This window comes from Thermobia domestica, chromosome 1, assembly GCF_964235325.1.
Source record: "Thermobia domestica chromosome 1, izTheDome1.hap1.1, whole genome shotgun sequence".
In the NCBI taxonomy this organism is placed as follows: domain Eukaryota; kingdom Metazoa; phylum Arthropoda; class Insecta; order Zygentoma; family Lepismatidae; genus Thermobia; species Thermobia domestica.
In genome coordinates this window covers 324,909,463-325,143,902 of record NC_137454.1, presented here as the reverse complement: position 1 = coordinate 325,143,902, position 234,440 = coordinate 324,909,463, and the positions used below count along the sequence as shown (strand labels likewise).

At 35.7% G+C, this 234,440-nt stretch overlaps 3 protein-coding genes across 5 annotated transcripts; 1 reads left to right on the top strand and 2 right to left on the bottom strand.

The window, feature by feature from the left end:
- Nucleotides 1–74,470: 74,470 nt before the first annotated feature.
- Nucleotides 74,471–173,040, top strand: LOC145663019 (klaroid protein-like). 3 transcript variants are annotated; one of them, XM_081729161.1, is made up of 9 exons: nt 74,471–74,760; nt 86,012–86,092; nt 87,348–87,523; nt 95,094–95,196; nt 135,629–135,769; nt 141,512–141,624; nt 162,662–162,829; nt 167,921–168,013; nt 172,210–173,040. In XM_081729161.1, the coding sequence occupies exons 2-9, from the start codon at nt 86,047–86,049 to the stop codon at nt 172,339–172,341; spliced, it is 972 nt and encodes a 323-aa protein (XP_081585287.1). In that variant the 5' UTR covers nt 74,471–74,760; nt 86,012–86,046; the 3' UTR covers nt 172,342–173,040. The 3 variants fall into 3 exon arrangements, with proteins under 3 accessions (XP_081585287.1, XP_081585280.1, XP_081585294.1); XM_081729154.1 differs by having other exon boundaries at nt 85,891–86,092; nt 172,210–173,039; XM_081729168.1 differs by lacking the exon at nt 86,012–86,092.
- LOC145680881 (histone-lysine N-methyltransferase SETMAR-like) lies at nt 83,438–83,914 on the bottom strand. The gene has a single exon (XM_081752032.1). It carries the CDS (start codon nt 83,912–83,914, stop codon nt 83,438–83,440), a length of 477 nt encoding a protein of 158 aa, XP_081608158.1.
- A 7,265-nt stretch (nt 173,041–180,305) lies between the features above and the next one.
- On the bottom strand, nt 180,306–226,894 carry LOC145663011 (uncharacterized; the record flags this gene model as incomplete). The annotated part of the gene is given in 10 exon segments (XM_081729143.1): nt 180,306–182,362; nt 185,389–185,651; nt 202,141–202,628; nt 204,056–204,185; nt 208,309–208,415; nt 211,337–211,471; nt 214,623–214,744; nt 216,016–216,307; nt 224,007–224,161; nt 226,685–226,894. Coding segments are annotated over 10 exon segments (1,916 nt in total), but the record flags the coding sequence as incomplete, so codon positions are not given.
- Nucleotides 226,895–234,440: the final 7,546 nt, after the last annotated feature.

Here is a 234,440-nt window from a genome sequence, read left to right as displayed (position 1 = left end):
TGAAAAATATGGTATTCCACGTCCACGATGTAAAGTAACTCGTCTAGATCTCATTTTATTATTATTATTATTATTATTATTATTATTTAACAGGAGAGCGTTTAAAATGAAGTGTTACGGTCAGTGTCCCAGATCGGAATGGCAAATTTCGCCCTGCATGATCTTTTAATAGTATTTCAATTGTGTTAAAACAAAATTTTGCAAGTGGCATATAATGAATATCTTCAAAGGTAATTGTTTGAACTTTTCCATATTTAATATCTGAAATTGTTGCTATACGCAGTAACAAAGCTTTTGTATCACCTAAAAATTGATATTGTATAATGTCGGTATAAATAAAAATTTGATGTGAATATCCAATATCTACGTATGGTTGTTTGAATCAACGGCGTTCTTTTACAAGATCTGATTTTTCAGAAAAACCTAATTGTAAAGCTAATGTAGGTGACAATGTAACAGATTCTACACGTTCATTGCATTCAACACGTACAATATTTGAAAAGCTAAACCGTATAAATCTTGATAATGTATTTAATTCATCTATTAAATGATGAATGGATGGATAATATCCAGCAACAACTTTACTTTTCATAGGGTCTGCATTTTTAAATTTGTACCATACAACATTTTCACCTTCGGTGACGTTATAACATGTTAATGGAATATGTACTTCACTTAACCCTACGTACCAATCGGATTCTGATAAACGTATATTATTTTTCAACTGATTAATAAAATGTGTTGGATTATTTGTAGGATATACATTTGTACTAGCGTTTGAAACTAATGTAATGTAAAAACTATCATCAATACTTTCAGAAATCATTTTCGTTTAAAGTGAAGTGTCAAGTTTGAAGTCCCGAAAAGAAATGGTAATTTTAAACCGTGTTCATCTTTTAAGTTTACTTCTATTGTATGAAAATATTTTTTTTCAACTTTAACATAATGGGGTGTATGAAACACAAAAGATTTTACATTACCGTGTTGTACATTATATACACTAAGTTTTCGAACTAACGGTCCAATATTTTGTTGATGTTTTACAATATCAACACAAACATTAATTGAATTGGGAATATTATAATCTAAATTACATGGAAATTTACCCCGTGATAATAATAAATCAACATTTCTAATTTTTGTGTATACTACATTTTTAATATCGTGTGTATTTTCATTAATAAATCCAAAAATATGTTGTAATCCTGGTGTAATACCAATCATACATTGATCTTCTAATTTTAAAGAATGTTTAATCACAATTTGATTTTTATTTTGTAAATATTGTAACATACGAACATTTTCAGGAATTAACTCAAGAATAGATTCGATAGAAGAATAATATCCCGGTGTAACACGAACATGATGACGTTCAACTTTATCATTGATAACAGTAGTAATTATTATTTCTTCATTTACACCAACATTATAAAAACTCCACGGAATATTAATTTGTGTTAATGCAACACCCCATTCCCCATCACTTAAATCAATAGGTTGTGCTAATTTAACGCGAAATGAAGCTGTTGTATTATTATTAAAAAGTTTACTACTGGCATTTGAAGGAAGAGTAACGTAAAAGTCATGTGTAAGGTTTGAATTCATTTTGAAGACTGAATAGAATCGGATCTAATCCACGAATTCATACTTGACGGATATCCCAACCATTTTACATACATCCACCCATTTTTACGTTTTAATACTTTTTAATAAGATAAGTTTTTTGAATTTATAATTACTTTTTGTAATTCTTGTGCATAAAATATTCCTTTAATTTCTTCTCCATTCCAATCTTTTAATTTATAAGTCACAGGATTAGATTTAATACATTTATCGACAATAAATATTTCTTGTGACCATTTAGGTAAATATCCTTTTTCCAATACATGTTTATACTTACTAACACGAACATAATCACTCGGACTAAATTTACAACTTGTATTCTTTTTATTTATTGTATTTCCGTATAATGTTTCCCACACTTGATTCACATTGGAATCATTTACTTCTGCAGGCGCCATTTTAATACTTGAATGATATGAATGGTTATAATTATTGACAATTTGATCTAAGACATTAATATAACGATAAGTATTTTTTGCAGTAAAGTAACGATACAATTTTTCTTTTATCGTTCTTATAAAACGTTCTGCTAAAGCACATTTAATTTCGGAATGAACACTATAATGATTAATTTCATATTCTTTAAACAATTGTTTTACATGTCGATTATAAAATTCTGTACCTAAATCGGTTTGGACATTAAACACGGGTAACTTGAAATTTTTTAAAATGTTTCTTATTGCTTTTACCATTTCAGGACCTTTCTTTGTTTTTAAGGGGACACAATATGCATAACGTGAAAAAATATCAATACAACATAATATATACTTATAATTATTATTATACTTTGCAATGTTTTGCATATCTGCCAAATCCATTTGTAATGTTTCATTTGGTGCACTAACATAATACTTTTTCCGTTGAAAAACTTTACGAATTGGTGCATGCAATGTATATGCATCTTGAGAAGCTAACCAATTTTTAATTTTCTTTTTAGATAATTTTGTTTTACGATGTAATGTTTGTATACTTGATAAAGAATTAGGATTTGAATAATCATAATATATTTTTGATAATTTTGTCATTTTTTACATACTATATTCTTTCCAATGTTTAAATAAATTAGATACTGCTTTAGAACTGGATGATTTTCTTATTTTACGAATACGTTGTCTAGTACTAGTATTCAGTTTTGATGCTGGTGTACCAATAAATTCTTTAGGAACATTAAGATCTTCTAATAAATTTTTAAATTCATGAATACCTATAGGATTTCTTGAATATTTTCTTGTACGAACAACATCATTTACTAAATCTATAATGTTTGAACCAGGTATTGTTTTTCCTTGGATACGTACTATGCCAGACTTATCCCACTGAATTTTATCAGAATTTGTTAACTGCTTTAATAATAGATCTGTTTTCCTACGTAGTGTTTTTGGTACTGATTGTAAAATGTCTGATACAAATGGTAAAATAGAAGTATTGTTATCCTGTTGCAAAGCAAGTGATGATAATTTTTCTTCTTCTTTTTGTTCATCCTGAATAACAGGTAATGTAATAGGTTTATGTGAAGAAGAAGATGTATACTGTAAGTAACGATGCAAAGCTTGTTGATATAATTTCCATTTTTGTTGTACACTAATATCATGACCTTTTAAAATATTATTCATTTCGTCATCTAAACGTGATTGATGTGAATCTATTGATTTAAGATTGGACTGAATTTCATGTATTGCATTTTCAGGAACTAAAATAATTTTACGTAATTCTGACATAATTATCGACTAAAAATACTACTGCCTACTGCTGCTAGAAGTGGTCCCAAAATTAATGGTAAAAGTGCACCACCTTTTTGTAGTAACAACCTTTTCTTTTTCTTTAATGCAGTACGCTGCTGAGATAAAGCGCGCAAGATCTTTTTATGTCTACGTAATCGCTGCTTCTGACGAGGATTTAAAGGGATGTTTCCTTTTATTGTGTTTTTAGCTACTTGAGAAATTGTTCTTATTAAATCCCCTGAAGCATTTTGTAAAATTTGTTTTCGTTTTGTATTTTTGCATTTGCACAGAGCACGGAGCGTGTTGTAGTGTTGTTTTACCTTCAACATCTTGATAGCAACTAAATAAAAATTTCTGTATGCATGTCTTTTATGTTGGCGTATACATGCATAATTTCATTAGGAAAAATATTTGTACGTATTCGCAATGCATCGTTTGTTTTTTGGGTTAGGTCAAATAACAAATAAGTGTGAGGCTCACGTGTTACCTCTTCGAATACATTCACAGTTTCCTTACTATATCGAGGCATAATTTGCCTTGCTAAATATTGTATTTGTAATTTATCACGAGGATTTTTAAATACTATAATATAATGTGCATTTAAACTAATATCACGTGCATGTTTTCCTTTTGGAAATAAATTTTGAATAATAAATATAACAGTCAACTTTTTATGATGTGCATACTTTGTAAATAAATTAGCAACATCGCCATTAGTTTCTGACATTAAATCATCAAGTATTAATAATGAATTTTCTTTAATTTCAAAATTATTCATGTCAGGTATTCCTTCTACAAAACGTATTTTTGCATGTGCATCCAGGTTTGGTATTACTGCACCATAACACCAAACAATATCATTAAATTTTATACTAAACATTTGATCACGTTCATTAAGTAATCGATTTACAAAACATGTTTTTCCTGCCCTTGATGGACCCGCAATTAAAATGGTAGAGGGATGTTGAAACTTTAACATGTTGTACTCAAATGAATGCATACAATAGAGCTTTTGCTTTATATACACTCACACATTTAAAAAGAAAAAGATAAAGGTTTCTAAGAAAACAATCTACGATTGTTCTGAGCTTCTAATGAAGCGAAAGAAAAAAAGTTAAAGCTTTTTAAGTTAAAATAAATTATTTACACTCATAGAAAATTTTAACAATGAGCTTCTATAAGAAGCGTTCCAACAAATAATTAACGACTTTCAATAGGAAATTTTAAGAATGAGGTTCTATAAGAAGCAATCCAACAAATAATTAACGACTTTCCACTGGAAATTTTAACATAATCAGAATTTAAAGATTGTTCCGAGTTTCCATAAGAAACGAACTGGTTAAAAAGAAAAAAACATTCACACAAGTCACATTTACTCGTTCGTGGGCCTATATCCGTAAGGTAAAGTCGCACGTTTTGTTATTGGTATATCGTCAGTCACGTCATCTTCGTCAACACGTTTACGTTTTTTATTTACCTCACGGTGTGTCTTAGTCTCTGTACGACTAAAGATACGGAACCCTGGTTTACGCACAATACTATTTGGGTTTTCTATTACTGTGGACTATAATTGTCCAGACACTAATTTATAGAAGCTCTCAAAGTTAATTTTTTGAGAGGTCCTATCGTTTAGTGTTTTCCCCCTAATTTTGAGTATATGCCGAACATCCCCTTTGGCATTAATTAGCCTATAACAATAATTTTTCGCACCTAGACCGTAGAAGGTTGTAAATTCCCAACCTTCTGGAATTTCATCTGTTAGATCACCCAGATAGTTTCCAAGTGGTAACAAAGCTTCCTCATCTTTTTTCTGTATATACATAATACTGTCAGTGTCACAGTAAATGGCTCTGTCTGGTCCTACAGTCGTTAGTAATTTATATAGTTCAAGTCTAGCCCACGAAGTAATAAAGGCAGCTAATATGACGTTTGAAAATTCCAGTGGGACATTTTCAGTTTCATTATCTCTATATGTGATAATTAAGTGATCATCATTAATTGGGACTACACTTTGAATTTCATACCTTGCCGACGTTAAATACCTAAGGAACGTAACTTCGTCACTAACGATTACACTATGTGACATATCAGTGCGCTGTCCCCATTTACCATATAATGAATTGAGGTAAAGTTTTGCACATTGCCTCAATCCCGGGTTCGTCCTGATGTTATCATAATTTAACTGTATGCCTTCATGGGCATAATAGTCCTCGATATATTTTTGCTTGTCTCCTTCATTTTTACAATAAGCAGGAAAACCAGAGGCTTCCTGCTTCATCTGAAGGAAGGAATTCACATAAGTTCCGAACAAACCACCTGAATTCCCCTCTTCAGGATCCATGAGTTCGAATTCCAATATTTCATGTATATCGAGTATTTTGTACCCTTTTTGAAGAGCCAGGTGTAACTCTGGAGTACAAAACGTACCTGTAATAGCACACTCATTGTCACTATGAGTACAATCATCAGTGTTTTCCTCTTCCATACATGTCCGGCATAAACCAAAAAGTAATCGGCCTCCAGCCACATACGGAAGAATCGGAAAATACAAGTTTTTCGGGGGCAAAATAGTGCATTTGACTACACCATGAATACTTTCCACATCTGGAAAGTCCGGCCCCGTATGTATCTTAGGTGATTTAACGGGCATAGGTTTACGTGACATCACATATGGATATAACGAAGTAATATCGGCGTAACATAACTTCTCATTACCCGTACAATTCACAAAAGATTTGAACACTTCAGTGCGTCCGCCATTGTAGCAATTCTTGGGAATAAGGAAATCAGGCAGGCTGGTACAACGTTCTTTAATAAACCTTTGTACGTCCTTATCCGTCTTTACCTTTTCATCCCAAGAACATTCCCAGATTTCGTATAAGTTTATACCTAAACGTTTTAGGTACTTCCGGCGGAGCATTGTTTGTTCATATCTTTTTTCCATTGTATTGCATGAGTCTTGAGCGTCATGTAAAATGTCGTTACGGTTGAAAGGGTAACAACGCGGGCACGAGTGCCAGTAACAACCATAAAATTCGAAGGCAGCGTTGAGTCCCTCATGCCATCCATCAACTTGGTACCTACCAATATACTTTTCCCCACCTCTCCTAGCATGCTGGATTTTTATCCCTAATTGTTTTTTTATATACATAAGCCATTGCATAGCTTTAGTACTATACTTTGTCTTATGATGGAAACCCAACGCGGGAATTACGGGAATAGTATTTTTAGGTAAGTACAAAGTACGATATGTACGCATTGCAAGACCTGCAATGGTGGATGATGTAATGAAACATTGCAAACCATTCGTTTTCTCCTCAATAATGTCACTAAATTTGATGATCGCTTCTGCTAGAATTCTAACATCGTTTTCGCAATAAGACAGCATTTCCTTTTCGAGGTTAAACTCCTCGTCACTTCCCGCACGTTCTTGGTGCCAGGCTATTAATTCTTGTTTTTCTTCGGTGCTTCGTCCTTCAGGGTCATAGAATTCAAGTGGGGGATAGGGACCAACATAATTTTGATTTTCCTCGGTGTTAAATAAATATGGGAAATCTCCCTTTCTTAAATTTCCGCGCAGGCCTAAAGTTTTGGGAAGTCTAGATAATTTACAACCAATAAATAAATAAAAATCTTTAAAGAAAATACGATTACCAATATTAATATTAAAAATTTTCTGACCCTGAATTACCACATTAGGAATAAGATGCTGCTCTTCCATTAGATTTCTAAGGCAGAAAAGACCATCGTATCTGCTACCATTATGTGCAATACAAATTATACGTCTAAAGTCAGGTCGGTCTGCCAAAACATGGTTAATAAAGTCCGTCATTGTCTTAAAAGAAAACGAACGATTTCCATTATTATCACCACAAGTTTTACAGGACTCATCGATACCTTTATTCATACAGTTGTGGCAAATATGTTTACAGCATACAAGTACTACCACATGTTCCCTTTCACCGCGCGCATTTGGTGCCTTTAACATCGTTTCTATATCATATGCAATGTACATAAACCTATCAGTATGTACAGGCTCTTGTCGTTGTACAAAACATGTGTGAGTGATATCAACATGCTTACGACAAGTCGTGCAAAAATGTTCACCACACACATGGTTTGATTTTCGACGCCTTTTATCAATAATGATACCGCAATTATTGCAGACCTTAACATTATCACACACAGATTTCCCGCCTTTATTACATTTCTTATGATTCTGAAAACATGTACCCTCAGCAAACTCTCTATTGCACGCATTACATTTAATTTTATTAGTATTATAATTTCGTTCGTGTTTGCATTCACAAAGAGAACACTGAGTTTCACACTTATGTTTATATGCTAACCCATTATATGCTTGCAAACAATAATAGCAATACTTCAGTTTACCAAGTAATTTTTTAATGTATGGAATGGGCTCAAAATGGCCAACAGTGTCACCTCTCTTATAGAAAATAAAGATTTTATTCTCTGCATACTCTCCCGGGTAACGTACTCTATATTTCCGGTCATTATTTTCATCTTCCTCATACACCACAATTTGATATTCACCACTTAAATATGATTGTATCAAATCCAGGTCTTTAAAATCACATCCACCCTTTGCTTTAACGTCTACTCCCGCCATTTCGCAGAGAACTTCTGCTTTAAGAACCCATGTATCATAATCTCTTGTTCTTAAATTATATAAACTTTGCTTACTTGCGGTGTGTTTTGTAATCCCCCAAAGACTTGCCATGGGAAGGCAGTACATATTATGGTTTTCTATGCGTATTAATCGCTTTTCCAAATAATCTTGATGTTTGGAATACTTTTCAACAGCACTTGCAGCATTTCTTCCGTTTCCATGCATACTCTCCGCTACATGGAAGCGAAACAATACCTCATGCCCCAAAAGGAAATCCTCATTTGAATTTAAAACTCGTTCAACTGAGGAAAGGACAGTTTGAGCAGAAAAATCGGGTTTTCTTCTAAATGGAACATACACAGACTTGTTATTTCTACTATTGCTACTATCAATGTACAGTCCAATGTAATCTGTGGGGCGAGCATTAGATAACACATGTTCTAATGCAAAATTAAATAAGCTTTCAATATAGGTCTGTGGATTATCAATACGTCTTTCATTATCCACTGGTCTAACCGCGATTTCATGGCCCGTAAGATGAAACTTACGAAACCGTTTTCTGCTCTCTCTTACTACTTCGAAGTTATTATTACTCTGATTTTCCCCCTCATTATTATTTCCACTACCACTACTACTAGTACTACCACTAGTACTACAATCAGTACTATTTGTACTTTTCCCATTATTGCTCCCGTATCCAACAAACACGGGGTCAGGAGCATGTGAGGGTCCAGGTTGAGGATCAGATTGGTCCCCATAACCATGATTATCCTGTACACAAGGCTGATTGTATACAGGATTTTGTCCCTGGACTTGTTGCGTGGGTTTAACCACAGCATCGTCCACATTTTTAACCAATCTCCTCACTTCTTGTTCTTCATCGGAATTTAGATTTACTCCATCTAAAAATGCCAAGTCTTCATCACTCAAGTTATAATTTTCTTGAGGGGTCATAGTTATGAGTGATTCAGATCGAATTAAAGATTCATCCAAAACAAATCGCGAACCAAAATCAAAAAAGTTGGATAACTCTGTATTATTTATTCTATCTATTTGCCCTTCTCCGCACGCCATTAAATACATAAATCTGTCTTGAGCATAATTGTAAAACTCCTTATTACGAAAAAATCCATGTACAAATAACTCAAGCACATCGGCGGCTGAAACGCAATGATTTAAAAGTATAAGGTCATTACCTTCTAAAGCACGAAGAGCGTGTAATAAAGCCTCACATCTTACACTGGCTCGATGACCTAATCGCTGCAGCTCCATTATCGCCTTCCACGTACTGAAGACACGAGAATAGTCATCAAGCCCGCGTAAAACTTCATGCAGGAAAAGTTCATCAACCATATTGAACTCACCAGTTGAACACGGAAATCCATCTAAAACAAAACAAAAGAAAAAATTTTTGAGTTCTAACATAAATCTAGCAAAACAGGCAATAATCAATAACTTGCTTTAAAAAAACTATAAAAGAAATTTGTTTATTAATTACTGGTTAAAAAAACAAGCTCAGCTAAACAAATGTTCATGACTTGGTTTTAAAAAGTCTTGTTTACTAAGTGTTGGTTAAATAATTAATGGTTAAAAACAAGCTCAGCTAAACAAATGATCATTAAACTGGTTTTAAAAAAGTCTTGGTTACTAACTGCTTTCAATAAATATATTAATAATAATAATAATTATGAAATACACTCACCTTCTAATTCTTAGTTGTTCTTGTTAAAAATGGCCTCGCTAATGTTTATTTTGCAACTGCAGGGTCCACACACTGTAAAACAGTAATAATATTTTTCACTAAATGTTATATTTTCAATTCAATACTACTATTAGCACTAATAATAAGTCAGGGGTAAACAACACGTTACGTCCAACGGCGTACAATAAAATGATATTAAAACGGAATATATATTATTATATATGTCATTACATTAAACAAGTTCACGCATGTTTTGACGCAATCATGTGGTAAGTATTGCCACCTAGCGGCCTTATTCAAAAGCATTCAGTATAGTATTAAGTCGTCTGCAAACGGGTTCATAAAACAACACGTCTCTGTGCATTTTTTTCCGATTTACATTCTATACGTGTTTCCAATAACAGTACACCTGTATGTAGCCTTGTTCCAATTGTAAAATATCCTAAAGCCCATTCTGTCCATCGCAATATTTATTCTCAAACTAAATATACCAAAACAAAAGGCCCTCATTCTGTACTGCGGCCCACCGCAAAAATTTATTCTCAAACTAAATACACCAAAAGAAAAGGCTCTCATTCTGTACTGCGCCCCCACAACAATATTTATACTTAACTAAATATACCAAAAGAAAAGGCCCTCATTTTGTACTGCGCCCCACCGCAATATTTATTCTCAAACTAAATATACAAAAGAAAAGGCCCTCATTCTGTACTGCGCCCCCACAACAATATTTATACTTAACTAAATATAACAAAAGAAAAGGCCCTCATTCTGCACTCTATAATTAAGCTTCCCCCTTGAATATTCCCTAAATAGTCCTTGAATATCCCCTAAATATTCCTTGAATATCCTTTGAATATTCCTTGAATGGTCCTTTTTTATTCTTAGTATACCCCATGACTATCTTTATTATTCCCCCTGTGACAATTCCCTAAATAGTCCCTGACCATCTTTAGTATCCCGTAACTACCCCTTGATTATCTTTAGTATACCCTAATTAGCCCCTGCCTATCTTTAGTATCCCGTAACCACCCCTTGACTATTTTTAGTATACCCCCTTTGATTATCCCCTAAATAGTCCCTAACTATCTTTAGTATACCGTAACTAACCCCTATTTACCACCTAAATAGACCTTGACTATTCTTAGTTTGACCCCTTGACTATTCTTAGTTTGCCCCTTTTTTCTCTGTTACTAACACATTGTGTCTTACTACATAGTCTTTGACTAATACATTGTGTCTTAGTAAGTTGTCTGTTACTAACACAATGTGTCTTACATACTGTTTGAATAAATATTATAAGATTGCAATACATTGTACAAAAATCATAAGTGGGGGCATAAAATGGTAGACACAAAGGCAAATGGTCCATAATAACCGCCGTGGTCTTCTATTTTGTGTATAAAATAAGTATTGTAATAATCTATAAAGTTAACTGAAAGGGTCCATTCGCAATTTTAAACGCAATAATTATTCACAATGCAGTATTGCACTTTCCATCATGGTTTGCGTTAACGCAATATTTTCAGTTATTTTTATTTTAAAAACTAGGCAAGACATATACTTTTTTCCTACATATACTAAAATTATAATATAAAAATTACCATTTCTTAGTAAAAACACAATTATTAATAAGTTATTTCAATTATTAATAAGTTATTTCAAATACTAAGAACACTTGCAAATCGCAAAAAGATAGATACGGTATCGCAACGCCTCATTAGTGGTGCCTCCTAGTGGGTGTAATCGTAAGCATTTACTATCTTGTTTGAATAATGATGCTGCATGTGAGTTCGTTCCAGCTAAAAAATTTATAAAGGTAACCTTTTTTGTACATATGTTTATGTTTTATTATTGCTTAATTTATTATTATTAAAATATAATCATTGCTATGTGCGTTAAGCAAATAATATTAGGTTACAGTAATAAAAACGGTATTTCACCCATGTGAATGTTAGCCGATTGCAGGTTGTTCTTGTTTTCCGTGTTTTAAAATCAATTATATTTTGTATTTATTAATGTAGGTGCTTAAAATATAGCAGTAATTAATTTTAAAAGCGTGGCAATTGGTGCCCATGTTGAAAAACGTGCGTGCATTTATACGGAAGCAATCGTACCTTTATTAATGTTAATGCGTAACAGTTGACGTCCATGTGGAAAAACGTGCCTGCATTTATACGGAAGCATGCGTGCATTAATTACATTTATTAGTTTTAAACGTGTAGCAGTAAAAGTCCATTCGTAAAAAAACGTGCGTGCAATTATACGGAAGCATTCGTACATTTATTAATATTAATGCGTAGCAGTGCAAGTCCATTCGTGAAAAAAACGTGCGTGCATTTATACGGAAGCATGTGTACAATAATTACATTAATTAGTTTTTAAAGCCGTGGCAGTCGATGTCCATTTATATAAAAAAGAACCATACGTGCCATCATGTGGGCGGGGCAGTGCAAAGCAAGTATACATTTAAGTTATTTTCACAATTAAGTTTAGGGTTTAAGCATAGCAGTTGCGCTTAATCTATATAAAAAACATCCGCGGCAACATGTAAACAGGGCAGGGCAGGGCAAAACATACGCGCAAACAAGTGGTTTAGGGCAGGGTAAAGCCACCGCGCAAACAAGTGGTTTAGGGCAGGGTAAAACCATCGCGCAACCATGTGGTTTAGGGCAGGGTAAAGCCACCGCGCAAACAAGTGGTTTAGGGCAGGGTAAAAGCATCGCGCAACCATGTGGTTCAGGACAGGGTAAAGCCACCGCGCAAACAAGTGGGGGAGGGCAGGGCAAAGCCGGTGTGCATTTCCAAGCAATTGTTTAGTATTAGCAAACGCGTAGCAACAAGTTAAAACAAAATAATAATTATTTTATACATTATTATCAAAGGTAAATATTACTGCGTTAAAATAAAGGCGCGTTACCGACGGTCACGATACCATAGGTGTTCGTTAGCAGGTATAACCAGTTTAGGTTAGTTTAGTAATGAACCATATGGTTTTCAAGTAAAGGCGCGTTAGCGACTATATGCATCTTAGTTTAACTTAGTAAGGAACCATATGGTTTCCCAGTAAAGGCGCGTTAGCGACGGTTACGTTACAATAGCTTAGTAAAAACCATGTGGTTTTCAAGTAAAGGCGCATTAGCAAGTATAGCCATCTTAGCTTAGTTTAATAATAGATAGGCAATTTAATTTTTGTGCTAGGCAACTAATTTGTCCGCAAAAGTTATATGACACGAACTATTTTATAAAGCGTTCTTAAATGTAAGTTGGTGGCCGTATTAGCATACGTACAATTTTAAAAAGTACAAACAGCTTGTGCTAGGTGTACACATTAATTTTTATTTCGCTTTCGCGTACGTGCAATTTTAAAAAGTGCAACCAATATGTGTTAGGTGTACACAGTAATTTTTATTTTATGTTCGCGTACGTGCAATTTTAAAAAGTACAACCAACATGTGTTAGGTGAACACAGTAATTTTTATTTCGCTTTTGCGTACGTGCAAATTTAAAAAGTACAACCAACATGTGTTAGGTGAACACAGTAATTTTTATTTTATGTTCGCGTAAGTGCAATTATAACAAAGGCGTAACCAATATGTGTTAGGGGAGAATGGTATTTTAAAATTATTTCCGTAAATGCTTGCTATAATAAAAATAAATCTTTGTGTAAGCGCGCAACATAAATAGCATTTTAAACAAAGGTGCGGCATTAATGTTAAAATATTTTACAATTAATCACTTTTTTCTCACGTTTCAATGTGAATGCCTGTGGTGGCACGTTAACGATTATGTGTTATACTTTTAAAGTGAATTACAATTTTACATTTGTTCGTTAGCCGTAGGTTTAAATATTAATGTACAAAAAACGCGTCAGTGAATATGTGTGGATATATACATCAACTACAATAATAACTTACAATTTTCGCTGCTCGTCCAAACTTTTTAGAAATCGCAAACACACACACACACACACGTAAAATCACACAATTAATTACTATAAAAGACACTCTCAGTAGCAACAATTATAATGTATAGAAAAAGGGAGCAAAGGGATTTATATATAAGTACTTTATTTAATATAGGCGGAACCATTTTTTTACCCATAAGTCCGTGTGCTTTATTGCATATAGGCGGGGCATGGTTAATGTTCTCACTGTGGACATTGAATCCATATAATAATAATTGTTCAGTTCGGGGCATTAATCTCTAAAGTTGCAGTTTATTTTCTCGTATTAGATTGTAATAACAAAATAAATGTTTTCGCCGTTCTCTGGTTATCTCTAAGTAATAACGTTTCCAAATTGTTTATATATATTTACAAATACAAGTTCAGTTTGTAATAGGGCAAGCGTTCAATAACCCATCAGTTCTCGTGATTATCGGTTTATTTTTTCTCTATCGTCAATATCATTTAAACTCGGACACATAAACTCGTGATCCATCTGTGATTAACTCTGTTAGATATCACTCATGGTTGTCGATAATAAAGGTTTTTAACCTTGCACGTGATTGTTATTCAAAGTTCTGATTAAGTTCAAATCATACAAATGTTTATAGATAATTGCAAGCAAGCGTTCAATAACCCATCAGTTCTCGTGATTATCGGTTTATTTTTTCTCTATCGTCAATATCATTTAAACTCGGACACATAAACTCGTGATCCATCTGTGATTAACTCTGTTAGATATCACTCATGCTTGTCGATAATAAAGGTTTTTAACCTTGCACGTGATTCTTATTCAGAGTTCTGATTAAGTTCAAATCATACAAATGTTTGTAGATGATTGCAATTAATCTATGTTTCTTGTAAATAAGTAGTCTATAATGATATAGCTTAATCAGTTTTATCATTCTGATACGGTACAAAGTTAATCTTGACGTCACTAAAGCCGAGCCAAACGGCTTTTCGCTCGTTCATTTCAATTTCAACGGCTCTCAAGGAAGGATGTCTATGCCACTCAGTCTTCAGCTCACAAGTAAGAAAAATTGTTTTTAATAAATATTACCCTTTTCATAGTATACTTGTAGTAGGGGGTAGGAGGGGGAGGGGCTTATTTTTAACTTTTCACGTTGTTCAAGTCGTGGGATGCTCACATGCTGTTCATATGGGTCCTATTTTTTACCAACAAGCTTCTATTGTTCGCACATACTGTTCGTATGGGTCCTGCATAGGGGCCATGGGTCCTGGGAGTCATTTCCAGGGGTCATCCACTGTGGTCCTGGAAACCAGGGACCATTTCCTTTTATCTGCTCCCACCTTTTTAGCAAGGAGTATGGCTTGCCATACGAAACAATAAAAATATTCTCACATCTTTTTAACAGGTAGCTTCTATTAAAGCGTAGGAATAAATAATGTGGGTCCTGCATAGGGGCTATGGGTCCTGGGGGTCATTTCCAGGGGTCATTCACTGTGGTCCTGGGAAGCAGGGACCATTTCCTTTTATCTGCTCACACCTTTTTAACAATGAGTATGGCTTGCTATATTTTTCACTTCTCACATAATGTTCGTATGGGTCCTGCATAGAGGTCATGGGTCCTGGGGTCATTTCCAGGGGTCATCCATTGTGGTCCTGAAAACCAGGGACCATGCGGTAGGGAGCATCCACTGTGACCTTCGTAGTGGTCATTCATCCTTTCCTAACATTATTTCGTCATCTATCTCCAGGAAAAAAAACTGACCCTATTTCATCACCTCCTTCGATACTCACTATCTGCCTTTATCCTTAATTAAACAAGCGATAAACTATCTTATCAACTGTCGCAAGTCTTTTGATGTTTACCATACTAAATCATCACTACTAACAAAGGACAACACAGTATCATTAACATCAACATTTTGGAAATCTCTAATAACTCAAATGGCATGGACGGTGCAATGTGCATCAACTGTATCTTAGCTTCAAATACTGTGATCATGGTATAATATATTTCGAATGAATGAGGGAACAAAGTTACAAGAAACGAAAAATTTAGATGTTTCTAAAGACTTTACTTCGAAAACACGCTGACATATCACGTCTCATCATGCAGATGCTTCCAAAAGACTTAAATGCTTATAACGCCATTTACAACAACTGTTATTTCACATCGTTTCAGAGATACCAAACACATTGGTAGTGATTGTTATACTGCTTAAAATGACGTATTTGTATTAAATTTTTATAATGATTATTGCTTTCCTTTGCTTCTATAACATTACAACAATATTTTTTGGTGGTTTTAATTACAAGTCGCAGTTACATTATTTTAAGCAGCGTTGCCCACTTAAATAAATTGCTAAATATTATTCTAAATATGTACAAATAACGTAGATGAACTGCAAGATATTTTAAAATTACTCGTAGTTTGTTTTATGGTGCAAGAATGCTTTCAAGAGAAGACGTTTTTCATAGTCTTTGGGCTACTTATAATGTTAATATTTAAGTCTTCGTTCCAGCAATACATGTAAATGCAAATTGTAACTGAAATTAAATGTAACTGATACATTTTCAGTAACACTAGTTGTTCCCCCTAAGCCTTAGGCCTGGTGTACACTTCAGATTAAGACCGTGTTTAATTAAAAGTTCTAATTACACACTAATTACATTTCACTTGCTTTAGTTTGACTACCGATCACATCAAACTCGACCCATACCACATAGCTATATGCAATTATTCAAGGACTTACAGTTAGTAATACACAGTGTTCACTTTTGTTTTGTTTTGTTTTAGTTTAACGTCCAACAGTTATGCTAGAGCGGCTAAAGGAGACGTGGAGCTAATGATTATAAGTAGAATCCGAACCACTTCGGTCGTTCAACTTTACCCCTACCGGAAATCGAACTCGAGACCACGCGAACCGAAATCAAGAGTGCTAGACGCTAGACCAAATGGGGGTCCTCACATTATGTTGATTTAAATCATTCAGTCAGTGTTGCCAGATTCGAAGATTAAAAAGTAGCGTGTCTGTACTCCGAAAGTAGCGAATTCGAACTATTTGTAGCCCAAATATATAGAAATGAATATTGATGATGCTAATGAAATAATTTAATATGAGCTGGAAAATGTGCTGGACGTATTGCAAGAAGAAATTATGATCGACGGACGAAAACAATTCTAGACTGGACACCACAAGACAAAAACAGCCTAGGAAACCCCCGCATATAAGAAGGTGTGACGAAATCAAGAGCCACTGAGGAGTAGCCTGGAAAAGAATTGCCCAAGTTAGATAGTTGTGAAGACTTGGAAAGACCTTCATCCAGCAATGGATTGATAATGGTTGATTATGATGGTGGTGATGATTTTATTATATCTAAACCTCGGAGGTAAACTAAACCAAGTCATAATTTCGTAATTTTACAGAAGCGAAAAACTGGTTCCTCAACTAAGACTATATACATAACTTTCACTAGGTAAGGTAGGGTAAAAATGGATCCAAAATTTAATGAAAGTCGTAGAACGAAAAAAGTATTTTTGACTATTCAATCCATCATGTTGCAGCAAAACTACGAAAATTAACACAAAAGAAAACTAGAAAGTTAAGAATCACTTGTTTTGCGAGTGAGAAAAAAATAGATACAGATAACTCGAATTACCTATATACTTATATAATATGTATGTCCATGTTTCGCAAGTAATTTTTAATCAATATAAAATTTCAACTTAAGGAAAGCAAGATTAGTTTTCTCGAATAAAGATTGCATGCACCGTTGAGAGCTCAGGAATAAGATTATTCTATGTTACGGCACTGGATATGTGCTTACGTAATGCATTACGACCTTATGAACTTGTATAATAAACAGAATGCACTTAAAATGAGATGCGAATTATGCGAAACATCGGACTTTGAATCTAACTTGTTTTGTGATCCAACTCGAGACCTCACATAGCAAAGATGAGTGTAACAGCTCCCACCACAAGGTTCAGGACGTTCGTGTTATAAAGTGTCAATTAAACACGGAGATGTGAAATGGTAATAAAGCATTTGATCAATTTCAAACAAAATACGTATATTGTAGTAATAATTTACCCTATTTGTTAAGATAATGAACGTTATATTCTGTTTTTAAAATGTCAGTCAAAGCAGAATGTATTGAATAATAAATGAGAAATTGTAAAGTTTCAATTTCGGTACGATTAAATACATTAGTGTTGCTAAGTGTTACGTTATCCGTTAGGAGGTATTGAACAATTCTGATTCAAAGGAAGAAATAAACTACTGTATAGTACTGGAGTTAATTTAATAAAGTTTAATTGTATAGGCAGTTCTGAGGCTATATGAGACAAAGTCTATTGCGGAAAGTGAAATATGGGTTCTATTAGGGTTTTAGGGTGATATACCCACTGATCATTGAACCTGGAATACGCGCATGGAAAGCATTAGCACTAGCAAATTAGCTATGAAGAGGTACACCATATCATAATTCTAAGTCAAAATGAAAGGAAAAAATAAGCGAAAACGACAGACTGTACGAGAATAATACTTTCACTATTTTAATTTCACACTATTTATTTCGAGACTTTCGAGACGAGACCGAGACTTGGTACCCGAGACCGAGATCGAGACAAGCATCTGTTGACCGAGACGAGACCGAGACCGAAACGGTGATTTTTTAATCGAGACGAGACCGAGACCGAGACCGTTATTTATCAACCGAGACGAGACCGAGACTGTACAAAGTCTCGTCTCGTCTCGTCTCGATACCATCCCTATTTATTATTGTTAGTTTATTTTCAACTATTGGTTTAATTCCTATAATGCTATTGTGATCATCACAATTTTGCTCAAATAAGAGTATTGTTGCGCCATACATAGTTGATTTTCTTTCATAGTTTTGGGGAAGTCATTATTTATATTATTACAAAAAAATTGTCCTAAAATTTTAATGTGGATTATTGTGGATGCGTAAATAAAAACATATCAATTATAAATATGCATGTATTCAGATTCCAGAATGTGTTCACGACACTTGATACATATCACAATTTTATCTACATCGCCTGGTATATAATATACAACAAGTTCACCTCAGAAATCAGATTCATCTACCGTAATATGAGTTTCATCACCCCTCCCCCCATAGTAAGTCTCAAATATGCCCTCCAACCTCAAATCTGCCCTCCTTCAAATGTTGAAGACAACTCTGATCCTCCACAGCATTGTTTTTCAACTTCATAAATATTTTGAACATCGCTTTAAAAAATGGGAACGGTCTTACCCGTTCCCCGAACGTTGAAGACAGATTTGCGCCCCTGTCTTCAGTATCTGGATATCTCACAACGAACTACATACTCAGATACAGGCCCCCAGAGCTGGTTTAAGTGTTTTCTATTTACATCTTCAAATGATATACGTATACACTCAGGCCCATATTCACGAATGGGCGTCTGAGTTTCGGACTCAAGATGACAAGTTTCTAGGGGTGAAATTTTAAAGAACGAGATTGAAGTATAGTATGCGGATAAAGAAGCTGTCCACGAGAAAGAAATAAAGGGAACTATACTGGAAACAATGTTCATACAACAGCGGGGCCGAGTTTTCTTGTCACACGGTAGTGGTAAGAAGAAGCTGAGACAATTGCTTATTGGCTTCTGACGTAATCAACGCATTTGCTTCTGTATGCCCCACTAGGCCACCAATTAGGGGGCCTCTCCCCTAAATTTTTTACAACCCTATATTCCCCATCGGTATAGCTATGTATTGCTGATTTTAGTAGTATTGTATCGCACAAGTGACTAACTTTGGCATTCCCATTTCGGAATACCACGCTACGCTACTGCTAATTACCAAAAATATATTACGGTAAACGGAAAAATAGGGAAAAACTAGAAAATGAAGGGTTAGAACCTAAATACGAATTTTTCGTGCGTTCCCTAATTACCCCATTGTAACGATCTGTATTTGCATTTGTTAAGTAAGGACAAATGTTCGATTGACGTAAGTTGACTTGCACTCTTACGTATAGGTACGGATTTATAAACAAAAATTTCAAATTATTTCCCCAAATTTTAGAAAAATTTAATTTCCCTAATTGGCATCACTGCGCGCAGGCCCGTCCAATTGATGTCAACAGTTAGGTATCCATCCGAGGTATCTACCTAGCAAGTCTTAAGAAGGTCTTTCTATTACGAAGGAAGCTACAGGGAGAAAGAAGTAAAGGAAATTCGAAATCAGAAAATTCTCGAATTTTTGACTGGGGTGAAATTTGAGAAGGAAATTCGACACCAGAAGAAAACAATTAATATGATAAACTATAGTCCAACCATATTTTGCAAGAATAATATCCCTATATTTTAATTAGTGTCCACACAGGAGTGGATTAAACAAATGACACACCCGTGTGTGCCACTTTGGCCACCTGGGCCACCGAGTATACATTTGATTACATTTTTTGACTACTAACTCGTGTTGTTGTTGTACTTATAGTCTCGACTAATAATAATATCGTTGTTGTAAACAATAACTTTATAAGGAAAATTTTCTCTCCTTTTTACATCTTAGTTCCAACACTGTTGGTGAGAAATGCAGGGTGTTTCAAAATGAATATCGGGGTTTTAAGTCTTCGTAGTACTTATTACATTTTACATACAATTATAAGCAATGCAACAAGTAAAGGAATGCATCAAGCACCTCAAACAGTCTTTGCTACAAGTGTTCAATGTGAGATTCATTCGTCACACGGCACACATCTAGTCGATAGGCGAGAAAGGCCCATAAACTTTCCGCCATATGGCACAAAACACATTCAATTTAGGGGAGTCTCGTTTCAAGTGTACCATCTCCTGAGGATTTGCTGACGGCCAGATACAAACATTATGAGTGTTCACATTAGCTCTTAGGTGAAATGTCGATTCATCACTGAAGACGACACGATCCATAAAATCTTCATTGTCATGCAGCAATATTTCACTTGCGAAATTGGCACGTAAACCGTAGTCTGTAGGCTTTAGACCTGTAGCAATTGCAAACGATAAGGACGTAGTTGCAAGCGTCTCCTTAATATTCTTCACACAGACCGTTGCACTGTACAGGTTGAGTCTTTATTAAAACACAAAAAAACTTTCTGCTCATCTAGTCTACATCTTTGCTGCGTGCTCTTTCTAACGGCAGACAGAAGAAACAATGCATGTAGGCTACATGCGTGCGTACAAAACTGTTTGAGTTGCTCTTTCATTTGATATAATATTTATAATTGTAAGTTAATTGTAATAGATACTACAAAGTTTCAAAACCCTAATATTAATTTTGAAACAGCCTGCATTGCTTAAAATTGTGTCATCCTATATTCATGTCTTGTATATACATATCATCAGGGCCGGTCCTAGTCAATTTGTCGCCCCATGCAATGGCATAATTTGCCGCCTCCCCCTTTCTCCAGAAAGAACAAATTTTAAATATGCTACTCTAGCATGAACAACAAAGATGAGGGTAAGTGCAGTTGCACTCAGAAAGGCTTAAATACTTACTCTAAAAATGCAATCCCGTTGTGTCTGTTTTTTTTTTTTTTTTTTAAATATTAATCTGTTATGTTAGTGAAAGATAAAGCTAACACAGCTGCAGAGGAAAGATGGTAATCCTTTTTATAGAATTCACTATCGAGCTTCAATCTCAATGTATCAGTTTGCAATTCCAGTGCAACTAGCTCTTTTATCTTTATTTCTTGATTTCTCTTTTAAGAACTTGTTTCTATCTTCAATGATAAGGGACTTGTTTCTGACAAGAAAAGACTAGTTGTCATATCAAAACTGTGATAACTTACTAAATGGAACAGATATTCACTACTATTCGAGAATTGAATTCTTGTATTTGGCAACAATCAAGCAATTTGTGCTCGGATTTATTCGACCATTTGCTTTAGCATTGTCCATGTGGCCTTAAACTAATGCAACCTAAACATAATTTATGAATGTAGTATTCAAATAGAAGGTCAGCTTAGTAAATGAAACTACCGTCATCATGAAGTCTGTTTCCAACAAGAAATATTTAATTTAAATAATATACTTATGACAGATTTTGCCGGACCATCCAAACTTGCCGCTCCACGCAAATGCACGTGTTGCATATATGGTAGAGCCGGCTCTGCAAATCATATATATCTTGTCGACAAATTATTTACGTATGACATTTAGAAAAATACTATTAGGCAAATTAGTATTAGTTTTTACCTTTAGACAAGTTATTTGAATTTTATACTGTTCGTGACATTATTTTCGTACTTATTAAAGGCCTGCTTTCACGAAAAAACAAAATTTCATTTCTACTTTTATTTCTTAGTTGATATTGATGAAAACTGCTGAAACCCGAATTATTAATAGGTATGGTATTCATGTGAATTGTAAAATATTTGTAGCGTATCAGTATCTAGCATTTAATTTATGTTGTATTTTACGGTGATTATACCTACATAAAAATATTTAATACTTAAATAGACGTAAGATGCATTACAAATGACTATTTGAAAAAAAAACGAAATTTAGAAAAAAAGCGAGAGGCAATGTTTTTTTTTCTAAAAAAACGTACATTTCTGAAAAAATACGAACGTTTTTTTTTTTCTATTTACAACACTAATCTCTACTCTGATCACCAAGAACGTTGAAACAAAAGAGCAGAATCTATCGTTTTGTCTTCCGATACCTTAATAGCCTTTGCTGATGCAAATGTGATTGCCTTGATGTTGCATTTCTGTGCATATGAAAATGTGGACTGGACTTCCATTTGAGCATCAATGTCTTTATCGATACTGAAAAGCTCATGGACGTTCACATTATTATCTGCATTTATTCCAGTTACAATATTACGCAATGCTTCTTCCTCAGACAGTGGGGAATATAGTTCAAGCACACTACCAATTTTAGCCACATCCTCTTTATCACAAGCTATCCTTGCAGCAGTTGCCTCTTTGTGTTCTTCACTAGTAGTATATTGCATATCACAGAAGTCCTGATTGACAAAGTTGTAAGACGAGGATACAGATTGCCCTTTACTTCTCTCTTATTCCAATACATCTTGTTAATACTCCTGTGGTTTTTAATTACCTTTAGCGTCTGCTCAATAACCAGGTCACAACTAAGACCAGCACAAAATTTGTTACTTCGTCTGATGACACGGTATCCTTGCATGAACTTATGATACACTTCAGGGTTAGTTATCTCCAAACTAGTCGTGGTTTGAAGGTACAGGTAAGCAGACTTTAGATAATTTTGGTGACCAGCAGCAGCAAGTATGGGCAAACAAGCCGAAATAGCATGTAGGTATTTTCTCCATGGCCCTGATCGATCGGTACGAATTAGCTCCCTGACTACATCCAACATCTGCGTATAGTTCAACCAAAGTTTGCTTGTCTTTGCCTCCTGTGTATATTGTCACATTTTTTCATACACAGCGAAAACTATATTCAGCATACAATCTGATTCAAGCATGTTGTCCACCTTTAAGTCACCCTTTTCAGCTTGACATTGTAACTGTTCTGAATGAATGTGTAACTTGTGAATGTCCCTCTCAAACCCAGGTTCTGTTTCAAAATAATTTTGGAAATAATTAAGTTTGTAAAACATTCATTGACCATAAGATGCCCACGTAATGCACGCTGTATTGCTTTTTCCGACATAATACGTATGATTGTATTATCACTGTAGATTGTTGCTAAGATCTCGTTCAGTCCACTGTCTTGCTTTAACGTACCTATAGCACCCAATAAACCTTTAAGATATGGAAACTTCCAAGTAACAATATGACACCTTTCACTCGAATATTCTCATCGGCTGCACTCACGATTTCAGAAGCTTTCCAAAGCAATGGCTAGTCAAAACAACAGCTGGCATTTTGTATTTCGCTGTTAGTTCACAGATGAAAGTGAGAGTTGACAGAATGCATGTCTTGTCTCCAGAGTACATATCAATCATGGATGGGAATTGCATAGATGATTAGCCTGGATGTGTACATGAGGGTGCGACATACTGCAGAAAATAAATCCTATGATATTTTATTATTATTATTATTATTATTATTATTATTATTATTATTATTATTATTATTATTATTATTATTATTATAGTTGTTTTCTTTAATTTGTAAGAACAATTCAGATATTTTTCTTCATATTTTTCTTACATCATCCATCCATATATATTCTTTTGATTATTCGTTATATATCTTGATTCCCTCTCCAGACTTTGATGTTTCCTTTCTTGGAGATGGTTTAATAAAGTTATTCAAAATAGGTTTGATGATTTTATTATATTTTTTACCTACACTAGATTTTGGTTTCCTTGTATTTGGGTTATCTTGAAATGCAGTAGTAGTAAGGGGGTTACTTCAGGACACTTTTTGGCCCCTGGGTCCCTGCCTCAGGACCCATGGTCCATGGCCCGGGGTCAATGACCTAGGGGTACATAGGACCACCCCCTCTAAATTTTGGCAGGGGTACCATGGCCCACCCCCTAAATTTTGGCAGGGGTACATAGGACCACCCCCCTTAAATTTTGGAAATTGCCAAATCTAAAAATTTGGTATGGTAGCCTAGGACCATAGTATGTACCTCTATCCGTATTGGGTGTCTATGTCGTTCCCTTTCATGGGTAAAAAATTGCCAAAAAGTCAAATTTCGGGGGTTTTTGACCTAATTTATCCCCTTTGATGAGGTGTTATTACCCTATATGGTTATATGGGCGTATACAGGGGTCCATTCCATTTCATAAGACATGGGTATATTAATGCACCCCTTGAAAAATTTGGGAGGGGTACCTTGGCCCACCCCTTAAATTTTGGAAATTGACCAATTTAAACATTGGGTATTATCGTACAGGACCCTAATATGTATTATGATAAATTTGGATGGTCCACCTCGTTCCCTTTTAGGGGTACGAAATTGCCAAATTTTAGTACAACCACGTGTTTGTTTTGGCTCAATTTATCCCCTTGGATGAGGTCCTATTACCTTATATGATTATATGGTTATGTATATTGGCCCATTCCCTATTATAAGACATGGGTATATTGATGCACCCTTTAAAATTTTGGGAGGGGTACCTTGGCCCACCTCTTTATTTTGGAAATTGTCCAATTTAAACATTTGGTATAATAGTATAAGACCCTAATATATATATATTACTATAAATTGGGGTGGTCCATCTCGTTCCCTTTCATGGGTACGAAATTGCCAAATTTTAGTACAACCACGTGTTTCGTTTTTCACCTAATTTATTCCCTTGGATGAGGTCCTATTACCTTATATGGTTATATGGTCATGTATATGGGTTCATTTCCTATCATAAGACATGGGTACATTGACGCACCCTTTAAAAATTTGGGAGGGGTATCTTGGCTCATCCACTCGGTTTTAAAAATTGTTTAATATAAGCATTTGGTATCATAGTACAGGACTTCAATATGTACCACTATAAATTTGGATGGTCCACATCGTTCCCTTTCATGGGTAAAGAACTACCAAAAAATCAAATTTCGGAGGTTATTGACACCTATTTAGCACGTTATATGGGTATGTACAGAGGTTTATTACCTTTATATGTTTATGTTCCCTTTTAAATTTGGGAATTATCAAATAACAAAATTCGGTAAACATTTTCTAGGACCCATTGGTGTTCCTCTTATGACCAAATATTCAAACTTTAAAGGTTATTCACCGGCTTTATTATTGAATAACTACAGGATTTATTACTTTTTCATAAGACACAGGTGTATTTGTGTACCAATCTTAAATTTTGGGAGGGGTACATTTCTTATTGTCATATCAATAATTGGTAATTGTTCATTGGGTAAATCATTATGATCACGTGATCAGTTATTGACCTATGATGGGATTAGGAGTCCAGAACATTGGTACATTTAAACTTTGTAGGATAATTTGAGAATGCGTCATTGGTATTGATTATTACAGCCAAATATAAACGTAAGCAATACGATGTACCACGTGATTGACCTTGATGAGGTAGTGTACAGGGATACATAGCTAACCTTATTGAATCTTATGACTCATAGTCTTAAGGGAATACATGCTACAACACTGGCAAAGTTATTGTTGATGCAATTTGATTGGTTGATCACTATCTTTCGTGCAATCTGATTGGCTGATCACTATCTTTCGTGCAATCTGATTGGTTGCTGATTTTCAAATCTTCGCTGCATTCAGTTTTAAGTTTTGTTTAACATTTAAAAATCTTGGTTTCGTTCAACATTTTGCACTCACTGATAAATATGATCAAAACCGTTTATTTGTTAATCGAATAGTTAAAAACCGGATAAAGTTTGACGGTTAACCGTGAAACGTGAAATATTTTTTTAGTTTGAAAAGCTTTTGTTTGAAAGTTTTTGTTTGAAAACTCTTGTTTCAAATTTGTGTTTGAATTTTTTTTGTTTGAGAATTTTGTTTGAAATTTTTTTGTTTGAAAATTTTAAATTTTTTTGTTGCAAAATTTTGCTTGAAAATTTTTTGTTTAAAATTTTTTCGTTTGAAATTTTTCGTTTCCAAATTTTTTTGTTTAAATTTTTTTGTTTCGAATTTTGTTTTTCCAAATTTGGTTTGAAATTTTTTGTTTGAAAATTTTTGTTACGAAAGTTTTGTTTGAAATTTTGTTTCAAAGTTTGGTTTGACATTTTTAAAAGTTTGTGCACTCATTAGTAAAGAACCGGAACTGTTTAGAACTAAAACCTCTGGCTTTGAAAATTTTTTGTTTAAAATTTTTCGTTTGAAATTTTTCGTTTCCAAATTTTTTGTTTAAATTTTTTTGTTTCGAATTTTGTTTTTTCAAAATTTGGTTTGAAATTTTTTGTTTCGAAAGTTTTGTTTGAAATTTTGTTTCAAAGTTTGGTTTGACATTTTTAAAAGTTTGTGCACTCATTAGTAAAGAACCGGAACTGTTTAGAACTAAAACCTCTGGCAACATTGTGGTGCAATAGTACACATCAGAATATGGGGTTGTACTTGAAATGAAAAAACAATTCATTGAAATGGATCATTTTATTACACTCCACATACATCCATACCAGATAGTGGTTCTGGATATTGTCGATACAATGTATTTTGAACTTCTTGCACTAGTTTGTCTTTAGCGTATATTTTTAATTCCAATTGAAGTCTTTTAAGGTCTATTGCGATATCAATTGGTGGAAACTCAATGTCCATTTGATCACAAATAAACTGTTTATCAATACAGTTATGCACCCACGAACGATGTTGACAACCATCACAATATCTAGATACATGTTGTACAATATGCATAACACATTTTTCAAATTAGTACTTTTTTAGAAATATACTTGTTTTGTTGCACACTTCCACTGCATGTTTAACACACTGAAATACGCTGATGAATTTGTTCCATTCCGTTTGTGTTAGATACACCATGTTGCGAGGGACATGGAATGTACTCTTTTTACGTAACAGCACCATCTTCTCTTCGAGGACTGTACGCAGCACCACTTCATGATTTGAGCCTAATGATTTGACTATGGTCACATTTAGCTCATCATGAAAATAATCGTTCATTTGGTCGATTCGTGAACATAATATTTGCCATTCTTCACAGGTCAGTTGTACACCAAATTGTTCTGCTTTGCCCAATCGAATTACTGGTTCAAATGTTCTAGCACTGATACCAATCATCACATGTTTTGTTTGAAATATATTTATTGGATAATAGCTTGCGAAGATGAACTCTTTATCGTTAGAAGTACACATCTTTCCTCCTGAAAAGCACTTGCTCAAATGATTTCGTGGGATGACAGTGTATTGATTGATTTATAGAACTACGGCTGACGTCATTGGAAAGGAATGTGCTGACGTTTGAATTCATTGTTTCATCACAGTTGCTGACGTCATGCTGACCAACCAAATTCATACAACTATGTCTGACGTCAAAGGAATGTGCTGACGTTTGAATTCATGATTTCATCACAATTGCTGACGAATCTGGCTGTGTACTAAATTCAAATTGATGACTTCGACCCAAGAATCCTTTGTAACATAAAGATACAGATCCAGTATTTAAAAAACGCAGCAGTTCTTCTTGTTTTGATGCTTCCATGGGAAAATATCTTGCTGGTAAAATTATATTCTTATCATTTTCAAGCTTCACTACGATTCTTAATCCAAACTTTGTAGGGATCGTTTGGCTAGCTAAGATTCTATAAGGTACATTCTGTTGTAAATCAGTAATCTTGGTAAATGATTTCATCACATCACGTGTGTTTAGAAACTGCAGACAAGTAGCCATGATGATGTTATCATGAATACTAACTCGAACGATAGGCAATACTTTGATGTAATTGTATGTTTGATATTTGGTAAAGTATTTCCACATACGATGTTTCAATGTCTGATTAAATCTTTCTGCGATGCTGGCTTTAATATCTGGATCCGTTGTTGTAACATGTTGCACGTTGCGTTTCCTGAGAAACTTTTGTACTGTCTTGTTGGTAAATTCAGTTCCTTGATCACTACGTAGCACAATTGGTTTCCTCTTCTGCATTCACTATATCCTCGGCACTTTTTGATTTTAGTGGTACAGCCCACCCGTACCGACTAAACACATCAATCACTGTAAGAATATAGCGGTAATTGTCATTATAGTTTTGAAGTGATTGTAAATCATTTAAATCACATTCCCATTGATCATCAATATTGTTGACAAGATAAAAATCTCTACGGAAACGACGACGTACAGGACGATGTAACGTGTAGGTAGGTTGTTTGTTTAACCAAAGTTTTATTTTGGCTAGAGGTATAGATTTTCCTGTGGCTTGCCATAATTTCTTTGCAGTAGAAAACGATGCAGGATGTGCTGGATTGTAATAAATGGATTTCAACTTTCTGTTCATGGTTTGTACGTTGACCATTGTGGAATGATACGTTTTCTTTTTGGTCGGAATATATATATATATATATATATATATATAAAATGATTACTCGTACAGATACACATGCACACACAGACAATCATCGAAAAGACAGTATACATGACGACACACATACACATACTTACAATGTATTCGGCAGCAGTACGTAGATGTCATTGGTTTTGGCCCTAAATAAAAAGAATACGGGTCTTTAAATAGGAAATACCGTCAAGATGTACATAAAACCCTACGTCTGTTACTCAAATATAATAATAAACAGAAAGACTTTTCTACATATTTCTATTCTAAACTAATATTCACTTTTAAAAACCGTATAATGGCTTACTAACACGAATTTAGTTTTATGCCGCCACGAAAAATGATACAAAGAACATAGAGTATTGTTTTATAATCGCATGTAACAAAGCTGTTGTAGAATAACAAAACTAAATGCAACTAATAAAGCTCCGAAATACATTTGTAATTTAAATATATAAGCCGATATTTAAAACATTTTTATAACTTTTTTCTAACACGTTCTAAATCGGGACATTTTTTCTGAATTTATCCACCTTCTTGTATATTTGATTAGAATTTCAAATTATTGTATACTCTTAAAACTATTAACTAAAGATAAGACAGATGTCGAAGTTTTTAATGATCTATTTTTATGAATCTCATTCCTTTCCAATGACGTCAGCAATAACTATAAATCAACCAATACAGTGTCATCCCATGAAAACATTTGAGCAAGTGCTTTTCAGGAGGAAAGATGTGTACTTCTAACGATAAAGAATTCATCTTCGCAAGCTATTATCCAATAAATATATTTCAAACAAAACATGTGATGATTGGTATCAGTGCTAGAACATTTGAACCAGTGATTCGATTGGGCAAAGCAGAACAATTTGGTGTACAACTGACCTGTGAAGAATGGCAAATATTATGTTCACGAATCGACCAAATGAACGATTATTTTCATGATGAGCTAAATGTGTCCATAGTCAAATCATTAGGCTCAAATCATGAAGTGGTGCTGCGTACAGTCCTCGAAGAGAAGATGGTGCTGTTACGTAAAAAGAGTACATTTCATGTCCCTCGCAATATGGTGTATCTAACACAAACGGAATGGAACAAATTCATCAGCGTATTTCAGTGTGTTAAACATGCAGTGGAAGTGTGCAACAAAACAAGTATATTCCTGAAAAAGTACTATTTTGAAAAATGTGTTATGCATATTGTACAACATGTATCTAGATATTGTGATGGTTGTCAACATCGTTCTTGGGTGCATACCTGTATTGATAAACAGTTTATTTGTGATCAAATGGACATTGAGTTTCCACCAATTGATATCGCAATAGACCTTAAAAGACTTCAATTGGAATTAAAATTATACGCTAAAGACAAACTAGTGCAAGAAGTTCAAAATACATTGTATCGACAATATCCAGAACCACTATCTGGTATGGATGCATGTGGAGTGTAATAAAATGATCCATTTCAATGAATTGTGTTTTTTCATTTCAAGTACAACCCCATATTCTGATGTGTACTATTGCACCACAATGTTGCCAGAGGTTTTAGTTCTAAACAGTTCCGGTTCTTTACTAATGAGTGCACAAACTTTAAAAAATGTCAAACCAAACTTTGAAACAAAATTTTTGAAACGAAAAAATTTGGAAACGAAAAATTCAAACAAAATTTTAAAACGAAAAAAATTTTCAAACAAAATTTTAAATTTTTTTGTTGCAAAATTTTGTTTAAAATTTTCGTTTGAAATTTTTCGTTTCCAAATTTTTTTTGTTTCGAATTTTGTTTTTTCAAAATTTTGTTTGAAAATTTTTTTCGTTTTAAAATTTTGTTTGAATTTTTCGTTTCCAATTTTTTTTTTCGTTTCAAAAATTTTGTTTCAAAGTTTGGTTTGACATTTTTAAAAGTTTGTGCACTCAATAGTAAAGAACCGGAACTGTTTAGAACTAAAACCTCTGGCAACATTGTGGTGCAATAGTACACATCAGAATATGGGGTTGTACTTGAAATGAAAAAACACAATTCATTGAAATGGATCATTTTATTACACTCCACATACGTCCATACCAGATAGTGGTTCTGGATATTGTCGATACAATGTATTTTGAACTTCTTGCACTAGTTTGTCTTTAGCGTATAATTTTAATTCCAATTGAAGTCTTTTAAGGTCTATTGCGATATCAATTGGTGGAAACTCAATGTCCATTTGATCACAAATAAACTGTTTATCAATACAGTTATGCACCCACGAACGATGTTGACAACCATCACAATATCTAGATACATGTTGTACAATATGCATAACACATTTTTCAAAATAGTACTTTTTCAGGAATATACTTGTTTTGTTGCACACTTCCACTGCATGTTTAACACACTGAAATACGCTGATGAATTTGTTCCATTCCGTTTGTGTTAGATACACTATGTTGCGAGGGACATGGAATGTACTCTTTTTACGTAACAGCACCATCTTCTCTTCGAGGACTGTACGCAGCACCACTTCATGATTTGAGCCTAATGATTTGACTATGGTCACATTTAGCTCATCATGAAAATAATCGTTCATTTGGTCGATTCGTGAACATAATATTTGCCATTCTTCACAGGTCAGTTGTACACCAAATTGTTCTGCTTTGCCCAATCGAATTACTGGTTCAAATGTTCTAGCACTGATACCAATCATCACATGTTTTGTTTGAAATATATTTATTGGATAATAGCTTGCGAAGATGAACTCTTTATCGTTAGAAGTACACATCTTTCCTCCTGAAAAGCACTTGCTCAAATGATTTCGTGGGATGACAGTGTATTGATTGATTTATAGAACTACGGCTGACGTCATTGGAAAGGAATGTGCTGACGTTTGAATTCATTGTTTCATCACAGTTGCTGACGTCATGCTGACCAACCAAATTCATACAACTATGTCTAATGTGCTGACGTTTGAATTCATGATTTCATTACAATTGCTGACGAATCTGGCTGTGTACTAAATTCAAATTGATGACTTCGACCCAAGAATCCTTTGTAACATAAAGATACAGATCCAGTATTTAAGAAACGCAGCAGTTCTTCTTGTTTTGATGCTTCCATGGGAAAATATCTTGCTGGTAAAATTATATTCTTATCATTTTCAAGCTTCACTACGATTCTTAATCCAAACTTTGTAGGGATCGTTTGGCTAGCTAAGATTCTATAAGGTACATTCTGTTGTAAATCAGTAATCTTGGTAAATGATTTCATCACATCACGTGTGTTTAGAAACTGCAGACAAGTAGCCATGATGATGTTATCATGAATACTAACTCGAACGATACTTATATATGATGCAAAACTGATGACGTTGCATCATGTTCTGACGTGTACTATTGCACCACCATGTTGCCAGAGGTTTTAGTTCTAAACAGTTCCGGTTCTTTACTAATGAGTGCACAAACTTTTAAAAATGTCAAACAAAAAATTTTCAAACAAAAATTTTCAAACAAAAAATTTGAAACAAAATTTTCCAAATAAAACTGTTCAAACAAAAATTTTTAAACAGAAAAAATTTTGGAAACGAAAAATTTCAAACGAAAAATTTTAAACAAAATTTTGCAACAAAAATTTACAAACAAAAAATTTTCAAACAAAATTTTGAAACAAAAATTTCAAACAAAAATTTTTCAAACAAAAATTTCAAACGAAAAGTTTCAAACAAAATTTTGAAACAAAGTTTTCAAACAAAAATTTCGAAACAAAAATTTTTAAACTAAAAATATCAAACGAAAAAATGTCAAACCAAAGTTGCAAACAAAAAAATTCTAAAACTTTTCAAATGTTAAAACAAAACTGAATGCAGCAAAGATTTGAAACTCATCAACCAATCAGATTGCACGAAAGATAGTGATCAGCCATCAGATTGCACGAAAGATAGTGATCAACCAATCAAATTACATCAACAATAACTTTGCCAGTGTTGTAGCATGTATTCCCTTAAGACTATGAGTCATAAGATTCAATAAGGTTAGCTATGTATCCCTGTACACTACCTCATCAAGGTCAATCACGTGGTACATCGTATTGCTTACGTTTATATTTGGCTGTAATAATCAATACCAATGACGTAATTCTCAAATTATCGTACAAAGTTTCAATGTACCAATGTCCTGGACTCCTAATCCCATCATAGGTCAATAACTGATCACGTGATCATAATGAGATACCCAAAGAACAATTACCAATTATTGATATGACAATAAGAAATGTACCCCTCCCAAAATTTAAGATTGATACACAAATACACCTGTGTCTTATGAAAAAGTAATAAATCCTGTAGTTATTCAATAATAAAGCCGGTGAATAACCTTTAAATTTTGAATATTTGGCCATAAGAGGAACACCAACATCTACAATGGGTCCTACAAACCTTTACCAAATTATGTTATTTTATAATTCCCAAATTTAAAAGAGAACATAAACATATAAAGGTAATAAACCATATAACGTGCTAAATAGGGGTCAATAACCTCCGAAATTTGATTTTTGGTAGTTCTTTACCCATGAAAGGGAACGATGTGGACCATCCAAATTTATAGTGGTACACATTGAAGACCTGTACGAAGATACCAAATGCTTATATTAAACAATTTCTAAAACTGAGTGGATGAGTCAAGATACCCCTCCCAAATTTTTAAAGGGTGCATCAATGTACTCATGTCTTATGATAGGAAATGAACCTATATACATGGCCATATGACCATATACGGTATAAGACCGCATCAAACGGGATAAATTGGGCCAAAAACCAAACACGTGATACAACATATTGCTTATGTTTATATTTTGGCATTTTTTTTTTACTCATGAAAGGGAACAAGGTGGACCATCCAAATTTATCATGATACATATTGAGGTCATGTACTATGATAGCGAATGCTTAAATTGAAAAATTTCCAAAATTTAAGGGATTGGCTATGGTACCCCTCCCGGGGTGCATCAATGTACCTACGTCTTATGATAGAAAATGGACCCCTATACATGACCATATAATCATATTAGGTAATAGGACCTCATCCAAGTGAATAAATTAGGTCAAAAACGAAACACGTGGTTGTACTAAAATTTGGCAATTTCGTACCCATGAAAGGGAACGAGATGGACCACCCAAATTTATAGTAATATATATTAGGGTCTTATACTATTATACCAAATGTTTAAATTGGGCAATTTCCAAAATTTAAGGGGTGGGCCCAGGTACCCCTCCCAAATTTTTAAAGGGTGCATCAATATACCCATGTCTTATAATAGGGAATAGACCCCTATACATAAGCATATAACCATATAAGGTAATAGGACCTCATCCAAGGAAATAAATTGAGCCAAAACAAACACGTGGTACAACGTATTGCTTACGTTTATATTTTGACAATTTTGTACCCCTAAAAGGGAACGAGGTGGACCACCCAAATTTATCATGATACATATTGAGGTCATGTACTATGATAGCGAATGCTTAAATTGAAAAATTTCCAAAATTTAAGGGATTGGCTATGGTACACCTCCCGGGGTGCATCAATGTACCTATGTCTTATGATAGAAAAATGGACCCCTATACATGACCATATAATCATATTAGGTAATAGGACCTCATCCAAGTGAATAAATTAGGTGAAAAACGAAACACGTGGTTGTACTAAAATTTGGCAATTTCGTACCCATGAAAGGGAACGAGATGGACCACCCAAATTTATAGTAATATATATATATATATATATATATATATATATATATATATATATATATATATATATATATATATATATATTAGGGTCTTATACTATTATACCAAATGTTTAAATTGGGCAATTTCCAAAATAAAGAGGTGGGCCAAGGTACCCCTCCCAAATTTTTAAAGGGTGCATCAATATACCCATGTCTTATAATAGGGAATGGACCCCTATACATAACCATATAACCATATAAGGTAATAGAACCTCATCCAAGGGGATGAATTGGGCCAAAACAAACACGTGGTACAACGTATTGCTTACGTTTATATTTTGGCTATTTTCTACCCCTAGAAGGGAACGAGGTGGACCACCCAAATTTATCATAATACATTTTAGGGTCCAGTACTATAATACCAAATATATAAAATGAGCAATTTCCAAAATTTAAGGGGTGGGCCAAAGTACCCCTCCCGGGGTGCACAAATATACCCATATCTTATGAAAGGTAATGGACCCCTATACATGACCATATAACTATATAGGATAATAACACCTCATCAAAGGGGATAAAATCGACCAAAAACCAAACACGTGGTACTACGTATTCCTTACGTTTATATATTTGGCAATTTTGTACCCCTAAAAGGGAACGAGGTGGACCATCCAAATTTATCAGAATACATATTAGGGTCCTGTACTATAATACCCAATGTTTAAATTGGTCAATTTCCAAAATTTAAGGGGTGGGCCAAGGTACCCCTCCCAAATTTTTCAAGAGGTGCATTAATATACCCATGTCTTATGAAATGGAATGGACCCCTGTATACGCCCATATAACCATATAGGGTAATAACACCTCATCAAAGGGGATAAATTAGGTCAAAAACCCCCGAAATTTGACTTTTTGGCAATTTTTTACCCATGAAAGGGAACGACATAGACACCCAATACGGATAGAGGTACATACTATGGTCCTAGGCTACCATACCAAATTTTTAGATTTGGCAATTTCCAAAATTTAAGGGGGGTGGTCCTATGTACCCCTGCCAAAATTTAGGGGGTGGGCCATGGTACCCCTGCCAAAATTTAGAGGGGGTGGTCCTATGTACCCCTAGGTCATTGACCCCGGGCCATGGACCATGGGTCCTGAGGCAGGGACCCAGGGGCCAAAAAGTGTCCTGAAGTAACCCCCTTACTACTGCAGTATTAGAATAAATTACTATTTGTGTATAATTTTTCTAGATTATCATCACCATAGTTTGATACATTTTTATTAATTCCCATAATTCTTCTGTTCCTGTATAATGATTAGTAATGATAAAATCATCCCCATTGATCTTAACTTCAGTATCTCTTATCATGTTTATTATTTTCCCTTCTTCATTACATGCATTTATTCCAAATGTCTTATCATCTCTTGTCGCATATTATTTTGTAGTAATTTTACCAAAACGTGTTTGTTTAGCAACTGGCTCTACTCAGGGGCGTACGCAGGGAGTGGGTCCTGGGGTCAGTACCCTCCCCCCGAAATCCAGACTTTTTTTGTAAATGTAGTCTACTTTTAGGAGGAATTTTAGAAATTTTCATATAATTTAGCCTCAAATTGTATTTGGACCTCCCGAAACGCTTTAGACCCCTCCCGAAATAAATTCCTGAGTACGTCCCTGGCTCTACTCCTTTTACTTTGTACCTAATTTGTTTTCTCATGTTTTATTTCTTCAGTTAGGTACAGAGGTGGTGTTTCTAATAAGCTTGGGTCTACTTTTGCACTCTTATGTACAACTGGAACTAAGTCTTGTATTAGATTTTTATTTTGTTCTGCCACTTTTGATATATCTTGTCCTAACTCTTTAATTGCATCGATAACAGGCTGAGCTTGTTCTTTATATTTCTCATTTCTCTCTTTATACTTCTATTGGTCAGCTTAATTTCCTTAAATCTTTTAACAAGTTATTCTCTTAATAGATTTCTTAGTTTTGTTAACATCCACTTATTATACAAGAAAGAAAACATAAGAACATAACGTGACGTAACATCTACGCTCAGGTAGTTCAAATTACACTTTAAAAATCTCATTAATTTTATTTCTATATTTCCTATTATTCGCTTTTCTAGTCATGTCTATTTTTAAGAAACCATACTCTTCTTCGAAACACCTATTATATAACGATTGTAATTTTTCAAATGGCATATCAGTTCCAATAGATTCATCATATATGTGTTTTAAATTCATATTGTCCTGTATAAAAATGCAAAGAAAGTTTAAGTTATCTAATTAGCTGTTTTGGTACTTCAGAATAGATTTGTCCAAGATAGAAACAGTGTAAGCCTTTATGACGACCACGAGTAAAATATTCTCTTACATTGTTTTGTTCTTCTAAAATGAACCCTCAAACACTACCACAAAATCATTCTCACATTTATCTAATGGAATAATTTCTTCATTATTTCCTTTTATTATTTATTGCTACTGTATCATTAATATTTCGATCTATATCTCGAAAAATGGTTATTCATCTGTACTAAGCATTATCCATTTGAAAACAATTTAGAAATAACACGTGCAGGGTTTTACACAATATGTTTAACGCCAAGCATTACAGAAAAAATAATAAATTAATAGGATCGACTCTATTTGGCCTAAGAAACCCTAATACTGGAAACATGTTACCTAATTCAAAGGAAATCATAGTTCCACCTGGTCAACATAATTTAAAAGAATGAGAAGAATATATCCAATATTTCACTAAGATAAAGACAGTTAAATTTACTGAAGATAGAAAGAAGAATAGAGTTAAAGTATGGAGTAATTATTATTCTATAACTTTGGATACTATTAACTACTAATAATTACTACTACTACTACTACTACTAGTAATAATAATAATAATAATAATAATAATAATAATAATAATAATAATAATAATAATAAATTCCAATGGTAACAGCTATGTTAATAATACTAAAACTATTGTTATAATGGTAAAGTGTAAAGAGCAGTAATTAATGTTACTAATATGAGGTTAATGGTGTGGAAATAGAAAAAAAAAACAGACATTATGAAACATCTGGGAATCACATTTGATAGGCGGTTAAAATTTTGTCACCATACAAATGCTATTATGCAAAGAGCAAGAAAGAACAATAGGATTTATTTATTTATTATTTCAGAACGACAGAATATGTACTTATACAAATGACGTTGTAAGAACTACGGTAGAATCTGGCTCAACCGTAATATGAAACAGTATATCTAAAACTTTGACTAGCAGATTGACAATATTCTCGGCACGAACACGATGGTAGCACCACAAGAAATTTTTAGTTCTCGTGCCGTTTAGGACTTCTGCCACGAAATGTGCCATTTAGGTCTTATGCCGTTTACGACTTGTGCCGCGAAATGATTTCTAGATCGTCTGCTGTTTAGGACTTGGGCCGCGTCCTTATCCTTGCACGATGGTCCAACTTTGAAACATAGCTTTAGGACGGTCCTCTTGGTTACCGATATTTCACAGCTGTGCCCTCGTCAACATAACCGACACCGATACTAAGTACCGGTGTAATACATAGCTCTGCCTTTCCACTATATGTAGTGGGAACAGCAATGCCTTCACTTGTAAAAGGCCCTCAAGGTTTGCATAGGTCAGTGGTTCTCAAGCTAATTCCAATCACGACCCACATTTTATCACATCTTCTTGCCAGCGACGCCTTTATAATTTCTGGTTTGTAATACACTTGTGTGGGATTCTTAATACATATTCCGGAGATCTCACGCTATCCATTTATTTCTATATAGTAAGATCCATTCCTTGTATATAGTGGATACAGTAACTTCCCTAAAAGCGAATGGATTAAAACGAAGTTTTTCAGGTCATTCATATTACAAATATCGAATCCGATCCGTCTTATGTTTCAAAATGGAGGCCTTTTAAAAAATTTGAAACTTCATAACTTCCTTAATGTTGGTTGGATCATATGATAAAAAGATAAAGTAATTTTTAATTTTGGTTTAAAAATTGAACAGTTATTAAAGTTATTAAGTATTTTAAATGACTTGATAATGTACGTCAAGAAGATTGAACCGGACATTGCCACACTAGTGAAATCACACCATGCTCGGATATCTCATTAGCTTTCAATTTTAATTGTATTTCAATAATAAGATTTCGTTACATTTGTATTTTTCTGGTACAGTAGAGCGTCGATTATCCGAACGTCGGTCAACCGAACGACCGCTTAACCGAACTGTGTACTCGCTCGCACCTGTTACTCTCCCACCCGACCGTCCATCATCCCCCTCACTCCCAAACCAAGTTTCCCACAGTAGTCGCCGCACTGAGCCACCGCTGGCGGAACATTGCTTCTAATGGGGCCTTCATAAGGCGCTGCTGACCGGCTAAGCCGCCAGTCGCTGTGTTTCAACAATCAGCACACTTTGTGTACTGTGTGTATTGTTCATGCAAAATGCGTATGTAATATGTACATATTTTTGTTTAATAAACTGTACCACATACTATATATTCCTACTAAAGTTGCCTTTGTACGTTACTTTGTAATACTTAAAGAGATGCCTGTTTTTATGAATAAATTTACTTTACAGTACTTCTTTTTGGCAAATAAACATGTACAGTTCGATTATCCGAACAAACCAGTTTCCGAACACCCATGTCCCCCAATTACTTCGGATAATCGACGCTCTATTGTATTTCAATATGCAGTTCTCATTAGTTTCATATCGTACCTCTTTCATTTAAATTGATTTTTAAACAACTCTGAAGCTGTTGACAATTTTTAGTATACCTATTTTGTGTTGTTGTTAACAGTAGTCTATGTATAAAAATATAAATATGCCTCTCAAAACAAAATTCAAAATAATATTTAAACAATATTTTCCAGTATTAGATTAATTATATTTATCTCTTCCGCTTATCTTCGCGCCCCCAGGTTCAGAAATCCTGGTATAGGTTATTTAACTGCTGCTACTACGTGTTACATACTCGATAGTTTACACAGATAAGCATAAACTAACTGAAGTAGTTTCTGGTAGAGACCTGCACGGGCCGAATTTTCGACCCGAATCCAATCCAGCCCGAAAAGTTTTGGAGATTTTCGACCCGAGCCCGGCTCCGACCGATAAGTTTTTTAAACTTCTTGGCTCAAGCCCGGTCCGGGCTCGATAAATTTTGAAAGTTTTTGACCCGACCCCGGCCCGATAAATTTTTAAAAATTTAGCTCGAACCCCAATATTTCTCAAAATTTAGTATTAAACTTGACCTAACCCTCAGAAACATTTTCTAAACTCTGGTTCACAACCTGACGCTTGCCTCCCGAATGGTACTCCCATGCGCAAAAAATATTGCGCGTATACTTTAACTCACAATTTTTCGCAATTATTCCATTTTCCATATGTTTGTTGGTAAAATTCAGTTATTAGTACGTGGAGATAATAGAAAGCAATCCATCTAAGGAGATATTTCCAAAAAATATAATAAAATAATAAAAATATAAGCAAAAAACAAGATTATGTTCGGTTTTGTGTATACTGGCAATAATGTTTTCGAGGGAATTTTTGGAGTAGCACAGCACGATTGCAGAGGGAATAACAAGATTAGTAGGAGAACAGCTGAATCAAGGAACTGGTAATTGGAGCAAAATATTGCATTTATTGGCTTAAATCTAGGGTGTAAATTGTCTGCCAAATATAAATTAGCTTCTGTAATCAAGATGTTATACGGAAATATATAAACAAAGAGAAAAACTGTTGTCTTAAGTTTAGAAGTGACATGTTCTATAGCCATGAGCATTTATTTCTTAAGAAAAAGATAGGCAACAAAAAAAATCTGTGTGGTCAAGTGGATAGGGTGACGGACTAATAATTCTTATACTGTTTTGACACCAGATCGAATCCCATCCGGTCCTGTTCATTTTTTTTCTTTACAAAACATTGTAGAAAGTGTATAATTTTTATGTTAATAAGAAACGAAATAATATAATAATGAAATAACTTTTTGTTTTTCTGATGACGTATTTATTCAGAATTAGCTTACTATTTATTACTAATAGCGATTGTTTTTAGTTTATGGTACAATCCGCGGCAAAAAACCTGCAACATGAGCATATAAGTTTATTGTGAAATTACGAAGTCTTTTGCTCCAAATTAAGTATGCACGGGAGGAGGCCAAGGTTTATCCTGGCGTGATTCGTTCCACTTAGACGTTATGTTCATTCCCTGTGCTGTTAGGCGTAGTTTCACAAATACTTACACCCTCATGTTGCAGGTTTTTTGCCGCGGATTGTATGGTATGCTTAACCGTTCCCTCTCCGTTTTTACACAGCTTAAACTCACTGCGAGTGTCTGTGAGTCAGGAACAGGAAAATACAAAACAAGAGCAACCTGCAGCTTTACACACAGCGTGAGGAACACAGTCACAGCGATAACTCGTTGTCATGAAGAAAAAAACTGTTCTAGTGTTTCTGTGTGTGTGTTTCTTTTTAAAGTATTGACTCTCTCTCTCTCTCCTTTTGTTTCATATCCACAAGTGCAACAAATGCAAGTCTGTGTGGAAAAAAATCAAGATTGCTTTCTTTAAACAAAACTAAATTTTACAGCTCTCTTTGTGAGGAACGCGAATGCTTCCAAAAGATGCCATGAATATTAACTATAATCGTACCGAATTATACAGTAGCGTGAAAAACTGATAATAAAATGATATAACATGCATAAGCTTTTTTTTCTAGAGTAACCACACATTAAACATAACAAATTAAATTTTTGGGATTACAAATTATCACATTACGTGTCGGTGTAGGCCTATTCGTTTTCACATTCGAGCGACGAAAGAAGAAAGTGTGGTGATAGTTATAAAAACCGAATACCAGATTTCAATAAATTCAAGTTACATGGCTCCTACATATCGAAAAAAATGATTTTTCGATGTCTGTCCATCTATTTGTCTCTCGGTTCGTCACGCTTTTACACGCACTCAAATAGAGGCCATACTGTTCAACGTATCTGCACCGAATTCTAGACATAACGTTTTAATAACATAATATCTTTCGAATTTTGTCTCTCGACACCTAAAAGCAAGGGTAATTTACTGAAGGATTAAAATTTAAAATAATTCAATTTTCTCAAATAAAAAATGCTGTGACGATTTTATTTACTTTTGATAAATATATATTTTATTAACAAATTTCCACCACATATGAATATTTTTTTCTGAAAAAAATATATATGGTGTAATTTACTGTATGGTATGCGTTCTTTTTGCACAATTTTCTCAACCACATTTCATAAATAAACGTATCATTAATTACCTAACAATATGTCAACTCGTTGGAAGGAGTAGCTTAATCTTAGGGTGAGCTTTCCCCCGATGGTTTTCCCATTAACGCCTCAGGCAATTTTGTTCATATTTCGTAAAGAAATATTTCATTAATAAACTAACATAGAGCATAAATAGTTTATTCCGATAACATACAGAAGAAGTGATTTTCTCAAGGGTTGATTTTTTTGGACAATTGTCTCAGTAATAACTGAGACAAATTTGTTCTAATTTCAGTAAAAATATTTTCTGTAATAATCTTACAATATGGTATAACTCGCTTGTTCCGAAAAGAAAAATCCAAAAGAGAGAGTTTACTTTGACAGTGAAATTTTTCCCGACGATTTGCTTAAAAATTACTCGATATACTGTCAAAATTACAGATAGAAGAGTTTACCTTTGGGGGTAAGCTTTTCCCGATGACCTTCCTAAAAACAACTCAGGAGATGTTTGTTGTTCATATTTTATAAATACGTATTACATAAATAACCTAGCTATATGGTATAATTCCCTCATCCGGAAAGAAAATCTAGAAATGTTATATTACTTTTGACAGTAAGTTTTACCCTGCGATTTTCTCAAGAACGACTCAGGCTATTGTGTTCGTATTTCATAAATAAATGTTTATGAAAACACTAACAATATAGCATAGCTCGTTTATACTGAAAAGATCCACAAGGGATAATTTATTCTTGGGGGTGACTTTTTGCATAATTTTCTCAGAAATTACTCAGACGCTTTGCTTATAGTTCACATACAATTATATCCTTATAATTCTAATATATGGATCAAGTTATTTCTAACGGAAATATGACCAATGGGTACTTTACTTTTGGGCCTGAAGTTTCTTCTAGCAAAGTTTTCCAAAACATTATTTTATTCGCAATTTCCCAAATAAATGTTTCAATAACAGTTGCAGCCTAACATAAGTCAGTGTAAAATATTCGAGCGAGAAAGTACAGTGCGTTTACTCCGTACCTTTCTTAAATATATTTTTAAGTGTTACACCTAATCACAATTTTCCGAACAAAATCGAAACTTCTTTTTAAATGTGCCTTGTTGTGGTCAAATGGTTCAAGTGCATTGGTTCTGGATTAGATTTCCAGTGAGAGCTAGTGTATCTTCATCCAAGAGATGTGACACGTCGGTGCAAAGAAGAAAGTGTTTAAATAAGCCTAACCAAGCTAATCAACAAAAGAAATAATACAATGTTACGAAATTATCGTAGAAACGTTGTTAATATTAGGTAGGTTCGACTGGAATGTCCAAACAATTGTCAATTTCAAAGGTCTTTGTTTTCGTCCGGCGGGAGCTCATGTGGTTCGGATTTAACGTTAATCAGTAGGTCCACGTCTCATATAGCCTCGCTGCTGAAAGGGACGATAAACTCAAAATCACATCACACATCTTTGTTTTCGCCTTTGTTTTAGCTTATAAATGTCTCTGTTCATAAGCTCCTTGGTGGTTAGCGTACGCGCCTTAGGCGTGGAAGACCCGGCGAGAGCTCACGTGGTTCGGAGTCCACGTTAATCAGTAGGCCGACGTCTCATATAGCTTCGTTGCTGAACGAGACGTTAAACTCAAACTCAATGTCTTTATTCATAAATGTCTTTGTGTATGGTTTTTCATATACGTGGCATGGACATTAAATTTTGATTTCTACGCCATATGTATCTAATTACATACACACCTATAGAACGAACACAACAAACTTGGAATATCTACATTGTTTGCGTATGGAAAATAATCACGCTCTACTGTACAGGACAGCCGTGTGTATGGAATTCCATACACATGGCAATCAACGTATTAAGAAATGTATAATAATAATAATAATAATAATAATAATAATAATAATAATAATAATAATAATAATAATAATTATTATTATTATTATTATTATTATTATTATTATTATTATTATTATTATTATTATTATTATTATTATTATTATTAAACAGAAAACGATACGATCACTTACATAATTTATAAATATAAGTTAACATTTAATAAGCATATAACTGCAGTGGAATTAAGTTGTTTTTCTCTCTCCCTGAACGCTACAGCCCTTATTGTTCTAAGGTGTAGAGGAGAACTTGTGGCACCCACGATTTGGGGCGGTGTGGTCACAACTTGGTATCCCTTTGTTGTTAGTCCTAGCTTTCTAGACGGATGCAGTTATTACCGGTAGAATATACAAGCAAATAGACTTTTGTATTACTATTAAAGTAAATAATTACACTCATTCCTTCAATGTGATACTTGTGGTTGCTTAACCGTATACAGACAGCTGATCCATGGAAAAATCGTTAATAATAATAATAATAATAATAATAATAATAATAATAATAATAATAATAATAATAATAATAATAATAATAAATAACAGGAACTCGACAAATATTCTTGCAAATAATAGGAAAAAGTTTGCGTCACACTGTTCACTTTGCTGGACACACCAGTGTGGCGCGTTATATCGATTGTGGCACACTGGAATATAGGGTATGTTTTTTTTAATTTTTTTTCCAACTATTCCAACTGCTTCGATTGAAATGGATCTATAATAATAGGAGAATGAACTTAGTCTTCTTACCCTTCAATTTAGAAATAAGGTTCGCGAGAATTTCATAAAAGAATAATATACTCAGAATTGTATATAGTAGTTTGTTTTATTCGAAATTACATACTTCCTGCAACTGTTTTTTGATTGAAATGATTTGAAATGAAATTTTTAAGTTTTACGTCCCACGATTATGCCGGATAGGCTAAAGGAGACAGTGATGATAAGAAATGAATGAAATGGTGGAATGAAAAAAGTGGGATAAAACGGGAGAACCTCGAGAAAACCCACACACACAGTGTTTGTCCAGCACAAGGTTCACTTGGCGCGAGCATAGATCGAACCAAGGACTCCATGCACCAAAGGTGAACGCTCTACCACTGAAACACCGTGGTCTCTGAAATTACTTATGGAACTACCGAGAACTATGCTGTAATATTTGAATGTGCTTCAAGTTTACAATAATTAGTTTAGTTAAATTCATTATTAACAATTAAATAATTGCATTCATTATTAACAGGTAAATGCTGCTGATGCAAAGACTTAAATCTAGCGATACCGCGAGCGTAAGTATTAAACAGAGAGATTTTAAAGGGCCCCCTGAGCTGGGGGCCCTGGGCTCCATTGCTCCGCCCTTAATCCGCTAATGCCTATAGATTATAAATTAAAGGGGACGGGCCGGGTCCGTTCTAAAAATTCCGGCCCGTGCAGACCTCTAGCTCCTGTATATATGCTATCTGAAAATACAGTAGAGTTTCGCTTATCCGACATAAAACAGGCAGGCAGAACGCCGGATAATATGGATGTGTTAAGGAAAGACCTATAAAAAGTCAAACTATGATATAATTTTACACATTACGCATCTAATTATCATCTTTGCAAGAAACAAATATAATGCATTGACTCAGTGACGTATCCAGCGTGAGGTCCTGGAAGCTGTCCCTTACCAAACCTCAAGCACTTTTTAATAAACCTACTTTTTCCCTTTTGAGGTTTTTTTTTTTTTTTTTTTTTTTTTATGTCAGATTACTTTGAGTCAGTATCCAAACTGTGGACAATGCGTTGTTGTTATAATTCTAACAAGTAACACTTCCCGAGTGTAACACTCCGATTTTGATAAAATTTGGCAGGTAGATACTATACATAAAATAAACAAATAAGTCCTTTTTTATTTTTTTTTTGCTGAAAAACGGTTGTAGGGGGCAAAAGCCCTCACCCAAAATTTGAAAGTTGAAGCTCGAAAGGCAAAAACAAGTGGACCAAAGTGAACGAAATTGTGAACAGATATTGCGGACATAAAATTAGAGAATACGTGTTTTGTATTTTCCTGGAAAAAACGGTTAGGTGGGGCACAGATCCCTCCAAACCTTTGATCATGAAATATCAAAAGTGCTAATAACAGTATGTCAGAAGTGCCTAAATTTACAAGGTCTGTATGATAAGTAATGAGACTCGCCGCGCCGCGGCGCGCGTGTCGCTGGAGCGGGTTTGTCGGTGATGGAGGATGTAGGGGGGGGTCCGAGCAAAGCAACGCACCGCGCGTCAGTTGGCTCCGAGCCTTAGTGGAGCGCGGACAAGCCTTGGACAAAGCCCTTGTGAACATTCTTGTCACGGCGGAAAATCAACAAACATGGAGGGTTCCATCGAACAGCGTTATGCGATCAAATTTTGCGTTCGCCTGGGGAAAACGGCTACTCAGACGCTTTCTCTCATCACGGAGGCCTACAAAGAGGAAGCCCTATCCAAAGCCCAGGTGTTTCGTTGGCACAGTGCGTTCCGGAACGGCCGGGAAAGCGTTGAGGATCTGGAGAGGGCTGGACGCCCGACAACAGTGACTACGGACGAAACTGTGGCAAAAGTGAGGGATCTCCTGAACTCAGACCGTCGATTATCGTTGAGATTGATTGCTGATGAACTCGATATGAACCACACAACAGTGCACAAGATTGTGACGGAACAATTGGGAATGAGAAAAATCTGTGCGAAACTGGTGCCGCGAGTGTTGACTGACGAACAAAAGCAACGACGTGTTGATTGTTGTCAGGAACTGTTGAACCTCATGAACAGTGACCCTAACTTTGAAGATGACGTCATAACAGGTGACGAGTCGTGGGTGTTCCAGTACGACCCTGAAACGAAACGTCAAAGCGCGGAGTGGCACACTCCTGCGTCCCCGCGCCCCAAGAAGGCCAGAATGTCGAAGTCAAAGGTGAAAACAATGTTGATTGTTTTTTTTGACAATGTGGGGGTGGTCCACAAGGAGTTTGTACCCCAAGGACAAGCCGTCAACGCCGCCTTCTACAAACAAGTCCTTGAGAGACTGCACAGGAGCGTCAAGCGGAAAAGACCGGCGATCGCTAGCCGGTGGAAGTTGCATCACGACAATGCCCCTGCCCACACCGCCTTCTTAGTGACCTCCTTTTTGACCCGGATTGGGGTGGAAGTCCTTCCACAACCACCCTACAGCCCAGATGTGAGCCCGGCCGACTTCTTCCTCTTCCCGAAGCTGAAGCCACGCTTGAAAGGAACCCGTTTTGCAGACGTCACAGCCATCCAAGCAGCCGTGACCACATTTCTAAAGGACATGCCGGCTGCTGACTTCCAGGGGGCGTTTGCAGCGTGGAAACATCGATTGCAGAAGTGCATCGACGCAAGAGGAGAGTACTTCGAAAGCTTTTAAGTCCCTGTACAGATCAGATCAATAAAACAATGTTTCCAGACCTGGTCTCATTACTTATCATACAAACCCTGTACATGAAGAATTGGAACAAAACTTTGTGTTAGGACAATAAGCAAAAAAATAAACAAATTCGGCTTTTTATTTCCTGCGAAAAAACGGTTTTAGAGGACAAAAGGTCCCCCGCATGAATTTTGAAATTTGACGCAAGAAAGGCAAGAAAAAATGGACCGAACTGAATGAAATTGTTCACAAATGTTGTAGAGGTAAGATGAGGGAATACGTGCTTCGTATTTTCCTGAAAAAAAAAAAAAAAAAACTGTTGAGTGGACCGAGGCGTTGAGTGTCGGAAGGATTGGACCGAAGCGAATGAAATTGTCTGTAGATATTGGATATGAAAAATAAAGCCTCTCATGTTTCACAAGTGTCTCCATTAGATTTCTTCAAATTTGGCAGATCAACAACAAGCACAAACAGTATAGCGTATTTTGTAGTATTTCACGAGGCAACTTTAACCCTTATAATGTTTTTCCGCATAAACAAAAACACGTGCCGATTAATTTCCTGTTTGCTGTTGATGTGCCAAAATTGATAGGGACATCTTTAAAACACGAAAGTCCTTATTTTACATACAGTCTATAAAATATCTACACACAATTTCATTTGCTTCGGTCCATTCCTTCCTGCACTTTTACGGTAATATTAACTTTTTTTTGGAGGGGCTCTAGGCCCCAACACTGTTTTTTCATACAAATTAAAATGCATTTCATTTATTGTTTTGCTAATTGTCCCTATACGAAGTTTCGTTGCAATTCTCCTTACTCTTTAGGAACTTCTGACGTATACATACTTATTTGCACTTTTGATATTTCCTAATCAACAGCTTAGAAGGTCCGTGCCACACTCAATCGCTTTTTCCCAGGAAAATACGAAACACAATTACCTCAATTTACGTCTAGATTATCTGTGCACGATTTCAAAATTTTGGGTGGGGAATTCTGCCCCGTAAAACCAATTTTTCGCAGAAAATAAACCCGTTTTTTTTTTTTTTTTTTTTGCGTATTGTCTCTACACAATGTGTCGTTCCAATTCTTCATGTCCTTTAAGCACTTCTGACATACTGTTATTAGCACTTTTGATATTTCACGATCAAAGTTTTGGAGGGGTCTGTGTCCCACCGAAACGTTTTTCTTTTTTCAGGAAAATACGGAACCCATATTCCCTCATTTTTCGTCTACAATATCTGTGCACAATTTCATTCATTTCGGTTCACTTCTTCTTGCCTTTCGGGCGTCAACTTTCATCATTTTGGATGGGGGATTTTGTCCCCCAAAACAGGCATTCGTTTAGTTTTTGCGTATTGTCCATACATAAAGTGTCATCGGAATTCTTCGTCCTTTACACACATCAGACATATTGTTACTAGCACTTTTGATATTTCAAGATTAAAGGTTTGGAGGAGTCTGCGTCCCACCTAACCGTTTTTTCCAGGAAAATACAAAACACGTATTCCTTCATTTTACGTCTGCCATATCTGTGCACAATTTCGTACACTTTGGTCCACTTGTTTTTGTCTTTCGGTCGTTAACTTTCAAAATTTTGGGTGAGTGCTTTTGCCCCCGTAAAACAGTTTTTCCGCAGAAAATAAAAAACATGTATTCGTTTATTTTATGTGTAGTATCTGCCTGTCAAATTTTATCAAAATCGGAGTGTTACACTTGGGAAGTGTTACTTGTAAGAATATACCGTAATGCTATTGATACCACGTGGAATTAAAGAACACTTTTAAATGGGATTACAATTTCGTTTCCGGTCTGTTTATAACATTACTGTATTAGAACAATACACTCATTGCCATTTGCTATTTTTGTTATGTGATATACGTAGCAGACAGTTTTCCTTACATGTCTCTAGAAAATATTTTTGATTTCGTGTGAGTTAGAATTAAGTTTGACCGGTTCATAAATGACAAGTAAGAAACGTTTAAGAGAAATACAGAACTGTTGCATTATTATTATTATTATTATTATTATTATTATTATTATTATTATTATTATTATTATTATTATTATTATTATTATTATTATTATTGATATTTTTGAAACATTAGAATTACGTGCTTACGAGGATTCGTGTCGGGTCCCCTCCGAAAAGAAAAGCTGGATATGTGTCTGCACTCAATGATAGACGTATGAGTCAAGGTATAGACGAGCGTGCTAGGCGATCGAGTCCGGAGCATCAGAAACAGACTAAGACCACAACTTGCAGTTCTTCTTGCCGATTGATGCTGCTTTTTACCTGCTATGATATGTCGGATAATAATGTGAAATAAACGAAGGTCAAGACCATGGCGTATTGGTGTTTCATGCACCTAAACCTGTAAAATATTTGTGCCGAAAACATCTTTCACTCACTAGCTAAATTTGAGGGTATGATCGCTCATCTTGCCTTATAAAGTATAGTCTTATAAAGAATATATATAGCATAATAAAAACCTTAAGACCAAATTCAATGATTTTCTATAGTTTTATTTTTTAATAACGGGAAACTTGTTTATTTCATCACGATAAATCATGTTTGATACTAAGATGTCTGTTTCTGACTATATATATTTTTCATACTTTATTGGAGACAATTTTTTTTTTCAAGAAAAGAGGATGATAAAGGAAGCTATACAACACCATAAACTGAAAGCAATCGCTATTACTAATAGTACACTAATTCTAAATAAATACGTCATCAGAGGAAACAAAAAGTTATTTCCTAATTGTATTGTTTCAGTTTTATTAACATAAAAATTATACACTTTCTACAATGTTTTGTAAAGAAAAAAAATTGAACAGGACCTGATGGGATTCGATCTGGTGTCAAAACAGTATAAGAATTATTAGTCCGTCACCCTATCCACTTGACCACACAAATTTTCTTTTGTTGCCTATCTTTTTCTTAAGAAATAAATGCTCATGGCTATAGAGCATGTCACTTCTAAACTTAAGACAACAGTTTTTCTCTTTGTTTATATATTTCCGTATAACATCTTGATTACAGAAGCTAATTTATATTTGGCAGACAATTTACACCCTAGATTTAAGCCAATAAATGCAATATTTTGCTCCAATTTCCAGTTCCTTGGTTCAGCTGTTCTCCTACTAATCTTGTCATTCCCTCTGCAATCGTGCTGTGCTACTCCAAAAATTCCCTCGAAAACATTATTGCCAGTATACACAAAACCGAACATAATTTTGTTTTTTGCTTATATTTTTATTATTTTATTATATTTTTTGGAAATATCTCCTTAGATGGATTGCTTTCTATTATCTCCATTTACTAATAACTAAATTTTACCCATAAACATATGGAAAATGAAATAATTGCGAAAAATCGTGAGTTACAGTATACGCGCTTTTTTTTTTTTTTTTTTTTTTTTTTTTTGCATGGGAGTACCATTGCCTCCTAGAACTTTGCCTGTCACCGAGAAAACAAAAACTCAATTTCCTGTAACAAAAATCTAACTTAATTGATTTTTAGTATAAAGTGAAGATGGCAATATTGTTTAGCGACAGGCAAAACTTTCCCAACCCTTCTTGTCATATTTTGGGTTCAGTGAAGGTCAAGGTCAGTGCTCAATTTACCGCGCAATGCCTGCAATCCCCTATAGTGAAAGTGGAGCCGCTAAGCAACACAAACTGTAGGGCACACTTCTTCAACGTTTGGCTTTATTCCATTTATCGTTTTACGAAAGTCAATAATTATTAAAGAATTGCAGTTAATCGGCCCCAGCATGGCCCGACCTGAAGAGAAATCAGTGTCGGCCCGCCCAAGCCCGGCCCGGCCCAAAGAAATAACAGTCGGCCCGCCCAAGCCCGGCCCGTGCAGGTCTCTAGTTTCTGGTGTTCTACTTGGATTCATCGATGTAAAACGAAATAATGCTACGATGAAACAAGCAAATCTACATGATTCACGCGAATTAAGTTTACGAATATTTATGAATAACAATTAAATAAAAGGTAACAAACACTGAATGAGCAACAATACATTTAATGTGCTTAGATACATACAAGAAGTACTTTTGTATTGTGTATAATCAATTCCGTGTGGAAGCAGGAATGAAGGGTAAGATTTTATTTATTTATTTATTTTAAAAACAGCTCTTCTTAGCATGTAAGAATGCAAAGACTTTACCGTAACATTGTACTGATTCTTGAAAAATTTACGATCAGTCATATATAACGATACGTGCATAGTTAGCCCTGAAAGAGCATTATTTATAATTTTCCGTACAGGGGTTTCCAAATTCTTACGTGTAATTTAAGTTGCTTCACGATGGAGTAATGTCTTCTTCTTCCTCTCCTCAACCATAGGTTGGTGGGCAACATGGAATTTTTTAATATTTTCTCTCTCTTGGGAAAACTGTTTTATACTTTGATAACGTCTCTTCTTCTTCGTAACTGCATCTAGACATTTTATCCGTGGTCTTCCTCTTCCTGGTTTTCCTTCTGCCTTTCCCTTTATTAACACGATGATCCAATCGGAATGCCTGTTGTCCTTCATTAGCTTCCATTAGTACGTCTTCATTCCTTTTCCTTCCGGTCCTTGATATGCGCAGTATTCTGGGCCAATACAACATTTCAAATGCTTTTAGCTTGGATATGTAAGCTTTTCTCCATGTTCACGTCTCTGATCCATAAAGCGCCACGCTCCATACCAGAGTCTTAATTAATCGTTTTCGAATGTCCAACGACACATTTCTTGATGTTAACAGTCCCCTTTTTAATTGAATGCTTATTTAGCGTGCGCTATACTTGAACACATGTCTTTTTTACTTCTTCCGTCCGACTATATTACACTTCCTAATAGTGGAACGTCATAACGTCTTCGATTTTCTCTTCCCCTAGCCATACGTTTGTTCCTTCCTGTCCTGCTCTTCTGTACTTTGTCACTTTGGTTTTCTTCTTATTTGTCTTTATTTTGCATGTTTTTCTCCAGTTGGTCAATCAGGTTTGGTGCATAACGCTAAAAATGGAACTATGGACAACGAATACCAGAAGTCGTTCATTATCTATTGGCTACATGGCACCAGGTTATGTAATACATTTACATTGCTTATCTAAAATTATAGTACTGTTTCTAGAACTCGAATTATGTATAAAGCTGCCAATAGTCTCGGATTTACATCATGTGTCACCCCAGAAATTATTCGACTCCAATTCCCGATTTGCTACTTCCCTTCTAAGTTAATATTCGTGAGGTGTTTGAAAAAGGTATTTTTTAATCGTCGATACACAATTGATAGGAATAGCCTCAATTGTGTCACACTTTTTGTTACTATTTAACTATTACTTGTTTAATACTGATATTTCAGACAGAAACAAGCGCATAGCTATATGCATATATATACTTTAAATTTTCATAGGATCTTTCGTTTTTTTTTTTTTTTTTTTGTTTGTTTTTTCTTAAGTTTAGAATGGGAGTCTTACTTACGTATGTTTTTCAAGGTTATTCACGTACCGCATTTTGAAAGCTTACCTATTTTATTAATTTGGTCGTCGTCAACGTCTACCATCTGTTTATTTCTTCTTCAAGGACACCAATTCTAATTACATCCTGAAATTCGACACTAGGGAGTACACGACTGGGAACTTTGTTCCAAGAACTTTAACAGCAAACAAGAAAGGTAGCTGAGCGATTTTCCTGCAAATCTCAGCTGTAGAAACTTAAGTAATGAGACCTGTGTGACCATTCAATGATGATACGATCATAATTCATCTATAGGCGAATCATGATCTCACGAATTCCCTTTACAAAGCAAACAAAATAATTCCATTTGAGGCCAACGGAGGGACATGTGAAAAACTCAATCGCACGAGGATCTCCTAATGTCATATTTTGATGGAAGTTCTACTAAGATAATCAACATAATTCTGGAGCGGCTACATCACCCACAATATTAATAAACGCAAGAAGTTGGGAACCTGGATCCACACATTTATCTACAAAATACCGACTCAGCACTACACGTCGAACAATAGTCGATCAAACCAGCAGGACATCTACCAAAGAATATCAACAGCAGCGTTGCCAACCTCGGAGAACAAAATTATCGGTTTTCGTCCTTAATATTATCGTATATTACAAAAGATTATCGTATATTCGTTATAGGTGTGATAATTGTATAAACAAGTAGGAATATATAATAAACTTATCTAGTAATCTTCAGTTTCGAACTCCAAATCAGCGTCACTATCCTTATCATACCTAATTACGCCAAGTAATTACGCGATACGTAATTTCACTTGCCACAGAACGATTCTAACTTCTTTGTTTTTCACATCCAAACAAAGGCGCTAACATTCACATGAGCGAATAATAGAGCCATCATGAACAAATAATATTGCCACCTCCACGTAAATGTGATGGATGCAGGGTTACCAATTCTCAAATCGTTATTGATTTATTTTGGCGAGAATGACTGTTAAAAAATGTGTTTTATAATTCTTTATTGCACACCTAAATTTATTTGCACATTCAAAAACTGTTAAAAAGTGCACGTTCTAAAATTATCGTATATTCACCTATTATCGCAAGGGCATTATCGTATATCGTATTAAGGCTTAAATTATCGTATATCACGATAAATTATCGTATGGTTGGCAACCCTGATCAACAGTTGACTCCCATAACAACCCATCTTTTGTGCGTACAACAAGATTTCTACAATACCAAGTAAAAGGAAAGAGTTCACGAAAGAACTCTGTTTTCAAACTCAGCAATTTGTCATGATACATAGGTAGCAGATAAACAGGGTGAAGAAAGACAAACCTGCCGTGTTTAGTCACCCCCTCACTTTTGATACTGTAGCTATGTAGAATGAAACATAGAAAAAATGAGATCTAATAGATGATATAAGGACAACAGAAATAACTACAAAGATTTTAGTTCACATAGAAAGAAATACAAACTTTTAGGGACATGGGTTTAGAAGTAAATACAGAGGAAACAAAATACATGGAAGTTTGCCGTAACAGTAATACTATACAAATTATAGATACGTTAAAAAATAATATAATACTTTCAGGTCGTCGTGCATGTCCTTCATAACCAAATAAAGGATTAATTTTATTTGTATGGCTATGACTGTTTAGGTAATCCAGAGAATGGGGGAAAAACAACTTGGACTAGGATTCTAATTACAATCTATACTGCTTCATTCATCAATCTTCGATAGGAAAGGGTTTTGGGCATTACTACGCCAATCCCATTTAAAAAGTCTTGCTGCAAGAAATGTCTTCCAATTCTGGAGTAAAATATGGTTCACTGTACTTATTACAGAAGACGTCTTTTACTTAAGTAAATGTACATATTTAGTTGTGTAATATATAAACACATTTTTAAAACTAAAACGAAGTCGATAGCTGTTTAACACAAATATATCTGTCCGATTGTTTCATGGGAAATTTCATGTTTATTTTCTGTGAATGCTCTGTAATCGAGCATATTGAAGTCATTGCGAAGTGTGCTATCTTTTGAGTAGAAAGGGAAATGAGATTCATTATATTCGAGCTGTTTTTTTGCGATAAGTTGTAGCAGTACTACAGAAAAATGTAGATAAGAGGAAAGATAACGAAGAGAATACTAATTACAGATAATAACAATTGGGTTACTTTATTTATTGATTCAAGTTCAAAAGTATATTATTTTTAATTGTGTAACAAAATATAGTAGTAAAAAATCTAGACAGTTGTACTCTTTTATGTATCAATTTGAGATATGAGAAGCCCCCTGGATCAATTGAGACCATATGAGTATGTTGGTGGATAGTATCGTGCAAGTATGTTTTCTTGGGTTTGTCCCGTTTTCTCTCCCATTATTATTCTACCAATTAATGTAACGATAATTCATGTCCATTGATAATACGTCTGCTTTTTGCCTAAAGGACATCATCATAGGATAGGGAACTAGAAATTCCATTTAATTTCACTTTAATAATATTTGTAATTTTTAACTTAGTATTCTTTTGTAAATAACTGAACTTGATAAATACATTCGTCTCTCGGTCTTAAGAATTCTCCTTTAACGGACAAAATCTGGAGCAGCCGATTCAGTCTGAAAGTCTATTTTAAACTAAAAATGTTGAATTTGCTATATTCTAATGAATGTGTGTACAGGTATTTTCTACATCAGCGTCATTTCAGAGTTTGCTTTGTTGGCGGGGAGAACAAAGAACTATACCGCCTCTGCCCTCTTCAAATAGCATCTATGATTTGTCAGTAGTGATTTGACAATAACTATTGGCCCACAGAGAGAAAAATCAAGCGCATTTGGAAGGCAAATCCATAGACTCTGACTACATGTGGCTTTCCTGGCGCTGCTCATGCCACGACAGAACTCCAATCCTAGGGATTCTGTGTTGTAAAGCAGATTTTTGGACTGTGTACTCTGCGCACTCAACCATATAACTTATGTAAGTACATAGCCATAATTTTCTATATTCTGCATGTGTTGATGGAGGTGATACATGATTTCCATCTATTTGCAGCTGTATAGATTTGTCCTGCAGGTGCAGAATATTCTGTGTGTAATTCAGAATTTTGCTAAATTTTTTTCTCAGGATTTTCTACAATAAAAACCAGCTTTTCTCTCTCAGTGTATTAATCCCTACAGACTTAATGTCAGCAGGCCCGACTAAATTTTCGCTGGCCCCCCTAAAATTTTCACGGTAGGCTTGCAAATGCACTATAATATGGTGATGAACTATAAATGGCTGGATCGGCTCCCCCTAACTTCAGCCGAGCCCTCCCTACATTTTGGGGCTGGCTACCGGCCTGAATGTCAGAAGTTACGGGCAATCGGCAGCGTTATTGACTAATCGGACTTTAATAATCCTTTTCAGCACCTAGGTTATATGGGCACGAGCCTACTGCTTAAAGTGATATCCAAATCACCATTTCGGTCCGTATTCGCCTTCGGGAATTGAATCTGGGACTATGCGCGCTGACAGCGCGTGCTAGTTAAGTATCTCTCAGAAATAATTAGCAATGAAATTTACAAGCCCGCTAAAAGCTCTAGAAGAACATTGCTCTCTGGGAGACAAAGCAATTGGAAGTGCATTGTGGGTAACCTGGGGAAGAGAGCTGGCCGCCTTATAAAACCCCAGGCAAAGAACATGAAGCTCTTGTCACAATGCATGGAGATTGGGCGGTCAGGGCTGTGTATTGCAGTATTTTTAGTATACGTATACGTATGCAGTAGTATACGTATTTGTATCTAGAGATTGTAAATACGACGAACATTCATAGAGTCCATACCTTTATCTAGAATTAGTGTGAATACATGCGTTATTCATACATATGGTTCCAGCATTAATCACATGCAAGATGTCGTTGTTGCAGCGAAAACAATAAGATGGGCGATGTGTTGGATAGTGTGAAACCATTTTTAAAATGTGCAAAGCGAAGAAAAAAAATCATATAAAATGTTGATTGTGTACGGGAATAATTCAACAACGTAAGAAATCATGAAAACCTGGGAAACACTGTTTCAATGTAGATGCACAAAAGTGCAAGACGTATTACCCAGTCTTTGATGGAGGAACTAAATGTAATCAAACAAATGGAAGCTTCAGCATTTTGCAATAGATAGTGTTGTAAAAAAAACGGTTTTTTTCTGTAAAGTTTTTTTTCAATAAAAAACATCGTTCTTTTTCATGTTTTTTTTCAAATGTATGTTTTTTTTCTGGCAACTATTATTTATTGATTTACGTTGCAGATTATTGAAATAATCAACAGAACTTGAGTCGAAGCCCTCGTAACTTACAAATCTTTTGTTTCTTTGTACCTATGTACTAGCAAAATTGTGTGATTATTCCTTTCGGCCCCAGGTCATTTTTGGCGTTTTCCTACATTTCCAGTTAGTGACTTATTGCTCAAAAACCATTTATTCGATTGGTATGGTTAAGGCCTTGTTTTTTAGAAAATGGATGTGACTATTTTTTGCTGTAAGTTGCATTGCAGTGTTGCTAATGGGTGTGAAATTATTGAGGGAAATGTAGGGGTAAAAATTTACAAAAAATTCCCTAACCGAATTTCAAATTTTTTTGTATCTAGTACTACTCCTGCTATATGGGTTCAAATCACCTAAAATAATCTTTGGTGTGTTGACAAGGTACAGTGAAATCCTGAAGTCGCTTGCTTCCATCCAAAGAGGGAAAGAAAAAATTCTGTCATATACATGAAATTTTGACACTTTTTCCGCCTCACAAGCAAAAATCAAATATGCCTGGACTACAGCTTCTCTAATTATCCTATTGAAACTTTTTATGGTGCGTTCTGTAGGGCAAAGAGGAAGCTTTCAGGTAGGGGTACGTTTGTTTGAATGTAGCCAGTAAGAGGGAAATAATATAGGGGAAAAGGGAAATTTTCGAATTTTTCACGTAAAAGCGGGAATTAATTGTTTTGGCTGGAAACACTGCCATCAGACAGACGAAAACTATCTGAAAATAAACCTTAGTACTCCAAGAATATATTCTACAAGTATCATGGCGATATATAACAAAGTAACCATGAAATTTAAAAAAATCTCATTCTACCTCAGAAATTCACCATTTTATTACCATTTACAGAACATGGTTTATTATAAACCTCAACTGTACTTTCCCTAATCATTCTAGTGAAACTTTTTATGGTACGCTGTGTAGGCTAAGGATGAGGCTGTTAGACACTGTTACGTTTGTTCGAATGTACCCAACAAGAAGGAAATAATAGAAATAAAAAAGGGATTTTTTTCCAGAATTTGCTCCTAAAATCTGGAATTAAAATTTTCTGTAGCTGGCAGCACTACTATCAGACACACACAAACTATCTTAAAATAAGCTTTGGTATCCCTCTAATATATCCTACAAGTATTGTGGCGATATCTAATAAAGTAAGCATGTCAATAAAAAATATCTCATTCTACCTTTAAAAAAATCACAGTTATCTTCCCAATTAGAGAACAAGGTCTGCTGTAAACCTCAACTGTACTTCCCCTAATTATCCTATTGAAACTTTCTATAGTGAGTTGTGTAGAGCAAAGACGAGAATTCCAGATACTGGTACGTTTGATCCTATATAGCTAACAAGAGGGAAATAATAGAGACAAAACAGATATTTTTTTTCAAAATTCCCCCCTAAAATCTGGAATTAAAATTTTCTGTAGCTGGTAACACTGCTACCAGACAGATGTAAACTATCTTAAATTATACATTGGTACACCACTAATATATCCTACAAATATTATGACGATATTTAAGGAACAAAACTTCTAATTACCAAAAATATATTACGGTAAACAGAAAAATAGGGAAAAACTAGAAAATCAAGGGTTAGAACCTAAATACGAATTTTTCGTGCGTTCCCTAATTACCCCACTGTAACGATCTGTATTTGCGTTTGTTAAGTAAGGACAAATGTTCGATTGGCGTAAGTTGACTTGCACTCTTACGTATAGGTACGGATTTATAAACAAAAATTTCAAATTTTTCCCCCAAATTTTAGAAAAATTTAATTTCCCTAATTGGCATCACTGCGCGCAGGCCCGTCCAATTGATGTCAACAGTTAGGTATCCATCCGAGGTATCTACCTAGCAAGTCTTAAGGAGGTCTTTCTATTACGAAGGAAGCTACAGGGAAAAAGAAGTAAAGGAAATTCGAAATCAGAAAATTCTCGAATTTTTGACTGGGGTGAAATTTGAGAAGGAAATTCGACACCAGAAGAAAACAATTAATATGATAAACTATAGTCCAACCATATTTTGCAAGAATAATATCCCGATATCTTAATTAGTGTCCACACAGAAGTGGATTAAACAAATGACACCCGTGTGTGGCACTTTGGCCACCTGGGTCACCGAGTATACATTTGATTACATTTTTTGACTACTAACTCGTGTTGTTGTTGTACTAATAGTCTCGACTAATAATAATATCGTTGTTGTAAACAATAACTTTATAAGGAAAATTTTCTCTCCTTTTTACATCTTAGTTTCAACACTGTTGGTGAGAAATGCAGGGTGTTTCAAAATGAATATCGGGGTTTTAAGTCTTCGTAGTACTTATTACATTTTACGTACAATTATAAGCAATGCATCAAGTAAAGCAATGCATCAAGCACCTCAAACAGTCTTTGCTACAAGTGTTCAATGTGAGATACATTCGTCACACGGCACACATCTAGTCGATAGGCGAGAAAGGCCCATAAACTTTCCGCCATATGGCACAAAACACATTCAATTTAGGGGAGTCTCGTTTCAAGTGTACCATCTCCTGAGGATTTGCTGACGGCCAGATACAAACATTATGAGTGTTCACATTAGCTCTTAGGTTAAATGCAATTGCAAACGATAAGGACGTAGTTGCAAGCGTCTCCTTAATATTCTTCACACAGACCGTTGCACTGTACAGATTCAGTCTTTATTAAAACACAAAAAGACTTTCTGCTCATCTAGTCTACATCTTTGCTGCTTGCTCTTTCTAACGGCAGACAGAAGAAACAATGCATGTAGGCTATATGCGTGCGTACAAAACTGTTTGAGTTGCTCTTTCATTTGATATAATATTTATAATTGTAAGTTAATTGTAATAGATACTACAAAGTTTGAGAACCCTAATATTAATTTTGAAACAGCCTGCATTGCTTAAAATTGTGTCATCCTACATTCATGTCTTGTATATACATATCATCAGGGCCGGTCCTAGTCAATTTGTCGCCCCATGCAATGGCATAATTTGCCGCCTCCCCCTTTCTCCACAAAGAACAAATTTTAAGTATGCTACTCTAGCATGAACAACAAAGATGAGGGTAAGTGCAAGTGCACTCAGAAAGGCTTAAATGCTTACTCTAAAAATGCAATCGCGTTGTGTCTGTTTTTTTTTTTAAATATTAATCTATTATGTTAGTGAGAGATAAAGCAAACACACCTGCAGAGGAAAGATGGTAATCCTTTTTATAGAATTCACTATCGAGCTTCAATCTCAATGTATCAGTTTGCAATTCCAGTGCAACTAGCTCTTTTATCTTTATTTCTTGATTTCTCTTTTAAGAACTTCTTTCTATCTTCAATGATAAGGGTCTTGTTTCTGACAAGAAAAGACTAGTTGTCATATCAAAACTGTGATAACTTACTAAATGGAACAGATATTCACTACTATTCGAGAATTGAATTCTTGTATTTGGCAACAATCAAGCAATTTGTGCTCGGATTTATTCGACCATTTGCTTTAGCATTGTCCATGTGGCCTTAAACTAATGCAACCTAAACATAATTTATGAATGTAGTATTCAAATAGAAGGTCAGCTTAGTAAATGTAACTACCATTATCATGAAGTCTGTTTCCAACAAGAAATATTTAATTTAAATAATATACTTATGACAGATTTTGCCGGACCATCCAAACTTGCCGCTCCACGCAAATGCACGTGTTGCATATATGGTAGAGCCGGCTCTGCATATCATATATATCTTGTCGACAAATTATTTACGTATGACATTTAGAAAAATACTATTAGGCAAATTAGTATTAGTTTTTACCTTTAGACAAGTTATTTGAATTTTATACTGTTCGTGACATTATTTTCGTACTTATTAAAGGCCTGCTTTCACGAAAAAACAAAATTTCATTTCTACTTTTATTTCTTAGTTGATATTGATGAAAACTGCTGAAATCCGAATTGTTAATAGGTATGGTATTCATGTAAATTGTAAAATATTTGTAGCGTATCAGTATCTAGCATTTAATTTATGTTGCATTTTACGGTGATTATACCTACATAAAAATATTTAATACTTAAATAGACGTAAGATGCATTACAAACGACTATTTAAAAAAAAACGAAATTAAAAAAAAAAACGAGAGGCAATGTTTTTTTTTCTAAAAAAAAACGTACATTTCTGAAAAAATACGAACGTTATTTTTTTCTATTTACAACACTAACTACCATCTCTTCCCAGCGATGAAGATATGGCTCACTACACAAAGTTTTGATACTGACGCCGAATTGCATGCCGCTGTAAGCCAGCGGTTGAAACCGCAGGTGGCAGATTTGTACCGCGACGATATTGAAAAACTTGTGCCACGGTATGATAAGTGCCTTAATTTGCATGGTGATTATGGAGAAAATAGCTTCAGGATGTACCTTTTAAATGTATATAACATAATTTAGTTTGTTCATTCTACTACTTTTTAATTTTAAAATGTCAGGGACTTTCTGGACAGCCCTAATATATATGTTTATTTTTCCACATCTTGTTCGGGGTTTAAAACCCGAAATTCCTTTGTGTATGCCACTGATTATGTAGTTTGAAACATAACAAAGCAGTGTGATAATGAACATATAGCCCACCAGCCTAACTATATTACAATTCTGTAACAGTTTATTATTGTTTTGAAGTGACAGAATATCTGTGTGAAACTATTCTTTTTAAAAAAAAAATCAGAATATTTTGTTCTCAAAACGGGACAATTCCGATTAATCGGAACTTATGGTTACACTAAATTAGGGATAACGCTTGTATTTGTTATAATTAGGAGATGGTGCCTAATACAGAAGAAGTGTAAGTAGGGAATTATATGTTAAATACGTAGTAACTATGTATGAATTACCATAATTAATATGGAAACTTCTACCAATAGTTTTGCTTTATTCACTCCCAGTAAATAATTAGCGGGGGAATTTTATTTCAGAAATATTAAGATGAAGGGGTACCCGAATAATACCCAGTTTTTGTAAACTTGTGTATCCAAATTTTCAACATATCACTTTATTACATCTTGTTAATTTACCGTTTTTCATATGCTGCTGTTACATCTTTGATGCGAATCGTGTCTTTAAACATTTCCCACCACCACCGACCCTGAATTGGGGAGAGTGTCCATAGGCGCTCGTAGAAAATCTCTTCTCGTGGGTAGTTTTGCCATCTGGAGTATTTTTTTCTGCAGATATCCTTCACATGAGTGAAAATATTACAGTAAATTCGAGACCAAAGAACCTCTAACGGTACTTTTTCTTTCATTAACCCTTGTTCACATTTCTAACGGAAAATAATTTAGTTTTCACATCCACTTTAGTGAATGAAAGTCTTGCTTTTGGCAATGTTTCTTATACGAGTACTTAGCATACATCTTCGGTGCAGATGCGGGTGATAGTGGTTCGATTTTTGCTGGAGCTCATGTTGTTCGGATACCACTATAAATTGTAGATCCACATCTCCTAGTGCTGAAACGGACGTTAAACTCAATACAAGAAACGGCAGTTTTTCTTTGTCGTTTTTTTAATAAGCAAAGCTATTTGTGTAATTTGGCATTCTGTGGTCACCGCTGTTATATTATAAGTGGCTAGCTGAATCTGCGCTCCCTACACAGCGCATCATTCACATATGAGCATGAATCTATTTGTCATTCCTCACAACATATGTACAACCACGCACAAAAGTATCTTCCCCCCCCCCTAAGTGCTCAAATTCCATTACTTAGGGTCCACGTCATTTGCAGTTGTGAGAACGCCTAAACAGATGCAATCCAACTTACACGTAACTTTTCTCGGCACTGACAGCAGTTGGTAGCACTGAGTCAAGTCTTTATGCAAGTAAAATTGTGAGTAGATGACGCACAAAACATTTCTCCATTCTAAGATCACTTTTTCTGGTTCAGAGCGTGTTGTCCAATGAACATCATATGTTAATCTCAATATTGCTGTGTATGTAAAGTATTATTTCATTATATACTGTATATTCAAAGAAATAAAAACACTGATCACATATGAATCAGAAAAAATGCTTGAAAGTAGACGAAAATATCAAATCTAGAACAATTGCTGGAAATAAGTTTGTAAATCACTGTCTCCATTGACAGACCTCCAATTCTCCTTATTCCAGCATCTTTTTCTTTCTAGGAAAGAGAAGATCTTGCTTGTCACACTGAGTATGCAACAGCATGTGACCCACTGCTATCCATCATCCAGTCTGACCCACTGCGACCCACCACCCACCGTGACCTACTCTGACCCACCGACCCACTCTGCTCACTGCATTGTAGACAGCATCTTTTGAACAGCATATTTTTTTCACTCTCGACCCTAGCCATTTATACTAAAAGCACGTTTCTGATTGGTTGCAGCTTCCGATTTTCCAAAACCTTCTGGTGTATGTATTGTGTACTATAGTAGTAATAAAAGAACATTGTCGCTTTGTTGGAATTGAAGAAGAAAATTGAAGAAGCAGTTGAGGTTAAATTTACATCATGGCAGTCAAGGTGGAACAAAACGAGCCCTGCAGGGCTTCTAACCCGCTCCTCCTCCTACTACTACTACAGGTACTACTACTACTTATACTCTGGATTAGTATAGCAAAACTGCACACGTAACGTAATCATTTTTTGACATAACGTAATTATTTTCATCTTATTTTAATGGAAAAAAGTGTTTTGAAAATTTTAAAAATAAAATATAAAAATACAAAAACTTTCCTTGGCCCCTGTTTGAACCCACACCAAAAGCAATTACAACTAATAGCCCATTGCGCTAGTGCTTTCGGCCACGAAGACCGCCAGTAACAGACACTTCATTTTTGATATACAGTATTTCTGCTACGTGGCGAGAAACGGATAATTCCAACTTACCAGAACTGCGTATTTAGCTCCTATAAGTAGGGTCAAGCGTGACTTAAAAATATGCTTCTGAACACTGGTGTATTTGTCTACGTTTTACTTTCAAGGCCTACATTTTTCTTTTTCATTTGTTTCTGTTTACTTACCTGAGTTTACTATCTCTTAAGTGAAAAAAGAACTTGAGCCATTCTTGGATATTGATATTTGTAATTGTACTAGTAGCAATAGCACTTATACTACTCCTTGGCTTTCGAGACTATGAGCTGTTAGAGGAGCTAACTACAGGAAAAAATACATTTTTGAATCACAGTTATATACAAATTAATATATATAAAATGAAGTAACTGTTTGTGCTAATCATTACGGCCAAATTTCAGTCAAATAAAATGGATTTAGGTATATAGTTAGGCCTTAATCCAAACTGTGATGTTGTCATATTGCGTTCATTATAATAATATCCTAAGGGATAGTGGGGATCCGAATATTTGCGAAAAAAAATGAGTATCTCACAAGACGTTAAATTTACGGAGCTGAAATTCAGTATATTAACTCTTATTGAAAATGAACAGAACGTCCCCTAGCATTTTTTTTAACATTCTCCTTTATGGGGAGGGGTACATTTTCTACATATGGCAAATAGATAGTGGGTTAGTTTGTAAAAAATATCCAAAACGATCGATATTAATTGAGAAAGAAGAAATACAGCTGGATTCGATTCCCGACGGGAGCTCATGTGGTTCGGATTCACGTTAATCCGTACTTCATGCCGTAAGCGTCGGTGGACCACCGATGGGCAACTAGCAACATCTCGCCAAAAATTGGCGGCTCCGCAGCGACGATCCGCGGTGGTCCTCTTCCGTTTTAAAAATTATACCACCAGCGGCCTACTAGTGGCAGACACGCAACAAAACGCCATGAACCACAAAATTACTCCCCCAAACTATGTTAAATCGCCTATATGCGTAATTTGTTTACATTAAGGAGAGTCTGAAAAAACACTTTTAAATGTTTAAAAAAGTGTCCCGGGGTGGGCGCGAACCACCAATCTATGGATTACTAGGTGCGTGCACTTCCGACTTGGCCACGGAGGCGATGGAGAAAAAGTCGCTTGTAGAGGCATAAATCCTAGAGGTCTTTTGAATTTGGCTAATCAGAGTGCTCCTGTAACCATCTATATTCGACGATAACCGTTTGAGATCAGATAAAGTCCTTTCGCCATGTAATTTTATAACAAAATGATGCACGTCTATTTACTTTATTTCATGGTTCTCCCATATTCACTTTCAAATGATCGGCTACAGTTGTAATCTAAATTCATACAATTATACGCACTCATCTCAAGATTTTTCACTTCATGATGTAGAGCTAGGGGTTACTCTTGACCCCAGTAGCTCACTTTAGGAACAATTCGTCAGGAAAAAATAATATATAATAATAACCGCATTCACATGACTGGCGATAGTGTAACCGTCAAGTGTATCGGGTCACTGTTCGGGTACCATTTATTTATAATCGCCCAAGTATCGGGCGTTCGGGCTGCCATTTATTTGTAACCGTTTCTGTATCGTAGTCTGTCCTCCGTGGTCCTGCCAATGAGTATTCTCCTGAGACCTGGACTTACCTGGGTAGGACGTTGAAGGACCTTTCCAAGAAGGGATTACAAAATTGTTCCCAAATTACTCGTCGGTCACAATGATGAGATGAGCATTAGGTGCAGAGAGGTTCGGATGTCTCGTCTCGAAATCCTCACGGACGATCAGACGGTCATCCAGACCATAACGCACACAAACATCACTCACACACACAACGAAAACACACCGGGTTAAATGACACTATACTTATTTATTAGAATATTATTAAAAAGAAAAATAACGAAGAGAAATGATCACAACACTTAACACTGGATATATATAATTATTTCCATTATCAAAATTGCACTTTACTTTTCACTATACTGTAGCCCTTTATCACTTTGATTTATATATAGAAGATTATAATTGAGATTTCACTATAAATACTTTTCTCACACGATTGACACACTTGGGAGATTAGCACTGGGGGAAGTGTCGCCGGGATAATCCCACGTAGTAATCTAGCTGCTGCTCCAAACAGTCCTGAAGAGTCGACACGACACGAGTCTTTGGTAAAATAACAGTCTCCAATGTGGAATGCTAATGTTGGAGGGCGCGTTTATAACTTTTTGGCGCACTAGGCAGATGAACCTGGGACTTATTGATTGGGGCTAGCCGTAAGAAAACGTCCTTCACCGGCTAATAGCTTATGCCCCTTAGCACAATATTATATTTGAAGCTTGACGCGACGTGCGTGGTTGCTGCCTCGAAACGTGGAGTCACACTCTCCGAACCAAAAGGTTCGAGATACGAACTGCGTTGGTGCATTTGTCAATGTTGGCAGTTCATTCTTAAAAACACTCAGGTTAAATCACTTGTTACATTCCAATTGAATATGAAAAAAATAATGTTAATTTTAGTCCACTGGCCACGAAGCGCATGACATTGCGATAACTCGGGCGTGTGAAAGAACAGATAACGAACTGGAAAAGCGATGTGGCTGGTGCCATTCAGTCGCTTGAACACCTGGTCTACTCTGATCTGCTCTAATCTCCTGCAATATTTCCATAAACGATTAAGGAAAGCACTTAATTCAGTTCCAAATAACTGTGGAATATATACTGTGCATATTAATAAGTCAGGGAGGAACACTGAAAAGGTTCGTCGCTCACTGAAACGTTCTCACCACAAAGCAATGTTTTAAATATATACGGTATATGAAAAAACGATGATAGACTTCTTTGTCCAGTTGCGTGGGAAAGAAGCAATTCCCACCGAAGAAAGAACTTATTTGCGTCGCAGAATAAAGTATAAATCGAAAAAATAATTACTGTCTTTACGAAATATATAGAGCGTCTAAAAACGATACTTCTATGACCTGGTGGCGGTTATAATAGTTCGTGTTGGTGCCTTCGCGATTTTCCGCGAGAAACCGAAGAAGCGCGGACCAAAATGAAGTCCTGGCTGCTATACGGTGGTAACTTCAATACCCGGACTCTAGATATCTCCTTCGACTCGACGAAACCCTGCCGCCAGTGGCACACTAGTGGCAGTACTTCGACGCATCGCTATAGCGACGATCGGCATTTGGGGACCTTACTCCTTCCCGTGCTACAATTTTTCGGTGGTTTGCAGAATTCAGAAGAGGCCGGACATCGCTTAAAGATGAAGAGAGAGCTGGACGTCCGGCAACAGCTGTGTCAGATGAAAACATTGCAGCTGTGGAACAAATGATTCGAGAAAATCCTCGAACAACTTTCAAGGACATTGAATCTACAGTGAACATTGGATCGCCAACAGTAACAAAAATTCTTCACGATCATCTTCGGCTCAGGAATGTTTCATCTCGTTGGGTGCCTCACACTTTGACTGAACAGCAGAAGCGCATGCGAGTGGAATTGAGTGAAGAAATGCTTGCAAGATTCGATAGAGGAAATTCTCGACGCGTCTGACGTTGTTACTGGTGATTCGACTTGGATCTATCAATTTGACCCTGAAAATAAACGCCAGTCTACAGTTTGGATCTTTCCAGACGAAAATCCATCCACGAAAGTGAAGCGACCGCGAAGTGTGGGGAAGAAGATGGTCGCAACTTTCTTCTCCAAATCTGGCCATGTTGCAGCTGTTCCACTTGAAGAACAAAGGACTGTTACTGCTCAGTGGTACACCACTGTTTGCCTAACAAAAGTGTTCCAGAAGCTTCGGGAACGGCGTCCAAGAACTGGATTGCGTGGGATCCTGCTTCATCATGACAACGCGTCCGCACAGACGGCCAATATCACAATTCAGTTTTTAGAATCTACGGAGGTCAAACTTATGACTCATCCGCCGTAGAGCCCGTGTGATTTTTTTTCTGTTCCCCAGGATCAAAGATTGCATGCGTGGGAAGAGATTTTGCAGCCCTGAAGAAGCTGTAGTGGCTTATGAGAATGAACTTTCAACACTTGAAGAAAAAGACTGGCAACACTGCTTCTAAAAGTGGTTTTCGAGGATGCAAAAGTGTGTACAGTGTAATGGTGAATACTTTGAGAAAATGTAAGTGTTAAATTGATTTTAAGTATGTAAGTTATTTCACATCTCAAAACTTTCGTAGTGACCCTCGTATAATGGTGTTCCACGTCTCTACTGCACATATTAACCATTTTATGACAATTTTTATTAATCACTGTAACTGAAAAAAAAATGCTTTTTTTTTTTTTTTTTTTACATTTTTCAACACCCTGTATGGGGACACTTTCAGGAGGAGAAGAAGTAATATTTGGGATTTTTCATCCACTGTAATAAAGTTGTGCATCTTTTTTTTTTTATTTTTTTATTTTTTTACCACAATCTGAGATGGTGAAGTCTGATGACTTGTTGATTTGACATGGAATGTCCCTTTACTCACTTTCACAGTTTTTCCAGCAACTCTTTAAGAACAAGGACAAAAACACAGAAACATTGAGGACAGTGAAAAAAACAAACACTATTCGCGCGTTCTTCACTTTCCTGAAGTAAAACAATAAAATATGGAGAACATGCAATTTTTGGTCTTCCATCTTCTATGTGTTGTCAAATCTGTAAAACCGAACCAAACTAAAAACAATATCAATACACAAAATGCTCAACATCTTAGTTACTCATAACATAACTATTGCATGATCCGAATAACTCCAGTATATCCATAAATCATCATTTGTCATATTCTACCGAAATACGTCATGATTTTTCCGACAACCTGATACTTTAAATGTTGTTAATACGCAAAGTTCATTGATCTCATCACTTATTCACTTATTATCTTATGATCATCAAAATCTTTAGGGTACTTCCCGTACATATAGAAAGGTGAAATATATTATCCAGGCTGTGTAGCATGCAAGTAAACAAATAAAAAGCAAGAGGATGATATTTCCCGCCGCCAAATCCCCTTCAATGGAGTGTGTTGATTATTCAACAAAAAGACGTGAAATCCAATCAGAAAATTTGTAAAATATAAAATATGTAGCCAAGTCGCGACTTTGCAATAGTAATAATAATAATAATAATAATAATAATAATAATAATAATAATAATAATAATAATAATAATAATAATAATAATAATAATAATAATAATGGAATAACAGAATTACAATATCAATTACGTAAACAATACCTTTCAATAAAGAAAAAATAATAAATGCCACACCAGAATTCGAACCCGGGTCACTCTAATGGCAGTTCTCTACTCTCATATTTTGCCATCAATTCGCCAGATAAACATAAGAAAATAAACTAGTGGTTATGTTAGATAATCATAGCACATACTATTTCTACACGTGTTGATATAATTCAAAGAATGTGAAAATAATTTCTATCTTCTTTTCTTCTTTGGAAACTAGAAGGTAAAGAAGAATTGTAGGGAGAGGCACGAGCGAGTTCGAGCGACCTTTCACTCAAACTCGACTCGACTCGACTCAAAACAGACATCTTTGAGCTCGACTCGAGAACTCGACTCGAAAAGTTTCCTCCAACTCGACTCGAATTTGACTCGAGTTTCGATTCGAGTCGAGTCAAAACGAGGAAAATCGAGCCAAATGCTGTGTGTAGTTTGATATACTTCCTTCAAGTATCCTACATAAACAATATAATTATTATCAATGATGCTATTACTACTACTACTACTACTACTTCTACTTATTATTATTATTATTATTATTATTATTATTATTATTATTATTATTATTATTAATATTATTATTATTATAACAACACCATGTATAAACATGAAAGATAGGTATATCTGAATACTAAACATTAGTTGACTGCTGACCTCGATAGTCGTGAAGTCTAGGAGACACGGACATCGTTCACGAGGTTCTGGATTTGAGTTCAGGAGAAGCAAGCATCCGGGCTCAAACCAAAAATAGTTACAAATTAGAGGGCGCCGGCCAAACTTGTTCAAAACTGCTTGACCCGGGTTTAGGGTTCTCAATGGCTCGAACGGATCGGCTCACAACTCATTCCCTATCGAGCCGAGCCAGTAGCTCACACACCCAAGCCGGCTCGAGCCGAATCTTGAACATAAGCGTACATACCTTACACATAATAAATCTTAACCTAAACACGACCCGCTCGGGAGAGTAATACTCCCGGAAGTACGTTTTTTTCGCGCGCTATCCTAGCCAGCTGTTTTAAGTTGGTCACAAAATTTCTATCATGGTGGTCGAAATGAAACAAAACGAAACCTGCGGGGCTTCTAACACGTTACTACTACTATTACTACTACTACTACTACTGCTGCTGCTGCTGTTGCTGCTGCTTATCTGCACAAAACTAAATAAATCACTTTTTTGAGTGTTATTTTCATCTTATTTTAATGAAAAATATATTATGAAAATTAAAAAATAAAAACTTTCCTTGGGACGGGTTTGAACCCACGCCAAAAGCGATTGCCGTTACCAGCACGCAGCGCTAGCATGCTCGGCCATGAGGGCCAACAGCAGCAAGCGTTTGATTTCTGCTATATGAATGCTACGTGGCAAGAAACGGATAACGCTAACCAATCAGAACAGTGTATTTCGTTCCTACTTCTCGGAGCATTACTCTCCCGAGCTAGTCCTACCTAAACATATATTACACTATCTATACCAGAGTAAATAATATAAGTGTCAGGCCTGACTTATTCTAAATAATAAAGCATAAATTATATATATATATATATATATATATATATTATTTTGTAGTAAATATCTCATGCATAAATACAGAAAATAATTAGCAAAGTCACCTTAAAGAGCGGAAAATAAAATGTTCCATGAATGAATGAATTAATGAATAGTGGGGATTAATGGGGACGTCAGAAACGAGCTATATGTACCCGTCACGATTAACAACGTTGCTCAAGACTGATAAAATCTTGCCTTGGCACCGCTAAAGCTGGCTAGTTTTCAATGGGTATATATATATATATATATATATATATATACTAGCAGCGTTCACCCCGCTTCGCTGCGGTCACCCCGGAACGCAATAAACTTTGTTACTTAGATAATTTTTACTTTTTCGCTTTCAAATTGCAGTAAATGTTAACATTATAGCGCCTGTCATTTATGTTAACCCGCCGAGTGACACGGTCATGCGGGTTGCATATAAATACGTTTATTTTTACCTATGATGAACTAATAACAAAGGATTTGTACGTATGGACACTTGAATGGTCAATTATCTCAAGACACTGGTAATTAAAAATTAAAGTGATATGATAAAAACCATCTAGGGTCCAAATCCTAATAACCCCCCAAAAATGAAAGAAATTGGTTCAGCCGTATTAGCGTGATGAGGGGAACAAAGGTTTTGTGCGTTCTCTTTTATAATATATATATATATATATATATATATATATATATATATATATATATATATATATATATATGCAGTGTGTCTATAAAAGAACTCCGGGGGTTTTGAGGCAAAATAAGTAAAAAAAAAACGTACATACATGTGTTATACATGATTGGAAAGCTTACATTTTCACGTTTGTTTTAACAATTTAATAAAGTTCAATATGAGCCCCGTGAGTGGCACGGCACACAACAGACTTAGTTTCTATGAGCCAAATAACACATTGAGCCTTTTGTTGTGGCGTAACCATAGCGCGAAGCGCAACAATCCACACGGCACGGCACTGATTCACTGACTACCGCAGTCGCTACGTCGTCTCAAGGTCAACGCTCCGCAGCGCTGCCACCTGTTCATAAAAACATTTCCAATTAGTATGACTAAAACTTTTTGAGCTAGTCGTTTCAGAGAAATTAACTAAATATTTCTCTCTTTTATCGTTAACTAGCAGCGTTCACCCCGCTTCGCTGCGGTCACCCCGGAACGCAATAAACGTTGTTACTTAGATAATTTTTACTTTTTCGCTTTCAAGTGATATGATAAAAACCATAGAAGATTGCAGTAAATGTTAACATTATATCGCCTGTCATTTATGTTAACCCGCCCCGCTTCGCTGCGGTCACCCCGGAACGCAATAAACTTTGTTACTTAGATAATTTTTACTTTTTCGCTTTCAAGTGATATGATAAAAACCATAGTAGATTGCAGTAAATGTTAACATTATATCGCCTGTCATTTATGTTAACCCGCCGAGTGACACGGTCATGCGGGTTGCATATAAATACGTTTATTTTTATACCTATGATGAACTAACAAAGGATTTGTACGTTATGGACACTTGAATGGTCAATTATCTCAAGACACTGGTAATTAAAAATTAAAGTGATATGATAAAAACCATCTAGGGTCCAAATCCTAATAACCCCCCAAAAATGAAAGAAATTGGTTCAGCCGTATTAGCGTGATGAGCTAACAAAGGATTTGTGCGTTCTCTTTTATATAATAGACTAGCAGCGTTCACCCCGCTTCGCTGCGGTCACCCCGGAACGCAATAAACTTTGTTACTTAGATAATTTTTACTTTTTCGCTTTCAAATTGCAGTAAATGTTAACATTATAGCGCCTGTCATTTATGTTAACCCGCCGAGTGACACGGTCATGCGGGTTGCATATAAATACGTTTATTTTTACCTATGATGAACTAATAACAAAGGATTTGTACGTATGGACACTTGAATGGTCAATTATCTCAAGACACTGGTAATTAAAAATTAAAGTGATATGATAAAAACCATCTAGGGTCCAAATCCTAATAACCCCCCAAAAATAAAAGAAATTGGTTCAGCCGTATTAGCGTGATGAGCTAACAAAGGATTTGTGCGTTCTCTTTTATAATATAGATAAGATATGAATTTTTAAAACCCTGGAGTTCTTTTATAAACACCCTGTATATATATATAACGTGTGTGTGTGTGTGTGTGTTGCATATATATACAGTATGCGGCAAAACAAACAGTACTGAAATCACATCGTTGACATTTATTTATTTTTTTGTACAACATAATGAAACATAAGAAAGGTTGACAAATGGATATCAACTAAATATTACTCAACAAATATTGTAAATTTACAAGGAATGATTCCTGCACATCATTTGTTCAAAATGTTGAGCATTATGTCGCACATATTCTTCATAGCGGTCCTGTAGATCGATGAACATGTTAGTGACCACGGTTTGGTGGAATGACAAAGCAAATGACCGAATCTTTTCTCTTAACTCCGGTGTAGTGGTAGGAAGTTATCTGTTCCGAAAATTGCTTCCTTCAGCATACCCCGTATGTTGGCATCTGGAGTCATGAGGTGAGGGGAATGGGAAGGATATGGAAAATCTGTTCCACAGGAATTCAAGCGATGTCCAAACTCTTGTGAGCAGACTCACTCTTGTGAGGGTAAGTGACTCACTTGCAGTGTGGGAAATAGCTTCGTCTTGCTGCATCCCTTGTTGTTATAACGACAGATTTTTCGTGGGGTAAAAGCCAGGGTCAATAATCAACTGTCGATTGATGTGGCGATCAAAGTACACTTGGCTTTTCATCACTGAACCATATGTTACTGATGAAAATTTCATCATCATATGCTATAGCTAACGCCCCAGAGGATTACAGTAGACCTCCACGCTAATGTCCTGCAGTGAGACGCTGCCCCACCGTATGAGCGAAAATATTGCTCGACAGTAGGGTCTAAGTACCTTTTCCTCTGTTGTGAGCAACATTATCTTCGCACCAACTGCATACTACGCTAGTCCACACACAGCTGAGCACACATGTGGCACTCACAGCTCATACCACATTGCATCTGAGTGCCAACCGTACGCGAATTTCAGTAGATACTGTTTGTTTCGCCACATACTATATATATATATATATATATATATATATATATATATATATATATATATATATATATATATATATATATATATATATACGTGTGTGTGTTTATACAGCATGCTATTCTTTTAAATTAAAATCAAGAAAAAAATGTGGAGTTCCTTGTGGACAGTCCAATAATATCTAGCCCTCAGTGCTAAAGTTGATTTATTACAAATGTACGTACTGGTTTACTTTTGGTGCACCACTAGAAAGAATTATTGAGAAATAATTCTTTCACTAATTTCCTTCTTGTTGTCCTCTAAAAGGTTTTCACTGAGCAACAGGAAAATATCTCACTTGGCATAGATAAAATTCGAGGTGGCCACCAGAAGTAATTGTTGAAAATTTACAATTGTTTTACTATTTATGTATAAATACGGCTTCTGGATGTGTGACATAAAAAGTACAGTGCAAAACACACAAACCCACCAGTGCTATGTAGTCCCTAAACAGCACGAATGCTATCTAACCAAGTCAGGGCAGGGCGATGAAGCTTATTGGGCCCACGCGTTAGCGCGGAGATGCGTCCGAAGGGAACAGGCACGTCAGCAATGGTGAGTATGGCCGTAAGCAAGGGTAGTGAAAAGCAGGCCCGTAGCCAGCCCAAAAATTTAGGGGGGGGCACGGCTGAAGTTAGGGGGAGCCCGATCCAACCATATTACCATATTATAGTTCATTTGCAAGCCTACCGTGAAAATTTTAGGGGGCCAGCCAAAATTTAGGGGGGGGCGGCCCCCTAGACCCCCCTGGATACGGGCCTGGTGAAAAGAAGTGGGCTTTTGGCAGTGATATGAGTTTCTTTAGCACTTGTCATGGTTTCATTCTCCACTTGTAAACATAAACCCCAGAAATATGGTAAGTAGCATCTAATAGAGTCATCTTTCATATGCACTCATTTATTTTATCCGTCGTAAAGCACTTGTAATGATTTTACACTAGTAACTCTACATATGTAAACCTAAAACACAGCTGTATTACTTTGTATTTAATTCTGTTGCTTGCAAAAATTTGTTCCTTATAAACATGTCTTTTCATGCTGTTGAATTTTACCTGTAAATCTTCCAAAGTGTGGTGCACCAAAACTACAGCAGAACCAAAATGTAGACATAGGGAAGACTTGTATGTTAGATAGACATAATATTGCTAAAGGTTGTATTTACGCATTGTCTAAATTAGTGGTGATGGCTTTGATATCAACGCCAATAAAAAGCTCAATTTCTCCACGAGATGGAAAGAAAAATGAAAGAAAAGAAAGAAAGACCAGTGACAAAAGTATTCAACATCATTACGATAAACAACTAAAACTATTTCACATTTATATTTATCCTTCCTAATCGTATGAGATAGATGTGTATGTGTACGTTTTGTTAAGTGCATTTTAGGAATTCCAGAAGCTTTATAATTGCGTAACAAATGAACTCAACGTGATATGGTAGCAAACAAAAGGTAATTACTACAGTGATTTTCTTCATGCACATTGACGAACATTCCTCAGAAGAGAATTTCTATATAGATATGGGTTAAATTCCAAAGTTGGGCGTCCGTTTCTAGCAAAATTTTTAAAATTTACAGGAAATATATGGATAATTTGATCGATTGTGTGCTTGATAATATATAAAAGTCTCGAAAAAACTGTTTATTTGTTATATATAAGCGGTTATAAACATGGGACTATATGGCGAGCGGAAGGAACTACTTGGCGCAAGGTAACCGAACAGTTGCATTGTGGGAAAGAAACGAGCATTTATGTTACCAATATGGCGAATGTACAAGGGCAATGAACTAGCAATTTTAACATTTGTGAAGGAATACATTGATAACAAGCAAAATCTTTTGAAAGTTTGTGAAGACCACGGATTAATGAACCAAATAACAAATTGCAGAAAGTATGGAAAGGAGATAACAATGAAAAAAACTTGATTAAAGCGGACGCCCAACTTTGGAATATATGCCATAGATATAGTGTTTTCTCGTAGAAATAATCTTGTAAGAGCATGAGTCAATAATTACCTGCACTCTTCTTTTATCATTTATTAGTACGTACAACAGGAGACAAAGTGTAATAACTTTCTTTTTAAAAATAATAATCTTGTTTATCCCACACTTATTCCAACATGTTCTACAAGCTTGATTGAATACTCTCATAATAAAATATATTTGGAAAATGAAATGAAATCTTTGAGTTTTACGTTCCACGTTTATGCCGGTTAGGCTAAAGGAGACGGTGATTATGAGTAATGAATGAAATGGCGGAATGAAGAAATTGGGAGGAAACGGGAGAACCCCGAGAAAACCCACGCACACGGTGTTTGTCCGCCACAAAGTCTACTTGGCGGGGGCTGGGATCGAATCCGGGACCCCAAGCGCCAGAGGTGAAGGCGCTACCGCTGAGCCATCGCGGCCCCCTAAAATATATTTAGATTCACTATGTATTCATTGCACTTTGCATCTGTCACTATCAAGTGAATAGACAGACTGCCGCTATCTTCAGAAAATAGCTCAGTGGCAAAAAGAGCAGAAAGAATAGTTAAATTCTTCTAGTCATGGATTGACAATCAAAAGAGCAAAGCAAATTTTACTGTTTGTATGGTACATAAAGCATGCTGTAATATTTTGGGGATAAACTGTATAATACACGCTTCACCTGCGCATCACTAGGTAGGGCCGCTTTGAAAGTGTATAGTAGAGTAGGGGTAATTCTTTACAACGCTTGTGTGGCTATTGCAGCATATGTGGAGACCCCATATCGTTGTGGTATATATATTATCGGTACCTTATTATGAAAAAGTGACATGTTGGCAATCAACAATGTACCAAGTTATTCCTTTCCACAAAATAAGGAACCAAGAATACAGACAGCACAACGATATGGAATCTCCATACATTCCTACTACCACTACGACGACTACTCTACTACTGCTATCACTGGCGCAAATCCTGGGGGTCGAGGGGGACATGTACCCCAATAATCTGACTTAAAAAGTGCTTTTTGGGATAAGTGTGATCATTTGTGTCCGATTGCCACAAAGGAATGTAAGATGAAATTGATTTATCCTGGCTTTTCCATTTTTTAAAACGAATCGTATTCTGTAGTATTTCAAACTGAACTTAGTGCTGTAGTGCGTTTAGTAGTCTCATCAATATGTATTAATAACACTTCCGCTACTTGGGCACAAATTGCAATAAATGCCAGAGAAGGATATACCCCTCTCCTCATGCTGGAAAGTTGTCTCAGCTGTAGGTACGGGCACAAATTCCGGGGAAGTGGGGGGACATGCCCCCAACATTGGGACAGGAGGATCCCCCAATAATCCTATTTGAAAAGTGCTTTTTGCAGATAAGTGCTATGATTTGTGTCCGACTGCCACAAAGGACAGAGAGATGAAATTTCTTTCTCTCTGGCTTTTCTATTTTTAATGAAAATGAAGGCGTGCGACTGTGCGTGACGTAACCTGATATGAAATCTTATCTCCTCCTCTCCCCTAGGCCCTAGCATATGAAAAGTATATAGACTATCCAATGTCAGTAGAACCCATTTTTTCAGTAAAGGCGCATTTAATCTATTTGTAGTATCAGCCTAGATATCTACTCATGCTTCGTAAGCTAACTAAATATATAGCCTATGGAACCCGGAGGTTCAATGCCGCGTTCACAAAAGCTCTCCATTGACTTCTATCCTTAGCAACTGGATCCAGTTTCTACTTTGTATTCCTATTTTTGCGAGATCCATCTTAATGTTGTCTTCCCGTCTGTGCATAGGTCTTCCTAATGGTCGTTTTCCGACTGGTCTTACCGCTAACACTTTGAAAGCGTTTCTACTTTCTTCCATCCTGGCTATATCTATGTACTGCCCACCTAAGCCTCCTAGACCTGATGACCCTAACAATGTTTGGTAAGGCGTATAATTTATGTAGTTCCTCGTTATGAAGTTTCCGCCATTCCCCATTCCCGTTCCTCTTGGATCCGAATATTCGTCTGAGCATCTTGTTCTCAAATACTTTCAGTCTATGTTCTTCCCTCAGAGTAAACGACTATGTGTTATAACCATAGAGAACAATAGGTATGATTATCGTTTTATATATTTTAAGCTTCAAATTCCTCAACAGATTGATTGATTGAGTTTTACGTCCCGTTCAGCAGCGAGGCTATATGAGACGTGGACCTACTGATTAACGTGGAATCCGAACCACATGAGCTCCCGCCGGGAATCGAAACCGGGTCTCCCGCGCCAAAGACACGTACGCTAACCGCTTAGCCACGCAGGAATTCCTCAAGAGAATTCGCGACGACAAGAGATTTTGAACTGAATAATAACACGAATTTCCTGTTTTTAGTCGACATTTAATTTCTTCATGAATATGATTTTCATCTGTTAATATTGATCGTAGATATTTGAAAGTATCCACTTTATCAAAGGTATTATTTAATATTTTAACGCATTCATAATTTGCCGTATTACGGTCCCGACGCACTTCCAGGTATTTAGTTTTTTAGTTTTATCTGCATTTACTTCTACACCCTTGTCCCTGCAGACGTTTAATAAGACCTCTGCATTTCTTTCTTTGGTTCTCCAATACAAGATTTGTGGCTGTCTTGTCTCGAAAATGTGCTGTAAAAGACAGGGGCGGACCCAGGGGAGAGATCGGGGCGATCGCCCCCCCCCCAGAAGAGGAAACTTTCTTGTTTTATATATATAAATAATATCCATCCCAGAGTTTGGAGCCCTTAAAAGTAACATTGTGACAACCCCCCCCCCAGAAGTCGGTCCTGGATCCGCCCCTGGTAAAAGTGATGTCTCGACTCGAAAATTGTATATTTCTCTATTGGAAGAGCCGTGTCTCGATTCGAATTGGGGGGCACGGTGGCTCAGTGGTAGAGCGTTCACCTCTGGTGCTTGGGGTCCCGGGTTCGATCCCAGCCCCCGCCAAGTGAACTTTGTGGTGGACAAACACCGTGCTCGTGGGTTTTCTCGGGGTACTCCCGTTTCCTCCCACTTTCTTCATTCCACCATTTCACTCATCTCTCATTATCACCGTCTCCTTTAGCCTAACCGGCATAACCGTGGGACGTAAAACTTACAGATTTCATTTCATTTCATTTCGATTCGAATTGTCAGGAAAATCCTGTCTCGACTCGTCTCGTGCGCATCCCTTCCGGACTTTACTTTGGGATTCATTTAAACATGTCTTAATTCATCTAATTAGCTTTTTCAGTATTCCAAATTCTGTAAGAACGTTGTACAATGTTTCTCTTCTAACCGACTCGTAAGCCTTTCTAAAATCAATAAATAGTTGATGTACCGGGCTACTGTATTTCCACTTCTTTTCGAGTATTTGGCGAATGGTAAATATTTGGTAGATAGTTGATCGATTTCGTCTAAATCCACACTGATAATCACCAATAATTTCATCTGCGTATGGGGTCAATCTTACTAATAGAATGTTTGAAAGGATTTTATAGGATGTTGACAGAAGAGAGATGTCTCGATAATTATTACAGTCAGTTTTGTCGCCTCTCTTGTGGATTGGAACAATGATTGATTCTTTCCACTCTTGTGGCAATTCTTCCTTGTTGTAGATAAGGAGAATGAGTTTGTGTATCTTGTTCGACAATTTTTGTCCTCCAGCTAAAATTAACTCAGCCGGAATTTCGTTTGCACCCGGTTATTTGTGTTTCTTTAATTTCTTTATAGCGATTTCTACTTCTATTCGTTTGGGTTCTGGAATATACGGTTCTGCGGTGTGTATCTCTCTTTCTCCACGCACATAATTTTTTGGCTGCGTGTTAAGCAAATTGTCAAAGAAATCCTTCCATCTATTTAAAATGCTATGTGTATCAGTGAGAACTGTTCCATCAGCTTTCTTTAATATAAGCACGAAACTGATAGCCTTTCTTAAATTCGTTTATCCTTTTTTACATGTCCCGAATGTTTTTATTTTTACTATTATCTTCAAGTTTCTAAATTTTAGCTTTCAAAAAATCGCGTTTTTTTGGTCTAAAAGTTTTGGGAGTTTCTCGCCTGATGTCTACGAAATTTTGTGTAGTTATTTCATTCGGATTTTGTAGCCAATGTAATTTTGCCTGTTTTCTCTTCTCCGCTAGTTCAAACCATGGTTTGTTCTTACGTATTTCCGCGTGTCCCAATTTTTCTTTTGAGAGAGAATGCTTCGTAAGTAAAGAAAAGAATTCAATTGCTGGAATATTTTCCCCCATAATCTTAAGGTTACATCTGCTAACTAAAGAGTATATGACATGCGTCAGATTTCTGTAACGATTCCTGTAATGTTATTGAGATTATCATCATTTTGCTCAAAGAGTATTGTGGCGTCCAGGGGCGGATCCAGGACCGACTTCTGGGGGGGGCGGTAGGTTGTCATACTGCTACTTTTAAGGGCTCCAAACTTTGGGATGGGTTTTATTTATATATATAAAATAAGAAAGTTTTCTTTTCTGGGGGGGGGGCGATCGCCCCGATCGCCCCCCTGGATCCGCCCCTGGTGGCGTCACACATAATTGATATTCTTTTTTTCATAGTTTTGGGGAAGTCATTATTTATATTATTATAAAACAATTTTAACGTGGATCTTGTTGATGCGTATTTAGAAACATATCAATTATAAAAATGCATGTATTCAGATTTCAGAATGTGTTCACTGCAGTGATTTGTAATACTGATATGGACTACTACTTCAACTACACCGCCCAATATATAATATACTCTACAACAGTCGATCAGATTCATCTACCGAAATATGAGTTTCATCTCCCTTCTCTAGAATAAGCCTCAAATCTGCCCACCTCTCAATGTTGAAGACAACCAATGTCATATTTAGGATTTTGTTTCGAGGGGCTATGCCCAACACGAGGAAGAAAGTGGGCAATTGCCCACCTGAGTTTGAGAATTAAATATATTTTAATTTATGCATAAATTGAAGTAAAATGGCAAGAATTGCAGACCGATAAATCCTATATGATATGATACAAAAATTTAGGAGTGAATCTAACCCTTTATTCTATTCATACAAGGAAAAGGAAGCATCCTCTTGGCCTTCCTAATTTCCCGGGCTAATTATTCCCCCGGTTTGATTTTCTTTAATTCAAATAAATCCTTCTTTTATAAATAACTAAAGATATATTTTTTCCTTTGTTATAATAACTAAAGTCCTGTCATGTTGATATCCGCGCAACTTGGTGTGGTACACCATTTTCGCTTGTCAACTCCTCTTACTTTTTGTGTTACTGATGACGGCCAACTTGAATCACAACTGACAACGGTCGATGAAGTATAAGCGAAATGAAAGAAAGTAACGTTAAGAAAAAGAAACAGAAAAGCAGAAAGGGCGAAAGAAAGAACAAAAGGACGCAGTTTTTACATGGAATGAAATTTGACAAATACAGTATTATTTCTGAACAAAGAGCATAAGAAAATGGAAAGTAAATGACATTCTTAGAAATAGTAAGAAGGATTATTGTTGTACGTGGAATGCGAAAAACTAACAAATTTATTTCGGGGGAGCTTAAGCCCGATAGCCTCCTAAATACGCCACTGAAGACAATTCTGCTCCCCTGATCCTTCACAGCATTTTTTTCAACTTCATAAATATTTTGAACATGGCTCATGATATATATATATATATATATATATATATATATATATATATGTATAATATGGGAACGGTCTTACCTGTCCCCCCTCCCCCCAATATTTAAGACAGATTTGGGCCGATGACTGCTACTACTACCAACGGCGCCGACTTTCCAAAAGTTGTGTGAGTGCATGTGGGATGTATTAGCCTATATGTTTTCAGGGAAGTCTCGATATTTGACTGATTTATTTTTAGTTAAAATCTTTTATGAACACAGTCATAAAGGGCCGTGCTGTAATAAAGTAAAATATGCCAGTTAAGGATAAGTTGGGGCTGCCCTAGCTCAGTCGGTAACACGGCTGGCTTAAATGCAAGAGAACTCGGGTCCAAACTAAAGATGTTGTGGGTGCGCCGCACCCACAAGATTATTTGTGTGGATGCTGAAACCCCGGATCACCCACGTAGTCGGAGCGCATGACTACTACTATTACTACTATTTCTACTGCTAGTACTACTAATACTCCTCCTCCTCGTACTACTACTACTACTACTACTACTGCTACTCCTACTACTCCTACTGCTACTGCTACTGCTACTACTACTTATGTCAAAAACAGAATCCAACCACTCGAGAAATACAACTTCCGCTATACATGCGCGCGCACACCCCCACTACAATGTAAACATTCAACATGGCGTCCATCCGTCAAATTTTATTACACAAGATCTTTTGTAATTTTAAAATTAAATTTAAAGTTAGTTATAGATAATTTGCAATCTATGTTACCAGGGATATCACATATCTACAACATATCTAAATAAAAATAAAGCAAAAAGTGCACTTCTGCCTACTCGAGAAGTACCACACCAGGCACGTAATATATAATCTCGTTGGATTGAGCTTAGTGTTAGGCAAGTTTGGACCTATTATTTTGTTAAAATTAACCATGTGCAATTTCTCGTGTCTGCGTAAGAATTGGAGCGCGCATACTAAATAAAGTTCACGCTAAAACTATTCACAATGTAATTATACGTATAATAAATGTTCGCGAATTCAACGCGTCAAAAAATTACTACCAAATTTTCTTTTAGCATAGATCATTCTAGTGTGACATGTTTCATGGGACACCTCCCGTCCACGAAACGTACCAAATAATCGTGCATACATTCACTGTTGACGTCGTTCCCGTATATTCCTCGTCATATAATAGGGCCTGTACATTTTTTTTTTTCCGTTTACCATCAACCTTCTCTTGGCATAAGGTCAGTAAAATTTTTGTTCAAACTTTTAAATAACGTTTTCGTACATTCCCCCAAAACTTTTAAATATATTATCTTTTACATCCAAAATTCGAGTTCATGCGTAAGTCACACACACCTTGACGGTAGCATCATCATCATCAACTTCCTGCTAGCATCCCCGCGTCTCGACTTCTGTATGCCCCTCACACCACCAGACACAGCGCGTTTCGCGTGGTCGGCTTGCGCCCTAGTAGTCTCCGTACGACAAGCCGTATGGACCGCTCTGAGCTTCACTTCCCCATCAGGATCCTGCCGCCTACAGTCGGACAATTTGTCCATGCCGACCAGATGCCGCGGTCGGATTGCTGGCGCCGGACACCGACGTCTTTCTGCGCGACTTTCGACCGCGACGAATAGTTGCCTTGCCGAGCAGTCGGCAAACAGTCGGAAATGAGCATTAAATGCGTCGGCGCCTCCGTCGAAAAGAGACCAGCATAAGGAGTCGGCAGAGGGTCGGAAAGAGTCGGCAACAGTCGGCAAAGGGCATTTTATTTTACGATTTTCGACCGCTTGCCGCCTCGGCAAAAGGTAGGGAACTTTGAACAAGTAGATCGTCGTGCCGCCGCGGGCGGGTACCGGCTGCCTCCGGCGGCCTGCCACCGTCGACGGCGGCAATCCCTCTTTCCGACCGCGACTTCCTGATGAGGTTCACGGATCACGCTTCGCCCCGGTCCGTCGGGCAGCGGCGGCCGCAATGTCTTACTAGGAAAGAGTTCTAGGGTAGATGCTATGTTCCATGTTGGCGTTAAATAAACATAATATTTAGTAATTTACATATCAATTTTAATTATATCGTAATTTTATTTTCTTCTAATGATAGTCGTACTATTTGCGTATCATTGGTGATACCCTTATGCTATCATTCTTATTATTTAGATATCGATTTTAATTAGATCGTAATATTTTTCATTACTCTTATTTATATATTGTTTGTAATAACTTTATGCTATTACTCGTAGAGAATGTTTATATTCGATCTAATTAGTTAACTCCTAATGATATTAGTCAGTTTTAATTAGGCCATTATATTTAAATATTATTATTTACATGATTGCTCGTAGGTAGACTCTCCCTTTCTCCTTTCATGCATTTCATAATACCGTATTCGTTGGAAAAATGCATACGTGGGGAAGCCATCTTTTAGCGGTATTCTTTGTTATTGTTTATATACAAGGGACGTTCCATATTGATTTACACTTTATTTATTTATTTATTTATTACACTTATAAGAACCTTTATGCTTCGGCAGATACATCCGATTTCTTAACATAGTCTCCGTTAAGAAATATACACTTGCACCACCGATGTGACAACTTCTCTGTGCCCTCTGCGAACCACTTTTTCGGAGTCTGTCGCACGCACGTCCGGACAGCGTCTTGCAGTTTCTGGAAGTCGGCGAAATGATGTCCACGCAGCAGTTTCTTCAATTTCCCGAATAGGTGGTAATCAGAAGGGGCCAAGTCAGGAGAACAAGGTGGGTGTGGCAGCACTTGGAAACCCAGCTCATTAATAGCAGTCGTGGTTGCCTGACTCTTGTGGGGACGAGCGTTGTCGCGTTGCAGGAGCATAACCTTTGCCCATTTTCCTGGTCGTTTCCTCTGAATTGCACGACGCAAACTCTGAAGTGTTGTCACGTATGACTCGCTGTTAACGGTGGTCCCGGGTTCCAACCAGTCAATAAGGATCATTCCGTCCCAGAAGACTGTGGCCATGCGTTTGTCTACCGAGGGCTGTGTAAGGAACTTCTTTGGCGACTGGCTGCCTTTATGCTTCCCCTGCATTGATTGGCTTTGGTCTCTGGCTCATGGTAGTGCAGCCAAGTCTTGTCATCAGTAACTTGGACATGAAGCCTTCAAGATTCTGGCTGTAGCGTTGTAGAAGATCACTGCTCACGTTCTTGCGCTGTTGTCTTTGTGTTGCATTAAGGGATTTGGGAACCCACTTGGCAGACACCTTACCCATCTTAAGGTTTTCCTGCGCTATGCAATTGGTGATAAGTCATGTGGCCGTCTCCAGTTCCGTGAACGTGATGCACCTGTTGTCCTAAATAAGCCGCTCCACTCATGAAATGTTCACTGGTGTTGTCACAGTCACTTTCCTTCCAGAACTGGTTCCCTTCTTCGTTGATATGCAGCCACTTTTCCAGCCGTCCATCCACTTGTATACTGCTTTGCGTGACAGTGCGCACTCTCCATACACTATCACCAATCTCCTGTGAATTTCCGCGGTCTGTACACCTTCTTTCCACAGAAACCACGTTGTCCAGCACTGTCCTTGCTAATCACCTTCCATCTTGTCCGCTCACGAAGTTACAGTTGTTGGTGAAATGTGTGTAGTTTCCAGGGATTACACTTCTCTGTATTATTCTTCTATCTGAAGGCAGACCTAAGTACTACTTCCTTCCAACTGTAATGACGCGCTCAATGGTGGACCCTGAAAGAAGAAAAATGAAAGTGTAAATTAATATGGAACGCCGCCCGTATATACAAGAGAAGCTTCAATATCCTATGTACTGCACGAGGCACATGTCAAAAATGTTCCGATATTTTTTGAGAACAAGAAAATGATAAGAAAAAATTGGCTATTTTTCGACGTAGTCACGATGAATCTCTAGACATTTCTGGTACTGTGGCACAAGCTTCCATCTGCCGTTTGAGAGTGCGGACAATCTAGACCAGCTGTGTGCAATAGCCAGCCCGCGGGCCATATGCGGCCCGCGTAACCCCGTCTTCCGGCCCGCTGGTCAGTTATTGAAAACAATATTTATTATATTTTTTTCTTTTATACAAAACCTGTTAAGAGTGAACTGGAAATTTTCCATTGATCACATAGTGCGAAACGTGGTAACGCCCTAAGGACAAGCACTTGGCAAGCGCAAATACTTGGGGGAAATTACCTTCGGTATAAGGATTGCTCTTAGATCTACCGAAAAAGTTCTAAGTAGGCCTACATTATTCTGCTCCTCTTTAGTGAGTAAATACAGTATTTTGGTTACCAGTATAACAGTTGTTTTGTGTTATTGTGATGTCAATTACGATACCAGATCGTCCATCTGAACACTAGGCCTTCTGCCACGCTCATCGTCATGAACATTTGAACGCCTTTCCCCAAACTCTCTGCATCATTGCCTGATCTTTCTTTCATTCATTACTGTTGGTACGTAAATGGCATATAGTTCCCCATAGATTATCAGCTGCATTCTGTTCATAAATCGTATGATAAGATGTTCCTGCGCATGCTCAGCTTTATAAATGAAGCTTATGAAAATTTACTTTTTTTTTTTTTTTTTTTTAACATGCCTCATACAAATACCCGCACTCACTTTTATGACCCTGTCTGCTGACTCTAGCTGCTGCTTCCCCGTCTGCAATGCCATATTCTTATATACAGTATATACATCTCCCTTGCCCCGCATCCCCTTGCCATCCTCTGGCATTGATCCCGTCATATACTATTTCAGTATGCTGCATACCATCAATACAATTGATAAATGTGAAATATACAACTTGCGTCTTTACTCCTTTGCATTCGTAACTGTAAACTTGTTTAAATTTAACGTCAAAAGCAAAACAAATGCATTGGTTGTTCCGGTTACTCAGTGTATCTTATTAGAAAATGATTTAATATTTTTAAAAAGTATTTTTTTAAAAGTGTTTATTACGTTCATGATACATATTTTCTTTTCCAGAAAGCAAGTTGGTACTTTTCTAATGGCGTTTAGATTATGATAAATTTTCTCTATAATCTAGTTCAATGTATCTTTTATTTTGCTACCCAATTGGTTGTTGGGGTACTTTTCTTTGACAAAGGGCAGTTTTTGGAGAACCCTGTGATAACAAGAAGAATGATTGCAACAATTGGTGGTTTGCTTGTTGTTCTTTACCTTGCTGGTAAGTTTTATTTGTAAGCACGCATATCAGTCATATGGAATATTATGTAATAATTTGAATTCTTCGTGTCGACACCCTCACTTCTTGAAAAAAAAAGTGTCATAAATGTGTCACGTAGGCCCTATAAACTAGAGTTCATTGCCTGCCATACACTATAGGATAGATCCTAGCAAATCTCCTACGATTTTTTTCCTAGAGTCAAAATCTCAACGTGTATGGCATCAGATTGGATGCCATTTCCTATGCTCTGAACAATCCTATGAGATTTCTCTTGTTTAGAGTATGCTTTATTTCGGAAAGAAAATTCATAAGATTTCGATTTAAGCGACATGAGGTGAGAGACAGTGAAGACAAATTTATTTTCTCCCCGCCATGTAGTTCAGCACTATAACGATCCGAAATGATAATTTCGCCTCGAAGAAGACATGATGGTTCAACCGGACCATAGATCAAAATACCAGCAACAACTTGTAGGGGTTTTAGAAACAATCTTGGACTTTGACCAAGATCCAACTACTATCGTGACCATAGCAGTTTCATTTTTCATCAAAAGTGATGCTGGAAACTCTCCCGGTTATTCTTCACATCCAGGTAACTGTATACCTCCAGATGGTGACTGGGTTGTTTGGTTGATTTTGAGTTTTCGCATCCTTTCCAACATCGAAGCTATATTAGACATGTGCCTACAGCTTAATGTGGAATCCTGACCACGACTTCGATTCTTGTTGACTGGAGTCAACTCATGTGGCACTCGAGTCTACCTTTATCATCTTCCCGATTCACCGAACAAGAGTGGTATGTTATATGCCTAACTCGTTTGAAATACCATGAATACTTTCCCAAGGGTCCGTTACCACAGTGTTCCTGAGCATAATATTGGTAGGTAGTCACGGGACTTGGCAATACTGTGTCATCGGAACAAAATGTGACAACCCAACGGGGAATAGTGCGTCTATTTGCCATTCTTGATCCAAATGCCAGGTTAATATTTCTTGCGGCTTGCTGTTCCTTCCTACAAAACGAGAAATTTAAAAAATATAGTAAAAAAAAGTTGTAGTTGCTGAGTTCGGTAGGAACTCTCTTCAATTGAAAGATGAGAAAAAATATTAATTAAACTATCCTCGTAGAAAATCATTTTTTTTTTGTTGTTTTTTTTAAACGAAACTACACAATTTCTGTGTGTGTATTGTATATGTATATTAGATGTAATGTCTTTCCTTAAAATAAAATGTAATAATGGTCGTTTCTGTTACAGTGTACGTAGCTGTTCCATATTACCAAGTCGGTGAGCGATATATGCCTTACTCAAAGATCAAAGTTGATCATGATTATTTACGTAGAGAACTGAATCACATGGAAGAGAAATTATCCTCTCTGCTTCTACAACCACCAAAATACAGTAGAGAGCAGGAACTTCTGTCTACTGTGCAGGTAAAAAATTGTTTAAATAAGTTCATAATTTTATTCTCAAAGAAATAAAGAATTCCCTCATTTGATAATTTAAATATACGAGGTTTGGCTAAAAATAATGGGTTTGACAACCCTCTCAGCAGTAGGGAAGTCCTAAAAGGCAGAAGTCCTAAACGGCAGAAGTCCTAAAAATATAGGCACTAGTCCTAAATTTTAGGACTTCTGCAGTTTAGGACTTGTGCCGCGATATGATTTTTAGGACTTCTGCCTTTTAGGACTTGTGCCGTTTAGGACTTGTGCCTTTTTCATTCACTTGGTTTAGTTCTGAAATTCGCCACCACCACACGAAATTGGGACGATGCAGCAACTAGTTGGCAATAATGTTACGAACGTAGCTAATTCCAACAGTAACAGCTATATTTGTACTACTATCACTATTTGTTCTGCACTTATACACGAGTTACATAATACAACCTATTTCATTCTAAGAATTAATTACATAATTAGTTAAGAAATTAGTTTCTTTCGAATGGAGATACGAGAAACCCAAGACAAATTCCTAAAACAAAAATAAATAAATAAATAAATAAAATGTTTAAAAAGCATATTTTACAAGACTTCTGAAACCAAGCAAACATTCAGAATTGCAATATATACTATGCGGAGCGTATTTTATTAATAGTAGGACAAAAATCCACCAAAGTTTACTTAATTAGGACAAAAGTTCACTAGACGTTTCACGAGTGAACATTAAATACCAACTGTATACATAAAGAACGCAGTAAATTTAAAATTGAACAAAGAACATTTATTATGCAATACAGTGAGTGACATTCATAAGTCCTAAATGGCACAAATATAGGCATTAGACCTAAAGTTTAGGTCCTGTGACATTTTTGCAGAAATTACTACATATTCATTTAGGGATTAATTTACTTCAAAACAACACAAGGAAAACAAAATTTATGACGTACATAACTAATACACAATATTATGTTACTAATATGAGGTCAACGGTATGGAAATAAAGAAAAACAGACATTATGAAAGATCTGGGAATCACATTTGGTAGGAAGTTAAAATTTTGTCAACATAGAAATATATCATGGAAAGAGCAAGAAAGGACAATAAGCTTCATTTATTTATTTATTTATTATTTCAGAACGATAGAATATGTATTTATACAAATAACTTGTAAGAACTAAGGTTCTGTAATTTGAAACAGTATATCTAAAACTTTGACTAACAGATTGACAGTATTCTTCTTACGGACGCGATGGTAGCGCCACAAGAGATTTTTAGGACTTCTGCAGTTTAGGACTTCTGCCTTTTAGGACTTCTGCAGTTTAGGACTTATGCCGTTTAGGACTTGTGCCGCGAAATGATTTTTAGGACTTCTGCCGTTTAGGACTTCTGCCTTTTAGGACTTCTGCCATTTAGGACTTGTGCCGCGAAATAATTTTTAGGACTTGTGCATTTTAGGTCTAATGCCGTTTAGGTCTTGTGCCTTTTAGGACTTCTGCCGCGTCCCCGGGTTCTATACGTGGAGCAGTGCGGAGCGCATGCGCCCAGAGTAACCTTGAACCTTCAAGAAGAGACCCTAGATCCGCTTTCAGTTGGATTTAGTCTGTGAGCAGCGATTGAAGAGTGAAGCGTGCAATCGTGTTTAAGAGAGAATAATAAATGTGAAAATTAACCAACGCATTAACTTGAAATTCCTTGTGAAAGAAATCACCGAGTGACTGTTCAAACTGTTGTAGGATCTATATGATGATAATACAATGTCACGTACGTGAGTGTTTGAGTGGCACAAACGCTTCAGCGAGGGACGCGAGAAAGTTCATGGTGATGAAATATCGGGTCGTCCTGTCACAGCAACAACAGAGAAAAGGGTGTGTGAAGTGACTAACATTATCCAGAAAGATCGCAGGCTCAGCATTCGAATGATAACAGACATGGTGGGCATCGATCAAGAATCTGTCCGCGCAATTCTGCACGACCATTTGAACATGCGCAAAGTTTGTGCTAAAATGGTAGCAAGAAACCTCACGTAGGAGCTGAAGGACTTTCAGAAGCACGTATGCAGTGACACAATAGAATGCCTGGAAGCAGAACCTGGTGTGTTAACGAAAATAGTCACTGGTGACGAGACGTAGATCTTTCAATACGATCCTGAAACGAAAAAGTAATATATGCACTGGGAAATTCCTATATCATCACGAATGAAAAAGGCATGCAAGAACAAATCAAAATTAAGGTCATGTTCATAGTGGTGTTCTTTCATGTCAATGGTCTTCTTCTGATTGAATAGTTATTATCAGGTAGACAATGAATAAGCGGTATTATCAGCAGGTTTTAGTGAAGCTGCGAGAACGCGTCAGAAACAAAGATACCCTTTTATGGAAGAACAATAAATGGATTGTGCATCACGACAATGCTCCTTCGAATACTGTTTTGACCTTTAAGCACTTTCTAGCAACTAAGAAGAATCTAGTGTTTTAACATCCACTTTATTCACCGGACTTGGCACTTGTGATTTTTTTTTTATTTTTTCGAAAGTGAGATCCACTTTCAAGGTTACTCATTTTCAGACTGGAAGAGGTGAAGCAGTAAACGGCAGCGGTACTCAAGACGGTGACACTTCAAGATTTCCACAACTGCTTCTAACAATGGAAACTTCGTATGCAAACGAGTATAGAGAGGGAAGGGAGTATATTTAAGGGGATCACCTTTAATTTGTAAATTTGTGACAATAAACTGTAGTATAGGCACCAATCCCGTTATTTTTGTTAGCCAGATCTCGTATCTCAGTGTTTTGCAACAGTTGTTGATGAACAGCGTTGGCAACCAAATATAAAGTTGTATTTTTGAAATAGCATCACATCAGATTATTGCTGTGCATGGTATTGTATTTTTTTCGTCCATTGGAAACCACATACGTCCTTAGATATGATATTTATCTAAGTATTTTTTTTCGAGGTAAAACCGTTCTAAAAGCAAAATTTTCAGTTTTTCATAACAAAGTCTTCAATCCAGCAGACCGTGCAGGTCACACTAATAATTTCAATGACGCTTGAGAGCCACTGAGCTGTATTGCAGAGAACTGTATGATGCTAGCCCCAAGCGGTACTAAAGTAGTAATAGTACACTTAATGTTGTAGCTAGATAAATGGTCGATAAATAGCGTCGGAGATGGTTCACTCGAATGTGCTGTCCAGTGTCACTCAGTTGTAAAAACACTTGTCTGCAGGTGCAAGCATCTTTCGCGTCAACTATAAACCATTAGTGTATACTGTCAGAGCTTTCTCTTAAAGTGTGAATAATTGCGGCTAATAACAAGTGAATTTACAGTGAGTAAGAACCGTGAGTGATTGAAACCACTTTCCATTAATGTGGTGTATATGAGTAAAAAGCATAAGTCAAATATTTCGTGCCGAGTTTTTATTGAAAAGTGGTCTACTTTGTACTTCAGTGCCGATCAATGCTAAGCCAGCGTATTTTTGTCTTCCACAAGTCAGTGTCAGTATCAAAAGATATATCAACGTAGTACTTTCATGTCAGTACAATAGAAAAGAAAACGACACAATGAGACAAAAATGCATCCAATTTTGATCACCTTCAAGGGCTGTTTCGTGAAGACAATTTGATTTGAAATTCCAGCAAGGTTTGTTACAACGCCAGGAACAGAGATCGAAGTTTGAAGTAAAGTTAAGTTGTTGAAAAACCAAAAGTATTCGTGGAGAGCGAATTTGTGAAAGAGTGTATCATCGCTGCTAGAGAAATTCTGTGTCCAAATAATAAGGATGGTTTAGAAAACTCAGTTTGCTTGAGTAACTGTTGTACAATATGTCGAAGAACTTGTCATTGAGACATTGAAGGAATAAAATTAACGTCATATTCACTTGCTTTAGATGAGACCACAGATGTGAAAGGTACACACGGAAAAGAAAGTATTTGACAGTTGACATTTTTTTTTTTTTTTTTTTTTGCCAATGAATTAATTAGGATCTTTCTGTTGTTATCCTTAGAATACTTATAATTTGATAACTTGCCAAAATCTGTACTTTAATAGTTTAATTTATTGTTGAGTTATTAGAAAAGAAATTTTGTCAATTGAAGAATATTTTCTTTTGTGACTGTACAGCATAATGGCTATCTTTATTCGTGACATTGACCGGCGATTCCATGTGACACAAGAACAGATAGCTTTCGTACCTATGAACGACACTACAAAAGACACTGAAATTCTTGAAGTGTCAGGAAAATGCTCTGGCGGGAGGCGTTTCGATCTCAGCTTATCCAACCTAAAATTCGGCCGCTAATTGAGAGTAGTGTGAGGCAGTCAATCTAAGAGCAGAGGAGATAATGGGGAAAGAGGCTTGTTTCATTTGCCGTACATTGAAAATAGTTGAGACAGAGGATTGATATATCGCTTGTAAAGGCGCACAATGAAACCACGGAAAGAACAGTTGTTTGTTACTTAGAAAAGACACCTACTGGGAATTTATGCTAGAGTCATGTTTAGACATTGAGCTTCATAAATACATTATAATTCAGTCGATGGAAGCATTCCTAAGCAACACCAAGCATACTAATAGTTTTAAGTAAATATTTTTTTAACGAATAGCAAAGGATCGGTATGCTGGTGTTCACATTGAGATAAAGAAAGCATTCTGTAATAATTTTCATATTGACTAGTACGATTTACGTTATGTGTAGTCCAAAATTTATACATTACAAATATCATCAATTAATATCAAATAAATTAATTTACCAAATGATGAGTTATATTTAAAAAGCAGAGAAATAATCATTCTTAGAAGGGTCACGGTCAGGCATACCAAAAAAAAAAATCTGTCTTTATATTATTGATATAGTGATACAAGATTAAAATTTCTACTGACATTTGTCATACAGTTAACGTTAACATATTGGATAAAGTATTTAGTCAACTACTGTAAACACTAAAATTTTATTTATTTAATTATTTGTTTATTTATTGAGGAGTGATATGAGGGTGTTCGTAACATTCACCATGGAACAAATACTTGAATAAACCTACTTCAAGATTTCGTGGGATTGAGCTTTTCAAAGGTAGTCTTTTTTATTTTTTCCCTGAGCAAACTAGTGCAAAGTTATTACATGAACGTAGTGAGCCTACTTACGTTACTTGAAACTAATGTTTTCTGCAGCAGAAATATGATTGTAACCATCACGTGTTTATTAAGTTGACTCGATTATTGTTTTGCGTGAGATTGGAGTGTATACAGCCCGTGAATATGAGTTAATAATCTATGATTTGTTCCTTTTTATCTCCCGGCATAAGTATAGGGGAGCTTATAGTTTCTCCAAGTTTACGTATATGTGTATGTGGTATTTTATTTCTCTGTAACTACTGGCCGGATATGAACCAATAGGCCATGGTCAAATGAATAAAACTGTTATATTTGGTGGCTGGGCTCGGTCAGGGACAGGCTTGGCTCGGTTTGACTCACATTCCATGTGGTACTTTATTTCTTGGTAATTACCGGTCAGATCTGAACGAAATAATGGTGGGCAAGTAGCCCATCGCCTAAGCCCTCTTTCATACGAAGCCACTGAGTTGCGCCATTGCACCACTGCTTGCCAAACATTGCTTTAAATTGGAGCTTTCATACGAAGCAACTGTAATTGCTTCCACTAAAACAGTTGCTGCTACTGTCTGCTGTAGCGCAACCGTCTCGAGCAATTCTCAATATCCGCTACTCGTCGAGAAGCATTATTTTAAACAAAAACTTTCGCACGGGTCGCCACCGCACAAGGTTGTTAATGTATCTTTTGTATATTTTCTATATATACTAGCTGAACCTGCGCTCTCTACACAGCGCATCATTCGCATATGAGCATAAATCTCCTTCTCATTCCTCAAAACATATGCATATGTCCCTTTACAGACACAAGTGAAAGACGTCTTGATTTTAAAAAAATCGGCAAGGGGTATCATAAAGGGGAGATTTTTTCGATTATTTTTTCTCAATATCTCGCACCGTTTGCAAGATTTGAACCTACTTCCGGTGGGAGTTTCTAATTCATGTATGACCAGTGTTTTCTTTCTTCTTGCATGCAGTATGTAATAAGTAAATACATTACATATACAATTAATTATAATGTTAGTTATATATGGTGTTCATTGGACAAAACACTCAAAAAATAAAGATTTATCTTAGACTCCAGAAATATTTATCCTTCCTTTTTCACTATTATTTGGCTATGGAACAAACGCCTGATACATATACAACCCCAATATACAACATTGTGGTGTTGGAATGTATAACGTATAGGATACGATGCTTTAGTTTTTTTAAATTTCAACGCTTCCAGTGTACCCTAAAAAATGTAATAAAGAAATAATGGCCATGTTTTTTTTTTTTAAATATTCATTTAGAACTGGACAATCTACGCAAAATTTCCAATCGATCAGTGAAAACGTCATCTTTCTAGAGCCTGTAGTTTCCGAGATCTCAATGTCGAAAGGATTGACCACAAACATATAAACATAGTTTAAAAGAACTCGGAAGATGGAAGCACAATTCACATGCATTGATTTTAGAGAAGGCTTATAAAAATACAGAGGCTTTGAACAATAATTTTATATTATATACTTTATGAAAAAGATATAGTTAACTAATTTAGACTATTTAAAGTACAAATACTCAAAATGTTTGTCTCTGTTAAACGTGAAATCACACAACCGTAAATAAAAGATTTGAAAGCCAAAGTTATAGGTTGAAGCTCAGGCGCTTTTAAAAGATAAATTCTAGCATTTTAATAGATAGATACTTAGTTTGAACATTGATCAGAGACAAAAAATGCACAATTGTTTATCGCTAAAAATTTACCTTATTTTACACCATACACTGAAATTTTCACCTGTCCTAAAATAACTATAGACTATTCCTATGTTTTGTGTTAAAATGCACTGCAATCTCTGTTATGAACGCATAAGATACCAGGAACAGATTGCTGCCTGCTTCTTTATACAGGGTGGAGTAGAGGAGACGCACCTTTTTTTTAGACCGCTAGTACTCAGCGGCGAGTAGGGGTATGGATTTTAGGCGATTAGCAGCTTAGACAATGCAGTTTCAGTCGCTATGGAACATTGGAGCGTAGAGCATCGTGTGTTCGTGGTCAAGCTCTTTTTTAGAAACAATCATTTTGTGGTCATGGTTAAATGTCTTTTCCGTCGAAAGTTTAATATCGAACGTCCAAGTACAGTTCCAGATCGAAACACTATACTTCGATGGGTTGCAGCGGTCAGACGTACTGGATCTGTGATGAAAAAGAAACCTAGTCTTGCCCGTTCAGTTCAAACTTCGGAAAACGTAGACAAAGTGAAAAGGACAGTTCTTGCTAGTTCGATTCGCTAGGAGACAGGTTGTACCGCTGGATATGTCACGTCGTTCGCTTCATCGCATCTTACAAGCTGATCTCAAATTTTCTTTTTCAGTTTCAGATATTAGCGAATAACCTTAAACTTCAGACACCGTAAACCTACCTATATTCTGAAATTTCGTTGTTGGATATTTAAAATAAAATACTTCTTCCTTTATAGAAATACACTGGATGCGAGGCACAAAATCTAACTGAATGTTTCTCCAAAGAATTTCTGAAATACCTACTTTACTATCTTGAAGAATGTCCTCAGGTTAGACAAGGTATGTTGAAGAGGTTAAAATTTTTGAACAGTTTGTATACCATCTATACTACACTAAGGCATCATTGTGCTACTGTATATTAAATGTAAGTTAAATCTATTTCATTCATTTTAATAAAAAAAGAGTGCACCTTTTAATGTGAATTTTTGTCTCTATACTGCTCATAACAATATATTTTTATCAGCAGTAACAACAAGGAATAGTGGATCATGGCTCTGTACGTAATCACGGTGGGAACAACTTATCTTGGACAATTAAATCATAAGGATAGGATTGATCATAGCAGCTCGGACCTCCTTCAAAACTGACATGCTTTTGTGCTTATTGTTCTGTAGACTCTTCTACGTGCGATTCTGAAAATAAGTCTTAAATAGAAGTGGTTGGTTGGCCTTTTTATTTCTTTTTTAACATTTAAAAATAAAGCAAACATTTCATGTGGTTGTAGTGCAAGCCCGCAAACAATTGCGCGGGTCGCCACTGATTTACTGTGGAAAAAACAAAGGCATTATTAAAATTATGGCCTATGTGTAATATTACTAGCAGGTAGTGGTTTCCAGATTTCCTCCGGGGACAAATTTGAATAAATGGGGTGAAAGTAGTGCTGTGAAAATAAGGGGAATCCAAGCCGAACACGATCAGAGAAAAGCCACGGGGGAATTTCGTCGCTCTTCCCGGGTCATATCCTGAAATAATTTTTATCAGGATATACGAATGATTGCTTTAATCAGTTCACAGTAAACAAAGAGTAGAGTAATCGCAGAAAATTGGTTCATAGTGTGCAACTCAACCACAACCACATAGGTCTATGTTTCACCAAAGCTTCCTTGAAGGATCATTTTCCACCAGAAACTAGTTTTCATTTCTCATTTTTTTTCTCAGGAAGAAATCACGGAAACAGTAAATGCTAGGTAAACTTTTGCTCTAGTAACGAAAATCCTGATAGTCGAATAATTACATAAGTAACACTATTTTTTCAGTAAAGATAATTTTTCCATGTAATTCTTCAGATCCAGCATCGGATATAAAATTTGTGCTATATACAATATTCAAATTTGCATAACTTACTGTCATAATACTGAAAATAAAACATTATTATTATTATTATTATTATTATTATTATTATTATTATTATTAGTAGTAGTAGTAGTAGTAGTAGTAGTAGTAGTAGTAGTAGTAGTAGTATTTGCGTAGGGGCGACGTTAGTTACTACAAGGGTAAAAAGCTACCCCTTCATTTTATTAAATTAGTTATCATATGACCTGTGCTATAAAGCTACTGCTTCATTTTCTTTTAAAATTAATTATCATATGATCTGTGCTATCTCATGTATTTATTTATTTAGCCAAGTAAAATCAATCAGTTATCACCAGGGGTAGATTAACCGTTAAAAAAAAAAAAATAAGTATGTTCTTAGGACATGAAGAGAAGGGGGCACCACACAATGTTGACAAACTTGAAACTGAGATGAAGAGAAGAGAAGAGAGATACAAAGAAATAGCAGAGATTTTCTTTCCTAAATGGTCTGCCACATAATCTTACTTTATCCCACTAATCATCTACCAACATTGAAAAGAATTCCCAGTGGTGTCAGAAGCTGATTAGTGCTTGTTCAGAGGACTTCAAGAGTAATTTCTCAGTTGAGCTTCAGCAGTTTTATTCATACGGTACATGCGCAAAGAATGTTTGAACAAGACTCACTGTCAGTCATATTGCACTTTATAAAATAATGGTAGAGGACAATATTAAGTGTGCCTTTCCAAATTTAGACATTAGCTTTCGTATACTTCTAACATTAATAGTTAGAAATTGCTCAGCTGAGCATCCACTTTCGCATAATCAAAATAACTATGCAACAAGGCAGGCTGGATGCCTTATGTATATTAAATATAGAATCAGATGCATTCCGTTTTCAACGAACTTAAAAAGTTCGTTACTGAATTCTCTATGTCTGTGTGTCTATCGATCTGTCTGTCGGTCTGTCTGTTATTTTCGATTTTTTTTTTCAATTTTGAACCCTGCATTTCATAGAGCATCAAAAACTATCTGAGAAAGTGATTAAATGTTTTGCATCACTCTTACCGTTCCCGAGATATTGGCCTAAAAATGACCGATTTCCAGAGATTTGAGGAGCCATATCTCGGGAACCGTAAGTCATACAGAGATCATATTGGTGTTGGTCAATATCTAAAAGAATGGTAAATATTTTGGTATTAAATAGTAACCGATGGGCACTGTCCAACTGACCATTGGTTTGGCCAATGGCCAGTTGGATAGTAACCATCAATTAATATTGATACGAAAATGTTTAAAATTCTATTAAGGATTGATTAACACCAATATCATCTCTCTATGACTTACAGTTCCCGTGATATTGGCCAAAAATGGCCAATTTCAAAATATTTAAGGAGCCATAGCTCGAGAACCATAAGTTGTAGAGAGATGATATTGATGTTGATCAATACCTAAGAGGATGGAAAATATTTTGATACCAAATAGTAACCGGTGGCCACTGTCCAACTAATATCGGTACCAAAATTTTTACCATCATCTTAGGTATTGATTAACACTAATATAATCTATCTATGATTTACCGTTCCCTTGATATTGGCCAAAAAAGTTGCCAATTTCTAGATATTTAACGACGAACCATAGCTCGGGAACCATAAGTTGTAGAGAGATGATATTGACGTTAATCAATACATAAGATGATGATAAATATTTTGGTACTAAATAATAACCGGTGGCCACTGTCCGTCCAACTGACCATTGGTTTTACCAGTGGCCAGTTGGATAGTAGCCATCAATTAATATTGGTACGAAAATGTTTAACATTCTATTAAGGATGTATTAACACCAATATCATCTCTCTATGACTTACTGTTCCCGTGATATTGGCCAAAAATGGGCAATTTCTAGATATTTAAGGAGCCTAATCTCGGGGACCGTAAGTCACACAGAGATCATATTGGTGTTGATCAATACCTAAGAGGATGGCGAACATTTTGATACTAAATAGCAGAGATGGGCACCCTCACTCATTTTTGCCCTCAAGAGGGCCGCCCTCACCCTCACTCACCCTCATTTCGGTATATGAGGGTGAGGGTGTCTGAGGGTGAGGGTGAAAGAGACTATTGAGGGTGAGGGTGTCTGAGGGTGAGGGAATCAACTGAGGGTGAGGGTGAGGGAGTCGATTGAGGGTAAGGGTGTCTGAGGGTGAGGGTGAAGGAGTCGACTGAGGGTGAGGGTGGCTGAGGGCGAATATGAGGGAATCAACTGAGGGTGAGGGTGGCTGAGGGTGAGGGTGAACATGTCGATTGAGGGTGAGGGTGGCTGAGGGTAAGAGTGAAAGTGTCGATTGAGGGTAAGGGTGCCTGAGGGTGAGGGTGAAGAAGTCGACTGAGGGTGAGGGTGGCTGAGGGCGAATATGAGGGAATCAACTGAGGGTGAGGGTGGCTGAGGGTGAGGGAGAAGGAGTCAACTGAGGGTGAGGGTAAATGAGGGTGAGAGTGAGGAAGTCGATTGAGGGTGAGGGTGAATGAGGGTAAGGATGAGGGAATTGATTGAGGGTGAGGGTGAGTGAGGGTTAGCAAAAATGCCCATCACCAGAATGAATTTCTGAAGGATGTTTGCTTGAAAGTTATTTGTTTGGGAAATGGTTCAAATAGCCCATTCCTCCCTGCGAACTCCAAATAAAGCAGCAACCTAGTTGACACAGAGTGACGTAATTAGGTCATAAAACATTAGCTGGTACAGTGTACGAATTAATGGGAATGGTGAATGGGATATTCCGTGTGACAAAAATGTAATTCCCTCCCTGAAGGAATTCATTTTTCTTCTCTCTAGTATTTTTTTAAAGTGGTCATATAGATAGAAAAGATAATAACGTATTTTATGTAACGAAACAAAAACAGGCATTTATATCTGACTTGAAACATATCAAAAACATTTTTGCAGTCGTTAGAATCACACAGTTTGTTTCTTGGAATAGTTACTTATTGATGCAGAAAATTTTCCTTTTGTCAGAAGCAAACTATAGAGGCTCGAAAGGGATGCAAAGGTAACAAAAATTCTGCAATTCTGGGAAAAGCATACATTGTAAGACGTGTCAATCTCAAAAGTTGTCATAACATTCGTTGTAACGGATGATCTATAAGTTAATTGAATGACGTATTAGCCTCTATCTCTCTCTCTCTCTCTCTCTCACTATATATATATATATATATATATATATATATATATATATATATATATATATATATATATATATATATATATATATATATATATATATATATATATATATTCGTTTTCACCACTGAACTTAAAGTATTTTAAATTTAATTGATACGTTTGAGATTTGTTTGCCTGTTTAAATGTACAGTACACATCATGTTTTGCCACTCCAATATAGAAACATAATTAGGGGTTAGTTCAACTTTAACTAATACAAATTTAAACTACTGTTACTTATTTTCTAACCCTCCTCATCGCTAGTCGGTTGCCTGTCTTTACACAAGCAGTGACACAACTAAGTCACGTCGCTCAGTGACTGAATGAGAAGGGGCAGTTACATGGGAGGGGTCCTTTCAACTGAGGGTGGCCTTCCAGTTGACCTTCTGAAAAAGAAAGTGATGTTGCAATTTTTACCGTCTTGCTTACTGATTTTTCAGTAGTCTCCAGATTTATCTAGATTTTTCGTTACTTTTGTTTTCGTTGCATCCTCCTTTTGTTTCTCTTAGCTTGAAGGGCATAGTTCTGGGATGTTAAACTGAAATATTTCAATTAATTTGAATTCAATTTGGATAGGTTTTAATGACAAGAAAAAAGAAATCAATCATTAGTTTCATGATATGTGCTTATTTTACTCTTAAATATATCATATTGTTAAAATTATGTAACTTCCACAACTATAACGCTTGTACGAACCAAACATGTTAAGTGGTTTGCCCCTTTCCTTCCCCCCTCCACGTAAGGCATCAGTGCCGCAAAAGCCCGATGAGAAAAATATATAATCTTTCCTTGCCACCGCCAGAAATCCGTCCTTGACCGCCCCTGTCCATACTATTATATTGATATTCTTTAATGATTGTATTATTATAATATTATTATTATTACATAATGTATCTATTGATAATATAAGTTTAGCGATGGCAACAACGTATCACTTCGACAGGAAACACGTGCCATTTATGGCTTATTTGGAGTGTTATTTACGAGGGCGATTAGGGTAAATTTTCTGCTTGAGTACAAATGAAGCCGGTTGGGGACCAATAGAACGTCTCTTACTATTATTTGTAATGTGTGATATTTATCCACTTTTAAGAGTGTGACATTTCAGGCTGATAGAAATGTCTTTACCATAGATTTTCATGAGTGGTGTTTGAGACTGGCATTTGTATTTGTTGTTTTAGTAACAAATTCCATGGCATCTTTTTTTTTTTTTTTTTTAACATAAACATCATAGAGTAAGGAAACCTCTTGAATTTACAAGGTAGGAAATTTATATATAGTCTTCTTTCGAAAGCTACTCTGAAACAACGGCGTGTCGCTTCCCACAACTCGATTTTGGTGTTGTTTGTCACAATATTTTTATTGAGGATTCCTATTCCAGTAAAGATTAACACATATCTGACGAAACAGCTAATGTTGCGGGAACTTATATTTGTATTGATCCCTTGCAAAAAAAAAAAAAAAAAAAAAAAAAAAAAAAAAAGTGGTGAGTGTTCTCGCTTTCGGGATAAGTCTCATACAATCTCGCTGCTGAAAAAATATTTAGCTCCAAATGAACACGAAACATCCTAAATTTCACGATAGCTTCGTAAATTGACCATTGCATTTCTCTTTTAACGGAGTCCTTTATATTAACTCATTTTATATAATGTACTACGTATTTTTCCGTTATTACTTGACCAGCGAACGAGTGCAGGCGGCCGGTTTTGGAACTAATATGCAAGCAGCAGTGTTTCTAAGCAGATTATCTGTAATTAATCTATCACAGTTCTTTTTGTCGTGTTCGTAATAAACCACTTCACGCATATGCTCAAGTAAAGACTAACAATTTCAAAAGTTATTGAAGTTATTTGCAGAACATTTTAAGTAACAAGCAAAGAAAAAGGAAAAATATATACATCCTCGATATTAACTTGCGAATAAACTGACCTCAGTATTGTACAAAAGATCAGATGCTCTCTATGGGAAAGAAAACGAATTAAAATTGGTCGATTCGACTCGTTCCGAAATTTTTGACGAGAGGATATGTAGGATGTGTACTCATTATTTTCTGGTGACTGTCTCTAGTATTTTTAAGTCTATAAAATATGCATAGGGACAAATTCAAGGAAAGTTCGGGACAAAAAATCATCGGAGGAAGCAAATTGTAGAGTACTCACAAAAAACACTAGAACTTTTGGTAGACATATGATCTCCCGTTTTCAAAAATATAGGGTATGCTTATCCATGTATATGCTCCTTCTTTCGTAAATATAAAGTGAGAAGTGAATCGAGGAGAGTCAAGAAAATTGTCGAGTTTTGTAGGTATGACTAGTTCACCCAAATGTTACATCTCAATTTCAAACACTGTTTAGTAATTAGTAAACAATGATTAATAATTAGTATATATATATAGTATGGCGCTAAATTCGTTGTACAAAAGCAGAGGAGTGATTCCTGAGAGTAAAACAAACAAAAAAAGTTCCAATAAACATAGGGCGAAAACCCCATCGTTTACGTGTTATAGGCTGCCAAAAACAGGAAAAAATGAATTTTAAAGGTCCATAGCTCCGAAACTATGGGACCTACCGTAGTCGGATCAAGATTTCACTTAGGAACTAGTATGCGCCCTATCCAAAAATGCGTGTTTCAGAATCTTGAGGTGCTTCCACAACAATTTTTATAGAGGGAATTTGACTACGGGCTTATGATATAAAGTACTCTCCAACTACCTCCATAAAAATTGTTAGGTGAGTACCTTAGGATTCTAAAATATGTATATTTGGATAGAACACATACTAGTTCCTAAGTGAAGTCTTGAGCCGACTACAGAGATCCCATAGTTTTGGAGCTATGGACTTTTAAAATTCATTTTTTCATGTTTTTGGTAGCCTATAACACTTAACGACGGGGTTTTCGCCCTATGTTTATTGGAACTTTTTTTGTTTGTTTTACTCTCAGGAATCACTCCTCTGCTTTTGTACAACGAATTTAGCGCCATACCATATATATATATATATATATATATATATATATATATATATATATATATATAGATAGATAGATAGATAGATAGATAGATAGATAGATAGATAGATATAGATATATAGATATAACTTGATAAGGTAATTGTATGAACCCAATAAAGATCATTTATCAACGTTTAAAGATACGCAACTCATTACACAATTTACTTCAATAATAAATATGATTTAAATGTTGTTATATCAATCTTTCGTGGACTCGTCGTAACCTGGAAGAATTCTGATAAATTTTACATGAAACTAAGACGGAAATTAGGACACATTTTTTTTTACAAAAATTTACAAAACGAGACGAGGAAATTTTGATTCGAGACGAGACTTTTAAAAATATTTACGACACGAGACGACAAAACCTGAATTCTCATCTCGTCTCGAGGGCAACGCTATGAGCAAGAGAGTAAGAAATCAAATATGTACGTTCATGTTCCTTTAAGCTGCACTAAGCTGCAAGTATTCCCAATGTTGCATTGGAGCGGAGGGTGAGCGATTAAAGTGGGGTGCCCGATAATTGAAGGTTCCTTATAACTCCAGTGAAATTCAGAAAAAATCTCTGAATTACGTAAAAAAAAAAAAAAAAAGAAAAAAAAAACATTCAAAATACATTTTCAAGGCAACTCTTACAGTCATTGCGTTATTATAAGATTAATTCTACTTCTGAAACTGATTAGAATGAATATGTATTTGAATAACGAAACCCCTCTCATAAGTTTTTTCAAAGTATCAAGTTTGAGAAGAACGAAGTTTCTTCCACTGTTGTTATCTCATTGCTCATGATACCAGTGATGAAACAATTGGCCAGAAATTACGCGGTCGCTTCTTACATCAATTCATGAAGAACATGATTCCCAATATTAGGTAGCTAATTTCAGTATTAACAAAAAAAGAAAGAAAAAAAGAAAAGAAAAGAAAAGAAGAAAACAAGAAAAGAAAAAAAGGCACCCAATCTCTTGCAACCATGTGTAGCACATTTTAATACTTACACTTAAAATAAAAATACAACTGGATAAAGACGATTGCCTTTGTCTTTGGATTTCATATGTGAATAACAATATAGGGCTTTTCAGATAGAAGAGGAGGAGGGGAAGGTTTTATTAAACAAGACCGTACATCTGATATGTTTAACTATAAACAGCTTGTGCTTATAGGTTAAACTCAGTCCTCTGAAGTCAATCGGCAAATGCCATTAAAATGTTAAAGAAAACAACGTATCAGTATTATTATATACTACAGACACAAAGATACCACTAGGCTCCCAATTTTTAAATTTATATTGTGTGTGAAAGCAGATAGTAGATTTAATTCTTTGTCACATGATAACTAGAACCTGAGAGAAATTCAGAGGGAGTCCAGGGGAAATTTCATTCCTTATAAATAAAAGTTGTGAATTTATTATGTACTGAAGCAGTTATACTTACGCTTACACTACCCATACAGTGATGTTTTATCAATACTTTTATTCAAACTACGAAGGGCTGGATTTCTATAATGATCTTAAATTAAGGATATACTGAATCAAATTTTACAAATCAATCCCGAAAGGTAAGCTATCCAATCCCATAAATCTTTAAAAAACGAAGGAAAAATTTCTTCACCTCCTTTTCCCTCAAATGATTCATTTCTCTAAAGAAAATGAAATTTCTTTATTTTAACGCCCATGATTATGTTGTTTATGCTAGAGGACGCAGGTGATTAATGAAAGTGAAGGATTGTAAAATTAAATTTTGGTCTTTCACTGGGATTCAAACCCAGAACCACGTACAGTCAAAGCACACGCACTAGCCAATAGACCAACGGAGAGGACTTCCACAGTTCTCGAGTGGAAACATATCGGAATTCTTCCCTGGCCAAAACTCGAGAAAATAATTTATTTGTCAACCGATAAAATACACTTAAAACAAACACAAGCATCGTGAGCCTTAAGCTTAATTTGATTTAAACTTACAGTTACAAGGTATATCGCAAAACTCTAAGCTATCAACCTTAAATTAACCTTTTAGTCATTGACATTGTCATTCCTTCGTTTTACAGGTTGATCCTGTTTTATAATGAAATCGAATAAAACGTAATCAATTTTTATACAATCTGCTTAATACACGGTAGAAGCTCACTGAATTGTCAATTGTGCTATGTTGTTCTTAAATTGGTAATTTCCATTCATATATCACTATTCACAATACATCTGTATTATTGCAGGAATGGTTCACTACAACTACATAACTTATGGCTTTCTTTATTAAGCGTAAACAGATTATGTTATGTATAACATCTAAACTAAAACTTTTAAAAACCGTTGAATACACTACGGGGTGAAACTCTCCGCTCTCCTGTCCCACCACGCTTGCCCTGGAACTGATGTAAACACAACATCAGCGCAATCCCTTCAAAATAACAATGCTATCCTGGTCAGGTAATATATTATGCAACTTAAGAACCGGCTTTTATATACTTAAAGTAATGTGTAGATGGATCGAAAAGTAGAACCACATTATGCTTACAATTCTCAAATGTATTACACATAACTTCTAGACTCAATGTGGTGCTATGAGGTAAATTTCATACTCCTAAACATCTTACTTAAGCTTTCATTAACTTCAATTTTTGTTCTTTTAGCAAAATACAGGCTATAATCAACTCGCCCTTTCAAATTTTCTATTCTTATATTCGGAGGCTGCTCTTGAGGGAACACCGTTATAGAATCAAAGTTTTCTTGCCTCAAAGTAAGAGAAAGAAAATAATCTGATCCAGTCAGAAGGTGAGGGGCACAATTCGGAACAATATTGCGGAGTCTTAGGTTCCCAAATCACTTGCATATATACACTTGTATAAGGAAAGCTTGGTGCAATATAGTGCGAAGGCACGTATTGTTCCCAGGGGCGTCATTTAGGGGGGGCAGGGAGGGACATTTGCCCCCTTCCGAGTTTGAGATGTGTATAGATTTTATCAATAGAATAGCAATAAATCAGTGAAAAACGCGAAATTTTGCTTATATCAAGGGGTCTTGCCCCCGCAAGCAAAATTCGAAATGCTCCTGATTGTTCCCAGAAGAAAAGAAAAATTCCAACTGTACTACCATACCAATTAATGAAGGCAAGAACAGCACTTATGATATTTATTGGCATCTGTCTCCTTTTTTAAAAACTTGTCAGCAGCAACGGGTCATAAGATATCCAAGGATACTAAAGATAGTTTTTTTTTTTTTTTTTTTTTTTTTTTTTACAAATTTGGCTTAGCACATAGGTGTCCAAACTCTCGAGCTCGTCACTCGCACTCAACTGAGCTCGGGGTCAATAATCAAGAGCGAGCCCGAATCCTAATAAAATAAGTCAGAGCAAACCGAAATGAGTGCGAGCCCAACTGAGAGAAGTGAACCGGAGCAGGAGCCCAACTGAGGGAACTGAGCTCGAGCGAGCCCAGTGCAAAATGACTATCTATTTAATTTATATATATGAAATATAAATAATAATATACTGTAGATATAATGTATACCTATGCATATTATTATATATAAATTTCAATCACTTTAATGAGAATGATATTTACCCTTACTTATTGTTTATTAAGTACATGAAGATAACTATGAGTGTGAGGGAGTCTATTGATGGTGAAGGTGGCTGAGGGTGACCAGGGTGAGGGTGGTTGAGGGTGAGTGTGATTGAGTTGATTCAGGGTAAGGGTGAGTGAGGATTAGCAAAAATGCCCATCTCTGGTATGAACCATAATCCTGCGATAAATAGTCTCGACGAAATAGCTGCTTGACTGAAAGTCTAAATTTACCTAAAAAGTAAATCTCAAACAGGTTAATAAAAAATATGTATTATGCAGTACTTCGACAGTGCTGCTGCAATTGAGTATTTTAATATATGTAATACAAATAATGTATTTTGAACTGTGTACAATACAAAATCATGTATACCCATATTGTGGAGTGTGTACTCTCTGTCATTTCATAATAAATAATAATAATATAAAAACACTAGTGCCTTTGTTTGACATGCTGTTTTCTATGACATACTGAGATTTGCCACCACGATAGATTTTTTAGAGAGTTTAGAGGTTCAGACCCTCTGTAGCAACGGCGCTGATTATTATTAGGTTATTACAAACATAATTTTTATCATTGTTATAACATAGTTTGTAGTAACATAATTGTATTATTTACGGTGAGTTTATGTCCGGTTAGCTTTTTTCCGCTTCTGCATCAATATAGGTGAGCTTATGTCCACGATCCGCCACTACACGCAAGAACCACGTAAGGATGGAAGAACTTAGGTAATTTCGTCACCGGAAATTTCGCCACCGGAATTTTCGTCACGGTAATTTCGTCACCGGAATTTTCGTCACCAAAATATTAGCATGTAGGTGATTTCGTCACCGAAAATTTTGACGTAGTAAATTCGCCACCGGTAATTTTGTCACCGAAAATGACCAGTGTCTTATTGAACATGACACAATGAATAAACTCGAAAAGATTTTGAAATTGCTTAGATTATTAAATAAATAGTCACATATTATTTTAAATATTATGTCTGAGATAAGAGAAAATTTTCGGTAATTCTATCTCAGAAGACATGGAAATTTTGTCACGGTTATCTTTTCATCTTTCTTGAACTAAGTAGAGTCAAACTAAGTGACCAAAAAGCTTACCTGATCTTAATGAAACTTGGAAAGCAATTCAGTTGGTATTGTACTCTGCAAAATCGAAGTTTCGGATACTCGAAGCAAGAACAAACACCAGTAGAAGATCATAATGCCAGCTTCAGTAAATGTTAAAAGCACAGGCAAAATGGGCCCCTAATGAGTTTGTATATTACTATTTACAAATTTTATTTTTGCCAATATCAAAATTTCCAAACAGAAAATAGTAAAGAAAATGTAAATCGTTATAATACCATAAGCGTTTTACATGTTCATTTTCTACTGTGCATCACATTAAATGAAACACCAAGCAAAAAATCTGTCAAACTTTTAGTTCCAGCGTTGTATGCTAAACACAAAGACTGGAGCTGTTTCTGCAAAGTCTGAAACGCTCTTTTAGTTTTCTTTTTTGGTGGTTGGCCCATAGCATCTTGATGAAGCATAGTTGAAACTGTTGCTTCATCTTGTTGAATTCCACGAATAAACCTCCAAATACTTGGGTGGGATATTCCTATCCTACCAGTTGATGAAACTTCTGGTTCCACGATTCACAAATATTCTTTGTCCTATGATTATTGTTCAGGGTGGCTTGGTGAACATTCCAGGTGTCTGGAGGATAAGGAGGGGGCACATTGCGTGAACGAATATTTCCAGATCGAGTTTTAACACGGCGATATGTGCCGGACACGTAAGTACTATCAAAATAGTCTAGAAGATCCAGCTCTTCCTCCGAAGCCTCCTCCCTTAGTTTTTGTATTCCTCGATGCACATCCGCTATAGGAAGAAATGCTAATCCGTTCATTTTCCCGCAAAACAGACGAAAATTTTCATCGTTCTTGTATCGTTCTGTGAGTCCAAATTCTTGAACCTATGGCCAGCAAAGCCTATTTTTATTCTTGAACCTATGGCCATTTGAACCTATGGTTCAAATTCTTGAACCTATGTACATATGGCCATCAAAGCGCAATTTTTCTCCTCCTCGTGTAGTATATATAATCTCCATGCCTCACAATAACTTCAATCTAATAAAACGATCACAATGAACTACACTCTGTATAGAACTTCACTCTACACTGTGAGCATTTCTGTGCTTAAATAGCAAGCAGAGCAAACACATCTGAAAGATGTGTAATTGGCTAAAACTGGGAAACGTAAACAAATCTTTGTCTCTGATTGGTCGAATACCTGTCCACGCTATTTAAAGGAAACTTCCAGACATATTTGTTTTTTTTTTCCTTTATATAAATTTGTTTTCTTAACATATTTTCAATAACTACTTACCAATGTTTACTCAGAGTTGAAATATAATATTCTTTCAATGGCCCCTTTTCACCTGACGTAGTCAACATGGAGGAAGGTCCAAGAGCTTAGACTCACAGAACAATACAAGAACGATGAAAATTTTCGCAAAATTCTGATATTGGCAAATCCTAATATTTGTAAATAATGATATACAAACCCGTATAGGTCCATTTTGCCTGTGCTTTTAACATTTGCTGAAGCTGACATTATGTTCTTCTACTGACGAAATTACTGTGTAAAAATTTCCGTGACGAAATTACCTACATGCTAATATTTTGGTGACGAAATTACCGGTGACGAAATTACCGTGACGAAACTTCCGGTGACGAAATCTCCGGTGACAAAATTACCGCCGCCCAGGATGGAAAACGTGCTAATTTAATTTCAAATATCTATATGTTAATGGTAAAAGATTCACTTTGGAAGAACTGGAAAAGAACGGTTCCCTATCAACTCTCCCTCCCAGATGTTGGTGTGCAACAAACAAGTTTAAATAATTCGCCTGGGGCGTATTCCAAGTAGCAGGGGTCTCTTTAGGGAAAAGCGAACTTTTCTGAATGCGCAGGTGGCGACTTGCCAGAGGGGCAAAAACACAGCCTCATAGTTGCCCTTCCGAAGTCTTCTAATCTTCCTCGTAGTGTTCATAGAACAACAGCGAAAGGCAAGATTTGATCCCTCCCCAGCACTCAACCATGCGTCAATCTGCGAGAAATCTTTGGTAACAGATTTCAAGAAAAAGTGATGTACTTGACAAAAGGAAACATCCCATGCTGGTAGAAATGTTGATGACAAATGCAAGCGGAAACACGGTATTGAGGACAATACAGAGATTGGAAGCGGAAAAAACTTGTAGGTTGCCTTCAACTGATCCAAGTGATTTATTCAAAACAACTGGGCATTCACAAAAGCATTTGCACACGATACCGGTAATGCCGGCGCCAGCTGCGGCAATGTCGGTGACGGCCATGATTTCAATGTAATGAAATCTTAGCTTGCACACGCACCGGCATTCACTGGCGCAAATCCCGGCGGGATGAGGGGACATGTCCTCTCCAATCTTGAAACTGGGGGACTGTCCCCCCAATAATCCGATTTGAAATGTGTATTTTAGGAAAAAATGTGATGATTTGTGTCGATTCCCACAAAGGAATGTGAGATGAAATTGATGTCCTCCCAGAATAAGCCTTAAATCTGCCCGCCTCCCAATGTTGAAGATGAAGACAGTTCTGCTCCCTGATCCTCCACAGGATTGTTTTTCAATGCAGCCGGCGTTATCACCGAAACCGGCTTTGTCGAAGGCAATGCTTCCTTCTGGGTGGTTGCACACACGGCCGGCAATGTCGCCTGGCTACCAGATACATTTCTACAGTTTAGGTAAAGTGAGTGATTGACAAGGCGCTGGGTATTCTTGTTTCGTTTCTTGTGTTTTGGAGTTTAGTTGTTTCCATTTCTTTTATTACAATTGTATATTATTATTATTATTATTATTATTATTATTATTATTATTATTATTATTATTATTATTATTATTATTATTATTATTATTATTATTTTACAGACTGTGTTGGAGTAGATAATTCCCTTTCTTAAATAAAATATAACACGTGGGAAACCTGGAGAGTGTCGATTTTTAAAATTAATTTTCTTCAGAGAAAATGTGCGATATCTGGAAGATATCGATTTCCGCCTAAATAGTTATCATCAAATACAATATACGAAATTTGGATATCCAATTTTCGTTGATTATTTTCGACTCTTTTTTTATTTTTCTTCTCTCTCTCTTTTTGATTATATCTTATTCTATCGTACTAATGCATTTAAATTTTATTATATTACAGCTTTGTGCGTTTCTACAGTCTTTGAATGAATGTTATGGAAATTGGAAGTTCAGACCAATAATGTAGGCTGTTGTGTATTCCATCCTTGGATAAAGTTTTTAGAAAGAAAGACTACTAACTTTAAAATAATTGTTGTCTATACACAGTAATATATCTACGAACTGCGTTATGAACCCCTGTCCATTGCCATAAATATGTACACCTTGTCTCAAAAAGGTTGAGCGCATTCTTTATTGGTGTTTTGAGGCAAAAATTTTCAAAGTCCAACTTCGGGTATCTTCGGGAAATAGTAAACCAGGTTCGAACCTCCAAGCCAGCCTTTGTAATCGGGAAAAAGTTTGCAGATGTGTTTTTCTTCTTTTAAATATAATAAGACTTGTTATCAAGTGTTGAAAAAAAGCAACATTGATTGAAATACTTAATGACACAATATTTCGAAACTTTGTATTAATGTCACCACATGCTTGTTTGTCATTTAGCTCTCCATACGTAATGGAACATTTAGATATGTAAACGAATCTTTCCATACGTAAAAGAATGCTCGAAGTTAAGACATAGAACATAATTATCGCCTAAGTACTAAAATAATAGTCAAAGTAGAACAAAACCAGCGTTTCTAGTGGGTATGAATGTCATAATTTTCCTTGAGAGCCGTTATACATCGCTAAACGTACCTTAGCAAAAGTACTTGTGTTAGCTCACTGGTAAGCTGTTGGATTTCAAATCCTACGGTTGTGAGTTCGAATCCCTTCTGGGTCAATGCCTTTTTAAAAAATTATATTTTCCGCAATGTATGAAAAATTATATAAAATAATGACATTAAATACATGAGTTGTATATATATAACATAATCATTGCAGAATGTAGTAATTATTATGTTTAAAATATAACATCTGAAATAGGTAGGTGTCCACAGTAGATCTGTATTATATATATATGAAAATGTTAAATACAAGTTAAGAAACTCGTTCACTAGCAATAAATAAATCATGTAGTGTATTTATTTGCAGCTATTTGTCATATAGAGGGTAATTCTCAACATTCATAATACAGCATGTCATTTATGTTCTTGAAAACTTATTCGATGCATAAACCGAAGGTTTAAACAGAGAATCCAAAGTCGCAACGCTCGCAAGAAATTCATGAACCCCAAAGGTCACGTGAGCAGACTGGAATTGTCCTTATGAAGCACGCCACAGCAGAAAGTATTTACATAGATTTTCAATTCAATTCCTGATATATGCTTTTGCAATGTGGAAGTGGTGATGCCTTTAGTCGCTCTCTCTCGCTCGCTCTCTATTTATACAGAATATAAAAGTGGATGGATGTGTGTGTTTCAACATAATTCTGATATATCTAGCGCAATTATAACTATATTTCTTACAGTCTGGAAAAGAGTACTGTCGGGATACATATCAAAAATGCTAGAAACTGGTCGATATTAGTATCGAATCCATAGCTTCGTGGTCGCTTAGGTGAATAGTTCTACTTTCAATTCAAGTCCAATTAAGTTCCCATTAGCGCCCAGGGTGGTTACGTAGCGACATAAATATATCGAAATCAACCGATATTAGAATCGAATCGTAAATTTTCAGCGCCGCTAACTGCCGCATTTCCCATTAGTCCACATTAGTCCACATTTCACATTAGTCCCATTGCCTAGAGGGCAATATATTTGCAGAGTGCAAAGTTTAAAACTTGAATAATATTTGAATTTTTTCCGTATGAAAAAGTTAAAAATCAAGAGCAAATATACTATTTCATGAACAATCCTCTTTTACTGTTCTAATATGTATAATAATAGCGTAAGAAATCTAAAAATAATTCAGAACACGTTTCACATTTGTTATTTTTTGTTACGTAGTTCTAGCTGTAGCATGTAGTGAGTGGTATTTAAATGTAATAAATTCACTAATTAAGCATATTCGAATTAAGTTTTATTTTTAAGTTAGGGATGAAGGGGCGGAGAAATATGTAGTTATTGGGGCGCCGAGAGCAAAAGGGCATAGAGGCGCCGAGCTTTTAAATGCAACACTGGTCGCTAAATTAATTGGTAGAAATTTTAATGTCATTTAAGACCAAATTTAGTCCTAACGGTGGCAGTATCCGTTTGCTCTCCTAGGAGAAATGAAAGGGGCTGACATCAAAATTATATATATATATATATATATATATATATATATATATATATATATATATAAAAGACCGACATTAGTGTCGAATCCATAATTTTCGAGGTGGATTAGATAAAGAGTGGCACTCCAGGTGCTTAATGATATAGAAACTTAGTTTTTCTTTCATTTTTTACGTTGGTCTACTTTTCCTTGATTTGAGACTTTCAAATTTCATCCTATTTTCTACTGAAATGTGTCTGTAAGGCAACAAAGAAATAATTATATATGATAAATTTAAATTCATTTTAATTCAGAAGTTGAGAAACACTTTGCCATTATATATCGTAAAGGTCAGATCCACCAGCATAGTAACAGAGAGGTGCTTGAGCCATTGACGGTAGAAATTCAAACTCCGGTAAGTGATAATTTCACAGTCTTGTTTTATTACAAGTGTAGCCTCTTTAGTCAACGGAGAAGAGGACGTGGATCATGGGTCAGAGTTGATGTCGATGGGTCGGAGTTGGTCGCAATGGTTCAGAGTGGTTCATAGTTGTTGATGGGTCAGAGTACATCACGATGGATGATGGGTCAGAGTGGGCCAATGGGTCATTTGGGTGGTGGGTGATACTGGATCATGATGGGTCGTGAATCAAATTTTCATTGACCCACACCATCTCTGGTTAAAATTGTACTAAAGATAAGAGGCACCGAAGATGCATGTCGGCTATTATGCTCAAATTTTGAACATAGATAGTACCCCACCAGAAAGCAATAAATCTGAAACGGTTCACGGTATCACCTCCTAGAACTCGAGATGTAGGGGTTTGTCTGATTGGCTAAATTAAGACGTCAATGATTTATCCATCAACAAGCAAGCTTTTTATGATCGTTTCCATAGGGAAATCAGAAGAACACATGCCTAGTAATCGTAATATTGATAGTTCGCGTCCACCCCGGGGTATTTGTTTTGTGTTTTTTTGACTCACCTAAATATAAACAAATCACACATATAGGCATTTTAACATATTTTGGGAGAGTAATTTTGTGGTTCGTTGTCGTTTCATCGCGTCTCTGCCGCTGGTAGTAAAGTTTTCAAAATGGAACTGGGGCCACCGCGGATTGTCGCTGCGGGGCTACCAATTTTTGGCGAGAGGTCAATAGTTGACCATCTGTAGTCCACCGACGCTTACAGCTTAGGGTAATGAACGATGTCTTTGCCTTGTAGACGTCATGACTACCGACGTCGGCAGTCAACTAGCTTATAGTATTCCTTTACTAACCACCTATCGTTCATGTTTATACACGGTGTTGTACTACTACTACTACTACTACTACTACTACTACTACTACTACTACTACTAATAATAATAATAATAATAATAATAATAATAATAATAATAATAATTATTATTATTATTATTATTATTATTATTATTATTATTATTATTATTATTTGTAGTAATAGTAGTATAATTGATAATAGAATAATTATATTGTCTATGTATTGTCTAGGTAGGACTACACACAGGATTTGGCTCGTTTTAGTTTGACTCGACTCTAATCCGAGTCGAGTTGGAGGATATTTTTCGCGCCGAGTCCTAGAGTAGACCTCAAAGATGTCTGTTTCGAGTCGAGTCGAGTTTCAAAGAAAAGTCGCTCGTGCCCATCCCTACTAATGAGAGCTTAATCGGAGTTAAGCGAAATCGAAAGTCACACTATTTATCTAAGCGACCCCGAAAACTATGAATTCGACACTAATACCGATCATTTTCTAGCAATCTTTTATATGTATCCCCCTCCCATTCACCATAGGTAACCCGACAGGATTCTTTTTCAGACTATAAGAAATTTGGTTAAAATTACTCTAGGCCAGTGGTTCTCAATCTAATTCCTATCACGATCCCCTTTTATCACATCCTCTTGCCAGCGATCCTTTTATAATTTGTGTTTTATAATAAGCTTGTGTGGAATTTTTAACATACCTATTTCTATAATAGTAGAATCCATTTCTTGTTTATAGTGAACAGTGCCGTGGCATGGAAAATCAGCGCTCGGGGCGAGAGTATACGACGATGTCTATACGACGATATACGACCATGGTTGGCACGAAGCTCAATAAAATTTTCAAAAGTAAACTCTGCCTTTTCTTGATTTTGAGCACATTTTATTACGTTTTTCCTTCTATTTTATACATGTGCACATGCACTTTCCTATAGGGATGCACGCGAGACGCGAGAAGTCTCGTCTCGTCTCGCATTTGCGATACGAGATACGAGACGAGAGTGAAAATTTTATGCGAGACGCGAGACGAGACTAAACCATGCGAGACGAGACGCTAGACGAGACTCGGTTAAGTCTCGCACGAGAAGTCTCGCGAGACTTCTCGCAGTCTCGCAACATTTATGAATTACATTTAATTGTATATTTAGTAATTTTACATTTATTGAGTTTTCTAAGTTGAGCGTTAATGCCTTCAGGAACAAAAAAGTGATTGGTGCAATAGACATTTTATGAGATTTATTATTAATCAAGGTTAATTTTCAGAATTAAAGCCTTCTTTAGTTTCTAAAAAAGAAAAGCTTTGTAAATTGGAAATTTATTACAGCATCGATTTAGGACTTTATTTTGCGACACAAACATATACACGCGGGCGCGCACGAATACATGAACTTCTATTTTTGTTCTGAAAAGCGAATAAGACTCCCTATTGCTGCGAAATATGATATTTCTGTTGTTTCTGTCTTTTTCACATTACTACTAGCGATTAATGTTGGGGGATGGCGGGGAAATCCCCTCTCGTCAAAGTTTATCCCCGGCCCGGCTCGCAGAAATAACATGATATTTTTACATGGAATAAGTATTTTCTTTCTATATATTTATCAAAAACATCCCCCTCTAGTTCGGAAGTTTAATTCAAATACTGGTTTGGCAGGATGTCCCTATAGGTTTCGTGGGAGATGGTAGGAATGGCCCTATATCTGTCAGTAATTTTATTTTCTAGATCTGGCAGTATAAGTTGAAAGCGAAAGTTGATAAAATGCGATAATCCAACATTGCTACAAGCCCAAACGAACCAAAAGAATTGGGTCGTATTGTGTTGTGAGGAGTTCTTCTGTTGTGTACAAGCGCTTTTGGTGGTATAAAAACATCTTTATACTGGAAAATCACCCTTCAAGGAAACGACCAAAACGTGTAAATGTTGATAGTGGCGACGATATTTTAGAAGAGGCAAATATTGCTGGAGACTTCTAAGCTGGAAAACAATGTTGGATCCAGCAACAATTTATGCTGGTTTTGCTGTAAATTATGCTATTAATTTGACGAAAATTAATGGTCCAGCGATCAAATTCCAGCACAACTTTTCTTTTAATTTGGAGCGGAGGGGACACAAGTTCGGATACCATATTGAACTCTAGGTTCCGTCTCCTTAGGATGTTATGAATATTCATCCCATGGAAAGCAATGGCAAACCACCATTCACTTTGCCAAGGGACTTTTAGGTCAAATACCTGCCTTCGGACAGAATATCACATCATCATTCATTAACAGCCATAGAATAACACATTGCAAAATTTTGACCTAGAATATATGCGAGACCATGCAAGAAAGTCTCGCGCGAGACGCGAGATGGGACTCAAAATTTTATGCGAGACGCGAGACGAGACTTCACATTTGCGAGACGAGACCTTACGCGAGACGAGACCAACGCTTAAGGTTGCGAGACGAGACGAGACTTTTCCATTTCTCGTCTCGTCTTGTCTCGCGTGCATCCCTACTTTCCTAACATGAGTAACACACTTCCTACGAAATTTGTGCCCCCTTTTTTCGGCGCCCGGCATTGACAGTGGATACAGTAACTGTACTATCTATATTCCGAACGACGAAGGTGCTGGTTCAAGATGGATGTTAAACTCCTTCTTTGAAGAGGCCATTAACGTATCTGATCTAAGCCCACAACTTCTTGGTTTTCTGTAACAAAGACTTGGACAAATTCTGCCTGATGAGGAGAGAAGAATATCCTGGTCTGGTATCTGCTGCTTTAAAAGTAATAATTCCATTTGCTACATCGTACTTGTGCGAAAGTTTTTTTTTTTTTTTTCATGTTAAACATTAAAACAAAGACAAGAAATCGCTTATCAGTTGAAAATGGCTTCATAATGTTCGTCACGAAGATTGAACCGGGTATTGCTGCACTAGTGAAATTACACCATGCTTAGGTATCTCATTAGGTTTCAATTTTAATTGTATTTCAATGTGCAGGTTTTGTTCCATGTGTATTTTTCTAGTATTTCTATATACAGTTCTCATTAGTATCATATCATACGTCTTTCATTTAAATTCATTTTTAAACAACTCTGCATCCTTTGACAATGTTCAGTAGACTTATTTTTTATTGTTCTGTACAGTATGTATAAAATATAAAAGTATGCCTATCAGAACAAAATTCAAAATAATTTCCGGTATTAGATTCTAACTATATTTATCTCTTTCGCTTATCTTCGCGACCTCCTAGGGGCCACGACTCCCAGGTTGAGAAACCCTGCTCTAGGCATACATGAGTTATGTTGGAACATACATACATACACTTTTATATGTATAAATGCAGATAAGAGAGAGATGAGAGAGAGCGATTAAGGTATTACCTCTCTCAATCTCTTCACTTTACTTTTGCGATTCGTAAGTTTCTTACGTGACAGTTTGGGGCTAGCTAGTTTTTGTCTTGAACCACGATCCGATTTTCGATATGCTCTACCTAAATGCTGTAATGCGAATATTGAGAAGTTACCTGCGTATGAAAATAGCTGCAAATAAATACATTACATAACTTATTTATTGCTATTACACGATTTTCTTAATTTGTATTTAATATTCACATATAACATACCGACGTTCTGTCAATACCTCAAATGTTATATTTTAAAGATAAGAATTGCTTATGTCGTGAAATGATATGAATATATATATTCAACTTATATATACAACTGATGAATTGTAATGTAACTATTTTACATAATTTTCATGCATTGAGGAAAGTAGAATATCATAAATGAATCTCACCTGAACGGGTATCCAACTCGCGATTAAAACGCTCGGGTGTGTACCACTGAGCTAACATGACTGCTTTTCGGAAGCTGCTTCTGAAATATAACTGAGCTCATACGTAAATTATTTTTTTCGTATGGAAATCACAATGACGAAACGAGAGTGTGAATATATAGTTTCGAAATATTGTATCATTAACTATTTCAATCAACTTTACTTTTTTTCTACACTTAATACCATTTCAACATGTCTTATTATATTTAACAGAAGGAAAAACATATCTGTACATTTTATCCCGATTGCTAAGGTTGGCTTGGAGGTTCGAACCAGCAGCTTTAGTTTACTGTTTTCAGAAGATACCCGAAGTTGGACTTCGAAAGTGTCGTCTCAATACAGCTATCATCATATCGCTCAATCTGTTTGGTATATGGTATGTGTTTTTATACGTGTAAAGTCAGTATAACAATTCATTCTTAAAAACAGCTTTTCGTATGTATTAATACTCCTTTATAAAAACTGTTTTTAATATTATTATTACGGCGCACCATTTTCAGATTTCTTTCGCGAGTCGTTGACCAAGTCGTTCCCCACAATAGGCGTGTCGTGCAATTAACCAACCACGCGTCAGGTACTAGCTTTTACCTATTGCTTCCTGCTCACAGCTCAGAAGATTGGTAACTATAGATAGACGTACAGCAGTAATTACTTTATGGGAGTTGGAAGGCTATTCTGCAACTGCATATGCCTCTACAGGAAAGCGATGGATTCGGAAATATGGTCCTACACGTCAAACTGGTAATTTACGATCTTCTGGTTGTCCGCATGTGTCAACCGAAGCCGAAGATGCGAGATTAGTAAACGAAGCCCGGCTAGACCCACTAAGGACGTCTAGACAGCTAAGGGAAGCTTCTCTTTTTCCTGGTAGTAAGCATACAGCTCTGCGAAGGATTCGTCATGCCGGGTTACGTGGCTGTGTTGCTGCCGTGAAGGAAAAACTCTCAGACGACCACAAAATTTACCGTCTCGCGTTTGCACAGGCGAATGTGGGTCGTAATTGGGAAAACGTGGTTTTCTCAGATGAATCCATATTCACAACATTAAATGAGGGACGCCGTTTTGTGTATCGCCCGAGAGGCACCCGATATGACCCTGGATGTGTTGCTGCTTGAAATCGCAGTGGCCATGTATCTATTTCATGTTGGGGTTGGATTTTCAGGCGCGGAGCAGAACAGCTTCACAGAATTGAAGGACACCTGGACAGTGCTCAGTACTTAGATATTATGAGTAATATCATGGTGCCATCTGTACGAGTATTTCAGCTTGATGGTGTAATTCAGTTTCAGCAAGACCAGTCACCAATACATACTTCCCGTGTGGTTTAGGAATGGTTCGCAGGGCAGCCTGAGATTGATTTAATTGACTGGCCGCCTCGTGGAGCAGACCTCAATCTCATGGAAAATATGTGGGCAGAAGTGAAGAGTACTCTAAGGGATAGTTGGCCTGAGGCAGATCCACCAGAACCCAAGATGACCTGTGGCATCTTGTTTCCGAAGCATAGCTGGAGGTAGGGGAAGGAGATAAATTTGTCACCCATTTAATAGATTCCATGCCCAGAAGAATAGGACGTGTAATAAATTCAGAAGGGTGAATTTTTTTATTCTAGTGTTTGTTTTAAATTGATAACATAGATGTAATATTTTATGTAAGACTCCTGTAATTGGGATTCTCTTGTTGGAGTCAGCGGATTTAAATAAATAAAGTAAGTATTGGACACAATGTCCCCGCCTTAACTCCCAAAAACAGTCCTTTTCAGGGCTACCTAAACGCTTATGAAAATATTTCTAGAAGTAAACCACTCCTTGAATCCGATTTCTGTGCAATTCTACTAACAAAAAATAAAAAAAAAAGAATTCTCTGCAGGCTTTGAACTCAAGACGACCTCATTAACAAGCCCGTACTCTACCAGTGAGCTAACATGAACACGCAAATCCAACCTGAAGAAACACGACTTTCAATTTCCGGTATTCCATTACACTGATGGTCATATACTTTGCAAATGTTGTATTCAACTTGGGATATTCCGCAACACATAAACAAAGCGAGCGAGAGAGAGAGAGAGAGAGAAATGAATATACAAAAGCATATTCAACGTATTCGAATGAGACTCTAAGTAACGATATTCCGTTCTAAAGAGAATTTGTGTTTCTTCCCGTGACGTTAAGGGGATCGGGAAAAGTTATGTGTCTTGAAGCAGGATCCGACTTTGGGTACTCTGTTTACACACTTTCTATATTCGTAGGAATATACTGTATTTCACGAATGTAAATGACATGCTGTATTGAGAATATTGAAAAGTTACATCTGTATGACAAATAGCTGCAAATAAATACACTACATAATTTATTTATTGCTATTAAACGATTTTCCTAACTTGCATTTAACATTCTCATATATAATACCGACCTACTGTGAAAATTATCTCAGATTTTATATTTTAAACATAATAATTACTACATTCTGCAATGATTATGTTATATATATACAACTGATATATTTTAATGTAATTATTTTATATAATTTTTCATGCATTGCGGAAAATATAATTTTTAAAAAAGGCATTGACCCAGAGAAGATTCGAACTCATAACCTTATGATTTAAGGTCCGACAACTTACCAGTGAGCTAACACAAGGACTTTTGCTAAGGTACTTTTAGCGATGTATAAATATTCTCAAGACAATTATGACATTCATATCCACTACAAACGCTGTTTCTGTTCTACTTTGACTTTTATTTTAGTACTCAGGTGATAATTATATTCTATGTATTAACTTTGAGCATTCTTTTACATATGGAAAGATTCGTTTACGTATCTAAATGTTCCATCACGTATGGAGAGCTAAATGACAAACAAACATTTGCTGACATTAATACAAAGTTTCGAAATATTGTATCATTAAATATTTCAATCAATGTTGCTTTTTTTCTACACTTGGTAACAAGTCTTATTATATTTAAAAGAAGAAAAACACATCTGCAAACATTTTCCCGATTGCAAAGGCTGGCTTGGAGGTTCGAACCTGGTTTACTATTTCCCGAAGATACCCGAAGTTGGACTTTGAAAATTTTTGCCTCAAAACACCAATAAAGAATGCGCTCAACCTTTTTGAGACAAGGTGTACATGTAGATATTACTTGTCCCACTCAACCAGATGCGGCTCTTAACCTATGTGCAGAATCTATCTTTTAACCTACTTTTACGCTCTCTTCATAGTGACGTCACCACCGAGACGCTTGAGCTTGTCGTCCGCTTTTCGCGTGAGGAATTACTAATAAGACAAACAACCCCTTATTTACTTTGGACTTCTTCTGTGTTCGATTTGTGTTTGCTTTCCTATGTAGAGCATATTTTTGTGGGAAAATCTTTCTGTCGTATGTTTTTGACTACTTGGACGAATGTAATTTAATAGTTAAAAACAAAAAAAAAAAAAAAAAAAAAGCTAATATCTCGGAAGATGATATATTCTTTACGTGGGCTTGACTGTACAAACGTGTGTGGTTTCGTAAAATCTTAAACTCCGAAAACAATATTGCAAGATAGTGTGGTGAGCTTGACTACATGCGTGTATGTTTTAAATGCCCTCTTGTACTGTAGCAAGTGCAGCAATCATAATAGAGAAACAAAAAGTACAGGCATTATGCACCACAGTTTTCCAAAGGACTCTCTTCTTGTAAAACAGTGGGTCCACGCATGTAAAATAAAAATAAAATAAACTTTAAAAATGGGACTGTTTTTAGTAGTCTATGCATTTCACAGCAAGCCCGTAGCCAGCCCAAAAATTTAGGGGGGGCCGGTAGAAGTTAGGGGAGGGCGACCCAATCATATTATACTTCTTCACCATATTATAGTTCATTTGCAAGCCTACCGTGAAACGTTTAGGGGACCAGCCAAAGTTTAGGGGGGCCCGGCCCCCCTAGCCCCCGTGGATACGGGCCTGTTTCACAGAAGAACATTATTTGCGAGATCTGAAATCTGAATTTACTTCTAGACTTGGCGACAAAGATAATTGTCAAATCAAATACCATTCCCTCAATTCCCTCAATATTCGTTCCTTTTACATGTGCTATAGTGATGTCTTAATCGTTCGTTTAGAATGTAATTCATTGTAATATACTCCTTTGACTTCTTTTTCTTTGCATATATTTCCTCATGACTTTCAGTAACGGTGGAACGTTGTTGAGGACGGCGTCTTCCTGAAATTCCACTAGGTCCAGGTTGCTCTTCATGATTTGTTGCATTTTATTGTCAGACATATTTCTTCTGTGTTATCCCATAGAAGTTCACGTTCAACGAATTTACAAAAAGCAATTGAAAAGTAAAAACAAAAACAAACAAACAAACAAACAAAAAAAAAAGAAATTCGCAAAGCGTAAAACAGTTCGCCACTACTATTCGAAGGCAATGAACGATCTAGTGATCATTATACGTTCTTCGTGGCACTATCTCACTTGAGTTTCGCGGGTTCAAACGAGAGTGACACTTCCTAAGCTCCGAATGAGACTTATCGTTTCCAAAATTCTCCCATCATTCCTAAAGATGAAGAGATCATGTGATGCTTGTATTTTACGGTTGAAAGCACACTGCTTAGAGGGGAGTGAGACAATTCTTGGAAATTGCTACCTATTGTCACAGAGCAGCAGCATTTTTCCACATGGTTTTGTTCCTTTGTTGTCCATATCGAAGGATAGTATGAATTAACGTATGTAGCTCGAGTTCAGTGGATTTTTTTTTCTAATTTCAAACAATGCTATAAGCAATGATAGCCAAAAACTATATAAATACTCCAAATAATTTACTTTTAAATTACGGCAAAATATTTACAATTATCCACGTGCGCCTTGCTTACACCGTGTCCTGGGTTCGATTCCTTATTAGAAGAGCCTTGAAATTTGATCGTATTACGTTGCTTACGATTCCACCTTAAATTGAAGGTCGCCGAGTCATGACCTTGATACTCAAAGGGATGCTCAGCACGATTGCAATAAGCAGTCCTATCTGCTGGTGTAGTGGCTAGCTCGTATTTTCTTCTTTGTACGTGGTTCCAGGGTTGAATCCCGGTAGGAGAGCACACAGTTTAATTTTTCATCATCATTCACTTTCATTAACCATATCTCCTTCAGCCGAAAGACCATAATAGTGCTACGTTACATTAAGATTTTTTTTTTTTATTTTGTATTTATTTAATGAGCAATCGAATATGGTTTAGTCTTTGAACTGTACACACGGAAGAATAAGAGATTTATTCAAAATATTCGAAATGTATATTTGAAGAGATATTTGTTTGTTTTCACAAACTTCTGGTAGGTTCAATATTTCTATTCATCTATAAAAGTTATCAGAAGGTTCTACGGAGATCTGTTGTTCTATTAGACTAAACCTGAGCTTGAATGCCATCTGGACTCTCCCAATCAGCTTAGCAACTATTAAAAATGTGGATTCGACATGAATATAGTTCGTTCTTGATTAATTTTACATGTCACTCCTATCCATCGCTAGGGGGACTGGAGATGTCTTATTCCTACAATATTATTTTCTGATTTTATGTCATATGTGTATCAAACTTGATTGAAATTGCTCCTACCGTCCCAGAATTATGCTTGACCATACACAACATACTCTAGGGATGATACCGAAACCGAGACTGCTTCAAGTATCTTGTTTCTCGTCTTGAAATTTCGAGACGACAATGAGTTCGAGACAGAGTTTAGTAAATCGAAATGAGACCGACATTCAACATATCGAGCCTTAGTCGAGAGTCTGAAACAGAATCGTGAACAAGGTCGACAGTTGTATTTCGAGATATGCCGAGACAAGATCAAGTTCAATCTCGAAATTCTTGGTCTCGTGGCGAATATTAACAGAAATTACTGAAATTACATGCCTTGCCCTTTTTCTTTCTTTCTTTTTTTTTTTTTTACTATTATTTTATATGTTAGTTGGTGGAAGAATTGCCCTTTGACGGTCTAAGTCATAGACGCGTGCATGAGAGAGAGGGAGAAAATACCACCTCTAATAGCTAGGTAATCAGGTATAACGAAAATGTTTTAAACAACACATAATTTAAATTGGGATTCAATATATCTTATTCTCTTTCCAATCTTTGAAACAACCGAAAAACTACATTGCCAAAATATTACGAAACTTAGTTTTGTAAAACAAACATAATTTTTCAGTTTTCAAACATTTCTTTTCACGCAGCTTAGAAATTTTCCTTCGAAAGATATGTTTATTTTATTTTATTTATTACTGGAACTGCTCGTGTTGTACTAACTTTGTTCTGAAGCTAAGAATAAAATTGGTAGAGAGTAGGAATTTCAGAATAAGGCAAGATCAAGGGAAGAGGAAAATTATCTGGTTAAACAAGAGAATCGATTAAAAATATCAAGATGTAAATTGCATAGTTGGTTGGCTTGGAATTTAGCGTTTCTTTCAACACCGAAGCTATACGAGAGCTACCGTTATGCGTTGAAACTTTGCAATGACCTTCCACCAAGATTCGAACCCGGAACCCTATGCTCCAAAGGCACATGCTCTGGCTAGTAGTATATTGTCTTTCTGTCTGCTAGTCAAGAATAATGTAATGAAAAGGATTGGAATTAATTGATTTTGGTTCAATGTTGGTTTTCGATACCGATGATATCTCAAGCAAAATGTCTGTTGCTCCGTCACTTTCGAATATATCAGCGAGGCTACATCAGATGTGAACTACAACTTAACTTGGGATTCTCTTACTATCTCAAATACGATATCTAAAATATGTAACTATTTATTTAATAATAATAATAATAATAATAATAATAATAATAATAATAATAATAATAATAATAATAATAATAATAATAATAATTATTATTATTATTATTATTATTATTATTATTATTATTATTATTATTATTATTATTATTATTATTATTATATTTCGATTTGCTTCAGTTGAAGATTAAAGAAAGCAATTTCAAAAGCTTTTTCGATTCATTCATTGCACTTGTATTATGTTCTAAAAGACACTGGTGATGAAATTATTGTGACAAAGTTTTTGGTGACGAAATTACCTATATGGTAATATTTTGGTGACAAAATTACCGCCGCCCGTCGGACATAAGCTCACCGGTAGTCTTATATTACAGGGGCGGACAACGGCTCACCGATAGCAAACATAAGCTCCCTTCAGGGACTTTTAATAAAATCCACCGAGTATTAACAACCCCTGCTCTCGCCAAGTGAACTTTGTGGTGGACAAACACCGTGTGCGTGGGTTTTCTCGGGGTTCTGCCGTTTCCTCCCACTTTCTTCATTCCACCATTTCATTCATTACTCATCATCACCGTCTCCTTTAGTCTAACCGGCATAACTGTGGGACGTAAAACTCAAAAATTTCATTTCATTTTTTTTTCACCGAGTATTAAAATTTAGGCGTTGGCTACTTCCTAAGCGGAAAATGGAGCTAGTATCTTATATCACTTATCAGGTATTAAAAGAAAAATGTTGGGGAGTTGCGTTGTATTAGACGTGGACAGACCTTGGGGAACTTGTAACAAAATACCCTGGATATTAAAATCTAGACATTGACCACAATTACAAATAGGCCTAATAATTCAGTAGAAAGCAGAGCTACTAATGTTGTATAGCAGTTATCAGATATCAGAATTAAATAGGGATGTTGCAAGTTTAATGTGTTAAGCATGGGCTACAGTAGGCGTAATTTTTGCCCTGGAAGTTTTGGAACCAAATTTTTCTTATAGGTCGGACAATTCATCACTGCATTAAAATATTTTCATGATTAGGCATGCATACTTACATAATAGAATCTGGTTACTTAACGGGATTCATGATTCTGGTTTGTAATTTTTTTTATACGAATTCATCATACTCAGATGTATTTAGGCCTTGCTTCTTAGTGCTGTCGTCGTGTTTGCAGCCTAACACTCAAAGAAATCTCTTTCTTATTTACTAACACAAAGGTTTTTCTTTTGGTTAATAAGTTGTTTTGTTCTTAATAAATAAAATAAGAAAGAGATTCATTTGATGAGCATTGGTCTGAAAGTATTATAACAGCCTTGAACTCTGCATCATTCTTAATATTTTATTCTGATGTCTGATAACTCCTATATGACGTTAGTTATATAGCCTACTTTCTATTGAGAAGGTAGGCCTAAAAGTAGTCAAAGCCCAGATTTAAATATTTGGAGCATTTTATTACAAGTTCCTCAAAGTCAACTCATGTTTAGCACGTTAAACCCTGCAACGTCCTTATTATTTTATTCTATGACAACTGATATATAGCATTAGTAGCTCTATTTTCTACTGAATTAGGCCTACTACTAGTCAAAGTCTAGGCTTTAATACCTCTTCATACCCATCATACGTTTTTTTTAAACGGGGAGAGCGGTAGCACAGTGGTAGATTTTTCACCTCTGGTGCTTGGATCCCGGGTTCCATCCCAGTCCCCGCCAAGTAAACCTTGTGGTGGACAACTACCTTGTGCGTGGGTATCCTCGTGGTTCTCCCACTTTCTTCATTCCACCATTCCATTCGTTATTCATCCGTCTTCTTTAGCCTAACTGGCATAATCGTGGGACGTAAAACTTAAAAGATTTCATTTCAGCTCTTTCTAAAGAAAAATGAAATATTTCTGAGTTGATTTCAGCCATAGTAAAAAAAAAATAAAATAAAAAAAATAAAAAAAAATAAGGAGACACCCCTTTCACCAAAATTTCGTTTACCAATATTTCTGTGCTGCAAAATTTCCTGCACCGAAAGTTTCAGCATAGAGCAGGGGTTGGATTACTTTCTTCAGTAAAAGGAAGTAGTACTCTTTTGTTTGCCCAAATCCGTTTTCAATTTATTTTTTAATATTCAAAATCTTCTTCATATTAACATTCAAAATCTGGTTTTCATTTTTGTCATATTTTCTGTTTGCCACTTTTCAGTTGTTGTTGTTTTTTTTTTTTTAATATTTTATTATTCAGGTTTATTTTCCTTTGCAATTAAATTAGTTAACCTATAAATGTATTTAGTTATCATTATTGTATTCTTTATTGCATGAATTATCTTATAATGTAATTATATTATTAGTAGTGAGCTTATATCCAGTGAGCTTATGTCCGCGACCCTTTGATATTCTTTCTTGTCTTGGTGAACCCGAGCGCGAGCGATCACAGTGCAAAATGGCCATTATATATATATATATATATATATATATATATATATATATATATATATATATATATATATATATATATATATATATATATATATATACAGGGTGCGAATTACCGGGGGGATGAGGGGGATTTTCCCTCTCAATCACATTTTGTTCCCCCCCCCCCAAAGAAATCAGCTGAAGTATCCCCACCGGGGATGCTCGCTTTCCCCCTCAAACTATGCTTAGTATAACTCCAAATTTCACTGATTTTTGTTATTTCTTGTAAATTTAATCTTCTGGCTGTATTTCGAAATGATCGATGTAAACTGTTCAGTTTTGGTCATTTCTACTTACCACCTAATTACCCACTATTTTCAACGTTGTTTAGTAGAACTATATTATTATGACTACGGTTGTTACTTGCAACTGTACCTTCATACCCTTCAGTTCGTCATCGTTTGTGAATTTGAATGTACTAATTGCGTATAACAAAGCCACAGATAGATTTATAAATGTTATTAGCGGTTGGCCAAGAAGAAGTAAACAAATAGCTTCTTCTACCATACTTGGCGAAGTTCGGATATGTCATATTCATCCTCTATATTTGTATCGATTATCATCTTATTTTAATTTTTGTTATAACATGTTATTTCATTTTCCAGTGTACTCGTTGTTAGCACATGGTCTTCATTCCCTAGTAGGTTGTGTGTATGCAACTCAAAAGTTGCATTTAATTTGTAATAATTAGCATAGTAATCACTGCTTTTACAGTTTACGGAAATGAACTTTTGAAACTGTACTCAAAATCTGAGATATAGGTATTCTCTCGTAAGTATATGTTAACGTACACGCTGGGGGATACGCTCCTAGTGAGAAGACATGTTAATGAAGGTGACTTTTAGGTGAATAAGCGAATAATTCACGATTTGTTTCAGCATTTGTTAATACGACTGGTTCTCCGTGTCATTGTCCGTGTCTGTATAAGCATTTGAACTGAAGCGTTTTTTTTTTTTTTTTTTTTTTTTTTTTTTTTTTTTTTTAAGTTAACCCTTCATTTTTCCATCTTTTCGCTGTACAGTTTGCTGTCCACGCAATTAATGTTGTCTGAAAAACTTCAGTGTAATGTTTTACTTTATTTGAATAACGTAGCCCATAGTGAATCAACTCATCTTCAACCTAACAGTAAAGTAATTTTTAAGTGTTGACTTCCTGTGCCCATCACGGAATCGATATTTGGAGAAAAAAAGTCGTGATGAGCACAGCTTTAGCGGGAAGTAGAAGCACAAGCTCGAAATTTGAATTGAGAGATTTTAAATATTTGTCCTTCGATTTGACCTTGATGTGAGAAATCGGGACCAGCAACAATCCATTTCTTATTTGATAGGCTAATATCTAGATTTTCTTTTAAAAAAAAGTCCGGTTTAACTGATAATTTTAGTGGTTTTCACAAGACTGAAGTAGGTTTCTTTTCGCAACCTGTAGGTATTAATGTAAAGTGGAAGCTTTCAATATGAGTGGAAAAATTAACATATGCTTGTGATCATGGCTATCGCTCGAGCCAAATTATTAACTAAATAAACCTTATAGAGCTACGGGGACAAGAGTGAGTACAACATTAAAACACGTTCAGAAAGGTTTAGTGGGGTGTGTGTGTGTCAGACAATATATATGTGCATAGTTATTGTCGGTAGATTTATTAAATTAATAAATCTCTTATTTATTACATATGTCACACACACACACACATACACACACACACACACACACACACACACACACACATATATATATATATATATATATATATATATATATATATATATATATATATATATATATATATATATATATATATGGGGGGTAAGGCATTTATTGTCTAGTTTTGAAATTTGAACCTTCAGACTATGTCCTGTGGCCTAATTTTATCCCACCCAATATAGATTATCTAATTCGCACACTGTATATATATATATATATATATATATATATATATATATATATATATATATATATATATATATATATATATATATATATATACAAGTATATGAAATATAAATTCTAAGTTTATTTAGTAAATCCGTTCTATTTCCCTTTATATTTCTTCGCTGGTATTATATTCTTATTTCAATTTTTTATCACTAATTCCGAAAAGATTTGACTAAGATATTGAACTTACGGACTTCTTCCTTTTTTTAAAAAAAAATTTATAGTGCTAAACTGTGGTCTCCAGTTCCTGTTCTGTGTTCTGGTAACATTGAATGTGTTTGTCGTTGTCGAAAATTGAGTGCTAGGTGTAGAAGTGTGTGATGAAATAGATATTTTTTTTTACGTTTATCAGATGTTTAAACATGATATATGTGACTGTTTCACAAAATGTACTATATATATATATTTGTTTACTGAAATATAAATAATATTATACCGTAGATATAATGTATATCTACGTATATTACAATATATAAATTTCAATCATTTGAATAAGAATCATATTAACCCTTACTTATTGTTTATTTAGTACATGAAAGAAACTGTGTGAGGGAGTTGATAGAGGGTGGCTGAGGGTGAGGAAGTCGATTGAGGGTGAGGGTGACTGAGGGTGAGGGAGTCGGTTGAGGGTGAGGGTGGCTGAGGGTGAGGAAGTCGATTGAGGGTGAGGGTGGCTGAGGGTGAGGAAGTCGATTGAGGGTGAGGGTAGCTGAGGGTGTGTGTGAGGGAGACGATTGAGGGTGAGGGTGGCTGAGGGTGAGGGTGAGGGAGTCGATTGAGGGTAAGGGTGTCTGAGGGTGAGGGTGAAGGAGTCGACTGAGGGTGAGGGTGGCTGAGGGCGAATATGAGGGAATCAACTGAGGGTGAGGGTGGCTGAGGGTGAGGGTGAACATGTCGATTGAGAGTGAGGGTGGCTGAGGGTGAGGGTGAAAGTGTCGATTGAGGGTGAGGGTGCCTGAGGGTGAGGGTGAAGAAGTCGACTGAGGGTGAGGGTGGCTGAGGGCGAATATGAGGGAATCAACTGAGGGTGAGGGTGCCTGAGGGTGAGGGTGAAGAAGTCGACTGAGGGTGAGGGTGGCTGAGGGCGAATATGAGGGAATCAACTGAGGGTGAGGGTGCCTGAGGGTGAGGGTGAGGTAGTCAACTGAGGGTGAGGGTGGTTGAGGGTGAGGGTGAAGGAGTCAATTGAGGGTGAGGGTGAGTGAGGGTTAGCAAAAATGCCCATCTCTGCTAAATAGTAACCGGTGGCTACTGGTCAACTGGCTACCGTTCCCCAGATATTGGTCGAAAAAAGTTTAAATTTCTAGATATTTAAGCAGTCATATCTCGAGAACTGTAAGTCATAGACAGATAATATTTTGCTAATTTTTGCGAGAAAGGGAAGAAGGTACAGACAAAAAGATTTACTTTTACATCTAGGAACAATGACAATTATCCTTCTTACTCCATCTCTCCATTCTTTTTGAGTTCGTTCTGGCAATGCTCTTGGAGTATTCTAAACTGGTTAGTTTGGAGGATTTTGTCAAAGACTTTGGTATTTAAAAGAACAGTAAGAGAAAACTTTTGAAATATAAATTTTCCTTCTTACTGTAAATTTTAATTTTGATGAATAAAATTTTATTTCGTGGTTTATTGTTGTGCGGACACCAACATCTCTTAAATGCTTAGGATCTCTAAGGATCTTAATCCAGCCCTGATCATCACCTGTAATCGATGGTGTGTGCAACATACTTTATATCATTCAAATATGACCATTAAAATGTTCGGGTAATTACGCTCTTGCGAAACTAAAATTTCCCTCAAATACCGATACGTAAGCGGTTGTGAAATGTGGATCCGTGCGTCAGAGACTTCACGATTCCTGTTGTTGGACAAGCGCCAACCTACCTACAGCACTGATCCAATTATGTAATTCCCAATCTCTTCATACCAGATACTACGCAGAAGAATCATTGAAACATTGGGCTAAATGATTCAAAAGAAGCAAAACCTTTTGCTTTAATTTTCTAAAGTAGATAGATGTTTCGAAGTAAATTCATAAAATTGAATTAAAAAGCTTGTATACAACTGGGTACGAAACATTTGGTTCTCTCGAAACATTTTACTCTGACATTCACCCGAACAAACCTAATTAAATGTTTCTAAAGATACGGGAATGCCTCAAAAATACGAGGTACGATCTTAGTCGACGTTCGCCTGTCCAATGTGGTCCAAGTTGTAAATTTACTTCGCGTAAAATGCCATAAGGAACATTGAGAACTGAAGAAAGTAATGTCTAAAGTGTTATTGGTTTATATCCAGCTTTATTTGTCGATTTACCCCATTAGTTTGTTTTTCATGTTGTTAATGTTCTTCATTATTTGCTGTGTTGTAATTAGGTCTATACGTTGTATATAAATGAAAATTTGCTGATAAATCGATTTCAATACTAGAACTTTTTCCTTCTTGACTTTTCTACTGCAGTTCAGGGGGTTCTGTCTTTTTTTATACTTTATGTGTATTTCTTTAAAAATTTTGCTGAAAAGAGCATTAAATCAAATTGGCTTATTCACTTGTTTCTTGCCTAATTCTAAATTCACTGAGGATAGTGAAATCAGATAGACATTCATACAGTTATAGTATGTCTGGTTTAAGCATTTACTTCTAACAACATGACAACATTGACAGGGAAGCCCATAACAGCACCGTCCTGGCGGTAACCCGCGGAAGAGTATACTGCCATGTGAGGACATGTATGTAGCCAATTAGTTTAACTTTCCATGCTACGCTGGGAGAATATTTATCTCTAACGTACGTAGTTTTAGCTTAAAGATTGCATAAGCTCAGTGCGGTGTGTGTCTGTATGGTGACGCAATAACATAATAATGGTTCTCGTTACAAAGCAAACCAGTAATTAATGGTGAGAACAAATAGACGCACAGGCCGGCAGTATGCTTTTTGCTGACACCGGTAGAGTTATACACGAGACTACACGTACCTTGTGGAAATCTAAACTAGGTTCATGCCTGTCTTATCTCAAGTTTTCGAGAAGATAAATGGAAACAGACGCGACGGATCGTAGAAATGTAGGCACCAGTTTGTTGGTTGGTTTGAAGTATTTGTCCCTCTCAGCACCGACGTAACGCTATAATGAAGCATGAGCCTACAGCTTAACCTGGAATCTGAGCCTCATGAGCTAACACCTCCTAGAATCGTACGCCTCCCCAGAGACTGAGAATTATGCAAGGGAGTTTGGTAATAAACCAAAGTTCTTAAAACTGTTTAACAAAAGTTTCTACAAACTCTTAATTACAATTAGAGCGACAAAATCATAATCTGGATAAGGAACTCAGCCCCTAACCAATCTGAAAGACAACTTGGCTTTACAGGATAGCAATGGCATCGGCCAAGACTAAACTTCAATACAGCTGAGATCGTTATCCTGATAAAGACTTGAAGTGAACGACCAAAGAGTTCTTAAACAGCAATACAAAGTAATTTAGTTCCTTTCATTATACCTGATATAAAATACAAGTTCCATGAGTTGTTTGAATATGTGTGAAAATATACGGAATCTTAGGTGTGCAGTAAATAAATCACTTACTTGTCTGTAACTGAATACTCTTAATACCTTACCAACAAAAAGTCTAATTACTGGGAGGAATCGAACCAGGTTCCAGATAAGATAAGTTTCTTACAGGCACTATTTATAAGATCGCTCCAACCTGGATCATAGTAATTCAAAAGGCATAGTTAGGCACTATTTATAGAGATGCCTCAACCTGCAATCTACGTATAATTCAAATGATGAACTTCCGAGAAGTCTATGTAGAGGCATAGTCAAACGTTGTTTATAGGAATAAACTAACCTGGATTCATTCATTCGATAGTAATTTCATTCGATAGTAGAACTAATTTCATTCAATAGTATCTTAGAAGGCGCTCTCCGTATGAAAGGTGTAGCCAGGTCCTCATTATAGGGTTACCCCAACTTGGATTCTACTGTATATTCGTTCGAAGGCATAGTGCTAATTTATGAACAAAAGACAGAACAAACTTCGATTACCAACTTCCTAAGGAGGCCAGCAGTTTCTAGGACGAGCTTAGGCTGTAGCCACGCTTTCAGAAGCCGTTTGTCACGTTAAGTAGTAAGCGAACTTTGATTGTCAATTTCCTAAGAAGACCATCTGTTTTGAGGACGACTCGAGACTGAAGACACGCTTTCAGAAACCCATTGTCAGGTTAAGCAAGAGGATACGCTAGGATAACTTTTTATTGGACAAAGACGTTATTGGGAAATTACTTGTTACCTGGCCTAGGGTTGAAGTCACCAAGTATAACATGAGTTACTCGTTCGAAAGCAGCTCTGGTTTGACTCTAAGTGCCGCGCGCAGGTCCAAAACCTAATTTCTTAAAGGGTTCAAACTGTGCGCAGCGCAACCAATTTTAATCGTGTGTGCAAAAGGGTAGCCTGTAGAAAGATGCACACGATATGTAAATTCAAAGGTCGAGTATGTGTATTAAGTAAATACTCGTCCGAGTACACCAAGAAGGTGTAATAATTCTAGCAAAAACTGTAATTTGTTCACGTTACCTGAGATAGCAAAAGAATTAGCACAGTCGTCAAGTACGCCTGCGAAGTTGTAGATAGAAGGAACATAGTCCTATATATGTGTGTGTTCAATCATGCTCGGAAAGAAAAGTAATAAACATTGAATGATACTATGATTATACAACGTAATAATACATTTGTAATATACAGAAAAAATACATAGTTATATAATCAGTATAATTCACTCTTAAAAAGTGAAACAGCACACTCTTTTAATACATAAGAAAGGAATATCTACAGTATATTTTATTCATCTCGCTCACAGAACGGAAACTAAAGACTGTGGGCCTTTGCAGAGTAGTTTTGACGTATGATTAGGATCATACTAAAGCCTGACTACTGCAGGCAACATGTTAGTCGAACTCTTTAGTACGGCACTAATCACACGTCAGAACGACTTTGCATAAGGTCCTTTAAGATTAAAGATTAAACACAGTTTTTTAAAATAAAATCTACCGCTAATAGTATTATTAATATAACAAACACAAAACTCTTGTTGTATATATGGATATATATAGCTTATGTTGTTGTTTAGTTTCCTTCGTATTAAACCGACTTATGCAGAGTCGTTTTGATGTATGATTAGTGTCATACTAAAGGCCTGACTACTGCAGGAAACATGTTAGTCGAACTCTTTAATAGGTACTAATCACGCGTCAAACGACTCTGCATAAGGCCCAAAGGAACTCAGAAAGAAAGGTTGTATTTCGAGTTAGTATTTTGTAATTGTTTTTATCGAGTAAAAGACCAGCGCGGATCAACAAGGAGGAAATTACTTCGAAGAGGAAATTAACTACCTAGGACTGCAAGAAGTATGCTTGTTGGAACGAGAAAAATGTTCAAAGAGAATAATATTTTTAAATATTAATTTTGTATAAAATTTAAAAAGAAAAAGGAGAAAATCATATTAAATTTGCATCATTACACAATGTAGACACGAAACGAGATGATAGAAAGTTAAATTTTGTTGTGATGCCTACTGAGTATCGCTGTTCAATGTACGGATTTGGGGTTCGAAGCTCGATATCTAAAGCACTATAAACTTCGAAATATCCAAATATCGATATTTAGGAAATGACGAAATGTCGACAATATCAAAAACATTACAATATCGGTATATCGATTGTTATGAGTTTTCGAAATCGATTTCCAATTCTTGTAACTATCGACCGATCAATCAACATAATCGAAATATTACAAACCCTAATACTGAGGATTGAAGCTTTTGCTAAGCGAAACAAAAGTAAGAAGAAAAATAAAGGCGTAATACATAGTAATCGAAGTAAATGCCTAACCTTCAAATTATATTGCTTCCGAGCAAATGTTTTTACTTCATATTCATGCACTTCTGTTTTATTAGTCCCATTCATCGACTAGCTGGTACTGAAACTTGTTTTTTCCTGGCCTGACTAAATTAAAGTATTAAAGTATTTGCTTCAATTAATGGAAGCAAAACTGTAGAGCAGGGTTTCTTAACCTGGGAATCGCGGAGCTAAGCAGAAGAGATAAATATAATTAACATCTAATACCGGAAAATATTTTTAAACATTATTCTGAATTTTGTTCTGATAGGCATATTTTTATACATACTATTAAGAACAACAAAAAATAGGTCTGCTAAATATTTTCAACAGGTGTAGAGTTGTTTAAAAATAAATTTAAATGAAAGAGGTATGATATGAAACTAATGAAAACTGTATATTGAAATATCAGAAAAATGTAAATGAGCATGGTGTGATTTCATTAGTGTGGCAATGTCCAGTTCAATCTTCATGACGCACATTATCAAGTCATTAGAACACTCGATAACTTTTTTTTAACAACTGTCCAAGTTTTTTTTAAAAAAAATTAGAAATGACTATTTTTTGTCATGTGACCCAAAATTATGGGAGTTATGAAATTTTAAAATTTTCAAACGTCCTCCATTTTGAAAATATGACGAATCGGATTCGATATTTGTAATATGAATGAACTGACCAAATTCTTGGTTTTAATCCATTCGCTTTTAGGGAAGTTACTGTATCCACTATATACAAGAAATGGATTCTACTATTATAGAAATAAATGAATATCGTGAAATCTCCACAATAGGTATATTAAAAATCCCACACAAACTTATTACAAACCAGAAATTATAAGGAGGTTGCTGAGAAGAAGTTATGATATAATGGGGGTCGTGATAGAAATTAGGTTGAGAACCACTGCCGTAGAGTAATATCTAGAGCTTATTCATATCAATCGAGGCAAATGCTAATCCTTCGATCTTTGTTCCTCAGCAAATGTTCTTTAATACTTTATTGTTCATGTTTGTTTTTGTTCATTTACACTTCCTATACATTACATAATAATCCTCTTCTGTGTACAATAAGTATATTTGCGTATATAATCTTTGTACAGTATAATGTAAACAAAGGTTACTTTCTATTATTAGCGATTTTCTTTGTTTTGTTTCTCATTTTTAGTATTGGATCAGAAGATTTGTCCTCACAAAGCAACTGGGGGTGACAAAGCCGTTGGTAACGTTCAAGCTATCGTTGAAGATACGCTAAGGAAGTACGATGCTGACAAGATTAATCAAGTGGATTTCGCTCTTCAATCTCTAGGTAAAAGTTCTCATTGGCCGCAACAGGTCTTCAGTCAAAACAAGTGGTTCAGTACATTTTAAGCTCTTCCGATCGTAATGATGTTCAAAAACAGAATGAATGTTTCTATTTTACTCAAAATGTTTCTTTGGAAATTGAATCAAGAACTAGCTTCGTTTAACCGATAATTTTAACATAAAACATCCTGATCCTTTATTTGTCAAGTTATCTATGAGCGTGTGACAATAGTTTTTTTTTTTTTTTTTTTAGTAAGTAAAATAAAAGTAAAAAATTCCATAAACAAGGCTGCCCTTCGTTCACTTATCTTAGTATAACCATAATGCTTTAAGCACTAAGTGCTGGAACTCCAAGTTCAAAATTACAATTCCATGGTGCAGTGGCGGTCGGTGGTTTGTGGTTTCGGGTGTTGCAGTACGAACGATCGGAGACAGAAGATATAAAGTGGACTCATTGACTAATCAGCATAAATTTAGATTCAAATGCTATGTGACATGTTAAATTAAACAAAAATCTGTTTCTAAAAAATAAAAAGTGCAGAACATTTAATCCGATTAATCACCTTATTTAATTAGTAAGTTCATTCTTCTCTCTTTGATTGGAACAAATCTGCATAATAAGTTTTACATGCTGGTTGAACTCTAGTATTCTTACTGTCAGGTCTTTTTCGATGGAAAGCATAACCAATGGTGATAACCTTTCTTGGGACATTCAATTTCTTGAAAGTGTCAATTCTTTTTGATGTGAAAAAGAATTTTTCTTCTTTTACTGACGCCATAGGTACAGTTAATATTAACTGCAGAAGCTTTGTAGATTCACTAAATATTTTTTCTAGATTTTTGTGAACAATTCATTCTAGCAAACTGAGTCCCTGACAGTGATCCGAATTCCTCTTCAGCGTAGACTGAAGAGAGTTCGTAGCAGAGATTAATGTTATAAAAAAATGTACATTGAACACGCTTTATTCACAATTTATCTAGGGAAATTTCAAATAAATTGTGGAAATGTACCTAGTGCATACAACATTACTGCCATAAGGTGTCCTGTAAACTTAAACCGTTTCTTTTTCTTTTTTTTTTTCGAACACTCTCCTGAATTGCACTTTGCTTGTTTTGTCAAAGCCTTAATTGTAAGTTTTTCCTCAGTTGAAAGCTGGGCAATTTTTTTTTTTTTTTTTTTGGTAAGTTATTTACAGAAATCATGATATGCAATTCATTCAGAATTTGTAGGTTATGTACAGAATTAAAGCACACACAATAAAATTAAATCTAATAACTAATAACCAAAACAGCTGATACAAAAGAGATACTAGTATATGAATTGCGAATGTCACATATTCATACATTGGGCTGTAAACTGGCCGGCTTTTCATTGGCCTGGCCGGAAAAATTGATGTTATTTTGATTAAAGCCGGTGACGGGTACAAACTTCTCACCAGCCCCTTTATAACCTTTTTTTTTTTTTCAAATTTGTATCTAGTTTGAAGTATAGATATTGAAAAGTAGCTGTCATTCTGTAAACTCAAAACTGTTACCTTTCACCATGTATCAACGATTAATATATTTTGTTCACCTGTTTAGAAAATTTTAGAGAGATGACAGGGACTGTATCAGGGAAAATTTGAAATTTACTTTCAAGGAATTTTATACATTTAATAAGAGCGGAAAAGGACTTCTTAAAGCAATTTCCTATAGTTGAAGTAGAGACTATATGTTTAAAGAGTGAATTTCATTTTCCAAATCCAAAATTGTCACGTAAAGATTATACTTTTGTTCATCTGTTTCAATAATTTTAAAGGAATGGTAGTTACTGGTAAATACAATAAATTGATCAATGCCGATTGATCAATTTCAGTTTCTCATTTATAGCACAATGTATCTATTAAGGTTGTTAGTGAATGTTCTAAGGACATACAGAATATATGTGTTAATGCACTTTCGTTCACGATAGTACATTTCCTTTCCATGGATAGGTCCGAACAGAGATACTTCACGCTGAGACCTATATCACAGAGAATTTTGAGGAAGTGTCGGTTCTTTTTATTTTACAGAGTTGGCAACCCTATTCATATATCAACACACACACACACACACACACACACACACACACACTTGTGCGTAAAAGAAAAAAAGAACTACATTCCAAATCATCCGTCTTGGTTTTACGCAATGCACGATGAACACAATATACTTCCACATGAGGCGAAACAATGTTTATCAACGTTCTGGAAAGCAACCTTGAAACCCGCCAGATATAGGAACAACATGTTAGCTGGGAGGGGTCCAAAGTATTTGAGGAAGGTCCAATAAGTCTACGTAATAACGAACCTGTCTTTTACTGTACCTGAAAAGATAAGTAATTCTTAATTACTGTCACCTATATTTTTAGAAAAAATGATAGAACGATTATTTCTATAAGAAAAGAAAGAGTACATGATGAGGCGTAAAATAAAATATTTAGCTTACATCAATCATTTCTCTGTTAAACAAGTATAGTTCGTTAAGAAAGTCTACAAATGCTAGTCGAGTTCCGAAATTTTGGGGAGGTCCGGACCCGGTGACCCCCCCCCTCGTGGCTACGCCTCTGAGCATTGCTAACTAGTCCCAAATTCAATGTGGCGTTCCCCACCATACAGTTCTATCAAGAGTATAAAATATATTTATTTTATAAAAGAAATATGTATATACTAAAATACTATCCACAGAGGGGGGGGGGATTCTGCATATTGACTTATTAATATTTGATTCACAAATTACTGTAGAAGAAGCCTTCATTATCAATATAAGCTAAGAATTAACTTGTAAATGTGGGTCTACTTTCATTTGTTTTCTCCTCTACTAGATATTTTCTTTTTTCTTTTGTAATTCTGCTACCACTTTTTTTAATTGTCATTATATTGATTTGCTTCAGTATTAGTACCGTAATATAAAAATATGAATGCATAGAAACAAATTCCAGTTGTTAACTGCTAGTGAAATAAAATTTAGAAATCTTATTTAGCGCGAAAAACCTTCTCGTTCACTGGAAACCGTGCTGTGTTGCAGAAGCACTGCAACGACCAGACCCTTTAACTTTTGAGATAGGGGAAAGGAGACTTAACATTTGCTCCAATTCCCGCGCTGAAGGAATCTGGTCGTTGCATGCTCGCTGCAACACAATATAAATTAGAGACTCTGTGACGGATTATTTTTCGCTTTTTAAAACGGATTAACGAAACGGACAGTTAGAGAAGTAATAAAATATGTTATTTAAAGTATATATGGGAGTATTAGAAAGTATTTTTTCTGTTCTTTACTACTATTGCTAATAATATTTTTTTCTTGAAATACTTTGGTCGTTGCGCAACGCTGCAACACTAACATTAGCCGCCACTGCCATGGTGGTGTCAGCGTAGTTAGGTCCGAACAAAGCAGCAAAGACTTATGTCCGAGCTTGATTTATGGGGATTTTTATTCGCTGTTTGACCATTTTATCTTAGCTGTTGTCAAGGGGTATAATCTAAGTTGTTTCTGTCTATATATTCTCTTAAACATCAAATAAGGCTTTATCAAAAATTAACACATACTTTATTCAACAATAATTTAGATTTTACTTTGATCTTTCTTTTGATTATTATTTATTCTTTTTTATGCAAAATCACGTCATTCCTTACAAATACTACTTCTTAGTCAAAATCGTTTCAACATATAGTCTATATATATATTTATAGTTATCCACCTCCACTCACTCATCCGCCCTCCGAGAAGGCCGTTGGAAAGGATGACTACTTATCCCGGGCATCAGTCGGTCCCCACGAGAAAGTGTAGGTTGGGATTTTCCCTTCGTTTGAGATGAGACCCGAAGACCTTTCTCAAACTTCTCCAGTAGTTTTAGAAAGCGTTAATTCCATAAATGGTCTAAATAAATGCCGACTATTTTTTTAACGATATATCAATTTACAACTGGGAACAAGATATTTACATATGTTAAATGTAATACCATTGCTAATTGTTATTACTCTCTAGCTATTTAAATTACGTAACAGTTTAAAAGGAAATCTTACTTTCATGTATACGTACAGACCAACGCACATATATACAAAAACAGAAAAAAAAGCAGAAAAGACACTGTTTACCCGTTTTCCACCGTAATAGCAGAGGAAAAACTAGTTACATATCCATCCAAGGATGTTATAGACATAGAGGATTTACTCATAGCTATCTTTATCTCCATAACTCTATGAAGCCGAAAAACAGGTGAGCATTGCTAAACCTAATTTGCTTCTCTAATCTCCACCATTCATGTTCGCTCAAAACACTAGGTTCTCCGTATGTGAACATGTAATGTTCATTGCGTTTATTTTTATTTAAAGATTTGCTATAACGTATAAAATAGTTACATGTACAGCTTACGGGCTAGTGTTCATTATCTTCAATTGGGCTCGCGCTTACTCGGGATCATACTCACATTCTTCAATGAGGATCGCACTCACTAGCCTCTTAGGAGAGCTCACGCTCACTAATTTCGTTGGAGCACGTACTTCGTTTAGCGCGGGCTAACTAAACTTAGTAGGGCTCGGGGTCACTAATCTCAACTGGGTTCGGGCTAACTACCATCAATGAGACTCGTGCCTAATGACATCAGTGGGGCTTGCACTCATTTGTGCTCAGGTTCATTACTTTCAGTGGCGAAAGCGCTCACTATTCTCGCTGAGGTTCGCGCTTATCCGGACTCACCCTCACATTTTTCAATGAGTCTCACACTCGTTAGTCACTTAGAGCTCGCGCTTCTTTCGGGCACGTGCTTACTAACCTCAATTGGACTCGTGTGGGCTCACTTTTCTCAATTGGGCTTGAGCTCACTGACATCAGTGGGAATTGCCGTCATTCATTATCTTCAGTAGGGCTCGCGTTCACTATTCTCGTTGATGCTAGGTTTTACTCGGACTCGGGTTCACATCCTTCAGTTAGGCTCGCACTCTAACTTTCTTGGAGGTCGCGCTCACTACTCTGTTTCGGGCACGCACCTACTTCCCTCAATTCAGCTCCAACTCACATCCATTAACATAGCTTGAGCTTATTGATGTCAGTAGAGCTAGCACTCATTTGGGCTCAGATCCATTATCTTCAGTGGGGTTCGCATTCACTATTCTCATTGAAGCTTGCATTTACTCGGGCTCGGGCTCACATCTGTCAACGAAGCTTCCACTCACTAGTCTCCTGGAATTCGCGCTCACTAATTTTGTTCGGTCACGTGCACCCTTGGACTCCGGCTTATTACCCTTCAGTGGGGCTCAATTGAATTCGCGCTCGAGCTCACTACCCTTGATGAGGCTTGGGCTCACTCGAGATCGCATTCAATAATTCGTTCGGGCTCAGGCTTAATTTCCTTCGGGCTTGCAGTCATTTACCTTCAATGGAGTTCGGGCTCATTAGTTTCAGTAAGGCTCAGGCTCACTCGGGATCATGTTCACTATTTTCATTTGTTCTCGCGCTCACTCAGGCTCGGGCTTCGTAAGCTCAAATAGGCTCGCGCTCTCACTCATTTTCATTTCATCGTAACAAACTTAATTTAAACCCAAGAACTTGTATAACACTTGATTTTATTCTTGCTTTCTTGAAATTTTATAGTCGACTCAATTTTTCACAGAGCTGTTTTAAATTTCAGTTAATAACGATATGAAAATCATCTACTACTTTATTGTGGGTCTTCTATAATTTAAACAACAGATGTAAGCTAAACTTGATTTCTATATGTGTATTTCAGGTGGGAGTGTAGTGGCCTCTGATTGTACAGCTAATCCTGGAAGAACTGTTGAACTCTCAGTTCTTGGACTTCCTGTGTATTTGTCTGCAAACAGTCCAGAAATTCTGATCCAGGTAAATTGCCTATATAAATATAGACTATTCCTTGCCAGGCACCTACACAGAAATTTATCTTGGGGGATCCAAATTCAATGTGAGGATAAATTATATTCAAATTTGTAAAATTGCCCCTAAAATTAGACTAAATTTATATAAAAAATATTCGGGATTTCAGGGAGAAGGTTCGGGCCTCCACGTCCCTGTTGCTTCCCGATAAAAACAATATTTTAGGTTAAAATCGTACATTTTGCAAGTAGCACATGGTTGGATTAACAATGTGGAATCCTCGGTTGGTTTACCAACTCATGGGAGTACATAAAGTCCTGCAGGAAGCTAAAATTCAATAACATTGTAACCGCTACGTTTATGATTATAAATCTTTTGAGTGAGGAGGAGCAAAGTTTAAAGTTTTGTTCTAGCCACACTACTCAATGAGACTTGCACTAATGATCACGTGCCTCAAGATGATGTCTGAACAGAAAAAGACATAATATGTGTCAGGGGCGGATCCAGGACCGACTTCTGGGGGGGGGCGGTGGGTTGTCATACTGCTACTTTTAAGGGCTCCAAACTTTGGCATGGGTTTTATTTATATATATAAAATAAGAAAGTTTCCTCTTCTGGGGGGGGGGGGCGATCGCCCCGACCGCCCCCCTGGATCCGCCCCTCATATGTGCTATAATCTATGAAATTAAAATCTCGCTTTTCGGTACAAAGAAAGTGTCAAAGAATTATGGGAAACCAACCCCAGCAGAGACAAATATCTAGAGATAATATGAAAAGTTCAAGGTAACGGGAAGTGTGCAGCAGTGTGACCACCGCTAGTAGACTCTACTTTCGTACTAGATCTAGTACGTTTTATAATATTTCACCAAGAAATCTAGTACTTTTCTCCTCCTCTTCTTTTCTCATAAATATATTTGGCAGAGAAAAAGGAATCTCATGAAAATTTGGCAATGTACGAAAATTTCACTGTTCTTGGTAACTTTTTTTTTCAACAGTTAGGGATGCGCACGAGTCGAGACATGTCTCGAATCTCGACTCGACTCGACTCGAATTCGAGTCGAGATTCGAGTCGAGACACACTTTGTAAAATTCGAGACGAGTCGAGACAAACGTATTTCTCGACTCGAATTTTCGAGTCGAAACTCGAGTCGAGTCGAGACAGCTCCTAAAAATCCCGACTCGACTCGAATGTCTCGAAAATTTTTCTATAATTTTTAATATTATTTTGAAGAAAGTGCTCACTCAGAAACACTCGGCACGAGAATTTCGGAAACTGCAGGACTTGTCAGGTGTTCGAGGAGTGCTGTGGTGATTGTCTTCAGCAAGTGGCGAAACCAAGGGAAAAAGACGTCTAAATGTCGAGGGGTTGGGTGCCCCCACCTCATTACAGATGTCGAACGTCGTAGGCTGGGCAGACCGGTAAAACAGAACAGGCGTCGAACTGCGTCGGAACTAAGATCAGAGTTTAATGCTGGGCAAAGTACAAGTGTGTCTGAACTAGTGTTGTCAAATTTCCGGAAATTTTGAACCTGTTTTTTTTATAAAAAGAACGTTTTTTTTTATTTTCCGGAAGAATTGAAAAAAATAAATATGTTTGTATTAGGTTAATTTTACTAGTAATGATCTCTTTTTTTTTTTCGAAAAATGTAAGTTCAAAAATTTCAATATTGCGAATATTAAACAATAGCACTCGAAAATAAAACTATTCCAATTATTATCTATATATTAAAATACTAGATTTACGCGTATATGTTTCTCCTCACAGAAAAGTTTATATGTTTGTCTCCAATCCTTTCAACAATGATATCTCGAACCCACAAGTGCTAGAAACGTGCCGTTTTCATTTGTCGATTCCAAATTTTATGTAAATTGTCCAGTTCTAATTGAATATTTTTATTTTAAAAAATGGCCATTAGTTCTTTATTACATTTATAGGGGTACACAAGAAGTACTATAGGGGCGCGGTGGCTCAGTGGTAGGGCGCTCACCTCCGGTGCTTGGGGTCCTTGGTTCAATCCCAGATCGTGCCGTGTGGACTTTGTGGTGGACAAACACCATGCTCGTGGGTTTTCTCGGGGTTCTCCCGTTTCCTCCGACTTTCTTGATTCCACCATTTCATTCATTTCTCATCATCACCGTCTCATTTAGCCTAACCGGTATAACCGTGGAACGTAAAACTAAAGATTTCATTTCACTAGAAGTAATGACATTTTTGAACAAGTAAAGCATCATACCCTACGAATTTAGCATCTTGGCAAAATCTCATTCTTTCCTCTGGAGAACAGAAAAAGAACGAAAATTTAGATGGCCTATTGACCGTTGGGAATTATCCCTTAGTTGAAGCGATGGTTGGAGTAATAAAACCAGTTAGTATTTCCGCTGTTGTATTGTTGAATTCACAGAAATGTTCAAAAATAACCAAAACGTGACTCTGTACAAGATGTTTACTTACCCATAGTTTTATTATTGTCAACTGAACCCTGAGTGTCTGGGATGTTTCTGTCCCTTCTCACTTTACAACTTGAGAGGGGAGGGGGTATGACCGCTAAAAGAAATGCTTCAGTGCTGCGTCAAAAGCGCGGCATGTTTTGCATATATTTCTTTGAAATGTTATCCATTCATAAAGTATAAATTCCCCCTTCCTCCCCTGATTCTCTTTCCAATACAGAGAACCGACTCTTTAAATGAAGAAAGAACCCTGAACCCTCCCGAAAATGCAAAAATGAATGATGCGTACAAAAATAACAAATCTGTGGATGAATCAAATAATGCAGATACATGAGAAGATGATGACGAAAATAACAGTGCTTGATGCAGCGCAGTCCACCACATGTAAATAGATTTGAAGTGTTCATATTTGTATGTGTACGTGTGTATGTGCTTGTTTCTGAGTATTTATATGCGCGTGTGTCTTGTAATTGTTATATTAATATCCACTGGATTAAGTGAAAGTATAAAATGGATTTGATGACTGCCAAATTGACGTCATCTTGGTAAGTCATTATTTTCTAATATTTAGTAATATTAAATTAGATTATAGTTTAGCGTCGTTTTCAGGAGCAAAGCTCTACAAGACGTGAACGTACAGTTTAACGTCGGATTTGAAACACATGAGCTTCTACCATGAATCAAACCTCGTTCGAGAAAGGCGCATACACTAACCACATAGCAACGGGGAGCTCAACATTTAGTGATATGTATATTAAGTTGTAAAATTATATTCGTTTAATTTTCACTAATATAATCTTCACAATGTAAAGCATTCGCTAGACACGTTATCTTGTTTAAAAACAAAAAGCCTATCTCTTATGTTTCCGTCTCGGGGTTGGACTGCGGGATGATAGAAATCCGAAAGAGATTTTTTTATTATATTTTGTATAGTAGATCTGTCCTTCATAATCTCCGTGTTTGATAAGAATGAACCTCCCTGGCTCACGAAAATGTATACGTAATATAACAAACCATGCACATTAAATGCCAGACTAATATAGCAAACATTGAAGATGCCCCCTAGAAAATTTTCTTCGGCCGCCCATGTCTGGAGGCACAATTTCGCAACTCAGTGGATACGATGTGGATGTATTCAGTCTACTGATTTACCCATAAAATTTAAATTTTATAACAATATTCTCAGTAAGTACTAACCTGAGGAGAACTATTTTTTTTTATTCGATCGTTTTTTTTTTTTTTTTGTTCACCATGTCTCGGTAATTGTCCGGCACGAAAACTGAAGTTTCTACAAGTGTTTCCCCAGCAATTTTTTTGAGAAAGGGGTCCTGGTGACACTTTCATTAGCGAGGACTTGCAAATTCAGCTACAATTGTATGCGTGCCGGGAGTTAACGGGGTCTCAGGGGGACGGTATCCGCCCCCGGGTGACCCCCGCCCTGAATAGGGTGAATTTGGAAATTAATGCAATGAGAGTTTCACCATTGATTTCAGCGACCGTGAAAACTATGAATTCGACAGTAATATCGGCCATTTCCTACCACTTTTACATGTCCCTGTAAACGCCCCCCTGAGACCCCCTGGTTGGATTCCGAGACATGTAAAAGTAATCCAAAATGATCGATATTAGTGTCAGATTCATAGTTTTTGCGGTCGCAGAAATGAATGGTAATACTTCAACAGGCGTTGTCTTCCAAATACTGCCCCCATGCGAAGAATGGGTATATTCAGCTGTCTAATATAAATAAAATAAAAGAGTTTGTTTGTGTGTTTGTCTGTCTGTGTGCGGCCTGGGGACCAGACGAGTGGACCGAGAGTTACCAAATTTTGGTCAGGGGTACCTTGACCTAGGCCCCAATCAAGACGAAAAGTTGTTTTCAAATTTCGAACCAGTGGAGTCTCAGGAGGGCGTTTACCGGAACCGGCTTGGGAACCAGACAAATTGACCGAGAGTTACCTAATTTTAGTCACGAATACCTTGGTCCAGGCTCGAGACCAGAGTTAAACGATTTTGTCAAAATTCGAACCAGGGGGGTCTCAGGGGTCGTTTACTGGGACATGTAAAAGTAGTAGAAAATAACCGATATTAGTGTTGAATTAATAGTTTTCGCGGTCACTGAAATCAATGGTGAAACTCCGATCGGATTAACTTCCAAATTCATGCTATGCAGCGCCGGGCTGGGGTCACCGGGAGGGGGGCGGGAGTTGAGATATCGAGACATATAAAAGCAACCCACAATGACCGATATTAGTGTCAAATCCATAGTTTTCGCGGTCGTTGAGATCAATAGTGGCACTTCCATTAGCGATGATTTGCAAATTCAGCTACAATGTATGTGGGCCGGAAGTCAGCGGGGGGGGGAAGAGTAAGACAAGTAAAAGTAATCCAAAATGATCGATTTAGTCTCAGATCCATAGTTTTCGCGGTCGCGGAAATGAGGGTAATGCTTCCACAGGCTTTGACTTCCATGCGAAGAATGGGTATATTTAGCCAATATATATATATATATATATATATATATATATATATATATATATATATATATATATATATATATATATATATATATATATACTGATCAAAAAAATTATGGAATCAGATGAAAACACACGTAAAACTTCTTTCGAATAATGTGAGAACACGGTATCTTGTCCAGTTCAGATTAAAATCATGAAGGCCCAACGTGCAAACGAACCGTTTGGAACATCTGTGCACGTGATCAGTGACGTGGCGCTACCAGATATCATTTTGTAGTGTGGCGCTGCCAACACATTCCAGCTCCAGGATACCTTTGTTCTCATTGTGTTTAGTGCGTCACAAATCTACGTAGTTAAATTGCGCAACAACGTGATTTGCCAGAATCGTTGGCATGGCGAGCTGTCGGCAGGTTGGAAGCTGGTCAGTCATGGCGGAAGGTGGCACATGCCATAGGAGTGGCACAAAGTGTGATTTCACGATTGTGGAATCGATTTCAAACAACTGGAAGTGTTCGAAGAAGACAAGGACAGGGCCGTCTACTAACAACCAAAACCAGAGACGATCGTTATCTCTTGTTAACAGCCCGTCGAAACCGGCGTCAGAATACAACTCTGCTCCCGCGAGCCTTCCGAACAACAACAGGACACACAATATCTACTCAAACGGTCCGCAATCGCCTTCGAGAAGGTGGTCTCTACACACGTAGGCCTATGGTGTGTGTCCCATCAACTGCACGACACCGTGTTGATCGAAGAGCGTAGGCGGAGGAACATCGTGGTTGGGGACGCAATGAATGGGGCAATGTTTTGTTCTCTGACGAGTCTCGATTCAGTGTAGAGCCTGATAATCGACGTGTTTTCATCTGGAGAGAGTGTGGAACACGACACAATCCCATGTTTGTGCGAGAAAGATCCCAGTATCATGGAGGTGGACTGATGGTGTAGGCAGGAATCAGCATTGGTGGGCGTACTGAGTTCCACATCATCCGAAATGGCTCTTTGACGGCTCTCAGATATAGGGATGAGATCATGAAAACTCTTGTTCTCCCTTATGCTGATTGTGAGCGTGTGCCCCCCCCCCCCTCACTCCCATTCCATTTTAAATTTCCCAGTTTCTCTTGGCTGAATTGGAATGAGGCTCCATGTTCTGTTCGTCGACGCAAATTGTGCTCTAGTTTTATCTTTTTGTAAGTTGGCAATCCTGTGAGTGATGATTCGTGCTTCCTGTTCACTGAACAAAGGAGGCGTAATACGGTTAAAATGATGCAAAACATAGTTCGTCGAATTCAAACATCATCGAGACTTACTTTTACTGTTTTTAACATTTCAATTATTTTGTTTTAATGGTGAACTTATTTAACGCCTTTTAATATGCGTATTTCTGATAAAGAATATTTACTATGAACATTTGTAAAATCTTTTCTGGTGTGCTCGGCGCAAACATACTGACGCTGAGGTAAAAAAGCCGCGAAGGTGTGCTAAGCAGTTATGGTGGTCTAGATTGCTCTATTTTGTGGCGGCTGTGAATAATATCTAAGTTTTTCTTCACAATCGATCACGATTTTGTAAATTCGACTATGGAAAAAACAAGATAAACCTACGCAAATGATAAACATAAAATTAACATAAAAATCAACGTTTGCGTGCTAAAATAGCGTGTAATATGTGAATGTATGAAATCCACGAGGGATGAGTAAGGAACCAACACAGGTAAAAGGACGAATTGCACTCACAACTAAAGAGTAATAACTATCATGGAACCTAAATAATAACTGTTCGACGATCAACAAGAAGCACCAAGGAATCCTTCTTTTTTTTTTAAAGAATAGCTACATGATTCCCCCCCCCCCACCAAATCTATCAACTTATAGTGTAGTTAAGTGTGATACGAAAATAGCGTGTGTTTAATGCTAGTGCATCGTGTAATGCAAATTTCAGCCGGCATTCGTAGTGCGTCATTTTCTCAAAGAAAAAAATAAAAATATATAATAATTTCATCGCATAAATTCTACATTAATAAAATTTTGGGCTCATGGTATTTTGGTACATGTTAAATAAAAATCACTAACAAAAGGTTGTAATGTCATAAAAGTAAGTATTATACATAACTTGTGTTAATTGAATAAAATTTACATACAATCTATTTCTTTATGTGCAATTATCTTTACAGTATCTCTGCACAATCACTACCCAAAATGGTGGATGTTATGTTCAGTAACTTGTACTCATTCCGCTATCACCAGCGGGCGTGGTAATGACGGTGGGTGCTCGTAGTCGCAACCTCAATGAAATAGTATTTTGGTTCGCGATCCAACTTGAAGGTTTGCGCACTCTCTATTGTAGTATTATCATTTTTATTGCAAATGCCTTCTTCATGCCAATCACTAATATCCACCACTGGCAAGCTGTATTGAACGGGAGTTGTTTCCAGCAGAGTTATAAGACTTGGTTATCCCGAATGGGATCAGGTAAGGATCAGACTGTGCCAGTTACAAAAGTGGTTAGCTCGAACAAGAATCAGACCCTGCAGGCCATTAGAACGGCTGCCCTGAACTGGAACCGAACTCAACACGATCCAATCGTGTTACAAAAATGGCGCCCGAACAGGGACTCGAACCCTGGACCGTACATGTAAAAAGTAGTGATTTATGTGTAGAAACGTAAAGGTATAAAGTATCTGACTCGTATTTAGAAATTTTATGTAATGGTACAAAATGGATGAAAGCAATGCCAAGTTGTTGGACGCCATCAAAGGCGAAATACAAAATTTACGTGAATCTTTAGAAAATAAAGTTGAAAAGGTTAATAAATCTTTGGAAGGAAAAATAGTTGAAATAAATAAATCTTTGGAAAACAAAATAGGAAAAGTCGGTAAACAAGGTAACGTATGGGAATCTTTAGAAAGCACAATAGATAATTTTGGTAAATCTTTGGGAAGTAAATATGTGGAAGTTAATGAAACAACTGTAAAGCACGTTAACGATAAACTCCAGGCACAAATAGAAGTTGCAAAGAAAGAAATTTGGGGTAAAAGTGAAGAAAAGGGGGTCCAAGCACTTGAAAAAATTGAATCATTTGAAGCTCCAAATGAAAAGGCTAGTTGTGCAGATGTAGAACAAGGGTGCCAAAAGGTAGTAAATGAGTCAGTTTTTGTTAGCGCTTGCAATGGTAAAGACAAAAGTAGTCAGCCAGTATCATACAAATGTAAAGGTTTAGTTAGCCAAACTGTTACGTCATGTAGGCCTAGTGTTCGTTCGAAGTTTAAACAGAAAGTAGATGCGTTGAACATAAAATATTTGTCATGTTACGGAGGAAAATGCACTGATAGGTTTTGTACGTGTAATTGTACTAATGTAGTAATATTAATGAATGGAGGCAAGAGAATGCGCTCTTTACTCATTAGTCATATGTTGAATTTAATGGAGCTAGGATGCGTCCAAAGCACGTCACAAACAGATAAGTTTGCATGTATTCCAAGTAATGACATATGTTCGTACTTCGTGAACATAGTTAGGGTTCAGATTGACAAGAAGGAAAACAGTGGTAACAGTTCTCACTTGGTGGTAATAAATATGTATGTTGTAAATTTCAAGCGCATAAGGTTTTATTGTTTTCTATGCACCCAAATATGTGTAATGAATGATGAAATCAGTTCAGGCACTAGTAGCATCAAAGAGAATAATGTTAGTGGAATGTCATGGCACAAACAAGTTGAAAGTTGTCGAAATAATTTTAGTAAGTTGCAGTACATTTTGAGTAAATCCGTCAGCAAGTATAAATATTGGTCACAACGTAGTAAGCACACGTCCGATAAGAAACGAAAGTTGTGTAAATTGAAACGAAAGATAAAAGGCATGCACAAAATATTGCGATCTTTTGAAAGAATGTCAAAGTTTGTCCGTAGGAATTTTAAGAAAACCCAATGTAAGCACAAAGGCAATTGTATGGTGGTAAGTAGTAATGAAAAAAGCAATGTAGTCACTCCAGAAAAAGCACAATCAGAAAATGTAAGTGAAAAGCGAAATGAAAAGTTGAAACCTAGTAAGCGTTGTAAGTTGTTCAAAAGGTCAAAAGTCAATGCAAAAGGAAACGATATGCAGGAATTAGTCGTTAAAAATCATGATGGTGTGCGTGAAAAATGTAGAAATCAGGTGAAAAAACCGTGTTGTAGCCAAGCGTCGAAAATTCAAAACAAACGTGAGAAAAGGGCAAAAGTTAGGTTAGTCAGACGAACTTGTGCTAGGTGGCACGAGCATTCAGTAATAGCACAGAGGCGTAAGCACACAGGGAAAATTGAAAAACCGGGTTGATCATAAAAGCAAATTCAATGTTTCATACAAAATTGGGCAGAGAATTTCCCGTAACAAAATTTTGAACGAAAATAAGTGCAGTAAACATAATTACAAAATACATAAAAATTGCAAGTTCGTGAAGCAATGTGGTAAGTCGAAAGTCAAAATTTCTGTCAATATACAATTTGTTGTTGCTTCTGACAATGAAAGATCACACGCGTATGAAAAATCAATAAGTATCAAAGTAAATATTTGTTGTAAAAAACACACAGGCAATTACGAAGACATGTTTATTAAACGTTTTGGAATAAAATTCAAAATTCTTGTTGTACTTGAAAAACCAAGAGTAGGAATTGGATAAAAACATGCTTGCGAGAAAACTGGATGGTGTACATTTTGAAAATTTGACCGTAGCAATGTTTAAGATTCTTGAATATTACAAAAAAAAAGTCGTTTCATATGATATATGCAGGCATCTGTGACCCACTATGCGACTTCCAGATGGCCGTTGATATTTCTTTTCCAAAGCAATGGAAAAACCAGCAAAGAAATATGCCAAGTCATGGAGATGAGGTTCCCCCCCCCTTTTATGTGTATTGGGTAATGTAACATGTTTTTAATGCTCGGAGTAAGCTATTTTGGTAAATCCCATTCTTTATTATTTTAAGTTTTTAACCTTGTATTCTTTAATTCGGCCTCATCTCGGGGTGGTAGAACAGATTATTCATTGTGGGTAGGTTCCTTCGAAATTTAGCCAGGCAGATCCCGTCGAGTGATCAGAGAGAGTCATAACTGAATTATTACGTTGTAAAAATTTAGCTGCGAATCTTTAAGGCGCCGATAAATTTTATTAAATCTCGACAAAACGTATATTACTCAATATTGTGTGAAATAAAGTTTTTAATATGTAATATGTTTTAAAAATTTGTTTACGAATGAAAGATTTCATTTCATATATTCGTGTTACTGTATTATTGCATTGTGTTTGAAGTTAACTAACTAATTAATAGTGCTGTTTAAATGTTGTATTTTAAAGGTTTGAAGAATGGAAATATTATATTATTAGGAGTTATTTTGAGAATTAGTTATAAGGAAGCATATATTGATGAAAAAGGTTATTTTTACATTTCATGTGTCATTTTTCTCAAAATATTGAAAATTTCATGTGTTTAGTACGATAAGAATATTTAGTGTAAGATGTAAAAACACGAGTCAGATACTTACAAAAAAAAAAAATTGAAAATTTTATGATTTAAGTAATAATGTAAGAAATATATTGGTTTGATGTTAATAAATAGAATATGAATAGGATATAATATAAAATGAAAATATAATAGATAATTAATATTATTCAACTTATATTGAAATATTGTATTATGAAAACACATGTAATTTTATACTTACACATACCAAAGGAGAGCCCATTAAAGTATATAGCCCATAAAATAAAAAGCCCATCTACGTTTGTGTAAAGTGTTAATGAACCATAATGGATCAAATGTTAATAATGGAAGGAAGAAGAGGAATAATAACCGGAAAAATAACTCTAAGAAGAGGAAACCCAAGGTCCCAGGGTTCTGATAATCTTCAAAGATCATCGTCCGTGTCGCACTCCATTTGTGAGCGTGTGGCCCCCCCTCACTCCCATTCCATTTTAAATTTCCCAGTTTCTCTTGGCTGAATTGGAATGAGGCTCCATGTTCTGTTCGTCGACGCAAATTGTGCTCTAGTTTTATCTTTTTGTAAGTTGGCAATCCTGTGAGTGATGATTCGTGCTTCCTGTTCACTGAACAAAGGAGGCGTAATACGGTTAAAATGATGCAAAACATAGTTCGTCGAATTCAAACATCATCGAGACTTACTTTTACTGTTTTTAACATTTCAATTATTTTGTTTTAATGGTGAACTTATTTAACGCCTTTTAATATGCGTATTTCTGATAAAGAATATTTACTATGAACATTTGTAAAATCTTTTCTGGTGTGCTCGGCGCAAACATACTGACGCTGAGGTAAAAAAGCCGCGAAGGTGTGCTAAGCAGTTATGGTGGTCTAGATTGCTCTATTTTGTGGCGGCTGTGAATAATATCTAAGTTTTTCTTCACAATCGATCACGATTTTGTAAATTCGACTATGGAAAAAACAAGATAAACCTACGCAAATGATAAACATAAAATTAACATAAAAATCAACGTTTGCGTGCTAAAATAGCGTGTAATATGTGAATGTATGAAATCCACGAGGGATGAGTAAGGAACCAACACAGGTAAAAGGACGAATTGCACTCACAACTAAAGAGTAATAACTATCATGGAACCTAAATAATAACTGTTCGACGATCAACAAGAAGCACCAAGGAATCCTTCTTTTTTTTTTAAAGAATAGCTACATGATTCCCCCCCCCCACCAAATCTATCAACTTATAGTGTAGTTAAGTGTGATACGAAAATAGCGTGTGTTTAATGCTAGTGCATCGTGTAATGCAAATTTCAGCCGGCATTCGTAGTGCGTCATTTTCTCAAAGAAAAAAATAAAAATATATAATAATTTCATCGCATAAATTCTACATTAATAAAATTTTGGGCTCATGGTATTTTGGTACATGTTAAATAAAAATCACTAACAAAAGGTTGTAATGTCATAAAAGTAAGTATTATACATAACTTGTGTTAATTGAATAAAATTTACATACAATCTATTTCTTTATGTGCAATTATCTTTACAGTATCTCTGCACAATCACTACCCAAAATGGTGGATGTTATGTTCAGTAACTTGTACTCATTCCGCTATCACCAGCGGGCGTGGTAATGACGGTGGGTGCTCGTAGTCGCAACCTCAATGAAATAGTATTTTGGTTCGCGATCCAACTTGAAGGTTTGCGCACTCTCTATTGTAGTATTATCATTTTTATTGCAAATGCCTTCTTCATGCCAATCACTAATATCCACCACTGGCAAGCTGTATTGAACGGGAGTTGTTTCCAGCAGAGTTATAAGACTTGGTTATCCCGAATGGGATCAGGTAAGGATCAGACTGTGCCAGTTACAAAAGTGGTTAGCTCGAACAAGAATCAGACCCTGCAGGCCATTAGAACGGCTGCCCTGAACTGGAACCGAACTCAACACGATCCAATCGTGTTACATGATGCCATTGGTGATTCGTTCCTTTTTATGGATGACAATACTCGTCCTCACAGAGCTCAGTTAGTGGATGAGATGCTGGATGCTGAGGGTATCGCTCGGATGAAGTGGTCAGCATGCTCTCCGGATCTCGTTCCAGTTGAGCATGTCTAGGATATGCTTGGCAGACGAATTGCCGCTAGGCCAGTAAATCCAACAACCACTCCAGAGTTGGAAGTCGCTCTTCTGGATGAGTTGCACAACATCCCCCAAGAACTCATCGATAATCTGACTGAATCCATGCCACGCATGTGCGAGGCTCTGTTGGCCATTCGAAGTGACCATATGACATATTAAGGAACAATCAGTGTTGTTGCCTTGCCTCCCACCCAACCAGGTACATTCTAGGAACGTGCCATTTAAGTTCCATATGTACCGTTTACGTACCTGGTACTTGAAAAATGTACATTTCATATGCATAGCACGTGTCGCTAGGTACGTGCCTTTCGAGGAATGTCTGACACTTGAAAGGTACTTTTACATGCTTCACTGGAATGTGAGGAATGTGAATGGCACATACCCCATGTACCATTGCATGGTTGTGCGTAAGTTGCTTCGTATTGCGACTAGGGTTGCCAATTTAGCCCCTTTGTGACGAGATCTGGCCATTTTGAGAACGTCGTTAGTCACATAATTTCCAAAGAGCCAATAGTGGCTTTTTAGCCATATGCTTTTCACTTCTATAGCCACTTTCTGAGTTTAGCCACATTGTAATATATTGTGTGTGTCATTTTGCAATTTTCTGACGTTTGATGCGTTCTCTAGGTTGTAACATTCTAAACCCCACTGGCAGAATTGTCCTCATAAAATTAGCATTGATGGTTATATTGTGACGTTACACAGCAGAGAATTAGTTCAAAACCTGTACGTTAAAACTAGACGTTAAATAAAATTGTCGGGAAGACGTAAGTTTAAGTATAAACTAACTCCTTAAAGAAATTCAGCCTGATAATATAGACATCCTTCAGGAAATGGTTATCCTTCCTTTTCCATTATTATTTGGCTATGAAACAAATGCCGGAGACATATACAACCGCTATATACAACAGTGTGGTGTTGGAATGTGTAATGATTAGGATGTGATGTTTTATTTTATGTTTTTGAAAGTTCAACACTTCCAATGTACCCGTAAAAATGTACTAAAGAAATAGTGCCCATGTTTTTTAAATATTCAATTAGAACTGGACAATCTACATGAAATTTGCAATCGATCAGTGAAAACGTCATCTTTCTAGAGCCTGTAGTTTCTGAGATCTCATTGTCGAGAAACATATATGTGTATTTTAAAAGAGCTCCAAAGATGGCAGCACAATTCATTTGCATGTATTTCGGAGAAGGCTTACTAAAGGCAAAGGCCTTTGAACAATAATTTAAAAGGATAAACTTTGTAAAAAAATATTTATTTCAGTAATTTATTTAAACTACACTCTTTTAAAAATATTTGTCTTTGTTATAAACGTGAAATCACAAATAACCGTAAATAAAAGGTTTGAATGCTAAAATTATAGGTTAGAGCTCGGTCGTTCGTAAATGTTACTGTAGTATTTTAATAGATAGTTCAATTGCCACACAGATGCTGGAGGAGGGCATATATTTTCAGAGTTAGTTGCTTGGCTTTTTTTAAAAGTACAAGCTTCTAAATTCGAACGTAAAAATGAAGCGTTAAGGTTTTAGTATTTAAGTACTCGCACCCCCAGTTGCATAGCACTGCCCTAAGGAACATTACTGACATGCCTAGTTCATTCCTGGCACATGCCAATGCCAAGTAAATGTGTCAAGTACATACACGGTACGTGATATACACATAATAGATACATTCCTCGGTATGTGTCATGCACGTACTTTTGGGCGGAAGTAACCTTATTCCTTACATGTGTATTTCACATGATTGCTCTATTCACGTACCTATCATGTACATTCCAATGTACCTCGAGGAACATTCTTTACACATGATCAGTATGTACTTGTGTTGGGTGGGCTGTTTGTGAACAGTTCGAGAGGTGCACACATAACCGTCTTGTGTCATGAGCCATGTGAACAAGGTTTTCCGTGCCTCAACACCAGTATGTGCCCCATTTTTCTAGTGTATCTTAAAGCATTCCTTCTTGTATGATATATATGAGTCAAACACAAGCTTATTCATACACTATCTTAAGGTCTTGTGTGATATTTCAACTGAATCCCTAATTTTTTCAGCATTATATACAGAGTATATATATATATATAGTGGCGGATCCAGGATATGATCAAAGGAGGGGCTAAACCATAGTTTGCAGTTTTATCCAGTGTAAAGCAGGATTGAAGCCCATTTTATGCAGTGTATACTTGAGTGTGAAGGGCTATAGCCCCCTTGGATCCGCCTCTATATATATATACACATGATCGAAAATGGCCTCGAATCCGTACTCGCTGAGATGAACAGAATATGCCGTTTAAATCCACAAATTCAACCCCATTAGTACTCTAAGGAGGATGGTGACATGTAAAGATAATTGAAAATTATCGATATTAATGTCAAATTCATAGTTTTGGGGCTCCACAAGTTCATTGGTGACAGTTTCGGTGCCCTTTGTGTCCCAAATGAAACGTATTCTCCCAGTGCGAAGAACGGATATTCCGCTAGTCTGTAATAAAACGGAAGTTTCACTTAATATATTTCCCGTTGCTCAAATTTACTCACTTGTGCGGTATATGTGTGTAAAGTAGAATTAAAACCTGTTGATTTAAGTATCTTTCCGTTAGCGAAATACTGTACATTGTATATACAGTAAGACGTCGATAATCCTAACGTCAAAAATCCGAACGCGGTCCCTAGAAGCTTTTTACATTTTGTCTTAACGCTAGCGATAAACAAACAATAGCGTGTCCATCGATGTTATGTGAAGTCAGTGTTTTTACAGAAGTTCATTTATATGTAATTGTTTGTCATGTATTTTTTTATTTTTATTTTTTTCTTAGGGCTGTAAGTTTTAAGTGTGACTTACAAGAACAGTGTTATTTAGAGTACAATCAAGTTCTTCAGAAACATTAAATGTAAGTAGCCTTACGTACGGTATTGTAATTACTGTATGTACTGAATAACCACTGTATCGATAGAAGAACATACAGTACAGTATATGTAAGCCTAAATGGCATTTTCTTGGTCATTTTCGAAAATCCGAACAATTTGAAAATCCGAATACCTGTGGTCCCAATTAGTTCGGATTTTCGACTTCCCACTGTATATGTTGTAGACACGTTACAGCAAGTAAGGTTACTAGCATCAGGCCAACAAATAGTTTTTAAACTACATTTTCCTGTTTTTGCCAATATTTCCGAACAAATGATTTTTTCCTAATGGTTTCAAAATTTCCGGAATTTCACATAGAACAATGAAGATATCTCTATGAAATATATGTTTGATTTAACATATTACCTAAAATGATTCTGTGATTAACAAAAATGATGATTCTGATAATACCCAAATTTTTCGTTTTTACCCCAGCTCGAGAAAACAGTAAAAAAAAAACTTTTTTTACCCAAAATTTCCGGTTTTTTCACAGGCCTTCACAACACTAGTCTGAACACACAGTGCACCGAACACTCCTAACGATGGCGAATGTTAACACCACGACATCGGCAACTATAACTGAAATGAACACGTGACCATCGCCACTAGACCTTGGCACAATGCCAGAGCGTTGCATTGCCTGATGAATCCCGATATCTTCTTCATCATGACGGTGTGAGGGTGCGAATCCGTCGTGTTCAAAGGGAAAAGCTCCTTGACATCTGTACTGCGGGACGGAGACAAACTGGCTGCGGCTTAATTATTATCTGGGGAACATTCAGATGAGCATCCATATGTATAGTGGAGCTCGAGCAATGCACCATGACAGCCGAGGCGTCGCACGCTGCTTGCAGACTACGTACACCCCTTCATGACAGCCATGTTTCCCATCGGTACTGGCATTTTTCGACAAGATAATGCACCAGGTCACAAGGCCAGGAGTGTGATGGAGTGGTTCGAGGAACGCAGGAGCGAGTTCCAAGTGATGTATTGGCTCCCAAACTCTCCGGGTCTAAACCCAATCGATCACATCTGGGATGTGATTGAACGTGACGTGAGGGCGCATCACCCCCTCCCCGGAATTTACGGGAATTAGATGACCTGTGTGTGTTCATATGTGGTGCCAACTCTCTCCAGCGACCCACCGAGGAACATTGCGACCATACCAAGACGCGTTGCCGTTGTTATTCGTGTCAGAAGGTGGACATACTAACAATTAGGTAGGTAGTCATAACGGTCTGGCTGATGTGTGTGTATATTTTAACTCGTATATTTTGTCTCGACTCGAATTTCGAGTCGAGTCGAGACAACATTTTCTCGAGACGAGTCGAGACAGGCTTAAATCTCGTCTCGACTCGAGCGCATCCCTATCAACAGTGATATTTAGAAGAGAGGAAGTGGGACAGGTGTCATTAGATCTCCTCATACTAATAAATGACCACAATGAATAATATTACATATTTGATGATCCGTTTAAACAGTAAGCTATTAGTATTAAGAAATTAAAACTCGATTTTCTCAATAAGCTCGATATTTCTGGTTTTCTCCCGACATCCTCTATACTTGTCATGCTTATGTTACTTTAGTGGTTTTACGTAAGTTATAATACGACAATTAAGCAGGGATTCCGCCAGTACTTTTAGTTTGGGGACGTAAAGTCAAAATTGGAAGGGTGTAAGTGGTTTGCATGGTTTGTATCGAATTTTGACTTTAAAATTTAAATTTGGGGTTCTTTCATGAATGTTGGGGTGAGTCACTTCCTCACCCACAGGGAACGAGGAGCTGTCGGAAACTTAATAAGATATTAATATCGTAAAATGTCATAAATAGGATTAAACGGGAGCAGATAAAATGTTAGTACTTTTTCTCTACATCTAGTTTTTTTTTTTTTTTTTTTTTTTTCAGTGGTAAGCCAAGAACGATGACGAGAAGTCTACAAGTTAAAATTTGTTCACAATCTGATAGATGAAGATTGTGATATGAGAATGAAATTTTGCGAAACAATGCTTACTCCTTTGCAATGTGAGGATGACCTTCTGTCCTGAATTTTATTCTCAGATGAGCTCGCGTTTTACATTTCGGAAAAAGTGAACAGGGGCAACTGACGAATTTGTAGGAAAAATCTCATGAGTTCGTGGAATGTACGCGGAGTAGTCCCGAAGATCATACGTGGTTTCACATCGTTAGTCTATTTTTCTTCGAGAAAAACGATAAACGGCGACAGCTATCTGAACGTACCAGAGGCATCTCTCGTGGTAGAGTTTAAGAGATTAGGAGGTATCAGTGAGGTCATGTGCAAGAAAATGAAGCACCATTGTATTTTGTCCTTGAGGTTCGGTAGTTTCTTAATAACGTACAATTCCGAGAGAGATAGGTTGGCCGAAGAGGACTTCCTGTTCTTTCTTGAAGGTTACCAGACTTGAATCTTGTGATTTCTAGCTGCAGGGATATGTAAGAACGGAGGTATGTGCACAGAAACCAGCTAATCTAGACGACGTGAAGAACAAAATAAGTTAGGGATTATGAATATCCCGAACAAGGATCTTCAGCCCTCAATTATCGGTTTCAAGACTGCAACGGGGTTTGGACGTAAGTGGTTCACAATTGAAAGTTCGACAATGAACTTTAACAAGCAAGGAAGAGAAATTTTAACCTTACTGTAAGAAAAAAAAAAACACTAATCTTAACAGTTTTTAAGCTATAGAGTTCTAGTTTCCTGCAGGACGTTATGGACTTCTTGTATAGTGGAAAAATTGCAAAAAATCATTGACATTATACGTTGTAGAGATGATTCATTAAAACAACGAATATGAAACGAGGAAAATTATTTAATTTTTTATAAAAGGTTTAGATGATATTTCACATTTTTTTTTTCAAAAATTTGAGTATTGAGGTCATTCCTCTTAACAAGTGGAACAACGTTTTCAATTTAAAAAATTGAAAGGTTTGAGATTGTTGTACACTATGAAAAAAAATTACGCAAACCTACGCAATATTTATGAGATCTACAACTGAAAGTCAGTATATATACATATATATACAGTGGCGGATCCAGGATATGATCAAGGGAGGGGCTAAACCATAGTTTGCCGTTTTATCAAGTGTAAAGCAGAATTGAAGCCCATTTTATCCAGTGTAAACCTGAGCGTCAAGGGGGGGGGGCTATAGCCCCTATAGCCTCCTTTGGATCCGTCACTGTATATTATATATATGAAGAGTATAGGGGAAGAAAGGAGTAAATATTCTTTATTATAATGAAGGCGCATATACAAGAGCTGGATAGAAAGCAATGGCAATATCCTTACAATTCGTACCTTACTTTAATGCACAGAATAACACCTGTTACATTCCTTCAATGTTATCGCCTCACATCTCTTTATCACCTATTTGTGCAAGGCGTCGTGCAAAGTCAGCGGGTCACTCTTTGTCTATGTCGTGCAGGGACCGACATATGGTATGGACTGACTTCTTTCTTTGTATAGTCGTGCTTTCCGCAAAATAGTTCCTTCATTTTGGCAGAGAGGTCATCACGCTGAAAACATTGATATGCACTGCGCCCACATACAACTTCAAACTTAATAGACGCTAGTTTTCGTCTTTCCGAAACATATTCTTGACGATTCCACTTTTCTACTCTACTTTACGGCGCTAATGCTTTTAACTGAATAACCTACAGTCATTACCTCTCGCCATACTTCATAATATCGCATTCCCTTATCAGCTACGGAACTCGTGTGCTGTGTACCTTTGACGTTGAGAACAGTGTTGCCATTACTTGTTATCACACATGTATATTCACATAGACACTGATCCCGAAAAAAAAGTCTAACAGGTAATTTGTAACGCGGTCTTCCTTTTTGTAATTTGTAACGCGGTCTTCCTTTAACCCTTGCATTTCCTCACCTTCTGTATTACGTAAGTTCTTCTATAAGTTTCGTTATTAAAGAATTAAACAGTGGCGAACAGTGGCCAAAGTGCATTAAGGCTCCTTGGTAAACTCAGTTCCACTTGTTTGAATTTTAGGAAATAACATGAATGAACACAATGAAAAACATAAAATCCTTCGAAAGTGAGCCAGATACTATCTACAAAACGCTATTACATGTACTAATAACTATTTTCAAAATCATCTTATAATGTATACGGGGTGTTACAAAAATGTGTCACAGGAACTAATATGTGAACTATCCAAATATCCATGTTTAAGAATGTTGCAGTATTTGCACACCAATTTTTACAGAGGTAGGTGGAAAATGATCAAGTAATCCTAAACAGCCTCTCTAAAAATGATTGTGCAGGTACCGGAGGTTCCGAAAGATGGATATTTGGATAGTTCACATACTAGTTCCTCAGTGATGTCTTGACCCGACTACGATCGGTCCTATAGTAGTAAAACTATGGACCTTTAAAGTTAATTTTTTCACGTTTTCGACACTCTGTAACTACGAAACTATGCACTTCCGACCACAGGTCCACATGAACTTTTTCTTTTATTTTGATATGACGAATCTATTCCTAAAACATTGACGATTTTTTGTAACACCCTGTAAATTAGGGTGCCTAACAATTATGACATACATTCGCGCCCGAATGTCTGCTCTATACGAAAAAGTTTGGGTATAGTTATTGATATATTTACTAGCATTTTGTAGATACTACTTACGTTACTTTCTACACTTCTGGTGTTCTTCATTATTTTTACATTATTAACTAAAATCCGAAAAATCAAGTGAGCTTAATGAAGTGCGTTAAGAAAGTATTTTCTTTTCTTCATAATAACTGATACACGAGCGTCGCAAAGAAAACACAGTCCTTCATTGACAACCTACTGCGGAGTCCTCTCACCTTTTAAACAATATGAGTCATTCTTTCTCCCACGAGAATTTCTCTTGAGTGCCTCCTTTCCTTTAATGCAGTTAACAGAGCCTAGACTGAGGCTCTATCCTATTTCCTTCCCTCATCCCTGCCGTAAGGAGGTAAGAAAAGAAAAGTTTCTCAGTCATGAAAATGAATGATTACATGGTACGTAAGGCTAGGTGTTTAAAGGATTGGTCTATAAAAGCAGTGTACGCTACAAAGAGCCAAGCAGAATACAAACAGAAGATAATATTAACTATTGTGACTTATGCTATGTTGGCATATCTCATGGACATCAATCAAGATTGCAGACTCTATATTAAAATAACTAAAAATTTTATTCATTCTTTCCCCATCCGTATACAAGAATAAATGTCTATAATTGTTTGTGTGTGTGTTTTTTTTAATATATATTTCCCTTCGTATTAATTGGGTAGGCATGGGACTTTGTGACTTCATTATAGAGCTATCCCTGGAATTGAATTAAAAAATATATATATATTGATAAAAATATGAGGATAGGTGTTTTAATAGTAGAACTCTGTTGTGAGGTTGTAGGCCATGCGAATTTGTGGTGAACAACAATGTGGCGGTATTTGTGGGTTCTCCCGTTTCCTCTTACACCTTCATTCTACCAATTCTGTCGTCACACTTCCATTTTTGACCCATCTAGGGCATAATAATAGGAGTTTAAACTCGATTTATTTCAATTAATTTGAATGATGAAGTCAATTTTGTTTCAGCCGAATGTGTACCCAGGACAGTGTTGGGCTTTTAGTGGTAATGAAGGATCTGTTGTAATTCGATTGGCGGGTGCAGTTAACATCTCTTCGTTTACGCTGGAACACATTCCTCGAACGCTATCACCCAGTGGGGAGATTGACGCAGCACCACGATGTTTCCGAGTTCTCGTAAGTATATTACATTCTCATAAGCACAAAGATTTCAGACTCAGTACCATTTACTGCACTAATACGTACACAAATAGGGTATATTTGATTCACGATAGTACGAACAGAAGAAGTAGAAAAAGTTCCATTCAGGTACTGTATGTACACCGGTCACTTTTTGCGATCTAGCAGTCATGGAAACTTTATTCTGAAAGTGGACCGTTCATCGAAAGGCCATGAGTATTATGTTGTGTGTCTAAGTTTATTCACTTGTACTCAAACATAAAATAAAATGAAAAGTGAAACAAAAGAAGTGAAAGAAAATAGATATGTTATAAAAATACTAGTTGATGTGAAAATGATACGAAAATCAGAAATCTAGAAACCCTAACTACATAATTACGATAACAAATAATGGTAATTTTCTGCATACTATTCTTCCCGTGAAAAAAGAGGATATAGCTAAAAACATGCATCAGCCGAAGAATATAGAAAAAAAAACGAAGAAAAGACGTGAAAAGGAATCGTTATTATGTTTTCGAGAAACTATATTGTAATATGGCACACCCTTCTTTAACACTGACTAGGGCAATACACGTGACAAAACCTGTACATTGTCAGAACTTAAGGGTTGCAGTTTGCAGTTAAGCTAAAGAATAAAACTAGAAGAAGAAATTAAAGAACTTTAAGTGAATGCATTTTGAATAGTATAGATCACTGGTTGTGAATAGAGATTGTGTGAGAAGTTTTTCTTACGGGCAAAGCTCATATGATCAGGGTCTTCGGGTCAGAGATACAATCCTATGGCCGTTTAGATAAAACACTTATAGTTAGAAATGGCACTTACTGCTTGCTTCCACTTCCACTGCGTGCTTGCTGGCTGTACCTTAGTAAGTCAGTTAATATGTCAATACGAACAATATTAGTTCATTCTGTTCTATGTTTTGACCTAAAACATAATGTAATCTTACCTATTCTAATCTTTGAGTTTGAAAAAGTGTAAAATCACGTAGTCACTTTCGGTCTACGTAGAAATGAAGAAAAATTTTTAATTTTAAATCACGTTTCATTTCCATTTTCATTGTATCAAATCTGTTCATATTTGTCACGAATGTTATTGTAGGAAATAAAAATACTTTCAAGCTTCAAACTTCGTAATTTTATGATTCATGATTATATATGTTATATCTCTATATAGGAACCATGGTATCCTAATATGGGGGGAAGGGAGTGCTCCTGGTTTTCATTTGTCTATTACATTGCTATTGTTGTACTTCATATTTTGATGATACACTACGGCGTACAAAGTTCCAGTACGTCCTGACCATAGCTACCAAATACAGTGGAGTCTCGTTAATTCGAACTTGGATAATTCGAAATATTGGATAATTCGAACAGAAGTCCATTCCCCCTTGAAAACTGTATTGAAAACAATAGTAAAAGATCGTGGATAAATCGAACTTTTGAACCTATGTTTTTGGATAATTGGAAGTAAATACAATTGAAAATTTTTAATGTTGGACAGATGTAAACAGAGAAATACAGTTTTAACATGTTTTCAGTTATCCAGATGCAGCCATAGGGAAGAGTAATAAAAAAGATAAATAGAAAATCTATGTAATGATAAAGATGAAGGTGAGTTGGAGAAGAAGTAAAGATAAAGAACGTATGTCAATCTCATCTTGTTTCAGAATTGGTTGAAAATTTAAGATGAATTATTCATAAAGTCAACCAAATGTTATTAATATCGTATTCCACGCAATACAAGAAATTTAAGATTTATTGACCGAACAAAAACAATCAAATTTAAGCAAATGAAGTTTACAACTTCTTAAAAGTAAGAACAGAATATTCAAATTGTTACTGGTGTTTAATTGTTTGGGCTATTCAATTTATGTTGTAGTGCTGTACGTAAATATATTTTCCATTGTACACGTAGTTTGAATTATGTGGAGTCAATGTCGTTTGTTAGTTTGCGGTATTCGATCACGCAAATTATAAGCTGCTTTAAAGGCAAAGTCTACATCATATGAACATGTTTTTGATGAACAGTACTTTGGTTTGTTTGTTGTTATAAATGTGAAAATGAATGTTGTTGGATAATTCAAAGTTTTTTCGTGTCCCCTTGGACTTCGAATTAAAAAAAAGCCCACTGTATCTGGTATGAACTGCTTTTAAACAAGAACGTTTTCTTTTTATTTTCTTTCTTTTTGTTTTTAATCTCCCCATATTTGGTAACTTTTTCCTATGGTCCGATCAGCCTTCTTTCATCTTACTTCCACCGACAGACTGTATTTATGTATGGCGGACGCCCAAAGAAGTTTATGCTCCAAATCGTCTCCTCCCAACCGTGAAGGGTATAGTGGATGCTCTGTGATGTGGGCCACCATTTTCTGGTATTCCGTGGGCCGTCTGATTACAGTCACAGGACGCATTACTGCCAGTAATTATGGACGTATTCTAGATGATTATGTGCATATTATGGTTCACATATTGATTCCGGATAAAAGGTGTAATTTTCGAAGATGACAATGCGCCGATTCACATTGCTGGAACTTTGAGGTGTGATTTCTTTAACATAAGGATGAATTATATAATACTTCCCATGACGGTTTGTTCTGGAACTCTGAATCGGCGCAGATATCCTTCTTTATTCTCAATGGTGGAATTAAGTGCTGTCCTTGTGAAGACTAGTACATTTTCTCTGGAAACTATTTATGACTTGCAGTATAAGCCTCTATACCACGACGATTCAGAGATGTTTTACAGGCCCCAGGTGGTCCCGATCCACATCAATCAGATAAGTTATATTGTCTTCAAGTTTTTATATCATTTTGATAATCACCTGTTTATATACAGGTGAAAAAATTATATATACGTTATACAAAAAATGTAACATCATATAGAAAACCTCAAAACAGCACAAGTCGATAAATGCCTCCTTTGAATATCATGAATTGCCGAAAAGTTTGACGTTGGAAACTATGAGACAACTCGAGAGATTCAACAAACTATAAAGAATCTACAACAATTCTACGTAAATATGAACCTTACCGGGTCTATACAATGTATTTTTCTTATTAAGTGCATACGCTGGCGAAAATGCATTTAAGAACATCCAGCAGGAATTTACAGACCTGGTCCAAAATTGGCACACAAGAAAAAGAGATAATAGGTGAAGTGATTCCAATATGGCGCCTGTAGGATATCCCGAACATGCATGTAGAGTGTTCAAAGGTATTCTGTACTCACATTAATAGCATATTTGACCACATCGTGCATCTACACAAGCAGCGTTTGAGTAAGGTAGTACAAACGTTGAATGTCCGTATGCGGTATGGTATCACATGATTGATGTCTATTTTGGGTTAGCTAGTTCTTGATCGTTGCCGAAACTTGGTTGGTAGATGGTACCCATCTCACCAGGTACATGCTTGACAGATCTTAGGTCCGAGAATTTAGCAGACCAGGCTAGGATGTTGAATTCCTGGTGGCATGGAGACAAGTACTATACTGTTGAAAGAAATGTTCAGTAAAGTGACCAGTGGTTGGAGGCGAGGATTGACGGTATTACGAATTAAGTCTACGGCTACGAACACATTTATCACTGTGTCCGAGACACAAACGACTCTGATCACTGAATACTTTCTTCCTCCATTCATCTCGCCACTGCAGTCTCTTCTGACACCACCGAAGACATTTCCAGAAGTCAGCAAGTGTCAAGAGTAATCGTCCAAGAGGAAAATGGAATAGTATATCTGCCTCTAATAATGATCGTTTAGTGTTCATGCGCTTACACTGGGTTCACAGTACTTCTGATTGCAAGATGGTCTCAGTCCTATCAGCACCTACTGTAAATTGCCTAATCCAGTCACACTCTGAAGTTATCGCTATATAAAAAGAGACAAGGATTTACATTTTGATGAGAGAGAAATGTTCTCAAACTTGAAATTACATTTTTATTTGAGGATGATATAATTGTAAAATTGATAGTACATTTTATTACTGATGGTACTAAAATAATTTGGTTGCAAAAGATCCAGCGGTAAATTGTCTCCTTTTGTTATAAATAAATAAATAAAGCAAAACGACCGGTGGCAAATTGTCAGGACTCTGAATTAAAAAAAAAAATCTTAGTTGCATTTGACAAAAAGGAACTTCAGCATTACTCCCAAATAATGTTTTAAAAAGTTGGCTCATTCTAAGAACGTAAATGAAATTTTAAGTTCTTATTCATGCCAGCGATTCTTGTGATGCTGATATAAATTAAAATGTTAACAGTCTTATTTTAGGGTACCACAGCAAGAACATTATTTTACCTTATTAGTTTGATTTCTTTTCATCTATATTGCAAAGAATGTGTATTAGTAGCTTTACCAGGACAAAAGATAACCCTATTGTAATAATAATAATAATAATAATAATAATAATAATAATAATAATAATAATAAGTTTGGGCACAGGTCGTTAAGATATAAATCTTGTCAGCAAATTCATTTAAGTCTGATTTTCATATCAGAATTTTTCACCAGTAAATATTTTTACTCAAGATCCATAGAGTTTCTCAATAAACTATAGTGTAAGAATTTAAAAAAAAAAAACACATTTCATGTATTACTGCATTTGTGTGTATATGGTGTTTACTATTTTAAAAAAATGAAAAATGTTTGGATTCTATTTTGATCATAATACTGTAAATAGATGAGTATAAAGGTACTTAACTATCTGAATAAGGCCTTTCCCGAAATTAACTGATGATTTGGTCATTGAATCTACACTGAAAGTTTTGAAAATACATCAAGAAATTTTAAGATGATATTACATCATATATTAAACAAGTATAGGTAAATAATTAACAAATCGAGAAATCCCAAGGCCTGCAAGTTTTCGTGATGTCTCCTTCAAACTTAGCAGGTAGATGCTGAAATCATAACTTTTGTGTATAGACTTTGTGACCTCCTTTTTAATTTTTTCTTATTGGTGTTCGGTTTACCCAGACATTCCAAAGTATAAAAACGCAAACTTTAGTAGCACTGTGTATCAAGGTATAATAATATATTCTGTGTGTTTTTCAACCAGTTGAACTGAGATAACAACATATTATATTTCCAGGGCCTTGCCAATGAAAATGACAAAGATGGAGATTGTTTGGGATCTTATGAATACAATAATAATGGCCCACCTCTTCAAACTTTCCCAGTGGAGGTAAGGAATTTAAATGTAGACCACGATAAAAATAGTCGACTTTAAACCACTTTACCTGACTAAATCCCCTTTCTCCACAAGCGATTGTGTTCAATGTGACGACCATGGGTCCGAGCGATTACTCAGTGACGAAGTTCCACTGTAGCAAACTCTTGCATAGAATTGGAAGGAGAATGTCTCGCCATACTGCTTTGGCAACTTTGATACGGGGACGGCATCGAGCCGTACTTGAAGAGTCCAAACCTACAGTATACCACTAGTGAGGTGTCTGGGGATTTCATAGGGATGGACGAAAATGAGATCACTTGAATTCCTGTTTCTTCTGCCTTCCTTGCATAGAACCTCTGGAATGATCAAGCGGTATGATTAGCAGCCGTGTCCATGCGGATTCATACATTTGTGCTTTTGTAATCGTACCAGGTGAGGGATATATATATATATATATATATATATATATATATATATATATATATATATATATATATACAGTATATGTATGTATGTGTGTGTGTGTGTATCATACAGTGGGGCGGGCGTGTGTCATAACATTCTCCTGGAAGTAGGCTGCGTTGACTTTGGTGTCGAAAGGCACTTCGACAAGTGGCAGTATTTCCCGACTACAACATCCCGCCAACACCAGACATCCACTGAAAAATTTTCCTTGGATTGTACTACAAGGTCAGAACAGCTCCTGTGGTTTGTTTAATGGTAGAAAATGAATCGAACTCTGTTGGTCTCATTGCGTAGAGCTACCCCTCATCCAGGGTACGCACTAGTGCTGTTGAAATTATTTAAATAATTATTAGAAGAACCCATTATTTGAATTTTAACAGCACTAGCTATACAGGTACACTCATTTCCACCTGTCCCCTGCGCATGTTTCACAAATATTTCTAGTGTTTGTGGATATCTCTCGGTTGTGGCTCTCTGTAAGGTGATGTCCACGAGCTTCTAATGCGACATTCCTTCGGATGAGTTGGAAACTGTAACTTTCGACATACGGTATCGTATAGCCTAATTTCTTTGCGTTGGAAGATTGTTCTGTGTCAGTGCTCTTCTTTCTAATGGTGCGTACTGTATTGAACATTCGTGCGGCCTGAGGCCGTGTTCTTACAATTTGCGGCCGACCACATACAGCAGAAGCCTGTTAAGCACATCATCGGATGACAGGTCCCATATTATCTTTGTGGACAATTAAACCCTCTTCTTTGTACATTTTTACTATTGCTAAGTGGCTTTAATAGAGGGGGGGGGGGGGTAGTCCAGAAATGAATTACCAGAAAGCGGTCACTTTTATCTTCTTCGTTCCAGGGATATTGTTTTCAACTACGGTCCCAGTATAGCCAGTAATGTATCAACACATAGGAGTGATTAAATAAGTCATTCTGGAAGACCAGTGAAACTCGTCTATTTTTATCACGTGCAACCTTCTGTATTGTAAATATCACATTTATTTATTCTGTAACAATTATCACCATAGTGCGTTATACACATGTCTATTTATTTATCTATCTATCTATATTATATATATATATATATATATATATATATATATATATATATATATATATATATATATATTGAATCTCCTTCCCCCTTAGTGATCTCAACGCTGCGATATTAACATCCCAGATTTGACAACTTTCTCGTGACTTCAAGATCGGAATGAGAAATGTATCCATTCATGGTCAATGATTCCAAACTAGAGGTCATTTTCCTTGTGGCCCTACGGACATATATGTGTAATAATATTTTCATTGTGATCAGTATCCTTAAATTATGTAAAGCGCAATTAGATACTTATCCAACCGTGGGAGTTTTTACGAGTAGCATGAGTTCTTTGAAGAAGACAAAAGTAAGGTGGTCTGTATAACCTATGAGGCACAGCATTGTGACTAATAAAAGTTGTCTCCTCTTGAGGAAAGTGGCCTCCACAGAAAACTGTTCTACACGATACCTCAAAAAGTATTCAAATTTATTAATTTACTCAGATGTTATTAACGAAGGTGCCCGAACTCATAGGGCCGGCACTCGTGCTCACTCGACCCCACACTCATTTCGTGAGGGTGAGATCGAGTGAGCGTGAGGTCGGGTTGACAATGTGAGTGAGAGGTCGAAATGATTATGTGAGCCTGAGTTTGACTGACGTTAGTCCAAACTGGGTACCTTTGGTTATTAAGAATGTGAAAAATATATATACTATACCGCTTTTGGTGGTAATGTCAATAAAAAGCTGGTTGGTTACTTAAAATCAAGTTTAGCATTCCTTCCAGTCCTGAGGTTATACGAGCCGTAGACTTACAACTTGACGTGGGTCCAAACCATATGAGCTTCCATCGGAAATTGAAGCCGGATTTTCTGTGCCGAAGGCGCGACAGTAATCACACAGCCACGACAGAGCTTATTAATAAACCAGTTTGATCAAGTTTTGGTATATCAGCATCATAGATATGGTGTCCCAATCAACACTTATTAACAATGAATATTTTAATTTTAAATCTTACTGTACAGCTTTCTTAATTAATTTTTTTCCTTAATTAATTCAATAGTGCAATTTGAATATTTCCAAATTTCTGTTATTTTATTTTGTTTTATATAAAGATCAATAGAATTGTAAGAATATTAACAATGTAATTATATGATATTGTTACATATTACAAATTTAAATTTTATATATATAAAAACAAAATCACTTCTCTTCTTCGCAAGGATATTCATCAGAATTCAGAAGCTGAGATAAATGATTGTATCTCCCAGTGGATATCGTGCGGCGGACTCGATCTACCTGATTTCGATAAGAGAAGTTTTCAAACTTCATGGGACGCTCCTCTTATAGACTCCAGATTATCTTCTATTCTTCAGTCCTCCACCAATCCTGAAGATAAGGCACGTCTTCTTGCCACTTCTTCCCCTGAAGCAGGTGCCTGGTTACAAGCTATCCCATCTTCTTCCCTAGGGCTGCATCTTCCCGACGAAAGTTTCCGAATCGCTTGTGCGTTACGTTTGGGAGCAGATGTCTGTGAACAACACCAGTGCCCTGCTTGCGGAAGTTTAGTGGGTAAGAAAGATATACATGGCCTATCATGTGTTCACAGTGCTGGCAGATACTCTCGACACTCCACTGTTAACGATCTCATTATGAGAGCCCTCATATCCTCTGGAACGCCTTCCGTGAGAGAGCTAATGGGGTGTAGTCGTTCTGATGGCAAGAGACCTGATGGAATGTCTTTGGTGCCTTGGAAACGAGGGAAGGCTTTAATATGGGATTTCACTTGTACCGATACCCTAGCCCCCTCTAATCTTCCTTCATCTTCGACAAAAGCTGGGACGGTTGCAACTCGCAGAGAATATGAAAAGAGACGAAAGTATAGCAACCTGTTGGACAAATACCACTTCGTCACCATAGCCATTGAACCTTGTGGGTCCTGGGGTCAGGAAGGTCTAAACTTCATTAATGAAGTTGGACACCGTATAGCTATTAACACAGGAGACACCCGAGCTTCATCCTACCTTATACAAAGGATAAGTATGGCTGTGCAAAGAGGGAACGTAGCAGCGATGCTAGGAACTCTCCCTCCGGGAAAAGCTTTGGACGAAATTTTCCTTTTGTAATCACTCTCCTCTCACCAAACTCTCGAAAAAAAAATATATTATTGTGTATTTAATGACTTTAGATTTCTGGAAACAATGTGTGCAGAATAAAGTGATTATAGTGGGGGAAAAAATGTGAAAAAAAAAAAAAATCCTTATAGAATTGTTAATTTTCAAATAGTTGGAATGATCCCCAAATCTATTTGTATCAATCAGTTTTAATTTGTTGTTCCTTGTCGCCTGTATACCTTCAAGATTTTAGTAAATTAAATTTAGTAAAATTATATATATATATATATATATATATATATATATATATATATATATATATATATAAACAATTAAAATTATATAAATGAAAATGCTAACTAACGGCTGAGGAAGATATAAGATTTGCTGTCATCTGTCTTTTCTCATGTCTGATGAAGAGGACGTTAGGTCCTTGAAACTGTAACAAAAATCGTATAATTATTAAATAATTCATTTTGTTCTGGTCAGAAAAATGTGTTTTAAAATGTTATTGTGATTATCCAGAACCATGGAGTATATTTATTAATTAATTTTGGTTCACATATTTACACAAGTACTGTATTTCTTTTTTTCAGGCAACTCCTACCAAACCGTACGAGTACGTTCGGCTTAAAATATTATCCAATCATGGTAACAAAAAGTACACATGTGTATATAGGTTCCGTGTACATGGCAAGTTAGTTCGGGAACAAGGGTCTTGTCAGTAGCTTGTTCTTAAAAATACGAACTACCATATAAAATGTTCTTTTATTATTATTGTTAACGTCAGCTTCTCAAGTTATTTACTTGCTGTATCTAACAGAAAAAAATACAAACTTGCTCTTATGCATCGCAAAATAAGATTGTGAAATCATGTCTAGATATGAAATCATTCGAATGTATATTCAGATAAATTATAACTAGTGCAAAAGTAAATTGTAACTTAATAAGCATTTTTGATTCTAATTATGACAAGATGATGAATCCTAGCATATTTTATTTTCTCGCACCTTATTATAATTCCTTCCTTATTTTAATTTCTTTTTCGATATAAAAAAAGAGATATTCACACAGAATTCATGCATGTGAAAGTAATAGCATAGTATGTTTGCTTTATGACGGAAATACTTTGATAAATTTTCTCGAAAATAATACATTTTGAGATTTTTAAAACTGAAGTGTAGGACAATTTTATGTATATATATAAAAACACTAAGTAATACGATGAAATGATTATCAAATATATATCTTTAAAAAAGATACTGTGGTTATAAAGTTTTGCTCCTTATTTTTGTATTAGAAGCATCAATTATATTTTAATTATATTTATTGAAAGAATCTAATTTTTCTTGTTTAAATTATTATGCAGTTATACTGATGAGAATAAATTTATCGGTACTGGTTGTATTTTTTTCTTTAATAAAATTGTTTACAGTATTAATTATATTATTCCAGAATTGTTTAATACACTGATACAAATTTACTTTCACGAGGAAGAGATTTGACCAGTGAACGTAACTGTATCAGGATAAATACAACAAATTAAAGACGCGTAAACAAATATTGTTTTATTTGTTATGTATTGATGACTTATTTTCGCTTATGTTCTTTTAAAACACTCTTATTTCCAGTGCATTTGAGGCGCACATTCATTCTTTTAAAGCTTGAATCATCGTTGCAAATCAACTAATTTTAATTTCGATTTCTTCGGCGTAAAGAGAAACCTAATTCTTTGTACGGTATTGGAAACAGCCAAATGGTTCGGATATTATTGATGAAAGAACATGCAAGACACGTGTACTCATTTTTGATCATATCTGTACAATACTTGTGCCACCTTTGATTTTCTGTCCAGATTTATATGGGAAAGTTTTACTTTTTATTGTTGATGTAGGTGGAGATGTTAATGATCTAAATTTATCTATATGCTTATTTCAATACTTTTATTAGAATTAAAATAAATAAAGAGGACTTAATTTGTATAAATCTTACAGACCGCAAACTCAGCGAAAAACTGGAAACTTTGCGACAGTAACGCCTCTAACACACGACGACGGAACAGTCGATCTGACGTCACCTACGTGGAAATTTCGAAAGTAACCACAGACTAGGTTATTTTTTCTTGTTATTAATTTTCTTCCATTTTGTTATCCAATCGTAATATTGGATAGTAGTATTCACCTTTCAAAAAAGTTTCTGAACAACCACGCAGACGCAATATTTTGTAATTGCAGCTTGCAAGAAAAATCATGAGATATTTTTGATATTTAGTATACAATCTTTCTGCTATAAAAACAAATTTAATAATTAAATATGAAATATACTTTTCACATTTAATGTATACTCATATCCAAAATGATTGTCTCATATCTATTACACTCTTCTTGTAAGAATATAATTTGATAATGATTTTGCAGGGTACTTTAAATACTGATACTGTGTATATAATCGGGAAATATATATTGGTGGTAAATTTCAGAGGAAAAGAATTATAAATACGAAAATTAGAATGAGTAAAACGAAATGTTGCTAAATGGACAAGTTAGTTTTATTTTCGTTTTATTGTTCTTATTTACTGCTATTTTGACATGAAATCTGCCTATTATACACATACTAACATTATAAGAAAACCGAGTGAATTCGTTATCAAATTATATTCCTACAACAACATATTTATAGACATGCGACAATAATTTTGGACGTGAGTGTACATAGAATTACGTGTATACAAGTGCATACAAGTTTGGATAAGAACTTTGTCAGATCACATTTCCAGAAGGAATATCTCTATTTTTATTACAAACTATTACTCCTTCGCTCGTTTAGTTGCATTTGGGGAACAGTTTTTCTTATGACGTACTTCGCGGAGCTTAGATATTTTCAAAGGAAGAAAATTATATATATATATATATATATATATATATATATATATATATATATATATATATATATATATATATATAAAGCTGGAAAGGGACGTCCAGTTCAGAGACAGTACAAGGAAAAGTGAACATTAGCTTATCTGATCTTTCTGCACTACATCTAACACTGAGATGCGAAACAAACGAAAACAATCTGCCGGTTACTATGGCAACTCATGACGTCAAGTTCCAAGACCGATGGCAGTGCCATCCACACACGACGACACAGATCAGGCCCGCCGAGAGCGTTGATTGGTTCTTTCGCTGTGCAGACGATTCAAACTGATTTCAATAGCCCATATAGGAAGTTGGTCGTCTGTATATATTCTAGTCTAATACCTACTGTTTGTATGCAAAAGTGCAACTTCTATGATCGTTCAGTTAAGTGCAAAACTAGTCCTGATGGGGATCTCTAGTACAAGAAGTTCCAGATTAGAGCCTAGGCCATATGAGCTCTGTATATACTAGAGATTCAATAGAATCCGTGGTTTTTTCGTGGTTCTCCCGTTTCCTCCCCGTCTTTTCATTCTACCAATTCTTCCATAATCATTAACTCTCACTAACCACCCATTTAGTTTAGCCTAAACAGCACCATCAAACCACAAACTGAAGATGTCATTCGTAGCCCTGAACTAAATTTGTTTTACAGGCATAAAAGAGTAAGCAGGGGTCAGTGGAACATGAGATTATTGTGTTCATGTTTCTGAAAGGCGAACACATCAAAATTTTCCAGATGCTCTATAACGCTATTATGCCATAACGCATTTACACCAAATGTAGACGGACGGGGTTAGAAATGACTCTTATACCTAGTTCATCATATTCTGTAACTGATGACACCATGAAGAGAAGACCGAACAATGGCCGCATGGCCCATTAACAATTTGGAAAGTAATTCAGTTAAAAATTAGTAGAGGGATCATATAAAAAATAATCCACGAATGTCGGCTTGCGCGGAAGATATCAGCATGATAGGTTCTTCTCTATTTGATCTCATTCTTTAAGGAAGACCAATCAATCTGCACGTACTTCCGTAAATTTTTAGTCAGTGAAGATTTGTTTGTTTAGGGACGGAGAGGGAGACTGAATTACATAGGTTGAGATGTGTTGATTACTGGGACTCAGAGACTGAAGTCCAGTCAAATAATAAACGAAATCTTTGTTTAATGTTCCACAATGGTTAAAGCAAATGAGTGATGATGGAAAAACCGGTGGAATGAGAAAATGGGAGTAACCTGAGAAAACCCACGGACACGATGTTGTCCACTACAAACTTACTGGTCGGGGATCGAACCAGAGACCCCATACACCAGAGGTAGGTGCTCTACCACTGAGCCATGGTGACACCCCCAGTCAAATAGAGCCTACTAGAAGCAATATAAGGGGACATACAATGGCCTCGAAGAAAAGCGCGGTAATACTTGTTTGCATGTCCATAAATATTAAAATAGAAACATGCTTCTTATGACGACAGAATTTCACAATTCTTCTCACCTAGCGTGTAAAATCTGAATATCATTTTTTTTCTTGGGGGGAGGGGAGCAAAGCAGGAACTTCCAAATCATAACATATTGATAATTGAGGCACAGTCCTATATCCACTCCATAACTGCTTAAAAACGCAGGTGCATTACAAGTTGTCAGATGATTATTTTATTTTTTAATGAACGGCTCCTCGTAAAACATAGGAAGATTTAAGTTATCGTATAGAATAAACCAGTAGGATATCCATTTGTTTCGACATAGAAACAATATATATTCTTATATAAATCAATGGAAAACAGCAAATGATGCCAGTATAGTACAACCTTTATCCTATTTCAGACATTATATTGCAGTATATATTAAAGTGAAAGTTCAGTGAGATATAGACGTGCTATTAAAATTTGAATAATGAATATTTTTGCGTATATAGTACATAATTTTGATACTAGATGGTGCATATGTCTAGATTGGTTTCCAGGGAAGAAACTCAAAGTTGGATCGGAATTGTTTTATTTTAGCAGTATTTATTGTATTGTCGGTGGAGTCTTTGCTTCATTGACAATTAAAAGCTTGAATAAATAATAAAAGTGAAGAGTTTCATTGAGGCCAGGAGGAATCAGCAGATTGCACCCATACCGCTCGTCCATCAGTTATGGGCAAGTAAGCGGAGTTAAAAATGAAATGAAATCTTCGAGTTTTACGTCCCACGTTTATGCCGGCTAGGCTAAATGAGACAGTGATGATGAAATAATGAATGAAAGTGTGGAATGAAGAAAGTAGGAAGAAACGGGAGAACCCCGAGAAAACCCACGCACACGGTGTTTGTCCAGTAAGTAAAGTTAGTGCGAAGTATCTTCGAAAACTATCACTGGACTCTCAGGAAGGTATCAGTAGAAGTTGGGCTTAGTCATCAAGCCATGTACACTCGTCCAAAATTATTATTGCATGTCTTTAAATATTTTGTTGTAGGTAGGAATATAATTTAATAACGAATTCGCTCGGTATTTCTTATAATGTTAGTATGTGTATAATCGGCAAAAACATTATGTGACAAATTTCATGTCAAAAGAACAGTAAATAAGAACAATAAAACGAAAATAAAATTTCTTGTCCATTTAGCAACATTTTGTTTTACTCATTCTAATTTCAGTATTTATAATTCTTTTCCTATGAAATTTACCACAAATATACATTTCCCGATTATACACATCGTATCAATATTAAAAGTATCCTGCAAAATCATTATCAAATTATATTCTTATAAGAAGACAGTTATAGATATGCGACAATCATTTTGGACATGAGTGTACCACTTCCTTAAAGGAAAACTGCATATTGGGAAAATCGTGGTACGCTGATTTCCATACGGACATCAGAAGGGCATTGTTGCGACTGACAAGATCCGGCCATGGGCATACTAGCCCCAACTAATAGAATGAAAGGTGCCATCAAGTGAGCAGATTATCGGGTTGTAACAAATGAGACAATTTATCGGGGAAGTGACCACTACTCTGGAATCTTCTCGAACAGTTAGGAGTGAATATCAAAAATACGTAAATTCCGACAGACAATAGTAAAGACAGTGTAGGCATCCACGATGGATGATGCGAAATGAAAACAGCCAAGATGGCAACCATGCAACAAAGATAAATAATGTCTCAACGGATTTGAACGAGGGTGTTGAAGAGCCTGAGTCCACGAATATTTTCCTAGTGGTTTAGCAATTGTCTACCCACAAGGATACAAATATTAACACTTGGGCATCGGCTATTGCATCTCACCTGGTTAGGGTAAAATTGAACAGACGATAGCCCCGGCATCCCATTCGGAGTGATAAATCAAGTTTTAAGGTTTTCAGAGCAGGGGGTGATGAGTATATGGCGACAATCATACGGTACGAAGCAATTGTTCCATTTTGTCAGGAAGGAGATGATACCTTTGTAATGATGCATTCTGTTGGAGGGAACGAGGAACCCTTAGCGAAACTAACTTCTACTACGATAGGTGCGACGTAGACACATTTTCTGGTGGACTTCTTGAGCTCCCATGCTCTCTATATTCCCCGGTAGTGTTAGTTTCTACCAACAGGATAACATCACTCACTTAAGTCACAGGTGGCACTACAGTAGTTTGAGATACATTTGTCAGTTTCAGACACTGCCTTCGGTCGTCGATTTGAACATCACAGATTAAGTATGGAACATTATACAAACGTTACAGAATTTCATCTAGAATTATGTCTGAAATGGAACCAACTTCTGAGGAGATAATGAATGTGTGTGGATTGAGATATGCGAAACGTCTGCGAGACAACGTACATATCGAGCAGCTGGCGTTACTACATTTGCTGTCCAATTTTCTGGCACGTCAGTTTACATCCTTCGTATTTCACCTCTTTCATTAAATCCATTAGGGAAAAGAAAAAATGAAATGATTTATTTCTATTATTATATTATTATTTGGGAATTAATAAAAAGGTATGGTTGCACCACACTGAGTCTTTTGCAAACTGTGATTTCCGGTCGTTAGAAGCTTTTCTTTTGTTTTTTTTAATTCCTGAGGCAAATGAATAACAGATTTTGATATATGAAATGTGTTAAAGCAGTTTTAAAAATAATAATTCTATAAAATTTAGTTATAATTTCGCTGAACAACATATCAGCCGCGTTGCTGAACACACGGCAGACACTTATTCCAAATTTGACTTTTCTAGAGATCATGACACAATGTGCAAAACTATAGTTCAAGGTTTTTGTCATTGCAAGATCTTCACTTATCTTTATGGACCTTTAAAAACTTGCTTAACATTTTCCATTTTTTATGAAAGCCACATAACGTGAGTGAAACAGAATTTCATTGATAAACGAGTGCCTGTATTACTGAATTTAAAAAAAAAAATGTTTGAAAGGTTGAATTTAAATTGCTTTGTAGAGAAAGAAATGGGAAACACGAGCTTTACGAATCAAGAAATGAAGTATATTCCCAGATTCTATACTGACACGCACTTATCCGAAACCTCTTGTTTCGCACAGCCAAGCCTCGCCTTTCAGAATAATTGGAGGCTTGTGCAGAAATAAATTATCTCCTTTTTGAGCAACAATGTTTTAGATAATGTTTCTGCCACTAGCTTCGACATTCTAGTAAAATGATAAAGAAAACTAACTAGTTTTAATAAACATATTTAGAATACACAAATATATCTCTTTCTATTCGTATTATTTTTCTTTATGGCACTGTCAATAAATATAATTAGCCTAGCTATACAAAGAGGCAATGCGATTAGTATCTTAAGCTCCTTCCCTTCACACAAGTTAGAAATCTTTTATCTTAATTAAACATATATTTTCCCTTATAAATTTTCAAAAATATTTCATTTTAGCGGCTCATTCTTGAAAAATATTTGATGTATAAAATATCCATTATTTAACGGATTCATAAGATCATAATGCATACATAGCTTATATTTTTCATATCTACAATTTCTTGCTCTGTATCTTCATAATATCATTGTGGCATTGGGGTTTTATATTTCCCTTCTAAATGTACTAAATGTCTTTCACCTGTACTCTAAAACTCTTTCGGTGATAGAATTAATTTTCATGTTATTTCGTAAGCTTTGTCATTTTGTAAATCATATAATACACATAAAATGCATTAAATAGTGTTAATTAATAATTAATAACATCAATAAATATTATTATTGTTGGCTCATAAACAAAAGTCAAATACATATTACTCTATCACTTTTAGAAATCTATGATCATAACATTGATCTGATATAGCTAACAAGAATTTTAGAAAAAAAACAAAAATGAATCAAAAGATTGCGATCTTGGCTAATAATTAGTTTTTGGATCAGGGGCCAACAAAATTTTTGAAAGGCCTCTAAAGCGAGTTTTCATATTTTCTATGGAATAAGCACATTATACTAAGTTAAGTGATAGTTTGGGTTTGGTCTCACTATATGTAGTTCTCCAGATAAAAGGCCTACAAGAAATTGTTTGATTGAAATATATTGGATCTTTTGATCCAAAAAGAACATTGCAGGTATGAACAAAATCACACTAACTATCAAATGCGTACTACACAATACCCAAAATATCCGAATGTCAACAGGACAATATGGAATAAACTGATCCTCCTAGAAACTTGTTTTCCTGATTTATACAGAAATAACAAGCTATAGGCGAATTCTGACCCACTTTAAGCAATATTTTTTATACAATATACTTGTAATCGGAAAGTTTGATAATATGGATGGTTATAAAAGGTAAAATAATAAAGCAATTTTATACATAAACATTTATTTCCTTATTCACATTGGCGCCTATTAATATAGGATGTGGGGATGAAATAACAGAATAAAGTAGACTGAAGCATTTTAATACAAGCATTTACAATAAACAAGGAGCACACCAATTTCTATCTGCTCTTACCCTCTGCAAAATGTTTGAATTGAAAAATCGGCCTACAATATACAACCCTTATTTTCATAGATGACATTCTCCTTTATCTAGGAATGAAATTGCATGCACATGATTTTGCTTCAACAGTTTAAAAAAATTCATTAGAAAAACAAGCTCTCAATCTTATGTACGTAATAACTAATTCCATATATATAGATTATGCTTCCCTTTTCTATAAATAAGGTTCTTAATATAATAATTATGGCGGATGCTTATGTTGTGTGTGTGGATATTATGCTTTGAGAAAACACAAACCTCATATGAGACTGTCATATTTTTAAGTTATAAGTTATTTCAAAGTTGTTAGTCAACTAATAAAACACACTGGGTATCCATTGATACTATAACGATTGCAACACATAAAACTTGGCATGACAACTATATCACGAAATAATACAGATGATCTTGGGTAAAACAATGAGCGGAAATTGTTTGTTCGAGTTTATAATATATATTATAATTATTATTTATATATTATATACATATACATAAATTAAAAATCCAATAGTTTTACCCTTGAAATATAATTTGTTACAGAAGTATACATAAAATATGCTGTAAAATTATGTCTTTTGAAACATGCATTTATCTTTTAAATATATATTTATATTATATTTCATGTAATGTTGTAAACAAACACAAGACGGTATATACCTATAGTTTTATTTTTATCATTCCATGTAATGTTGTAAACAAACACAAGACTGTATATACCTATAGTTTTATTTTTATCAATCATGGCATTTTCGACAAGTTAGTTCCACTAGCATGTAACACGTTAAAAAAATGTTATTTAGTTATTAACTGCAATAAGTGCACACGCCATTTGAAGTTTCTAGACCAATTGGGATCGTCTCTCATCTTTTCTCTCAACTAAAACATGGCTTCCGACAGAAATATACAACTCACTCTGCTAAACGCTTTTCGCTCGCTCTCTCTCTCTCTCGCTCGTTCACTCTAATTACATAAATCATACAAACATCCCTGACTTGTGTAGGTAATAGGGGAAAAAAAGTTTCAACATGATTGAGAAATTGACTAGGTGAGCACTAACTTTTTCTTTTTTTAGAAGCTCACATGCAAGTTTGGAAGTCTTAAATGACTATACATATGTCATGCACCATTGCTAGCAACCTTCGGGATTAATTACGTAACCATTGTGTTTTTAACGAGAGTTAAATATACATAAGGTAAACTAGCTATGTGGAAACGAAAATTATCAATTATGAAGACGTTATTATGTAAAGTAAGTCTACTTCCAGTAAGAGAACATACCTAACTGGAACTAGGAATATAAATTACATCATTCATGTTCACGTGTGTATTTATTATTATTACGCATATTCTTAACGTACGTATGTATGCAAGTAGGTGTTTATATATAAAATCTATGCGCAGGTATGTATGTATGTATGTATATATATATATCACCCACAGAAAGAACGAAATGAAGACTCACTTTTGTGCACTTGTTACTTAGTATCTGTACGCGATGAGTACTTGGTAACAGACCCCTCCTAATTAGCATGGAATACGAACAGAGTATCGGAATCTTGTTACATTTCCATCACACTATAATAGCCATTAGCATAAAGGATTAATATCAGTCCATCTACGAGAATATGTTAGGAGATATATATAAGTCACCTCTTACGTTTTCTTTTTGAGCTCTGCCGTTCGAGGATACCCAAAATCCCTATCAGTCTTTAGTCCAACTTTACATGTGTATTTATATATTTATAATATATATATAGATCAGAGTAGTATTCACAGTTTCGTTACGGAGTTAAATAGCTCTTCATTTACAAGTCTCTTCACAGAATAGACTTCTTGTTTCAAATCTTCCTAATTCTATGCTAACGTATTATGAAAGAAGATCTGAAAGAAAGAAAAAAAAAAAAACACCAAAATTAATATCATCGGGCCCAAATTAGGACAAAAGTAATTAATATTTTTTTATATACAATTGAGCTGAGTGGGTGAAATCTATAATTTACTTGCATGTTCTTTTATTATAATCCCCTCTTAGGTTTTTTTCAGTAATCTTCACCAAATTTTGAACTGTATTAAGAGTATAAAACCAATTTCGAACTGTTGTGTATAGTTTTTGCCAACGTCTTCACTATCATGAACTACATGTCCCCAAATACAGCAGTCTAGGTTTCGTCAGCTTAGATGAGTAACAACTGGGAAGATGGCTGTGGCAATGCTGCGTTCACCTAGCGCTGCGACTTCCTACATGGTAAGTACACACTTCTAAACTTAAAATCATCATATGGTCTGCTTCGAGTCGTTAAGTTAGGTGGTTTTCATGGGTATGCTTGGCCGATACATTTGACGGAGTGAAAGTCGAAATTTGTCATTGCTTCGAATATACTGTGAATAGCTCTGAGAAAATGAGAAAATAACATGAAATGGATTCATAGCGAAGCATCCAGTCAAGGACTGTTGCTATTAGTTTTCCAAATTAGTTCTGTAAGAATAATTGCTTCTGTAAGTATTTTGTTACCATTTAATTTACAGACGATATAGTCGTTTCAATGTATAAATTTTGACCATCTGTTTATATTAATACGAAATTGACAATATCATATCAATTCAGACAATACAATCAGAAATTGGCAAGGAATAGTATCACAAAAGGGCATAACAGTTTTGTTATACAATGTAAATAATTTTAGAGAACTGATGTAGGGCAAAGACGAAATAATAATTCTAATAACAATTTTGCTAATCCTAAAAACAATAGATTAACTCCTTGAGTTCCAGTGATATCCATGTGAATGTCATAAAAACGTATCCTTTATTAAGGGTCATATTAATCCTGGAGATAATGACATTTTTTAGTGGATGCAAGGCACGAGTTAATTTTACTATTTCTTCTTAGATGACAGCACTTTACTGACAGAAATTAGAAAAATGTTTTGTCTCAGCACATGACAGGCCTAAGGGAGGCCATATGTTTCTTTTGATTATCAACAATCGGAAACACACGTGTTCAATTACAACACACACGTGTTTATTTTGACGAGAAATAATTGCCAACTTCGATATTGTATTTCGAGGTTGGAAAAAAAAAAACTTTGTCTTTGATCTACGGTCGGTGCTGCCAACCTGAAGCGGCATAAAATCCCTTCAGAACATCAATCCCTTCATCCCTTTTTCAGTCCAAATGCTCCACAGTGCATTTTTTTTTTTAAATAAATCAGGAGGGTGAATGCTATCCTCGCACTCGCACAATACAGTCTTTTAACAGTAAATGAAAACCTGGTATTACAGCACGCACACAAGAAAATGACACCTGGAATGCAAGGTGTTAATAAGCTTAATATTTCTTACAGTAAAAATAACGAAAACTGCCCATCTGATGTTCTGCGATATACTAATGAATCTCGAACTAACAACAAACCTAACTACAGGCTTCACACAAATATGAGTACTTTAATATTTCAACTTCTGAACAGCTCCCTCGTGCCTATATGGTTAGCATACGCGCCTTGGGCGAGGGAGACCCGGGTTCAGTTCTTGGTTAAAGGTTATGTGGTTCGAATCTCACGTTAAGTTGTAAATCCAAGTTTCTTATAGCCTCTGTACTTATAGGGACGATAAACTAATTATCAACCAATGCAGTTTCTGATATTCCACAAGCAACGCATTTAAACTGGATGCTGGCTGAAATCTGGTATAAACTATATTAGTAAACGATAGTTGTGACAATTTTTTTTTTTTTTTTTTTGTCGTTGAAGTCATGCTACTTCGCACAAGTTTCATAACGCTGTATGTAAAAAGACAGACACAGAATACGTTTCAGTTAATATTAACTCTAATTCTTAATCTATTCGGATATTTACTAGCGAATTTAGGTAACAATCACTTCAGTTTAAAAATTATGTTTTTGTCCTAGTTATAATATTTTTTATTATTAGTTATTGCACACCTGACGAAATATACAATATTCAATTGAGGCATAGATAACTACCAATTAATTTCATTTATAACTACAGTCTTACTTTACGGCTCCATAACTATTGTTTCATATACCATAAACTTTATCTGTGAATGATTAGTATATAATGTCACCTGATTACGAAACTATTAGTGAGAATCTTCAGTTAATGATTTTGTTAAAAGCGAGACACCACCACTACCACTACAATAGTAATAATATAAAGGATTCATAATGGAAGAATTTTTTTTTTTTTTTTAAAAAAGATACTTCTTAAATGAAATTTGTGAATATTGCCAAAGCAATTATATCGTACTTAAATGTGTTTTGATACATTTACGAAATTATAATTACATTACGTAAGGTATCAATGATATCTAACAATGCAATATTGAATGTTTTTGTACAGTGTATTACTGTAATTATATCGGAGTAATGATCTGAATATTGTATAATACGTTCTCAAGTTACATTGGGTCCAAGATTATTTACAGCCTATATTTTAGATTAAAATTCATTTTCTGTAATTCCCATTAGGTCAGGATCATACACAACGATATAATAATAAGTATTCCATTTAATCACAAGTCCTACAATATTAATATAAATTCGACAAAAAGAAGAAGAGAATATATGTTATATGTTATATATTATATTATATATTATATGTTAGTTTTGTTATCGTTGCTAATACCGTTATATACGTACGCACGACCATTATCTTATTTCACTGAAGGAACCAATCAATCGATCTCAAGTTGTGTACTGACTAATTAATTTTACGTCATTAAAGTAAGGTAATACAAGCTCCGAATCGAACTGGGAAAGTTGATTTTGATTACTTTATATGACTCTTAAGTCTTAATTCGTTATACCACATTCCTCCGGATTATCATATTCTGCTCTCCTTCTGTAATACAGAAAACAAATACTTCACATGAATTATTCTAATACTTACCAGTAACAGAATTATTATCTTGTTTCTTGGTCAGATTGTCCTCAAATGCTATTATGGGAGCCCCTGGCCCGTTTGTCGTTATATTTGAATTTACATTATCCTCATTAGCTAGTTTTCCTGTCATCGAACTTGAATTCAAGTCTAAAAATGGATCAAATTCGTTTGTGGCAACTTGATTGGTTGACGACTGATTCACGTTACTAGAGTTAAATGCATCGAATTCTGAAAAGTCTAGTAAGTTGTTAGTTGCATTATTTTGTTTGCTGAAAGAAAAAAAGTTGATAGTGATTAGATTTACTACGAAAATCAAATTAAACCAGAATAATTTTTTATATATTATTACATGAATTACAGGGCTGATAGTTACACTACAATATTTAGCTTCTAAATATTTTACGGTTAAAAGTAAGGAAAACATAAAAATATTACCTGATTAAACTTTCAAATTAAGATAAGCAAAATAAATGTCTACACTTCTTAATATTACGGTATATCTTTCTTTGTTAAAAAAACAATATTAAATTTGAAGTGACAAGGACGGAACAAAACACCTACTATGGTATTTCCTTGTCTGTTGAATATTAACAAAATTAAAAAGATAGATAAGAACTTTTTTTTCTTTTTACAGCACTTGTAGCTGTCAACTAAAACTACATGGTGGCACGTTTTAAAGTACCACTAACTAGATATTAGGTGTCGATTTGTGTGGACCTTAAATTTGGGTGGTTATCAGTTAAAGTTTTCCACACGCAGTAGTAGTTTGAATGTAATGATCCTTTTTTTCTTGCTTTAAAACTATTTTGTCTCAAAAGGATTATAATGAATACCGTAGGCATAATATTCTAATTTTGATTTGTAATATAAATCTCAAACATCCAAACTAAAACTAGACTTTACAAATTCTTTGATATTTACAATATTTTTATCAGTGTTGGAAATAAACAAGTATTAGGAAATATACACAGTTTCGAAGAAACAATACCTTTGAATATAATCACTATGTAAAAATTTAATTCGGTAGTTCCATCTGAATATAGAAATACCTCTGTACATTAATAAGTTCTACACTGAAATTATTGTGTAAGAACATTTACTATTTTATATCATTGGTGGTAGAGCGTAATACGGGTGAGTCAAGTTTTTGGCCACTTTTTACTTTAAAACCTGAGAGAAAAGTGTAAAATCTGTTAATAGGAGATAGCAGAAGGAGAGATGGGCGCAACTTGTAGGGTACATGATCATGATCACCATCTTGAATGCAAATTCAAATTTCAAATGGGAATGGGAACATGTCGCATATCAAATAACACCTGCGTGAACTCAGGAATCCGAAAGTATCATTGTTTCTTTCATATTTTGTATGACTTGCATGTTGTGAACAAAGTTTGAAAATCACCTACGAACGGCACGTACAGCATATGTTCTGTGGTGCAAACCTAACTAATGCACACCTGTAGTCGCCATACTCAGTCAGACTGCATACGCAAAATAATGTCCAGTGAAATATGGTCACACGAGTATTGAATGTGTTACTGTGGGTGCTTTGTGGGGTTTCTCAGCATACACTATCTGCTTCAGATGGTTTCAGAGACAGAAATCTTTGGATGTGAGGTCAGATGATATGGGCAACCATTACAAGAAAAAATGGAGATCAATCCACTTCCTTGAAAGTTGTGCATCGAGTTACTGACGTGCAGTGCACAAATTTCATAGTGGCGAGGAACACGTTAAAAGTAAGAAGGAAAGTTATTGTCTGGGTTCAAAGGGAAGAAAACACATGTTCCTCCAAAAGGTTCAGATACTGTTCCGCTGTTTATGGGTACCCCATATACCACACTACACCATTACCTTTGTAGGGCTATGTTCCTTATTCGGATCAATCTAGTATTACTGTCACATCAAAACCGGACTGACCTCCCCACTAAAACAAATAGTCCTCGTCGCTGAACAGTATGCCACGTGTAAACGAGGTAATCAGTTCGTGTTGGTTTGACAGAACTACCTGTCGATTTGAGTAATCCTCATTTAGCTTCTGTTGCATGTGCACCTTATAAGGATAGTAGCAATTGTTATGAAATATCCGGACAATGGAGGATTGGTTGATATCACTTTCCAGTAAGAGACGATGAGTGCTGTGTTTGGCACCCTTCATAAACGATGTTAGAACCGTTGTTGCAGTCTCCTCATTGGTGGTAGAATTTAGACGCTCAGTACATGTCCTATCTTCCACAGTGCCAATTTCTCGGAATTTGACGACCACGTATGCGACCGTGCTGTGCGATACTGGATAGGTCTGGCGCCGTCTGTGGTAGTAGTCTGCAATATTCCTGAAACTGTATTTTCCGGATATTAAGATCATTTCTATCTTCTGTTCCTATGTCAATGGGATCTCAGATTACCTGCAACAATAGTATTACTTACTATGCCGATCATGGTCACTATGTACTCTTTTACAAGTTGAGTCCTCCCTTCTACTATAATCAACCATATTTCACATTTTCCCTTAAAAATAAAAGCTGTCCAAAGACTTTTGAATCACCCTATACTGATGTTTCTGAGCCCATATACAAACTTAATTATGTTGAACCCAACTGAATTAGAAAAATAAAGTTCATATTTCCTCAAATTCTACTACGTTCATGATAAGATATCAGAAGCCCAACTTTAAGACAAAATGTCATTCAGTTCAAAAAATCGCACAACTTCCTGATACAATTTTAGTTACAAATAAATTATAAACTTCCATCAATTAGAATACTGAACTTACAGTACGACACAGGGCACTATATTTGCAAATCAAACTATTTCCAAGTTACTATAGTTTAGAGCTTGGAATTTTTAAGTTCTGATACAGCTACACAAGCATTATATCGCAATTAATAATTGCTATGTTTATTTAATAGGAATACTAGTCTAACATTAAGTATTATATTTATCTAATATGAATACTAGTTTAACATTAGGTATTATCAGGTAATTCTTAAAATACTACAGCTACAGTACTAAAGTAACTTCTCCTACCAAAATAAAGAATTCAGTACACTACAGAAATCAAGCAGAACTGGTCAAAAAGAATAAAAACTCAGCTGATTTATCGTCTTGTACAGTCAGACTCAAAAATCGAGTTCATTTGGAGAGTTCTTTAGAGCACGATGAATTCAACTACATTTTAGTACATACTAGCAGAATTCCAGTTCTTCCCACGGAAGAATACGGTTTGGAGAAAATATCTGAAACGTAGATACACATTTTTTTTCTGTTTCAAAATATTTGTTGATGCAAACTCGGTTTTGCTGGAGCTCCTCCCTACTTCCCCCTATTTCATAAAATTTCGTATCATCATTAACCCAGGGTTTGTAGGAAATATTTCTACACAGTTTCAAGGTTTTGCGCTAACAATTTCTGAGATGTGGTAAACAAACAACCTTAGAGGTTGAATTTTGCAAAATCTCCAATATGGATTAAGAATATACTATAAAAGTAGAACCGCACAATAAACACACAAACACAATTAACAAAATCCAACTTTGAAAGCTCTACGTGGTCTTACGATTAGAACAAGGTCCCCATGTAAGTAGTCCCAGACTTAATTGCCGGTGGAGATTTATAATTTTTGATCCAGCATTTTCAGGAGAACTGGGAGTTACTTTATTAGAGAAGTAACAGAGTAGCATCAACAAAGCCAAAAATAATGGCGCTAGGATAGTTGGATAATCCAAGTCCTTTAGAGATTGTAATGCCACCATTTATTAATTAATCTACCTAATTTACTTTTCAATTAAAGGATTCTTCTCAATTCCCTGCTTCTACCCTGTTTATAAAGACTGTAATTTTTATAGCTCGTATATACTGATGTTTTTCAATGTTTCTTAAAATACCTACTTTCTGACCAGAGATGTAAGACTCCTAAATACTTTTGCGTATCCGAAGAGGAATTCATTTAAAGCAGGAACTCAATTCATTCCAGTCTGTATGAGATTTAGTTTAATACCAAGGAAGACTCAAGTTTTCCCTCCTCTTGCACTTCCTCCTTTAATGAAGACAGTTCTACTTGAAGCTATACCAACCTACGGGGTTCTATCTCTGATCGGAAGGTAGAATTACACTGGGTTATCTATCCAGGCATAATGATTTCATAGTGTAATTATAACTAGCATTTATTCAGAATATTTCAACATTTGCACAAAATAACTGATTTATACGTACTAACATGCAAATAGAAGAATAGAAGACTACATTTGTCCAAGGTAATATGCTACATTTGACTACACTGTGTACTTCCAATAAACGATATTTAACATGATGTATACCTTTTATATATTCCTGTCACAATCTTTAAAATTTTCATACATCACTATTTAATGTAAGTTCAAGTAATAACTCGTCTGGTGCATACAGCTAATTTACTGAAGCTCTGCCTTCAAAGAAAATACAATAAATCAATTTTTCTCATGTATAAATATTATATACTACGAACTCAAGAGTGTTGCCATCCAGACAATTTGCTTCAGTCTGAACATTAAATGAATGTGAGTTAAGATGACTGTAGTTTCAAGTTACAGAACTGGAAGTTAACGTATGTGAATTTATGTGCATACTTTGCTTCGGGTACGAACTTGAAACATGGAATTTCCTCTTGTCAGCTACATTATATACCTTCACAAAAACATGTAAAAGAAGGAAAGAGAGAACGAAAAATTTGTAATAAATAAAATAATTCAAGTATTTAAGCATAAGCTTAGTCCAATTTGAGCAAATAAAAGCACATTACGTCCTGGATAACGCTCGAGAAATTAGTAACTGTTCTCACCGGAATATAATGACACTTAATTTAAATAGACGCAGCGCTGGAAGGAAGTTTCGCAACTTAGGCATATTTCTTTCAAGATATCAACTTTAGGGCAATGCGAACCATCCAATACACACAAACTTTTAATCACTTTGCTAATTTACTCGTTATTGATAGTTGATTAGAATTGACGATCTTAACTTAGTGAAGAACTTAAACCAAAAGCAAGCTTAGTGATTAATCAGCGTGAACCAAACACGTAGGTAAAAGAAATTCTTGATTGCGCACACTCCACTGCTTCTGATTTACATAAACAAACAGTATTTTATGATGATGGCTGCTACTTTGTGTCCTCCTTTTTACTTATCAATTAAAATTTGGAGAACTCCCAGTCTAGAAGTCACGAAGTCTTACAAAATAAAAATACAATGGCCACATGTGTAAATTAGCCCCATTCCTACTGAACCTGCATTTTCCCCATTAAGACTTATTACTTGAGCTACTGGTTGCTTGGTTTTCGTCACGTGCTCGAATTCTTTTCCTTCTGGGAGACTGTAAGAAACTGACAACCAGCAATATTCAGATTCATGTTGGCAAGTGTTACAAGGAAGTTTTTGTTTGTTTGTTTGGCTATTTGCTGGATAACAAACATTAACAACTATTTCCAACAGAAACAAGGTCACTTTTGTTGTTTGAATACTAAGTGGATTAAGATAGAATTGATTCATCTCCATTCTATCTAGATCTACCGTCAGTTACAGGTACAAGGAAGAAAAAAATAAAGAACGTGTCGTAGCGTTTTGTAGCTATAACATGTCAAAATTACAATAAAACACTATGCGAACGCAAACTAATATTTATATTATTATATATGGTGTTTTCATATTGAACAAATAATTTCCACTATGTATTATTTATAAAATACAAACTGATACGTACACAATAATTAGCGCATTTAGAAGCGCTTATAATACAATCCATAAGAGTTTCTGTTTCAAAAATACATTTATTTTCTGTAAGTTGGCCATTTATCTAAGTTGGTAATTTTTCTTTCAATAGAACCGATGCTGGACAACATAAGATGGGTTAATACCGCAGTTAACGCGCAGGAAGGCTTCAAAACTAATGTGTAGCCGAACAAATCATAATCACCTTCTGTACTTTATTATTTATCATAGATTTTTCAATCTATTTCATCTGTTTTATTCTTGTAACAACTTTTAAATGACGAAACGCGGCAATTGAGCAAACACATACACACACACACACAAATAAATAAATAAATAAATAAATAAATAAAATAAAAATAAATAAAAAAAATATAGATGAGAGAATATGGAGGGCATACTATGTCCAATGTTATTAATGTGCCTTTATATCTACAAACAAATGACTGCAATGGTAAATTCAAATGTTAACTTTCTTTGCCTCTTTACAGATATAGATTTTACCTTAAGAATATTAAGTTCAAGAGAAAGTCACATATCCCACAAGAAAGTGAAGATCGATTTCCCTGACAAATTCTTGCATGTAAGTGGAAAGATATGAGGTAAGTTCTATTATACACTTTTTAACAGCCTCCTCCATTCCCATAGCCGTCCAATACACTCCTTTTTCTACCATTTACATATTTGTTATGTTCAATATGAGTAATTGTCACTTACACAAAATTTAACATGTAAGTATATAATAATATATGTACGATATAGTACCACATACCCTGACATTGCAAATTACTTTTTTTTTTTGCTTGAAAAAACAATAAAAAGCAATGTAACATGCTGTCAAGAATATACTGCCAACTGTCCCTGAGATCTAATACTATCAGTCCTAAAATGAAATGAAATTAAATCTAAGTTTTAGGTTCCACGGTTATGCCAGCTAGGCTAAAGGAGACAATGATGATGAGAAATGAATGAAATGGTGGAATGAAGAAAGTGAAAGGAAACGGGAGAGCCCCGAGAAAACTCACGCACACGGTGTTTGTCCACCACAAAGTTCACCTGGCGCGAGCTGGGATCGAACCAAGGATCCCACGCACCAGAGGTGAAACGCTCTACCACTGAGCGACAGCTGCCCACTAACAGGCCTAATATTGAAAACTGAGTCCTAATCCTCATTTGCATTTTTAAACATAATTTTGTTTAGCTTTTAGTTTTTGAATTTGTTCTACGAGAGTATCTTGTTTTTGTTTGTAACCTAATGCCATTGTTTCTTCTTTGCTTCCAATTCCTTAATTTCAGCACTTAATTTTCATTTTTCACCTTTGATTTTATTTTCCTCTACACTTTTGATTCCGTTTCTGTTTAAGGTATTCATCATAGCGTCTCAGAGCTGAACGCTAATGAAGCATTCTTCGATCAACAGGAATAGATTTCACACCTCCGTAGTATATAACTGCATTATGCACCTGCTTCTGTGCTACCAGAAGAATCTTCGATTTGGTTCTCTACAACTGTCTTATTGACTGAGGAACCAGCCCTCCACTGAGGCATAGTCGTGGGATAAAACAACATATTTTTACAATATGCCACAAATCAGAATAATCTTGTTTCTTGGACATTACCTTTGCAAAGAAGTCATTTAACCTGATGCTGACCATATTCTTTTCATATCCTCTGGAGTCAACTGACACTTTACTTTCTCAGCTACAATCAGATATTCTGTTATGCTTATGCAGAGTTTATAGGATGCGTTTCTTCTTAGTCTGGGCAAGTTCTGGATTGTTTTTTTGTAGCCTGGGGTCCAAAGCTAACAGAGCACTATTAGTTTGCACTTCAGAAAGCTCCTTTAAACAATCATCTTGATTGCGCCCAGCAAAGTATTTTAACAGTTGAGCCTGAAAGCTAGTTTATCTTTCTCTGATGCTTTCAGTTCTTTCACTAGTTTTTCTGTCTTAAAACCGATGTCCACGAAGATGACATGTCATACTTCGATTTCTGCTTTTACATGATTAATTATCCCCCGTCTCTGTCTCACACACAAACATATATATATATATATCTACAGTACCTTACTATCTCAGTATGAAATAGCAACACTGCATCACTGCCCAGTGGCGTAACTAAAAGGTTTGGGGGGCACCCCGCAGACAGCGTGGAGTGGGGCCCCTTCTCTACGTCCCCGTTCAAGATTTGCGGGCCCTCTGATGGCTTGGGTCCCCCGCAATGCGGGGTCTGCGGGGCCCTTATTTACGCCCCTGTCACTATCATCATTGGGAGTGCTGTATCATTGTGATCTTCACATGTTAATCTGTACAACTCATAGAAAGGAAAAAAATGTTAGATTGAAAAACAGAATGTTATCCTTGCACATTTACGTTCCCTGACTTTCCACGACATTTTAAGCAAAATGCATAATTTCCCTGACATGTTTTTATTTCCCTGACATTTCCTGGTTTTCCAGAACGTGGAAACCCTGCACATATTATCGTGGATGTCAAAAAGCAATGTAATTATTTACTTTTAACTTTAAAAAAAAATTGAAAAAATCTTTATTTATATAATTCACCTCTCTGGATCTTCCCTAACTGTGAGGATAAGTCTGATAGTTACAACCTTCCGAATTTTTGGTGTACTCTTTCATCCTGGTGTGCATGTTGCGCTTGTGGTTTTTACATGTTTCTACGTATGGCTGGTTTGAAATTGTACGATAAACTTTTTCCTGTTTCCAGAACACAATTCAGTCCAACATACTTGTCCATTTTTCAACAGGAACGTTCTTCTCTTCTTAACTTTTTCTTATTTATCTGTTTGTTACAAGTGACTTGGCACAATTCCAAACAAACTCCAAACTTTTTCATTTCATCGGCCATCTCTTCATAGTACGACGCTTCTATCCTTTTGCGGTCATACAAAGAAACAGATCATCTCTGAAATCTCCCTCTGTCAAAAAAATTTCATTGTAAAACAGCACTTTATTCTTAACGTAATAATTTTTTACTGCTCACAGCACAAAATTAGCTTCTGAAATTTAAAAAAAGATCTCCAAACAGATAAGCCAAGAACGTACAGAAAATTACATTCCTTTTAATTTACTGAAAACTGTACTCAAATTGTCCTTCCATACTGAAGCTATTTACAATATTAATTTTATCAAAAGGGAAGAACTTTTGTCGCTCACTGTACCAACGCTCTTTTCACGAAACTACTAAAAATTTTATCCATGTTTTCTACATGATTGTATTTAAAATTAGAAGTTTAATTTTACTCCACTACAAACACGAAAGCATACGAAAAGTGAAAAGTTTATTTCAAAAGGGAACATTTCCATCTCCATGTTTCTGCTAAATTGATCATTAACGGTTTCGAATCTATACGATGAACTCTGATGGATTTGTATAGGAGTGATTCCATTTCAAATCGTCCAGGCTGGTCCACACGATTGTCTCAGATTTGGTTTATTTTTTGAAATGAGAAACTACATACAAAATTATTAGACCCGTATTTTTTATTTTTGATGAAAAAAAAAATATCCTTCGATATACAGCCTTCCAAAATGGCGGCCCTCATCTCGGATTGCTCAAAAAACTAAAACATGTCAAATTAAAAGTTTTATTGTAGAGAAACGAGTGTACTTACTAACATAATCTTAATTGTAGGAAGAATATAAAGTAATGTGTTTCGTTGGAAGGGAAAAATTCGTTTGTTGGTTCAATAGGAATCGCGCAATTCACTCGCAATGTTGCCAACTGTAGTGGAAATTTTGCTAACTTCAAACATTTTTATTTTGTCCTCATGAGCTATATCAACCTTTGCTTCTAGCATCGAAATTACTCGATAAGGTATCTTAAAAATGTAAAGGACTTACGTTTCTGATTGTTACATCCTATGTTATACTATGATGAAAAGTTGAAAATTTCATTAAGACGCCATGTTTAGGCGCCATTTTCTCAAAAACCTCACTTTTTAAAAATCTGAATTTCTTACAAGTATTGGAGAAGTGCCTAAGTATTTAATATCTGTTAACCTTTCATGCGGCTGCAGCCCCTAACGTTCGCAATTAATTACTGAAATTTCGATTTTTGTACTTGGAATGTAAATATTTCTTATGGGCGTTTAGCTCCTGTTCACAAGGCGATTTGAAAGGGAGTATGAAAATTTTGCGAGTTGAATCCTGACATCAAATCAAGTAGAAAAGTTCCGATAAACATGAGTCGAATTCCGCTTCGTTTTCGAGTTACAGGGTTTCCAACTCGGGACTCAAAATCGGCTCGCGACAATGGAAAATATGTTTAAATAATGTATTTCTGGTCCAGTATTTTTCGAGTAATTCTTTTAATTTCCTTTCCATTATTGGCGAAACTCTTCGAATAAATTTTCTTTCATTATTGTAGTAAAAAACATTTTTCATGTAAAAAAAGTTTAAATAAAGGAAATACAGATTCTTCATATTATATATGTCGCGTTAAATCAGAAACTATGCGTTAAAACTATGATGAAATTCAGAAAGTTGATTTGTATCAATATGATGATTTTTACGTGCGTTGCAATTCGGTTGGCAGTGTTGCCAACTTGGTAAACTTTTATTTGTTTCCAAATGATACTACGTGATTTTCATTTTATATTTGGTATTCATTAATGATTACAAACATTATATGAAGCACAATTTTTCCCACGTCACCATAGTTTTTCGAAAACTTACATGTATTTCATTAAAAGGTTTTATCTCGTACGTTATTAATAGTTTGCAAAATTGTGTGTGAATTCACTTGATGTTTAACATCATTAGTAAAACCAAAATGTCGAATAAAACTACGCCTGTGTAAGTTGTAATAATAGTAAGAAAATTTCTTTTTTATTATTGCAGAACCTTTCGTAACTCTACGCATCAAGTTTGAACTTGTTCAAGAAGCGAACTGATATCTGCTGGACAGGTTGTAACGTGTTCAAGAAGTTCTGCTGCAATCACGGCACAATTCATTACGTGATTCGGTGTCGTGAACAACGCCCTAGTGTTCTCTGGAACCATGAAAATTGTTTTCACTGGTAACATGACGTTGTAGTGCACTAATTACAGTGTTTGTGTGAATAACAGTGAAGTCCTATCACAGTAAGGATCGTATTAAATGTATTGATTATCCTAAAAGGCATAAGAGGATTGTGTGCAGAAAGAATTCTCGACAAAAATTTTACCTTGCAGTAAAATATATGTAGTGCGTACAGCGTGTCTGCCAAAACGTAGTATTAGAAGAAGATGGTTATTTGTGTAAAGAGTGCTTTGAATATTTACCGTGAACAACGTGAACGTGTGTGTGTGTGATGTTGGTGATCACGGAAGAAAGTGTAAAGATGAAATTATGCACCAGCAAAAAGAATAATTTGTTCCTCTGAATGTAGATTTGGAAACCCTTAACCAGACAGTTTACGTACTAAACATGAATGCGTCGCCATTAAAATGGTCGTTAACGGTGAAACCTAGACTACGGTGAAGGATTCACCTCTCATAATTTTTCATACTGCGTTTGAAATAGCCTTGGGTCAGGGACGTGCGCAGGGGGTAGGTCCTGGGGGTCCGGACCCCCACCCCTGAAATTTCGACTTTTGTGTAAATTTAGCCTAATTTTAGGGACAATTTTAGGACGTTTAATATAAAATATCCTCATATTGAGTTTGGACCCTCCCCGAAATAAATTCCTGCATACGCCACTGCCTTGGGTACAGGACAAATAATCATCCTGCCCTAATAGTACGTTGAGCAGACACGCTATACGCAATCCATATATTTTACCACAAGATAAAATTTTTGTCGAGAATTCTTTCTGTACACAATTCTCTTTTGCCTTTTAGCATGATCAACACATTTAATACGATCCTTACTGTAATAGGACTTGTCCATTGTTATTCATACAAACACTGTAATTAGTGCACTACAATGTCATGTTACCAGTGAAAACAATTTTCATGGTTCCAGGGAACACTAGGACAATGTTCACGACACCGAATCACGTAACAAACTGATTAGTGGTTGCAGTAGAACTTCGAGAACAAGTTCGAACTTGATATATAGAGATACCAGAGGTTCTGCAATAAGAAATTTTCTTCTTCCTCTTCTTTTATTTTTATTATTATTATTATTATTATTATTATTATTATTATTATTATTATTATTATTATTATTATTATACAGACGTAGTTTTCATTTAAAAATTTGGTTTAACTAATGATGGTAAACATCAAGTGAAATTCATACTCAATGTTTCAAACTATCAATAATGCACGAAATAAAACCTTTTAATGAAATATGTGTTTTTTCGAAAACTGTGGTGACGAGGGGAAAATTGTGCTTCATGTGATGTTTATAATCATTAATGAATATCAAATAGAAATCACGTAAGTTATTTGGAAACAAAATTTCTACTACTCTCGAAAACGAAGCGGAATTCGACTCATGTTTATCGGAGCTTTTCTACTTGATTTGGTGTCAGGATTTCAACTCTCAAAATTTTCATACTTTCTTTCAAATCGCCTTGTGTACAGGAGCTAAACGCCCATAAGAAATATTTACATTCCAAGTACAAAAATCGAAATTTCAGTAATTAATTGCGAATGCTAGGGGCTTCAGCCGCATGAATGGTTAATGGATATTAAATACTTAGGTACTTCTCCAATACTTGTAAGAAATTCAGATTTTTAAAAGGTGGGGTTTTTGAGAAAATGGCGCCTAAACATGGCGTCTTAATGAAATTTTCAGTTTTTCATCATAGTATAACGTAGGATGTAATAATCAGAAACGTAAGTCCTTTACATTTTTAAGAGACCTTATCGAGTAGATTTCGATGCTAGAAGCAGATGGTTGATATTGCTCGTGAGAACAGAAAAAAAATGTTTGAAGTTAGCAAAATTTTCACCACAGTTGGCAACATTGCGAGCGAATTGTGCGATTCCTATTGAACCAACAAACGAATTTTTCCCTTCCACCGAAACACATTACTTTATATTCTTCCTACAATTGAGATTATGTTAGTAACTACATTCGTTTCTCTACAATTAAACTTTTAATTTGACATGTTTTACTTTTTCGAGCAATCCGAGATGAGGGCCGCCATTTTGGAAGACTGTATATCGAAGGAGAAATTTTTTTCAGCAAAAAGAAAAAAATATAGGTCTAATAATATTGCATGTATATCCCATATAAAAAATATGAATGAAACCTGAGACTATGATGGGAACCAATTGTGTCTTGCCTGGACAATTTGAAATAGAATCGGTCATAAGGTTTACGCAAACGGTAATGTTTTGGAAGAATTCACGATATAAAGTTAATCATGTCTATAAGAAAGACATATTCAACTTGTACATTCACTCCTGTAAAATTAACAATTGTGAAATCTTCCATCACAAAGATTGAGAAATCGTTAAAGATCAATTTCGAAAAAATCTGAAGATGGAAATGATCGCTTTTGAAAATAAGCTCCGGTTTGAAACTATTCATATATTAAATGAAAGAAGAAAGTCAGGATATATATGTACGTATAATGCATTTTAACCTTATAAACCAGTATAAGTAACAAAATATACATAAAGTGAAGTCTGAAGTGCGTGAGACATGAGAGTGTGAATCTAATCTGTTACGAGATTCAATCCAGAACCGTGTACAGAAAAGATCAGTGCCGCAGCAATTACGACTATGGAGGATTATGCTGATAATGAAGTTATACGGAGCCTGTATACAAAGTGTTAAACTTGTAAAGTAAACCGGGAATGAAGCATTTCATCCATTTAAAATAGAAATATTGTAGTACTGATTTACAAATATTAGATCAGATTATTTTGTGTTGAAGACTGCAGTCAATGAAGAACGCAATGGATACGTGATAAATCGTAAAAATTCGCATTACGATTCGATTAAAATCAGTTTTTGTTTTCCAATTTATTTCGATATTATCGAGACGAGATTGAGATTTGGACCTCGAAACCACTGTTTGTCGACCGAGGCTGTATGTAGTCTTATCTTGATACCATTCCTATTACCATTTCCGGTTGCAGTAAGTCAGAGATGTAATCTATCAATATGATACTGAATCCATACCAGGAAACTTTTACTCGCTTTCTATTGCTATTTTTCTCTGAAACCGGAAATTGTAAATTACCCCACTTTTAGTTTGTATTTATCTGAAGTGTTTACTGGTTTTACAAGTTCTACTCTGTCCACTAGGTCTAACGAGTCAAAGGGTCCCAGCGATAAAAAAGAATTCAAACTGTCCAAACCAGCGAAACATGTTAAACGATCCAAACAAGTCTAACGGGCCAAGCTGTCCTATCGGGTCAATCAGTTTCATACGAGTGAAAAGTGCAATATCGATCCAACAGGCAGGAGAGCGAGCTGTTTAAAATCAATTCAATTTTCCGAGCATTTGTTTTGTCCATCTGCAACAAGAATCCAATCGCCATTTGTTATAAATTTCTTGCAAGTTTGTGCAAAGGAAAAGACTTCGAGCGTCACGAAACGGAAATAAATTAATGAAGCTGGTTTTACATGATGATGCTGAACTCGAATTTTGATATTCTTCTCTCCCGCGCTAACATGAATATATATGTCCTTGAAATTTTCCACGCCTTAAGGCCTACTCGTGTATGAACGTTCAAAATCGTTCGAACAGTTTTTGCATAACACTGTACAATTTTAACACTTATCACTCGCGTGTATCCCTTGCTTCCCGTACTGAAATGAACACTTAGACCATATGGATTTTGCCATCCCTCCCCGCCCCGCCCCAAACAAACAAACAAACAAACAAACAAACAAACAAACAAACAAACACACACACACACACACACACACACACACACACACACACACACACACACACACACACACACACACACACACACACACACACACACACACACACACACACACACACACACACACACACACACACACACACACACACACACACACACACACACACACACATATATACACACTATTATAATCATCCGTTCCCCAGCTGCAAAATAAGTATATCTGAATTTTCCAGATAGCAGGATTAACCTTATGACAAAAGTTCCCGAAATAAGTCAGACCGTTTTAGCGTAATCTTACATTGAGTTCGAATCAGGCCCCTTCATCATGTATTCCCGTTTGTTCACTGCACAAAAATAAGCACATATAAAGAAATCTTCCGAGGCCTAGTTGTGTGCCATGTAAGACTAAATCAATAATTCGTGCATTCTAGGCTGCTAGGTTCTCGAAATTTTATTAGTCTCTTTTGCTTTACAGATTTATTTTTTTCAAATTAAAAATTGTGCATTTTATTTCAAATACCATACATTAAACTGTTCTTTAATGATCTCAAACTGTTTTTTTTTTTTTTTTTTTTTTTTTTTTTACATTTGATTTTCTTGACAGTCTGAGAATATTTTAGTATGTATTAATAAATGTTGAGATCGCATTTCCTAATATAGAAAAATATCTAATTCGCCTTATAAAAGTAAATAAATTCGCTTTTAAAAAAGGAATGTGATACAGCTTGGTTGTACTCAAAAATCCAGGTAGGTTTTAAGAGTCCAAATCGGTAAGAAACGCTGGATGTATTAAGGCAATCATACTACGTGAAGAGGAGTAGATTAGTAATGTGCACTAAATGAGCAGACTGCCATAAAGTAAAGTGGGATACCTCTATAATTTACAAAAGAGGGCAAAATTGTTAGCGTTCGGTTCTGTTACAAGCGTGACTAAAGTTGTAATTATGTTCAGTGTATCGCGAGGGACAGTGCTGGTCTACAAAATTAACGGCAAAACCACAAGGGCGAAGAGCGACAGTGGTCGGAAGAGAACTCAGTGACAGATCCGGCCGAGGATTAAAGCGGACTATATCTCAGGACTGCATGTGACGGAACAGCAATCGTACATCCCATACCTGTGTCGACAATCACAGTCTGCCGCGAGTTACATGACATTGACATACAGAGTCACATTGCAGGAGCGAAACTGCTAATAAGGGACCATAACGCTTTGGAACGACGCCAATAGTGCCGCGAAAATGCAACATGGATCACTGATGGCTGGTATCATGTGATATGATCGAATGAGTAATCATTTTATTTCAAACCCCCGACCGTGTTTGTGTGTGGCGGACGCCCAAAGAAGAGTACGATCAGCAGTGTCTCCGCCTAACCGTGAAACATACCGGCAGCTCTGTGATACTGTGGCCGCAATACCTAAGTTTTCAATGTATCCTGTGCTGATGCTTGCCGCCCACATCATTACCTCTAATTGCCGTCATTTTAGGGAATCACGTGCATTCTATGGTTCAGTTGTTGTTTCCCGGCAAATAATGCCATATCCCAGGATGATAATGCACCAATTCACACAATTATAGCTGTTGCTCCATAGTTTGAGGAAAATTGGGATGAAGTTCAACACTTAACCTGACCTGCCCAATCCCATACCTGAACATAACTGAATATCTGTGGTCCATTTTGAAAACACGAATCCGGCAAAGATTTTAGTCTCCATCTACTTTCACGAAACTGAGTGATACATTGCCTGGGAGTGATGTATTATTCCACTTGCTACCAAAGCTGTTCTGACGGCGAAAGGTGGTCCAACACCTTATTATTATGGTAAGTTGCACTTTTTTGGACGTGTCCATTAAACTGATTATTATCTGTATATATGTATATGTATTGAACTGAAGTATATCTTATAGTACTTCACCGAAATCAAGCACAAGTATGTGCAAATTAGTTGATGGGAAAAAGATTTTCCAATCATGGTAAAGTAATAAATCATACAGTAACGAATCCAAAAATAAAAGAACATTTTTGTAATGATCTATCAATGTGCTAAAATATAAGTGATGATGGAACCTCACGCTCATCAAAAAGTCGTACATTTTCATATAAATACCTGAATCTCAATATTTCACTAAACAGCAAAGACACAATCCAAAATCGCACACTTTCTATTTATATTCAATGATTGCGACACGAAATCTGTTAACAGAATATACTTACACATTATCTACACTGACAAAGTCTACACCACTGTCGTCCATACCATTCCTATGTCCATTTGTTTGCTGTGGAAGAACAGTCGCACTGCTAATTAAGCTTTCACTTATCTCCATTTGGTTGGAGTCTATTAGTAAGTCACTGGTAATTTTTCTTTCGCCGTTTTCTTGAATGTCCATTCTTTCTGACTTATCTATAACACTGTCAACAAGACTGTCGGAAACACTTTTACTACCAAGATCCACAAACTGTGAGCCATCTTCGTGAGCGGATTGCAACGGAGCGTCAATTGGGCTACCTGGTGAAATTTCCATCGTTTTAGGTGTGGAGTCGGACGCAGGTTCAAATTCGGTTTTCTGGTTCTCGGAGAAAGGTTCAGATTCACTTTGAAGATTTGTGGAAGGATCTTTGGAACCATTGGCACTTTCTTTGTTCTCAACTTCTTGAGAACCTTCTTTAGATTCATCTGTTGGGCTTTCTTTACCATCTCCCTGCAATCAAAAGAAACAAGATCAATAAAGAATGTTCATCATTCATATATAGAAAAGTATCTAAATATTTTCTTCTTTTTTAATTATATGGACACATTTAAAAGCAGTATTGACGAAAAGGAAATTTTAAATCCACATAAATTTGTAAAAACTTAATCTGAAATGTTTAGATAAGTTTTGAAAGTGAAAAACATATGAACTTGAAATATATTACGTTATAAAAAGTACAACATTAAAACATTTTAAAGATACTGCAGGACAGTTCATTCTTTTGGGATAAGCACAAATATTATTACAATCTAAACCTAACACATTTAGCTTCGCGTGGTGTTTAAAAATCTAGATAATTTCAGTAAAATTAAACTATTTCTTCCCTCCCTATCCAACGTATATATGACGTGGAACATGTTGCGAGTTTACATACGTCCATAGTTTACAAGGATAAATTATGCAGATTGAATATAGAATCCGTGCTAAGTGCCAAAAATAGAAAAGTTCGGTGTGCCTATTCACTGTGAAAGTAGTTCAAATAATCCTCAGAAGAATGCGCGTGTCTATATGTCCCAACAGTTCTGAAGTAACATCTGGGGTGTTTACTTAATGTTTTCGTTTTAGCACTTAGCACGGATTTTATATTCAGTCTACATATGTACCTGTTGATCCTACCATCTACCTTTTCTACTTCTTCAAAATGTTTCAGAAATCAAAATCTGCAATTTTATAATAAATACTCTTTTCTTTTTTATTACGAAATATTTGCAGTTTTGTTTATGTAGATCATCAATATGAAGTGATGTCCTTTGGAAAACAATTTTAAAATTGCAAATCCTAGAAGTCACCTATAGATCTGGATGAATTTAAGCAAAGTTACAACCTTATATTAGGTGGTAGAGTCAAAGTAATCTCTTTACCCAATAAGGCCAATATTGTAAAACTTGATACCCTGGTAACAATTTTTGTACAGAATACAGGAATAGTACAAACAAGAATTCAAAACCAAGCATCCTTATTTGACTTCAAATGATTTACCAATTGAACCTTATCAATTTACTACAACATTTCCCCACACTTTAGAACGGAACAAAAGCTTGAGACTATGATGTTTGGTTAGGTCATCGTTATGTACGTTGTAGCAAATGCTTTTAAATATGGTAGTATCTGAATATTTTTTTTACTGAATTATTAGTAGTAAAAAATTCACCCCAAGATGAGAGTACAAAATTCTACTCTTAGTAGACACCATGTATCCAAAAACTTGCACATTTAGTTTTATACTCGTTGAAAGAAGACCCTTCAATCTATTAGAACATGTAACCAGATTTTTGTTTCTTTTTAAAGCATATGATAAATCTAGTTTAAAATATATGAACTTAAAGCCATTGTGTTAATTAATAGAACATTACATAATATATTTCATTTACACCTACTTTGGTAGGAGTTGATGATGGTGTAGTTCCTTTCCCTCGTGTTCGAAGCATAATGGCTTCCACTCGTTTTCGACGAGCTTGTCGCTCCTCCTCTTCCTTCTTTAGACGTTCATCCATCTCTTTCCGTAGTCTGAAAAATACAGTAAACAATAATTTTCATCCACTTAAAGATGCTACTTCAAAGAACAATAAAAATTTTAAACTAGTCTGGCAAGCTAGTATATTATTATTTCTTTCTCTAGAAATCTTATAACCTCACTCATAGCTGGAATCGTTACAAATTAAGGCTATCTTATTCGTTCCTTTCAATTTATTTTATTTATTTATTTTTTAAATCGCGGTGTAAGAAACAATGTTCTATTTACGGACATGAGTAGAGAGCCTTATAAATTAGAACACGCTCTCAGATTTAATTTATTTTGCGCGTAACTCCACAATGCTGGGTCAATATAAAAAATTCTGAGCTCCAACCGAAAATTTAATTCAAGATCAGAGCTGTAATAACCACTGGTCTACACTGAGCAACTAATTGTGACCCAGCCATCATCGTCACAGCCACACTACATAAGAATAATACTCAAGGTTAAGAACACTTAGAGTGATTTACTAATTTCCGTGCACACTTTTCCGTTCCGTATTTTAATTCTGTAGACCTAGGAATTAACTATATTATTTACAAAATTATATATATATATATATATATATATATATATATATATATATATATATAAAAATAAATCCACAATAATGAAAAGTTTATTTTAACAAATCATCACGAAACGTATAATCAATCGCATGTTATTTGAAAAGAACCAATGAAGAAAATACTTAATATTCTAACCAATTAGTTAAACAAGTAATTGTAGAAAATACACAAATCCTGTTAATAAATATCCAAAACAGTAAATTATCATCGAAAACATTATCTATCTTCCTTTTAATCTCGTTATTTTTCATTTGTTCACAATCATATTTTCTCTTGTTATTCTGAGGAATTCTTTTTTAATTATTGCAAGCAAACATTTCTGTGTATATCTCAAAGACTTATATGAAACTTTTATTTAAATTACCTAATCTGTACCTAACTTTGTGTTTATTACAGAGTATGTTTGCATTTATATGAATGAACACCTATTTTTGAGCTGAAGTTTTTTTTTATTACAATAATAGATAATATATATGATCTTTGCACATTCTCAAATGTTTATGTAATATAGGAACAGGAAAATCATTATGTTTGATTTCCCTTTAATTAATTATTATTGTATCATGCCAAAATTATATATGTATTGTAGACCTACGAACAATTATGAGTGACTGGACAACTCCTACTGCATTTAAATTTTGTATGAAAAGAGGTAAAATCTGCTGCCTTGCTTATATACACACACACACACAGGATGGTCCACTTATAATGATAGTAGTGAATAACTCAGGAATCGTAAAAAGCAGAGAAGCGAAATTTTGCACCAAGAAATTAGAGGGATGGGAACAACGTCCTTGGTATTTTGGAACATCGCCGGATGAAGTGTTGCCAACCCAATATAAAGTTATGTTTTTTCCAAATGGCACTACGTCAGGTTATTACATATTTCAAATTATGTCAAACGAAAACTTAAAATACCACATTCATTATTCAGTGTTGCAAACTAAGGATGTTATAATATCACACACATCCAAAGTTTGGAAACCTCTATCACACATACAGCACAACGGAGATGGACAGAATAATGCACATCGAAAGTACCTTTGAGTTGGATACCATAGTCATGGTATGACTTGTTTCGAATGAAGAACGAAGTTACAGGGCTTGAAAAAATTTTTTAAAGGCTTTATTTTGAAAAAATGCTTAGTTAAGCAGTGTTGCAAACTTCAGCAATGTTTATTATATCTCCGGAACGGTTTGAGATATCGAAGTGCTGTAAACAGCAAAAGAATTTACACATCCATTACAAACCATACAAGCTATTAGATGTAACACTTACCTAAGCATTTTTCGAAATAAAGCCTTTCAGAAAAGGCCTGTAACTTCGTTCCTATTCATTCGAAACAAGTCATACCATGACCACGGTATCCAATGTTAACGTATGTATTATCCTGTCCATCTCCGTTGTGCTGTATGTATGACAGAGGTTTCCAAACTTTAGATGTTTGTGATACTATAACATCCTTAGTATGCAACAGTGAATAATGAATGTGGTATTTTAAGTTTTCGTTTGACATGTTGATTTGAAATATGTAATAATCTGGCGTAGTCTCATAAAAAAAAATATATATTGGGTTGGCTACACTGTTCATTCAATGATGTTACAAAATATATAGGACCTTGTCCCCCTCCCTATAGTTTCTTGGTGTAAAATTTCGCTTATTTGCCTTTTACGATTCATGAGATTCATGAGATGTTTACTACTATCATAAATGCACCACCCTATCTATCTATCTATATTTAAACAGAAATGTAGTAGATACTCATTGATGGATTCAAAGGCAGTCTATTCCAATTTTGTTCTTTAAAGTTTTGATTTAATACTGATGTGTTTAACTGTTGAAGCCATTCTTGTCACGTGATAAGTTTGTTAATTTTCTTTAGTTATTTGAGTAAGATTTCTATTTATTCTACTTGGATCTTGTTTCTTTCTACGTAACTCTAAAGTCTTCTGACGATCTTTTCCGTAAGGTAATTTTAATTTTATTAGAATATCCTGAAGATGAATGTAAAAGCATATGTTGATTGTTTAGAGAGAGACGTAGACGTCACAGGGGAAACAGTCCCTGAAACAGCTGTGTTGAGAACTTTTTCAGTCACCAAAGAAATGTTAATTCTTAATCAAAATAGATTTCTGTATATATAACCAGCGGGTTACTCAACTCTTAATTTCATCCATGCATATAGTACTCACGAACCGAGAAGTTGGATTATTCAGATCTCATGTTCACAATACACCATGATCGAAGCACGTTTAGGATAGTGTGGAGCATGCAATTATTTTACATTTCAGAACACTACTTTGAATGCGACCATCCCACTATGATTACGATATCTACTGCACTACTAATATTACAGTATTAATTAAAGGCGACTAAGTTTAAGAAAAGTGATCTTGACAAATTCATATTTTCAAACTAAACAGAGTACGTATATGTTTCTTACAAGAGACTAAACAGTAAGTACTCTTAGCTGTAATCGAAAATACTACTCATAGTAGAAGTTGTATCAGATGTGCTAGCCGGTATATTAGACAAAATACTGATTATATCTGTGGCCTGATAATGTAATGTTCTCTTTGTAATATATCTTTATATTTTATATTTTTATATAAATATATATTTTTTTGTCTTTCTCGAATTAAGTGCCATCCTCGAGAGAGAAAAAGATTGATCGGGAATCGAAGTGGTCACTATGTAAGCTGAACACTCGTTTTCGATTGCCGGTCCAGCAGATTATTTTTTCATTCGTTACATTTTATTACATTCTCATCTACAGAAGATTGACATTAGGAAAATCGGTTGTTTCCCCTCACTTGTCTAATTTTAGTATTTTTTATTTGCCCATCTTAACAGATAATTCGTCAAATGAAACTAATAAAAATTAGATCAATAATATTTTAATGATTACATTTATAATTGATTGTAAGCGTAATACGTGAAGGGCCTTTCGTAATTGTGTCACGCTACAGTGATGAATGTAATTCATTGCTAATATGTATATTATTCGACAAGTAAACACTTGTTTCTCTTCGCTACTTTTATTCAGTTGCAAAGCATGTCGAAACAAAATAATTACCATGGGGACAATATTCTTATCATCAAAGAACTGCAGTGACAAAGCCAAAGGGGCAGGATTGGCAGACATTTTATATTATGTAAGTGTTTTGCCCCTCCCCTATTTTTCTGAGAAATCGAGAATATGTGAAAAGGGCAATGCCAGTATATATGCATTTAGTCAGTTATATAAGGTAAGATACCTACGATCTCCCTTCCCTCTCCTAACAAACAAACTAAATCTACCGATGGCCTAAGGCATAGATCGAAATGAGTTAAGTTTTCCAAGGTCTTCATTTCTATTAGCATATTTATACATACGATTATTGAAAGTATATTTTCGAATAGCTGTAGCCTGTTGCTGGATGTTGATTATCAAAGTGCAAGAAGTATTTGTGGCAAGATTTGCTAAATATCACGTACTTCACGAAACCTATTTTATATTAATTTTTATACGCTATTATAAATAGTAACTAAAATTCGATATCCACCTTTCAGCCTCTTCCCGCGCCTTTCTTTCGGCTTCTTCCTTCTCTGCTTTTAATCTTGCTTCTTCTTCTCTTCTCTTCCTTTCTTCTTCCTCGCGTTTTTGTGCTTCCTACAAAAGAGAATCAAACAGACATTATAAATAACACACAATATTTTTCTCAATAAAAGCCTACATCTCTGAAAGCAGGAATTCTAGAGGAAGATAGTGCATATTGAATATACGAGAAAAAAATCGTTGTCAAAATCTCTCCTGAATAAAATCTGGTGTGGCCAGAATCTCGGACATATTCTCATGGAATGAAATTTTAGCTGAGCAACTCAACATAACTATTGATATTAACATAACAACATATTCATTCATTGATATAAGCAACCCGGGCAAAATAGTACGAAGTGTGGGCATTCTAAGAGTCTTGTGAAAAGTGGCCTGGCATAATAATATACTTGTAGATCTCGCGAATGTGAGTATTGTATGTTATTTGTGACAGTACGTGGCTGGTAAGACGTGCATGCTGATGCGGTATCATTTCATTACAATTTGAACCATGTGGTGAACCAGCGGGAGATAGCGCAATTCGTTGGGGTGTCCGAATCCACGGTCTGCACTGTCCATGCAGAGTGGAGGACGTCTGACAAATCAATCCTCTCGGAACAACAGTGACAGGAAACTCATCATGTACGAGCGCGACCATACGCGTCTGTAATGATCAGCGACTTATCAAACGGTTCCAAATCTGGCAGGAACTGCTGCATGACTCAGTCGTCAAGTCTCTGAGTGAACCCTGCGACTGGAACTGCATGGTGTAAGCATATTCAATTGCGCTGCCAGAGTACGCCCCAGGGTAACTGTCATACAGAAGAAAAATGACTTGTCGTGGACGAGGGAACACCGCCACTGCTCTAGAGACCAGTAGCAATGTATCTACCAGTCAGACGAATCCCGGTTCTGCCTTGATTCCAATGACGGCCGCTCTAGAGTGATGCGGCGGGCCGGAAAAGCCCACAAAGCTGAGTGTATGCAAACGGTTGTACAGAAGTGGCAGTGTGACGGTGTATTTCGAATGCTGGTGTGGTCCCTCAATAGAAGTACACCCAACTGCATGAAGGTTGTGAATTACGTGTCCAATCTGATAATGAGATGTTGTCATGTGTTCAGTTTCTGCGAGATAGTCACATGTCAGTATTAAGACAACAACTGTATCATTCACTGAGCCAGGATTGTGCGGGAAAGGCTAGCTGAACATAAGATCGACATCCAACATATCACGTGGCCCGCGAATTCGCCTGAACTCAACATTGAGAAAATTTGGGACATGTTGGAACGGGCCGTGAAGAAATGACATCTATCACCCCTCTCCCCACCGTTGACCGCTCTGCGTGACAAGTTGTTCTAGGAATGAGACAAACTGGACTTGAACGTCATCCTCTCCCACATTGACACCATGCCCGATAGAAGCAAAGCTGTAATCCGTGCCCGTGGTGATGTAAAGTCTTACTGACCAATAAAGTATCCACTTCGTAATTTTATGTCCGAGGTGTTTAAATAAAGAAAAGAAAGATTGGAAGGTATCTTCAGCCATTATTTTATATGTAATTATGTTGTTTTTCGATATACATACGAGGAGGGATCAAATATAAACGGGATTTTTGTTCCTGAACATCAACAGTTGGTAGGACTGGCCGCGCGCTTCTGCTATGTTTAGGCGGGACCACTGGGAGTGGAGAGAGCGTGCTGTTAGATGTTTCCCGCCATTTCATCAGAACGCATAATTATAAAATTTCTTGCTCGTGAAGGAGTTACAACGGCAGAAATTTGCCAGAGATTGACTGCACAGTTCGGGGATCAAACATTGTCAAGGATGCGTGTGTATGCCTGACATAAGAAGTTCAAGGAAGAATGAGAACGTGTGGAAAATCAGCAACATGATCGCCGTCCTCGGACCAGCATTACGGACGAAAACATTCGTGCGGTTAAAGGCATTATTGACGACGATCGACAAGTAACAGTATCAGTTATGGGAGTTGTCAAGTAATCATCAAAAACGACCTACAGTTCTGTAAAGTGTGTTCCAGATGGGCCCCTCACCTTTTGACCGAAAATCTTGAAGTTGAGACGTTTGAAGGTTTGTCAGAGGCTTAAAGCAAGGTTTGCGGAAGAAGGTGATGCATTTTTGAGTCGGATCGTCACCTGCGACGAAACATGGGTTCACCACTACACTCCTGAATCCAAACAAGCCAGTAAGGAAGTAGCGGAGGAAAGGGGAGGCAGCACCAGTGAAAGCCAAGACTCGAATGTCAGCTGGCAAGGTTCTTTCAACCGGTTTTTTTTTTTTTTTTTCGATCGGCGAGGCATTTTGCTGATTGACGTTTTACATAAGCGACGCACAATAAATGCTGAATACTACTGCGAGCTGTTGAACAAGGAGAGATTTGCATATCGCCGCAAAATACGAGACCAATCGATTTGACAAATCATCCTCCTGCACGACAATGTACGACCCCATACTGCAGCTCAAACTGTCTCGAAGCTACAGGGAATGAACTGGACTACACTTGAACATCCTCCTTACAGATCAGACTTATCGCCCTGCGATTTCCATTTGTTCGGACCGCTTAAAGAAGCTCTAGGAGGGCAATGATTTGAAGATGACGAGTGTGTTGAAGGGTTCGTGCTCAACTGGCTGGTGGCACTACCCTGTTCTTTTTACGATGAGGGCATCAAAAGCTGTCCTTACGCTGGGACAAATGCATTTCCAAAGGAAAAAACTATGTGGAAAAATAAATTGTAAGTGCCTTGTGGTATTCAATGAATGAATTTAAATAAAAAATAAAATCCCGTTTATATTTGATCCACCTTCGTATATATTGCGATACACTGAACTATCTACACTGAAGGAATACGACAGGCCTTAGGTATTTCGGAAAGTAAATGGAATTCTACAGCGACCTTTGAAGCATCTCATCGTAGATACATACACCTTAAGTAAATAATTTTACTTTCTTGAAGTTGGTTAAAACCTTACTACGTACAAGAATAGCTTGTTGTAGACGCTCTTCTTCGGCTCTCCTAGCTTCCTCCAAAAGTCTGAGTTGCTCTTCTTCAGCACGACGCTGTTCCTCTTCTTCCTGTCTTATTCTCTCTTCCTCCCTACGACGTTCTTCCTCCTGGAAAAAGTATATCGACAGTTCATTATTAGAACAATAAATGATGTGAAATATATCTGTAAATATAATTAAAAGGAAGATAACTATCATACGACACTTAATTTAAAGTTATCATTCATATGTATTTTTAAAATGTTTTTTTTTTTTTTTTTTTTTTCAAAAGTGAAATAATTAGATTCTCCCGAAAATGAAATGCTAGTTGTCATTCCTATTGTCTCAGTATATCTTAACATTTTGTCTTTTATCCTCTCTCCCTGTGTTCTTTTCAAAATAAGTATTGAAGGCTTTGCATAGAGATATATCGCATTTGAAATTTTCGTATCTTATTGCATACGCAGAAAATATCTAGGGTTACTAGATTTCTATACGTGATTTCTGAATCCTTCATACGATGAAAAGGGTGGAATCCTGATTTAATATTTTTCAATTTTACGTTTGTCTGCATTTTTCTTTAAATGTTAGTGTGGAATCCTGATTTTCTTCTCAATTTTAAGTTCGTTTTTAACGAATCCAGACATTTCTCCATCAATCAATTTTAAGCTTAAATTAATGTGTCTCAAATTTGCTGGTCTCAAAGTAAACTTAAACCACGTTTAATTCAGAAAGATGACACAGCAAAATGATTTTTAAAAAGTTTTCCTTCTATCATTCTATTATTTTAGACTGTAAGATTAATACGCTTCTGAGTATAAATTTGTTTCAAGGTTTAGTGTAAGAGAATATAATTTTGAATAGATTTATTTCAGCACAGAAATGATATTGTATTTTTTAGTTTTTGATGTGATGCAAACAGCTAAACGCTTCGAGTGGTGGCTCCAAGTGTGAACAAATTAATCACAACATTTTTTTCCTCGCTTCTCACTTAAAAATTTTAAGATAGCTGCCTAATTATGGACATAAAAGGAGGGAGATTATATATTTTCGAGTGTGCATTTCGAGTGTGTGTTGCTAGCTTACGTCATTTTTTTCAATATCTCCCGCAAATTGATTTATTTAGGTAATTTTTCTCTTTGGTGTAGAGAGAATATAAATCACCATAGTACGGATCAGAGGCGGTTCTGTAACGCAGTCACAAAGTCACGTGCCTTTCCAATTAATAATAATAATAATAATAAATACTTATGGATATTTATTCTTGTATAGGAATATTTTTAGTTATTATGGTATGGAGTTTGCAACCCTTACATACGCAATCCAAAAGTGCATATTTCATTAATGTTCAATGGGTGTCAGATTATTCCCTGCAGGGTTAAATTCCCAGACATGCCATCAACCGAATTTTGAGTTATGCTCTGACTTTATGATTGGTCCAAAGTAAGCAAACGATAAGCCTTGATAGCAGTAAACACGGAATCCTTTTGCGCGATGTCGGAAGTGTTAAGGATCGTCAGCAGCACGGTTCCTCGTAAACGGAAAAACGCATGGTGCGACGTTTTCTTTCACGCTTATAAGTGAAGAAATCATGAAATATACCAAGACGAAATACATATTATCACGCGTTATTTCGAACACAAAGGAACATGGAGCTGCCGGTTCCTAACACTTCCGACTTCCCTCCGAAGCATTAGATGTCCATTGTTGTCAAGGTTTACCTCCTGCCTCTTTTGGACCCTTCTTGAAATCAGGCTATATCTGAAAACTCTATTGAAAACATATCTGAGGATTATACCCTGTAAGGAATATCCTCTACATCTATTGAATATTGATGAAATATGCACTTTTGGATCATGCATACGTGGCTTTCTTTATGTTGATAAGGACCACCATCCACAGTCTCTCGAATTCGAAATAAAGCCTCTTCAAATTTAGCTTTTTCGCGATTTTGGACAGCCCTAGCTCTGAAAGTATGCACTTTTCGCCATAGGTCCATATGAACTTTTTCTTTTTGATGTGAGGAATCACCTCTTACAGTTTGTCGGTATAGTTCAATAACACCCTGTATATGTAAGTTATAATAAAGAAATAATTCTTAATGTAATTTACGATTTCAGAATTTAAAACACGTGTGATATATGTTAACTTTTTTTTTTTTTTGCAAGCTAGTAAATAAATATACAATAAACGAAGCTAATTAACTTTTCACTATTACTTAGTTTTTGTATGTTTCAAATTACACTCTTATGTATGTATGTTAATGAGTATAATCCGAATTATTTCTACAGAATCGATTGAGAGAGGGGGCACGGTGGCTTAGTGGTAGAGCGCCAATATCTGTTGCGAAGTGTGTCTGGTTTGACTCTAGCCCACGCAAGTTCTGTGTTGAACAACGTGCCCGTAGGTTCTCAGATTTCTCCAGTTTTCTTCCACATTCTCATTCCACCAATCATTTCATAATTCACTTTCTTTAATTCACCCATCTCCTTTAGCCTAAAAGCAGTACCATGGGACGTACAACTAGAAATATCATTTCATTTATAGAATCCATTACAAAAATTCAATTGAAGAAAATGGTTGAATAATGTCGCCAAGATCAATTGTTCTCAATTCTTGAATAACTTGAATTCTTTGTGCTGAATAAAGCATGCAGTTAAACAATTCTATAAGAGACATATATTGGATCTGAATGTCGTTCATTCTAGCTTTGGAACTGCTTTGCCTTAAATAGAAAATAAAATCTTACCCACGCAAATCACTATGAGGGCAAAAACAAATAAAATACATTACCGAAACTATAACACTATTTATTAAAAGTGATTTGCTCTGGTCAATTTTATTTTCTAATACATTAGATGTATGAATGTACTATGACATATTAGAATTTCAATAATGTCTTCAAAGTAAAACATCACTGGAAACTCTAAAGCAAGAGGATGACTTTATAACGGGGGAAGGGGGGGGGGGGGGTTGCAAAGCCACTTTCACCGCCACTGCCGATATGACTTCCCTACTTAAGAACCCTAGAGCCGCCACTAGTATCAGTAACTACTCAAAACGGTACTGTATGAAGCTATTGCTAAAAGAACATATAAAGAGAAAGTATGAACTTTCCGGGCCGACTGTACCGCCATGTTCTGTTATTCGAATATAAAAATATCTACATTGGAGCAATAATTTGTTATGAATATACGTAACAGGATGCAAATATATTTTTGAGCTTTATGGAAATCTGTATTCAGCTTTATATATATATATAGAAATGTCACATACATACCTGTCTTTGCCTTTCCAATTCAGCTTCCCTTTCAGCCTGTTCTCTAGCTAATCTCCTACGCTCAGCCAAAGCGGCTTTAGCTTCTTCTTCTGTGGTTATTCTAGTTTTTGCTATCATTGAAGCTACAAAGAAAGGAAAAAAAGTAATAAAGATAAGCACAAAATAATTAAATACAATTTTATTTATACAACATTGCAAAAAGCACTTTTAAGAATGTATCTGCTACTCAAAATTGCGTACATGAAGTTAACAGCAATTAGTACGATGGCAAACTTCCTGCAATCACGCTACATTTACGAAATTATACTCCTAGTGCCCTAATCAAATGCAAAGAGATACACCTACAATTTCTTCTCACAACATACTTAACATACTGTAAAGTAAAGCAAACTAGTTTTATGCTTTATACTTCAGTAACGGTATTAAGGAAACAAGAATACAACCAGAGTCCAATAATCTCTTATTCAAGATGTACCCTGACGCTTCTTAGTAGTTACGAGAAATCTATGGAAGATGTTAAATTATATTGGTCTCCAATATCTCAGCCCTTCGGTTTGAGAAAAGGTCCCAACTTTCTACAAGGAAAAGATGTAAGCAACATGGCTTAGCTAGACCAATTACGAGTATATCTTCAATATCAGTTCTCTCTTATTTGTTTTGATTTAGGCTCAAGATCACATTACCTTTCAATATATAAACAGTATCCTGCACGTAGTTACACATAATTGGAGGTAATTTAATGAGTATCTATGCTTTCTCATGTCCCTCGTGTAAGCATAATTTCCATACACCTTATCCCTACTAAAACCCTTACTTACTTAAGCCTTAACAATATTGACGCCTGTCATAGAAAATTCGACATTTACTACATTTTTTTAAACAATCTCTCTCTCTATATATAAAAGGTATCTTTTGAGTTTATTGGTAACGTTGCTCTTTACGCAGTTTACATCATAAGAGATACTTTCCATGAGATTTTAAAAGAAACAGATAAGTATTAGTGCATAACCATTCCATATATCTCATTAGCAATTATTTTAGAGTGAATTGGTAAGTCGTAAGAACTGTATTCAAAGCAGTCTAGTCATTTCGATGTTTATGGAAGATTATGAATTATCATTAATGCCGAAACTTTAGTTTGTAAAATACAAGCATGATTACACTGCATACAGAACTAAATATCTTAATTATCTCGAACCTACATTTTGATACATAATTCTGATCGGCGAGTACTACTACCTAATGCGTTAGTCGAATACTCTAACTTACTACTAACTGTTTCAACTAGTAAATTCTTACTATACAAAACTCACTTGAAATTAAGGTTTTAGTTATCCGTATGATCAGAATTAATACCCATTAAATTGGCATATACAACTAAGCATAAGCCTACCGGTCATCTCAGATTCTTGTTGTTCACTACTCTCAGCTGCTTCTACTTTCTCAACTGGCACTGGCTCGCTTTCCTCTTTCTCGTTTTCTTTCTCCACACCTTTCTCAGGTTGTTTGGCCTCCTGCTCGGGAACTGAGGCCTCCTTCGCTGGCTCCACAGTCTTCTCCTCTGGTTTGCTTGGCACTTCAGGTTCAGGAGCCTGCGGATGGCTTTCTGATTCACCAACTGCAGGAGCGGTCTCACTTCCCGGGGACTGCAATGGAGTGGCTTTCGGAGTTATCTTCGGTGATGGCTTAATAAGGAAAATAGTAATATAGAATTAGTTGACAATCTGCTGCTAAGATAAAGTAAACTCTTATGTTAACAATACTGTTATGTATATACGAAAACCTTTAGTAGAATAACAAGAATAAATTTTCCCCCCTCCCCCTAAGGATCAAAGAACTGTTGACTTGAAAACGATGTCTGATGATATTTGATTTATGGATTGCTCAGTTCAATAAAGCTGTAAGAAGGAAGAATGAGTTTACTGCTGTCATGGATCATTCATACTTCTGAGGTTTTTATTAGTGTTTAAAAATACAATGATTGTATCAACTAAGCCAAAATTATAATAACGTGTATTTTTATTGGTTTAAATGTCGTAATTCACATCTTTGTAAAATTTAACATTTGATTTATACCAACATAAGCATATCACCTGATATGTTATATCCCGATTAACGAATAAGTGCAGACGACAGATTTCATAACTAAAATGTGAACAGTCGTGTTATCACCTAATTTGCTTGCAATTAATCAATACAGCTTATATTGTCTTGGTCGTAATCTACGATTTGAAACATACGTTCAAGTTAAGACAAATACAGTTTTAAAAGTTTCGGAAATTATTCCCAGAATATACAAAAAAAAACTCGGTACTAATTTGGTAATAACTTGCAAATAAATTGATCTATGTTGTACAAAGAATCAGATTCCCTCTATGGCAAAGAAAATATAAATTGGTCGATGCGACTCTATCTAAAGTTATTGACAAGAGGACGTGTAGAGTATGTGTTCTCATGGTCGAAGACACCAATGATAAAACAATTAGTCGGAAGTCAGTGATCGCTTCTTACACTAATTCATGAAGAAAATCATCATCATAGGTATTCTACCATTATTAGTAAGTCGCTTACCACAACTGATAAGTTTTCATGCTTGAAGGTCTTCCGCTAACCTCTTCGTCTTCACACACGATTCTTTTGTTTTGATATCATCAACTAGCTTCCTTCCTCCTTCCTCTCTTTCCTGCTACCATACCCTCCAGCACGTCCCTCACGATGCAGTTCCTTCTTAGCCAATATCCCAACCATTTTTTCTTATTCTTTTCAAGATTATCTAAAATCGATCTTTCCTTTCCCACTACTTCTAACCCCCTCTCATTCGCTTTCCGTTCGACATAGCTCTCTCCACTCTTCTTCACATCTACATTTCGAAAGCTTCCATTAGTTTCCAACCACTTTTGCGTAATGCCCATGTTCCTGCCCCATACAGCACAATATTCCACACGAAGTGTATTATGAGTCTTTTTCTCAATTCTTTATTTAAGGTCCCACAAAATAGTATTTTCTTCCTCCTAAAGGCTTCTTTGGCCATTCCTATTCTTGCTTTAGTTTCACCTTCACATTTCATATCATTACTAATAATACTACCAAGGTATCGAAAACAAATCATCTGTTCTACTTTCTCCCCTCCTATTTCTATACTTGATACTAACCGCTTCGTTTCAATCACCACGACTTGTCTAACATTTATTTTCATCCCTTATTCTTCACAGCCCTTCCTCAAATTTTCTAGTATCTTACTACTTTTCTTTTCAGATTTTTCCACAAGCGACATCTGCAAACTGTATACATCTAATCATTCTACCTGCTACCGAAATACCGTCTTCATAATATAGGCTTTTTTTTTCTTTCACGATTTCTTCTAGATAGATATTAAATATGGTTGGCGAGAGAGAGCATCCTTGCCGAACTCTCCCTCCACTTGCACTCTCCTTCGTTACTTGCTCCCCTAATTCTAACAATTTTGTTGGTTCATATTATAAGTTTCTCATAAGTCTTCGATTTTTCCATTCCAACCCAATCTTCTTTAGAACTCCCAACAACAATTCCCAATTCATGCTGTCAAAAGCCTTTTCTAGATCAATAAATACAACATACACCTCTTTCCATTTTTCTATACACATTTCACCGATCACACCTCTCCTAAACCAGAATTGTTCCTCTACAGTCTTTTCATTTATTCTTCCATAAAACCTTCTGTTCAGCATTCGAAGCAAAATTTCTGCTGCATGCAATATGACACTAACAGTTCTATAATCCTCACATCTCTCTGGATTTGATTTCTTAGCCATTGGTATCATGATCGTCTTCATGAAGTCTTTTGGTCACTCATGTACCATATATATTTCATTGCGGAGTCGGAACAATTCTTTCTTCCCATACTCTTCGATATTCTTAATGAATGCGATTGACATATTACCTATCACAGTTGCCTCTCCATTCCTATTCTCGAGCAGAGCTTTTTCAAACTCACCGCGAGGAATAGTAAACCCTTTTATCATCCTCGCCTACTTCATTTTCTACCTAGCTTCAACATCTAGTTCACACGGTCTATTCTTACTCTATTCCTCAACATATTCTTTCTATCTTCCTAAGACTTCACTTCTATCGCTCATTATCTTCCCATTCTTATTTTCTACTGCCATCGTAATACCAACTTGTTTCCTCCGAAGTTACATAGCTTTCACCTCCATGTACATGTCCTCGTATCTCCCAGCTCTAATTCTTCTATGTGCTCGCATTTTCTTTGTAAAACTCTTCCCTTGCTCTGTCTGTTTCCCTTCGTAATTTGTTGTTTAATTTTCTGTATATCTTCCTGTACTCATCTGTATCACCCTGTTTACACGTCTTTCTTTTTCTTATTTTCTGCAACATTTGCTCTGTAAGCCTTCTTAGCAGTTGTGTTCGCGGTAACCTGCTACTTCTTTTGCAGCCTGCTGTATGCAAAGTTTAATATGCTCCCACCTCCTATTACTACTTACACCTATCTATCCCTCGTTTGAGTATATTTCTTTGAATTTTTCAACTAAAAGATTTGTTATTCCCTCGTTTTTCAACTTTTCAGTATTCAACACCTTTTCTTTTGTCTACATTTTCAGTCAAATATCCACTTCGGCCAGCACAAGGTTCTAGTCAGAAAAAATGTCGGTCCCGGGTACGGTCTTTGCGTCCTTCAAACTACTCCGATACCTGTTCTGAATCATTACATAGTCTATCTGATAAATTCGACCCTCTATTGAGCATTTCTAGGTATATCTTCTTCTCTTGTGTTGAAGGAAGGGGGAGATACAAGTCTTATTAAAAAGATCGCACATTTGATACGTTTACTATAGACATCTTGTACTTCAGTCCTTTCAAGTCAATCGACAAATGCCATTAGAAAGATGATCAATAGTGTTACACTTATATATATATATATATATATATATAGCGAGAGAGATAGAGAGAGAGAGATAGAGAGAGAGAGAAAGAGAGAGAGAAAGAAAGATAACACTAGGCTTCCAAGATTCAAAATTACTCTGTGTGAAAATAGTAAAATTAATTCTGTGTCACCTGAGTGCTAGAACCAGATATAAATTCAGACGAAGTCCAAGGGGAATTCCTGTCCTCATAAAAGTTGTGAATTTATTATATACTGAAGAAATAATTACATTACCCATACGCTCATGCTTTATCAAATACATTTATTCCAACGCTACCAATGGGCTGGATTTCGATAATGATCCTACAAACAAGATGCACTCTAGTCTCAAATATTTCAAGTCAGTTCCAAAAGGGAAGCTTGCTAATCCCATAATCTCTTAAAAAGTTCAGCGAAAATATCTTTGCCTCCCCCCCCTCCCCAGGGTTCACATTCATCGAAAAAGATGAAATGATTAGTTTAAAATTCCACGGATATGCCCTTTAAGATAAAGGAGACGGATGATTAATGAAAATGAATGAATGTAAAATTAATTTTTTGTGCTCTCCTATCTGGAACCGAACTCGGAACCACGAGCACAAGAAGGCGCACACACTAGCCACTAGACCAACGAACAGGACTTTCACATTTCTCGAGTGAAAACTAATATGAATTCTCTCCTGGCTAAACATACATTAAAAAACGTGAAGATTGTTGGGCATTAATATTAATTTGATTTAAACTTCCACCTACAAAATATAGCGCAATTCTCTAAACCAGTGCTTTCCAACTTTTTCCTAATGGTGACACTTTATTACTACACTAATTTACACAATGCGCCTCCAACAAAAATATTTAAGAGAATCCAAATTCAAGGGGTTCGGAAGGGGTAGGCAGCCCGTGAGTGCGCCCCTGACGCTAATAAAACACAAGTATATTATTTTAAAATTTACGAAGGTTTGAGAAAATTTGGACCATTTACTAGTTTTCTCCAGACATTAAACACACCAGTATAAGACTAACATCGTTCATCAATACAGCACGAGAAACCCATTGTTCAATATTCCTCGTAATTCCATCCAAATTTAGTGTTCTTACAACATTAAGAAGAGTGGTATCATTGAAAGTTGTTGTTCTTGCCTTGGTAATTTCTAGGCATAAATTGTTATCCACTATAAGTCTTCGTTACTGCATGAATGACGAACCAGTTCTAAATTTAATAACAACTATACAATTTATGAGGTTCTTTCTTACGCGCCAACAAATAGGGACACTTATAACATGTAAACTGCAACTCTGAAAAACCATTGGATACACTGCAGCAGTAAGGCTCTCCGCTCAACTGTTTCCCACTCTCGCCCAGTAGCTGCGGTAAACATGATACTAATGCCCCCAGTCAAAATCGGCACTACTATCCTAGTCAAGCAATACTCCCTTTTCATACATAAATTCCCGCACTAACAATTTTATCTCGATATTCATAATTAAATTAATGTGGGTTTTTGACAGTACGGAAGTCTTAAGGAACAAGGAAGCAAAAACTAACTTAAGCAATGTATGTTTCATCGAATGCACACCCTATCGGTAGTCGAATTGGTATTATTGGCAAGGTCGCTTTACAACACTTGCCCTCTGCTGAAAAGCTGAACACACAGCAATTTAAATTAGAGTATAATACTATCTGTTAAAAGTAATTTTCACCCTCTTTCTTCCAGCATACTTGGCATACATTAATCTACGGACATTACATAATAACATGGAACAAATGATAATTAACGCAGCTTCTGCATACTGACAGTTATTTAACAGCATAAAATGTTGTCAAATAATAAAGAAAAAGAAAAACGCAAGTAAGGTGCGTTGCAAACCTGTTAAAGCTTTACTAAACGTATAGAACTCAACTTTACATGATATGCAAGGATATATAGGAAAGTACGATGTAAAGAAAAGATCGTGAAAAGGCAACAAATACTGCTGCAAAATGGTAAGACTGCCGCTTTTAATAGCAAACGAAAAAAACATGGCGTTAACCATCTGGAATACTCGATCAAATGTCATCCACCAGCATTTGAAATAGGTTTATGGATATTGATTTATACCCTTCAGTCCAGGCCATGTATACCCTTCTCAAAAAACAGTCTCTAGTGGTCTGAGCAACCTCGCCCTGTTTGAATATCCACTCTGTACTGCACTTCGTACGACAAACAGCAACAGATTCCCTGCTAATACCGTTTAGTACGTGGCAAGTGTCAGATGACACGCAGGAAAGACAAATATCTGTCTGTATCACGGTAACCAAATCCCCTCCGACACATATTATAAGCAATTGCCCCCTTCTCGCTTGAAGACTCCCTTGTGCATTTCTTCTAATGTCATGCCAGTAACATCCAGCCATCAAGACCAACCAATTATTTAATTCTCTTTTGTCACCGCCGCCATTCGTCCTTAACACGTTGACTGCTGAGCTTGGTCGCATAGGTCGTCGGATATGCTAGAAAATTTTATTGTTGAATATTGCTGCTTTTGCTTGTTTTTCAAGAATATAACAGTTTTACATTAAATATATAAGTTTATTGCGCAATTGTTGTAAGGACGGCGAAGGGCGTCCGCAGCATATGCCATCAACTTTCCATCTCATGTGCTACGGACGCCGATAGGCGTTCTTCATTATTATCAATTTTATAACCTGAAATAAATATAATAAACAAGAATTTTTTCATATATAGTTCAGAACAGCTTGTACAAGTCTTATTTACTCATAGTAATCACTAAAGCACGCCTCTAAACTCAATCCAGGCTGTCCAGGACATTTCGCGCAGTTGTGTGTGCTATATTTTCGAATGTTCTTTTTGCATTTCCTGCATTTCTTTCTCAATATTCATCTTTTTGATCCAACAGAACATTCCGTTGGCAGGTGATTTTCTTCCGCTTGTCTTTTCTTTAGTAAGTCCAATGGCGGAGTTACTTGGGCCTATTTTTTCACATCCAAAACGTAGCATATAATTTATAGACCAAAATCGTATAGCGACATTATGTTCATCGAATTGTATTTATTGTAAAAGAACGAAGAATTCAATAACAGCAACTGTAAAAAGTGGAAAAATAATTTATTGTACTATCTGATGGTTTTCCGTTCGTACGGATAATAGGCCACCATTTGGTCTTCTCGACAACACCCTCCATGTAACTGCCAGAGGTTTTGTTTTGATTTGTTCCTTTTTGTTGACTAAAGAGACAATGTCGTTTAGAAATTCAAATGTAACAACATTAATATACTGTGGATTTGGCTTTCTGTTGGATGGCCCACTCATGGCTTAGGCACAAAGAACGAAAAACTGAATAAAATGTCAGTACAATATGTATTTCACTAGCACAAACACATAAATCATCATTCAAAAGTTCAAGAACAGATATTATTTTGTACAACAATGCCTATATAAACAAAAAGCAGTTATAGACCGAAACGAAGGACACTGCAAGGTACCATCACTCCTTAGTAATCACTGTACAAAGTGTGAGTGCATTAGTGTGCACATAAAGGTATTGGCGGGAAAGTGAATTAGCTGCAGTGACAGGCGCCGATCGGCGTCCTGCGCATATGCCAAATTCAGTACTGGACGCCAATGGGCGTCCTCAGCAGTGAACGTGTTAAAGATCACGTATGTCTTGGCTCAGGTCACGCGTCGCTCATTGTATTGCGCCGGAAATCGTGTCTTCCGTTTGAACTTCCTATATTGGAGAAGGTTGCAGCGTCGAACAGCTTCGACAACGTAGATTTATGCACACGCATGCAAGGATACACTATTTAGTTTCTGAACGTCTCTCTTTTGTCGCGGAGTTAGTTTTTGTGGCTTACCGTGGGATTTATTCGTCCCATACCGTATACCAAGTCTCAGAACAACACAGACGCTACGTCTATGTCAACATGGTATTTTATTCACACGTATGTATGCTAGTATCCGCCCCTTTACTCCCGTCAAACAACACTTCTTCGCCGCAGCCCATTATGCCGCAGTAGGCAACACTTCGTGAGGACATACAGAGTATCACCTTACATACCTATCCTGCACTAGGCTGCCGTCTAACGCCTTCGTGAGTTCATGGCCACGATCTATTCGTGTATGATTCTGCTCTTATCATTTTGCAACGATTCTGTTGTATGTTTTTCTAATTTTTCTTGTGCTACTAGCATTTACACAATTATATCTTCACGGTACCTGGTAATGATCGATAGGCATACATCTGTATCATTAATATTCCTTTATTACCCGCTTTCTGTTTCCATAATGTAAGGACAAATTTTAGCATTCCATCATTTTGCAACATACATTACAATATGCGAACTTTCAAGAAACGTTAATCAGACTGAACTGTTGGGACTGGACGGGCATTTACATACATTCGAAATGACTCAGGTTTCACAAAATCTCAACCATTTGCATCTGACTCACATTGAACAAATTATTAGAAATATTGTAACATACCTTCGGTGGTTTCATTGCCTTCTCAACTGTCTTCTTCGGTGGTTCCACTTTCGGGTGCGAAGTTTTCCTAGCTGAAGGAACCCTTGGTACAGGAGGTCTTCCTTCTTTATCAGATCCAGCACTTGGTGCTCGGTGTGGTCTCTCCAAAGCATGAGCTAATCAAGTGAATCAACACAAAAATTAACCGCATTATGAACTTCCTCATTAACTATGTTCTATTTTTTTCTCAAGAAGAGGAGTTTTAACTTAAGAAAAGAAAGCAGTACAACCTACAATTAAGAATGAATACCAACAACGAGCTATTGTAAAAGATTAGAGGTAGGTTCTGCTAACATAGAAAGCATATTTCGTATTCGATTTTAGTACTATTTTTTTATTTATTTATTTTTGACCATAAGAGGATTTGCTGTTTAGGCGATTATGTAGTATTTTTATAAGCAAATTAACTTTGCATTAACATGCTTCAAATAGATATTAATTTGCACCTAAATTAGAAAATTAGACAAAGATTCACATGATTATTGTTAATGCACATGAAAGCTATTTAAAGTGTAAGTTTACTTTTAATTCTTCTGACTGGAAGAACACAAGTATTTTTTAAAGCGTTCAATGTCTAGCACAATACTGTGTAATTCATTTCAATATTTCATCGTTTAGAAAACTTAAGGAACGAAAATTATCCTGAACAGCCAAAAAACACAAACTTCTTTATTAGAAATTCTTTTTGAATAATATTTCAAGGTTTCACCTCATTTTAACTTTCAATGGTTTGACGCTGTACAGTACACCAATCTTTATTAAAACATATTAGCTTCTACATAAACCTGTGGTAATGATTAATTATATTGATCATGTAATATGAGGAAAATTACATGGAGCGTCCCCACTACTCTTAACATATAATGATCACCGTGAACTTAGTCTGGTAATAACTAGCTGTTTGATATCAATTACTGTGAAATGCTGTCGATTCAACTCGCTTCTAATTGTAACAAACGTACGAATATTCTCGCAATATACTCTCAAGGTATTAATTTTAAAAATTCAAGAAATTGTATTTGGGAACAAAATAAGGAAGCATATTCATATATTGCTTCAGCGTTATAAATATGTACTATATGTTTATGTATAATAACTGAATCCCAATGCAGATATTTACACAGTAAGATACATGTAACTCACTGTAAGCATTATTCCCTCCCACGTACGTCAGCCCTCGAAGACGTACTCTCGAGCAAAAAAAGCTGAAATGTTGTGATCATCACATCGACTTTTATCGCCGTTATTTAAGCTTTTGAGATGTTATTTGACTTTTCGTTACATATTACTTAAAGTAGGACCTTAATTGACACAACAGAGCTTTCACCGGAAACTGTACTTGACATCGTGCGCACTAGCCAGCCATTCAGCTATGCGCATTAAAAAAAAAAAAAAAAAAAAAGCAGTAAAGCTTTCGAGAGTATAAAACTTGTCCTCAGGATCAGTCAAAATACAAAAAGGAAAATATCGAAAAACACTTTTAACAACATATATCAGATGTTTTGGTATACGACAATTGTTTCAGAATACTATTTTCTTCCCCTTTTGCTTTGAGAATAATACAAAGATGATGATAAAACTTAACAGTTCATTTTATGCATATAGTAGTATTTAACAAAATAATTCCACGTGTTTGTTGTTCTGATCCGAATTTCCACCTCTGCAAAACTTTAAAAATATTTATGTAGTTTTTCAACAGATTCAGCTGAAACGCTTGCTAATTTTAAAAATACACGCTTTGAAACGAGAAACAACAGAATGTAATACTCAATCAAATATATCCATAATTATTCAATATTCATACGTTATTTGTGCATACCAATAACAAAGCATTACAAAAGCTATGCATTAAAGTTGTTTTATTTACAGATTTCAAGGACGTAGTCATTTTGTAAGCAGCAAGAGCGATAGTATACGTACAGATTATTTAAATTTATGTCACATCCAAATTGTACACTAGTATATAAATCAAAATTGACCCCAAAAAATTGAAATTTCTAAACCATATCGAACTGGGTACTTTATTTACACTACAATATTCCTAATTTAAACTATTTCATGGAAAAGCACAACAAGATTACGGTAAAATTCAGTCTAAAAACACTGGAAGAACTAATATATGTGCGGATGAATCAAGTAATTTCTTCACTTACAGTGTTGACAAAATTGTACATCTAAACGGCAAATCTGTGTCAACAATTTCGTTAGAGGTTTTTTTTTTTTTTTTTTTTTTTAATCATTCATTCATTACGTTTTTGTCATCGATTACAAACTTGGTTACTACGTCATAAAGTCATACGACGGAACAGATTTACACTTATAATGTAAGTTTCCGTACTCAATTATCCTGATCGATTTTTTTAAAAGTTATTTTTGAAGGAAGTCGATACATAAAATTTATAATTCTCTTTCTCAGCACTACCTTAGGGGCTAGAGCAAAATATTTTAAAAATTTTAACTTTCGTCCGTTATTCTCTTGTTCACCGGAAGCCTTTTTCTTTTAAATATATTTCTTTTCTATTTAAAACTTTGACTAAAATATACAGTATAGCTTCTCGCGTAATAACAAATTGGATGTGACATGCGATTTAGCCAGTCAAATTGTAAGCAATAGAAAGGAAACAAAAAGCAATGCTCACTTTGCCTTACTGTGCCAGCTCCTTCTTTCTCTCCTAATTTGCTAGGATCTGTGACGCCCGTGACAGCTATACTTGCAGGCCGAGGTCTACGAGCTGATGATGGCCTTGCTCGTAAGCTAACGGCCGAGCTCTGGCTACTAATACTTTGTTGACTCAAAGCACTGTGCGGTCGAGATGGAGACGATGGTGTCACTTCACCAGATCGCATGCCTGAGTGTAGAAGCAAAGAATGAAGTAAGACGGCACAGAGATATAGATTAGGAAAAAAAGATTGGAAATCAGCGGAGCAGTACGCTTTAAATTCCATGCTGTGCATTCATCATTTTAACTGTACATAAGAGAAATATTTATCAATAATAAACAATTAGATATATTTCAAATAACCTGAATCGGAACCAGTACAAAACTAAACACACAAAAGATTACAGGATTAATGAACTTTTGCTTCTACACGTTATTAAAGACTGTTTTAAAAATTACACTAAATTTTCTAAATATTATATTAAACATCACGTTTTCCCTGGCAGCTATCAAGCATTGTCAAGATTAAGGTAAGGAAAGGGTATTTAGTAGGAAATTAAAAGTTTATACTCATAAATAGAAATATCTTAGTTGGTGACGCACTTTGGTCCCATTTCCTAAAAATGCGGCCAAAAGTAAAAAAATGTATTTTAAAACTCAATGCATATGGATTTTTGAACGAGCTGATGTTTGATATTTTTGAAAAACTAAAAACAAACAAAATGGCGGATATAAAATCAATTTAAATGCAAAACAAATTGCATATCGCCACAGAAAAACTTGGATAAAACAAAATGGGACAAGCAAGGCCAGCTACTTTTTGTTTTAAATAAATGAACGATTTGAAAAGTCGGGAAGAATTGTTTGAGAGTGGGTCTTGTGGGGCTTTTTAACGTCTACATTTTGAAATGTTTGCGAATTAAACTGAAAAAGGATAAATCTAATGTTGTAAATGCTCCAATATTGAAGTTTACTTACTTTCAGTCGCTAAATCCATTTAAAAAAAATGATTGTCAACTGTGTTTACTTGCATTTTGAGCGAGATATGATATGACTAGTCCTATGCTTAGATTGAAATAGATTTGGACAGCCAGGTATGTGTACCTGCGTCTCAAAAAAAAAGTCACTTCATAAGATATCAACCTGAGAGTTTTAAAAGTTTCCAAATCAAAACTTCGATCTAGAGAATTCTGTTCACGTTTCTGGTAATCGGGGTCACTGTGTGACTGTGAGAACAAAAATTTAAGATGTTTTACTTATGAGTGTTAACATTTAATTTACACGCACTCTATCTCTAAATATCTTTCCTTACTTTATTGATTAGTCTTGGCATTGCTGACAGCTATTAGCGAAAAAAACGAAGTTTAACGTAAATTTTAAACAATCTGTAATAATTTTGAGAAGCATAAGTGAGAAGCTTAAAGATTACTCTTCAAGCGGCTTATATTACAACGAATTAGATTTCATTATCCTCTTCAAGAAATTTTTCGTATATATAACAATAAAGAATTCCAATACTTTTTGAAAGGTTCTATCAAGCATGATCAACGACCTGATATAAAATTATTTCATTTTAAAGCCACAACAAAATTCACAATAAAAGCTTATTTCTGTGTGTGGGAAAAGTGTCGTGAAAATGACTTAAGTTAATAAACCTAACTGAAGAAAATAAATATAATTTCCAGATCCGCAATATAGACTGTAGCGTTATCTTTACCCCAATATATATTATTACTGTACCTTCAAGAATTCTGGAAAACCTTCTTTTACTGTAAGATTCTACCAGCTGGATCAAAGGAGAAATCTAATGTACATCCATTGGATGAACTACCATTCGACGATCAGGGAGTCGCAATTACATTTATCTATACATCTTGCAGTAACGCATGATGATGTGTCGAAATATTTTCTTTCCTGGTGCAAAATATTCTATAGCTTCTATCTCGTTACAGAACATCAACACATTACTTTTTTTTTTTTGTTTTGTTTTGTTTTAACGCAATGCATTTTATTATCTTCTTTTTGCATATATCCTAATAGGAAAGTTGACTTTTTCTATACTGCTGAATTTAAAGTTTCTTGTTGATCATATTTGATGTACATAATACTTCATTTCATGACATGAATTCAGAAATGAATACAATAGTGCTATATTGTACTTATGTATCCTTTATCATGTCTGTTCTTGACATTCAAATCTGAATAAGAACTACTGCATATAATCTTTCGTTAGTGGAGCATAATGCATATTTTACTGTCAGTTCACAAATTCAATATGTGAACTCATAGAACATTCGATTTAAAATCACTCTTTGGCATTAGTAGTTTGTATCGAGTCTTTGAGAAACGAAATTATATACATGTTAGCTTTTAAAATTTCTAAGTCTACAATTATTATTATTATTATTATTATTATTATTATTATTATTATTATTATTATTATTCCTAAGTGATAATGTACATCAGATATACAATCATCAGTTAACTTCCTGAGTAACTATTTAACGTCTATTTTCGGTACTGAGCTATTGGTAACAAATTACAGTTTAATGCATAACCCGAACAAGATCTGCTTCACTGAAGACTATCATCAGGTAAATTAAACTTTTCTCTCAATAAAGCCTGTGAAGAAAACGTTCATAAATTTATCAACATGATTTCCCAAATAGGTACACCTTTCACAGATCTATTTGTACCCTCATTCGACAGGCATGCGAATATATCACGTTGATTGAGCTGAGTGCTGAATGATTAATTTATAGATGGTTATATTAGGGATTTTAACAATACAGAATACTAAATTGCGTTTGTAGCTTTTAGTTTAAGCTTCTTCAGCAAAGTCTACAGAATAAGACTCTATACCACATTTTTGAAAATTTAAACTACTAAGCTACTTTCCTTCCTTTCTTCAGTGCATAGAATCACTTTCCAAAATTTCAAGATATCACTTATGAACACTGGAAATTATATTATAAGATATATATATTGCAATTTTACTTATAAGTAAGACAATACCCGAAAAGCTTTTCTTACTTTCTTTTTCTTCACTGAACGAATATTGGCCCGAAAGATATACCCGTCTTAGACTTACCCAAAAATGCACATTTCAGAATCGTGTAAGGCGTAGGGAACTTTCTTGTACGCCGGAAGAAATTCATTGTAATCCTGAGAAGTAAACGTAAGCACAACCAATTAACGACATGGCAGGACGTCGATATGTCATAGCAAATGATGTAATAGCCGAAGTAAGTCGATGTATACCAGTCACACGAAAAGAAAAACGCATGTGTTCACTTCAAATGGAAAACGTATAAATGTATCTTACAAAGTTTCTATATCAAAGTAAACAAATTTCCAAAAGAATAAAGGTCGTTACTCCAGTTCACTCGATCGAAGGATGAAGCTACAGACGTCAGAAAATTGTAAAATTAAAGTATAAGTTTATGTCTGTTCAAACCGAAAACAATGCAAACGTGCCCACACCACACAACATAAAGGTAGGTTCAGCGATAATGCATTCCACATTATTTCCCATTTCCTGATGGCCATAGCTCCTTTCTTTAATTAATCGAGTGTACTTGAACAAGGACCTTTGATCATACGGACATTGATTGCCGTTTTCGATCCAAAAAGTATCTTCCAGAGTTTGTCGGCCCACTTGCCATTTGAAGCGAATACATTTACTTTTAATTCCATGTTGGTGGTATGCATCCATGCACATTGGGTATTAAATCATTCGTCGTAAGATATCGACGCCTCAGTAATGGATGAGCAGCGGTTGGTACATTCTTATTTACGCCCATGTTTACTTCCCAGAATTACCAGCAATCCCTTCCACCTTGTGAGGAAATTCCTTGCTCTATCACTAAACGCCTCTGAAACATGCATTCTTGGATGAAGCAGGACATGTTTTGGCAATATTTAGCTAGCACATTCATTTTTCTACGATTTCGGAACCTCCCTCACTACTGAACTTCTCACTGCCAGATCTGATTTGATAGGATCTTTTTGCTTTATTTTCACCTGTAGAATCACCTCGCAAAGTTCGTTCCCATAGTTCTTGGGTACAATATATCTGTTCTTCTTCTTGGGAGATTAGATTATTACTAACAAACCAAGGTATGATTAAAATCTTTGAACAATTACGGTCAATATAACTGTTAAAATGAACCCAATAGTTCCAGCCAGCTTAAAGTCGTTGTCAGCTTGTCATACAGTATTAGATTTTTTTTTTTTTTTAATTCTATCTGTTCAATTGCTCTTTCAATTCTATGATTTCCGGTAAATATTATCTAAAAACTGAGTTTTCCGTTTTCTACTGTAGGTAAGGGGAAGAGATAGTAACAAAATCGTACAAACGGAATGGAAATTCCCTTATATTTCCCGACTTACAAGTTCTACGGTGTTGAGACACACAATCTGAAAGAGAATATTGCTAGAAAGGGAACGAAAATAATAAATTATATTTACATAATAATTACAGTGGAAGCCAGCTACTGCCAAGTATCTTCTTCATTAAAATTTCCAATGATTCTGGTCAGATGGTACTCTCGCTGCACATAAATTTATTATAATACCTTTGAACTAACAAATTGAAGGGAAAATAAAAGAAGTGAAAATACAGAAGGTAGAAGAGATATTTACGTGGAAGAATGTTATTCGATTAAAGATCTACTTTAAATAAAAACTATTTGAGTGGCAAAGTTCTTATCATCAAAATGATTGAATTGATATATTAAACTCACAAAATATCATAACTCCTGCAATTAAATAAAAGAAGTTATTACATTGAAGCTGTTTCTCAGGAAAGAAAATATTATAACAATATATTGACTAAGAAAAGGTAATAAAATATTTTATGAAAGCAGCAGTATTGTTAAATAAATTTAGAAAGCATGTTCTATTTTTGTACTAGTGAGTATCTACTCAACTGTAATGGTGTTTTAATTTGGTTTCAGGTAATTTAACCTACTAAATATTACATAGAAAGTACTGTCAGATTATGGTGATCAACGTTAACACTGTTCATAAACATTGTTACAGACATACAAAATAAGTACGACGATTTTGTAGTATCTTCCAATGAAAACTAAAATTTTGTATGAACTTTTAAATGGGAAAAAGAGACGGTGCTTTTAATATTGGAGGTATTCACCCTTGCGCATTTCGAAGTTTACAACAGGGTGTCTACTAAATATTTGTTTCTAAATTTCACGTTTTTTTTTAGGTTTATATATTATACGAGGCGTGTCCGGAAAGTAAGTACCGTTTAAAAAAAAAAAGTAATAAAACAGGTTTGTTCAAGCCAAATTTATTATTACAAGAATAAACACACTTTCAACTATTTTTCAACGTAGTATCCACCTATGTTCAAACATTTGTTGGAGCGGATGACCAACCTGTCCAAACTTTCCTCAAGAAAACAACCCGGCACTGTCCGGCTAGTAAGCATCGTTTCGTTTGAAAGCCACGACAGCGCTAGTGTCGGAGCTGCGCGCATCTACACTAATTTCACTGGTTCACTGCTTCTCCACTGACGCCATTACGGTTGAATTGTGAGTGTACTGTGTCCTGTAATCGTTTACAATGTTTAAAACAATTGCTGAACCCGATGCCTGTGAGATTCGTTCTGTTATCCGGTTTTTGAATGCAAAAAGAACATTACCAGCCGAAATTCATTGTCAAATTTCAAAGACCCTACTTGGCGCCATCTGACTACCACTTGTTCCTGCATTTAAAAAACGAGAGATATTTGAGAAGATTCACTGCCACGATGCTGTCCATCAGACACACATACACGGGCTGACAAAGCACCGCTCGCACAAGAAATGAGCGAACTACCAATCAACCATCGTGCCTCCTTAACTAGTATATTATCCATCCTAATATCAGGGGCTATAGTGCTGAAGTGGACAGTACGGTTTTCAAAACTATAACCAAGGTAGCTTACTCAGCTTGTGTGATCATAGGAGAATAATAAGAAGCAACAAGAAAACTAATGTTAGTTAAATACTACTTCATTAGACTTAATATACTGTCTGGAGACAAAATAAACAATGGAATAAAATCCACGTTGCGGGTAAGATCAATTCTGCAAATACTATAGTAAACAACATTCAGATTCAGTCGGCCCAAAAAATTACTTCTTTTGAAAATAGTTTCTGATAAGCATGGTAATTATTTTTGTGCTTATTATATGCCCAAACACTACATTCAGAAGTCAACAAAATTGAGGTTGACGGCAGATACAGAAATTCTTAGTGATATAATTTTCCGTGCAAGGAATGAACTTTTTTTTAGACCGACTATATAAATATACATATACACATAGATCAGTACTCAAGTAAAAAACAGATTAAGTACACTAAAGGAGTTGCAATGGTAACTTCTCCCACCACCTGCAGAAAGCATGCATAGAACTACTACAGCTTACGCGCAAAGAAGCAATTTAATATTATGATAACTCTACTCCTTAATATTTAATTTTTCATTCTTCAAGCTTTAGGGTGACTGTTTGTGCGCACACATTATTATAAAACGATATTAAAGTTTTTTCTTTCTTTTCTTTTCTTTTTTTGTCTTTTTTCTTTCCTTTTCTTTCTTTCTTTTCCTTTTTTTTTTTTTTTTTTTTTGTACATAGATGATTTATCATAATCAAACATATATTCTAATGCAAACTATAATTCCGTTGGATCTTGAAATTACTTATTTTTATACACGTTTTTAAATTGAATTAGTTTTAAGTGCACGAACAACATGTAACTACTAATTTAAAAATATAAAGGTAAAACCAATAGATTCAGGAGCATTGAAGTATGCAAAATAAAATAATACGATAGAAAATACTTACGTAAAATTGGAAGGCCACATGGCATCGAATGTGAAATGTTTCCATACTAATGCAAGTTTCTATTTACCCACATAATATTGTCATTACATGCAGAATTACAAGCATACAATAGAAACATGCACATACATTTTCCATACTGTGGCTTAATCACCACGAAAACAGATATCAAAAATTACGATTTGAGCCTACAACATAATATATACAAAATCTCATACAAAAGAGTGATTTTTAGCTATAGTACATTTATGGGAGGGAAAACAGCCTATACCATAACGAAAGAAATATATTATGATGAATGCCTCCTTTCAACTAGTGAATGTAACATAATAAATACGTAAATAGTAACTCCTATTATTGCTAACCCAGAATATATCAAATTATTTGGGTTTCCGAAACACTGAAAAATCACTGTGATAATCAATATCATTAAAGCTGCACTCCCAACCTACATACATTTCTTGTGGGAATGTTTAGTTTCTAACAAATATGAGTTGGTAACTTCAAGGAAATTTGGATGGGAGAGAATATAATTTCCGCTGTTAGATATTTGGGTGCATACGGTTTAAGTCACAAGCAAAATTTACCGGAAAATAAATGTCTGGGAATTTATTTCAAATACGATCTGGATACGTGTGTATTGTATGTTGCATATGTAAATAGTAGGCTGGCCAACGGAAACGTAAAATCAGCCGAACTAATGAACAGTAGAACATCAGTTATATATTGGGCACGTTGATTTTTCCATCTTAACAAATTTCTCTGATTTTCTCTATACAATTAAGGGAACTAATCAAGAAGATTTGGGTGAAGCACATCTGTGGTGGGTACTGAGACCACTACAAGTCCGCTACACCGCTGGGATTCTGTGATTTACTACGTTTTCTT

Coding starts and splice junctions, on each gene's coding strand:
- LOC145663019 (XM_081729154.1), top strand. CDS start 85,927: ATGATAAATTTTCTCTATAATCTAGTTCAATGTATCTTTTATTTTGCT. Junction 135,770..141,511: donor TTTCGCTCTTCAATCTCTAG/GTAAAAGTTCTC, acceptor TGTGTATTTCAG/GTGGGAGTGTAGTGGCCTCT. Junction 141,625..162,661: donor GTCCAGAAATTCTGATCCAG/GTAAATTGCCTA, acceptor ATTTTGTTTCAG/CCGAATGTGTACCCAGGACA.
- LOC145680881 (XM_081752032.1), bottom strand. CDS start 83,914: ATGGCCACAGTCTTCTGGGACGGAATGATCCTTATTGACTGGTTGGAA.